Source organism: Manduca sexta, chromosome 10, assembly GCF_014839805.1.
Source record: "Manduca sexta isolate Smith_Timp_Sample1 chromosome 10, JHU_Msex_v1.0, whole genome shotgun sequence".
Taxonomy (NCBI): Eukaryota; Metazoa; Arthropoda; class Insecta; order Lepidoptera; family Sphingidae; genus Manduca; species Manduca sexta.
Genome location: NC_051124.1, coordinates 4,624,451 through 4,912,808, shown reverse-complemented (window position 1 = coordinate 4,912,808; position 288,358 = coordinate 4,624,451). Strand labels below are relative to the sequence as shown.

Sequence of the window (288,358 nt, the reverse complement as noted above, 5' to 3'; positions counted from 1 at the left end):
ATAAACTAACTGTGGGATGTAATCCAACAACTATAAGCTGTTGAATATAGTTTTAAATTAACGATTTTTGGACCGCCATCAAACTTAATTTTGAAAAAGGAATACAGATTATTTAAAAAAAGAATATCGTTTTAAAAGGCAATCCATGCAAGTATTTTGAATCACATATTACTTTTTAATTAAAACAAGAACTTAACTGTTTCGTAAGTCATGGAGAAAAATCTACGGACATAATGGTAAAAGTAAAGTACCGTTATATCAAAATCGTGGCATCACTTTCAACTCAACCCGTTAGCAACAACAAAGACGGCCATTGGAATTCGTCACACCAACCAGGAAGAACGGTCATCGCTGCACCCTTTCACGGAGAAAGTCCATTGTACTTTCTTTCAAGGCCGAGTAACATTACTCTTTGTATAACAGTGTTCAACACAATTACGGTGTCTTGTGTAATTATTCATAAATTGAAAGGGTTGCTCGAAAATGGTTCATTTTTGGACCGTTATTTGCGTTTATGGATAACGGGACGCCGCGGGATGACGTACTGTGACGTTGATCTTATTCCGTTAAGTTGTACAGTTAATGTTCCCTTTGTGACGAATGTAAATAAATACAGTTTTGAGTAATGTGTACCGTTACACTGGGGTTGTTTTAGTCTAACAAGATTTTGGTAATATCTCTGAGACGTAAATTATATCAAGTGAGTTTTATATGGGAAACAAACAGAATTCAAAACTGTCGGAAAAATTAGGTATGTTCCAATAATTTTATCTTAACTTTCATGGGTAAATTTAAAGACATCAGAAATGTGTTCCAAGATGTACTTAATATAATATTATGTTATAATACACAAACTTTTTAAAAGTCACCAGACTGAAAAACAGCGTTTTGATTTGTTCAATATTCTTGCCTCGTCCAGTGATAAAAGTTAGCAAGCGAGTTTTACAAACTTTTTATTCTGCGAGTAAAATGTTTTTTTAATATTTCAATGGTAACGGACAACGAACTGATTTTAGAAATAATTACCTATGTAGTTTGATTTACCCACGACTATATGAGGGATTAAATCCGATACGGTTATTCGCCTCTATAATTATTATATTAACATACGCAATTCATTAGGTACTCATTACTATAAAATGTAGTCGATTTACGATCACAATTTTATTGTCCATTTTCAATATTAAGTAAGCTTTAATGTAAATCACTTCATATTCAATTTAGAATATATTTATCAGGGTCATCGCAGCCATTTTGCGACATGAACAATATTGTCCAGAAACATCATTTAGTTAATTGGTAAATTTTTACGCTTCGTGTCCTATTCAGAAGTTGTAATTTTATTGTCAAACAGCTTCTGTTGTCATAAATAATGTTTGGGCCACTGGTGTTACCCTATATTGTTTGCTTCCGTCGAATTGGCAACTCTAAGGTTCGAAAAAACGTGACCCATTTTGAGTCTTTGTTCTCAATATTAGAGACAATACAATTATGGCATGCATATTGTTAAACTTTCAAATCTATTGTTATGCATTATTTTGTTGGGGCACGTATATTTATAGTTTTCCATGACTTCAGATGCTAATGCATCAACCAGCATATATGGTTCTGAAATCTCTATTCCCTATATTTGTTACTAATATTATAAACGCGAATGTTTGTCAAAATATTTGGCTATTTATTAGAAGTAAACGTAGAAACTGCTAAACGGATTTAATTGATAATTGCCACACGGGTAGATCTTGTTTCGGACTCATACACAGGCTATTTTTTGTACCGATAATTCGGGCTCATTGAAAATATTTCAATATTTCATCAACCTTTAAATAATTACGCTAGCGTCGTACGTCTTTGGGCCGCTACAGTGATTTGGGACTTTTGTACCGAGAAAGTCTTTTCATTCGGGCGGAATCATAAATAATAAATCTTGATTATAAATGAAACTTTACTTATTTAAGTTACAAGGTCCGCTAAGATACTTTACTTATCTACTTATAATCAGCAACGACCCCGCAGCATATGTTATGATGGAAATCGGCCTTTTGTATGACCTTATCCAAAATTACTACATAAGGTAAGACTACGCGCGCCGCGACGTCGTACTTAGATGGTTTATAACCCCATAAAATCTAGACTGAACAAATATTTGCGGCTCAAATAAAAGTACTTCGTGGCCCTAATGTAACACATTTTTTCTTTATCAACTATTCATGATATTTTACAAGATTTCCGTGGTCGAAATTGTATTGTTGATTTTTATCCATTTTATCACAAAATCTGGTTTATAGTAAAGTAAACAGGTAATGATCAGAATATTCGAGAAAAAAAATGTTTATAGCTTTCTATAACTTTCAAAATTAATAATTTTTTATGTTTACGCGAATGTTAGACATTATAATTAAACTATTTTTCCGATTTTATCGCGGTTTTAATATCTTAGTTTTCCCCCTCATTAGAATAGAAGAAAATTCGAAAAATAGTTTAATTTTAATTTCAAAATTAGCTTCCTATGTCAGTGTTATCGACCTTCTGTTTACTTGTAAGTAGGTTCTTAAAGGTCCTTAAACATCTCCTCTACTTACCAAAAAATTATTGGCGTGGTCGACTCCTTGAACTACGAAAAAAGAACAACGTCTTTTGCAAAACATGTTTTCTTCCGATTTCCTCTAAATCTTCTTACAAAGCTATTACCGTCACGCTCCCCAAAACATAATAGATGCCTAATAGTCGTGATGACTAACATGTCAGAAGACACCTCAATCATGAAGAGCCCCGTCGACACTAATAAACGGACCAATTCTACGCAATAAATAGACGCATGTAGGTGCGTGAAATTAACAACAAAACCAACAATGGTTTTAACTTCCTAACAATTCAACAAAGATGCCAAAACAGTGGACACAATGGGCGACAAAAGGGGACATTCTTTAACCATTCCCAGTATCGGTGATACAATGCGAGATTTCTTTTGGCTAATGACATGCCAGACTGGCCGCATTGTGGCACTTTATGGCACCCACGCGACACCATAATGCCATTAGTTCCACTATTTTGCCAACAGTTTTCTAGTGGACGTATCAGTTCCCCGAAGGGTAGAGAAATTGGGACGTTATCGTTCGCGTAAAAAACGGACGCGTGCCTTATTTAGGATGCTTCCAGAGGCTACTAGCAAACCCGAGCTGTAAGCATTTTTTAAACGATGATTCAATTTGTTCGGAGATAACTGCTTTGGACATCTGTCTTGTTTGATACAAACATTGTAATTCCAAAACATTATAACACCAATTTGTGTTAAAATCATCTGTATTCAATCAATTTAGATTCTTCTATAGATTTTAATTACATTGAAAATGAAACAAATATATCTAAAATCAATTTTCTACAGATCTCAACTCCTAAACACCAAAGGAAGCCGTAAAAACTCGGCAATAACTAGATTAACCCCGTAAAAATCTCAGCATGAGTAAGCTTGCAATATGCGCGCAGTGGCGTTGCACTCGTTAACCCCCGGCCTACCGAATGTTTGTTGGGTGACGGCGACGCATGTCAAAAATACTTAGTGGGGCGCGCCTCATTATAATCCCTGCCTGCCCTCCGCCCTCCGACCTCCAGCCGATTCGACCGATATATTAACACGTCCGCAAACCTACAACTGCATATGGATGTGTTGGGTCTTCCATGACGCAGTATGGCTTTTTGTGATTATTAGCGAATTTTTTCAGAGCTATGCTTTCGATTAGGAATCAAAGTGATGTTTTATATGCCTTTAAAAATGCGAAGATACGTTTTATATTGTTAGATAAATATAATCATAAGAATAATAACTCGACAATTCGAGGACTTTGTCTAATGCAAAAATATTTACGCCTTAAACGGCTGCTTCGTGCTCATCTTTTTGGATACTAAAACTTACTGAATATATTTTTGTATTGAAGACTTTTCAAACTCCTTATAAACTTATACTGACAAATGGAAGGACTTAACAATAATTCAGATATCACTCCTACATCCATCCATTATTATAATTATTAACTTCGTTCACATCGATTGAAACACACTCTGTTGTCACGTATAAAGTTATGTAAATAGCTATTTCATATTTAAGTTAAATATTTACTTATATTTTTTACTTCCCATAGTTTACCATGATAAACAGGCATGTCCACAGTGCATCGCCGAAATCAGTGAGTGCTAAGAGGGCGCGGCGGAGAGCGGCGGTGTGCCATTGTTATAATTTTCAATAAGGGGCGCGATAGAGGGGCACCTATCGATCCACTAGCACTAGGGGCACATCTCAGCTTCCTTTCTGCGGTGTGCATCCAACTATAAATATCCGCCGTTAAGCAAACAAATGCGGACCTTTGATGACGTCGCGCCAGGAAGAAGTCAAAATACGTCTATAACTTATATGTGTGTATACTTACATAAAGCACTAGGGGCGATTGACGGAAGAAAATAGTGTCTTATTTTATAACTGAAATGTCTACAAAAACATTTGTTATCAGAAGAGTTTGAACATCAGATTTCGATCTTAAAATGCACAGTGCATTTTTCCTCAAGACAGGCAAAAAAATCCGTCAACCCGCCAGAATTGGCATTCGCTAAACACCTACTGTCTTACTTATAAACTTGCTATAGCGTTAAGAGGAACTTAAATAGCTGTCAAAAACATCGGTTTCCCAGTTTAAACCTTATTAAAAGGCAAGATGGCGGGTTTTGATTTACAGCTGATCGAGTAAATTTGTGTTTTAACTAAACATAGCTTTGGGATTTTTTTATAGGACTGATAGTGTCCTGAACTATATGTATTAACTGATAAAACATACACTCTGTCTTCCTCTTCGGGGATATAACGGGGTTTGAATGATAAAAAATGTTCCATTTTATGAAATTTATTTTTTAAAAGCATTGTGCATTTTATGAACTGGATATGATATTCAATGATCTTCAGTTATTATTTTATAGATATAAGAGTAATTCCTAGTAATTGAAACACGGAGATGCGGTAGTTTCTAGGAATTGAAATTAACCTGACTATTTTGTTTAAAAGAATATTACGAAAAACGGAATAACATTTCAATATTCAATGAGTTCGCAGTAATAGTATCTACTGTTATTAAAGTTATTTCCCTTTGATCTCTGTAGTTTCTTAAATGTCGATTTTTATGTTTGATTAAAAGTTTTAAGATTAATTGTATGGAATACAAAGTTTGCGAATTTATGAATTTACGGTCAAAGTAACATAATGATTTCTTATGTTTACGCGAATGTTAGATATAAAAATAAATCTTTTTTTAGTATTTTATCGTGTTTTTAGTATTTTATATTATAAACTTCTCTCGAAGTCTCGAAGACTGCAGTTCTTATGATCACGGGGGAACTTTGAAAAAGTAATATGCTTTATAATATATCCGCTATCGACATTTTAATATAAGCTACACAATAACAGATAGGCTGTTTTTCTGATGATCCCATATTACTGTAAAGTTTCGTATAAATCTGATCAGTAGTTTTTTCGTGAAACAGGGACAAACATACATCCATCCGACAAACTTTCGCATTTATAATATTAGTAGGATATTAATTGTAGATATAAGTCGTTTCCACTAAGATCTTCCGAACCCGGTAACGTGCATATGGTGTTAGTTTCTGCATAAGAGACAAGACGTTGGCAACCCACCAATCGTAATTAGTCTAGTGTCGTGGTATATTCCAGACCCTCCACGGAGTAGTTTGGGGAGGCCTTTACCCTACCGTGGAAATTTGATGAACACTAAACTATCTATATACATTAAAATAGATGGGTGTGTAGATGTTCCCAACGGACTCCAAAATGGCTGGAGCGATTTTAATGAAATTTTTAGGTAATGTTCAGGGTAGCCCAGCTGATTATCCTCTGAATTTTTGTAGCTATCGGCCAATTAGAAGTCGTCTGGCTTGGTATGGTAATGATTTTTGGTAACGGCGCAAAGACAGGACGGGTCGCTAGTATATTTATAAAATCGAAACGAACGTCATTTATGTAAAAACAATAAGCAATTTAAATAAAGTTCTCTACAAATAAAGACCTTTTTTAAAATTATATAATTTGCAAAATACTTAACTTTGACAGTCGATTTATATTTTTTCCATCTACTCGTTTTCTGCGCTGATCCTCAGTCAATTTTACGGAGACTTTCGAAGGATATGATGTTTTAGAGAATCTTGGCTACATTTTATGCGAGTGGTACCACGAATAAAACTTGTAATCTTAAATAATCCTGTGTATAGAGATAAAAATAAATATTTTAGATGCTTGGACCAAGATTAATGGTAGTTTTTATTATTAAAACAATTTCGAACACATGCGCTCTCCACCCCGACTGAGCGCGAACCGCCCGGGGCACAGTCGTATTCTATTAAAATCCAAACAATACCAACATCCCCAACTAATATCTGGACTAAATCCCTAATAAGTATGCCATTGTACGAGAGGGACGTGGCCCAAGCGACAAAGAACACGTTATAGCGATCTGTTCGATACCCCATTTGTTAACAAGTCCTATTCTGATAAACTTGACTTTAGAATATGAACTCTGTCGACTATAGTTTAGGAGTTATGTTTGTGTGTATTTTGTTGTTGTTTTGTGCCGTTCTAGTGTTGCGCGATGCGGGAACACTACACGCCGAAGTGTGGTGAGCATTTGGCCATGAAGGCTCACCATACTTGCCGCGCTCCCCTTGCAAACTAGGTTTGCAGTCCGGTTATAATACTGTGGCATCCATTCATTACATCAACGCTACTGTTTGACGTAAACTTTAAAGTCGCCATTGTGAACGTTCTAATTGTAATTTGTAGCGTGATTAGCGTCGACGGGTGTTTGCGTCCCGTGTTCGTGTCACGATTTGGATTTTCAAACCGTTATTGGGATTTATTTTACCAGGCTTTAATATTGTATCTCACACCCTTAGAGGAATGTTCATATTACTATCCTTAAGGTTATGTTGAATCATGTTCTAATGGTATACTGATTGTACTCGCAACAAGTATTTTCGCGATGTGAAAGACATGACATAAAATAATATGTTAATCAGAAATTGATTATGGTTTCTATTGCTTGGTAATTTTTATAGTAATTTAAGAGATGTCCCAATCTAAACAAATTCGAATGTTTACCTATACTTTATAAGAATGTAAATTATAATTTATATTATTCTGTTTAATATTATGAGAGGCACAGCTAATATAAAATAAACTAAAAAAGTCCCTAACCTTATCGCGTTAAAGTATAATGAAGTTATAAAAGTTGAAGTCATCAGGGAGTTGTTGTCAACTTATTACGGAAAAATATTACAATACTATGTCACTAACAGTGTTTGTTTATAAAGTAACGATGATACGGTGGAGCCATTTTAAAAGAAGACGGAAGCAACTGTCAGTTTAATACTAGTGTAGTGATTCTCGGCAATTAGTGGACAGTCTATGAGGAACCTGCTAATAACGTTTTGGGCCACTCTTACATAATACTATAAATGTAATGTCCAATATAAAATGTCTTTAGTTATATAAGCGATAATTTAAGTAATAATTAAATATTCTCATGTACCTCGACTTATAAGTGCGCCTATGTTCGCCTACGTGATGACTAAGCATTTTGTTTTATTTATTATGGCTGGAGCAAATCCCTTTTTACACTGCATAAAGGCTTGACCAGGGTGGTACCACTATATCGTAGAAAGCTGGCGTAAAGTTCAGTGAATAATCTCAGCCAGAATTCATTCAAATAGTCCATCAAATCCCAAAACATACAAAACGCTATACACCTTTTTCGAAGAAAAAAACAAAGTTAACTATCGCCTTCTTTTATTTAGCATGCTATCTCATCACATAAATAATATTTCTAAATCAAGCCTAATTTCAATCCGTTAATTAATGCGCGAATGCAAAACAGAGCAAACTGTGTGACAATGATTGCGAATCAAAGCCCCCGTCGGCTCGGTGCGGAGTGGAATCGGCGTTAAAGTGTAGTGTCAACAGAGCTAAGTGTTTTCCGTGTTCTGCGTCTTTGTGGGGACTGGATCACGGAACGAACGCATTCACTGTTTGTGAATGGAGTATGGTATGATGCCTTGAGGATATTGGCGGTGGTAAATTGTAAAGTGAACTGTAGTAGAGTTACTACAAGATACTTTATGTAATTTATTATTTATTCAATTCAATTGTAGTAGAGTTACCCAGTTGGAATGTAAGAATTATTTAATATCTACACTAATTACTTGTGATTTCACTGTAGGTTGTGTAATAAAAAACTTTTATTGTATTTCTAAGAATTGTTATGTTTGTTATATTTATTTTGAAGTATTTAAGTAGTAGTAGTATATGACAAGGATTGGCGATGTGTAAAATAATTGAGTGCTTACAAATATTACTAATAATTCTATACTAAATAAGCATGATTTTTTTTTGTTGTTGATTCTTTTTTAAAACTTACTCATGAGAGCCACATTAAACATTTCACATATTGCGATGCCATTGCTTAATAACAATAAAATCTAAATAATATAAAGATTCACAGCTACATACCTAGTGTCGTCCAACAGCAGAATCAATGCAACCGTATTGGGGCTGTGAGACAATAGCGGCTAACTACCCCTTTCTTGTAAACCGGGCCGGCCGCGGGGAGGCGCGGGCTTAACCAAGCATACACTACGTTTGGGGTACCCACTGCGGGTACTGGCGGGCGCGCAAATGCTTTCAAATGTCAATGTTAATTTAAGATTGGTTTTTGTAGATAAGTTACTTGGTTTTTCATAGATGAAGTGATTTTTAGGGCTTTAGAGATTTATTTTTTATGGTTTGATTGGTATGTAACTTTGTGATAATATTTGATATATATTATATGAGTTTCGTGAAGGATAAAATTATGTTAGTAATTCATTTCAATACGTTATTTATAAGTTTGTCGTTTAAGATGTTTATTATTTTTATCCATAATCCGAAGCGCATACGTTTACTTTACTTTCATGTAAAACTAAATTGATGTTAATGTCCGTGGTTTCGTGTTTTTAATATTGTATCGAAATAATATAAAAGCTTGCTAAGGAAAGCACATTAAACTATTTACACTTAAACATACAGTATGCACAATATTTAAAAATTAACAACATTGTTATACTTAACTTGTGTTTCATATTAAATTTACAAAAAAATATTAAAGCACCGTTGAACACGACTGTACCTAAAACTACTAGTATATGGGGCCCCGCAGACCCACAATGCAGATTTGAAACGGGGTCGTAACCGGATCTCGAAATTGAAATGTTTTATTTCAACCCCCCAGCATTACGCGGATAATGCCGACTTTTAAATTGATCACCAACTGTACGTATGCCTCCATTTTTAATGACAAATATTATTTGGTTAAGTTTAACCGTAGCGACGTTTAAAGGTATCTTCACAGCTCATTTGCATAACGACGGGCTGTTTATTGTTGTATAATTTGCATGTTTTGTGAGGTTAATATTTGTTGATGCCACCGACTTACCCAGAAGTTGTTTTACCATGATTGATTGGAGTCGTACAGCCGTGTGACATTTCGCACTTCATAAAATCCGCCTGAATATTTTACCGGCGATGCGGGATCTGTTAACGTTATATTTTTAAACGTTGCTAAATTGTAAAATGAAGCCGTAGTTTTAGTGAATATAGTCTTCATGAATATCTTTAGTAATATTAGGATATTTTGTCATCACAAAGTCAGTAAAATCTATTTTATTTTTGTCAAGAGAAACGGTATCCGCAAATTTTGATATCTAAATTATAAATCTCTTACCAAATTACGATTGTCTTTCCTGTAGACACCGGCGACGCGGGATCTGTTAACGTAATATTTTTAAACGTTGCTAAATTGTAGAAATGAAGCCGTAGTTTACAATGTGAATATAGTCTTCATGAATATCTTTAGTAATATTAGATTTTGTCATCACAAAGTTAGTAAGATCTATTTTACTTTTGTCAAGAGAAACTGTATCGGCAAAGCTTTATATATAATTTATAAATCTCTTACCAAATTACGACTGTGTTTCCTGTGGTCATTAATCTTGGTGAGAGATTCGATATTGAAATTCCCCGAGTCTTGACTTGGGCCATACTCAACTTTTACCCAGATTCGTCAGAATTAGGGAAAAAAAAACAAAATTTTCGACTTTCCAAACACAACTTATAATAATTATTTTCATACATTTTCGCTCCAAGCCGGACAATCGGCAACAGCAGGAAAACGAAACATATTATCTTAACTGGCACACATCGACTTCGCATTAATGACAAATGAAGACAATGGCGGATATTTGCCGGTGACAGTCCGTCGGCGGCCGCCATATTTTTGCGTTGGCCGTGTGACGGAACCGCGCTTCGATCGCACTGCTCCTATTATCGCAATGATATCACGATCAATCGAACGAGGGGGGGCAGCTCGCTGGGGTGGGTAGGCAGAGGCGCAAATAAATGTATCTGCCGGGCGGCGGGCGGATAAATACGCAAATAATACGAAACTACAAAAATCAAAACCCATCCGCCACTCCGATACAGTGGCTACGGGTTAGAGTATGCTCTACTACTACTAAATGAGGATGATGAGATAGTTGTGAGTTGTGCTTTCATCAATGTATGTATTGGTGAGTATAACATGGGATGCATCGGCTGAACATTTGCGGAAAACAAACGAATTACGTGCTTGTATTTGGTTAATTTAAGCCACGAGTATAGTCTTTGCCTAGCCCCGGAAAAGAAAGAAGTTAAGAAGAGTGTACTATTATACTTATTCATTAGATTTTTATGGTAATTATTCGGCCAACATATCGATTTATCAGGGAAAGAATAGTTTTCTGGGTAAGTAAACATCTTGCATATCCAGCTAAGAAACATATGACCGACCGTTCCGTAGTTATAGAGATCTAACGCATCACACACAACATGAAAAATTGATTGAAATACTATATAAATATAAACATCTATAATAATACCTTTATATTAGTAGTAAGTAATATCTCATACAATAATCCAAACAAAAAGGACCAATATGAATAAAATAAAGTAGAGCATATTCCACAGTATGACCGCGGCCCGCGAGGCCATTATCAAGCCTATAGCTATTTGCCCCGAAAAACAAACTCTCGCGGGATATGCAGGATCCAGCGGGGGTGTGTGGTGGTCGCTGGGCGTGCGGACGCGCGGGGGGGGGGCACACAATGCAGCCAACTGCGCGTTCACAGAACACCCCACCCAACATTTGCATTCGCGCACTGTGCAGCTGTGAACGCGTCGGCTTTGATTTTGACTGTTGAAAATACAAATTCATTGTATTTTTTAATTATATAAATAAATGATACTTGAACCGTCTCTGAATGACGGACAAATAGCGGATTGCGCCCAATATGGCTATTGGAATTTGGATTTGCTCTGTTTTATTTAATTTATACCTAGATACCATAATAAGTCGATACTCTCCACGTTGCTACAATAGCTACGTCTATATAGTATACATACTAACGCCTTTTATCTTCAAAGGGGTAGGCAGAGGCGCAACCAGTGCACCAAATTTCCGCCGTGAGTATTCCGCTCTATGATAGGAGCAGAGCCTATGGCCATATCGGGCGCAAATTCCAGACTCCAGCTAATAAGGAGTAGTAAAACTCAAAAGCACTGCCTGACCAGGGGATCGAACCCAAGACATCAGCACTGCTGTCGTACCGAAATACAACTACGCCGACAAGGCAGTATAATACTTCAATAATAATCTTCCACTACATACTTACAATCATCAATTTCCTTGCCATTTTGCATAATATCTTTTCACTTTCCTCTATATCCCCAACGTTCCTTGCCTTCTCCTTTCTTTTGACAATATACACCCATTACGCAAATTTCACCAATCACGAAGCACACTTACCAAACTCAGAATTTACAAAGTAAACAGCAACTGCAAGTCCCAATAAAACCTTTGCGTTTGTAAATCTGAGTTAAAAAGAGTAAACCTAATAATAGCGAAGAGCACGAATCGACGTGAATAAATGAAACAACTAGTGGGCCGGTGCGAATTAATTGACACGCGAATTGTCGCCGCGACGGGCGCGCCTGTGTCTCTGTCACTTGCTTTTTAACACGTAATGCGTGAATCTGTAATTTTAATGTAACTAAAGGACTCGCTAACAATACAATGTTGGTCCTTCATTCTTTGAGTAAATGTTATTCAACATAGCAAGACAAAACAGTAATTATATTACAGATGTATACAACGTTAATTAATAATGTGGTACGTATGTATATACAGATTTCTTAACAAATAACGTTTTTATTATTCTAGTCACCCACAAAATTGGCTCAACAAATCTAAATGTTCAAATCGCCTTTCATTTTTGTGTCCTTTTCAACAATTGTTTTTTTCTTCACTAACATATACTTCAAAGGGTACTTAAATTTATTAAAGAAAAAATAATATTTAAATTATAGTTAATATGTAGAAGCGTTTTAAAGTTTGAATTTTTTTAACTATTTATTTGTGGCCCACTTTACAAAGGAATGACGAGATAAGCAAGTCACTCGCCTGATGGTAACATCATGATTGCGCCTAAATAGCAACACCATAAAGAATTATGAGTTTGAAAGCACTCTGGGGCCCACTTCTGATCATTAGATATTACAAACCTTAATATCTCATGTCTCAAGATGACTGTACGGGACTCCGCATGCTCTAATTAAATGTTTAGTAGATGTTGCGAACAGGCAAGCGGTTTGCTTGTCTTTTTTTATACAGGCTCTACAAAGTGACGCCACTGCATCTGATGGTAAGTGGAGTGGGTCCAATAAAATTACTAACGAGAGATGATTACCCCTCGACAGTCGACACAATTATGCCGGCCTCTTAGAATCGGATATACACGGGCTAATTCCGGAACGCTACACACTTACGTGAGTCACTACTATGGTCGCTATCCAGGCGGATATAAAATATATCTCACCATCAGGAATCATTACATTAATGTGTATAAAAAGCTCACGTCTTTCTCGAATAATTATGTAGAAACGCAATAAATGGAAATACTTTGTCGACTTATAATGTCCAGTTTAAAGATCTGATAGCGAGGCCACAGTACAAATTCGATTCCTGACATATACACACATTCTGACATAATATCGAATTCCTTATAGTGATAGCAAACCTATCACCACACCAAGCACAAACTCAGTAACAAACCTAAGTGACTCCCGTCAGCTTTTCGAAATAATTAACTTATCATTTAGCTAAAATAGACTCGAAATATTATTGATTTGTATTTCAATTATACATACATACATATATATATATATAAATTGATCCCTATTTCCGTTGGTCACGCCATCACGCGTGAACGGCTGGACCGATTTCACTATTTTTTGTTGTTGTGTTTATTATTGTCAGGAGAAGGTTCTTATGAAAAAAAAAAATGCACGGTAAATTAGAAAATTTAAGAAAACTTAACGAAAATTTAATTTTATATAACTGTCAATTGTTTGAAATAAGTGTCAGCGATTGACAGAATGCGCGCTGCAAATTCATAGTTAAGACGGGACAACGTCTGTCTCTTTATATTTGTTTATAAAACTGGTTGCTGAATAAGAGTTATGGAAAGCTATGGCAAACATAAAGAATAAAAAAATCGGCTTGGCTGGACTTGTACCACTGTCTTACCGAAAACCGGCATTAAACTAATGCTGTCGTTTCTTCCAACTTATTACCAGAAGCTAATATTCCTTACGATTACCAATTTCTAACTCTTCCTAAAGATAAGACTTAGTACACAATACATATTGTAGAGCTGGGATTTTATAAGTGATAATCGGTTGGCACCAATGACTTCCAATTCCGATTTTTCCTCTAAAGATCGGATGACACGCTATTATCATGGTTCTGTGAAACATCAGAGGTGTTAAACTTACCAAAAAATAATCCACTAATTAACCTTTCTTCCGATAAAATATACAACCTAAAAGAAAGTTACTTTTAAATTTTGTATCAATAAAGCATCAACCATCACCCGTCAATAAAACGCAAAATCATACATTTATGACACCAACAAAGGAAATTCGTGACATACAGTGTAAAATAAAAACTGTCGCGTTGTTTGCCTATGAGGGATTCACGCTAGCCGTAGTTGGTTCAGTTATGGGCGCGTAAAAAACGCGGCTCAAATGATTCCGCTGCAGCGAGCCGTGCCGATATAATAGCTTAACAGTTTTTATGTAAAAACAAACGGAATCGGCTATATAGCTACTTTATCACGAATGTTTGGGAATTCTGGTGTTTTGAGTATGTGTTGGAATTTTCCCTCCTTAAATGGTTTAAGTTGGTTTTTTGTTGTTATTTATGAGCATGACCAGTTGACATAGTGATCGAAGTTTGAAGCATTTTTCATTATAATTAATACGATTCCAGCCTTAAAGAAATACGGTTTAAACAATGGAAAAGGTTTACATTAAAAAAATTCACTCATCATACGATAAGCAAGAATGTCACTTTACACTAGTCAGTGGTCAATGGAAGGGACTGAAGAGTGTTTTCATACGGCCTCAATAACAAAACAAAATAATTCTAATCCTTTCTACCAGGTATAATTAACGAAATTAAAAATAAAATATCAGTGAATCAAAAAGAATTACTTATTTTATTTATTTGATTCACTTTATACAAAGTATGTATAAGCGGACTTAACATTAAAGAAATTCTCTACCAGCCAACATAGGGTGGTGACATTTTTGTACTAAGTTTTCCTAATCCATTTTCAATACAGTAAACACTTTATACATCATAATACCTTAAAACAAAAATTCATAAGCACATCATCTATCAAAACCAACGCGAGTACACGAAATGAAATCTAATAAATACGCGATACGGTCGACAACGGACGCATAAACTCGTGTTTCTCCTGCATCATCGTGCTGCCGAACATAAATCTGGACGACTTATTACGTATCTTGGCAATAACCGTGCGAGTATTTGAAAGAAAAAAAAAGAAAGCGTAGGCAAAGTACTAATAATCTATATAATAAGTATAGTACTACGTAGACGACTAGGCACTTCTGGTCGTATTGACACGCAGACGCCGTTAATACGCCTAAGATGGCCTTTGCAAATATTTTATTAAATATTATATGAAATAGTTTCATTTCCATGTCTAACATTCGCGAAACCACAAGAAATCAAAAATGTTATATATGAACTCTTCTAAATCAAATTTACACAATTCCCACTTGTCCTCCATCACTATTTTGCCATACATCAATTCTATACGTAATAAGTCACCATGTTTGCGTATGTTGTCCCAAATTATGCCATCAAATGGTACCTCAGAGCTATAATGGGCAGCACCCGTGCCCTGACGACACTCGGACAAATTTCCATACAAATCGTTTAGGCACGGACGTCTTGTCACACGCCATAAATTTTAATATTTGGATACGACCCCCTTGTCGATATAGCATCGCGACTAATCGTGTTGACATCCGAAAAGTATGACTTAATCAGTACCTCTGAATAAAGTTCGTTTATTTGGTTTTGTATTTACAAAACCGATAGGATTTTGTGTTTAGTAGTTTCTGCCTGTCTCGGTGTCGTAGTTGTGTTAAGGTACGACTGCAGTGCTGGGTTTCAGGTTCGATTCCCGGATCAGACAGTGATGTTGAATTTTACTACCGAGTCTAAGTCCGTAGTCTATAATTTGTGCCCAATATGGCGATAGGCTCAACCCCATTACATCATAGGAGGAAATACACGCCGGAAAGTGGGTGCACGAGTTTCAACTCTGGGTACCGTTGTAGGAATAAAAGATGTAAATATAATATGTGTAATTAGAAGTTTGTTTTTTTTCAAGGTAACTTTGATAACATTGATAGAAAATTTATATCGAAATTGTTTTATTTTAAAATGTATATACTTTGTTCTTATACAAGTTTATACATATTATAATACAAAGACACAAGTCATCGTAACATTTTCCGCATATTTATTTCGTTATTTTCCAAAAGCAACGAAAATATGAAAATCAATTGACCATCCATACAAACTCATTGACATTCATGGATGAATCAAAGCGGGCCGTTTAAAAAGTCTTTATTTCCTGACGCCCCAGTTCATTTTCTTCCCGACCATAAGCCGAGTGCACACAGGCAATAAGAGAGATAAGGCGGGCGCGATTGTGCCGCGACGCTATCTCCGGCTTATTGCTATGTAAATAACGCCCATTGAGACGCGCAGATCGGCCGATACCGCCGCCGATGTGGCAGCGGCTTTATGGCGCTCTCATTATTGTCCTCTGCGAATAGGTCCATAAACAATCCCTATACGTATAGATTTTTTATTTAGAAAGGTCATCTAACAAGACTGTCTTTGGTAGGTTTTTCTTAGAATATTTTTGCAAAGTTGAGTTTTTTTCTTTGATATTATGGTTGAATTTGCTATAGCATTATTTTTGTTTAATAATCCGTACATGTGGAAGGCGATAAGTCAATCTTATTTTTCTTATATTACAATTTCAAATGAATTTGCATGCTATATGTTTTTATATCTATATAAAAAATATTTTCTGTTTTACCAAACCCAAATATCCGCGTGAAATATTTTCATTTTAATGCCGCACGCTTCCACATTTTTGTACCAATCTAACCACCGCAACGAAATGAAAACGTGTGTTCGACATTCTCGTTTGTTAGTAAAATATTAGAGCGGATTAAGGAAGTATTGGATCCAATATATAAAGTTATATGTTTAAATATACTCGCAAAAAACATTAAGTTACCCAAAAAACCACCCCCATTCACAGCGGTATCACATCATCAAAAGATGAACACAGATAAAACCGTATCATTTGCTTAAAGTATCCCATAAAATTAAACAACGCAACAATAACCCGGTACAGTGGCGGCCAAAAAATCTACAATACACCCTTGTTTTTTTCCATCCGCATTACGGGATGATCCGTCATTGTGCTCCCGGTACACAGATGGCACTGATAAGCGGGCGCGTCGTTTTATTAAAATAATGCGACCAGCTCCGCGCGAGCTATGCGCTTCCATAAAACAGTACCCCTCTCTAACATTGTAGGGTTCGGGGTACACTGGCTAGTGAGAGTAACGCCACTATCATATGTTCCAATCTGGGTCCCATTCAGTAATAACTGTGTGCACTGATTCGAGATATTTAATACCTTCCCACGAAGACTTGTCCGAGCGTAGCGCACGCGCGCTTACGTGGGAAGCTGATAATAGGTGTAGTTCGTATCCCCTAAGTTGATGTTATATGTCAGTTAGCTTTGATGTTCAGCAGACGGTAAATGAAGCGAGTTCAAAAATACACTGTAAGCCAGAGTCACCATAAAACTACAGCAAAGTAAATAGCCGTCGCCGGCGCCTGCGCGAGTGAACCCGGTTCTCGATCAAGGTCGCGGATTCTATATACATAGACGTCAATGTTTCCGAACGTAAATCCAGTCTTACTTATAAAAAATTCGCAAAGCTTTGCGTAGTTAAATCACAATTATACTCGATCAGCTGTAAGTCAAAACCTGCCATCTTGCCTCTTAATAAGGTTTAAACTAGGAAACCAGTGATATTGTGTCAACAACAAATAGCTGTCAAGCTATTTAAGCAATTCTTAATCACCTCTTAATGCTAAAACTAGTTTATAAGTAAGACTGATCATGTACTATTTCAAAACTTTAGTACTCGCAAGTTTTAAATGTAGCCAGTATTGTGTAATGTGTCAAGTCTAATGACATAGTTCCGAAATTGAAAGCGAGAGGTGTAAGATTTCGTCTCTTTTGTGATAGCTTTATTTTCAGTGTAATCATATTGTACTCCCTACATCTCTACCCATCATTTCCGGTATGTAGGTGTGATTTTATTTCCACGAATTTTAATAATGGGTAAAGATTATTTCCAATTACTGTAAAATATCAATAATTGAACGATTTACTGTAATTAAATCATTTCGTAATGTAAATCCAAAAGCTTTGTTAGTCAACATAACTATAGGTTAAAATGTTATATACCTTATTTATAAGTATTAAGTTTTCTTATTAAATACCAGCTAATTAATACCCCATTAAATTCACTCATAATCTAAGCAATTACCGCGCTGTACGAAAATCTTGCACACAACTACGCGTATATCATGTAAATGGCTCTCTTCGAGCATTTATTAAAAGTTACAGGGGTTGTAGGGCAGCCGCATGAGCCCTAATTAAGCCCTCTTTTTACAAAAAGGCCCGATGCGATGGGTCCCGACTTTTTACCCTTCTGACTCCTTAATGAGCTGTTGTTGGTTACCTAGTGTGGATTTTACGAGGTTCCTTTGTTTTAATATCGTGCGGTGAGATTTTACCGACAGTTTGCAATAATAATGCCGGCAGAAAAAGTATGGTATTGTGGCTTGGAAAAAGCGGTTAATGACCTGTAAAGTTTGAAAGAAATGTTTGTTTTGTTGTTGGTGCACACGCGATACTAAATACTACAAGGAATATAGAACAACCTGCCCTTAAGAACATCTTATACGGTATGTTTGGACAATTGTGATATCTTAATAAAAATTCGACTGCGACGCATAAAATTTCAATTTCAGATGTTCTTTTATAATATCCATCCGACAATGTTCATGAAAGTAAAAAAAAACATTCAAACTATACGCGCATTCAAATTGACGTAATACCGATAATCTGTTTCCATAGCGATACCACATAAGTCACACAAAGCTCACAAGGTAAACGTCCTCATAATCGTCCGTGGCCATCAGCCCTAAAGGTCCCGGCTGTTTGGACTGGACCGTTAAATTGCGTTCCAAGTCCCGCACCCTAAGGCCGGCCAACTGAAGGATTAACTCGGACTCATCTTATAATTAGTAGTATTGTTTATATAGGATTATGTTCTTGTGCCGATATTAGGGAGCTTCCCCTTAAAAATTCCAGTGAAGAGATTTTGTTGTAGATATTATAATTATAGTGGAATATAATGTTCACTGATAAAACAATTGATGAGTGTTCGAACTGATTCTTTAAAGTAGAAGGCAAACCCTAATTAAGGTATTCGTAGATTATTTTAAAGAACAAGTTGATAAAGCCCCATATGTTTCGAATTTTATTATTCTTAGTTAAAATTTTATGTTTAATTTCTCATGATTTTATACATCTTGTTTAAATTGTTTTATTCTTAAGGCGTTCCCACTTCACCTACCCTCCTTCCTTGTTATTTTTTTACAAAACTCAAACTTTAGCTGTAATGTGTCTTATAAAATGTAAAACGTCTCATAATATTGTACATGCCTATTATAGGTGTATGTAATATATTGTGTTATGACAACTCTGTCATAAGATATAAGAAATTATAATTAGTGAGCAATATGTATGCTGTTGTCGTGTCTTTTAATAAATAAATAAATATCTTTAAAATACCGAAATGCACATTCCAAGCTACAAGTTAAAGCAAATAAGACGGGTGGTGGCCGGGTGGGGGAAGGTATCAAACGTCTTACCCCCACCACCGAGTTGAATGTGGCCAAATTGGACGAGCGGAAGCCGAGAGCCGCCCGCGACTTGACCGGAACTGCGCGCCGCCCGCCCACGCGATGCCCGCCTTGCGATCTGTGTCCATTGTATTAAGGAAGCAATACGATATGTTACTTATTTTATAATAATTAACATTTTAAGATTTAGAAGTGTGGAATCCAATGTTTCCAACCGTAAAAAAATATTTTTACAATGGTTAATAATTATAACATTTGCTGAGGTTAGATTTTTTTTTGCCAATTGCAAAATATTTTACCTGCAGTAAAAGAAACTATAAACTAAACTGTTAAAAGAAACTATATATTAATGTATAAAAAAATACAAATAATTATTACAGGTAGGATATGGAAAACTCACCTTTAAAAATCACATTATGACCGCAGCATATTTTAGTATAATTACCGTAATAACTAAAATTGTATTTGCTATTAGATGTGTTGTATTATGTAAATATTATAATCTGTTACTGAATCATACGTGTGACGCCATCTATTATATTTCATAAGAAATAATTGTCTTTGCCCTCCTCCATGTTTTTCCTTTTGTCAATATGTCGTATAACAAATGTCGTTGATTTATATTCTTAATAATAAAATTGTGTTTAACAAAAACTATCCACAAGTTTTCCTGCATTCCTGCAATAACTATCCCAACAAGATGAATTGTCGATTCACAATAGACCAGCGGTATGGACTATGGCCTTAACTCACGAACAAGTAAAGGAGATTCTTTCAAAAGCGGGAAACATTTACTTTGTGAAATTTGTATAAAAATGATTAATTTCCGTGCCGTATAGAACATTGGAAACAGCGTCCTCACCCTCGGTTGGGAGGCAGTTTGTTCAGGTGAAGTAAGCAAGTTTAACGCTCAAAGACGACAAGTCGGGGCTTATTGAGGTAGGGCCAATATTACTACATTATTGCCCAATCGTGTCCGACACACTGATTTACACATTTTTGGCGAACGGGCCAATATTTGCCCCTCTGATTGATTATTTGTGAAGATAATCAACTCTCCTCAATATTTCTTTGTGTACAGAACTGATAAAACTGATAAACTAAAGATAGAAAATATATTAAATATAGTATGTAATAATTAAATTATTAATCCGAGAACTGCAAACAACGGAAGAGGACGTCCCTAATTACTTTCGAAGAACTGTATTGATTTCTGATGAATGCTAGCCTACGGCACCGACTCTAATCAAAGCTTACTTTGTCCAATAAAGCTGGAAATTGCAACATCATATCTTCAATTTAGCTCTATATATTATAGTAAACGAAACCTTTTTACCCTAAACAGATCATAGGACCATATTTCGTGTATTAACTCTTGTGCGTTTAACCATTTCGTGAGACACAATTCGTTATGCAATCACCATCCACTATAATAGTTAGTTTAAGCCGCTGACCAGGCTGGGGCAGCACAAAGATCGTTTAAACAAAGCCGAGGGCTAAAGGCGGCTGAGTTAAGACCCGTCAAATCCTTATGTCCATTGCCGTGCGCACGATCGTGGCAGATGTATGACCGCCCGCGCCGATCTAAATGGGCCTTTTGTGCTATCTACAGCCATTCACCGATCCTACGATGAAGTGGCCAGCATTGTCTACTGATATAAGTTCGATTCAGTTTTTAAGTGCGATTTGGTTGTGATTGCACGAATTATAGATGTAGAGAATGGATTGTGTCTTGTTATGCAGAATTCAGGTAACATCTGAATACACACGTGTTAGTATAAAATAAACGAACGTGAGGCCAGTAGTTATTTTCTAAAGTTCTGATTAGTTCCCGTCACAACTGGTAGGATTATTTCTGTACGCTGATAAGCCGCACATTTGCTTTATATCTTTCCACAGGGTTCATATCAATTAGATGAGGATTTTTGTCCCTTTTCAAGAATTTATAAACCTAATAAAATAAAAAAATGGAATTAACTTTGTGGAAAATAATAGTGTGTCCTAAAAAGTTACAAACTATCACACAGCTAGATGAGTTCTTTATCCAAACTTGATTTTTTGGGTTCCATGCGAAAACAAGTATCACGTCCACGGGTTCACTAACTTTCCATCGCAAACATACGCTAAATAAAAGTCTATCTATCCGGAGAGCCGCGGTCATAGGGAAAATAACAAAAGATTTTATCTTTATATTGGCGCACAAACGTTGCCGGACGTCAATTTTATGGGCTCGTGGTAGCCTAAAAAATAAGCAAAACCTATATAATACTTTGCTGATAGTGCGTTGGAAACCTTTTAACGCCAGCGATCGACACAAAAGCGCCTCATCAAACGTCCATCTCCCGGCCTAGGTGTTTGCGTCTTCGTTTTGCCGCACCGGACGGCGGACGGTGGACGCTGGCGGCAAAAAGACCAAGAGCATGTGCTGACCCGATCATTAAATAGATTGATGGCACCTGGGCGCAAGGCTCGAGCGATAAATAGTGGCGATTCGGGTAATCCTGCCGGCGGGCGGCGGCGGCGGGGGCGGGCGGGGCTGCCGATGGGCGGCATCCATTCTCTTTATTGCGCCGTGCTTTATAGTAGACGAGGCGGCCGTGTCGCCTTCATGCAAGCGACGCAGAGGTGCCGCTAACGTATGGCCCACTCGGCGCACTCCGACTGTCGGTACCGCGCTCTACTCGCGCACTTATTGCCTCACTTTATATTTACATGTATATATCTTGTCCAAGAACAATGCCCTTAAATAAACATACCAATTTATCAACGCCATATGCTTTCAACAAAAAAAATACTCACACCTTCCACGCGCCCAAATTTTGCACCTACCCTCAAAATCAAACATAACGTTTATAATCAATTAAGGTTGCCCAAACAACAAAAAGTTTTATCTTTTTTATGGTTTAGAGCAAAAAAGGTGGCGTCAGCGGCGAAACAATGGCAAATTAGCGATGACGGTTAAAAATGACGTTTGTATCGGTGCAGCGAGTTATAAATGTCCGAGCGGGGGCGATGCGGCGACGGGCCGGCGCGGGTGAGGCGCGGTGGCGGCGCGGCTCGGTCCTGCGCTGCCGTTATTAATTTATAACACTTGACTGCGACCGGGTTTTATTATAAAAATTAGTGCATTCACATCTCGGCTGCATCCTTTATTACCTTTTTACGATCTTACAATGAAATTGTTTGGTTTTGGTGACGTACTTGTGTGTTGTTTTGAAAGTCTGCAGTATTGCAATCTGTACCGTTTTTTGGGAATGAATTTCGAGTTTTTTTTTTATACAATATGAAATTTATGTTATTTTCTATTCTACTTCATTATAATTGCATCACACCAAGCTTTAAGGTTTCACGTAACATAGTCGCGGGTTATCAATAATTTACAAAGAACATGAAATATATTCCTCCTAAACATGCCCTGACCTGGAAGGACTAAATCAAAATCCTAAAACAAGCATCGGCTTTAGGAACTAAACATAAAACATTGTCCAACACGCTATATTGTTCCTGTCCACAAAATTCTTTCGTAAATGGCAACGCGTCTCACCGACAGACTCCAATCTTAATTAATGACCGTCACATAATGGCGTGTTTTTGTGAATTTTTTCACGTTCAATGCAGACATTAAGATCAAGTCTTATAGATGTCTCCTGTCAACTACCGTGTAGCGACGCATTATTCTGGTAAATTGATTTTTTATGCGATTTTAGCGATATGCATGACATTGGGACATACTTGATATTCTGTGTCAATATTTAAATATTTATTCAGCAGTTGATATGTAAGCATATACAAAATTAAATCAAGACAGCATAGAACCAGCAATTATGGCACAGAAATATATTGTTTAAAGGTGCATAATTATACAAAAATCTAGCAAACTAAATAAAAGAACGCGAATCAATGTGTATTTAAAACGACGCAAAAAAATTGTGAATGAAGAAATAGTTTGAATTGATATATACTCTTTTTTCTTAAGATTGATTAAGCTAACCATAATTATAAAATTCAATTTATTAACAATCTGTACATGGACATCATATTTTATGAGTATAAAAAATTCTATTACACTATATTATGTAAGTGCCACTTAGCTACATATTATTATCATAGGTATACAATTCAATTATTGGGCTTGGATTCATTCAATTGTCGGTTTAAAAATAATTAACTGTTACACTAGCCTCATTATAAATAACTTCGTACTGTGATTCAACAGAACCTACATACAACCATCGTAATGATTTGAAATCAATCATCGAATCAATCGTTTCGTCAATGCATAATATAGTTCTTTCTTAGCCGCAGCAATTGAAATCTACCCGATCGAATTCCAATACAAAGCGACAAAGTACAAGCGGACCGTTGAATGAAGACAATTGAATCAACACACACGCAGAGTGAAACAAACGCGATACAGTCGGCGGCTTTATGATTTTCTATTCTACCTCCCGAAAAATCCCGATCGCGGTCAAAATAGTACCGAGTGCAAGTTTCAAAAGCCAGCAGGATACATATTTTATAAGTTAGCTTCGATTGTTCCGGCGCGGTTTTAGTTTTTTTCACATATCATACGCTCCCCGATGCGTGCATCGACACATGGACAGTCTCTTTTTTTGGAAAAGCATTGGATTGTTTGTTTGCAGTCTTTGTTAATGTTAACGACCTACTTTGATTATTACATTTTCACCTTCAGTATTGTTAAAATAAATATATTGTGTTTAATAAAATTATATTCTAATATTAAATATTTCATGTTTATTTTGGTGTCTATGTCTTTTTGAGTTATTACTGACCTACGTAACTCGAATCGCAAGGACGCGATATTTCCAAAGAACCTTTTTAGTCATGATAACTGACACAGGAGAAACTGTTGGTTATATGACACAAATTCTATTAATATATACTTTAGTGCAATTTAGGCACTAATTCATATATTTACAGGAAACACTTCAGGTAAAGATACAACACAACAAAGTATCACTTTTCAAAACTACAGTTTTGAGGAAAAAATCCGGTGCATATCCGTTTATGAAAGATGTGAAAATACCATGTAAGGGATATGAATGTTGTAAAAAAACAACAATGTTCGATATGAAGATATCGCCGAGGGCATCGATCCCGCACAAAACCTGCACAACGCGCCGGAAGCTCTTCCTTCTCACGCGGCATTCATGCGAGCAAACAAAAGCGCACAGTTTCATCACAAATTCGACACGGACGATTGTCGCGCAACAATTCTATACTAACTCATTGTACCGATATTATTTAATAAATTTATTAACAAATGTATCGCGACACCAAGAAGTTTTTACGAGTGTTTACTTTTGGCCGGCACAAAGACTGAATCCGGCTTTTGTTGCATACGATGCCAGCCAGATATTAAAAGCACGTGTGGCCAAACAAAGGTTGCGTTATGCGGGGGATTATTTGCCAATTTATGGCGCTTTTTGTAAATTCCGTTGAAAGCGCGGCCCGGAAATTTGGCTCCATTTCAACAAAATGATACTTTATAAATATGATATACGTATGCATTTGTATTTGTGACAATTACTAGTGATGGACGACCGGCCGCACTCCGCACCTCACATGGGAATTATTTTTTATTACGATTTTTTTGTACAATATGAAATTTAATTAAGATTGATCTCCTTTATTCCCATGATGATTAAAATAATGTATGGAATAAGAACAAAAATTACCTTTGGTCAGGTGGTTCTCCACTACCAATAGTTTTCTGTAACAATATTTAACACACGAGCTAACAGAACAAAAATCCAAAACGATTTAAGAATCAGAATTGGTCTGTAATTTACCTACATATAGTTAAACTTGGGGTTAAGTTTAAAGCAGCATGGTATACCGTGGCCACAAATCAGCGCGGGCGGCCATTAGCGACGATAAAACTTTACGATTGTTTACTGCTTTCAAAACGCATCCGTGCTGCGTCGCGCATTTGTCGCGCGACTTACTGCAATAAAACTTAACATAAAAGACACGTGACATATCTTCTCTATATGACTGAGGACAGATTCCAATCGCTATCTACGGATCGATTGCAAATATGGACCAAACATAATAATATGTATTCTTTGTGAATTATCTGGTCCGACGATATTCGTAGGATCGCCGGTGGACGCTGGATGAGGAGAGCGGAGGACCAAACAGCGTGGCGCGCCTTAGGGGAGGCCTATGTTCGGCAGTGGACAGCTGTAGGCTGATGATGATGATGATGATGGTGAATTATCGCTTGCTGTAAAGCTGAAAGAAAACATCATGAGGAAATTCTCATATCTTAGAAGTTCTCTATAGGAATTTTGAAGGTATATATAGTCTGCCAATCCGCAGTAGGCTGACGTGGTGGACTAATGAGACTAAATCCTTTCAGTAGTTGGGGAGGCCCGTACAGCGTATTGGGACAGTGGGTATATAATATTATATACCGATATCTATTATAATTATTATAAAGACGAATCTTGATATTCGATTAACTTATGAAAGGTTCTAATATCTACAATTCATATACTTCTTTCTTGCTTCCGTAGTTAAATTTACACTTACTAATGTAAATAAAAACGCGAAAGTATAGGAACATATTTAGATGTTTGTATGTTTGTGAGAAGTAAACGCAGAAACAACTAAACCGATTTGGATACATTTTGACACACGGGTAGACCATCTCCTAGTTTAACACATAAGCCAGTTTTTATTCCGATAATTTGCTCCCATAAGAAATAGTAGATGTTTTAATTCATTCTTAAATAGACCACGCTAGCGTCCTACAGTGTTTTAGAGACTATTGTAGTAGAAAGGCTTTTCACGCAAGCAAACCGGCGACCAACACCTAGTATTTTAAAAAAATATTTTTGATAATTAACATATAGATTTACAATTAAATCAAGTAACGTCTACTTACTCCAACTAAATTTATTCAGCACTAGCTTCCGCCCGCAGCTTCGCCCGCGTGGATTTCGGGTTTCAAAAATGGAGAAGGTGCTCAATTTGTCGGTATTTTTTTTTAATTTATGGTGGTATGCAGGTGGTCCGATTGTCCGGTCAGGGTCTGATGATGGGATCCTGGTGAAATCGAAGGAACTTTTAACCATTAAGGTTGCACACGAAATGACGGAAGCTTAAAAAATGGAGTAACTTCTCCCGTTTTCCCAACATTTTCCATCACTGCTATGCTCCTATTAATTGTAGCGTGATGAAAAGTATACTATAACCAGCTCAGGAGTATGAAAAATAATTGTACCAAGTTAAGTTAGTTAGTTAGATAGGTAATTTTTGTTTCTATAACAGTTATACAGACAGACAGACAAAAATTTTACTAATTGCATTTTTGGCATCAGTATCGATCCCTAAACACCCCCAGTTATTTTGGAAATATATTTCATGTACAGAATTGACCTCTCTACAGATTTATTATAAGTATAGATATGCAAAAGTAGCTCAAAAATTGTCCATAACGAAAACATGCATTTTAAAGTAAAACAAAAGAAATAATATCGTGAAGCCAACCAAATAACTAATGATATATTAAATTTTGTGACTGTTCAATTTAGTCGGGTCCGCGATATCACTTTTGTTGAGTTTCAGAACGCGACATTACATTATTATATTCTGTGCTCCAACTCACACTGCTTTGATGTTAGGAACACACCTACATTGCTTAGACAACAGTGAACTTTATACAATAGCAATAAAGCTCAAATTGACTCTACGTATTAGTTAGAAAACGTTTGTATGGGAAATAGAAAAATGCTGTTTTGAGGATTTTCCCGGCAATTATTCGAATTTTTCTCACCTTTTAAATCTTCCCTAGACCTCCACGAATAATTCAAGACCAAGATAAGATAAATCCGTTCAGCCGTTCTCGAGTTTTAGCGAGACTAACGAACAGCAATTGATTTTTATATATATAGATTCAAATTATATTTTTAAATAGTTCAAGCAGTTCATGATAGTTTCTCCTAATGCAGGTGGCACTGTGCCATCTGTTTTGATGAAGACTCTCATAGACCGCATCAACTAGTCGGTATTAAAAATATTAAAAATGTACCTATATTGTAATTTAGTTTTCACTAATCGATTTATAATGTTTTTTACACTTATTATTCGTTTCGTATGATCTGTAAGATTGCTGAAGACTGGCAAAATTCTCCCAATCCCTATGCGTTTAAATTAAAATTGCATGTACATTTTTTTATTTCTTTGAATGATGAGACGAGCTTGCAGATCGCCTGGCGGTAAGCGATACGACCGCCCATAGACACCATCCAACACCTTTAATTACAAAGTATTGTTTGGTATTCCACTGCGCTCGCCATCCTGAGACATGAGATGTTTAGTCTTATTACGTCCAGTAGTTACACTGGGTACAATGTATTTAAACCGGAACACAACCGTGTTTTCACACTGCTGCTTGGCGGCAGAAATAGACATTGCGGAGATACCTATCAACAGTAATCATACCACTTTCTCATAATCTGATTTTATTGATGTTAATTATAATGATTTATGATAAGATAACTTATTCATTTGCGGGCGTTCTTATAAAACATAAATATTGAATTGGTTTTCAAACACGAAAAAAAGCATACAGTCGAATTGAGAACCTCCTCCTTTTTTGAAGTCGGTTAAAAAGAAATAAAACCTTCCAAAAAATTAAACAACGCAATGCCGAAGGTGGTCTCAATATGGGCGGAGTCATCACGATATATGCTTTCCGTTACGCATAAAATTAAATGGCTCCCTAATTATAAACTTCACATTTCTTTACGGATCTTGAACAAATTGAGACATCAAATTTATTGTTATTACCTTTGACTGTTGGGTGGTAGTTTGCATTTGCTATTAATGCGACGTTAAATGACTTGAGTGATAAAAACCGAGCAAAGAATGTTAAATTTTAAATCACTTCAAACCCTATTAAGTAGATTAAGTAAAATTTATAAAAAATTGAAAAAATACTGTAGGAGAAATAGTATATATTTTACATTAATTCGTATAAGAATATATACTAAAATTATGATTATAATACGACCAATAGAGTGTAGTATTATAAGTACCCGTGAGTCCTTTCGATTTCTGTGTGGGGCTAAGTTCTACGGGATTAGGTAAATTATTAATTAGTAATTGGCTTGCAGGATATAGAACACTAATTCGAAAGACATAAGACTCAAAACATAACATTCAGTGTATTTTAATAATTACAAGTTTATTATTAATCATTTCCAATAATATCTAGTTACAATAAATGCTTAATATCATAATATATATAGCGTTCTTAAGCATTTCGTCTAAATAAACACTCACATCCCAAACTTACAGATCAGGTATAATTGCACTTGTTTTGTTGGTGCAACCATTGTCGCTCGATGACCGCATAATCTCCTGTCAAGCAGTCATTGTCGTGCAAACTTTCTCATGATTGTAATGGCTTGCTTGATGTCTCCATACATGCTACCTGTTTCATTTTACAGACTGTTGCATCTGCTATTTGAGTGGGGCAATATTGTAGTAAAATTTGATAAATTTCTTGACAGATTTTCTGAATTCATGTGTTGTAGAAGAAGGTATAAAAATATTTTTTTTTATTTCACTTCGAAGTAATCGTATATCTTACAATACGTTAGCTGTCAGCATAATTCTACTAATTCAATTTAGACATATATCATATTTTCTAATTAGCAGTATAAAAATCATTGTAGAGATTAACCGGTGAATAATTATAAACTCCTATAACCCTTAGATACATTACAGTCAAACCTAACTCATACAACCCTAATCGTATACCAGATACACTGTCTACACAGCAGGTCTCACCAATCACGACGTATTGTCGTCACAATTGACAGGTTAGCAGGAAAGTGACAAAAAACCCAACACCCCCCGCGGGAAAGCTTTTGCGGTCGCCAAACGTCTCAATCTGGAAGCGACCATTGAACGCAAAAAAGCAAATTTATATCTCGCCGGCTTTGAAGCCGAAATCGAAGCCGTTCCGTGTACAACACCTGCTGCGTAAGTTTATTTATTACTTCGTACTCTCGATACATTAATTGGATGTAATAGTCGACACGGTTTTTATGGTTGAGTTTAGTATGCTCTTTGAGCAGTCACAGATTTCTTAGTAATTTGATTGGCATCTATGTACGTTATATATAACTTATAAAGATTGTAATTATTTCATTTGAATTAATGTTACAAGTACAGAAGTATTTGTTTGTTTCGCCCCCATCTGGTGAATGCTTGGATCGTATCGATGGTTCAAAAACTACTTAAATTAAGCAATTATTGCGATATTAGGACAGTCAGTAATGACATTCATATTTGGAATCGGTGTATTATTCTGCTGTTTGTACTTACTTTAAATTTTAAATGATCAATTTCTCGTTTAACCGACAATATATATCACGCGAAACTGTATTCATAATTTCCAGTTAACATATAATATATATACAATTTAAAGACATTTATGTTAATATACGTGTTTGTTCTGTTTCTATGAATATTTTAAAGACAAAAGTGTTAAAGATAAAAAACAGTACTTATACACAATGTTTTAAATTGCTGTTAACGGGTTTCAAAAAATAAACATTTATTGTGTATCTTTCGCAAATAGTAATTTGCCAAAAAATAAACAATAGAATTTTTGCACGAAAATAGCAAATGCCGTTTTTTTCTTTCAACCCTGGCAATTATGAAGGGTACAATAAAAGAAAGTCACCGGCAATAAAAGTAAACCTTTCGGCAGCAAACGCGCCGCCACCGAAGGGTTACTATTTATTTGTATTATCCGACGGTTTTAGGATCGACACGTCAGGCCTCGGCTCTCGTAAAATCGGGATTGCATCTGTACACGGCCGGGTTTCCACTTTCTAAGCCATTCCATCTCGCCTACAGTTGTAAATGGCGACGGCAAAAAAATCTCTATTCGCAATTGAAAAGCCCGCTCATAAAGTAATTTGCGCAAATTCGCAAAGGGTAAAATTTTGCAATAGAGTTGGAAACTTTTATTTGAAACACCCGTTATGTATAGAATTCTGGATAAAAAGTGGTCGTCACCGTTAGAGTTTTAGTTTTATAACTCGTTCGGTCCGGTCGGCCTTCGCTTGTGTAATTTACGAAGTCGTTTACGAAGTGTCTGATGTTTCACATTGCAATTGTCACGGGATAAAATTGAAAACTGTTTTATTTCCTTCATAATGTTGCAAATAGTTGCAACTCGCGTACAAATAAAATGCAGGTTGTTTGTTCACAATAAGCTCTGGGTACTGGTAACATGGTCCAAAGTTATAGAATTAAAACTAACAAGATGGATCGAAGAGAATGCGATTCGCAATAAGAATCAAGAATAGGTATATCAACATATACAAATTTCATTATATCATGCTTTATATTTCTGTATTTAGTTCACGAATTATAGGTATTTGAAAACCTTTTATATTGGGAAAGTTAACCGAAACTGCTACATAATCAAAAATACAATAACGTACATTTTCCGTGCGTAACACATGACTTGGAACATCATCGCCATCAGCCACATGAGGTGCATTGCTGAATACAGGCTTCCCCCAAAGATTTTTGGACGGAACTGTCAAAATTGGTTGGCATCAATTTCACCGTATTGAAAAATCTGCTTTGAACATACTTACCTAATCCATTTTGTGTATAACAATTTTCACTGGCATTTATTGTATGTGCATAAAAGAGTAAAATGAAATAGAGCATTCCGTTTGTTTTAATTGAATTTTTAATTCCTACATTTATTAAATGATTTCACTTCACCAATAATAATAAAAGATATTCGCCAATTAAATTTACTCCGACAGAATTAAATTACACGAACACTGCAACTAAATAATAAAGGTCACATTATCGGAATTAATTCTATAATTAAGGGATGCGTAAGGCCCTGAAAAAGAAATAAACCGTTTTATAAGTCGCAGTGGGTGAAGCCGACGTAAAGCCGGCCGTAAAACTCATAGGAGATCGGATCGGCGATATGAGGCGGAAATAAATCGCCATTTAAAATCAATTTGTGTAAGGGTGTTTGGTGAAAGTAGTTCGGTCGGTGTCGGGTCAGTGCGGGCGCCTCGGTCACGCATCGGGAAAGCTCCTGTTCGCTTTGATACGCCATTGTGTGAACTAATCGAGATGGCGGAAATTACAACGCAGCCGGTTCTATGAATTTCCTATTTAGGAATATTGCCAAATGTTTTAGAGACAGCAATGTTTGTTTTTGCAAGAATAGGGATTATTGGAAAGTTTATAATTGAAATATAACTACTTTAACAAAACTAATCAAATCACAAAACACTAATCAATCCGAAAATATAATCAAAATTGATTAAACTATACGTTGTCTAGAAATAGATCGTAACATTGTTATAAAGACATGATCAACGTTTGCAAACGTTGCGACTTTAGACTCCAATATCCTCTAAGCATAACTTATCTCCAATTACCAAAACCGTACCAATACTGACATTGGCCCATAAAAAGACGCGTAGAGGCGTCCGTAAAAAGGCGACAGAGCTCACGTGTCGTTTATTCCGCTTGGGATATGGGAAGGTGAACTTAAAGGGTTTCAGGGGCTTAGGCGGGCGACGCCGGGCGGCGAACGCGTATTGGGGCTTACCGGTGATTTAGTTGTTACGTCGCCCGCGGCCCGGAGCCTTTCCTTTTTTCTGTTTACTTAACGGATCAAGGGTTACCCTTTATTGGGTAAAGTCGGGGAACTGATATTCCGCGCGACATAAAGTTAGACGCGGGTTTATTGGTGGAGCCAGATTTGTATCGGATTTGTTTCGCTGTATGGAATTGGTTACGTAAAACTTTTCTAACGATGCTTTTATATTAGATTTATCGAACCAATTATGTGTGTTTACTTTTACAAAAATGACTTCAAACACATTAGGTGCCTGCAGATCATGTTCGCTGTGCACCTGGGACGTATTCGCTACGATTACGCTGGGCATCCACCCCCTTGAAATATATTGAATCGTTAAAACAACAACAAATTGTAATAATGTTGCTAATAAATCTCCTTATTCAGTTACATGCTTCAATTCAACCTTAGCTTAACAGCGCTGATTTTCGATAATTTAAACGAGTTGTTATATTTCTTTTCTATGAAACCCGAATATTTTAAATACTTGCCGACAGAATAAATATAACTTCAAAACTTGCTCATAAATCAGCAATAGAATTGGCATCGACATGCAAGCAACAGTAAAACACGTCATTTATCATTAGAACCCTTAAATAGCCCATAAATGCCCACAATCTATTCATTGAAGTATCAGAATTGTAAGATTCTGAGTAAGTTGTTAACAAAAGTGTTTCCGTAAGCACGTTAGGTGATATAAATCAAGTTCAACTGCGGACATCACAATAAGGTAGCCGTGTGTAGTGAGAAAGGTTTTAGATTGAAGCATCCACGTTAGAGTGGCGTATATTTGTTAATCGATATGAATGTATTGGAATTAAGTTATTAACATCGGCTAAAATATAAATAAAGGCTTAGAACGCGTATCGGAATAAAATTTATGATAGTAAATTCCTAAAAAGATACATAATTATATTATATATTTAGTTGTGTGTATTTACTGTCGAATTTAATTAATGTAACACTTGACAATTTGATAGTAAATACGGCTATTAAATTTAAAATGATACATTGCAAGTGACATATTTCATAAAATATTTTAGAAGATTGCCCAGACAAGACAAAATATATGACCCAGAAATTCATTTGAGATTTCGAATTGAATTCATAATGTATTTTCAGGTTCAATAATGCCATACAGATATTCCGATTAAACGAAACGTCAAATTTAATACTACGATACGACTTTACTGAAATTGGAATGTGGCTCAATTTCATTCAGTCATCTACAAAGCTAATTATATCTAATTCTTTTTAAAACGTCATGAATAGTTTCTCCGGCCCTGGATGTGTTCACATATGGATATAGGAATAATTACTTATCAACCTGCTTTTATTGGAGGCGGCACCATGCCATGTCTACAATAACGTCTAATATTAGTAATTATCACATTGATCGAGAATAATCGTATTTTTTTTTACTGGCACGGCAAAGTGACTGCACTGATAGTAAATGGAGTGAGGTCCAATAGAATGTCGACTGACAAGAGATGATTACCCCTCAGCAGTCGACACAATTATGCCGGCCTGTTGGAACCAAATATATACAGGCTGATCCCGGAAAGCGACACAAATACGTGGGACATTATGACGGGTTTTACCACCTTGTGTACGGTGGTCGCTATCCGGTGGATACAAATCGGGTGGATACAAAATATATCCTACCACCAACAGAGGTGGTAGAATTTCGATTGACGAGAGATTATTACCTACCCCGCGGCAGTTGACACTATTATGCCGGCCTGTTGGAACCGGATATATACATGTTGATCCCAGAAAGCGACACAAATACGTGGGACATTATGACGGGTTTTACCACCTTGTGTACGGTGGTCGCTATCCGGTGGATACAAATCGGGTGGATACAAAATATATTCTACCACCAACAGAGGTGGTGAGTTTCGGTGTGGTCATGACTTATCACGATAATTTCACATGACAACTGAGATTTGACTTTGAATTAACGTAGTATTTTTACTTCTTTATTTACTACTGAGCGTTAATTACATTTACAGTTAACCGTCCGAATGAAATCAATCATCGTAACTACTAAAGTATATAATACGTATGTTCAAAACACAATACAATGCAATAATCTAATATTATTCAGATAAGTTAAGCAAGCAAAGTAAATCTATGCGAAAAGAGAATCCAGTAAAAAATACTGATAACAATAAATGTTTGAATGTAAAGCATTCTGTTCATGAAATTTCCTCGACCCCTGATGAACCCAATCTAACCTTAAACGATAGCTGTAGGTGTTGTACTCGGAACTAGTGTGAATAGGTGAGCTTGCGGTCCGCGCCCTTTGCGGCCAGCCACCTAGACTCCGACCGGTGACATTACGGATTAAACTCCCCAAATTCGCTTATAAATAGCCTATAAATTATACGATTAAGCACGCATACATTTTCAAAATCCTTTTTCCACAAAGCGAACTTTGTACGGATTGCATGGAGCTGTTAAACTAATTTTGTTGCTTTGTGTGAGTTTAAATTTGCTTTTTAGAATAGGTTTACTTAGCTGGCGATATTTTCTGTAATGAATATTGTTTGTGACGTGATCTGGAATTTTGCTCTTTTATCTTGATAGAAATAAAGTTACAGACAGCATAGTTTGCTGTTTCGTTAAGCTTTAATAGTATATTCATTTAATAATTTCTGTGTGTAAAATTGTCTCCTTAAACTATTGGTTATGCACCAGAACCAGGAACTGTGACGTTCTGGGTTGGAATCCTGTGCTCTGCAATAAAGGATGTGTGGGGTCTTTGCTTCCACAAAAACTCACCTAAGTTGTCAAGGATTGGAATTTGTGTCCGATATGGGATTCCGGATCCTATCATATCATAAGACGGTATAAGCTTGGCCAAAATCGGGAGCATCGTTCCACGTCTACCTACCCCTGCAGGAGTGAAGGGCATAGTCTATAATAAGTATTTCATGTTGAAAATTTAAATGTTGATGGGTAGGTACACTAACACTAACAGCGATACAGAAACTTCAAATAGATTTGGAATTCTTATATATTTTTATATTGTTTATTATGCAACTTGCTGTCGCGTTACAAGTAAGTAAATACTTTTTACTTCGAAATTTATCATTTAAATTTACTTAAAAAATCACTAATGACAAATTCAAATAAAAGGGTGATCTTCAAGTTTTTGTTTTAACGCTTGCCTTTGCGTTTTTTAAACAGAAGTCACATTGCCACACGTAGAATTACAAAGTACTTCGTGTCGTTACACGTCACCCTGAGCAATAAGATACAAAGATGATGCCCAGTAATTATAATTATATCCACACTCGCCTGTTACAAAATAAAAAAAATACATATTGTAAGTAATGATAAAATGTATCGAACTTTAATGACCATCATGCAATCAATACGTCATATGTCAACGTCATGTTCTGTGCCATTTCCTGCCTTAATCGCAGTAAAGAGGAGACTTGAACTTCACATGCACTTGGGGTGAAATATTAGACTAATTATGACCGTTTCAATTCAAAAAACATTTCTCAACTTCATTATTTAAGTCTCATTGTCAACATTCAAAACGAAAGCACTTCTAGTTAATTTTGATAAAGTAATATTTAAAGTAACTTTTTAACATAATCAAAGATCCTGCAAAGAAAACTTTCAGTCAATAATTCATTAGAACACAACTAACGCCATCTGTCGGCGCGCATCGACACTATAGTTCTCAGTAAACAAACACAAGAGCGGCACCTCGAACTACCGTCTGTTTGCACACAAGGTGCCCCGTGGCGTTATTTTTTTTACAAATCAATGAACCGTATCGTTGTATTTTGACAAAAAGCGACTACATGCCCCTAAGTGGATTATACATACTACAGAAAAGAGATTTCACGTCACATTTATCCGGCTTTTGTCTAACTTACAATAGCCGCACGTTACGTAGGTGTAGTTGCCAATGAATAAGTTCAAAACTTTTTATACGTGTTTTAAAGAGGTTTTAAAAAGTGAGATAAAATTCAGACATCTGTCGGTTGATGCTTTGTGGAATCCGCTCGACCGAATGGGGATTTTTATCCATTGGAGATATAAAAGAGCAACCTATCCTCAAGATCACAACACAGATGTCACAGAGGTTTAAATGTTGCACTATTTTATGGTTTATACTTTATGGTTTTTGGGCTAAGAAACGACCAATACGGTAACTAAATTGTTAGACATTGATTATATACGTTCTTGACAGCACATGTAATTAGACCGAATTGATGCCAAATGGTACCAATTACTTTTAAACATCATTTGTGGATTATAATTTCTTTCAGCCGGATTTCCATACATATTATAAAACAATTGCCATTTTTCTGTCCATCTATCTGTATGTTATCGAATTATTCACAATCTACAGAATAGATTTTATGAAATTTGGTATGGAGATAGCTTATAACACTGGGAAGATTAAAGGCTACTTTCTGTCCCTGGAAAATATAAATCGAGACTTTATCCCAGAAAATTCCTTCACTCGGGTGAAGCCGCGAGCAAAAGCTAGTCTCTATATATGTAAATTAAAAAAAAAGTGTGAATGGTTTCATACATACTTCTTGTGTCACACATACATAATTCTTGGCGCGTTTTGAAGAACAGTAAAGTATCAAATGGATTAATTGCGTGTTAAAAAGTCAAGATTCCCAACGATTGTCAATTATGATACTAATTACAATAAAATATTTGTCTTCCACGACTTCTAGTGTAAGAAATAACTGTTAGGTGGCGTTTACGTTCTCCACAGCATAGCATTTTTTCGTAAATAGTAAACTACATATACAAAAACAGATTTGACTAATGTAAGCCACTTGTGCAACGGGAGAGCGCAGGTTCGATTCTCGCATCAAGGCAAATGTTTGTATAATCCGCAAATATTTATTTTGAGCTTTGCCATTGTAATTCTATAAGGTTATAGAAAATCCTGATACCCACGATAAAAGGCTTATATTTTAGTAAGGAATCAAGAATTATAAATCTAGACTGAAACTTACGTCTTATTAATATCATTAATTACAAAGTTTGCGTTCGTTAGTTTTATTTAATGCCTCCGCAGGTGAGATAACGCAAGTGGTGAATGGTCACCATAGCCTTCGTTTGAAAAAGGATAAGTCATAGCGCCGCATAAACACCGTGGAAAGAAGTTCATTCTAGAGTTCATAAATCTGTGGTAAAAATCATCTTTGAAAGCGCAATGTGCTGGCATCAGACATTGACACGTAGAATGAAACAATTTAAAAGTGAATCTAAGACAGAAACCGCTGAACAGTTTTCAATTCAATATCAAAGATAAACTATTTCCTTTATTCACATAATGCTATAGCTACTTTTTATCTTGGAATACTGGACAGAGAAACATTGGTTCCAGAAGTAGTACAGGGGGGCGGAGCCGCGTGCAACACCTAGTTATATATAAAAGAAATCCTGGAAGCGTTGCGATGTAAATACACATTCATACGACGACATTAAATAATGTGAGAACCGAAGCATAAAGTGTGATGTTAATTTTTTGAGTGCAAACATCGCCGTCAGCGCGGGCAGGCGGGTAACCATTAAAATTTCATTCACAGACGTTTCGCTGTCAACCGCATTGTCGCCCTTGTCTGATACGGAGGCGTTGTGATCCCAACACGTGCAAAACAACGTTCTTTCGCGATGCTCTATAAATCAAGTATTATTATAAAAGGGCATGTTCGAGTGGCCGTATTGTAGCTTTATGGATGTTATGCCATTCATTACAGGCCATTAAATCCATTATAACGCGTTTACCAGTTTAAAAAGAGCCCTCTCAGTACTGCCTGGTGACTGGTGGTACCGTCATGTAAGGCTCTAGACTATCTGGTTGCGTTATACCTCAGAAAGCATTGTTTGGGCGCGATGCGACAAGCCATTCAGTTATGATAATAAATGGCGGATATTGATAGAGCAGCCCCGTTGGACAAAGCGTGATGATAAACAGTTTCTTCGAGGAACAAACGACGAGCGATGAATTAAAATCTACCATCATTATCGGTTGCCCTGATGGGGTTGTGTTTGGCAGTTATAGTGAAAGAAAATTCTAGAGTATGTGCTGATAATTATCTATCGCATACTGTACGTAGTACATATATATCGCGGAATATAAGCTATTTATCAGTATAATTTTCAATCATTTTAAACAAATATTGTAAGCTCTCTCAGAACATCTCTATATATTTGTCACGAACTATTCTATTTATCGGAAATTTAAATGAAACCGAAATTTAATTCAAATAGCTGGTTGTTTGTTTACATTTTCTACAGAATATATTTGTATAGATTCTTTACGCTATACGTTTTCTTGACAATAGATACGTTATATAAATTATAATACAAAAGAAATTGTTAAAATCCGGTAAAAAATCAACAAGTTATAAGTCTTTGAATGTCGGTGGAAGGGGTAATTAACAAGAAACAGAAAAGAGATGAAATACCCACATTTGACGTCATCGGAAATTACGACGCGTGCGAAAGAAAGAGATGAAGCGATATCCCCACAACGCGCCCACTTCTGCACGTTACCATATTTGAAATATGAATTACTAGCCTATTTTTTAACCAATTTTTATGCAATTTTCGCAGGAGCGATTATTTTTCGTATTATTAGCCACTACATATAGAATAATGAACAAAATCAAACATAGGCCGGTTCCCTATTGGTAACAAGCGTGTAACGCACCGCGATACATTTATATTGCAATTGACATGCAATACATTGAAATGTAGAATACTATTTCACGCGTAAGACGGCCTTATTCGATTTCACTCTGTCGGAGAGAAGAAGTACGCTTTAGTATAATAAATAAACTATACGTTAAAATTTATAATATTTTTACTATACCGCTAATTTTTCATAAAACACTAAGTTTGAATTAAGAATAAGCGGCGATAGCCTAGTTGGGTGTGGAACGGACTGCGAAGACGAATGTCCGCAGGTTCAAATCCCAAGGGCACACATCTCTGACTTTTCTAATATCATGTGTGTATTCTTTGTGAATTTATCGTTCGCTTTAACGGTGAAGGAAAACATCGTAAGGAAACCTGCACATCTAAGAAGTTCTCTATAGGAATTTCGAAGGTGAGTGAAGTCTACCAATACGCACTAGGCCAGCGTGGTGGACTAAGGCCTAATCCCTCTCAGTAGTAGAGGAGGCCCGTGCTCAGCAGTGGGCAAGTATATAATACAGGGCTGATTTTATTATTATTATTTTTACTAAGTTTGAATATACAAAATAGGTAAGTATGTAAAGAATAGGTTGTATTATTATTATCCTGTTACTTTACTAACCGTTTCTATGTTATAACAGACAATAAAACTGAATATTCAATATTGGTAGGGTTATTAGTAGCTCACTGTATTGTTATTTTTACAAAAGAGTCTAACATTTTATCCAGTGGAGGAAAGGAATAAATGAATGTTTTTGGACTTCCTAAGTATTGGTGGAGAGTACATGTAGGAGCAATGTTATTCATAAATTACGATTTGTTATAATGCAACAAGACCTTTATTAATTTGGACACAGTTTGTGCAACATAACTGTTAAATGGGTAATATTTACACTTGCACATATATACAAAACGGCAACATTTTGAAAAGTATTAGCGTGATGTGTTTTATAAAGCATATAATGTTATATTCATAATATGTAATATATCTGTATATATATAAAATAATATAAACAGATATAAAATAATATAAATAGATTATCACTATCTACGTAGGTTAAATCATAAACTACTAAATAAGACGTAACTTTTGCTATCCGCTATAAAAGTTATTCATCGGGAAAGATTAATAGTCCGCGACACAAACCATTACATCCATTTTATTATTAAAGAAGTTTTAGAAAATTTTATGGCGTGGAAATAACAATTTGCAGTTTTGGTGAGAATTGTACATTTTTATTGTAACGTTCAGAGGGCGTGACCGCACTCGGACCCAAGAAAAATGTTTTCGAAAAATGTTATGAGACACGGCATCCAAATATTTACTTACCCAGAATCCTTTTATTCGTTCCAAATGGTAGCAGTCTTTTTTGTATGCATTTTTGTATGAATGGAAGTGATTTATATGTTAGTATTGAATAATTTGATTCGCCCTGCGTGTATTTTATCTATTAGGTAACGCTGAATAAAAAAAAATAAGTGTAGTAATCAATTAATTGCACATGTTTTAGCAAAAACGATTAATGCAAAAAGTTTTGTTTTATTTCTAAAAATGTAGGTGGGTAAGTACCTACATGTAAGTTATGATTCAATGTTAACATACAATGTTGCATACATTGCGAAGCTACTTACAATAAATAATGTTAGTTAAAAACTAAAAGGCAATCGCTAATGGAAATATATCGCAGGCTGTCGTAGTCACATAATATTAAGCGCCTACCAGATATTATTAGTTTAGTGTTATATATTACTGAATAAATTACATTTTATGTAATTACAATATACGTAATTTTTATTCGAAGCGGGTATGAGAACCCGTCTAAATTCGCTTTGTATGATAACTTTTATTATTAAAGAATTGTTCTTCGTCAATTCATCTTTTATTACTCTAAAATATATAATTAATTACACCATGTCCAGAATATTATTTTTCATTGTGGAGTACACGACACTTTCGTAAATTGGATACAACGCCATCTATGCCTTTCATTAGGAACTTAAAACTACTACTGACATCTTGTATTAATACTAAAAACTACAATAAGTTTAGTAATTCCTAATAGTGGATTAGTACGTAGTCTTTGCATTTAATAATAGATGGCGCATATAAAATATTTTATTTTCTTATAATTAACATAGATGGCGCTGAAAGTATGAATACATTATAAAATATATTGTTTTAAAAACTTCAACAATAATTTATTCCATAACACAAACTGATAATTATAATAAGCATTTATAAAAAAAAACTCTCGGCAAACCACATTACAATCATGAAATAATCCCTATGCTTCATTATTTTGAGATCCAACACAAATACCGTTTTTTTGCTTGGTGAGATTTACCCCTGTCCTCTTCTGTTGACGTTCATTAGTAATATTCGTAAACCGATTAGTCGGACAGACACGTGGACGATAAGATGAGCTTTTGGCGGGAACAGCCTACCTAACGAAAGGGTAAATATTCATAAAGCATTGGGGTTCTGTTTCCCGGAAATTCAAATTAGCAGTGGTTACTATAATAGAATTAAAAAATAAAAACAAAACATGATATGTTAATAAACAAATAAAATGAAATACCAAAAACAATACTATTACGCAATGAAATTTGACAAGCGATAACAATAAAAATAGCGATTATCCATAAACTATGTACATCACACAAATTTCTCGTCCTTGTCACAGGTGGTCACGTTTGTGTGACGCCCCCTTCTAGTGTGAGTATGTTTTTTTAATAAAATCTACTTTAAATCGCGATGGGCAAAATTCAGTTCAAATGCGACCGACGAGAAGTACGGAAAGCTGATCGCTGCCAGCGCGAATTCACGAACAAACCGAAATAAATCTTATAAAATAGAGAATAAGATATTGTTTTCAGTTAACTTTTGGTATATCTCTTATATTCGATAAGCCGTCTGTGTAAGTACCATTGCACTGGCTATTTCTACCGCGAAGCAGCAGTGTGAGAGAACTGTAGTGTTTCAGTTTAAAAGAAATTATAGCCAGCGAAAGTACTGGGAATTATAAGACATTACATCTTATATTTCAGGGCATCGAAGCAGTGGAGTGCACGCAGTATCTAAATCCAAAGTTCTATATGGTGTTGCACTGTTTATGGGCGGTCGTGTCGCTTACCATCAGGCGAGCGGCATGCTCGTCTCGTAATTCAACTGCCATTAAACAAAATGTTTATCGTTTACTGTTTCGGTTTTGGTGTCTGGCATGACGAAAATATAATTTTAGTATAATGATACAAATTCATGATACAACAGTTCTGATGAAATAATTATGACATAATTTTATTATTGATACATTTTAAGTGTCGTAATGTTTTAAATATAAATTATACTGGTATTTAGCAACGCTACGAACACATATAAATATAACCAATTTGAAACAAATTAATATTTGGTATCCATAATAAAATAATCCTTTATATTAAATGTATTTTATTTTATTAATCCACATAAATTGAGCATTTTATCAAGTTTTACAGTGTGATATCTGGTAATTCCTAGAACGGTAATTTTTTCCGGGTTGCAACAATACAAAAATAACAGGAAAATAATGACCCTATAATATTTATTATGCATTTAAATAACAATATCAGTATTTAATGGATTATACTGCATACACAAAGTCTTTTTGCCTAAATCGAATGCTGTCTGCGTGGCCATGTCAGAAAAAAGTTTTGCAGTTAAAACGCCAAAATGAACAACTTTCTTTCTGAAATCAGCATAATATCCGGTCACTTTTACATTAATCTGTGCAAACCTTTTAAACGTAAAATAATTACCTAGTATTTTTTACATAAACTGTTTTGTTGCGTACTTTTGTACTTTAAAACTACTATGTATTGCTCTTTGGTTATGATTATTTCGTTACTAACTTGTGTATAAAAGCTTTATTTTTTTACCCTCAAAGACAGTTAACTTCCACGTCCATGCCAGTAGAACTTCATTGACGGAGTGCAATTTTATTCTACAAATACCCCCGATTTACATATTATATTTGTATAAATAATATTCCACAGGTAATATGACACTTAAGTACGTAAGGTATCCAAAATATAATGAAATGGAAAAAGATACTAATCAACATAGATTACAATCCAATTTTCATTGTTACAAGAAACAACAGATAGAATAAGCATTTTCTCAAATTCTACACACATACAGTATAAACGTAAGTAGTACTTATTTATTTTATTTGGATGTCGAGCGCAGTGGGGTGCCCTGGGGCCTTATTCTCTATCCCGCACGTTATTTTAACAGTGCGTAACAAGCACGTAACACAACACATCATGTTTAGGACTATAGAAATTTGGCTTACAGAATACCATACCACGCACATTTCTCGAAGATAACATGACACGGCCGCGTTACGAGTTTACACTACCATACAGAATAAGGGCTTTGCAGTAGGTACTTTGTTTCACAATATCGTAGTCAGTACTGTTTATGGACACACAGCGCTTACCATCAGGCGAACATGCTCATGTCATTCGATTGTAAAAGAAATCGAACTTCAACAAATGGTTAACAATAACAATAATCGAATTCATGTCCAAGTAAAAGTGATTCATAATTTATTCGCTATATCGAAAACGATATTTACGTTTTTCCTTTTAGAGAAATACTTAGTTGAGTCACTCAGTCTTTGTTTGTTTGGAAAATGACTTGTCATTTGTTTGTTCACATCAATAATGCTATAAGTTTAATTAATTGAATTTATTGTTTTGCTGTATAATTTAATAGTTTATTATGCCTATTTGGTATTGTTTACTACATAAGCTGCCATCCGACCCAGTTTCCCCTGCACTCTCAATGTGAAAGATCCGATAAACTTTAATGGTATTTTCTAAATGCTAGGGTTTTCATAGTTTGTTAGATTGATTTTGGAACACTAAAATATCAGCATCAAAGCAATTTTCGCTAGAGTTTTTAATCATTTTTTAGCATATTCAAGCGTAGGTACCTATTTCATGTACTTGACTAAAGGCAGTATCTTTAAAAAAGATATAATTTGTGTACAAATTATTTTCAAAATTCACTATTATCTAGATGCTGCTAAAGCTGAAGAAAGTCAGTGTTAGGTAACTGATTAACTTGCCATAGTGCAAAGTCACAAGCAGACATAAGTCTCTAGTCTATTTTTTTTAAATTATCGTACAATTACATCTTATGCAAACTTCGGTTAGTTGTTGTAGTTAATGTGGTCAGGAGTGATGACAACTAGCCACAACTCTCGTTGTTGGTAAACAATTAAGCTTGTTAGGGCGCCGCGCGCCGCGCCACAGTCGTCCACAATGCATCACAAGGCGTGTCTATCGCCTTCTGTTGACTCGACGCCGCGACGGCTATTACTGAATGTTTGAATTATTCAATAAATTATGTGTTATATGTCATTTAGAATAAATATAGTAATGTTTTGATATGTTACTATGAGCATTTATAAATATCTGTATACTTTTCTAGTTAGGATGTACCTGTATACCACAGTTTGGTGTGTACCGATATTTATTAAGAAATAGATGTCACTACGCAAATCTTTCTTATGGATAAAATTTCGTATATCTGAAACAACTGATTGAAGCTATGGATTGTCTATCATTCAGTTATAGTTGGATAAGTGGTCTTTTAAGTCAAAATTTTATTTTCTAATATAACCATTGTAAAACGATGACGTGTAGTTATTTACTAAAATTAAATATAGATATTCCCATGTCTAGAATTAGGTTGTTCGTCATATAGATACAAATAACGCAACAAATAGGAAAATTATTTATTATAAGAGCATTACTAATTATTTGAATAATAAAACGTTATAGTATCATACAATAATTTAGAATTAAACTATAGCAATCTAAATCAATACTCAAAACACTCTATATTATATTTCTTATTCTACATACTCTTAGACCGGTCTGACGTAAACTAACTCAGTGGGATCAATTCCAATCCCGGAATCAAAACCTTTAAGTATGTAAAACACAGACATCGGTCACAACAGAAATCGCTCCAAGGTCCACAGGCAAATAGCAGCCATTAGAGGAGGCCATGTAACTGATAAGTCAAATATAGACTAAGTTAAAAAAAAAAAGAAAAAACAAACAATAGTATTGTATTTTTTTTACAACAAAATGCCTTGGTAAATTTTTTTGTATGTCCTCGAAACAGACATAACCTAGTGTGGACATCGCATTAAAACTTATGTTGAGATTAAGTGTAACATGGCCATCTATAGATAAATGCAGTTAAAAAAATAAATTAGACACTCTGTAGACACTTAGCTTAGTCCAAACCGGGAAATTACGACAATTTTCTCTCTATGTGAATTCCCGTTTTAAATTTAAAAAATACAATAAATGAAACTGTAGTGTATAGCGTCAGTATTTTTGCGTACGTGACTGTAGATTGAGTTGTGTGTAGGCATTCTCTGCTAATATTAAATCATTCAGTAAAGTGTGAGTTACTTTCCTGTTATGCTTAGAAAATCGCACAAGCCTTATCAATATGAGTAACAAGTTTAATTGAAATGCGTAGAATTGTGATGTTTTATGAAAATTTGTTAAAGTATGAGACAGATCGAAATTTAAAATAATTAAATTATTTTTTACTTATAATTATCAGTAATATACATGTTGCACCATTTAATCGTATGACCTCACAAAAATAGAGAACAGTAATATTTAATTTAATTACATTTTATTTGAGTGACTTAATAAGTGTGGTCGTCAGACACACGTATCTGCAACATTTTTCCCTTTATTAGTACTTGTTAAGATATTCCCTTTACTAGCATGTACCGATACATTTAAAACTTGAACGGACATACGGAGTCCAAGTAATCGAGTTTGTTGATACATTTTAATTATAAAACCCAAAAAATACAACATTCTGAATTGAATCAATTCTTTTTACTTTAAATTACTGAATTAGATTTAGAGGAGTCATTGGTTGCAGGAAAACCGCGCTAATCCTAATTTTTTTAAGCTTTTTATTGGAAATTTATAATATGTGTACGAAGTAAAATAAGTATCATATTTTTATAATATGTTATCTTTAGTTTGCTTGTTTAATTTACTTTTTTAATATTATAATGAAAATTACATTCAAATTGTCGATTCCCTGCATCTCTTCCTATAGTACTCATCATTCTAATTTGCAACGGACACTATTAGATAGACATTTTAATAAGGAACAATTTTATAGTTTAAAATTATCAAAAATACCTAATATTATTTTTTAAAGGAATTATTCGTAAATCTTTGCCTATTTCCGCCCATAACTTATTTGCAGTAAATGTATGAAAACGAATGCTCAAGGACGTTTGAAAAGGCCTTAAGGGAATTTGCTATAGAGGATTATATTTTCATAGCGTTAATCAATCAAACCACAATTTATCTTCTTGAACATAACACTTTACAATGAATTACTCGAACCGTAGATATAAGGAAATATAGTTTAAGTTTCGAACAAAATTAACATTAATAAAAAGTATATTTAAATTTACATGCCATAATGTTACTACTACTTTTCTAAAACAATTCGTCGCACTTCTAGTTAGAAAAACATTCACGCACACGCCATAATCGCACTAAACAACAAAATAATAAAATATAAGAAAAGTAAAATCGGAATTATTGGTGAAAATATTCGTTACTCATGGATAATTTTTGGCACAATGTTGACACAGGTTAAAGAAGGTTATACGTTTTCATTCATTAACGCATGGCCCTGTATACAGGTCTAGTTATTATCACTTCATGTTCTTTGGTCGTGTACTTGAGTCGAAGCCGCTTCGATTCCCAAGACAAACACACCAAATTTCATTATGTTCTTCATTCAAAATATTCACCTGTCCAAGATGAATTGTGCCGAAAAAGCGATAGGGTCGTTCCCTATCACATCGTTGACGGGAAATAGGCTCAGCGACACCTCGGCTAGTCATGTATGCAGAATTGTTTTCACGGGTGACAGCGTGCTAGATTCAATGCGAATAACAAACAGACAATAGAAAATCTGCGATAATAAGTACTGGCAAGTAGGATTCTGTAGTCTGTGTTTTCAATAAGACTGGCAAGTGTAATTTTTTGAAAGACGAGAAAAAAACTATCACTGCTACCTCGTTGTTTATTATATTTGGACACTGTACTTGCCATCAATTCCAGGGTCTTCGCCATATTTGGAAAATTACATCCATACCTTACCCATCTCAGTACAAATTGATATGTCTAACCAAAATCGCGGTAAAGCAGTCTACGACCACGCTGTCCTTAATTGATTCGCGGCATATCACGGCGTCCGCTGTGGCGGCGCCTTCCCGCAAAAATTGACAACGTTGTGGTTATCGGGCGGTTAGGGGGCAGGCCAGAGGAGGAGGAGGAGGGGAGGGGGTCGACACCGCTCTCTTATAATTACGTCACGCGGTTCCTTTGTGTATTTGTCTGCGGGTAGTCTAGCGTGCGGCCGCAATTAAAAATTACACCTTTGAGGTCGTCTTGCCTCTCGGAATGTTGGTTCGAAATTCAAATTAAATTTAATATTGTTTTTCGATAAAGGTAGTATGATATTCAAATATTAGGCTATTTTTATAAACCGAGTTATATGTGTTTATACACAATTTAGCCTAAATAATTGCGAATAATAAGGTGTTTGGGGTTCCGTACCTCAAAACAAATAGTAACCCTTACAAAATCACAATGTCCGTCCGTCTATTTAAAACCTTTTTTCTCATGATAGCGTAGATGTAGCCAGTTGAAATTTATATCTAATACTCGAGGCTATAGTCTCTTTCAGGTGTGAAAAAAAGTTCTTTGTAAGTTAACGCGATCTAAAGATATGAACATCTATGTAGCATATTTTCGTATATTTTGATCTTTCATAACGGAATCAATGCCTGTAGGATACTACCCAACGATCTGACATTATCGAGTATCACAACTACAAAATTTCCAATTTTAAAACGATACAAGATACGAAACATTTTTTGATTACACTGAGTCCCAGCATCAAACTGTGGATCTCAGCGAGTTCTTTATTCGAATGCGCTGTACGTATATTCAACCTAAATGTTAATTTTAACAAATCATTCGCAATTGTAAAGTAAATTATAAACTGGTTTGCTACTGGTAATTAGATCTTGTTCAACAAGTTTCAAATCAAGTGAATTAAGTTGGTACCTACTTAATTAAAATAATGATAACGATAGAAGTACTACAATAGAAAGGAAAAAAAATGCTTTATGGTTTGTTCAATGAATGTCATTTTTTATGTTGATATGTATACGAAATGTCAACCGCTCTGAGGTGCCGATTCGCTTCCTGAGTCGGGCAAAAGGATATTGTTTTTTTTTTAAGTTAGCCTACTGTCTAGAATTCCTGTCCGATACGTCCATAGGCTCGTCCTCTATCACATCATGGGATTGAACACACATGGCGAAAAGTAGTTGCCCTGGTAGCACCTCAACGTACTCCTTCGGAGATGAAGACGTGATGAGTGTTTATTTTTATGTGAAAAAGAACGGGTTTTTGTCTTAAGGACATGCATCACGTGTTGCGCGCAACAAGTGTGGCGGGTGTAGAGTCGCGTGGCAGCGGCGTCTCGTCGACTCGTGGTATCGGCGCGGCGCAACATTTTTCCATCGCGAGCAACGCGTCTTCGCGACAGAGGGCGGGGCCGCTCCGCCCAGCCGAGCGCACGCCCACCTGTCTTAAGATAACTGCGCGCTGAAAAACTACCGCATGTATAATATTCCAACATTCACACATCTCGCAAATAGGTTAATAGTGCAAACGTGTCAAATTACACATTTCATTCAACAGTAATCGAACCTCGTCACCAACGCTAATTTGAACAGACATTAACAACAAAACTTGTCTTTATTAAGTTACAACATTTTGCAACCTAAATTACCTACGCAGTGTTAATATTTTATGTCACATTTTGCTTTAAATATTTTCTAAAAAAACTGTTGAAACTTAAAATATTTATTTTTTTGTCATCGCTGAAAACTTTTTCAGCAGCAATGCAAGACTTAAAGCGCTTTTATAGACGTCTCTCTCCGAGCTAACCGCAGCAAGTGAACCGAAAGAGGGAGATACGCAACCGCGCTTCAAAATGAAAAAGCTCATAATATTTCCCTTTCAACAATGGAACTAAACAAAAATATTTAATGGCACAAAACTTGCACGCGTCTCGCTCGCACCAACAACACAACCAGTACGCACGAACAGGAGGAAAACAACGCACATTTTCCCGACAAATGAAGCGTGGCCAAACCGCAGATTGACCGCAGAGAATGGAGGCAGCGAGTGACAGAATGGCGGCGGTTCAGTAGTAGACAGTCGCGCGGGCAGCGAACACGCGCCCAGCCTCCGAGCGGCAGTCACTCGACGCGCACTTACTCACCGGCACGCGTGACGCGACGCGACGCGGCACCACTCGCGACACATCCACACGCGCGCGGCTCTACCTGTGACCACCGATCACTGACGACGGCGCACAACGTGGCCAAATACCACACCACACTGTTTGTGTAGTAGCACCATCTGCGGGCTGGCCGAGGTGACGCGCGCGGGAATATCGTGCATAAATAATCGCGCTCAGCTGATGTTGACATAACACGCATCCGACACACTACGCGCACACTTGACACCCATTCTTAGAAAACCAGACCGGAACTTAATGAGCGCCGACGGACAGATCGGCCCGATACCCCCGGACACTCGTGACTCATGTAAAATGACGAAAGTCAAGTTGAAGAAATCCTCAAGGCCTGTTCTAACAAATTAGAATTCACATTCAACATTTGAGGAAACAATAACATAAATATTGTTCGAACTATATTATATTACAGAGTACAGACTGTAATCGTGAACTGGTGTTTGTTTATTTATTTTATGTTAAATAACAGTACAAAATAATCTACCGAGCAAGGAGACTAAAAAGCATCTCAAAATACACTCAAGAGACTGAAATTAGTATTATCATCCAAAGATTGCCTAAATGCAGAAATTAGCGCACCCTGGCTAATAAAATACTCACTCACGGTTTAGTAAAGCCTACTTTTTACTAAAACTGAGTCGCTAATAGAGAAAACTTGTGGTATCATCGCACGGCAGCAAAAACATAAAGAAGGCGTGGAGCGGCGCCAAGAAACTTTGGGTGTACATTAGGACAATTAATCATTTGGAGAAGGCCTTGTCTTGCCAAAATTAGAATAATAAAAGGCGACCTTGACACGGGCGACAATTCGTGGAGTGACGCGCTGTGCGGCGGTGCGGCGGCGGCGCAGACGCACGAGTCGCACGGTGCGCGAGCGGCTCGAGCGGCTCGAGCGTACGAGCTGGTGATGCCGCTGTGAACGATGCACTTACCGTACGAGTCGCGGGGCCGACGGCGCCGTGAGATGGCTGACCTGGAGCCCCTGTGGCTGCAGTCCATCGTCGATGAGACGCTCGCTGAATACCCTGATCTCGGTAAGAACCAAACTTGCTACAACAACCACTATACTAAATAATACAATACAATGGTTTTACGTAACTTTCACTCAGTTTTTTTTGTCTAAATGCATATTTGAAATAAATTTATTAATCTTAATTATATTTATTTTTATTATATTATTATGTATATATACTCAAGAATAATCCCTCGAATAGTGTAACTAAATAAAAATAATTGTAACTATTTCTAATAATAACGAAATATTCTGTCGCAGTGTTATTAATGTAACTTACATCGAAGCGAAAAATAAAGCAAATTACGTATCATCTGTATGCAATTGCTACTTATAGATTTTTAAATTTCGGTATATACAACCAATAATGCTTCGCAATAAGCGGATAATTAAAACACATGTAATTAATGACCACAATCTTATTAATTTCAACAACAAAATAATTTCATGATTTTGACCTCTCTGACCGCAAAGTATTAAATAAATTATACTTAAAATAAAATTCATATTCATCTGTTTTTTATAAGTACTTTTTCATCCATGATTAACGGTTCATGTATATCATCAACACACTTAACATTATTTAATCATTTACTCTTCATCTTGTGTGGTGATCAAAACCAGTGCGATATAATTCCCATTATTTATGTAAAAAGCTATTTCATATTTTCAATCTCGGTTCTTTGTAGGCTTCCATTAAATAAATATATTATCTAAACATCAATAATTATATTTCTATATGTTAAAATATAATCTTTAGATCAAACGCTGATAAAATCCATCTAAAGCAAAAGACATCAACGCAGCTCTACATAAAATTGATACATTACTCCGTTACTTATTTAGCTTTTATCGATTGCAAATTAAAATCTATTCTACTATCATTCTAGATGGTAACGTTAATAAGTTACTAAGTTAAGATATATATAACTTTACTTCTTCTTTAGGGACTGACGCACTAAAATATTTAATTTCAGAAGATACAACGCGATTAGGTATTTTTAAAATATGACTTAAAATAGATAAATATTTGATCACTATGCATAGTTACTACAATATTCTTGTCTATTATAAAAAAATGGTTTTAATTACTCGGAAATACTAAATATACGAAATAAAATATAAATAGTAAATAATGCATAATAAAGAGCTTTGAAATGTATAGAAAGAAAGAAACGTACGTATTTTTATTTATGGTAGTTCCAAAACTGACTATTGCAACAACAATGTAGTTACAAATTGTGACTTTGCGTCTTCGGTGTACGCTGGAATTATTCCAGCATTTCATGGATGAATACTACCTCTCCCGAGAACAAGAGTTGGAGCGATTTTTGTCATAACTTATTTATATTAATATCACATTATAGAGGAAATAGAAAATTCACATTATATTAGTAGAATTTATACACACATATACATGGGTGCCGGGAGAGGGGTGCAAGTAGTACGTGCACCCCCCCCCCCCCTGTCCAGAAATAAATCACAAAAAATATCAATCACTGAATAAACCTGCAATAATGGGAAGAGGTTTATTTAAGATAAAGCATTTTTAAAAACCCGTGGGCTTTGAATAAAAAAAATCTAATGATATTATGTAGTATAGTACGTAGGTGCAGATGCAACTCCATTAACATAATCTTGGCGGCTCCCATTCATATATACACACGCCTTTTATTCCCGAAGGCAGAGACGCAACTGATGCATCTACCTTCCGCCGTATGCATTCTGTCTCATGTATAGGGACGAGACTATCGCCATATTATGCACAAATTCAAGATTGCGGGCTCATATATAATAATAATAATAATATCAGCCCTGTATTATATATACTCGCCCACTGCTGAGCACGGGCCTCCTCTACTACTGAGAGGGATTAGGCCTTAGTCCACCACGCTGGCCTAGTGCGGATTGGTAGACTTCACACACGTTCGAAATTCCTATAGAGAACTTCTGAGATGTGCAGGTTTCCTCACGATGTTTTCCTTCACCGTTAAAGCGAACGATAAATTCACAAAAAGAATACACACATGATTTTTTAGAAAAGTCAGAGGTGTGTGCCCTTGGGATTTGAACCTGCGGACATTCGTCTCGGCAGTCCGTTCCACACCCAACTAGGCTATCGCCGCTTTTTTTTCCGGGCTCATACTGAGTATAAAAACAAATATCACTTTACCCGACCCAGAGATCAAACCGAGGCCGCATCACTGCAGTCGTATCGTAATACGCCACCGCTACAATAGCAGATTTTTATGTAATTAAAATTATTTCACAGCTGTTTTTTTTACATCATTCGTCATTTTTACACATTGAAATAGTTCAATCAATTATTCAATAAAAAAAAGTCTTTTGTTCTTATTGCAAATAATATCTTTATAAAAAAAAACCTTCAAATCTAGTTTCATAGTTAACAATTGGAACTCTAATTCTGCGAACTTGCGCAGAGTCGACTGCAAATGTTTAATGTTTTTGTTTTTATGTTTTCGTGAACACACGATCAAAATCTTGCGCTTCTTCCGCATTTACTAAGCGTTTAGGCATTTCCGTTAGACACGACCTTTTTCTACTTTATAGTCCTTTAAAAACTATCTTTTTATTCTTGTAGTTGTATCTAAACTTTAATTTTTTGTTAAATTTTATTACAATGTTCTCGAAACTACTGATAACATGTTTTAAAAAACCGGCCAAGTGCGAGTCGGACTCGCGCACCGAGGGTTCCGTACAAACCTGTAGGTAAATAAGTAAACGTTTACCCATCACGACAATCGAGTCATAGTTACGGTATTTTTATTGCAAAATGAAATCCATAACATTACAATATGGAAAGCTGGAGGAGCATAAATTAAAGACAAAGTCTAAAAATTTACTGTTTTCGGCTATTAAACTTCGGCTATAAAACATTGCTTCATGCCAAATTTCGAGATTCCAGGTCGACTGGATGTATCCTTTAGGTTTTGATTCCCTTGGGAGTAGTTGCGAGTTTGAAAATATGTGACTTAAATTACTGTTTCTTTTGATTGCGTTGACATAGAAGTTTGATTCAGTTACAGCTTAAAGGTATTATAGACCTAAGTACTTGATATGAATTTCACTTTAATATCTCTACGCGTTCCTGAGAAAATGGGTCTTGATAGATGGACGCACAACAAAATGATCCTATAAGGGTTCCGTTTTTTCCTTTTGAGGTACGGAACCCTAAAAATCATATAATTTATTTTTGATATGCATATACACATGAATATACATTATTTTTTTTAATGTTGTTAGTATCTTATTTACCAACATTTAATTTTGACAGTCTGTTATTAAATATGTTAGATATTCTTATAATAAAATTAGCACTGGGAGGGCTATGCTCGGAATTTCCTTGCGGGGTCGAATCAGAAACGAGGTGATCCGCAGGAGAACCAAAGTAACCGACATAGCCCTTAGAGTTGCGAAACTCAAGTGGCAGTGAGCAGGGCACATAGCTCGCAGATCTGATGGCCTTTGGGGCGGAAAAGTTCTGGAGTGGCGACCACGAACCGGGAGACGCAGCTTAAGCAGGCTCCCCACGAGATGGACCGACGACCTGGTGAAGGTCACCGGAGTCCGATGGATGAGGGCGGCCTGAACCGGTCCCTATGGCGCTCAATGGGGGAGGCCTATGTCCAGCAGTGGATGATTCCCGGCTGAAATGATGAATATCAGCACTGTAATATACTGTTCCACTACTGGGTTGCTTCTATATCACACAGAGGGTGCAGACGTTAGTCTACCACGGTGTCCTAGTACCGGTATATTAATATTCTATAAAATCAATAGCAATACATTACTAAAAAATAAATTGTAGAAATCCTTACATATTATAAAACCTAGTCCCCCGCCGCATCTGTCTGTCTCAACGCTATAAACACAAAAATTATCAAACGGATTTCGATGAAATTTAGTATGGAGATAGTTTAAGATCCTGGGAAAGGCATAGATTACTTTAATATTTCACGCAGGTGAATCAACGAACATAAGCTAGTTAAAATTTTTAACTAATTTTGATGACGTCGGGTTTTCCGTACTAACATTTTATTTTTATTTTAGCTTTATCAATTTATTATTTATGTTTTCCTCCATTTTGAAGCCCGCATGGTGAAGTAAGGCCAAAAACGTTGTCAATAGTATAGGAGACCCGTCGCTAAAAAGGAACAGTGTTTAACACAATAAAGGGTTTCCATACCAAAAAATAGAATCTTATGTCTTATTGAAAATAATTATTATGTTTTACAAAAACTTTTATAATTAGAACCAGAAATAAAACACATCGAATTTCGAGATGGGTTTAATTCGTAATTTTTTTTATATTTTTCACTTTAATTGAAATTACTGACGTGATATAAATATCTAGCAAATATCTCCGATAAAGTTTCCGGAAATATAACTAGTAAACCTATCGTAACCTATTTAACTATTTAATGTTATAGAATCTATCGGTAAACGTTTTTAATGAGTGTTACGTCTCTGTAACTCTGCCTTATTCTGTATTGTTATATCACCTTTAAATCAATAGACACATACATACAATTAAAGAATAAATTCAAAAAGATCGCTGGCAAACACTGGATGTGACAGGCCAAAGACAGGGTAAAATGGCGCATATTGCAAGCCTATGTCCAGTTTTGAACAAAGATATAGACTAATGATGATGATGATGGGGTACCAAAGCTTAATAAAAAATATCTTTCCTAATAAAAATTGTATATAAAATTTCATGCTCTAAGCCACCTGATAAAGTTAATGTCAGAAGTGTTATATTTTGTAAAATAAATAGTACATACCTATTCGTAAAATTTTTACTAACAACTATTATGACATGGTTCCAATCATTTCATTTCTCATCCGGTCACGGAAAGTGACTTCGCTGCACTTGATTGTTAGCAATGTGATCCAGATAATGTCGACTGACGCGAGATAACCCCTCGCTAGTCGACACAATTATGCCGGCCTGTTTGCAAACGGACATATACAGGCTGATCCAAAAACGTGGTACACTCACGTGGGCCACTATGGAGATTTTCCACCTTGTGTACGATAGTCACTATTCGGCCAGATACAAATATTACCACCAACAGCAATAGTAAATGCGTCATAAAGGGATAATAAAATAAATAATCTAAGGCGATGACTCTACAATTCAAATTGAGACGTCATGATCCCTCTAAGATATCTTAAAACATGCGAAACACGTAAAGTTTGCTAAATGAGGAAAACTGATTGTCGCACCGTCACTTCGGAAGTTATGACGGACGTTACAGACTTTGTATAACCGGATGTTTGATAGAGTTGATTGGAGTTCAGTAGGTTTTCATCCTCAGTACTGGACATTTATAATAATATAGTTTTATATATTTTAGTTAATGTTTTTATAGACTAGGCTCAAATGTAGTTTTGCAAAGTCTTTGAGAATTGACTCTTGAGATATTGTTTTTAAAAAAAGCAGTATTTAGCTAATCACTGTTTTTGCATTTTCTTCAACATATAAAGCTGATAAGCCTGTTTATTCATAGCTCAAACATGTGTAATAATTAGGTTCTTAGGTGACATCCTTCAAATATTACAATAATTTACTCCATTAGTCTTTACTAATAAATTAGAAACTGAAGTGTTTTATAATAAGTACCGATAATTTACAAATAATAAACGAAATACTTAAAAAGCATATTGTTTTTAACAATAACTGCTGTCGGTGTTATATTTTTCAAAAAATTATAAATTATGGTAAAACCACGTATAGCACATAAATATGTCAATGAACCTTAGTATCTACCTATTTCGATTAACTTGCATATCTCAGCAATAGAGATAAATAGATTCTGAATTAAATCTAGACAACTTTTTGCTAACTAGTAGCTATTCGAGCAAAACTAATCGATTGTACAACATTAATTAACGTTAATGGCTCTAAGAAAATACTCACCGCGCACCACCACGAAGTAACAAGTTAACGAATTGTGGGATTTTTCGGAACTTCACAAAATGACGGAAATTCCGGTAATAACAACAATGTTGATACGCGAAATCCGGTTCCGGTATAGAACTCTTTTTATACATGTTTAACTTAACTTGATAAGAAAACACGGAATTGCCGCTTACTAACACTTCAAACGTTTTGTCTCCAATGATTCAATTTTATATTGAACATAGTATGGATAAACAGTTAACTAAAATGTCCATGTAATAAAACGAATATTAAAGCGTAGTATAATTAGCTTAACTTTGATACGAATTAACCTGAAACTTGTAAAACGCATTCAATAAAACTGGGCCCTTATTCTGTATGATAGTGTAAACGCGTAACGCGGCCGTGTCATGTTATCTTCGAGAAATGTGCGTGGAATGGTATTCTGTAAGCCAAATTTCTATAGTCCTAAACATGATGCGTTGTGTTACGTGCTTGTTACCCACTGTCAAAATAACGTGCGGGATAGAGAATCATGCCCCTGAAATGTAAGTGAAACGTCAAGTCGAAGCTCGGCCGCCGACGCCGAACGATCCCGGCCAACCCTTTGCCACTGCGACCGCACTTCTTGGCCACAGTTTGCGGCTCTATAATTTGTACATGCCCCCAGCTTCCGTAAATAGTGAAACCACAGTTACACTATTAATGTTTTTATGATTCCACGGGGCCGTTACGCGTTGATTTTTTGAGACGGACCGTGTGACCGCATCCTAATTTGTTGAATGTGTGTTTTATTGGACGATTAGTACTTCGTTTACACGAATGACAATGTGGTGGTTTGTGTGGATTTCTTTTTGTAGGAATTCGGTGGAACATTTAATGATTTACAGCGAATGTAGCGCAACAGAAACAACTTTTTGCTGTTTTATTCTTTTTAAAATTTAGAATTGCGCTATTTTTATTTATGAACAAGATAAATACTCAATGACCGAACTAATTTTACCCATGTTTTGACAATGGAAAAGTTCACACTTCGATATTTTACCATACCTTGACACGAGGTGGGACTAGTTTCGACCGGATCGAACCAAGCTTGAATTAGATTTGTCAATTGTATATTGTTGGAACAATTTTATGAGGGCAACATTACTTTCAAACCCGATTTATTTTGACGACAATATTATTTTTTATTTTAATAATTATTGTAACACTAAATATTTAGAAGAGTGCGCTTTTAAAAACCTCAACTAATATAACCTGTAACTCCTGTTTACCTTCTTTCATAAACTACGTAAATAGAACGCTCTATAATATCTTCTCAAATGAAGCGAATAATTGTTGTAAAATAGTGTCACAGAATGTAAACACACATATACGTTGTTGCAGATTGACTTACGTCTGTTGAAATAGATATTGCTCTCGATAGTCGACGATATAAATACGATGTATTCACGATATCCACATATCCAATATTATTATGAGCAGGTATGTGATTTAAATTTGTAATGGATAATACTGTCTGTTTAAACTAATCCAATAATTTTATAAAAATTGTACTATCATCGAGGTAATAAATATATTTATTTTTATTACTGAAAAGGACTTTTAAACCCTAAATTAAAAAATAGCCATCAAAAATTCCAATGTTGACTGCACAGCAACAAATATCCAAACTTAAATGATGTTGCATGAATTTATCACTGAAGGTCGTTATACTGTTTACTTAAAATAACTAAGTGAGTGGGTAAACATCATATTTGTTTATTTTGTCACTTCCGAACTGAAACGTTCGTAAAAGACATATCTTATGATAGTCGTAATCCAAAACCAGAAGACTTCCTCTTTTTTTCTCTTCAGGTTATTTTAAAATTAATTTTACAATCTTCTCTAGCATGACTTTTCTACTACTAAATTACCGAATTAATAATCTGAATTTCATATATAATTTAATTTTATCACAAATTTTAACAAAATCTATTAACCGTCCTCATTTACTTTTAAAATTTATAAAATCTATTATAAATAAGATTTCCCTTCATTCATCTTTAGATCATTTTAAAAAGGAGAATGAAAGCAAAATAGTTCTAAAAGCAAAGGGTTGACACTAGGCAGACAAACAAATGTTCGGGACCCGCCGTGGTTGTCACCGGGGGTACCCTGCTAACGGTGTACAGGCGACCCCCGGCTTAGCAACCACAGCGATTCCTAAACAAACAATAATTATAAACAAGCCACACCGGTCATGCACGCCGTCATTATTATAGTGCTTGACTTGTAGACACTTAGAAAAGAGGAATGGTTTGGTCCGTTACCCTCACAATTTCATTTTCCTACAGAACGATAAAGAAAACCTTCCACTTGATAACACACAAAAACTGGCTGGTGATAGGATATATTTTATATCTGTCCGGATAGCGACTACCCTATACAAGGTGTCAAAATAGTATTGTCTGTGCCGGCAGAAAAGAACACTGGAACATAAATTTGTCAATTCTCATCTAACAGCACGAAACAAATATTAAAATGTAAAGGCATTTTTGTAATATCTCAGATCAGCTGCCTATAATCAAGGATTATAGCATTCTGTCTAACTGAAAAACAGAAATATAGGTATATTATGACGATAAATCCCGCATTTAACTAAACAATATAAAAAATAAACTTAATACTTAAGAGTTGTATTCAAATATAATACAAATTGCAGGAGTTGCACGACAATTGCCAAATAAATTTGTAGCCAAGTATTGAATAAATTAAAAACGGAAAATTTTAATGACGCGCGGGTTTTTATCGCAGAAAATGAGTAATAAATGGAATTATACGTAACAAAAACAATTTCTTCTGCGTCACTTTCAAGAATTGGTAACATTCTTGGAAATATTGCATTCATACGTCACAGATATGACGTATAGATTATATATGTATCGTTGCTTGAATGGCAATCATGTCTAAGCGACAAATGTACCGAAAATTACTCATATATAAACATTTGGAATCGCCAGATTTTTTTGCGTCGTTTGATATAGGTTTTGTACCTCTAGGATAATTTGAATATTATTATACTACATTTTTATAAAGTAAATAGTTTAAATATTTTGAATTTTCTTATTAAAATCTAATGTTTAAATCGGTTTTTACAAAATTTTGCTGATTGTCGCTTAAGATTATGATTGCCTCTCAAAGGACAATTTTTATACACCTATATAAAATATAAAAATGTAAATTTATACATAAAATTAAATTATACTCTTATACATACATAGGTATCAAAGTTTTTTCCTTGTTAGTGGATTCATGATTAGGTGCATGTGCAAGATCGGGAGGTATTATTTTTAATGATTTGTTACTAACGGTTTATATGTGTAGTTATAAGCTTTATTTTAAATAAATTTCATTTATAAAAGATTATTATTTACTAAATCCTAAGAGAGTAACAGGTATGAATAGATTCATACCTGTTACTGAAGGAAAGATATGAATAATAGAAATTAAAAATTAAATATAAACAATGATTATAGGATATGTGGCTGTCAAAATTCTTCATTTGTCATTAAATTCATAGTACCGCGTCAGTTTAATATGCCTGAATCCATATTCTACTCATAGATATTACTATTGATAATAATTAAAAAAAAGTTACATCCAACACGCTATATAAGTACAACACATTTGTGAGAGGGATCATAAAATTTGAATATTATACGAAACTACCCTCATCGTAATTTTCTAAATATATCAAAACAATTCTTACTATAGTCGGTTAGACCTTATTTATTTACGTACATATTATATATCTATAAAAATGTATTTATGTTTTATTGATTATAAATAAAAAATAAAAAAAAAATACTTAACTTTCTTGGAAATATTACGTTTTTAGTTATATTGAATGAATAATGTAGTATGAGCCATCACAACGATTGTATTGTTTTCTGTTCATGTAGTTATTACCCTAAATGGTTTTGTTATAAACAGGAATAAAATATGTTCATAAATATTTTGTAATAGGAATATATTATTATCATTAAATTATTATAAACTTATTGATTTGTATTTGCACAGAATTTTTGAACACACTTAATATATTTGAAAGATTTTAGGTGTTACCACAAAACTCCTGGATGGACATAACAGCTACGTTCATTCCGATAAGTACAAAATGAGACTATTCCAGAAAATATTTTAATACGTGTGAAACCCTTGACAATATTTTCAAAATAATATTTGAATCCGCCCGATCGTTAATTATCATACGTCATCGTCATAAAACTATAATATGTCTAATAATTAAATCAATAGAAAAAAATACCGAGTACCTACTACTGATTCACTTTAAATTAAAATTATCATAAAAGTAATTTTCCTCGATGTACACATTTGGTGTCACATTTCACTATAGTATTGTATAATTGCGGATGTTAGCGCCGTTTTTAGATGTGAATAATTTTTTAAACAATGTTAGGTAGCCTTTTATATCCGTCGCCAAAACTTCACGTATTGGATCCAGCTGTTCTTAGGTCACACACAGGCGATGTCAATTCGTCGCTTACAAACAATGCCTTCTATTTCTGATAGTTACTGAGGCAACAAATTGACAGCTGTTACTCTATTCCTCAGAACAATAACAAGCATAGAAGTAATACTATTTATTTGAGTGTAAACCGTCTTTGACAGCAAGAAATTTAATTGTGTTCCGATTCCTTCTGACGCAAGAATAACGTAACTAAATTGTGTTTGCGTGTTGACAATTTGTAACATTCAACATTAATTGCCTTTTAATTCGGCATCATAGAGGTGAGCGCGGTGGCCGACAAGCCGATCTTAGCAACATAATATTTGTCTCGTTCTTGTCAACGGTATTGTCCTATTTGAAAAAATAGGATAAGTATATGCGGATAATTTAGACTCCTTCTATGCTTGTTATTGTTCTGAGCTCTATCCATATACTTCTATCAACCGTGATTCCCGTGTAGTGTTTGAAAATAAATGTCATATGGTTATAACGTGAATTGGTAGTTTCGAAAAAAAATTACTTCCTCGATCCAAGAACTACATCTGTTAATGTTTTTCCCCGCCTTATCCTTAAGTATTAATCCAATTCTGTGTCATATGTAGGACAAGTTTAGTTATTTTCCAAGGATTTCCCGAGCAAAGCTACTAAAAATTATCCAATTGCTTTATTTATTTAACAATTAATTTTAAAATTTTAAATCTGCCACCAGTTCGAAAAGCCATTCTCACCAGAAAAGAACGGGCAAGGAACTCTAGTTTTGTTCTTTTAAAAATCACTTTAAGGTATAAATTAGAGTGTATGATACAGAGAAAAATATATTTTTCTTACTATTATTTAATTTATACACTGAACCACTATGGCGGGTTTTAACACCTTTGTTTACGGTGGTCGCTATTCGAGCGGATATGAAATATATCCTACACCAGAAAAGCTGTGTTTGGAGCTATTCAAAATATAAATAAATATGTTATTCCCCTTAAACGTTGATTATTGATTGTTAATGGCATGCATACATATACCGAACGTAAAATCAAATACCTAATGGATATTTTTTGCAATTTTTTATTACATTCAAGATTGATATTGTATCGGCAATCAACATATTATGGGTCATTCAACGAGAATGTATGTATATAATATAAAAGACATTATATTACATAAACTGCGTAATAATTGCCGCAATATAGATTATAGACATTACAGACTAAGTTATTTTCTGATAACTTCCCCGTATGAGTAACAAATTAGGGCTTCAATATAAACAAAACATGCCACTTGCATGATATAACGAAATATATATTTTGAGAATGAATTAACTATGTAATATTATGTGTATTATGTTTTTATGAATAGGAATTTATTGAAGAAATTGGGTATATTATTGAAACTTTATCAAATTATTTTACTATGTAGTAGTCCAGACCGCATTTTTTTTGTAGATTACATGATAAACGGAGTAAGACGTTGGTCGTAAGCGATATGACATCCCATTTACTGTAGCAACAGCTCTCGAACTTTGAATTACAAACTGAATACTGCGCTCGTCACCCTGAGACAAAGATATCTGATAATGCCCATTATTTCACTGACTGGCCTCTAGAAAGTTGGACAAGGTATTGCACCACGATCCAGTAACATAAACGATGACTAGCAATTTGCCAGTAATTTTTTATCACCTAGAAGATAAGGTGTTAAATGGCGTAGTAAACGGCATCTTGGAAGAGCCATCTGTGGTAATCGCAAGTTTCCCATCTATTATCATGGTTGGTATGAGCCTAGTTGAGTGTGGGACGGACTGCTGAGACGAATGTCCGCAGGTTCGAAACCTAAGAGCACACACCTGACTTTTATAAAAATTATGCGTGTATTCTCTGTGAATTATCGCTTGCTTTAACGGTGAAGGAAAACATCGTGAGGCAACCTGCATACCTGAGAAATTATCTATAGGTATTTTGAATCCTCAAAATACCAAGTGTGAAGTCTACCAATCCCCACTAGGCCAGCGTGGTGAACTAAGACCTAATCCCACGTAGTAGTAGAGGAGGCCCATGCCCAGCAGTGGGATAGTAAATAATACAGGGCTAATATATATTATTATATATGAACCAATAAATACTATAACCGACGTATGTACCTGTATGTACGCAATAACACCTTTTTTGTTTTCGAATATGCGTGACATATAGGTTTTCTATGGCTAATAACTAATCCTGATGTAGACTAAACGTTAAACACTGGTCGTCCGAGCACACAAAGCTGAGTCTTCCCAACATAATATATCTAATGACAAAAATCTGTGTGAGTTGCTACTTATCGTGATAAGAGTGTGTGAAAGTCAATTTTGATGCTACACTTGTCGCGTTTCCTATTGTAGGAAAGAACATAAGTTTAAAGTAGATGCAGTAGTTGCGTGTCTATCTACCCCGTGGGGTATAAAAGGCGTGAGTGTGTTGTACGTAACCAGGTACAGGTAGCAGGAACTCGCTGGATCCAGGCTTCTAACACTAGCATCTGGATTTTTTAAGGAAAGCTTATATTTAGCAATAGAATTCCTATGACTGATGATGATGATAATGTGTTGTTTGTACTGACATAAATTTTCTTTGTCGACAGTTAGGACCGGGAGTCCGGACTACATGTGTTCAATGCTGCCTCAGCACTGGCGGTCGAACAAGACCCTGCCGGGCGGGTTCAAGGTGGTAGCCCTTGGCGACGTGCTCGACGGCACGCTGGTCACCGTCAGGGCTGGCAACGACGAGAACTGCTCTGCCGAGCTAAGGAACAACTCCGCCGTCATGAAGAATAGGGTTGCCAAGTTCAACGACTTGAGGTTCGTTGGCAGGAGTGGGAGAGGTGAGATGATGTTCTATTTATTTACTTTTTACTTAATGTTGCGCGCGACTTCAAATAGACCCTAAAATACTGTACGACACAAGTGCCATCTATTTAAAAAATTCGATTAAACATTTCATTATTTCCGACGGGAGCAAATTACCGCGAAAAAAATTAATAAAAAGTGACCGATCTGTTAATCCAAGACATGATTTACCCGTATGCACAATTTCTTCCAAATGTGTTCAAATGATGCAGTGTTTACTTCTTACAAACATACAGACACCTAAACATTTACACAAACTTTCGCATTTATCACATTAGTAAGGTAGTAAAATTTACAATTCCTACATTTATGAGATCTTTTGCCGCATGATGACGTTTAGCAATCAATGTTACAGGTCTCAGGATATAATAGAGATCAGAGATGTCATGACTTCCTAACAGGCCATCACCATACGCGTCTAATGATAACCACTAAAATATGAAAGCATGTAATTTATTTGCTAATCGTATTGTTTCATTTTTTAACAAAGATGTATAATAAATAACGTTTCTTATATACTTCAACTACAATCAGGAGAAAATAAAACACAATACCAGGAAAACCGAGGAAATATTTGCATTTCTTATTTTGTTTATGTATTCACGTAGTTTCTGAGTGATATACGTAATTTACTGTATAAGTACGTACGTACTATAACGGTTCGATATTTGTGCAAATTGATTACCTACTCTCGGTAGCGTTGTCTTACATATAGTTGATCTAAATAAATAAGGATTAAGTGTAATACATATTTTAATAAATAATATACGGCAGGAATGTTAGTTCAATAATTTAGAACAGCCAGTATCTGTTCCTGTGTTTAGCACTTTCATAGATCGATATAACAGGAACGTAATAAATTTATAGTAAATTTCATTGTTATCAATTCCTAGGCATCGATTTCGCTTTTATATATAGTTTGCATCAATATAAAATCAAACAACAGAAGAAAAAAACTACGCGATTTAAAAAAATACCCCCGATTAATTATTACGAATGCGCCCATGAGCCACCACGCACAAGCCCGAACACATTATAATACGAATATAAGCTTGGCAATATTTGGTTGAATGTATACGGCACTGCTTAAACCTTAAGGCATGAACTTACATTATCCAACTCCAGAACTACATCACTATTTCCTACCATCGATAATATATTTTTTTTTTTTTCTAAATAATACCATCGCCCCATTACAAATTCGTGGAATGGTCGCAAACCATCTACGGACAATAAAATCCGTAATCCGATTATTAGACGGTGTGGTCGCAAATCACGACCACCGGCCGCGCCAGATTAACCAATTATTATCCGCCTCCAGTGCTAATAGTTAACCGGCTAATAGCAGACGCTCGGTCACATTTCATAATATAGGGATACTGTGATGGAAAAATTATTTCCTGTCTAGCGACGTGTCTAGTTTGTTCTTTGTAATGATAAGGTAGAATTTGACAGATAAACCCACTTTTTTGGTTATGAATACGTTGTACGTAATTGATTAACAATATGGAAGGATTTATTGCTGAAAATCATAATAAAAATGTCATATATTTTTTTATTCATAAAATCTTTTATTCGTCATTAATCTTTCAAAAAGTAGGTATTAAAACAACAAATAGCTCGCACATAACCAGAAAATAATACTTATTTTGTAGACCACATAAACATCAGGCAGTGTTGTATGAAAGTTCATATCGAGCCGCTTCACAGCCTTACATTTCTGCTTACTCCCCCGATGCAAGCATAGCATCGGGGGAGTAGGCAGAAATGCAGTTGGTGTTATTTTAGGCTCTGTACATCGCTATATCAAATTATATATCGATAATTATGTAACTAACTGAGATAATATACATAATCTAACCTAACAAAATACAATTATTAACTGACCGTAACACATTACTTGAAATGTATCTTCACTCATTTTGTATTATGTGCATACTGTGACGACTCGTAATTAAACAACATTTAGCTTTTTGTTTGAAACTTTGTATTAATCATTTATCGACGTATGTTTTGTGAGTTGTTCCTTTAATAAATAAATCTGAGATACATAAAACATATTCACAATATTCTTTATTGTAATCAATTACAAAACTCCAATCATCCGCTTAGTGGAATTGTTAAACACGCTCAATCCGGATAGTCCCGATACCCAGACGAAAAAAAGGCACAAAATTAGATACAAAAATTTCCGATACGTCATTACTGACATTAATACGTATAATATGACAAATCATAGAAACGATGACGAACTATAACCTCGTAAGAACAAACCGGTTCCCTTCACTCTCATTATAACACAGTGTAGGTATGCGTAGTAACACGAGTTTGTTTCCGTGATAGTGCGATATGGAGGTTTTCATAGAGGAGGAAAGGCTGTCGTAAAGTAATCACATTCCAGGATGTATGACAGATATAAACAGGGCTGATAATATTGGAATATTTTTTTTACAAAGATGGACGTGTTCTGTTATAGTTTAGTCATAGAAATATTTTATTTAATAGATGGCCACTTTAGCATAATGTAATATTCGCACAATATGACCTATTAATGTTTTAATTAATTGGAAAACAAATATAACCTAATACAACCTCAATAAATCACACGATTATTATCTCAATTATCTCTATGAATTACATACTTCTCTCATCTTCTATCTATCTATACTTATAATAAATCTGTAGAGAGGTCAATTCTGTACATGAAATATATTTCCAAAATAACTATCAGGGGGTGATTAGGGATCGATACTGATACCAAAAATGCATATAGTAAAATTTTTGTCTGTCTGTCTGTCTGTATAACCGTTATAGAAACAAAAACTACTCGACGGATTTTAACGAAACTTGGTACAATTATTTGTCATACTCCTGTGCTGGTTATAGTATACTTTTCATCACGCTACAATTAATAGGAGCAGAGCAGTGAAGGGAAATGTGGAGAAAACGGGAGAAGTTACTCCATTTTTTAAGCTTCCGTCGCGTGTGCAAGTTTAATGGTTAAAGCTACACAGAAATCATGTATGACGGAAATGTTCTCCTTAAAATTATGTAAAAAATATCCCACCACAGCATATGTCTATCTTTTATGGTTGACTCACAATAACACGTGTAACTCCCGATAGCTTAGCAGTTCAAAGCATTCTCATTATATTTGTCTACTCTTACGTTTATAACACTCTCAGTCATCCGTAATTATAAAAGTTAACATTATTAAATATTCTATAAAAAAGAATCATAGAAATCGGTATAGAAACACCAAAGTTATACATGAAATACGTTAATAATAAGCCATCATGCGTGAATACTGAATCATGCTATAAGGATTATTTTTGTATATATATAAGGTCGCGAACGCACAGGCAGGCGGCTTGCTTGGCACCTAGAGGCTAGCGAATCACCTAGCGAGTAGCTTCGTAAAACGAACATTCTCGAACTTTCGCGACCGGCTCCATTTTTGAAGTCCGAAATCCACGCGGGCGAAGCTGCGAGCGGAAGCTAGTATTGAATATTTTTATCGTCTACTTGTTCCATCATATTGATTTTTATAATTTTTTATAAATAATTATTGAACAGTAAAATACCTTTATTTTTCTGTTCAATAATATTTTCCTAAAACATTAAAACAAATAAAAATGTCTACACATGTGTTAGACTCACATTGATAATTACATGTTATCTTACTGTGGATCTTTTTACTGCGTTCCTCGCGTCATCGATGACTTGTTAACACTTAACACAGCAAAAATTACGTAGTAAATCACGTCTTATGCGAACTTGTCCGGATTTTACGCAACAACATTGAGCGTCTGTTTATTTAATTCAACAGGTTTATCCAATTATAGCGCCAAGAAAACGGTATTACCCTTTTATAAATAGTGTGGATGATACGCGACATCTCAATCACTTTTCCGCGTATTTCAAATCATGGAGCAATACAATTTTTTTTTTGTTATTCATGCACAAAAAATGTATTCGTAATTAATTCAATTTGAAGAGTTTATTTTTCAATATTTATTTTGTCGTTATTTAGTATTTGCGTTCATATAAAATAGAACCGTCTGTTCGTGTCTTGATAGATAAACGAAAAAGCAACAAATACAGCACAACTGCCAACTGCCAGCACAACTTTAATGCGCAATTTACAATTGTGGGTCGTCTTACTTCTTATGGCTTCTCATCTCGTCATTATATTAGAGCCGTATTAATAAATCAATCTCATATTTAAGTGGACTCTACAGCAGTTATTTAATGTTTTGAACTATTTAATAAAGTTTAAGTTGCCATTTAAGAACTTGTACTCAGCTGAATCAGCATTATCTAATGAACAACACTCAGCTGTCTTCCGTCACTTCTGTGACTTAACATATAATTTGAACTAATCGATGGCTCCTAAGTAAACTGTCGTATCTGAAAAAGTAGCGATATTCACTTTTTTATCGTTTCGTTATGTAGGCACTGTTTACTACCAAAACCCATTAAAAAAAGTAAGTAAATGATTGTTAATGAAGCGTTTTTTCGTTTATTAACCTTTGAATTAAATGGGTTTGGTACGTAATAGTACCGAGATAACGAAACGCTAAAATAAGAATACGATAGTTTACTTAACTATCGTAATGTAAATATGGATTTATTAAATACCGAATATCTTAAGATGCTGACCTTAATCTGACAATGTCTTATCTGATATCGCACTTCAGGGCGAAACTGAGTTGTATTTATAACAAAAAAACTGATCCGAGACCCTTTAAATGAAATGTTCTATCGATAAACTGTAAGTGAAATAAAAGAAAACTAAACGATCGCATTAAGCGTGCCGCGGCGTAGCCTCCCCTCATGGAAAATATAATCGTTTGCGGTGAGGGAACATTTCTAAATCACGAATGTGAAAACTTGCATTTGCGACACCGTTAATGTCGACGAGCGTGTCATTGTTGAATTACTGTCATAATTTAGCGAGCAAATTGTTCGAATTAAGTGAATTGTAAAATAATTATCGATGTAATAACGTATATTTTACGATCTGCATTAACACGTTTTGCTACTTTATTCACATGAAAGCGTTAAAATTGGCTGTCATTTATAAAATTGAATATCGCCACGAACACTGTTTAATGTTGAGCGGATCAAGTGCTTTAACTTGTTTTAAAAATATTATTGGGTTAAAGATTCCATTTTTTAAGAAATCTAATTGAAAAATCTTGTATTCTAAAGCTGGATTTTGGCAGATGACCTTTTTATAATAACTATTTTTTTATGAATACTATATTTCTTTAATAGAACTTATTTAATAGATCTCAAAACATTTTTGTAAACAAATGTATCGACATACATACCTACTTACATTCATTAAATGGGTAAACTAATTAAATAACATTGTCATAAGTAAAATAATATCGAAAGACGTCAATTGCTATTGTGTCACACCAAGCAAATAAATATCATTTAGTCACTAACATAATTCATTAACGAATGAATCATTCAATGATTACATAAAAGTCTCACATTGTCCTTAAAAGTGACGAATTGAAATTATTATGGAAAATGTAACACTCGCCTAACAATGCCAATGTATGAAACAATGACTGACTTCTCATCTGGCTATCTTCATATCAGAACAAGTCAGATTTTAATTTCCAAACCGCAGTGGGCCGTAAACGACGTTCGCACTTTACTGTTCCATTGTGTTACACCGCGCCTTACATCACATTACAGACCCTCATACACTACGGCCAGGGACGTAGCCAGCAAATATTACGGGGATGTGACCCCCTAAACAGGCATCATCACCCGTAACAAGAAAAATGCGCCAAACTGTTTCAAACTCTTATAATGAAACCCCTACATATTGTCTTTTATGGCTTGATGTGTAATGTAACGTAAATATATTAAAATTCAGGTATTTATATGCTAGCGCATTTAGTTAATAGTTTGGAATACAAGTAAGTAAACTACTTTTTGGCTCTAACTATATGAACTCAAAAACATGTGCACTACCATTAAATATAAATTGATAAATAACGTATGAGAAATACTTCATATAATTTTGCAATTAATGATACCCTGCAATTTTTCCTAAATTACTACACAGAAACTACCAAAAATGATAAAATAGACACCCATTTAATAGCCCTTCATTACGTACCTTGTCGACAAAGCGTTATATGTAAGAAATAGTAAAATGCAAGAGATCGTTTCTGCCTCGCGACTGGCCATCAGTGAGTCGCCATGAACATTAATGCTTTATGGGTACATAGTGTTTTTGCTGGCCAATCGTCTTCTCGCAGCGGCCAATAGGAAAGGTAATTGTACAGCATTCAAAGTGGTGACAAAGAATGCATCTTACTTTGAGTCAACGTCCTTTCGTTTCTATCAATTTATAGCGAACAGATTATTCGTCAAACAATATTTTATAACAAGCAAATAACAAATTCCAATAAGATGGCAAACATAAAGGCTGTTTTTTAAATAAAGACGGTTTCGATGATTTCGAAGAACTATTCAAAATAGCATTGATAAATATTATCTAGGTAAACATTTATGTTTTTACACGCGCCATCGTGTACTAAGAAACAGTAGCACGAGTGAACAAAATTACAAATAAAATTATTTCCATGATAATGTTCTTACGATAATGCCTCTCCTTTATCATAGAAAGTTTGCTATTGTTACGCTGTCTTTTACATTTTTCTAATTACTTTTTATATGGAGTAATGTTTTTTTTATTTAGAATCAAATAGTAATTATTTTTGCAAATTATCGTAATAATCTGGACGTGAGATTTATTCATCACATAAAAAATACTGACGCACGTAACTCTGTACGGACTAAAACACTTTATGTGTGTGTGTGCGTGTGTTGGTGTTTATAAGAAAATCATAAAGCGCATGAAAACGACAAATAAAAAATAAAATAATTATCATTCCAACTAATTCATTACCGACTTCGACAAATCACCTAACTGAACCGCATTTTTTGCCTCACTTTTAATAGAATGACAAATCCATAGACCAATTTATACCGGTCTTCGTTGATGTATGTAACTCTACACCTACAGTAAGTGAGCTGCCATAAAAGTGACTTGGTCATCAAAACACTGCACTGGTTATTTGATTTGATCAATTTGGACAGGTCCGGAACGGGTCCAGTGGATATGATTTGGATGATGACATTCTTGTAATAAATATCTAATAACTAATATAGTGCGCACCTAATGACCTCCAGCCATTCATTACATTATTCTCAAGTGTGGGAACTTTTTATTACGACACAATATTGTGTGCATTTTTTGTACGTATTTAAATAACAAAATTTTGAACCCTAATAGACTAGTCTTTAGGCTCATATTACGTAGAGACACTTAAGCTTTGTAGACAGGTTCGAATACTATGATTAATACCTTTCTAAAATTGGTAATATATAGAAATAGATAATAATAATATACTTACATATTGTGAAAACTGAAAAAAACAGCACTAGACTGCATCATTGTCCTTCTACCTATAAAGCTACATATTGACAGGCTAATTTAAACTCCCGAATATAGATTTGTACCTCGAATCCAGAACTTTCCGGACTACAGACTCTCATAATACACTTCAAAGGAAACAAAACATATCATAAATATAATATATATCAAATGTATGTGGTATGTAAATCGGTCGCCTACGATACAGGCTGTGCCTAGTGTACCGAGGTATAGTTTTTGTCTTATTATCTCAATTTAATATTATTAGTATGTTACCACCTAAGAGTTATTTGTTTTAGTTCATAAGGAAAATTGTATTTTTGGTAAATTTGAGAAATAAATAAATCATCATAAAAATAATGGTATTGTAACATGGAAATTTGAACCTACTATCTGAAGGCATATCGTAACGGACCCCCGGCTGTCAGTTTTGTCATCAGATTATACACATAATTAGGAGCGAGCGGTCGCCATGTAAACGGCATGACCAGAATGTGACCAAATCATTTTGTGCGGCGGTCATCAACGGGTTCATATTCTTTTTTCGTACCACAAGTGTATTCTATAGAGGTTTATGTGTATTATTTATTTGTATATTTTGTGGTTCTTAATTTCTATGTACCTTTTTAGTTATTTTGATTATTTAAAGAACCTACATATTAATTCATAAAATGCTGGGATTTATTTTCATTACGCGGATTAATGTTTTTAAATTATTTTATCCCCTAAGCATTGAAAATTAGAAGTTTTGGAACTTGAATACGAAAAAAACTAAAATAATCTAATGAGTATATACCAATATAAATACGTGATACATATACAAGTAGTCAATGAAGTTGAGAGCTGCAAGCAGTATCTGTTCACACGTCGCGACAAGCACATAACGTGTTATATTTATGCACTGCGCCTTCCCAACAATACTGCATTGAGAAGTCATGAACATTCACGCTCTGAAACTGCATCATCTCCAAGTTCGCTTTTCATTACCTCTCCAATTCCAAATCGTGTGAATTCACGCAACACTTGGCCAGCAGTATAAAGCCGACCGCAAGAGATTTTCCTGAAAATCTACGCGTATAGAGTCGAGTCGGTCGCAAATGTCACGAAGGATTTACACTCAATCGTAAATCAAAATGGCCGTCGCACCCTCCTCCGGCCCGCGGAACCCACCTGCGCCCGCGCACAATAATTGAATATTTCACGCGGCTCTCTCAACACCTCCTGGAGACGGTCGTAGCGTTACAATGTTGTTTTATCGCTTCTCGCGCATTGTGTTTAGACCCTAAACTGTTGATGAGTGATCATATGAAATGCATTAAGTTTAACAACGATTTTAAAAGCAATATTTCACATCGTTCAGAACACGCCTTTAATGTTAAGCGACGAATATTTTATGATGATTTGTTTCCTTATTGAAATGTGCCCGAGTTTGTAATTGGACAGCGGGTATTAAGATCTCATGCTCAATGACTACTTTGTGGAGCGCTTTGAATTCGCAAAATAATAAAATTTTGCAGATGTTATTAAATAATCAATACAGTATGGTATTTTGCGTCTAATTTGTCCAGTCTTGGGTCCTGAACACACGAAAGTAAAAATATTTATTTAAATTGACGAATTGTACTTACCGTTGGTTTAGTCAAAGCATTAAACTTCTCGGCATGAATATGTAAGGTTATCTTGTGTATAAGTATATTACATTGCAATTTGTAACTTATTCCGAGCCTCATTAGTCTCATGTTAACTAGAAACGTTTAATTCCCATTTGAGCCAATTTTGATTGTTTAAAGCAGGCCGCAAAAATGAGTCAACCAATACGTTATAGACTGGTTTGAACTTGTATGGTAACGTCAGGAAATAACAAGCATTTAAATAGATAGCTTTATCAAAAGACTGTTACTGGGTCATGTAACCCATTTTTTATGATAACACTAACCACCTAAAAACATGGCATTATTCTAGAATAAAAATATTTTTTTTTTATTTTAGGAACTGTTTATGAAAGGGCTGTTCTACAGTGTGGTATATCCATTGTATTATAACAATACATTATTTGACATGTACCCATTTTTTTATTATGATTTGATAATATAATAACATGTGGAGATTGGTACAAAATAAAACTAAACAAATATATAATACTATTCCAAACTAGATACTAGGTAGATTTACAGAAAAATCATAATTTATTTAAAATATTTAATTTGAACAGTTCTAAAACTAAAATCTAACGACCCTTCCTTTCCTTATAGATAAAAATACAGGGCTTAAACACCTTATAGTATATGCATAAACAGATATTAATATTACTATTTACAAATCAAAAAACATCTCAGTCACAACATAGTTTTAACAAATGACCACGTCCATTATCCATTAACGCATATCAAAATAAATCAACACTAACATCTTTAACGCAAACCCAAAAGGAATACCTAAACGCAAATTGTACCGTATTCCCGATGTAGTTCGAATTCAGTCATTTATTCAAAATCGAGTGCTCGCTACACACGAATTATCTGCATTAGACATGTTAATCCACTCATTTTAACAGTAATTTTATTCGGTATTTATCGGTGCATTCATTACTAGTGACCGCAAATCGGGCGCCCAAAAAGCTCGCTATTTTCCGACCATGTGCCGGTAGCTGTGTACCGGTAGTTAGGGCAAGCACACACACTACCGGACAATCCGACACACACCAACATGTGTCACCGCATTATAAAGATTATATCAATATTTTCAATCATTTATCTAGACCTCAATCGCTCTACCTGATTTTCAAATCAATTAATATTCGAATTTATTCATGTTTCGACTCGTTTGCGCGTTTCGGAAGTAGAATTTATTGTAATGGGATATGGTTTTAATTCTATTAATCCTGCTTATTTTAATATTTTTGTATTTTACGTTTGCTATAATTATTTATTTTCGCTGTAGATTAGATTTTTATAATGTTTAAAGTACGGTGTGTGGAGTAGGTACGGCTAGAACCTGGCTACATATCTTGCAGTATATAATAATAGGCATCAATCCATGGCTTGTTTTTGTTCTCATTACAATTGATGTTATTGCACTGATCTAAAGGAAACATAGATTTTTTTATTTCAAATACTAAATATCACTATATTCAAAAAATATTCACATTAATATATATTATATTAATTACTTAACAAAGACATACGGATAAAATATGCGAATTTCTAATACTGTGTGTTCAAATTAGAAAAATGTATCCTTTATAACCTCCAATTACATTGAACAACGTTTTAAAATTATTGACTGTAAAAGCGTTACATCAACTCACGTGCAGTTTTCCATTTCAGGGAAGAGCTTCTCATTAACAATAACAATATCAACAAATCCACCTCAAGTAGCGACCTACCAAAAAGCCATCAAAGTCACCGTCGACGGACCGCGGGAACCGAGGTCCAAAACTAGTAAGTGAAACATCTTGATTTTTTAATCTTTATATATTGTATTTTATAAAATATACTTTATGAATTAATGCCAAAGGCATTGTCCAGTCAACCAATAATGAAAGAATGTAGAAGCATGAAATAAAAGACAAGTAATACAGTGATTCGTAAACACAATAAATTAATTTCTTTACAGAGCTTATAATTATCATTGATAGTAGAGTCAGAGAGGTGATAGATTCTCATTAGTCCCCATTGACACGGCGGTTTACAATTAATTAGCTGGATGAACAATCCCGAAAGGAAAAAAGATTAAAGGGTTTGGATATATCATGGTGAATGCTATACAAGTAATTGTTTTCATTACACCTCTATGAGAAGCTACTTTTTAAAATTAACGCACGTTGGGGTAAAATGGAACACTTTGAAAATTTATTATTTAGTTAATATATTATATTATAGTTAGACCAACGTACTTCAATGAGACTAATTTAAATTAAAACTCAAAAAATTTGATAAAACTAACAGGCCCAATTCATTAGCAGCCGACGACAGGCAAACCGCACGAGGCGTATGAACAATTAAAATATTTATTGTGTTCTATTATTATCATTTATTGTTTTAATAAAGCGATACGATGCGGTGCGGCCGGTGCGGTCCTATCGCCGCTGATAACGGTTTCTTCCCACGGGACTTGGTGGTGATATGACATTGGAACGTACCTAAAGGACGTCGATATTTTTAACGTCACCCATTTTACATTCCGCCTACGCATTGTTACATAATATGGGTTAATTTTTTGTTTTGTTGACTAAAAATATTTATAAAATTAAATACGCAACTTAAGGCATTATTTCGTCATGCATGATCAGGTTGTTTTCTGAGTAATATTTATTTTTTAGAAGATGTTAATATCATGACATGCATGTTCCAATTTTATGTAGGTATGTACTGTAGCTCTTCAGATTTTGTATAGTCATGTTATCGCATTTCATTATCATGAAACTAGTTTAGTTTTTTGTGGTACAAGATCAGCTAAAAACACGAGGGTATAATCGCATCATGTCACTAATTATTACCTCTAACAAACATGGAGAACATGGTGAAGAAATTTCTTACATACAAGAAAATTCTTCGCTGAAATTAGTTTTTTTATACCTATTGAATATTGGTATTATCTTGTGAAGTTAGCACAGGCAACCTTAGTATAGCATAGAATAAAATGGATCCCATTTATATCAAAAACAAATAAATTCCGTAAGACTAACTAAAATTTTTTATCGTAACACAAAGCCGCGAATCTGTTCGCTAGCAATTCTTAAGAAATAATGTAATGAAAATGTTATGTCATATATAAAAATAGATTTGATTTCCGAGAAAACGGCGTGTTATTGTATAATCTAAAATTTGAAATATTTTTTTGTCATTGTAATGACGATAGTTTAGTGCGTGCCAAAAAAGCGGATGTTTTTGTGGCGTCCGATGATAAACAGAACATTAAATTAACGAGAATAATAGTTATTTCTAAGAATTAAAACATTTCTTGTATCCGATTGTACAAAAAAGAATCTTTGACATGATAATGTTTATAATATATATCTAAACTATTAGGAAAGAAAGAAAAGGTCCTTATATATTATTTATTATGTCCTTATTCGTCATATTTCGATGCAGCTTAAAACTCTTTAATTCCGATCATAATATAAAATCTTTTTCTCCAATACAATAAAGAAGTATATAGAAAAACCGATATATTCAAAATATTAAAAAATAATAATAATATTTAAAAATCACACCATAAACCATAGGCTACAGTATCGGTGTGATTGCAACACATATTTCATAAGTCTGAATATAAATAATTACAACTTTCACTTAAATAAACTTTTTATTGAACCACTCTTCCATCACACACAATTTATAATTTAGTAGAAATGTATTCCATACAAAATCCAACCCCACGAAAACTGCGAACTAATTAATATCATAAAATATCGTCTTCCGCCTTCATGTTCGGCCAGTCACGCGAAACTAAGGCCTCGTTCAAAAGGAGTTCAAACTATCATCGAAATTGGCTGACGGTGAAAAAATATTCCAAGGATGTGTTCGACTCGTGTGGGCGGAATGCCGTATATTATTTATAAATTTTTTTCCATTCGATTCAAGTGTAAATATATTATAAACAAATATTTCACCGTATCATTAAATATTTTACGAATACTTCATCGGTCATCGTAATACTAATTTATCCATTAAAAAAATAAAAACATCCAATAAGTCAGAATATTATATTCGAATTTCAAATTCAAAACGCAGTTCCTTTAAACAACCAATAAAAGCAGTGGTCTCCATCCACGTTATAAGCGGAACTCCAAAGAACACACGTTACGCCATATGGAGTGGCAGTGCCGCCGGCAAACAATAGTGAAATTATATCAGTAATAAGTTGTACTCACGCACGGTACGCAACTGCTGGGATCACCTTTGTGCTCCCGATGCAGACATGTCCTATAATTTGACGACCTTCTTCGATGAAAGGTAGCTCAGATGGTAGGAGGTAGCCGCTCTATTGAGACCATTTTTTATTTTTCTGGATGTTGTCGCCATTTTAATTCTTTCGGAGCCTTATGCGCGTTATAATACTTTATTATTTATCTACTTATCATTTACAAATACTTAGAATACTTAGAAATACTTATACTTAGAATCTTAGTCAAACTATAAATTCAAACATTACTACAAAAAAGTTAATACGTTTTTTCTATATTCATCAAATCAGTCAAAGTAAACTTCATACATCAATAAAGACAAATAACCTCTCCGTTGAACTAGAAGACACTTTACTGAATGTCTATTCTATTCTTTCGTGTAATCTACAAGTACCAAAAACTCAATGCAACTGCCAGTCACAACAAGAATACTTCATTAAATTAATTTAACAACAGACATACAGCATCGGGCGGTTATGCCAAAATCCTGTTATGCAGAGATATCAAACAAAGAGTGGAAAGGGCGCACAAAAGGCGAGTACTTAACGAATAAGCCCCAAACTCGACAGGACAAGAAAGGAAGATCTCGCGTGCGCCGGGACTTAAAAGTTTTGAGTTAATAGTCTTAATTTGTAGGTACGACGTAAGCCGCTTCGGACTGACCCTCGTTAATTGTGTTGTCTATTCGCGGTCGGAGTATCGACTATCGATTGTCGATGAATTGTTGAAACGTGTGGATATAAAATTATTCTGTATGCCAGTATTACATAAGATATAGAAATATATTAATAACTTTACATAAATTATTGGTTGATAAATAAATAAATGTATGGATTAAAAATAAATAAGGCTGTATTGTTTTTCAAGGAAACCGATTTCTTTTATATTCTTCATAGATTTTGATAAACTATAAAATCGAATCCAAAATTCCTGGTTCCTTAAAAAATGCTCTATACTACACAAAAATAAAATTCTCCAACATATCGACATCGCAACCTAACATTGCCAAAGCCACAACACTAACCAGTATTGGCGTATAACAATAATAATTAACCGACTGCATTTGTTTGCGTCGATTTCACGACATAATTGCTTCGATATGTTTTGTTGCATTGTGTAAACTCATAAACTAATTTGTACATTCCTCCTAACGTGGACACGTAAATAATTACGTCGGGTCTCGACAAAGGGCCGACACGCCATCCGCCATTACGGCCCACCAAATTAAAGAACAGCATTAGCTGTCTAATAAGATGATTGACACTTGCAATTTTTATAAAATTGAAAAGCAAACGCCGGAAATGTAGCAAATTAAATTTCATGGATATCTAAGATGTTTTTTTGAGCTTTAAAAGAAGGATCTTGAAGAATGTGACATTAGCTTTTTTCACATTTGAACATCCTTATTTTAATTTTTTGGTATTATAAACCTTATTATCAGTCGTTTAAAAGCAAATATATTCGTGAAAGTTGCGTCACTAACACCATATGGCAAAAATACAATTGGAACAATGTGGGTGCATTCGTCATAACTCTGTTTTCTTTTCCGTTTTCTTACGGTAAAAATGTTAAAAGTACCTATCTACAAATAAACAAATTAACAATCTACACTCCCCACCAGGTACAAATGCGTCCACCCACCAAATACGAACGTTCGGGTTCCAGCGGCCGCTGCTGACGTGCGACAGCGCTTCGCTGGCGCTGCGTGACATGGAGTACAAGGGCTCGTCTAGGAGCCTGCGGTCCTTGTCGCACGAGGAACGGGAGTACAAGACCAATGCGAATCTCACTACTGGAGGTAAGTGAATACAAAATTATGATTGGATAATTCAAATTTGGAACGCTTTATGTTCGGTTATTGGTTTTGTAGAGATCACTTGTGATTTCGATTCTTAACTAAGGTTATCGATGACGAATTTGCATATTATTACTTTTATATTATGTAGCCATTACCTTTACTCTTTACATGTGTTTTGGTATCAACAAAAATTCCGTCCGTATAACTATCATCTACCAAAAAACCGTCTTCATAAACACTTCATTCTTCAGTCAAAAGTTTCTTAAATAAACTGTGGCTATTACTTATTGTCCTAAACACATATTTTTTGTTAGAATGCCAGGTTTACTCAAAACAACATTTGCAAACTGTACTAAAACGGGTGGCACAGTTGGCAACAAGTTAGAGTTGACACGGGCCCGGGGCGTGGAGCTAATAACGTGCGTAATGGCGGCGTCATTAGCCGGCGCGCGCGCAGATTGCCGCCGCACTGATGAAAGTCGCTGGGATTGCCTTGTAAACGCCCCGGAGCTTATCATGCGCCCTTTGTTATGACTAGACATGGCACGACGCTAAAATATCGAGAATGACCTCAGTTATAGTGCTTGTTGCTTTCTGGATAATAGAAATATCGACATGTGTCTCAACATTTTATGATTTTATAGGCATTTTATTATATATAAGGTAAAAAAATCTAAATAGTAAAAACAACTCAAGAATGAATATTAGCTGATTAAAGAATTCTCATTCTAGAATCTAACTCGTATCCTATTTACAGAGCTGAATATACGCCAGCTCTGTAATACTTGCCAAATAACTAACAAAATATTGGAAATTTCAAAACTTCCAATAAACACATCTTAGGAAATATCGTAGATGTTACACGGCCGGATTAAACCCAGCGTCAATCATATCTTAGTTGCCAACGAAATCTTGCTGAAACATCTATTTCCACAAAATTTTAAGGTCGCATTGCAAAAACAAGCAAACCATGGGCACTAAAGCAATGCATTGCGACGTAGTTATACTATCAATTATAACAACTAATAAGTATTAATTATTGGATAAGTGTTTTTAGTGTTACAAAATATAAAATACAAACGTTGAGGTCATTTGAATTTGGTTATGGTGGTAATGGATGGTTGTGAATCTAAAGGACAACTAAGCAGTTATCCTTACCACAATATATTCATACACACGTACCTAAACAAAACGAAACAAATACAAAAACTACGAAACGTATAAATATCATTATAACAATTAAGTTTTTAGATTTTTCGTCACTATAAACTTCTAATTGACATATGTATATACTAAATATAAATTACCAGTCCGTGGAACCATCACCAACGTCAGAAAGAAAATACTTAAGTATATTTATTTATTTATTTAACACAAAGACAGAGAAATGGAAAAACACAAGAAAATTCTGTAATTGTATACAGGCATATGACGACACCAACTAAGTGATACGCGTGACGTCTACTCATAAACTGTAACACAATTAATCTTTAAATTGTACAATTGACTACATAGATACACTGTGCTCCTCACGAGAGTTACTTCCTCTGAGAGATGCCTAGCAAGAAGTTGGTATATCGTCCTTTGAACCAAAAGACGACAGTGCGAAGGTGACAGAGACATGAGGCACTAATTAAAAAGAACCTATCCATTAATGAATTTCCTTCCAAATAGACCGAAAAAGGCTATACTATTGATGTCTTGGAATTTCTAATAGATGCTGAAGGATGAGTAGTCGTGAAATAAGGCGGCAGTCGGTTAGAGGTTGGTGATTGTGCGGCTGCAGCCTATCTGAACATTAGTAATGAGCGCAGGCACGGATATTAATGAATTTAACTCCGCTCCGAAACAATTTACAGTTGTTTATAATGTAATTATGTCAAGAAAATTTACATTTAACCTGCACATTTACATATTATTTTTGTCATTGGAATTTATGTTGTAGCTTAATTTAATAATTAACGTTTAAAATGAATAGTCTTCTCAAAATGTGAGCGTTTTTCTAAGTTACCGATGGAATATGAAATATAATACGCAACTACTATAACAAAGCGGCGATAGCCTAGTAAGCGGCGATAGCCTAGTTGGGTGTGGGACGGACTGCCGAGACGAATGTCCGCAGTTTCAAATCCCAAGGGCACACACCTCTGACTTTTCTAAAAAATCATGTGTGTATTCTTTGTGAATTTATCGTTCGCTTTAACGGTGAAGGAAAACATCGTGAGGAATCCTGCACATCTGAGAAGTTCTCTATAGGAATTTCGAAGATGTGTGAAGTCTACCAATCCGCACTAGGCCAGCATGGTGGACTAAGGCCTAATCCCTCTCAGTAGTAGAGGAGGCCCGTACTCAGCAGTGGACAAGTATATAATACAGGGCTGATATTATTATACTAAAACTTAACCACCTACTACTACGTACACCTTATCAAATCGTCGAAACGAACATGCAATTTGCTCCATCTTAATAACTACTTAATATACACGTTGGTGACACGTTTCTAACCAGCCCTAATGCACCACAGGTTAAAAGACCCATTTCTAAGCCATTAAAAAAATAGTGGTACAATTTTCACTACACTTTCCTGATAAATAAACGGTTTCGCTTTAAATCTGACACCTAAGTAGTGCCAGCATGCGTATAGCAGCCGGCGCGGGCGAGGAGCACACTCCCGGCAATCGGAACCGGCCAATTATGCGGCTTGATGGAACACCTTGCAAGCCCGCCGACGAGCCACCGCACGCGTACCGCCGCACTCACAACTCTAAACAATAAGCCCAATGTTAACTTACTTGTAATTGCGTTCTGATTGTTTGTAAGCCTCAGCAAAGGTTAATTGGTTATAGCGTGCCTCTAAGCGTTAAAAATGAGAATAGAAATTTTCTTTTTTAAAATATCCATTTTCCAGGATGTAATCTAGTTGTATTGTTGTTATCAACATACTTAATTACATTACCTAGAATAACTTCAACCAGTCCAGTCGACAAAAAACGGACACGCCCCAATGGACATTTGCCATTTTTTTCTGTAGTAGGTACTATACAGTATTCTTTGTCTGTGTTAAGCTTTCATTGAGGCAAACTATTTCTTGATAATATTGAGATGCTGAGAATTAGAGGTCGTCAACCTCTGGATGAGCCACGAGAGAAAAATAATAACAATAACTTCAAATGCTATCCGAGAAAAAACTGATGCTTCAATGTCATTACAACGCGGCGCGTAACATCGTGCGCCATAGACATAGGAACTTCTAGAAATGTCTTTCTTTCTCATAACATATTTATTGGCTTTGTCTCATTGATAAAATAGGTTTTAGACTTTTATGAAATGTATTAAACTACTGTTTTACCACTTCCTCGTTTCAAATAAATTAAGACTAAAACGTACTAGAAACTTTTCAGAGAAAATAAAAGGTTTATCGGTGAAGCTTTTAAAGTATTAAAAATATATTTTAAAAGCTTTGCAATTGTCTTATCAATCTTGCTACAGGTTGGCATCGGTAAACTGTATTGTATTCAAGAATCAACATAGCGTCATAAAATAATTATAGATATTTGTAGCGACTGTTGATTTAAACAGATACACGACATTACGATCATTTGGAAGGCATGATTACATTATACAGTCAATTCTAGTATTGTCACGTGTCAAACTCCGCGCTTGTCTATCACCATTTGAATCAGAAGTAATCAGAGTGCCGGCCGCCGGGCCGTCACTAACATTTTGTAATGCCTGTACGCTAACATTCATACGCGCCGTCATTACTGTATCCTAATCATCCTAAATCTCCGTTAATAAACACTTTCAATGCACATATAAACACATTTACGAACATCGAATCAACTATTTGTATATCGTATTTAAGGAGTCGTATAAATGTTTTATGTTGGCAGCTTTCACCACAACATAATGAACCCATTGACAGCTCAACTAAATTGCTATAGAAAACATAATCTATTTCTCAAAAACATTCAATTCAATGGGCAGTGTAATATTATATCGCGCCTTATTTCCGGTACAGTATTTTCGATTTGATTGATCAATTTCGATGATCAATAATCTCGGGCGCCGTGATTGGCTACCGGCCGGCAACCTATCCTATCATTGAGACGATATTTTTTACTGTTTCACATTACAAAGCGTTGATTCACAACGGGGTCTATTGAGTATTGGAAGCGATCGTGCTATGTATAGCAAAGTGAAGTTAAAGTCGTCGGTTATCGGACGTTACGCCACGTCGGCGCGTAGGCTTGCGGTTACACTTACACAAATAAAGTCAATCTTGGTGCGAGAAACAGGGTCCGTGTGAAAATTTGATAACGAAACTATAGATCGATGGGGATGCAGAAATCACGGGCTGATAGCTGCGGTTTCAGTCGGTGTGCTACTGTGGGATGTAATAAGCGGACGGGATTAGCAGCCGCCTACGCGTTGTGTGCGCCGCTGTCGCCTGCCGCCCGCCCGGTGCCCACAGCGAACACACGTGCCTAACTTACTTACATGCCCTCATCTCTCGTCTCTCGGACGGATACTTTATTTTCGTAATAATAAACTGTTGAAAAATAGAAAGAAATATTGAAAAAACGAGCTTAAATCAAATAAAATAATCAGAATTCAGCTAGTTAAGATTAATTTAATGATAGTATTTTCAACTTATAAAAACATAAAAATGTGAGAATAAAAAAACATTTTAAATCTTTTAAAGTTTTTTTTTTCTTGTGAAAACCTCTGGAAAATCCCAATAAGTACCTAATCAACTAAAGTTTCCAAAAAAACTAATCACGTACTAAACTGCCGATAAAATAACTTTATTCGTAAAGGATGTCAACAAAAAAGTCCACTTATCGAAACCGGTGCATTCTACAGAAATCGAAGAGCGGTAATCGAGCTACTGAATGTATCTTCTTAGGACATTAAAACTATTAAAATGTATGGTGGGCGGATCTCTGCGGCTTGAATTAAGCTCGCCGGCCACAAACCACAGCTTCTGGACGAGCTGGACAGTTACCTTCTTACTTGTGGACTATTATCGGCACTATTATTTTATAATTGCCTTATTTCGCTCGATTGTTTTCATATAGTATCTATAATAAAGATAAATTCTTTATATGATGTCAATGAAGATATCATAATTATACGTAGTTTAAAATTTCTATAAGTTCTTATATGCTTTAAACATGACAAAAATATGTAATTGAAACAGACTTACTGTAAATTCGTTTACTATATTTCGTGAAAACAACTGAACTAGGTTCATATAAATAATAAAAAAAAATCTTTTTGCAAAATCATTTTAACTCATTTTGCAAGTATTTGTATTAACAAAATCGATATGACCTTAAGTTTAACATTCTTATGGCATTCATTTTAGCATAGGAGATAGAAACAGGAGATCATCCGATATACTTTGTAGTACCTACTGTACCGTAGTATCTTACTAGATAATGATAGGTACCGAAGCACACACAGTAAAAATCCTATAACTGCTGCCAGCATGGCCGAGAATGCACATCCAATAACACAACTAACATAAATATTCTAAATATTTTCACTCACTTTCATTACTCCTCAATACAATTGGCTTATATACTTACCGTACGCACAGTTTCAAGATCATAAATCACATATAAAAATATATCAATAACGGGTCGCTCAAAAAATATTTATAAGTAAGGGGATAAGGAAATAACCGTATGTACTTCCCGTAAGTAAATACATACTCGTTTATATTCTTGTGCAATATATTACAATAGTTTTAAATTGTTAATGGAGCTGTAGACTATTCAATCTACCGCAAAATATTTTACACAAAATCAGCGAGCACTGTGTCTATTATTCATGTAATTTCGTCTATCTATCGTATCCCCTAACTCATTACAATCGGCCACTATTTTCAATTGTGTCTGTTTTCTCGCATTCGGAATGAACTGTAAAGTGCACGGTCAAATACGCTAACCGCAAGGATAGCTTCTAGCCTGTGCGAATAAAATAAGTATACTATAGGAGGCTTAATTATTTGAGGATAATGTTGTTTTAGTATATTAAAGTTACATTACTAAATTTTCAGTTTATAAAGTTTGTAAATTTTGATCTTGCCAGTTTTAATGAACCTTCAAAATTTGTGGTTCTAGAATTTTAATAGCTTATTTCTTACTCGCTGCTTAGCCGCAGTACAAACCTCCACAGCGTCCTTAAGTAGATTACCAGAATTAGAGGGATGAAGACTTATTCCTTGGATCTGGTCCAGAGGATGTTTGGAAAGTATCCTTTAAAAATTAAATATTTTTTAATGAAAAAAAAAAACATTTTCTGCTTCACTCTTTAGTTTTGTTAGTCGATATTGCTTGCAATTGTGCAACATTATTATTATATTTAGAGTAATGTACATATATAAATATATATTTTATACATTTCAAGTGTAAACTATTATTAATGTAATCTATATAGAGCACCATACCATCATCGACATGTTGCACAATATTTTTATTTCATATACGAAATGCGATCACCGTTAAACATAGCGATTCACATAGTAAACACAATATACGTAAAGAAACTGTCCAAGCTCGTACATTACAAATTTACACAAGAGCCTCTAATTTTCACACACTTATATCTGTTGTGTTACAGAAATGTCTTTTTATTTAAGTTCTTTTTTACAATGGTACTAAAATAGCATGAATGTATATTTGTTCGAATACAATGCTTAGTCTATTCAATCTGTACTCGTAAGTTGATGTAAAACTTATAAAAGAAAATACACTGACATCAATTATTTATTAAATGGGTGTTACTCGTGGTGTCCCCGCGTAATAAGTCCTTCCCGTTACATAATTCCCTAAATCACCATAGCGATCCATTATGTCATTAGTACCTCACGCCAGCGTCGTCTACCTAAAAATAAGGTTTATTTGTGTGCCAAATGTCACTCATAACAAACATCCAAATTAACATTTTTATAAATCTTTCCATTTATATTAATATAAGATTATAATTACGAAAGGGATACGTAAGTTCAAAAGATCAGTAAAGTTTAGCGGGACGAGAAGCGAGCACGTAGCACGAATGAAGCATTAAAGGCTCAGTCGCTCCATCTCGAGGATCAGGTGGTAGCCAGGCGTAATGTCTCGCATTTGCGGTCGCTGCCGGCAGGATACGCGCTTGTACTGTAATGAGCAACACATAACGAAGCCCTACAAATAATTCTACCCACGAAAAAAACACATGGAATCACGTACCCGTATCCTTCAGAGGAAAACGCGTATCGTATAGCACCGTACCATCATCTGTCTCGCTCCACCGTAAGGCGTTAAAGAAGGATGCCAAATTAATATTCGCTCCCGATACATTTTTGAAGTGTCGGCCGATCTCAATGCAATCAATTATTGTTCTACGTGTTGCACGGATACCTTATGTCGGTAATGTTTGAGTTTGTTACGAAAAAAATACATTGTAAAAATCGTGTCGGTAATTTGCGTAGTTCCTTACGACACCACATTTCGAGTTCCCATTACGCTGGCCATATAATTTGTAAGCAATTGTTAAGATATGCTTCAATAAATGAATGAGAGGACACTTTACTTTATTTAGAAGTAAACGAGTGCAGCGTTGTCCCGTGAAGCGGTAATGATTTGATTATCTCGCTGACAGCACACGGGCATTGCACAAAGCTCAGGCACACAGTAGTAGAGCTGCTTATCTTTGCCGTTGTTACATAGCAATTTTCTAATGCAACCACATTATTTAAAACTTCAATATAGATTTATTTTGTATTTATTTAACGTATGAAATGTTTGGCTATATCCAAAATTCATCATTATCGTTGTCGAAACAGTTCGAACTGTTTTTTTTTTCAATAGCGAAACTTGTGCCATCTTAAAAACAAATAAACACTTTAGATTTTTGTAATAGTCTAATCAATAACTTAAACCTGAACATACAAGACCGAAGACCACTAACCAAGCTTAATCTGCATATCAAGAGAGTATAGTCATGTTATCTATTAAACTCTAATACGCTATGCAAAATAGGACTCTCCAATCAGCACTCGCCACATTCCACTGCGTTTGCGATACAAATAAATACAAATGATTCTAATCCGATGTGATGTCGAGTGCAGTGTGTGCCGGTATGTGTCCGAGATGTGATAGGTAACGCTAGCCAGTGTATCGCGTGTACGAGGGATAATATTACGCGATCGGCCGGCTGTATCAACGATCGTCAATCGGCCGGATCCATTCCGCGTAACAATACCTTCGGAGGCCACGGCGCCGGCGGGACTGCGCTCATCGGAGTAGCGTCGCACCACTCTGAGATCACATAACGTCTGAGTAACATAAACGACGTAAATCTGCGAGCAAAATTTTGCAGGAGATGATTGTGGCCTAAAAATGGTTTTATTATAATATTTTTTATGGTTCTGTGGCCATCTTGATTTATGAATACATTTTGAGATTAATGGTTAGATGCGATATATAGAGATAAGAAAACAGAGAAAAATAGTTTCTGACGACAAAATACATGGATCATAATATATATTACGAATCAGTGGCAAATTATTAAGAGTTAAGAACTGGAAACTGGGTAAATTGAAATGAAAGAAAGCTGGTGCTTATTTAAAATGTGAGTCAGAGAACTGCTCCTGGATATAATGGAATAATTCTTTGACTTGACAGTGTTTTATATTCATTTATTTGTCTTGTTCTTGTATGTATAATGTCAATATTTTAATATTACTCTATAATATTTTTTTTATTATACATACGCTGTAAATTTAGTAAAATGATGTTATATGTCATTATTTTAAGATGCACCTGCTTTGTTTATCTCTGCATCACCCTAAGGTCGACTGATAGAAAATGCCTTGGCATTTAATACGCATATGTACTTCTCGATACGTACCGTGTATAAACAAATGAAATTAATTGAGAAAAATGAATTTTACCAGTCAATATATAGACTTTACAAATTATAAATCGCAGATTATATTTTTAAAATAATAATGTGCTATAACTAAGATATGCTTGTTGTTTTTGTAAACACTAAATTTAAGTTCTGCAGTCTAGAAAATATATTATTAAGTAAGATGTATTTTACTCGTTACTGTATTTCATGACTCTACTTGTTACTGCTTACATGTATTATATTAAAACATATTATACACTTCTCAAAATAACACAACCCAAAATAATTTATAACAAAACATAATCATACATATTTAATTTTTTATTGTTTACATAAATTAGGCTGATACCATTTTACCTAGTCAGGGCAGTCCGCGTCCGCAAGTTTAGCGGCCCCATATCTAACCTTAGCAACTTACATTACCTACAGTGAACGTGTCTTAAGAATCGAACGCATTGAACCGGACAATGTTACCGTTTGTAGATTATTATATCTTACTGAAACTATTCACCGTTAAACTGTTACATACATATAACATTACTTTATGTACCTAACCAGTAACTGCAATGAATGCAATATATATAAATGTAGGAAATTCTTTTCTTTCGTATCAAATCAACTTAGTTATACTGATAAGTATATTACTAAAAACTTTTTAAAATTTTAATGTTTTATGCCCACGCTGTAAACGCGAATTATACCGCGAAATACAATATGAACGTCATCACGATGACTCGTGCTGAAAAGGAAAAAATGTAAATAAATGAATGAATTTACGATTAAAACTTGTTTCACAGATATATGTGCTTTAGTTCAAAGAGTTAAGGACACAAGTAACTTTGCTAAAAGTTTAACAAGTAACCTTAACAAAGTTTCATAAATAGAATGCTGCATTGTGTATCATATACAGACATTAACCAAAACAAAAGCGTTCATAAACCTATAATTTCTGGAAAATATATTTTAATATTACAAGTAAATACCAACAAAAACTGTCCAACATTGTTGCTTTAAACTTTTTTATCCACAAAAAATATGAGCAAAAATACCAGCAGTCCGCGTACTGCGGTTGCACTTAGAAGACTATCATTATTCCACATTACTTGCTAACCTGTGCTCTCGAATGGACGAAGGCCGACCCAAAACATAAACGTTTACATGCGCTCGTGCGGAGATATCACTTCTACGTATTTTGTTACTTCTGCGAATCGTAATGACGAACTAACTTGTTCTTATTAAATGTTATATTGAAACAAAAAGCTTTAGTAAGGGAAAATGGTTAATTTAAAATACGAAATTATGTCTTTATTGATTAATTTGCTATGCAGTTATTAATGATTTAAAATATAATGTTTTATGACATGACCCTTAGTACTTATATCCTTCGATTCTAATAGTAATTGTTAAAAGCTATAGAATGTAAAGCTAAAGTAAAAGTAATGTTTGTAACCTTCCCTAAAAATACCAACTTACAAAACTGTCTTTCGAAATACCGCGTGAATCATTTTACGATTATTATGAATCAAATGAATCACTATTTGAAAGTGCATATCATTATTTAAATAAAGGAAGTAATACTTCTAAAGAATGTAAATAGAATCTTTTATTATTTTGAAATATAAATTTTCACCCTTATGTTCCTAGAATGTTAAATTATTAAAATAATATTTAACAAAACCAAAAATGGCGCATCAATCACGAGATGTCGTTCCTTTTTTAAATTCTACGATAGAAATAATTAATTATAATAGTAAAAGGACAAGCTTACAAGAAACGAGATTGTGGACCCTTTCTTCCTTCGGAGGTTTCATCGAGAGCCGTCAGGCACAGGATGTATCGAATTACGTCGGCTCGCGATGTAAGCGATCACCGAAAAGGAAGAAAAAAATCAAGAAAAACAACAACGAAACAATGCCGAGGGGTGAGAATATTCTTATGAGAGTTTAATAAGATTATAAAGCTTCAGACAAGTATGCGCCGAGATTGTTATAGGTCTTTCTCGTTGTTCACTGATCACGTTTTTGCTGTGTACTCTCGTTACAAAATAATTTAACAAAAAAAAAAAACAAATACACATCACGTATTTATCCCCGAAGGCGTATGCAGAGACGCACCAGGGCTCTCACGTTGCGCCAAGTGCTCCGTCCCATGATGTGATAGTGGGCGAGCTTATCGCCGTATCGGGCACAAATTCCAGAATTCAAGCTCGTACTGAACAGAAAAAATATCACTTTGCCTGGCCCGGAATTCAAACCCAGGAGCGCTGTCATGTCGCGCATGCACTACAACTACGCCGCCGGGGCAGCTAGGCAATAATTAAAACATTATAAGAATTTATAAAAAGGTTTACAGTTTTATAATAATAATATCAGCCATGTATTAATTGTTTGAAAACATTCGTAAATATTTATTTATCTCAAGAATTATTGGTTCGTAATGTTTACCTTAATTTGTCTTTGAATTTCCTAAACGAATGTATTACAATCACAAACATTAACGTGCAGTTTGAAATCCGTACTAAGGCCACTGAATAAAATATGAAACAGAGTTGAAATGTAATAGTGGCTTAGTTAGTTAAAACAGAATCAACACGAAGCTATAATTTTATCAGATTCATAGTCGTGCAGTTAGTAGGTATACTGCTTATTTTATTTGCCTTCAAAAATATTTTTCTACATACAATACAATATTCTTTTTTGAAATAACTTCAAAAAGTTCTTACGTATGACAATCAACTTCTGTAAAAATAAAAGGAAAAAATAACAATAAAAAGAGGATTTCCCCGGCCTACGCATATTATAATACACAGTCTGGATTTTTATTTCCTTACAAAACATACTATACTCTGACCCTGCCGTTTTACTTTTAAAAATCTTCCACGAACATTTACGCATAATCAAATCGACAAAATATCGTATCGATACCCACATCAAAACAAACGATTGCGTGACAGGAAAATTGAACTATTGAATTTATTAAACAAAATGGCACGCCACTGTTTGCTAGCAAAAAGATCAATTAGTAACCACAATCGGATCACGAAACGCATAACTTAATTTGCGACAATTATACACCGTAATAACGTAACGTTAATTATAACACTAATTACATGGTCGACACACGTGAAATTTGTGTAACAAGAACAAGCGCGCCGCTCAAAGGAACTTAATCACACACCCCGCCCCTAATCAACGCCCTTGATTAGCTCTGTATGCAATCGAACTGCTTATATACTCATTTAAGAGTTTATTGTACAATAGCGTTGGTTACTAGCTTATTATGTTGTATATTTGTAAATAAAGTAAGGTTAAACAATTCTAAGCTATTTGAAATATCAGATATGTCCTAAAAACAGGAAGTTCGAAGCAAATACGACTAATGTACGTGGATATACATGAAGCACAGTTTACTCATACCTATTCCGGAAAACAACAATGTGAAAATAATAACAATACAGAATTCAACGGTAACAATATAGCTAAGCTCTGTACCCGATAGGTAAATGTTTTAAAATACAACTGTCAACCACAATTTAAAATTAATGTCTACACAAACCGAAGATCATACAAATAGTTCCATATTTAAAAGTAAAAATACTTATTATACCAACGCAACTAAATTATACTTTAAATGAAGATATTATATCTCAGTTCTGGAGTTTAAGCTAAAATGATTTAAAATTAAGAAATTTTCCTGAGACAATTCTTTTAAGCTTCAGATCATAATAATATTATAAACTTGACTCTAGCAGAACTAAACTCATCAGTAATAACGTAAACTATTAACTGCTATCGAATTTAACTATCATTAAACATTTCATTTCCACGTTACGAGCATTCAAGTTGAATTTTGCCGTCTGTTTTTAACAATTCCAACACAAACGCGTACGTGAATCGCAATGTTCATTTGTTTCATATTCGTTAAACAGTTCGCGCGCGGTGTTTTGACAGTTCGCCGCGCGGACGGCCCGAGGTGAGGGTGTTAATGTGACATTACCCTCGCTGCGAGGGGGGAGCGGGTGCCAACGCGAGGGGGAGCGCGGAGAGGGCGGCGGGGGACGCGGCCGGTAATTATCCCACGTCACCGACAGGCCTAGGCTCCCTGCTCGTGCCTACGACTATGTTAACAGCTAGCTTTCATAACTATCAAGGTATAGTCGCCGATTCACCGGTTATTATGCTTGATAAGATCGGAATACTAGAACAATAACAATAGGTTTACTTTTCATGTGCCAAAACTTTCCAGTATATTATATGTATACGGGCAAGCATATCTCCAAACATCTTGTCACCACTTTACTTTATTAACAACTTTATGTTTACGTCTGAGTGCAAGTATCTAACCGAGGAAGGAAGTGCTACTATAATAAACCTGTCACGATTGTTCGTTTTTACCTCTCAAAAATCTTAGTAAATCTGTCTAATTTATCTGAGAATATGTGCTTTATTGATACATCTAATGTAATATCAGTAACGAGGTGTTGGACTACGAAGTAGAGAACGAAGTGGTCTTGAATTACGGGCATGGAAAGTAGACAACCGTATGTACAATCACTCCCCAAAGGTAGGTGAACAAATCGCTTTTAAAATTCTCTTTTGATATCAACAATCATTTTTATTAATTTAATTAAATTCCAAGGGCTTACTTTATTTAAGATAAAGAAAAAGAATATTTCAATTAAAGTGGATGTGTAGAAGCGCTTTGGAGTTATAAATTTGTTCGGCTACTTTTATGAATGGTTTTAAAAATATTATTAAATTATATAAGGTGTAGGATATAATAAGAAAAAGAAGAGAATAATATTCTCTATCATCAAAGTTTAGAAGAGTCTATAATGAATATACCTTCAATAAAAAGTAATAGATAACTCAATTCAATTTATATAAGTAATTTACCAATCTTCTGCACACGGCTCTGCTCACCCGAAAATTCAAATTATTCTGTATTTATATTACAGAACTTAAGTTGAATGAATAAACTGTATTGCTACGATTCTCAAATGCTTTTCACTAACAGTAAACTACATTTCCTTAATTGTGTATTTTTTTCTCGAGAATTATCGGCTGAGCAGAAGCTGGTGTAGAAGATGTTATACCATACAATTTGTATTCAGTATCTTTTGTATAGAATCTATATATAATTAAACAAAGAACGCCTTTTTGGAAATCATAGATATCAAAAATAAAATACAAATAAAAAGTCGATGTAACATGTTCGTTACTAGAACTGACTACGTGTAAGACAAAATAAGGAAAACGTTCGTCGGCGTCTATATAAGATATTTGGACGTCACACTGATGGCATTATACCAGGGTTCAGTAAATACCTTATTTTACGACGAAGCTTAGTATGCTTGATGGAAGGTACATTGTTCTTTATGCACGTTAGATGCAAAAACACGTAATCGAAACGAAAAAAGCACGTAACCGGAAATTTTTACCTGATGAACAATATTTCTTTATAACGTAAACAAACTCTTCAAATAATAATATAAGCTCTGTATTATATACTGTCTCCTCTACTACTGAGATGGATTAGGCTTTAGTCAACCACGCTGGCCTAGTGCGGATTGGTAGACTTCACACACCCTCAAAATTCCTATAAAGAACATTTTCGGTATGCAGGTTTTCTCACGACATTTTCCTTTGCGATTAAAGCAAGCGATAGTTCACAAAGAATACACACATAATTTTAGGAAAATCAGAGGCATGTGCCCTTAGGACATTCGTCTCAGCAGTCTATAGCACACCCACCCTCTCACCTTAGGCTATCGCCGCTTTTTTCATATCTAATTCTTATCAAATGGTTGAGTTAAAATTGACTTACCTAATCTGCAAACTCTGGTTTCCATAACTTAAGCACTATCATTATTTAACTATTCCTGGGGGTTATTTCAAAACAATACACATCGACAATGTCTTCAATGTATGTCCATAAATACTACGTTTAAAAACTATAAATTATTATTAGTAGTCACGAGACATAGGTTGGTAGTAACTAGCTGGTCGAAAAACCAAACTATATTTTCTCGTAAACATTAGAATGTCTAGAAACCTTTTAATTAAATAGGTACTAGAACTACGCAATTGGTTCGCTAAAAGAAAACAAGTACATCAGGCATACGGTAATCAAACAGTCATAATAAATCAACATCCTAAATCCAGATATCATCATCTCTACCATTTAAATAACTACCTATTGGTCACTAAACTAACAATAATAATTATAATTGGCACTGCGTATCACATTCGCCCCATGCATTTAAATTCAGAGTCACCAGACGATGTATCTTCGGATTCCTCTCATTTTTTATCCCTCTATAGCATTCTTACCTTCGTCATTGACTTCTTGAAAGTTATATTATCAACTAAACATTTTATTTACCAAATCATAATGACAGCTACATAAAATCAAACTAGAAGCCTAATTAAACTTTCATTAACCTAAAAAGCAACGTAATAAACTATTATTCATGCAACAACGAATCAATTATAAAATTCATCATAAACAGCCATTATATTTTTATCTATCGCGGCGTACACTGTTTTACATGGAAACATTGCCGGCAACCACAGCGCCCAATACGCCGGACGCTTTTATTTAGACACCTAATTAAATATTTATTAAGTGCATATCTCATTTATACATTAAACCGATTTTAATTTAATGTACGAGCGCGCAAAATTAGGAACAGCGAACGGTTGGACCGCAAAATGAAGTGGATTCGTTCAGTGTGGGCGCACTGGCGTGTGAGTGGCATCGACGCTAGGGAAAATCATTATCGAATATACTTCCCACTCGCTAAATGTTCACGAATTATGGCGCGAGTTAACTAATATGATATACTGCGCTAATGGCTGTTAGATCATTTACTGTTCGACTGCTAATACTATTTATTTTATAACTCGGAAGACAGAACTATTTAGAAGTTCTCGGGAATGAATGTTTGTTAAGTAAACAAGTGTCCTTAATTACTAACACGCAGTTATATTTGTCATAAACTAACTCGAGCAAAACTTATACTTCCTTTTGGTATTCTTGTGAAACCATGACTCCATTTGATTCCTGCTCATAATAGACAGAGGATACTTTAACAATGTGATATGACATATGACAATGATACCTCATACCTATTTCTATTGTAAAGCCAAAAGTTGGCGTAGTTTGGATGTTTCATGAGGAATCCGTAAAACACTTATTTGATAGAACCCAAATTAAGTCATAAGTTATTATTTATCCCGGAAAAATATATTGACACATTAATTCTAGGAAAGCCATGCAGGCGGTGTAGCGAGTAAAACCTAGTATACAACCAATAAATAACAATGATCATGTCAATAATATAAATTGTGTCAGATCAAATTATTCTAGAAATTAGTCAACGCAAGTCGTCAGCAAAGTCGTATGTTTTCGAATGAGTCATGCAGATACGACACGACTTACGTAAAAGCTGCAAGCCGTATGCCTACAACCAATGTGAATTGATTAATACGTTGTTATACATTTGCGTGAGTAAATACAGATTTTACGCTTGTTAATTATGTCGACGGTTTGATGTAGCGCCTGATAATGGTTTGTGTATTTATAGAACCTGTTTATAATACCTGATTGTAGTATGATAATTGGAATCATTTACGTCTAGTACACATTTTAACCCCAGACTTAAATCATTAACTTAATAATGTGGCGTATGATTTAAAACTATATAGATATCAATAGTTTAAAATATATAAAACTGGGCTTTCCTTCCTAGTACTGAATTTTATCTACCATTATAGAATACTAGTTAACTTAATAATAAGTTATGTCTATCTGAACCTACATATAATGTTTCAAAATAGAACTCGAAATATTAAGATCAACTTCCTTTATATTATGTCCGTATAAGTTCTCGATTCTTTTAGATAGGTCGACATTCCCTTCCTATTCATATATAATAAATAAAATTTAAATTATTCGCCAGCTGTCAATGAATTATCATAAAAATAAATATTTTATTGAACAAAACCACAAACATCTCATTAATTAGATTCTAAAAATGGCCAACGGCAAAGATTTCAAGGGTGTTGTGTGCATATTTTAATACTGACACTCCAGTACTTGGAACTAGTGAGATATAAATATCCTGTAATCGTTGCATAACAGTGTAACAGAAAGAGATGTATTCTTGGGTATTACCAGGGCCAGTAGTTTGCGTCACTGCATAATGAACTAGGTGAACGGTTTGGTTCCTCTAATGTCGTCTCGTCTATGACTTTACGCAACCTACGACTATATGCTACTGTTAATAATATTTTCTTCTACATAACAATTTAAAAACCTGCTCCATAGAAAAATCAATAAGAATATTATCCAGTTATATTATCTATGGGACTTATAAATATGGAATGAAATCCATTAGCAAATATACGGCAATTTCCATTTTTTTAATTTTGCTTAAAAGATGATGATTTTAGTAACCAACTTTCGTCTCTACTGCAATTGCATTAACAGTAATCTTAAAACCTATGTCATAACATTACCCGCTTTATGTAGTGTAATAGTATAATTACTATGGACTACAAATGCTATTAGGCGGAGTGGACATCACGATTCTTAGTAAATGTAAAGGACGATCTGAGGAAATACATACCTAAGATTTATCATGCAAATTAATGTAGCGATTTCTAATATACATACTAAATAATTTTATAACGGATTTCACATGATTTTCATAAGTATTTAATAAAAAGCTTTATTAAAAATCCACTTGTGGATTATTATTTATTATTATTGTGGATACTTGATCATATAAAAATAAAACTTATCTATATTAACCATAAAACAATAATTATGACCATAAAATAATAATATGATTAAGCAAGTTATAGAGTCCTTTAAACGGGAACAAAAAATCACACCCATACCGTTACCTTGCGGCAGGAATAGACTCTCGCATATAAAAGACCTACCTACTAGTAATATGATTGTATAACACGATTTAGAATATTCAAAGCCCATAAATTTTAGGTTTGGCAACGTATAATATGCACACGCTTCCGGAATTAAACAAAATATATTATGTATTACTAATAAAGTGGTAATTAATTTACCTGATTCAAACGAATCAGGTTTTGTCATCTTTAATGATCAATTTGTTGCATATTTTGATAAATAATAAGTGAATATAATTAGTCCAACAACTTTTATAACAATTTCGCGTTTCGTACTCAATACGATTTATTATTCCGTAAGCATTTATTCTGATCTTAAAAGTACCTTTGATAGCTCAGTGCGAGACTTTTGGACAATTACAATATAAATATTACGTTTTGAATTGAATTATCTTTTGAATCTTTTTAATTCAAACAAATACTTCTATATCTTTTTGTAATCACTTTTATTCATATGAACAACGATTAAAAAATATTAATAATTTCAATTACTCAATCACACATTAAAATAAAATTTCTTTGTGTTGTCTTTCATCGAAATCTCTAAAATTTAACAATAAAATTATTCTAATCAAATGTGCGTACGTGCCGCGGCACTCGTGTGCAGCGAATATACATACAAAGCTTTACTACTGGACGAATTAGCATAATAATGATTTGTTTTACCAAAACATTGACTCACTGAATACAACCTGGCGGATTTGGGAAGACCAAGAAACGCCGAGGAAACCCTTATTAATGCAATTCTACTAAAATTGACAGTATGAACTATACTTCGCAGTCATTGTCTCGTGAAAAAAGCCGAGAATGTTTGCTGAGCCTTTGTTATAAATTTAATCACATCTGCTATACGCTTGCTAGCATGGCAGCCGCCTTATACTAAATTTCTCAGTAATGTTACTGTCAGATGCAGAACAAGCTCTGTCTTAGCTAAGTTTAATAGAATAATAATATTATCACATTTGCACTAATAAATTAATATGTCTGAATAAATAAATGGGAATTAAACGTATTAGTCTAGTGGTAATGTAGTGTTCTCGCCGTGCGACTTCGATTTTCCAGTAGAGAATATTTTCTGTGCAGTATGCCAAACCAATTTAGTGAAGGATGTAGCAAACATCTATTTTTGGGAGTCTTGGGATAGGTTTTTAGTTTTGTTGTATGCAGAGTACTTATGAAATATGAAAACAACTTAATTTTTCTATTTGCCATTTCTAGTTATTTTTTCTATCAATAAAGTCCTTCGAGCCGGATTTGAACCAGCGACCTATGGGGCGAGGGACCTACTTAGTTCAGAATGATTCTGGTATGGCTACTCAGTTTTGACAGATTTGAAGTTAGTCACAAGCAACAACAGTCAGTTACAACATACAATGCAATAGTGTCGTAATGTAAGGGTCAGGGGCCTTATTCTCTATCCCGCACGTTATTTTAACAGTGCGTAACAAGCACGTAACACAACGCGTCATGTTTAGGACTATAGAAATTTGGCTTACAGAATACTATTCCACGCACATTTCTCGAAGATAACATGACACGGCCGCGTTACGCGTTTACACTACCATACAGAATAAGGGCCCTGGGAATTCTATCTATTAAAACCCAATAATAGATTTTTGTATATTTTGTAACTTCAAACGTCATAGTAGTGGTCATCAGCAACAAGTTGACTGTGTGCGCGACGCCTAAAGTAATAACTTCTCGACACCCTACACGTCAGCGATCAAGCAACCACTGGCATGATGCCAAGGCCAATGCGATTTGCAAATAATACAAACTTTCACTGGATTTTAAGAAATTTACTCACTAGATTAAGTTGCCTGTTACTGCCATAACTTTTCGTAACATGGGAAATACAGTATAACAGTAAGTCGCAATTGTTATGAAATTTATAAATTTTGAATGAATAATTTTAAACATCATCCTTTTTAATACTTTTCTAGACATACGTGTCTGGTGTCATGTACAAATGTTTCATTCATTCACATTACAGAAATGAAATAAATAAGTTTATTACAATTAGAATTTCCTCAAGTTAAATACAAGGAAATTTTTATTGTAATAAAATTACAATACCTAATTATAAAAAAAAAAAAAAATCGGCGTTATTAATACGATCAACTTATACCATCCTCTAAATCATGCAAAATATTAAAATTAAATTTTTGTTGCCAATTACAATGGAAAACTGAAAAAGAGAAAAAATCAAAAAACGAATATACTTCAGAATTATAATATATAAATGTTTCCTTCCTCGTATGATGAGTAATATTTGAATAATATATTATTATTATTAAAGACTAAAACCATAACATCCAATGAGATCCTTCGATTAAAATTAGTAACATTTTATTAATTACATATATTATCTTTAATACTAGCCCATACTTATACTAGCTTCTTACACCTAAACAGGTGATAAGTAAATGAATAATAGGTTATTACAACAAATTACAACTGCAACACTTCTATTGTACTGATAATAAATAATGCACAACTTTTACTGCCAAATGTGGAGCCAGTTTTTAACCGCGCGACGCGACACGTCGTGTTGTTTACAACATTAGAAACACATTGCAAATGTAACATTGTTAACTTACATATGTTTTCGGGATAGTTGAACACTGTTAAACATAATTATCGTAAGCTTGTTCCGCACCTTTGGCCTAGGCACGTGTCTAATTTGAATTTAAAAACTATTAAACCAAAATAATCTTTGAAATTAAGTTCATTTTATTAATTTTTAATTTCTTTTTCGAACACATGTCAAGGATTTATGATATTATATTATCTATTATTTTACTCTTTTTTTTATTGCAAAAAATAACTAAACAAACGATTTTAAATATGCTAAAAAGGAAATCACTACCAAATTTCATGGATAAGAATTATAATATAGGCTTATTCTCATATCGAAATATTCTACAGTATGACTTTCACACAGGCGGCGCCGGCACTAGTCGCTCATAAAAATAAATCACACATATCGTCTCTAAATGCTACACATATACACATTATGTGTACATAAAAAAAATACAGAGATTATGAATCAGCTGGCAATCCCAGTGCGTACGCGCGCCGTTTCCGCACGCGTGACCTCCATACAAACACTTACAACCGACAATGACCGATGATTAACTGATACACATCTCACTTAACACATGTTACGTTAAATTTAATATTTTAAAATTAAAACATATTTCAAACATAGTTTTTTTTTTTTTATATAGTGAGAGTCGCAAGGGCGGCAAAGGTGTCAGCACTTATAGGATAAAGCACTTTATTTTTTGCAATATGTTTAATTGTCAGTTACTTTATAGGACGTGTCTATGAAAAAAATGGCCGTGGCCGTGAAAAATTAGGTCCCTAAGTATTTAAAATATTAATAAACTACATTTCACAATGTGATATCTGAAATTCTCTCCTACTGGAAATCAACGACCATAAATATAAAAAAACATCACAAAACATCTGATATGTAGATAGATTTCACCTATAACTTCTAACACTAATATTAGTATGTAGGTATGTATAGCAACCTACCTACAATATAAATCAACTGACATTAGACATTTTACGACAAATTTGAGCGTCATTAATGACGTCAAGTAACCAACATTAGCATACCTATACTACATAATGCCTATACTTTGTGCAAAAAGATTTGTTGTTGACGTGATCAAAATCACTATCAGTAATACCATCTAAAATGGGTTCCATGAACATCTCACCAAGATTTCGCAATATGTAACAAACACCTTATAAAAATTTATTGAAATAAATGGAACTGTATCATTTAGAAAATATTTCAAATGAAGGTTTTTTTTCATATTTTAAATTGCAATATATATTTTTTTATTTACTTAATAAGGAGTTCCGCAAAGAGCTAGTTCAGTGTCCCGTAGTCTTATAAGATTAGGAACCATTGGTCTACATATCATCTACACACGATACACAATCCGTAGCAAGTTTGTTGCTGCGGTTTAGTATCCACTATCACGCCCGTGCCTAGTTATTGCGTGTAAACTAGTTGGCCAATTCCTATAAACTCGGTAAATCTTAGTAGCAATGTCATCTCTACAAAATTTATAAGACGCAGTTGCAAATGAACAACTGTCTGACACTTAACAGCGAATACGCACGAGATTTTTGCATGCATATTAGTCCAGTCTACGTATAAATGTGAAGGGAATGGGAAATTCTCAAGACTGAATGTGTCATAGTCATTGAAACTTGTACTTTTTTGCAACTTGATGTAAACAAGCAAGTAGCTTGCGTGGCGGTAAGCATTACTACTCCTGAACAAACTCCACATTAAAAAAGGTTATGTGAAATTCGGCGAGATTTTATTGCTCCCGAATGCTGCCCCTTCTCTATCACCCGCCCTCCCTCTAGAAGATATCCGTTGCTACGCCAATGTTATGTATTAAATAATCCTACTTGCCCTAATCATTGACAAACTATGTTGTTCGATTTACAGAGAGCAGTGGCAACATCCTGGGAGCCAGTGAATGGAACACAGGATACCCATCAACAACCACCATGTACCCGGCCTATGGGCCATTGCAGCCGTCGTATTACAAACCTGATCCAACGTTACACATACCTGCTGGTAAGGAAAATTATTGTTTTTAGACATATAAATTGACTGAGTGCGAGTAATCAGGATACATGACCTTCGGCTATGGTCAAAGCTAAGTCCTGCTAAAAAGAACTTATGCGATTTAAAATACATTTATTCTCTCTCACCCAAATTATATGGTATTGCAGATACAACACAGCTGAAATCAATTAAATTATTTAATTAATCCATACCAGCCTTGAACGTCCTTCTCAACTTTGTATTAGTCCTTACACTACTCTAGCAATTAACATCCTATACTCAGGATGACCACCTAATTAATTCTATAAAACGAGAAATCAAGCTTTAAAAATCCTCGCGTTTTTATAGTTTTATTACAATTGGCGAAAAAAAAAACAATACGAATAGATAATAATAAAAAAAATATTAAATATCTCTTCATAGAAAAATCATGCCTAATTAATAAGTAAACCGTCCCTGCAACATTTTTGATAATCACTAGGTATTTATTTTTTATTTTTAAACACAAATTCTCCAGAAATATTATCATAATTTAGGTAGGGGAGAAATATAGTTCATTAGATAAATAATAGGAATACATAGGTGTGATGAATTATAGAGCTTTCGTGTTTAAATATACTAATTTTGTAAAAACATTTAACATATAAATAAATAATATTTATATCAGGTAACCTTTGATAAACAGGCCAGCTAATTTGAAATATTAGTCAACAAGCGTTAAATGTTATGGAGCGATAATACTGCAGGAAAACATTGGCATACTCAATGTTGATTATAGTACAGGGGAACCGTTAGAAAATACATCCGCGTAATAAACCAGATTCATGGCGTTTATTAATTTTTTTTTCATCGTCCTTAGAGGACAGGCTATAGTCTTACGACCATACTGCCTAGTCTTACGTATCTCTTTTCTTTAATGGCGTTTATTAAGTTAGGTGTCAGGATCATAGAGTATATAGACATTCTCTATGTCTATGTTAATGAGAAATGACAAAACCTTTTGTCATATTATACGGGGCCAGCAAAGTGAAACTACTGCACCTGATGGTAAGTGGAGTGGGGTCCAATAAAATGTCGATTGACGATTACCCCTCGACAGTCATCACAATTATGCCGGCCTGTTGGAACCCGATACACATAGACTGATCCCGGATCGCGACACTTACGTGGGCCACTATGGCGGGTTATGACACCTTGTGTACGGTGGTCGCTATCCGGGCGGATATAAAATATATCCTACCATCAGTAACTACTAAACAGCCCCCAGATAAAATAATATATAATGGATGATGACTGCTCTGTCGTGTGCGAGAGTCGAATTTGATATATACGACCGCTTTATCTATTCCTACCGCGAAGCAGCAATGTTCAGACACTGTGCTATTCCGGTTTAAAGGATATTTTAACTTTTAATGCCCTAGGAATACGAGCACAGTTTGTACGTATTCTGAAATTTTGGTTATTGTTGCTACAATTCACAAATCAAAAAAGGCAAAAAATTTACCCGAGGAATCGTCGTATAAATAATTAGGTCTCATTGAAGATTTTATAATTAAAAACAGTATATTAGATACTAAAAAAACAACACGCAGATACTAAGTAATTAATAACCTACCATGCAGTTTATTTTTTTGCTATTTAAAATATAAAATAGGAAAGTTAATTGACTTAGTATTATTCTTCGTATATTTGTATTACAGAAATGAAATTTTCGCTGTAAACCTTGGTATATTATAATTTATTGGCAATTGGCTAAAATAGTGCCAAAAAATGGCACAAGATTTCCAATTCATGAACGCTTTACTAGACGTAATAAGGTTTTTCTTAGAACAATTCATAGCAAAACCATGAGTTATTTTAGAAAGAAAAATAATTAATAATAAAACAATCTTCATACAAAATAAAATATTACTTTGAGCAGTAAAGTTTTACAAAACAAATCGTAACATATTTATTTATAGGAATACACATATTTTATTTACGTTAGTTTAACATCTATCCCTATTGAATATGGGTATGATATATGCGTCATACTTATTTATATAAGTAATAATTTATTAAGATAAATAAACTTCCTCAATTTATAACAAGCATAACCACGGTAATGGAGCGGTTGACCACATGATAGAAACCGAAAAGTACCTAAACCTGATAAATGTACTGAAACTGAAAATCTTCCCCCCTATTCATAGACGTTATTTATCTAAGGACGACGCATTGCTGTGATAACAAATCTGTTTCTCAGTGCTAACAGTCTTCGCAGTGCGTAGACATAGGGTTGAGTGATTGGCTAATATTGAAATACAACTTGAATCTAGTTGGCTGTCAGATAAACAAAGCTGAACAAACAGCAAGCTGTCAGATAAACAAAGCTGAGAAGTAGACTTGTTATCACAGCAATGCTCCGTCCTTAGATTAATAACGTCTTTGAATAAGGGGCTAGATTATAAATAAAGTAGTATTGCAGAAGAAAGCGTGCTTCCCAACAAGCCCCGCCATTGATATTTTTGGTGTTGTTTGTGCTGTACTGCAAAAACATACTTCAATTTTTTGTTAGTTCTTTTATCTAATACGTCTCTTTTATAATATGTAGTCATTAATATGTTGAAATTTAATGAAAGGTTATCTTTATATTTTTTTAATGAAACGATTTTATGATTTTAAAATTACGTAGGGGTTTTAAGGGTCCCTTTATCTTAGAACTGAATTATTTAAACAATTAAAAAATCCAATAAAATTATAAAAAAATTACCAATTAGTTTGGTTGTCAGCAAACACGACATATTCGTTGCTTGGTGTGATATTATACCTAACTTTAGACAGTTTTAGTATTAACCCACGTAGTCTACTTGGTTGTAAGAGTACCGAACATTTATACTGATTTAGTAATTATATTATTTAACGTATTCTAAGTTCAAAAAGCAACGTTCATAGCGAACGACTAAGTTATTCAATCTCTAAAGGGCATTATAATAACATGAGTAGTAAATGGCTTCTGTAATGCGTATTCACGATATAGACAATTGACAAATCAACCGAGCATGAAGTATAATCATTGAAAATTAATAATATTATCGCATTACAGTGTTACCCGAGCTGCCACTGGGACACGCAGAGTACGGCGGCTTCCAATCGAGCACGGCAGGGTTCGTGAAAGGCAGCCCGAGCGGAACCAGCTCCTCCCTCACCGAGCTGAACGCACCAACCGCAATGCCCACCCAGCGATACGATCCCAACTACTACAACTCCTGGTCTACAAACACCTACAACTATAACAACTACCAATACAACAACATAAACAACAACCCCACGTGTATACAATCGCACACGCCCTACATAAATCCAAATCCACAAATGATACTGCCCAACTTATATTCTACAGTCAACCAAAACCAAATTCATGTGCACCTTCACAGTTCAACGGACAAATACAATCTGGAACAATGCATACCAAGTGAGATCAAAATAAGCGATATCGACGGTGGGATATCGATAACCACCGAGCTTCAGAGCACGGGTGAAGCCAGCGGGCTCGTACAGACTTGCGAGTCCAACGACGAAGTAAAACACGGACTTTATGGCGCAGGCAGCCAAGAAGTGTGGAGACCCTATTGACGTTCCGCTCCTTTTATAGATAATCATTCCATTGTACATATTGTGATATAATTATTGTGAATTTCTACTGATTCTTAGTAATAATTGTAAAAATTAGTTTCGAATTAAATTAATGTTAAACATTAATTATATTTTAATTGTTAAAAAATGTATTAAACAAATTATAAGGTAACTAATTACAAATTTAAACCTGTATTTTTATTTGTAAACCCTAATGAAAAGCTGTTAGTAACGATCATAGTAATAATACAATTTAAATGATTGTCAGTAGGCATTGTCTTTTGTCGTTTAACACCGATTCGCAGGCTAGCGCCGTATAAGCAGCTATCATAACGACGCTTTAAAAGGCAATCATTGTAAGCAACAAATTTATCTAAAATTATTTAATATGAACATATTCGGAGTAGCACGATTTTCTGCGTCATTTTATCAAGGTTTTATATCTCTAGAATAATTTTTATATTATTTGGCTCTATTTATATAAAGTAAACAGTCTTATTAAAATCATAACTAAATCGCTTTACGCAAATGATTTGCTTATTATGCTGAACAGAAAAAAAAATCGCCATTTTATAGTAAAATATAGAACCATGTATAGAACAAAATTTTTGTACTGACATCATTAACTTTAAAACGAATAAGCAAAAGTGGCACCCCAAACAGGTTTTTTTATTTTCCTGATCAGACGTTACAACAATTAATTCGTGCCCACTAAATTTAGTTCCAACAGGAAACAAACTTGCAAACCTTCTATGATTAGGACTTAACACAAGTAATAAACAAATTACACAAATAAAGCGGTCACCCGTCCCGCCTTCTGTGAGACCATCTCGTAATGCCATGGGCCTTAAACAAGATGCCTGTTTACAAAAGATAGTGCTAGTAAAAAACAAAAAGTGTAGATATGGGAAACGTATTGATGCGAAAAGCCTGTCGTGTGTTCATATAAATACATTTACAAATTAACACAGAGGAACGATAACTTATAATTTTTGATAACAAGTTTAACATTAACCAAAACGCACGAATATTATATTGATTAAATTTAATTCAATATTTATGTTGTTCATCCATTATATTGATTTAAATTTAGGCGCTTTTTTGTGATTTAACATGACGTTTATTAAAGAATTGCCAGAATAAAGGAAAAATTTTGCTGTATAAATAGTATATTTTATATATAGTTTGTCGTTACGTGTTTACATGAAAAAATAATAAATACTTTCTTGCCCTCTTGGCAACACCGTCAAAAATGTATAGTACAGCTGAGAAGTCTTAATACTTGATCAGAAGATTATATATAATATTTGATATTTGGAAATCATGCCACAAATTGTAAATTATTCATCTGTCCTTCCTTTTTAATTTTGGTTATGATCACACGAGACAGACTTAAAATATATATTCATGATATAAAATACATATAAAAAAAAATGTAAGTATCAAAAATCTTTTTGTTGAACTACAAACCAATGAAGGCAGCGACACACGTTCTTGCTCTGAGGTTCTTGAACGACGCACGTACTACAGATAAATGTGTTGCCAGTATTCGATTTCAAAAATTTACTAAAAATTTCTCATTAATACTGAGGATCAAGCTACAATAAAAAAAAAATATATTTAAAATTCGCGGGTGCAGCTGAATTTCGTTTTTTTAGTTTACCGACTTTTGTTGTAATAATAATCGACTACGATCCACTGGATTGGTAACTGGTAACATTCTCATAAATAAATCGGTAATCTACCGACAAGTAGCAACACTGTCGTGCTATGTGATAAAATGGCGTCGGTCGTGTTTCGCTTGATGACTTCGTAAAATAGTTTATGTGACGAGTTTTAAGTGTTTTATTTAATTTTAATAAGTACCAGTTTAGTAATAATAATCCATTACCTGTCACATAATTGTAAGTAATCCATTTTAAGAGATATTCAAACCAAACGTATAGCTATTTCAGGGTTGTGATAACAGCGGCCAAGATGCAAATGAATCTGTTTTCTAGAACTAACCGTAGTTATTTGCTTACAGTCGAAAAGGGGCTCTTAACGTATTTGTCAGAGTGCAATGTCCGAGGAGACAGAGCGGCACGGCGAGACGGCGTGCGAAGGAAGCGCTGGCGGCGGTGACACGAACACGATTCGCGTGTTGTTGACCCCGCACCAGCTGGAAGCCGCCTCCGCCGACTCGCTTCGCGCCGCGTGGAAAACCCAGGACTCATACATTGATCACCTCGAAAAGTTGAACAAACAGTTAGAAGGTATTTAAGAGCATTTCGGCTTGTAGCGGCCCGGTCGGCATGCGCCCGACACGCGAGTTGTCATGTCTCGTATATCGACAATACTTTAACTAAAATTAGTGATACTGTATTGGAAAATGTTCTGTGATATTGAAATTGTTTAGCTGTAAATGTGGTACGGGGTGTATTTAGGTGTTTATAAAGATGAAGATGAAGCTATGGTGTATTGCTGTGTGCCAGTGGAGTGTTCAGTGGAAGTGAAGTCTCCAGAGCGTGCTGGAGCGGTGTTCAGTGCTGTTACTATGTCCTTGGTGCAAGCTGTTGGTGTTGCCACTGCGGCCGGTTCTTATACACCACAAAAAGTAAATATGTTTTCATTTGTTTTGCTGTTTAGATAAGGTTTTGTTTTGTATTGGCTTTGTTATCTTATGCCATACAATCTATTGTTTAATTTGTACATATAGAGACTGTGCATATTATATGAAGTGATATTGCACCCCTTAGCATTGTAAATAAAGGTTTTCAGTCATTTATAAATTGTCATGAAGCTAAGTTTAATCACTACATGCTGACCTTAAATGACTATAAATATACATAAACCTTAATTTACATCTATTTTAACTTTAAGGTATTTGTAAATATCTCACTTTAAAATTAATTAGGTCATGGAAGTGATATTAAAGTGAGATATATAATTAAAATGAAACTGTAATAGCTTAACCATTATAATAATGAATTCCTGTGCATTTTATATTTGCTATAACAAACTTAGCTTATATATTATATTTATATAGAAAATCTGGCAGCAAGAATGTTGGTAATACTTCAAATAACTTATTGAATATATAGTTAAATATAGAAAAATCATAACTCCATTGGTAAAACTGTCCTATTCAACACCATAAACCTGTACCATGCTACATATTGAGTTATTATTAGCCTTTGCAATTATTAAAACAAATTAAACCAAAATCCAGCTATCGAGAAAGTTAATACACATATTAATACTTACTTTCAATATAAATTACATACTTTGTATGAAGTTAGACACTTTATATGTCATATTATTAAACCAATCAACAGAGCTTGTTGTGATGGTGCATACAATAAAATAGTGTTATTCTACCAAGGACTTGAATCTCATCTATTCTCATAGCATATGTAATATAACAGTCAACATAAAAATAATAATATAGAATATTCAATATAGCTAGATATATTTACTTGCTTGCCTACAACAGACAGAAGTTTCCGTCGTGTTATCTCTCATATAATACAAGTATATTCATTATTATGTTTGTTTATAACAGAAGCTTTTAATACTATCATAACAAAACTTGATAAAGAATCAATGTCAATGACCACTTGCATGATAATTTATTTCATGCATTATTTTCTTATTTATTGATGCACACACTGCTCGCCACTATTAATTCATGTTGAATGAATTTGTGTATGGACAACTATTTTTACAGTATGTAACCTTATTCATTTGACTATAACTAATTCTATTTTTTGGAATATTATTTTCAAAACCTCCATAACACCTTCCATACTAACCAATTACTTCTTCTTAAGAAAATAATCTAATTCAATATTCAATACTTACTATCTGGCAATCTTTAAATTTCTATTTCATTCTTATTGGAACTAAGCAAACACTTTCAGATGTAACAATTTCAAATTCAATATAAAGTCATCTATGCAAGAACCATTTTCTTTTTTTCATGTGTCTACAAAAATAAATATCCAATGAAGTCCACTACAATGCAATACTTGTCACTAATTTTCATTTTGTTGTAGTTAAGGTGTTGTCGATTATGATATTGTAATAAATTAAATACACCACAATTACAGTTTGTCTGTGATTTCATTATATTTTGGCTTAGATTGTAAATACAAAATTAGTATTATTTAACATGTTATGCTATCTAGCAAGAACTATAAAATGAAATGTATGAACAATGTATCGCGCCTTCCACTCTACCATAAGTTTTGTAAGATGGGTATCGGAACTTGGCATAGGATTCATACTTTGACACCCATACTACAAAATAAAATAGTTTCTATGCTAAGATTGTACCCTTGAAGTTTCTTTCAGCTTGGTTATCCTACCGTTGCACCAGAATATCAAATTTAGAATAGAAATATTAATAAAATATAATGTTTAAATTGTAATTAACATGTATTCAAATTATTGATTACAATTTACTGCAATTAAGCCAAACATAATGATTTATGTGGTACTATGTTTAAGTTTTTTATATAGAAAACAATATTGTATAAATTTTATACAGTCTTTGCCCCATGTTGAAGTTCTGTTAGTACTCTGAAATTAATATCTCCCATGCAATAGGTTGTAAATCAAGAAGTATGATTTTACAGGGGACCTATTTTGAAGAACACTTGTTTTGATTAATATTTAAAATATTTTTTTCAACCTATATATTTTTAAAAAAATACCAACAATTGAAAAATATTAATGAAAAATCTTTTAAATATTTAACAAAACAAAAATATTCATTTAACCAGGTCCCTCGTATAAATCATACCTATTGATTTACATCCTAATCTGTGGAAGGCATTGAAATGTAAAACAATGATATATTGTGAAATGTGTAATATAAAGTAGAAATTATCAACATACAAATGCACTAAAACATCAACTTAGTGCATAGACTGTATTCAATTCCGGCAAAAACCACTTAAAAATAACTGGAAATAAATATGTGCAGGTAGTCTGGAAAAGGCGAAAGAGGTAGAGGAAAGAATTAAGCAGCAATATGTGGAATCACAACACAGAGAAAAGGTTCTTGTTAGGAGGCTCGCTGCAAAGGAGCAAGAGATACAGGATTATGCTGTAAGTTTGTTTAATGAACCATGCTAAAATTTTGGGATGGATATGAGCTAGGAAAAATGTGATGGCACTAATTAAACCTCTGCCTAAGGCTTCAGGGATAAGTGGGTGAGCTTGTCTTTTCTAATTCACTTGGTCATTATTACTGACACTACATAAGATAAAAATAAAAATCACTTGTGGCAAAGTAATTAACACAATATATGTGTCATACATAAAGACCTTGATTTTTCAATAACTTCTGAGTAATAGAAATAATCTAGTAGGGTAATTAGAATTGTAATTTGTGAATAATCACACAAATATTTTTAAAATTCTAGAGCCAGATAACTGAGTTGAAGTCATCACATGCAAGTCTTAATGGTCGACCTACACTTCTAGATCCGGCAGTTAATGTTTTAATATTAAGGCTGAAACAAGAGTTAACATCGACTAAAGCGAGGTTAGAGGAGACTCAAAATGAATTATCAGCGTGGAAGTTCACGCCAGATTCAAATACAGGAAAGAAATTAATGGCGAAATGTCGGCTGCTACATCAAGAGAACGAGGATCTCGGACGCATGACGTCAAGCGGTCGCATTGCTAAGTTGGAAGGTGATTTAGCGTTACAAAAGAGTTTTAGTGAAGAGGTGAAAAAGTCACAATCAGGTTTGTATGTCTGATAAAGTTCATTTTGGTTTGGTAAAGGGCCTCTCTGTATACTTCACCATAATTTTGGAGTATTAATATTACAAGATTTCTCCTATGGAAGTGATACGGTTTTTAGTATTATTTACTTAAAGAAAATAGAGCATAGTCAGTGAATACACAACAGAGTATGCATATAGCTTTTCTTTTGGTGACGGAAAATTCAAACTTATAACATTATTGTATTATTGTGTAAAATAGGCCTTGAAACTGCTTTCGATCGGATTATCACGATTCAAAAATACATGTTCAAACCCTGGCTTCCAGCGATTGTATCACTACTGATGCTTTGCTTGTGTGTCCAAAGTTGTGTTTAATGAAGTTTATAAAAAATGGTTTAAAGATTGTTAAACTGGAAAGCAAGGTTTATATTATGTTTAAAATGCAAAATATACATCCAAAATTTAGTATAGAATGCTATATTCAATGATCAAATAAACCAAACACCCACAACCTATACACTAGTTAGTTATCACTTCATATAAAAGGAAGTGACCAAAATCAGCACAAACAGTGCTTGGCTTCATTCATTACAAGTGTGTGTAGAGTGTAGACAGACAGATCATTGTTTGTTTCATTTTACTACCTAAACTGGCTAACATCACTTTTTAACTATTTACTGTTCTCCTTATCCTGCACCATTCGTGCCTATACTACTATTGGTACTTGTTGTATGATCCTATAGCAATTATAATAAAGTTAATACTACCACAATGTTTTATTTTTCAGAATTAGATGAATTCCTGCAAGAGTTAGATGAGGATGTGGAAGGCATGCAGAGCACAGTGCTGTTCCTGCAACAGGAGCTGCGTGCGTCCCATGCCACTGTGAATGGCAACAGGCAGTCTTCCCCCGGCGACAAGCGGACTTACTCAGGCAGTGAGTGCAGCGACACGCCCGTGGGCAAGCGGAGACGCGCCTCGGTGCTCTCCCTGGACTACAACGAGGAGGAGGAGCCTCTCACAGTGACCAACGGCGAGGCCGACTAGCCCAGGGCCTCTGTGTTCTCTTACCGAACACGATTCTTTAATATCAAATAGTGAAACTCGTGAACCACTGTCATATCTATGAGCCCCGCGGCCATTACGTTGGCTCCAAATTAATTTTAATGAATTATCATTGTGAGTGATCATCAAATTCTCTTTAGAGGTGAAACGCTGGTTCGGTGTCAGTCACTCATTACAAAACATGTGAACGCTTATATATTAACATGTAAAGTGTACTTTAAAAATCTATGTACTTTGATTAGAAGACATGATATACAGACGAAGGTGTCATTTCCATTGACAATGAATTGGTGATGATTGTGTCGAACGTGAAAATGAGACTAAGGAAACATTTGGTAAAAGTATAGTTTGCGTTTTATGCACAACAGTGGACCATGTGATCAGATTTAATAGTGAACCGTTTTTGACATTGTTTTTATACTTGAAATATTAAGACAAGACACTTGGTTGACAATTTTATAATTTATTTATGAATAAGTGGATTAATTGTGATAATATATTAGAGAAATCCAATGAGATATGAGCGATGCGATTGTCTTTTGTTGCCGATTATCATTGTTACATGGCGTTTGTTTGGTTTACTTGCCAGAGTTATTGCGAGGATAAACGGAATCGAGCCTGTCGTAAGAACATTGCAATATGGACGAACACCAAGCCTAATGAAATAATCAATTAATGTTTAACACATTTTTAATAAAATTTATGTGAGTTTCTACCTGAAATGTTTCTATTATAAAATTACAATGAATGTATATAGAAAATATGTTAATAAACATATATTGCTGGCATCAATTCGGTAGTATTATTCCAAGTAAATCCACAAAACTCTCATGAAATCTTCTCACTAACGTTGAAAACATAAAATCTATAACAATCAATTTTAAATCGCTTTGTGATAACAATATGAAATGGGTTCCATAATATTTATTGTGTTTGGCTTAGGTAAGACATTTAGAATTTTTATATGAAAAAAATACAATATAACATTTTCACAGCAAAATATATAGGACTAGAATATAATTAGAATTCAAATAAAATATAAGTTCTAACGCCTTTCTAATCTTAATGATATTAACTCTATAGCCGATTTCTATAATCATAATAGAAAAAAATCCTCTATAAACATGTGTTTTGTTGTAATTAGTCCATTTTGGCTGTCGATCAAACTAGAGATTGCTGTTAAATGTCTGTCGTCTTCACTATTCTGTTCTAGACCTAAAAAATTATTTATTTTTGTCAATTATTATTAAAAAGGTATAAGTAATAACTAAAAACTTCTCTTGGAATTTGGTCCTTACAATGACTGTAGGTATCGGATTCTCATTTATTTTTTATACAAGTAGTGAAATTCATTCATATTCTTAATACAATATCAAGTGACTACATAATTACTAAAACTTATTACATTTAAAATACATTACTCGACAGTAAATATACACGTCAAGTTGCAGAAGTGAATCGGTTAGGGTCAATTCAAATGTAGAGTCGAAGTGAAAGCGCGCGTATTCGCGTAAATTCGCGCGTATTCAATTAACATTTAGTAGTGGTGGATATCAATCAGCTGCCAATTGAATCGTAGTTAAAATTCGTTTAAAATGCTTAATTTGCTGTTCAGTTACCGATTCCGAATGACGACAGGCAGCGCATTGGTTCGCGCGCACCTATAAGCATTGGTCGCGCGAATTCTATCGGATGCGCGCGACTTTTTTTATTTCCGAAGTAATATGTGCCTTACTTTGTGGACTTAAGAGTGAATTTGCTATATTAAGTTTCAGATTTTCGCTTCGATGCGCTTTAACTATACGCTCGTATGAATTGACCCTAACGACAAATCACATAGGTGCGAGATACGACGCTCAATAAAGCCAAAGTTAATTGGCATTTCCAACGTATAATATTCGAGTATTTATATTCATATATAATATACTGCCGAATACTGTGCCTACATATAAAAGGCAACGTCCTTACTAATTGACGTCATTTACTGACTCATCGCCCCACCTAAACCCATAAGGAAAACAGGAATCTTTTAGCTTTTAATTTTATATTTTGGCATCAGTATGAAAGTTTTCCTCGAATCCGACCTCTCACGTTTAGAAAATAATTTTAAATATCCTTTTAGTATTTTTAAAACATTTTATATACCTAATATTTCTGTACCGTGCGCTTGGTCTTCACACCGAATGCACGCCCATGCACGGGGGAACACTAGGCCGCAACTCTAGGCACATAGAGTAATGTGTATACCTCTTGGTTGCCAAATACACATTGGGGGCTATAAGGGTTCGCGAACATCTCCCCTCCCTCTCCCTTCCAACCTAACCTAACCTAACAACTACTCCTTCCTCTTCTCTTCCTTCCCTCTATCCCCTCCCTTCTTCCTCCCCCTCCCGAGCCCCGTGACCGAATAGCTGCGGGTTGCCAGCGTACACAGCGTACAGCGTCCACTGGCACCCTCAGTGATTGCGGTAGGGCCCACGAAATCATCAATGGGGTTCCGTGGTTGCTAAGCCGGGGGATCGCTTGTACACCGTTAGCAGAGTACCCCCGGTAATAACCGAGGCAGTACCCAAAAAAAAAAAACTTTACCATAATATATATATGTTAGATATTCTGTACTAATATGAAGGTATTTAGTTAACAATATAAGACTTTATTTTCAACCCTGGTAGAAAGGGGTTAAAATATTTTTATGTTTGGACACGTTACTTAAAGTCTAAACGTATCCACCGAAAAAGGATTTACTCATGATCGAATCTTTACGCAGCCGAATCTGCGAGCAAATCACCAACAAAAACAAGCTGCCAATAGTAACTTCTAATATGAACATTGCATTGCATTTTAAATCTTAAACTTGTAACAACTGTGTCTGCTTTGTTCTTCATCCAGTTGTTTTACGAGTTATCGCCACCCCGTTCCCCAAGAAAGTGTCGTATGCAGGAGCACAAATTTGGCGAACAGCACTTCGAACACCAAATGATATACTGCTCATCAAAAAACTCTTCGAAAATCAAGGCAAGGCACATGCTATTAGGGTATTATTTTTTCTCCTTATTCAACCTTTCATATATACGACTTTTTGGTATACTTTACCGTTAGTTCTGTTCAGGCTAAATAAGTATATTTTTAACAACGGCTCTCACACAATTATTACGTTTTTCCTTTTCGTGTCCTAAATTATTAGTAAGAAAGCGGTACATTTCAAATAAGTTTTGTAAAGTTCAAGATTTATCAAACTTAAAAGAGCTCATATAAATGTTTCCTAAGATAAAAATAGTCCTGTAGTTGGGAAAACTAAATAGATAAATCCTTTAAAGTGTAACTTTAACGTTCATTCTAGACATTTCTATATGGAATCTATCGCCAAAACGAGCAGACTTTCTGGTCCTTGAAGACAATAAAGTGAAAATCCATCGCCAGTTAAGCTCGCGAGGACTTAATCACACGGTACTTATTCTTGACGTGCAAAGGAGAGTAGACGCACTGAAAACAGAACCAGTACTTTGGGACGACAATACCTTGAGGCAAGGCAAGTATACATTATTACAAAAAAGGCCGAGAGGGTTTCAAACCAACTCGAGAACCTTCTGGAATACCTAATTAAGTAGGTATATTATTAGAAAAAGGTTTGACATTGAAAAGCTTGCTTAATAAGACATTACACAACACATTTATCAATTTCTACCTACTTAGGTTACTTAGAGGTACTTTAGGTAAGTACACTTTTCCCAACGCACTTTTCGCACTTTCATACTTTAGAACGTCCTTACTAATGGCCCAGCGGGTGACCCTGTGGAAAGCCCCTATGATGCTAATTATCCGCAAATATGCGTACACTTAAATGCAAATTGTTAGATATTGTACTAGTTTATTAAAATATCTTAGATTAATCATATTTCATACTGGTTTGTACCTACCTACCTGAATACTTTTTCCCTAAAATTGATGTCGTGAGAAAAATTAGGGTAAACACTAATTCTATTAATGTTACAGGACATCGACTAACATGGAATAGGTATCCTACATTACGGATTATTGAAGAGTATTTTAATTATGTAGCAGATACTTATCCATCGATATGTAAATTGGAAAAGATAGGATCTTCGTCTGAAAATAGATCGATAACGGTAATCGCAAATCACAATTTCTTGAAGTTGAGCAACCTTTATATCCATAATACAATGTAGAGTCGACCCAACGCAATTTTTCGAGCATAATTATTATTATTATTTATTTAGTTAATAGTTTTTATGACTAAGCCTCTACCTGACGTCAACGACCTCTGGATTTCATCATCCAGTCCCAAGCAAACAAGTTTGAAAAACCCAAAATTATAATTTACCTAAAAATCGAACCCAACTCCTACCAATCCGCAGGCCGTATACGTCACCAATAAACCACGGAGGTGACTGCGAATAACTACACGAATAAAAATAATTTTAGATGGTCGACGTATCAAATGGAAATCCAAATAACATGGGTATTTTAGTACTATCGGGACTTCACGCGAGAGAATGGATTGGGATCACATCTGCCCTGTACATACTAAATAACATCGTAACAAAGTTCGACCAGCAACCCGAATACATAAAAAACAAGAATTGGTGAGAACGCATATCGAATTTTGTTTTAAAAACGATACCATGCTATAAAAAGCCATCTCACTAATATTGATAACTACCTAACGCCATAGTATCGGAGAATCTGCAAGTACACAACGATCAGACATATGCCGTTATCACTGCAAAGTTTTAAATGATAGCTTGTACTTGTTACGACATTTGCATAACAACTATTACTATAAACCGTTATGTATTAAGATACCATAATTATTTATAGATTCATACACCTACATGCACGTACTAAAAGCTCTCAAATTATTCCCATTCTATAACTAAACTCCTTACTTATGCATTTTTCACATTCCTAAACAAGTCCGTGCGAGAAATCAGCACAACTGCAAAGATAATTCTCGCCGGATCACGTCTCGAATACCGCTATCATGGTCAATTTGTAATGGTTATTAATTTACTGCTTTACCAAGAAAGTCAGCAACTCTTCGTTGTGTTGGAACAGTAACGTTAATTTTGTGTAATTTACGGTACTTATATAAAACAAATGGACGTCAGGCACCTTATTTAAACAATTTAAAAAGCTTTTAATATCTACACAAAATTCTTTATTAGGTATTTACCGACTATCATAGTAAAATCGTAATTAATTGAAATTAAAATTATGTTACTTTTATAGTGACAAAATTAAAATGTGAATTCCTAATGAAAATAGAATTTACATGGCTTCCAGGTATTTCATACCGCTTTTGAATCCAGATGGATATGAATACTCCCAGACAGTAAATCGTTTATGGAGAAAAAACCGTCGCAAATTCAAACGTTGTTACGGTGTAGATATAAATAGGAACTTTGGGTGTGTATTACAATATTAGTATAAAATATACCTACTACTAGGCTTGCCTATTCAAGCATATCGTATCCTAAGTTAGAGGGGTTACCAAAAAAATCAACCACTGTCTAGAATGCCACAATCTTTTTAGAACCTTTTAATCTTGACTAAATTGTATCTGAATTTTCGAAATAAATCGATATGCCTAATGCCTATACTTACATCAGAAACAGCACACAATACGTAACTCTACAATAAAGAACATAGTTTAAAGTTTTCCAGATTCTAGCCCGAAAACTGCACAGAGACACATACAGTTTGAGAGATCTTAATATTGTCCCAAAATTTGCAATCATATTTAAGGATTAGTAGCTTCAAGACGTTATGCCTTCTGATTTAGGAGTAGATGCAGAGTATGATTTTGCAAACACAAAGTCATGCTTAAATATTTTCGTAAATTTCAGAAAAGATTGGGCTATTGACGGCATCACGGAAAATCATGAATGCAAAGATGCGTACGCCGGACCTTTTGCATTTTCGGAACCTGAATCAGCGGCACTGAGGGTATCTGATACCTATTGCTAATTGTTATTAGTTTCTGCCTACACACGTGAATTAACATATTATAAATATATTACGGTTTTCGCCACATTTCTACCAAAAAAACATTGTTTAACTAATTCTTCCAACAATTTGATTTATTCATAATAATCACAGGATGTAGTGACGAAAGCAAAAGGGAAACTCGATGCCTTAGTAGATATACACTCTTACGGACAGTTAATATTGTATCCATGGAGCGCACGCCCGTGGCACAACCCAGATATGAAGGTACAAAAAAATGCGGCTGAAGCCATGACTCAGGTAACTAAAAATATTCAATCTTTTTCCTCAACCACTAATATAAAAAATAATAATAAAAATATTTATTTTCGTATCAATACTGATGGAAATTAGGTAAAAGATATCGGGCAATGACCGATGATTTATGTTTTGTGCTATTCGATTGACGCAAATATTTTAAAATATAATACTGATATTGGATAAAAAATCTCATTGCTCGTAGACTGTTTTTATCTTTAACTACAACTGCATGAAGAAATATGTTGACCGTTAACTTGATAATAAGTATTAAGCTGTTTCATGAAACATATTAACACAATTGTTTGATTTTATTTTAAATCATCAAACGAACAAGTAGACCACCTTGGAACCATGATTAGCTAATAATAAGCTGGAGTCCAAATAAAATGCTTACAACGTGACTACGATTTTTAAAAATACAATGTTTTCATTAGGCTAAGATTTGAATTGCCTATGTCACGTTATTAAATGTTACATCTTATACTGCGTAGTATAATATGCGAGAATAGTCTTGAATACGTAAATATTGTTTACTTTTTGTATTTTATTTGTTTTCAATAAAGGCCGCTCACCCGGCTTAACTACTCGCATTCTAACCAAAAGGTCCTTAAAGTCCAATGTAAAACAAAATAAAGGTATAGTTTAAATCACGAAAGGGTTAAAATATAATTAAATAACCCCTTTGACGTCATGTAAAAGAAAATAACACATTATCTTTTAAATTTATTAGTGAGTATCATTTTTTGCATCAACGTACAAGAAACCTTAATTAGGGGAGCCCAAAGAAAGGATTTTTTATTTTACGAACAAATATAGGTGCACAAAATTTCATTCACATGTTTAAAAATATTGATCGTTTTTTTTAGTAAGTCAGTATTAGAAAATTCACTACTTGAAGATTATTATCACGTGTGAAATCTTACTAGAAACTTCTATCAGGCTTAAAGAAAAATTGTGTTTATTTTAAGGCAATATTCAACTCAACAAAGAACTTGTATAAGTCCGGCGAAACATATCACATGGTGTACCCAGCAACGGGATCAGCGCTAGACTGGATCTACGCGTCAGGCGTGACTCACGCGTTCGCCATCGAGACGAGAGACACCGGTGAACACGGCTTTCTAATATCACCACATTACATCGATCCGACTGGAAAAGAACTATTTATCGCCGTCAAACAATTAGCTAAGGTTCTAGGACCTAAATTTGTCAGCAGAGGCAAGGACTATCAAGCGTGGTTTTAATAAATTTCAATATATAATTTTACTGTTGTTTGAACAACTAGAATCTTAAATAAGTGCAAATGTTTCAGATGAGTTTTTAAATATATCTTTGAAACACAAAAACTGTCGTCACACACTACCATCATGTATTTCTTCGGTAACCGTTTTTAGTCGAAATTTAACGGTATGATAATGTTCAATGAAAATCAATTTTACACAAATATACTTATTTATTACAATTAACAAATATCAAGGCACAACAATCGTTTGCGCATCGGTGGGTTGTTCATAAATGTGTAGAAAATACCTTTTCAAGAATATATATTGACTGGCCAAATTCCTTACCTTATAGCAACTAGATTATACAAACATTTGTGCGTTAAGTAATTATCCTAAATAAATAGCAATCACAACTTTTGTATACATGTACTTGTATTTTTTAACTTCATTAGGCACTCACAAAACCTTACTCCCTAAGACAGCACGCAGTCGATAATTTGTACCAATATTATCAAGGGACCTTACCAAAACTAAAACGAAAAAAACATGGTCCCATAAAAATTAAATTATACTAAAAATGCAATCGTACACGATTTTTAAACATAACTGCTAAACCTCGACTTATTACAATTCAACGTCAAGAACCTATATAAAAATAAAAACTAAATTAAGAAGCATTTTTCTTGTCATTTTTGATAGGATTATCTCCTCCAGCATGCACGTCCGTTCCTTTTGGCCCACCCTGATACATCACAAGCTTATCCTCAGCAGTTCTAACACGTTCTTGAAGAATCTCTACCGTTCTATTTAACAACTTGATCTCTTCTTGCAACGGATACAACTGCATGTTCATTTGCATTAATTCCTTTTCATGGGCCACTTGAAGGGTGTGGAGCTGCGAAGCAAACGGGTTTTATATCCTGTTTATCTTTATTCGCGGACTCGCAACATCTTGGGATATAAAAGCATTAGGAAAAGACACAAAGTTGCATGTTATTGATATCTCACAACATTTTATGCGTCATATTCTGATGCGTAGCGCCGATTTGAATAGGTATATGTGATCAAAATGTAAAATTAGTTACAGAAAGTTTTCAACGTTACAGGCACTGTATTATTTTTAAAATAATTTATTCTAATAACTATCATTGAAATAATATTTTTAATAAGTCTGCTATGTTCAGCAATGACTGTGGCTATATGGTCCGAAACACCCAAAATATTCACACTTTTCTACGTAGAACCATATCACATAAAAATAATTAATAACAAAAGTAGTAGTAACATTAATGTTTCTATTAATATTTTAAACAGGAAGCACGTGGATTGCTAATGTTCGTTTTATCAAAACAATTTTATATAGATCGGCTGCATTGAAAGCATTACCCACACTGAGATCCATAATTATATACTCAACTATTGCAACAAAAGAAAGACACTTCGAGACTTGTTATGACTTCTTATGTCGAAGGTACACGTATCCTGAGAATGACGTCTCTACATTATAATTACATCTATCGTTACTGTACTTTTAGTGTGTACTTACTTGCGTGGAAACACTATTTGACGACACGATTTCTTATTAATAAGTTTTTTTACGTATCAAAACTAGTAGTAGTATGTAAGGAAGCAAGAGCATCACAACCTGGATGTGGTATCAATCTTTAAGGTGGAATAGGAACTGGAAGGGGTGGAAATTTAGAGCTTAAAAATAGCAGCAAGACTTGAAGAACTTCACGCTAGTTTTCCTAACACACATATACCAATCATGTAGAACCACCTCAGCCACCTCATGCCGCAAGCATAATTTTATGCAACAAGACTCTCCCACAAATAAAATACTACAATAAATAAAATACTCACATCTTGAATGCGTTTCTTCTTTAAAATAATAAACTCTTCATTTGTTCTCTTCAAAGAATCCAACAGACTGCTTCGTTCTTGGATGAGACACTCGTTCTGTTTTCGTACTTCAGATAATTCCGTTTCCATTTCATTATTCATTCGCACAAGAATATTTTCCGTCGATTTTGCCTGCTTCGCTCCTATTTTCTTTTGAGGATTCAAATTAAGTAAAACTGAAATGAAGAATATTATAAATAAAACAAATAAAACCTAATAAAACAGATTACAAGAAATGAAATACCTACTTTCTTTCTCTTTTTGCAAATTTCGTAAGTTCTTTCGAAGTTCCTCAGTTTCTCGATTAATCTTTCCTATTGTTCTTTGCTTTAACGTTAATTCTGCTTGTAAGCCTTTTATAGTTGCCACGAGATAACTATCTTCTTTTAACTTATTCAAAAGCAATGCTGAATTTTGGGACAGCCTACTGACAGCCGAAGTGGCTCTATCTGATTTCAAAAAAGTCTGCGTACTTGTTGTATGTTGCGACTTTGGTAAAGTTTGTGTGCCACTATCTACTAAATTAGCTTTGTTTATTCTATTTTTCAATTCAGAATTAACCTTGCGATCCTCCATTAATTGCCTTTCTACATCAATTATATGGTTTTCATACTTTTGTTTCATATCACAAAACTTTTCTTGCAAAGTTAATAATATACCCTGAAAATGTTCTTCCTTATCTTTAAGTTCTTGATCTAAACGAGCTATACGATCTTCTAATAGTTTCTTCTTATTGTCTTCCACAGTAGAGGATTTCGACGCAACTAAAAATTTATATTATTATGCGTATTACATATACTATTTAATGAGCGACTTATGTAATCATTAAATTAATACTTAAATTGAAATTGGCTTTGACGGTACGTTAAACAACGTCAATTTTCCGGTGGGAGAGATAATAATCATTTATACAATATATTTAAGTCCTACTCGAATTAATTTAAATACTATCACACAAGCCGCCTTTAGTAAAAAATTACAATCTACAAACCTATAAGTGCAGATACAGAATCAGGATGCTTCCTTTTTAAGATCATCTCCATTTCTTTGACTTGCCTTTGTAGATCTTGTATAATAACAGTATCTTTATCACGTTGAATACTTAAATTCTTCCTGTCATTTCTTTCTTTATTCAGTTCAGCTATAAGTTTATTTTCGTTTTCTTTAACAGTCTTTAACTCTGTATTTCTATTTTCGTATTCTTTACCAAGTCTATTAACAAATTTTTCACATTCTACGAGTTTTAAATCAACTATACGCTTTTCTTCACTGATGCGATCTAATTTATGCCGTAATGCTTTATTGTCTTCGTTTAAATGTATGTTTTGTAACTCTAGGCCCTTCGCTCTTTCATTGACATCTTTAAGTTCTTCTACTAAACCTTCATGTCTACAAACATTTGTTTTCTTGGGTGAATTCGCAGTAAATCTAGCAATTTTAGTACTTTCCCTCCTTTTCCCATCCACAACTCCGGCAGAATAAGGCCTCGATTTAGGTTTGCGACGTATGTCAATATTTTCTTTGCCATTTTGCTTAACATGTTGGTTTATCTAGAATATAAGAAAAAAATATTTCATTTTCTACCTAAACACACCTGCTCTTTATTCATGATCATTAAGTGTTACGATAAGTTGACACAGTTGTTGAAACCAGGGAAACCATAAGTGTCAGTAGGTGATAATAGATAAATAAATCGTTAAAAACGTGTTTACAGTAAACAATATTTGTCATCCGAGTTAAATAACTGCAACTTGGTGGCAATGACCGGGCATGGCGCCCGCGCACTCGAGAGTAAGGTTGTCATTCTGGTTCCAAAACAAACACAAATCGACCGCAGAGGCACCCGATTTGGTAACTAATTTGCAAAGTTGTCTGATTCTAATACATACACTATTAACATTTAACAAATTTTTATATACCTATACAACGAGTATACAATTACTTATTCGATAAATATAATACAATACAAGATGAAATTTAAAACCTACGTCGATCCACTCAATTTCTAAACTAAGCCCAGAAACTTACCTACAGAATAATATTGTTCCTAAAAAAACCTATCTCGCGTTGACTAAGCATACATTAAATTTTTACGTTTATTACGTCTAGGTTTCCATAATTACTTTATGAAGATTTTATACGTAGTCGTAAAAATCATACAATCTACCCAAGAATATGCTTAATCAATCGCCATCTCTTAAAAAGATCGAGGCTATTATCATAAACTAATCATTAGTACATATTTAGGAGATGAGGAGACCTAAAAATTCAATATTTTATTCCAATATTTTGTTTACTCAGTTATATTACTAACGATTTAAACTGTAGAATTCGAGGAAAACGATAATCAAAATATAATAATCAGAGTTTGTTTACTTGAATTCTATTTATTTAAAAACGGACATTACACGAAAAACATTATATAAGGAAAAACCTACTAAAAGTACTACTACATAAACAGACAAATAATGTAATGTATGAACATTTTATTTAAATAAATGTTCTAATTACCTATTTAATAAAATTGCGATAAAGGGATTCCACATAGAGATCACCTCCTTTTATAACAAGTACCCACTTATTTCTACATCGGCATACTTATAATTTCTATTGTAGTTAACCACTAGATATGACAACGATAATTGCTCTAACGATAAATTGAAGGATCCGAGCTTAAAAGGCGCAAAACAAGATGCGCAGGCGCATCGCCGCGGCCGAGCTGGGCTGGAGTAGCTGCGTCGGAACAGTAGTCATGGGGGCCTTGGGGAAGACGGTTGTGCTTCTGTTAGTGGCTGCGACTGCCGTAGTGTGTACACCGTTCGTAAACGATCTAGCACCCGGACAAGGTATGCAAATTTTTTACACATTTTCTATAAAAAAACAAAATTTCCGGTAGCCCAATAGTAGAATTAGACCTGTTGTGATTTTTCATATCCTTTTCTTTTATTTTTTAGTATATATATATATATATACTAAAAAATAAAATATATAAATAAATATATATATATATATATATATATATATATATATATATATATATATATATTTTATAATTTTAAATGTCTGTAAAATTAAATAAATTGATTTAATTTTTTTGCTCTTACAGCTTGATTTTTAGTTAATTGTTCCTACGTTTCAATGATGTTGTATGAAAAATGTGTGATAAAACTTAACAAACTAATTAACTGTAGGAAATAAGACGACCAAAACAAGGCAAAGGTGTTTTTAAAATATGAATTCCGGTCATAAACAGCAACTACCTTGGCAATACGTGATACAAATCGAACATCGCGAATCGCGGAAACTCATGATCCTTGTATCAAGTTGCGCTAACACCGTTAGAACGGCCAAGATCAGGTCAACCGCCCATAGAAACCAACCCACGGCCAGAGAAAGTCATTAAACATGTCACATGGAACACGGCCGCGCATTTAAATTGTAATTTCTATTATAAATTCGTTTTGTGTCGCCGTCGGCTCTGAAAAGTTTGTCCTTTGTTTGTATTCACGATAAATCAAAACGTTTTGTTTTTAACACTTTCTCCAAGTTACTAAGGCGTTTCATTAACGTTTCATATAAAATAGCTTTAGAAAACGGTTCAAGCTCATACAATACTTAAATTTTATATCATTTACATAATATTTTTTAAAGAATAATAAGTAGATGCTATACCGGCAAAAGAAGTAACTAATATCAGGTACTATGCGGACAAATATCGATTAAATTTAGGTCATACGGGGGTTAATACAACCGCATTGCATGCAGATAACCAATAGGTTTACCCTATCGACATGTTGATCGCAAATCAAGACCCGGGCCAATTATTGTCGATTCTTAATATTGGCATAATGTTTCGGCATGGAAAAAGAATTTAATCGAACATCGTGATTCAGTCATAAATGACATCATGACGACATATGTATCTAGGTTCTATGCATCAACTATGTCACTAGAACAATGAGATTTGTTAGAGGTTAATCTCGGGTAATTTAAATCAAATTTGGTGGAACAGAGACAAAGGATTCATTAATGAGAGTTACCGATTTATAATCGTTATACAAATCATTACCTAAAAATTTAGTTACATATTTTGTACTAACTCTACTGCTGTCTGGCTTTACCACACTTCCATGTCAAGATGAAAAAAAAATTGTTTTTACGCAGTACAAACGTACCTACGCGTGCTTGCTCACTGGGGATATCTAACACGCACACATTCCGCCTTTTTACTATGATAGCGAATTAACATGGTTCTATTAAATATTATTAGAGGTTTATAATTTAAATATCTACATTTATCCATATCTATTGATTGTATAATGTATTGGTGGGTCCATTTATCAAAAACAATATATCTACTGTTTAACAAACTTGTTTAGGTACCCCCAACCATTGATTGTTCTGTTTGAAGTATGCATGTTAAACATAATGGTTCATTTCCACCATTAAATAAAAGTAGTAAACTAAACAGTTAATAACACCATAGCACACAATAGAGATCGTATCAAAAACACCGCATGCTAATGTTAGAAGCTCATTTGAATATAATAAAAGAAAAAATAAAGATGCTAAACATGATAACATGATGTTGGAAATAGATTTGTATAAAATAGGGTACCACATGTATATGAATATATAGTGTGTTATATACAAAATTATATAGAATCATAACTAAGCTAGTCAATACGCGCAAATTACAGATTACAAGTATTCCCTTTATCACGCTAATAAATATGACCTATTCCAGAATGGCCAGCGCGTAACTCAGTAAGACAGCCCAATTTCGGCGAGTCACAAACCGAGGCAGTGCAAGAAGAGTTCTCCACTGACGACCCTACCAGCGAAATCACAGATGATGCCGTCATTATTGGTAAAGCCATCCAACCCAAAACAGATATACAGCGAGTAGATTACTCCGGTGCGCAAATTTGGAAAGTGTCCACGGAAAAATCTGGCAGCCGAGCCGTTATTTCAAGACTGCGAAGAAGGAACCGTAAGTAGTTAGGTCTTACCGTTACTCAAAAATAATTTTAGCATAATATTATATAAAATTATAATTATTCTTGTAGTTATCTCGACATGGGGCGGCAATCAGTATTCAATCGACATACTCGTGAAGTCAGACTTCGTAAGAAACGTCACGCGGGTATTCGAAAGGGAGAACATTCAGTATGAAGTTGTCATATTAGACTTGCAAAAGAACATCAACGATGAAAATCCTCCTCTGGACGAAAACGAACTGGGATTGCAAGACAGACGAGGTCAGTACAAAGTATTTGATACTAAACCTTTCATACCCGTCATCTATATTCCAAGGGTTACGTTTTGTTGCAGCAAGAGCTTACAATTTTTGGCGTTACAGGGCCTCTCATCGCCGATTAGGTTTAATAAGTGCCTATATGGGCTACAATTCTCTCAACATACCCATGGAGTATTGGCCGAATGCGAATTGGGGTTCGTTGTTGAATTTCGGCACCGAATCTAAATTTTATTGCACGTTTACCAGTGTCCTAATATTCTCGTTTTCGTTTTTGTGTCGGTTACGTTGTTAACATTTCGAAGATTCATTGAAATGCTCGCATGCTTTGTGAATAACTGTACTACCAACAATTTTGTATACGTTCACAAAATTTTAACAGAAGTATTTTTGTTCTGGTCGGAAACTTCGCTAATAGTGTAAATATGCCTCAAAATTTCACTTACTCAAAATATGGCAGTCCAAAAGAATTTAAACACACATATTCTTATATAAAGAAATTTAATATCTAATTTAAAGTTGATGCAGTTACATTAACATCCAAGGTCTCAATATGATTGTCCTGATGAAATCATATTTTACACTATTACCAGAAGCCCCTTTTATAACAAAAAACATAGCACCAATCTAGATAAATGATGAGTAATTTGGATTATACGTTGGACACGGTTCGTTAACTTTATACTTATTTGATAAAATACATAAATAATACTACTTTTTTCTTGTAGGTCATCGCATGACGTGGAAACAGTACCATAGATTGGAAGACATCCACGGCTTTTTGGATTACTTGGCTAAAACTTATCCGTCCATCGCTACAGTCACAACTATAGGAAAATCTCATGAAGGCCGCGATCTTAAGGTAAAACGGACTTCCCATTTCGGTATATAAAAACATATTCTATATTAAACATTCTAAGCACTGAATAGCCTACTCAAAGCTTTGCATTCTTGATTGAAATATTTTTTAAGAAAAGTTATTAGTCAAAATAACGGTCATTATTATGGGGTATGTACCTAAATGTTTTGCATACCAAAAATTTAAACAGAAGCCCTTCTAAGCAGCCTTTTGTACCAAGAGGAAACAGGTTACACTTCTAATTATGAATTTTAAATTTTCCATAAGGTAATACGATTGTCTGATGGTAAACCCACAAATAAAGCGGTGTTTATCGACGGAGGCATCCATGCCCGAGAATGGATCAGCCCTGCAACTGTCACTTACTTTATCAACCAGTTCGCTGAGAACTTTGACGTCGAATCAGATGACATAAAGAATATAGATTGGTGAGTAAGTTGTACATCAAAATATTTTATTTCATATCGCTGAATAAATACGATGATATTATTTTTGTGACCCGCCGGGCTTTTCTATGTGGTCCGCTGAGCCTTTGCAACTGGCCCATGTGACTTAAAAAACTCTCTAAAATTTACTAAAATAAAACAAACTTTTCCCATAATCACTTGAATTAATGCTAACCCTACAAGTTTAAAATGATTCTGTTAAATGTGAATATTTTTTAATTAAATAAATAAATCATTAAGCTATTATAAACTTAAGTAGGTCAAGAATTTACGTTGTGGCCCGAGACAGCATAACTAAGACGTCTTATGACACGTATTAAAAAAAGGTTTGTGTGCGACTGTAATAATTGAATGATTTTAGGTACTTCCTGCCTGTTGTCAATCCTGATGGTTATGAATACACACACACGGTTGATCGGTTGTGGAGAAAGAATAGGAAACCATACTTAGGAACCAGACAATGCACTGGAACTGATCTCAACAGAAACTTCGGGTAAGTGATAAGCCACTTCTCGGAACATAATTAAGATATTGTTTTATGCAGTTAATAGGATAAACTTTTTACAAAATGTACTCATTGTACAAATGTGCAAAGTTTAAATTGCAATGTTTTACAGATACCGATGGGGCGGCAAAGGTTCATCAAGTTATCCATGCAGTGAAATTTTCCGAGGAACCAGGGCATTTTCCGAACCAGAAACACAAGCAATAAACGTTAGTATTATTAGGGAAAACTATTAATCTTTGGCTTAATTTCTGTGTATGGCGAAATAAGTATATTTTTTGATCGCGGGGGTAAAATACGTTATCACTACTACCACTGCAGGAATGAGTGGAGCGGACCGGTAATGTTGGTTCCACCGGTCTTACGACCCAATGTCGGCACTGGGGAGTTTGCATCGTCCAAACGAGCAATGAGCAGAGTCCTTAACACGATATAACATATCGGCCTACCGACCGAAACCCGAGGTGGCGTTATTACGCGCATACGAGACGGCCCCGGGATGTCCTGTTGCACAAAGATAGCTACATAGCGTCGTATCTGCGCGATGTTGCCTTGCAGCCCATCTCACTTAGTAAGGGGCTAAAGAAGCCCTCGAATTCCGAGACGCTCTTGACGTCTAGGACAGTGGGAAGCCAATTATCCGTGTTATCCGTTTCGGAGTCGCCTCATCGAACAGAACCCGATCCTCCGCACTCTGCTCGCCCCGCGGACCCTACAAAGGTCTATACTCGCCTTTTACGTCAGGTAGGGGATACCGTGATGGAAATATTTAGATGCAACCGATTCACAGAGCGAGGGATAAATATATGAAGCAACTAGTTGCAATGTATATTAGGTTCAATTCCCAAATTATAGAGTGCTTTCATGTTTATATTGGATACCTTTTAAGGAAGTATAGACTATCGAAGTACAAACGATGAAAAGTTTTTAAAACGTCACCATTAATGTCTTGTGTTCGGTATGTAATTAAGGAAAGTAAGGTCGCGCATGGTATTCATGTTATTTTATGTACGACGTATTAAGGAGGTACACGTCATACGATCGATAATGACTGCCGGTAATAGTAGCTATTAAATTAATATCACTGCGAAGTGCAGGAAAATTATGCAATACACTCTTTATCACTCAGGCCCTAGGTTTTGCTCATCGCATCGCCCGCATGAAAAGCTTTTCCTGCTACAAAACACACTATATCGAACGATAGCATCATCTATATGACGTCAGCGTCATTTATTTAAAAAATTATAGCATATATTATTTAAAAAAATATATAAGCATTTATAATATTAATAGGATAAGGACCGAACCAAAATGACAACCATAGGATTACCAATTGCCCCTATCTAAATTAAGTACTTAATATAATTTTTACAGAACTTCGTCACGAAGAGCGCAAAGAACTTCACCGCGTACATAACTTACCACAGCTATGGGCAATATTTATTGTACCCGTGGGGTTACGACAACGCGTTGCCGCCGGATTACAAAGACCTGGATGCTCTTGGCAAGAGTATGGCTGAGGTAAAACTTATTTACTTATTTAATTGCGCCATATTGTATCATTGGTCTTCTGCAGCTTACTTAAACTAATAAAGTTCAGTTATATCTACACGAAAATAAAAATCATATTACCCGCGATCGAGACATCAATATTCAAGGGTTATTAAGTATTTTTAGAAAAGTATATAAAAAGAGTTATGTTGAGAAATGAATAAAACTGTCTCATAATATGTATTGAACTTTTACAAACAAAAAATTAAATATTATCTAATATTTTTCAGGCCATATCACAGGCAGGTGGTTCCAAATACCAAGTCGGTTCATCAAGCGGTCTTCTGTATCCGGCCGCAGGCGGTTCTGACGACTGGGCGAAGTCTCAAGGCATCAAATATACATTCACAATCGAGCTGAACGACACTGGACGATATGGCTTCGTACTACCCACCACCCATATCGAACCGGTGGCGCGAGAGAACCTTGCAGGACTGAGAGTGTTGGCAAATCAATTGATGAAATAAGATGCCATCTGATTAATATTTATAATGTATTTTAAGATAAATTAATTTAGGTGATAAGCGTAAGACAGAAAAAGACTGTCTATATGTAAGGATTTAAATAAATTGATATGAAAAATTTATATTTTGTTTACTAGTTTACACCCTAACTATTATTGCTGTAGGGTTGATAGGAAATGAATATTAGATTTACATCAATCCAAAGAATACAATAGCATGTTGTAATTCAACATAACTGAATAACATCCTAGAGACTCATTAGACAATAACAAACACATTCTATATAGCTAGTGAGAAAATATGGAACAGTAGAGACATTCACATGAGATAGTGATATAATACCTATAATTAATTATACAAACTACAAGATGGGATTCAATCGCCATCACCTGGATGGAAAAAATGGGTGGTATTTTAAAGAAAATTTTAAAAAATACATATTTCTACTTTAAGGCTGTCAACGTAATATTACCAATTTCTATAACAATGAGGATTATGTATCATGAGTAACCTTCATTGTCTGGGTTTCTTTCTATAATAAAAATGATTACAAATTAAATAACTTACCCTAATGTTAACAACTAAATACAAATAATTTTAAATATTATTTTATACTCACGAGTGACAATAACCATAACTGAATAGGTATATGGTTATATTTTTATTCTAAAACCCTTACCTTACTTGGGGATGCCTTGCTTTCTGCCACAACAGACCCAGTGTCACTCACATTTGTAACTTTTATCTGAGGTATTACTGCTATTTGGCTTTTGCTAGGGCTAACTGCATTCGCAATTGGACTACTCTTCAACAAATTTTCCGTTTCTAAAGCAATATCTTCAGCCCTTTTTAAAATTAATTCGACATCCTCCACATCATCCCCTATGATTTTATCATTGGTATTCCCAGCTGATAACTTATTTATTTCACTAAATATCATTTTTATTTCTTCATCACTGTCTTTGTAAGCTTCGCAAGTTTTCTCGAATTGTAAAAACTCCTTAGTGGATAAGCTGTTTTCGTTTGAAGCCAAATCATAATTCATGGCTATAGTGTTTTGCGCCTTCGTTTCTGCGTAACAGTGTTAATACAACAAAAGAACAAAAGTAATAATCAATAATCACCTATCTTTAATAAATAATGAAAAACGCAACGATTTCATCGTCAATCAAACAAGCTATAGTTGCTAGGCAACGGTTTTGAATAGTGTTTCTATTTACGACTTTGATTTTACCCACAATTTTTCCTTCAAAGAAAATCTATATTTGAGGGAACACTATTAAACATAAGCATTTTGTGTCTATTACGTAAAATAGGTATCTTTTAAAATTCTATTATACTATACACACTAACTGGAAATCCTAGAATTCTATCTTTTATCATTTACTTGTTTCCCACAATGAATAAATACTTTCTTTATCTGAGGTTTGCCATAAGAAAAAGTATACATGTCATTTACTGTCAACTTGTCAAGGATTGTCAATCGCTTGTCAAACTATATATTTTTTGTGAGAAGTGTTTATTTTCAAGAATTATTTACCAATTCCCATAAATATATTAACAATTTATTACTAAAAACAATGTCTGTGCCGCCTCAAGCATTTGTTAACAAAAACAAGAAACATTTTCTTGGTATTCCAGCACCTCTAGGTTACGTCGCAGGTGTCGGTCGAGGGTGCGTTTTTATAACACTATTATTTATATTTTCATTGTGTGATTACATATATTTATATATATTATCTAATTTCAGTGCTACCGGCTTTACCACACGATCTGATATCGGACCTGCGAGAGATGCGAATGATGTTTCGTAAGTATATGCAAAAGTTGTTTTACTTACTGCTTTTCTATAACAAGAGACCTATATTTTGCCTTACCAAAATATGACAACTGCTAGAAGCAATACATAAAAGAATCTGCAATTTTCTTCAGTAAAATAACCCTCATAAAGTATCATTTATATTTTAAATGTTGCTATTATTCCAGTGACGATCGCCATGCACCACCTGCGGCTAAACGTAAAAAAACTGAGGAAGAGGATGATGATGAGGACTTGAATGATTCCAATTATGATGAATTTTCAGGATACAGTGGCTCTTTGTTTTCAAAGGTATGTACTAGCACACTGCAGTGTGACCAAGTATAATAAGATCTAATTCACTACTATATCAAAACACTAATGTCAGACTTAAAATTACTTTATGATTAAGTATATGGTCAGATTATTTTTTAAACAACAATTAAAAACAAATTTCTTTCTATCATAATTAGATGAAAGTAGTTTATTTATTTATCTTGCAACTCGCCCTAACTTTGAAATGTTCGCACTAATATCTACAGCCATATGGATATAAAAACTATTTTTTGAATTTTATAGCTGTTTTAAAATTGAAATGAATAATTGTAAAATGTAGGTTGATATTATGACTTTGAGTATTTGGATGAATTTGAAGATTACCTAAAAATTTCATTACAATTTGTCTATCTATTTTGAAGTCTAAAGGGATACATATTTATTTTTATGTATATATTGCTAATGTAATAATATACCATTGTTAAAATATCAAATCATGTACATTTTATGAGTTTATTGGAATCCACAATAATATTACTACATGGCTTGTTGAGGGGCTCCTTTTTCTGCACTTAGCCTGTAGTAGGTTGGGTCGTTGTGCATTACTACATTGCTTATAATTATATTAAAGCTTTAAATTTTTAGGATCCTTATGACAAAGATGATGCGGAAGCTGATGCTATTTATGAATCTATCGACAAGAGAATGGATGAAAAGAGAAAGGAATATAGAGAAAAGAGACTAAAGGAAGACTTGGAAAGATACCGTCAGGAAAGGTAATTAACAATTTGTTTTCGTCTATGTTATTCATTTTTATTTATATAATCTTTTCTATAAATTACTATTCTTCACCCAATGCTGATATTAGCTATTGATCACAGATATTTCATTGAGTAATTTTCAAACAAATGCATTATTTTACTGAACAATATTTTATAATTAATTTATTTACTCTTCAATAATATATAGATGGATAGCAGCACAAAAATCATGAAATGTCTCAACCTTTATGACCCTTCGTACTTATTATTTTTCTAGGCCCAAAATTCAACAACAATTCTCTGACCTCAAACGTGAGTTAAAAATGGTGTCTGAAGATGAATGGGCATCAATCCCAGAAGTGGGTGATGCGCGTAACAGGAAACAGCGTAATCCACGCGCAGAGAAGTTCACACCATTACCAGATAGTGTGTTGTCAAGAAATTTGGGTGGGGAGTCCTCAACTTCCATTGACCCAGGCTCTGGTTTGGCTTCTATGATGCCTGGAGTCATGACGCCGGGCATGTTGACACCTTCAGGTATAGCAGTTTTTTATGTTGAGTTTTTTTATACTGTTATCATGGCAAAGCCTAAAAAGTTCTTTTTTTATAAAACTTTTAACAAAATTATGTTTCAATATGTAATCAAGATGTTAGATACTTTGTTTCTCATACTTATATATATTTTTTTTATGTTTTACAGGTGATTTGGATTTGAGGAAGATTGGTCAAGCGAGAAACACACTGATGACAGTAAAACTTTCTCAAGTGTCAGATTCTGTGACAGGACAGACAGTTGTAGATCCCAAAGGATATTTGACAGACTTGCAATCTATGATACCTACATATGGCGGTGATATCAATGATATAAAGAAAGCCAGGTTGCTGTTGAAATCTGTGCGTGAGACTAATCCAAACCATCCACCAGCTTGGATTGCTAGTGCCCGCCTGGAAGAGGTTACTGGTAGGTTATTAAATAAGCATACATTTTTAATCAAATATTGAAATGCTTAAACTTTTGATTTAGTTTATATTAAAATTCTTATCACCCTAGATTCATACAGTAATGCTTCTCATACCATGATAAAATTGGTTATATTATTTTAATGGGTAATATTTTTTTATGGGATGATATAAGCTAATTCAAAAATAAAGTTCTATTCGCGTTTACTTTTGTTTTTTAGGTGATCAATTAACTCATAGGTTTCTGTAATTAAGTATTTGTTTTTGTTTACAAATAACCCCAAATATGTTCTGTATTCACAGGTAAAGTGCAGTCAGCTCGTAATCTGATAATGAAGGGTTGCGAGGTGAACCCGAGCAGCGAGGAGCTGTGGCTGGAGGCGGCGCGCCTGCAGCCGCGCGACACGGCGCGCGCCGTCATCGCGCACGCCGCGCGCAACCTGCCGCACAGCGTGCGCATATGGGCCAAGGCCGCCGACCTCGAGCAGGAGGCCAAGGTGGGATCACATCATCAAATCATTATAAATGGGCAAGATCTGGATGATGGTAGGATTAGGGAAAACGCGGGAAATAAATACATATTTGTTATTTACGCAATATAAAATTTCTTTGCACTTAATAGCTTGCTAGCGAGGAGGTGATATGTTTTGCTTTTATAACGGAAAACTTTAGCCCGGGATAACTTTAACAGGCGGACGGAGCCGCGGGCAATAGCTAGTTCTTTATAAAATTACATGCTGAGCATACTTCACACGCGTGGTCAGCAGAATCTCAGACACGCATTGTAGCAAAATGATGCGAGAGGTTCGAACGAGACCGGACTATGCGGTTTTTGACGTCTAACACATACCTTATTTCTCAGTCACAATAATCTTACATGTTATTATAGGCAAAACGTCGCGTCTACCGCAAGGCGTTAGAACACATTCCCAACTCGGTACGTCTGTGGAAGGCAGCGGTGGAACTCGAGAACCCTGAAGACGCTCGGATTTTATTGTCCCGAGCTGTAGAGTGTTGTCCAACGAGTGTGGAGCTTTGGTTGGCGTTGGCTCGGCTGGAAACTTATGAGAATGCCAGAAAAGTACTCAACAAGGCCCGTGAAAATATTCCCACTGATAGACAGATTTGGGTGACTGCTGCTAAGCTTGAAGAGGCACATGGTAAGACAACTATTAAAAGCGATAAAATGTAGAGACGACCTATTAGTATCAACAATACAACTGTAATCTGGCAGTAGGAGTGTCCAGAATGATTTACTTATCTGATAATTTACCTACTTGTATTTATATTTCCTAATCGGTTTTTGTCTTCATCAGGTAATACACACATGGTTGAAAAGATTATAGACCGAGCGATTACATCGCTCAGTGCTAATGGAGTGGAAATTAACCGCGAACACTGGTTCAAGGAGGCCGTGGAAGCTGAGAAATCTGGAGCGGTGCATACATGTCAGGTAAATGAGATAGTTTATGAAAAACATGATAGACTGGAAAACTAGTTTTGTCAAAATATCAAAAATGGATGTGGACCAAAATTTAGAATTAAAGTAAATTAAGTCTATTTCAAATCTAGTCAGGGAAGAATCGTGTCTAATAACAAATCGATTGCTGTTTGATAAGCTGTATTTAAATAATTCAGCAGAAAGGACTTTTTTCCGCATGGTATTATTATAGTGTTCAAAATCTAATATACAAAAATACACCTGTTCGTGTATCTTATTTAAATTTGGTTTATTCAATTGCAGGCCATTATTCGTGCAGTGATAGGTCACAGTATCGAACCGGAAGATCAGAAACACACGTGGATGGAAGATGCTGAAGCTGTAAGTGAATTTTTGCTATATTTTTTTATTCCTTGATTAATCCTATTTTATATATCAATATTTTATTATAAATTTTTATCCTTTCTTTATTTGCAGTGTGCGAACGATGGTGCGTTCGAGTGCGCTCGCGCAGTATACGGTTACGCGCTGTCAATATTTCCGTCGAAGAAGTCAATATGGCTGCGGGCGGCGTACTTGGAGAAACAGCACGGCACGCGAGCCAGTCTAGAGGGTTTATTGCAAAGAGCTGTAGCGCATTGTCCCAAATCCGAGGTCCTTTGGCTCATGGGTGCTAAGTCTAAATGGCTGGCAGGTAAGGTTGTTTTTTTCTATTTATTATGATTACCATAAATGTCTGTATTTATTAATTAATCCACGCTTGTAACTCGTTTTTTCATTATGCATGATTTTTATACTTTACACGCGCCTGGTGATTCATGTATGTAATGTAGGTACATTATGTTTAAAGTGAATTGATTTCAAATGTTAAGAATAATATAGATCGAGAATAAGATATCTGCTTTATATATAGGTATAAAATTTACTATAATATGTATTGTTCGAATAATAAATACTTACCCTGGCTATATACTGTAACTATACCACCTTACATTATAGTCACATAACATACACTGAGCTCACTGACAATAAGAAATTTCAGCGCATTTACACGATATACTAGTTTTATATACGACACTAATAATATATATGTATATATCCAAATACGATAATTATAATTAATATTTGTTTCTTAGATGTCCCCACTTTATTTTTATTTCATTCCAGGTGATGTCCCAGCGGCCAGAGGTATCTTATCACTCGCCTTCCAAGCCAACCCCAACTCGGAGGAGATTTGGTTGGCCGCCGTCAAACTCGAGAGTGAGAACAAAGAGTACGATAGAGCGAGAAGGTTGTTGGCTAAAGCTCGCGCTTCTGCTCCTACGCCTAGGGTAAGTTTATATACCTCGTCATTATTCTTGTTATAAAAGACGAAACATTATTAAATTAATTATGACTTACATCAAATACGGCAATAATCCCAAAATGTAATAATAATATGCCTTATAGACATCTGATTATAAAAGAGACGGGCGAAATTGGGCTTGACTGTACACTTATGAAACATTTATCAATATTCTTCTTCTATTTATATATCAGCCATTAGAAAATATTAGATTGTATTACAATGGGAAAATAAAATATTTTTTATTATGCACTAGCTTTTGCCCGCGGCTCCGCCCGCGTTATAAAGTTTTTCAGGCTAAAGTTTTCCGTTATAAAAGTAGTAGTTTCCCGGGAGCCTATGTTCTTCCCAGGGTCTCAAACTGTCTCCATACCAAATTTCATCTTAATACGTTGGGTAGTTTTTGAGTTTAACACGTTCAGGCAGACAGATGCAGTGGAGGTCTTTGTTTTATAATATATTTTTTAGAACTTTTTAAGAGGAACAATCCCGTCATACATCATTGTTGCATAACTCTAACCGTTTGCGCAGCGCACGCAACGGAAGCTCTCCAAACTAATAAATTGTCCCCGTTTTTGCAACATGTTTCATTTCTGCTCCGCTCCTATTGGTCATAGCGTGATGATATATAACTTAGAGCACTCTACAAACAAAGGGCTATTCAACACAAAAAGATTTTTTCAGTTCGAATCGGTAGTTCCTGAGATTAGCTATTACTGCTCCGCTCCTATTAGGTATAGCGTGATGATATATAGCAAATAGCACTCCACGACCAAAGGGCTATCCAACACAAAAAGAATTTTTCAATTTGAACCGGTAGTTCCTGAGATTAGCTATTACTGCTCCGCTCCCATTTGGTATAGCGTGATGATATATAGCCTATAGCACTCCACGACCAAAGGGCTATCCAACACAAAAAGAATTTTTCAATTTGAACCGGTAGTTCCTGAAATTAGCTATTACTGCTCCGCTCCCATTGGGTATAGCGTGATGATATATAGCCTATAGCACTCCACGACCAAAGGGCTATCCAACACAAAAATAATTTTTCAATTTGAACCGGTAGTTCCTGAGATTAGCTATTACTGCTCCGCTCCCATTTGGTATAGCGTGATGATATATAGCCTATAGCACTCCACGACCAAAGGGCTATCTAACACAAAAAGAATTTTTCAATTTGAACCGGTAGTTCCTGAGATTAGCTATTACTGCTCCGCTCCCATTGGGTATAGCGTGATGATATATAGCCTATAGCACTCCACGAACATAGGGCTATCCAACGCAAAAAGAATTTTTCAGTTTGGACCGGTAGTTCCTGAGATTAGCGCGTTCAAACAAACAAACAAACAAACAAACAAACTCTTCAGCTTTATATAATAGTATAGATAAGTAACTGACTTCCGGTATCGGGAATATCAGGCTGTCTATTATTAATGTATATTATTATTATTGTTATTTTCTTTCTGTACTTCTGCGCAAATGAATGTTTTTGGTTTGATATTTTTATTTTAACGACTACGGCTTTTCGAGAATATTTTGACGATTGCTGCTTTAATGAACTACCCACGCTTATTCAACAACCGACTTTGATTTCTTGCTTGCTCGCCTGATTTTGCTTGTTCTACCGGATTTTGAAAAGTAACGATGAACCATCAACACCATTGTGTTAATTGTGGCATAGCTACATGGCGTTGTAACACTAAAGGGATTCGTCAAATTGAAAACGAAATAGTTCTTTCAATAATATAAAAACAGTATAAACTCATGCCTGATCCCATGAAGGAGTAGATAAAAGAAGATATGCAACCTACACTTAGTTTCATCTTGCGATAAGTACCTTTATATCGGTCCTCGTCGATCCCATACGATAATTTCAATTCTGGTTATTATCTAAGTCTTTTAGTCGACACGGCAATCCAATGGACAATAATTAGGTGCTGTGAACATCTTGTGCTATCGGGTAAACACAAAGATATTCACAGAAAAGAGTTTTTTTACGCTATTTTCTATAGCGATTATTTCTTTACTCCCATTGAAGAGATAATTTTTTTTTTCTAATTTAGAAATGGTTCTATTATTCCTATAAAATAATGCTTAAATCATCTCTCTAACACCAAGCCCAAGGTTCTATGAAGTTTCACCCGTCTCCTTTTGCTAAATATTGTTAATGACTTGGATCTACGCCACTTTTGTCCCAACATTGCCATTAATTATGTGGCCGAGTTTATTTTTAACTATTCATTTACATACATTGTAGTTGGGTGTATCATTAATTGGGCCAATATTAAAACTGACTTATACCTACAATAATGAGTAGGGTTGCCATCTCTCCAAAAAAATCCCAAAAGTCTATGTTTTACCTAAATGTTACGAAAAGTCCCTCCAAATACTTGACCGGACTAATACGGTAAACTGACATTTGCCAACCCTAATATAAACTACATTTATGACTACTTTAAAAACTGAAAACTAAAATGATTTTTACTTATGTGACTTTTCGATGTAACAATTTGTGTCTAGACCATTGATATCGCGCCCCCATTATATTATTATTATTAATAAAACCTTATTGAGTGTGTGTAAATATAAATTTGTATTTTTAGGTAATGATAAAATCTGCCAAATTGGAATGGGCATTAAATAATTTGGAGGCGGGATTAAAATTACTGGAAGACGCGATCAAAGTGTTTCCAGACTATGCTAAACTGCACATGATGAAAGGACAAATAGAAGAGCAAATGGGTAAAGACGAAGATGCGCATAGCACGTACTCGCAAGGGGTAAGTAAAATGAAAAATAATAATCAGATCTCTAGTTTATAGCTAGTTTTTAACATATAGATTATATAGGTAGTCAGTTAAATACTACAGGAAAAGTTTATTTGTTACGATTGTAAAATATTGTGTTTTGGGCATTGTATTGTCAACGAACATACCGAGGCTATGGCAGTCCAAAGGATATGCCATTAGAAGACGTTGTTTTATTTTTTTTGCTAGTATTAATTAAAATTAGGTTTAATTCCTTTGCATTTTTATAAATGATTGTCCACGTTTCAGTTGAAAAAATGTGCAACAAGCATACCCATGTGGATTTTGTTGTCAAGGCTAGAAGAAAAGTTAAAACACGTGACTAAAGCAAGATCAGTGCTGGAAAAAGCGAGGCTTCGGAATCCCAAAGAAGCAGAGTTGTGGTAAGTTAGCATAAGCAATTGCTTCTTAAGTACTTTGCTGTACGTAATATTCTTTACAGTTTATCTGCGTGTTCATTTAACACGAGCGCTTTGAAGTTAGAAACAAGTGGCACAAAGTTCTTTCTGGGAACTATCAGATGTCGACTAAATATTGATGGCTTCAGGTCATAGAAAAATCGTACTATACATCTTTAAAGCCTGTTTTTTTTTTAAATATCACCAAGTTGGGGACTACAAAATAAACAATTTCTCTATTACATGATTCCCAGATTTATTTTAAAAATGGGCAAATAGACTTACATATTGATTTTTTTTTAATACTGCATTTATAATTCACCTATTTGAGTACTCCAGCTCCTCTTTCTGTTACTAGGTTAGAGAGCGTCCGCCTTGAGCGTAGGAACGGCAGCGCGGAGATCGCCAACGCGGTGATGGCGAAGGCGCTGCAGGAGTGTCCCAGCGCGGGCCGCCTGTGGGCCGAGGCCATATTCATGGAGTCCAGACCGCAGAGGAAGACTAAGAGCGTGAGTCATAATGTTTCATATTTAGGGGGGAGAAAATCAAATGTAGAAAAAAAACCATTTCAAATAATTATTAGCATTTTTTTTTGGTCAATTGTAATTCCTAATAATTATAAAAGGGTAGATGTTTGTTTACATTAAGTTCTTCTCAGACACATTACGTATAAAAGTGATATGTCAAGAACAAGTGAATTCGTTTTATTTCAATTGACTTTGTTACAGGTGGACGCGTTGAAAAAATGCGAACACGACGCGCATGTTCTACTCGCGGTATCGCAACTCTTCTGGACTGAAAGGAAACTTAACAAATGCAGAGATTGGTTCAATAGGACGGTAAGTTTCATTTATACTTAACTTTTCCGAAATAAAAATTGTCTCTGTTATTTTAATTCCAAGTAATTCCAAAAAGATCCAATGTCGTTATAATAAATTATAAAAAGGGGTGTATACTATGTAAAGCGGAAAAATTATACTAAATGTCGAATACAGAGGTGTCCAAACTGACAAGAGATGATTATCCATTATTAGAACACAATCCTATCATCAAATCCTTGACACAAATTTACGTAGGCCAATAGTTATAAATAATAAGATTTAATTTAATTATTCGAGTATAAAAATAAATTATTTCATTCAGGTAAAAATCGACCCGGACCTAGGCGACGCGTGGGCTTACTTCTACAAGTTCGAGTTACTGCACGGGAACGAGCAGCAACAAGAGGAGGTGAAGGCGCGCTGCAAGACCGCCGAGCCGCACCACGGCGAGCGCTGGTGCCGCGTCTCCAAGGACATACACAACTGGTGCTTCAGCACGGAGCAGATACTACTCCTCGTTGCTAAGGATCTGCCGGTGCCTACATAAGCGAACGCTCTAGCTGATTTGTCAAAATGCCGCATAGGCCACGGCCTAGTGGCGAAATATTACAAAGTAGGAGTGGCACTATCGCAACCCGGGACCTTTTTACCTTTCTTTTGATTGGATGCGGGTGCGCATGTGCGAAGCGGCACAAACTGAGTCGCCTATACTTAAGGAAAGTATAAATCTAGGACTGAACAGACGTAAAAGGGGGAGCATCGAGTACATCTACATCTAGTAGTTAAGGTTATATGAGTGTCGACATAAGTGAAAGTGATTACTGTAGTAAAAGATACGCTCGCCAGATGTCGCTATAAGTGGGATGGCCGTGGATTTTCAAGTCAAAGTGCGTAGTGACAGTTTTCCACCATCAAAGTAGCTGTTATGGCAAAAAAACTGATTTCCCCTAATATTATGTATATTGTATAAGTGTTGTGCAATTAAAGTGTATTAGAAAAGTAATGAAAGGTAGCATTTATTTTAATATTTTGACAATTCCGAAAAGTGGCAACACTAATTTTAACTAAATTATATCCATGGAATTATTACTAATTTCCTACCTCCATAGTTAAATCTACGTTTTATAGAATATAATATGTAACACTACATCATCGCCTACAATCGATTTCCTAAGATCTTCAGTTTGGAGTTAAATAAAATTAAATTTGCTGACTTAATATTACAAGGTTCTATGTTATATTTTGTGCACAATCGAATTACGTGTAATATAAAAAGTGAACTAGCGACGTTTTGGATTCCACAAAATAAGATATCCTTATATTTGGTCTTTCCACTAAACAACACATAACTTTATCGTTTGTTGTAACAGCCACAGTAATGTTGTACAGTTCAACATTGTTTCTTTCAGTATCTCTATGGAAGATAAATACTTTATATATATTTTTTTTTTCATTATTTTTAGACTTACATGTATTATTAGGATTTATGGTGTGTAACTTTATACTATTTTGCTCTAACAATGTTTATTTTACACATATATAGTGGTAATAAAGGTACCTTCCTATTCCCATAGCATTATATCTGTATAAGTTATGGATAGAAAAAATATCCTACATCGAGTTTAAAAGTAAATGTTAAATAATAACTGAAATTAGGTAAATATGTAGAGGAATAAAAATATTTCTGAACTGCAAAATACTATTTATTTATAAAATGTGTGCTATTTTTATATGTTTAATCAATACACCATTCTGTCAGGTAGAGTATTTACATCTCTAGTACGGTGTCGTGTAACCGAACTGGCGAACAACATTCCACGGAGTTATATCGAGCTTTTACGCTATATATATGTGGCGTTTAAACAATGCATTATGATATAATTTAGTCACATAATGTGGCACGTGCCTTGAGCGAAACTTTCGATGTAATGCGCGTACCCAGTTTATAATAACAATTGCATATATCACCCATAAACACCATTTATAAAATTTCCAAAAATAAAACGCTAGTTGTGAGAGATTGAATTATAAACGTGAGCTGGCAGCGCGCCAGCTGCGCGCGCGCATGCGTGAGACGAATACTTGCGCGGATTTTTCATTTCTTTCCCTTTACATATCCGAAAGTCGCCGGATTCTGAGATGCTCAAGTAACAAGTAGTTAAAAAGTGAAAGTTTTAGTGAATGTTAATAATATTGTGTAAATAAACATGTCTCCGAGATGTCCTGTGCCGCCGCTGCAAGAGATGACCCTGTCGTTAGTCGCGAGACAATTGATCTATGCGTTATCCAGAGTCACATCGGATGAGGACGCTGAGCTCGCGTTCGCGATGGTCTCGTCTTACTACGAAAACATCGGCGCAACCACCGACATATTCCAGGACCTGATCAACTTAATACTCCAATCAGAGTATCTGGACCCCTCCATCCGATATTACACGATGAAATTATTGCTCAAAGAAAACGTGAAGAGTTTGGTAACTGGAATGTTCCCCGTACCGTATTACAGGAAAGTTGTCGAAGTAATAGTCGAGCAAGGCCGACACCTGACAGCTTTAAATTTAAAAGGAGTTTGGGTCAAGGACGAACATCTGCCTCTCATGTATCAACTTATTAAAAACCTAACGAATTTAACCACTCTGAATATACCTTACATTGCTAATGACGAAGTGCTCAAGTACATTGGACAGTATAATAAAGTATTGAAACTCCTCGATGTGTCAGGTGAGACTGATATCACCGAGATTGGTATCGACGCAATGCTTTCTGGTAATCCGCAGTTGGCTCAAAGTTTAACTGTAGTTAATGTAGGCATGTACGGGGAGGAGAATATTGATCACACCGACGTCGCATTATTCATACGGAAATTGCCAAACCTCACAAACCTTGGCAGTTACTCGTTTGTTGGTAAAGCGATTAATCATTTGTACAACACGGATTGTCCGCCAGGTTTTAAAACAAAGTTGCAATATTTACACGACGCCCACACAAACGTGAGAACTATGAAGGCTATACTCGCCCTGTGTCCCATGCTCGAGACGATCTATCTTGAAGATCCAGAGCAAGGAGTCTTACAGCAAATCAAAGACTTAAATTGCATAAACAAAATTAAGCTGAATAAATTCCAATGTCATGAACTGCATCAGTTGCTCGACAAAATTGGATACAAAATAGTCAGCCTTATGTTGTCAGGATCTTCCGGTTCATTTAATTTTACGAGGATAGCAGAAACGTGCAGGAACTTAGAAAGCATAGAATTCTATTCAATACAAACTGCAACGCACGAGGAAGAAATACCTTTCAATAAATTGGAACATATAGAAATCATCCAGGGCAATTTGTCCACGTCCTGTCTCAAATATTTGATGACCGGCAGTCCAAAACTCAAAAAACTAATCATTGGTGATGAAATCAAGTTGGATGATAATGATATGTCACGGTAAGTTATAGATAACAGCATTATTTTTTTAGAAAATCTATTATGAGAAGTTAGATTTAAAAAAAATATAATAAAAGGCATTATTAGTGAACGAACGAATTATAATTTAAGTATTAAGGTAAAAGGCCATTAATATCCTCATTTAGAATTAACCTTTGGACTATTGGTTATCGTGGAAATCATTAATTAAATATTGCTACGTTGATAAAATTATTTTTTGATTTCTCAGATATAACCAATAAGTCATCCAGTAAAGTATAATCCAGATTTATATTCTAATTATATTCTTTGGCTATTTCAGAATGCTTCGCCGGTACAAATTCGAACATTTAGAAGCCATATGGTTTCCGAACGCACCTCGGCTTACACGGGACACCGTAGAGTTACTAATGGAGTCTTTGCCAAAATTACAAAGTCTTGGGCAGTTAAGCGGGTGGCGGTTTACCCCAGATGATATGATGTTAATGAGAGCTATCATAGCAAGTACTAATACAGATTTGGTGTTATCGCCTCTTGGTATATTCCAACAGGGGAATTAGTGTTTCGAACTCAACTCAATATGGCGGATAACGGCCGCATTCTCGCAAAGTTTGAAGTCACTGATGCAAATTATTGGTTTAAATGGATTTCAGAAAGGTATACTTATAACTTTATATTGCCAACATTTGTGTTTTGTACTGATTTCTGTATTCATGTGAGGCATAAATAACCGCTGTGAGGTATCTACTGCCACACTAAAAGGTGGGAAAAGATTGTAAATTACGTTTAAGCCAAAACGTAAAGCATTTGAGCACAGTATTTTTTTTACCTTATTATGTTTTGATTTTGTTATGTTTTAAATGTCTATAATTTAGGTTAAAAATAATTTCAATTAGCCGTTGATAATCGCTTTCATTGAAATGAATCTAGTCTTTATATTAAGTTGTATTGTGTATCGAAATTATACGTTATGAATAACAAGAAAATAAATATTTTACAAATTTATTACTACTCGCATTTCATTGGTTCAGTTTACTCACAGCCTGTTATAACATTTAATATCTAAGTCACAAATACAATAAATATTCTAAGACACCTCAAAAATCTATTAAGTTATTGTTTATGGCTCCGCGCACATAACAAACAAATAAGTTCTTGGAATTTAATTACCTTAATCCGTGCCGGGCTTTAAAATCTATTAATTCAAGTATTTTAATTTAAATTACAGAGATAATAACTTGGAAATTAGTTCGAGAACAATTATTGTACTTTTAAAATCAAAATAAATATCAATGGTGGTGTCGTTTAAAAACAGTACAAAAATAACATTTTAATTAATGATAATGATTAAAATTTTATAATGGTTATTAAGAATGGACTTCTTCCGCCTTGTATTTCCCATTTGTTTCTGGTGGCACATTTTCCCGATCCTTCAGAGACCTAGATTTTTTCTTGTTTATTCGTGCCTTCCACATTTTGCACTCATCTGCGCATTTCGTGGTTATTATACTTCTGTAAATAAATTTAATTTTATTTAAAATATTCCATGATTTGAATATGGCATAATATTATATAATATATTCTCTTCTACTAACCTAACTAGATTTTCTTTTACATCAAATCTGTCCATAATTTCCATTATAACGTCGGATATTATTTTCGGATCCAAGCACATCTTAGCTGGCTTATCTTGAAAAGCTGGCGATCTTTTGCCAGTTAACGAGTGTGTCGCTAATATTCTGGAATAAAACATAAATGTTAAATAAGTTTAGTATGTGCTATATGTGGTGGTAACGGTTTAATGGATACTTAAATAGTAAGAGGATTAAATTTACCTTCTTGGAAAAACGGCCAGTAATAATGTCCTTGTAGCTATTGTGTAAGATCGCCAATTTACTTTTTTAAATTGGTCTGCGTGTATTAATGTTTTACCACTACCAATAGGTACCTAAAAAATAAAAATGAACATAACATTCAAACAATTGACTTGAATACTTCCATATATACCGTACAAATTTAAAAACAGTAGGTACCCAATCTTTGTCTCCATTTTTCGTTTCCGTTGGTTTGGCTTGCATAACGCGTTGGTTATCGTATTTGTTTGTTATCAGCACGTTGTCATCTGATCTATCGAATTCTTCACTGTCATTATTTTCTAATTCTTTATATTCTTCGACAGTTTCCTCTAAAGCGTCAGTCGCTTTCACAACTGGTATAATATCATCTAATGTTATCTTTTCCTCGTCGGGTATAAAATTGGGTACAACAGCTCGCTTCAGATCGTCTATTGTTTTAAAAAGGGCTTTAAAACTGTTTCTAATACTTATGAGCTCACGGACGTCAATTGTTATTTTTTTCTGACTCGTTTCTGTTTTTGAGCTATTGTGTTTTTTTGTAGAATCAGCTAGTGATTTGTTCACTGGTGTACCTTTTCCAATATCCTTGTAACTTCGCTTTCGATTGATTGAATTGGACTGTTGCATAGATTTAGGTATGATAGCGTTTACTTTGTTTGATGGAGTCAGAATTTTTTTGCTTGATCTCCTGTTGGAATACTGTCGTTTGCACTTATCTAATTTGATTTTCTTTGTCTCTACCTGCAAATTATTAAAAATATTTACAACGTTTATATGTGGACAATATGATATCCTTAATCTTTACAGTTAACCTTGACGGATAAACAAAAAATGATGATACAAATCTGTATTTGAGGTCCAATTTAACTTAAGAGGTTTCTTAAACAAAATATAAAGTCATTATTTTTTATGAACAACAGGAAATTATTTAAAAGTGATGTGATAAATAATCTCTACAAGTACTATCGTTAGAATTTTTTAGACAATTATTTACATGACAAACATAAAGCTCTGTATTTATTATAATTTACCAATTGCATTGATCCCTTTTATAGGATTTTACACATAATTTTTGTTTTGTATTGGAAAAATTCATAAATGTTTTATGGAATAACAATTTATTTATTAAAAGGAACAACTCACAAAACATACATCGATACCTGATTAATACAAAGTTTCAAAAAAAAAGCTAAATGTTGTTGCAATTACGAGTCGTCACAGCATGCACATTATATAAAAATGAGTGAAAGGATAAGACAGGGTAATTAAAAGATTAATATCATTCATACGGCATCTGAATCAGCAGACATTGCGCCGTCCTCGTCGCTCGGTTCCCAGGACGATGCGCTTGCTGAAAAGTCTTCCGACTCTTCACCTTTCTTCAAACTTGGGCCAGCTGGCTCCTCGCTCTTTATCATAGAATCCAGCATATGACGTTCCCCTAAAAATACCGTTAAGCGGGTTTAATATTAATAGTTTAAGTTTTCGTTGCATTATTTAGATACTTGATTGGGATGCGTAATTGGAAATTCACATTACTTAATATTTTAAAATTTCATCTTAAACCCAATTGACTTTATAAAGTTTATTTGGTTTCCTACATAGATTCCCGATAGGCCCAATGAGTAAGGAAAATGACCATAAACATTATTTCTCCTAAAATCTATGCGATAAATAAAATAATACCTCAAAAATATAAGTTGCGTGTATACATATAAAGTGGTATCTATATATTATTTACATCGATTTAATAACAATAACCATCTATCCACTGTTGGGGCGACATCGAGTTTCTATTGAACCGTTTTTATTTTAGGAACCGGACTTCATAAATCAATCTGACGAATAAGAATTATTAACCAATTTTTAAATAAAATGCAAGTGTGGATATACGATGAGTAACTTTCTAGAAGCTCTTAATAAAAACCAGTGAGATTATTTGTAGTTAAATCATTTATTAGTTAAACTATGTTCAAAGCTCGGGAACACTGTGAATTTAAAATTCCCACACACTAGACAAATTTAACATCTATCTTATAAATAATAAAGGTACTCACGTGCGCGCGCAATAAGTGTACCGGCATGCGCCTCGCCTTTCCTATTAGCTGTTAGAACATCACCAGCCTTCAACTCCTTGTTGAGAGGACTCAGCACCGACTTCACATACACCACGTCTCTACCGCCTTCACTCCACTCTACCAGGAGCCAGTTCTCACTCTTCTTACCGGACATCATAGATGCGACTAGAACCCACAAACGTTACTAATTCACTGCGTAACTAAAGGGTCTGGTATTGCTCCATGGCTCAGGTAAAAGTTTCATTGCACCCTTACAACAGTTATTACGGTCCCCCGCCCTTAGTCCCCGAACAATAAGAATTTTCGCCAATGGCATCGGGACCGACAAAAACCTTTTTTTTGCACCACTTCCTAGTAGGTTTCTAAGCGGAGAATTATATTCTTTTGTTAATAGATCTATCTTCGTTGAGTCATAAAAGTTAGTAAAACAATAAGCTTTTGTTCCCTTTCTTTTGTTTTTCATAGGTAAATCGAATATTTTTGAAAACTGAGATCTATAAAACTTTGAATTTTAATATCCGTTAATTGTTTAATATTAATACTTAATGAACTTTATACAACTAATACAGATTAACACCATATTGTCTAACTGGATTAAAGAACCAATCTTTGTTTCCAACTAGAGCCTAAACCTTAGACTATTATACCTATTAGTAGATATAAGATACGTTACATGCTCATACTAATAGAGTAACTTGAATATACTCATATTTTTGTGAAGTTTGTATTTGTAAATTCTTTATTGGACACTCGTTTATGCTTTCAAAATATCCAAGAGAAGGGCGGCAACAGGAAAAATGTAAGACAGTAAGTACATGACCCCTGTTAGTCATAACTGAGGCGTCTCCCCAAGCTAACGGCTTGAGCAATTCGGTTTATACATACTTAACGGCGCGGCGCGCAAGTTACAAGCGGGAATATGCAAAGATTTACAAATATATTTTTTTAAAACAAATTTTAGATGTTTTTGAGAATTTTAAACCACTTAAATATTCCTTAATTAATAGTCTATATAATCAAAATGATGTGTACTTTAGGAGGAGAACCACGGAGTCCATAAATCTAGTGGCATTATCATTATGAAATTAACGAAAAAATATCCACATTGTAAAAAAATTTCAACAATCTTAGTAAAGATAACATATTGCAAACACCTGATGTTTTTTCTACACATTATATTATAAATTTCGAGTAGGTAGATAGCTTGCTGAGTACCCTAATTATATTAGGTATATTCTCATATGCCCTGCTTACCGATAGCGAACGCTTGTATTTTACTAGAAGTAAATTTATGAAAGTCTAAACTTATGTAAATACGGTGCTACTTGGCAGTCACTGAACTTGCGTGAAAGGCGTGTTCGTTAGGCAATTAAACCGACGCTTGAAAGGCAATTATATCTAAGCGACAAATATACCCCAAAATCAGTTATATAAATGTTTGCAATCGCCAGATTTTTCTGCTTCGTTTAATCTAGGTCTTGGTGCTCTAGGATTGTTTTTATTTCAATAGACTGTATTTTTATAAAGTAAATACTTAGTTTAAGTGAATTTTATTATTAAAGCCAACTTTAAAACACTCTACTCAAAAAAATACTGGTTGTAGCTTAGATATGATTGCCTTGCGTCGTAATATAACGTCGCGCATGTTTTTCCGTTCAGTGGTAGAACGTCTACCTAAATTATACGGCAACTACGCTGGCTACAAAGAGAATATTACCACTACGTGGCTACAGAGAGAATATAACCACTACGGCTGGCTATATTGTCGCCCATGTGTCAAAGGGCAAGTCTATTGCCATTTACCGAACACAATTCCAGGCGGCCTCTCACTGACCGGAAAGCGCTCAGTATGGATCCTGACTCTAAGCCTAATAAATATCTATCCGTCAAGTCGAGGAGATATATACACTAGACAAATATGTACCCGTATATTAATAATATAATAATATCAGCCCTGTATGTCCCACTGTTGGGCAGGGGCCTCCTCCACTACTGAGAGGGCTTAGGCCTTAGTCCACCACGCTAGCCTAGTGCGGATTGGTAGACTTCACACACTCTCGAAAATTCCTATAGAGAATTTATGCAGGTATGCAGGTTTCCTCACGATGTTTTCCTTCACCGTACCCGTATACATATTAGTAGCACATAATAATAATTTATTGAGCGTAGCTATCTATAACATAAACTATCCCATAATATAAAGTCCTGTTAAACACACTCGACAGATATCAATAGGAGACCTTGGTGTGTGCTTGATAGGCAATTCGGGGTCGGTGATTGTTCCAAAACAGTTGAACATTAGTTATATAATTTGTGTCATGAGCTGCTTGTAGATTCATCTCATTATTAGGTAGAAAGAATCATTTCCACGAATAAATTGCTATTCTACATTCATAGTACGTCGGTAAGTCACAATTTTTATAAAGAATTGTACACTAATGATCTTAAATCATTAGTGTAAGTACTAATGATAATACTATACTGTTTAAATATATAATGATTTTTTTTATGGCAACCGATTTCTCTATACTGGTAGTGATACGAGAACATAGCAGGGCAAGGCAAAATGGTATAATTCCTTCGCCAATGAAAAAAATATGACTGGTGCTGCCAATCGCAAAAAAGTCTATCTTTGGGGAATCAGATCATTCTTTTTTACAAAAGTTACTTGTATAAAATGGTGTTCATATTTAGGCTAGCTATAAGATAAAAATTATAATTAATATTATGATTTTTCGCCATATTTTACTATTGGAAACTGGCAAGTTTGTTTGAGGTTTGAATATATTGTAGTAAGTATAGTAGTATTTGCAATTCGTATTCTCTTGTCTTTGATTTACTCATCTTACGTAGTATATTACTTACTCTATGATTTACTCAAGTTTACCAAGTTGTGTCGTTTTTAGGTTAAGAATAGAAACAAACAAAATGTTTTGTTTTTTCTAGTGATAAAAGAAGTAAATATTGCGGTAATCATACTGTTACTGAATTAAACGACGTTGACTGTTTAATTTCTTAAACGATTATCAAAAATTTCTAGCATACCTAAGTTTAAGTTTTCAACCTGTGCAGCTACTTTTTCTCAGTCTCTACAAGACACATAGATATAAACAGATTAATTAAATCACTACAAAGATCCTAAATCCTGTGCGTGTAACATGTTGAAGAAGATGGACGTTCAAACATTACCTAAGAAAAAAACAATTAGCAAAGGCAAGATGAAAAAAAGCATAAAAAATGTGCTGTACCGCCCTGACGCTGTACGGTGGTCAGTATAATTTTATTATGATCTACCTGTTATTTTTTTAGTATTAAAGAAAAATAAATTACTATATTTTTTATTTAAAACCAATCCTTAGTATTTTTACACCATTTCATTTTAATACCTATTAATACAGCATATATACTGTAATTATTTCAGGCCCCAAACTTCAGAAAATGATTCACTAGAACTGGAAACAGCATTGAGTACTTACAGAGTTGACATACCTGTATTTAAGAAACCTCATTGGAATGAACTAAAACATATAGAAAAAGAAAAGAGACCCAAGGCACCACCAATACCGTAATGTTTACTTATTTTATTGTTTGTATTTGTAACTCTTTTTTTTCATAATAGAAAAATTAAAGTAAAATATAGTTTTGTATTTTAGCATTTAAATAATGACTATACTAACAATAATATTTGAATAATACTAATTGCAATAATTACTAGCTCCGTCATAAAGTTCGTTCATTATGTAATGTGAAATATTTTTTTAATCTCATTGCTTAACAAAATTAAGTTTCGATACAAAGTAATAAATTTTATTTTTTAGGAAAGTTGAAGGTTTAATTTTTGGTATATCAGAAGGTTTGACTGCACTAGAAAATAGACAGTGCTGGGCAGTAATTATTGAAGCGTCAGTGGTACCACGGACTATTGTACAACCTGTAATTGAAGCTTGTGTTCAAGATAATATTCCAGTTGTGTGCCTTGCTGGGTTACGGAAAATTAGCTTAAATCATTTCGGTATACCTACAAGTTGCCTTTGTATAAAAAATGAACAACTACCTGACCTCAAAAATCAAATACTAGCAATTTCAAATAAGTTTAATAAACCCATAAAATTGGAACAGAATAAGAAAATAGTGGAACCTATGGAAGTGGATACTGCTATAGAAAATCAAAATGATACAAATATTTCCAAAAATGAGTTTTCCTATTTACACAGATCAGATAAGAGAACTCGAGTATTTATACCATCTGATGCAAAAGAAGTGGCAAAGAATGATTTCTCTGGGCAAAACTTCATTAGTTTCTCAAACAATCAAGAATCAGAGTCTAATAGTAAAGAGTTTATGAAAATGACAGTAAAAAAAATATTAGGCAATGCAAACAGGGTGAAGAGAAAGAAAAACTAGAAATATCTTTTGAAAATCTTTATTTATAAAATATCAATAAACTATAATGTCAAAAAAGACATGGATTATTTTTATACATTCCTGAAGGAATGTGAAATTGCAAATCAGTAATCAGATTTGATTGGGCTTTATGCCTTTGCTAATTGAAAAGGTAAGCTATGCCTTCACATTTCTGACTACTGTAATCACATTTTACCAGAACAATACAAAATTCAAATTTTAATCTTATAAACATTATTAGACTTTAAGGCGATACCTCAAGGTCCATTTTCATACATTTTGTTTCGGCTTTAATCTGGGTAACTAAACAAGTATTGGCAAGTAAAGAATTTAAATTCACGTCTAGTTAGTGATTAGTTCTCGCAGTTGAAAGAAAAACGTAAAAATAATTAATAATCATGGATATTTCCGCCTTTAAAATTTCGTCATATTAAATTTTAAAGGCCGAAATATCCATGATTATTAATTATTTTTACGTTTTTCTTTCAACTGCGAGAACTAATCACTAACTAGACGTGAATTTAAATTCTTTACTTGCCAATACTTGTTTAGTTACCCAGATTAAAGCCGAAACAAAATGTATGAAAATGGACCTTGAGGTATCGCCTTAAATTTATTACTCTCATCACATTCTACATTACATGAAAGCTTGTGAGAAACAATATAATAATTGGTAAAACCACTGACATTCATGATATAATGCAAATTTGTTAGTCTATTCTGGTAAAATCGATCATCATAATGCATAACTATACTAAAATATATTAACATGCAATACTCCATAAAAATGAATCTATACAAACATAACAACAATCATTCTATGAAGTATAGCATAAGAGCAGATATATTTATCTTACATTTTCATTCGATGCATTGCATTTAAGTTTTCAAACAGTTCAATTTAATAAAAATCAAACAACAGATTGTTTTCATAGTTACACCTATGACTTATAGTCCGTAATGATAGCTGGCCATTGTTTATATCTAAAATATACTACATAGCGAAACAAGTCTTTATTGTGAAAACATCCAAAATTGTTAAAATTACTGGACTAATATCACTCGGCACTTTAACGAATACGTGATTACAAACCATATAGCTTATTTATATGGGATCAGAGTTGTAATTCGTGTATGTTATATACAATCGCAAGTATTGATTTTAGTTTATTAGAAAATCCACCGCAAACGTGGACAAATACTTGAGAAGACCAAGGCGGTGTTTTAAAAATAAAACGCCGCCTCGTGTGCTGAGCTAACGTTTACAAACACTCACATGCTGGAAACATTTCACATTAGTGCCCTAATTACCAGAATATTTCAACAAAATAATTTTGTTTACATTGCATTTATAAAACTGATAATATTGAAGTGTGTCATAAATTTATATTATTAGTTTTTACAACTAAATTAACTTAGTTGATACATAGTACCAATAATGATTTATACCATCATAGACCTTAAATTGATTTTTAATCTACATTTTATAGTGGAAAGGGATATAACAGTGTTAATGAGTAATTCCAAAAAATTTACTACTCTTACAATATTTTTATATCGCGTGTATTACAAAATGATTTACTGGAACTTTAAGCGAACGTCGTTAATGTTTTTTTTTTCAGCGGGGTTAGTACAATATGAAAAGAGAAAATCGGCTAGATAATATCCTCTAATGGAAAAAGATTTTGTACATCTACGCTTAATTATAATGGCGTGCACTTCTCAGAAGCGTACAGCCGACAGCGTAACATTACACAAAGTGGTAAGGTGTCACACGCACCACGATCGCTATCCACGGGATTTTCAATCGTGTTGTATCAAACACTTATTACAAGGCTAACGAGACATTGAAAAGATAGTAAATCATTTGATCCATCGTTAAATCACGCCGACTCAACAGTGGACTCCCGCATCGCCGCTCCCGAATTTTCCAAGATCCAGTCATACGCCCCGACCAGGGCGTGAGCTCGAACGTACGACCCGATTTTCAACAAAACCGGGGGCAATTCGAGGGTCGAGACTCGCCGCGGAGCGGTCAGTGCGGCGCTCCCGGCGGCGGCGCCTCGCTCGGCCGGTACCGCGCCAGGATGATCGCGCACATCTGCTGCGCGTCCGTCTCCTCCGGGTGTGCCGCCATCGCCTCCACCACCTGCGCCTCGGGGAAGATGCCCGCCAGGTGGAAGCGCATGCGCTGCCGTGCGTCCCAGTGTTGCAGCGCACCGTCCGACATGCCCGGCCCAAGCGCCGCCGCCGCGCCGCCAGCCATTCCCGCCGGCGCCGGCGCACTGGCCACGCGTGTCGCCGCCGAATGCAGGCGTGGATCGCACGCTGGGTTTAGTGTCAGTTGCCGCGCCAACTTCCGATGAGTGTTGACGTTGAGCGGCGGGCCGGGCGGGCCGGGGGGTCCGGGTGGCGAGCACGGCAGCTGCTGCGACGGGCCCGGCGGCTGCAGCTGAGCGCGGTCGAAGTGCGTGGCGAGCGCGACGTCGGCGAGCCGCGGCGTGGCGGAGTGCGCGCGCGCGAGCGGCCGCTTGACTTCGGCGGGGCGGCCGCCCGGCGGCAAGCTCACCGTGTGCAGGTCCCGCGCTCGCAGTGCCCGCGCCGCCCGCTCTGTTAGCTTCTCCGCAACGGACTTGTGTGGTCGACCCGCGCGCTCGGGATGGTGAAACTTGCACTTGTTGCCGTAAGTGCACTTGCGACCGTAGGGACACGCCGGAGGAGGCTCGACCCTGGACTTCGGCACACGTAGGAATACTTCGAGTGTGGGTCCAGTGCGCCCGAGTGGGTCATCGGGAGGCATAAATCGGTCATTCACGAACGAATACATCAACAATCGCTCTTCGACGACGCGTCGAAACTCTGGATTCTCAGCGGCAAGGTCGCGGTAGTTGTCATTGGAGACGACAATGCCGTTGGTCTCGGCGGCGAGGCGCAGCACGTATCGATCGTCGTAGCAGATGAGCCGCTTCCCGCCAAGCAGTCGGCTGGGTGTGTAAACTAACACTCTGTCTCGTTCGAGTCGCTCTAGTACGTCTCGGTCGGCTACGGGGTTGTCGGGTCTTGTCGCTTCTTTCCGCCACTTTGGAACGAACACGGTGATTTCCCTGTGACCGCGAGCGCGAAACCAATCCACGCATATTTCGATACCGCGACACGAAAAAACTTCTTTGTTGCCGTGACTGGAAATGAAAATGTGACGTTGTGTATTCGAGAGCAAATTAAAATTCAACAAACGTACCAACAAAAATGCAAGTTACCTCATGGCCACGTTGCTGCCGTCAATGACGATGGGTCGCAGCGAGGTACTGTCCGCGGGAACGTCAGGCTCGGGCTGCAGCAGCGGAGAGAGCGGCCGCGGTGGCTGTTGCGCCGCGAGCCGGATCAACTCCGCTAGTAACTCATTGCGCGGCGGGTCAGGCCCGAGCCGCTGGAGTGCTGTTCGCGCTAATCGCTCAGAATACCCCAATTTCACGGCGAACTCGATTTTAACCTGTTGTCAAAACGATGCTTTTAAAATTTACCCATATTTAATATCAAATCAAATAAATAATTGGAGACATTTTTTCGATATTTTGTAAAGATTCTCAATTGCATAAAAATAATTATTATACATTTATTTGGATAATTTCACTCACTTGGGTAGGATGCGGTGTCGAGGGCGTGAGGGTGACATACTCTGCGAACTCCGCGGCGAGGGTATCAGAGGGCGTCCGAGAGGCGGCGCGGTGCGCGCTCTCGTCCTCGCACTCGGAATCATAGCTAGAGTCCTCGCCTCGCTCGCCCGCCCATCCCAACGATGACTCCACATATTTCTAAAACAAAAAACAAATAAAGTCATTATTATGACAAGAAAATAAGCAGGCTACCATTGTCAACTTTATGTTTTCGATATAAAACAAGATAACGTTTATTAACATTTCAAAATAACGTTTTGTCATAATTAGATACAACACGATGACGTACAAGCGCGAAGATATTTCAATTCTATTCTCGGTTTATAAATAAACGATTAAATCGGCTGAGAAACGATGATTATATTGATCAATAAGCAAATTTTATTCACTACAGCCGAAGCTGGCTCAGGGCAGGGTCATGAGGGCGCCGAAGCGGATCTACAGATGATCATTGACCTTTATCGTGTGCGCAACTGTCGAGCGTACCGGTTGTAATTCATTATTTTACATTCACAAAAATATTTCTTAAAAATTTTTACGTACCTAAACTACGAGCGCGAAGAGCGTTTACCTTACGTGCGTTCAAACAATTCACTTGAATAATATCTACAAAATACGAGTTAGTCATATTCAGACGAGATCCGCATTCAGACCTAGTTGGCTGATAATCTAAATTCAATTTTGTTTCAAGCCACTTACAATGCGCGACTGGGCAGACTTTTTCATAAATTACCAACGCTGCCAAAATACTCACAATGTAGATCAGATAGAATGCCCAATTATGAAATAAAAGAAATTCAGTTGAACGCTTACATCATTTCATTGGCAAACTTGGTCGCTAAAGCGGTTACGTAATGCGCGTACAGGGACTAGGCGTCTACGGACCTTAGATCGGCTTACGTTCTTTTATTCTTTATCGTCAACTGAAAGTTAGATTTTAAAGTGTTGACCCGATAAAGTTTAGTAGGCCTCTATTGGAAGCCTACGTCCGGTATGAGCCGCTCGGAAGCGCCCCGCCTCTGCGCGTAGCCGGATGCGACTTTCTAAAAAAATATAGCGTACGGAACCAGCAGTGTGTCTGTTAGAGAAACGCTCATAGTCGTAGAAAATAAACTACATATTATTATATAGTTATGTCAAAATGTCCAATTCAAAATAATTAACATTTTAAACGGACTGGTTCTCCAGAACAATACAGATAATTATGACATTAAGAACAAGAATTTAATTTGTAATTCAAAGTTAAAAGAAATTTTTTGAACTGGCTTCACTGGTAGCTACGTCAATCGTCGAAATTATTTGATTTATACGTATGAGGCTAACTGCTATTAATGATGATTGCATACGTCGTTATTGAGAACTGGTATAAAAATATTTGTATCTTATCGATTCAGTTTGCTTGTGACTTAACACTGGATATTATTTGAGAATTGCACAAAGCATTCAAGCGGTCTTCAGGAAACAATAGAGTTGATTATATACCAGACAACTTCCCCATGACGAGTAGCAACAACTTTAGACAAAATAAAAAACCCATTGGATTATCCCGCTCTATTAGCCACGCTTGTTTACGTTGGCTGAACGTATGTTTACGTTTTTTTCCGGATTGCCTATTCTTCCAACGAAAACGGGAACAAACAATTTGCCAGATACTTTATAGTGATTATTACAAACGTGTTGGAATATCACGTCATCATTTTTTTATTGACTAATTTTTTTAATTCTTCACAACCTATATAATGTCGAATGGCGCGTACAATTTGCGCCCAAATCAATTCGCTTATTTAATTACACAGCAATGCGATTCTTATCTCAAATAACTATTAAGTATTAAGAGTGTATTAGAAGGTCTTATTGCATCATTAGTTAGAGAACGTAGGACGTTGGTAGCAAAGTTCCGCTTTCTGTTAAATTTATTTAAATGATTAGCTGTATCTGGGTGAGACGACGTTAAATGTAAAGTTATTATAGAAGTATTCCACTGAGCACGTGACGGAATGTGCTAAGTGCTTGTAATCTCGTTCGTCTAATTTAAGATTGTGGTTTTTAACTACTTTGCATGCGTACTATTTGAAATTCTAATTTCTTTATTTGTAGAAGATACTAAATTTCGTTGTACCTTTTTCGCACTTGCTTTATATTTCAAAGGTAATTGAATTTTACACTACGATTTCGAAACTACAAACGTTTAAGTATAGGCTTATTAATATCTATTTTTATCTCTATTTAGGGATATGATATCAAAATTTTGCATAATGATATTATTAAAATCCACTTAATCAATCCATATGTTCCGTGACCGAGTAACCCCAAAACATGTAACCATCGGAACAAAACATTTGCTTTGACATCACTCAGCTCGTGTTTTCTATTATTACATTGTAGTTTGCGATAATAATGACGTCAATATACACTTAACTGTAGATCAAACACAAAGGGCGACTGTAATTAAATCAAATACGCATTTGTATATTTACATCGTAAATTAGCAAAGGTTATCATTATCTATGGACACATTGCTACCAAAGGGGTAGTCATCGAATTCTGACTAACAGTGTTGCTAACTCCAGAGACAATGAGTGTACAGTCTACAGCAAACTGCACGTAATGTGCCAATTCCACGAGCGTTCTCGGTACAGCAGATACCAAGAAAAACAGGGCGTGATCCAATACCAAGACTTAATTGATATCTCTAGATCTTTTTCTAAGCTAAATAAAGGTCAAATGGGGCAAGTCCCTGATACAGATATTTTTCCGCTAATGTTTATTTTCCGTTATAAAAATAATATGATACGTATTTAAAAAATTAAAGCAGTGAAATGCTCTTTTAAGATATTTATTGATCAGTTTAGTTTTTGTATCCGTCACTGCATCATTAAGCCTAATATGGGTTTGATTTCAGGTGATAAATCATCTATAAAGTTACCTTACTAAATATATCTTTGACATATGACAACATCCAGCAAGATTGAGGAAACCGTTGGTGCAATGTTGTGAGAAAATTGATTAAAATTAAGTGGATACTGTACCTGTAAGGGAACCTTGAGTGAATTACAAAAGGGAAAGATACAATTTAAATTTCGAAATACATTACGTATCGTACATTTATAGCTTAATCGGTCACTAAAACGTCACATAAAATGAAATAGAGTATCCGCAAAAGATATAGGTACTCCCGCTGTTAAGTCCGAAACACGACAAAGATATGCATTTATTCTCAGCGGTTGCGAGCCGGGCGATATCGATACATCAATAATAATGTCTGCGGGTGAATGAGTACAATTAGTTCCGTTTGTTGAGGAGAAATTCTATCGCTGGTTCGTTGAAAAGATAAAACACCAGCCAATAGGGTGGGAGAACTTGGGCGACGTCGGCGCGCGCCACCTCGTGCGATGTGACGTCACGCGCGAACAGGATGCGGGCACGCGACACACTTTACACATATACATACAACACACAAGCGTGCATATCTACCTAGTACGCACACGAAGTGCACACAAACACTATAGTTACCATAACAAATATATTTTGATAGCGCGTATGAACTGAACGCGTATACAGTTGATTTATAATATTAAATATTTCATACCAGTGTCATTCGGATAATGTCGACAAACCACAATGCCATACTTACAGGAAGAATGCAATAATAAAATTCATATTTATATCCGAGTTGCATTTCTAATTAATTTTCTGACGTACGTATCTCGTACGTAGGTCGTTAGAAAACGAACGATGACGCTAATAGAGTGTTTATCGGACGACAATATTGAATAGACGTAAATAAAAGGTTAGGCAGTGGAATCACATTAACGTCTTGATTAAGTACAACATAAGTTTATGTGTCCTGGATACTTTGATTACGATTTTCAAACATAACAACTAATAAATTTTAATTATACCTACTTGATAGAAAAACGTTAATTCGAAAACAGTCTGAAGTATAATTTTGTAATGTACCATTGAGCTAATCAGATTTTTACTCACTTTTAATACCTCATAAAGCTTAGAAAAATAACCTGTTTACGTCGCCAAAATTACTAATTTTAGGTCTTTTCAAGAAGAGTACGTGCTGGGCGATATTCTTGCTCAGTTTATATACGGCTTTAAGCGTGATAACAAGATATTTGAATGGAGTATTTAAAGAAAAACGAACCAAATTGAAGGTGAGAAAGATAAAAGTGATGGATAAAATTACAGGAAGATACTGCTGAATATAGCGTTAGTATAGACGGTAAGCAAGTGGAACACATGAATAAGTGTGTGAGCCTTTGTTGTATGACTACGTAAGATTGAGGTAAAGCGCGACATGGATATTGAAAGATCGACACAGTGAGTAGCAAAGTGTATGGCTACAGCCAAACGAAATAAATTAGGTTGGATTAGGAGTGTATAGCATCATGAGTGTAATAGTAAGTAGCCAGGCTGTGTCTGAAAAGGCTATTCAGAATGGTATCCTAGTACCGAAGCTCATGTGTGGAAATAAATGCCGGGATCGACAGAAGAAGCATAATCGTCAAATAAATTCGGTGGAAATGAGTTTCTTACGTAGAGTACTAGTGAGTATATGTAAAGTAACAGTTGCAGATCGCATGAGGAATTTAAGAGATCGTTGTAAATTGAATTAAAAAGTAGTAAAGAAAAGTTAATTTAAGGCGCTAAATAAAAATTATAAGCTACAGTTTGGTAGTTTAAAGTTTACAAAAGACATAATTGATTTTTTTAAAGAAGTTTCTAAACTTTGCATTCCCAACCGTAACTCGTGCTCCATAAATGTATGTAACTAATGCTCAAGGCCATTTGCTCGGAGCAGGGCCTTAACACAATTAATTAACACCGGGAAACCCAATTTGATTAAAGCAAATTTGTATTTTTTAAATCCTTTACGCATTCATTAATATTTTAAACATACAAAAATATGTAAAATATGTATGTTTTAAATATTCATAATAATATTTTTTATTCAAATAATATATTTTGCAAAGTAATTAATTCGGAATACTGAAATGTAATCTTTACTAATAAATCTATGTTAAACTTTGATTGATTTTTAATCTTCAACAATCGTTTTCTTTAGCTTACACGCGGCAATTTTATCGACTTACATTTCAGGTATTTGGATCTTATAAATCAAAAGATCAAAAACAAATAATTACTTAGGTTTAGTACGTTGGGCAAATGAGACTCGCATCTTTTAATTTCTTTGTTATATGTAGTGAAAGACCATCTTGCAAGCAAATTTGTAACTAGCAAATGTAAACTCATAACACCGCCGTGTTGCTCTAACTTCGTGAATTTAACGCAGAATAGTAATCTGCATGTCATTTTCAAAAACGAGCAAAAGTGGACTTGCTTTATAGTAACCAAACATAATCTTTGAAAGTATCTTTTTTATGTTTAAATACCAAAATGCACGCGTTGCGTCAATCTCGGGATGGACTAAAATCCATTACCAATACCAATATTACCAATTTCAGAGCCTAAGAAAATAAAAGCGATACGAAGATTAATAATAGAATCTTTAGATGGGTATCTATAATACGCTACACGGCTAATCTATAAACTTTTACAGCAGAACTCAAGTCATTCCTGATAAAAAGGTCCTTGACATACGAATTACGGACTAACAATGAAATGACCTTATAAGGGTTCTCGCTCTGAGGTAAGGAACTATAAAAAGGATAATAGATATTTTTAATAATGTTGCATTATCTCAACTGTTTTTACTTGTAACTTAACACCATTAAAATCGAGACCTGGGTACAAAGAGAGAATAAAATCAATATTTTGTTTTAGAGTCTAATCAATTCTTAGAATAGTCCGAAATCAACATTTACAGAACCGCGATATATGCACGCAAAGTTGTTATCCTTAACACAGTGGAGATTACATAACCGATCAAAAATTAGCATCATCCGAGGACATCAGTCATAAAAACTGTATGTATTATAACATCTTTATTAATCGCTGACCACAAATGGGCCCCTATCGTTTCACCGAGGCTGACTATTGACATTACATCAGAACATAATTATACCGGATACAGCGCGGATACGTTTCAAGAAACGTTAGAAGGTTGCCAAACAACTTTTAAGTCTTTTATCAAAACCATATAGTTCGTTTTTGCATACACTGCAATATTTTTTTATATTAGTTGAATCTTAATATAATATTGACATTTAAAATTGATGAAAATTTTGAGTCCTTGTTTATTTAAGTGGAACGGGATAAATAGGGATGAAACGGGTATTGTATTATAAGGAGAAATAGACTGAAGTATTATTTAAAGCTTAATTTTTGTCATTTTATGGAATTTTATTTGTCAGTTTGCAGGCCCGGAAGAGTTTTCTGGGATTAAAGTCCAGCTATATATTTTCTCGGGCCAGAAAGTGGCCTATATCCTTCCCAGGGTCAACGAACAAACTATTCAGCTTTATATGATAGCATAGATAGAAGTATAGATATATTTGATCAGAGTAAAGTTAGTTTTTCTTTGAAGTAATTTTAATATTTTTTATCCTTATTGACACTCTTCATCCCTATTGGTCCCAGTTGAGGGTCACATAATTAATATCACGTTTAACATCTCTCTAATATATAAGAGAAGGTACATAATAACTTGTTTTACTTTCGAAGTTAAATTATAAACCACCGATTTATTTAAGTGAAAAGGGCTTATTTCTTAATTAATGCACAATATAAAAAATAAGATAATGGTTCAAATAATAAGGCTGATTAACTCTAATAACCTCCTGTTCATAGATATGATAATGTAACACGGAAAATGAATTAGCAAATTTTATAACAAGATCCGCTTGATAACAACTATTTAATGTTGGACATAGCCCTTTGAAATTTGGAGTTGTTAATTTATCATATTATAATATGTAGTCGCTACCTACTTTTATATTTTTTATGAATTCTATGATCGATTTTTTTTTGATAATCTTGGAGTTTTGTTTCTCATTATGGCAATGAGACAATAATCGTTTTTCATAATGCTTCTTATACTCTCTATGTCCAATGTTTGGAAGAAATATAATAAATGAAAAAAAAAAACATTAAACGATTCAATGGTCTAGGATCTAGGCATACCCAGAATAGGTTTAAGGCATCAAACGTTTCGAACGGTTTACAACTACAGGATTGAGTAATAAACGTATTTGGTGCTGAATCGTTCCTATATGTATCATGCATTTCCAATAGAGATGGCTTCTAAAAATACAGTTAGCGCGGCGTTTATTAAGGGCACCAACTGGAGGGAAAGGAGATACAGATTAGAGAGAGGAGCAAGGATGTACTCAGGTTTTGGACCCAGGGGGTTCAGGGGCAAATCCCCCATATTTATTTGGTTGGAGTCAATCGGTAATTTCTTGTAGGAAATTCTAACAATTTAACACAAACATAAGAGTACCTAGGCTGACAACTCAGGGAAGGGTGCCTTTTCACAATGCTTGATTGAGGACTTTGTATGTAAGAAAATAGAAATGCTCAAAAACGTTTTTACTGACTGGCAACGCAACTGGTGGAATACAGGATACAGGAAAAATATTTTTCAATATTTTCATCTCCATAATAGTGGAATAGAAAATCCCATCAGTCACGAACTAGGCCACATTAATAATAACGCATCTGCAAACAGCAAAATACTTTGAAAATTTACCTTGTATCCTAAAGCCGGGCTTAGATTAACAAGAAAACTTGCAAAAGTTATTTTCCGTAAGCGAGAGTTTTTTCCGTGGAAGTCACGGTAGCCTGACTTCTTGAAATTTTGTAGCTTGCAAGACTTATTGCGGGTACCATGTGTATCCAATTATTGAAACATTGCTGCCAGCTTAAAGGCGATTACCAAATATATTGTTACGAGAATTTGCGAGTCTAAACTTAGAAACTATAATTTATTGATATTTATGCTGATCATGTCATCATGATCTATAGTTAATGGTGAGAGAAACGGTGGTACAATTAAAGGGATTTCCCGTGCGCTAGTTATTGATAACAATGTTACTCTTCAGTTTTCCTCTATTGCATAGACTCTAAGGTGGCTTGCGAAATGACTCGCATTTAGTTACATTTCTGCTTATGCTTGGAAAGGCAAAATGTGTCGTTTAAATGTTTCGTTAAAACCAAAGGCTTGTCTGATCGTGTGTCTTGTTGCGAAACATCCGTATGTTTAAGATTCAAGGCTCGTTTAAAATTACACATGTAACTTAAAGATAGTCATCGAAGAGGGAAAAGTTAACCTACATCGTAAGTGTTAAGATATGATAAACCAGGCCCATTGTATTGTATTTTAAGCAAAAGATCCACAGTTCAATATATAGTTTTATCATCCATAACGATTAAAACCAATTAGATGACGTCCTAGAGGCGGATTATTGTTAAACAAGTATCAGAGAATTAGCTCACAAGTTCACAAAGTACATTGAAGATTCGCAGAAACATAAACATTCGAGTGCACACCTTTATTAAATTCAAATCCGTGATCAGATGCAGATAACGCATGAATATAAATTACTAGATCTCTCGCGGTCGAAGTGAAAGTCAGCCATGATATCCAACCGATGCCGGACCTGCGACACTTCCAACACATCACCGATGAAGACGGGCACCTCAATTAAATCTCCACTCGGCTTTCACAAAATGGAACAAAACAATGTTACGTGACCACACTGACTGCACTGTCAACATCGAACACATGACAACAAGCCAACAAGCGACATCGACCACCGATTCCACCACACAGTGCACATTTCTTTCTATACAGGTAACAATCAGTTAGTCTTAAATTTTCTTCTAATCAGTTAAATAAACCATCAGCAGAGTCCTAACGATGATCAATACACACAATATCTCCTCGCCCATTTGACATCACGACCAAGCCTCGCACATTTCCTACACCATACTCAAGGCGTTGTGTACAAAAATTAGCATACCTATATGACGTTAATAAACGCGCCTTACTTCCGGGATCATTATATCGGCTGATCGTGAATGAACATCATTACAATGCGATGTACGCAAAAACGCGACTCACTGTGAAACTCGCGAGCCGACAACATCCGTGACGCGAGGGCAAGTCGGACGCGAGCGGTTTGGTGGGCAGGTGCCCTAACGGGGGTATGGGTATCGCGCTCACCTGGGAATTATCAGTCGCGTACATAATAGTGTAAGAGTGCGCGTGCGTACGAGCGTCGCATGGCCTCGCGCGCATGTGCTCGCGCGGCGTGATTCGCGGCGAGACTACCGCGGCGGCGCCGAGCGGACCGCGCATGCACACCTCCACGCACGGGCCCGCTGAGTGAAGGGGAAGCGGGGCACCGCGAGATCCGGGTTGTGCGCCCACTGCACCCGACGGGCGGCCCCCAAACACCGCGCACCGTTGACCTCTGATACACCGGCCAATATTGTTTCAGACATGTCGCATCTACACCATCTTCTTTTAATCGTTTACAGAATCTGGATATCTGTTCCATCGATACTACTTTTTTTATTTCTAATTTTAATATTTTTTTACTCCATTGACGCAAAATAGCATTGATAACTACAATTCAATGTCACTGGTTAGATAAAAACATACATTAACATAATATTAATTGGCTTTTTTTGTCTCTCAAATCTGTTTTGAAGTAGGATTAAGTTTTTTTAAGGACATCGAAACGTTTCAAGATAATATCTAATCTGAGAGTTATGCATAGGGCGACAGCCGTAGAGAGAAGCAACTAATGAAACCACTGCACGCAGCGTAGGAATGTAGTTTCGAATACGTGTGTGATTTGTATCCGAGACGACGGTGGATCGGCTGTCTGTCACGTGTGGGACCAAAACAAATCACAACAATATGTTTATTGTGCATGACGATCACATATCCCTTTCAAGAAAATCTACGCGAAGATGATTTGTAAATAAAGAAAGAAAGCACGTGACTGTTACACATTTCTTGGCAGTTGACAACTAAATTTGATACGTTTATAATAAGCGAGGAAGGTAACGCTGGATCTCGATAAGACCTTCTGTAGTCAAAACTATTCACCTTCCATACAGATGTATTGAATTAACTGTCACTTTAATATTACGACCCTAAAATACTTATCTAAATTCGACTCTGTGTCAGCCTAAGTAATGATATCAACTATGAAATATGAACAGAAGCGAATCTCGATATAGATCGTTAATTAATCAATGCGCATACACGTGACAACTTGCAACCACATTTTCTTATGTATTGTCCAACATAAATGAATTCAGTCAGATCGACACACCTCAACTTCCTACGACTATTATATTTAATAAAGATGCATAATGTATTCCATAAACAATGTGAAATAATGGAATCAATACTGATTATCTCATGGGCATTTACGAAACAGCGAATTAAAATTAAATAAAGTCATTATTTTTAATTTCATTTTTTATTGGTATGTTAAAAGTAAATTGGCGGTAGAATATCTTAACATTAACATTATTACCGTGAAGGAAAACTTCGTAAAAAAATCTCGCATTAGGCCTCGTGATAAATGCCGACCCCCTCTATAGTAGTAGGAAGGTAGAATAAACTGATTGCGAGATGTTTGATGATAATGATGATGATGAGCAAGTTAAAGATGCGCAAGAGTCTAGAAGAGGGCATAATTTGAATAAAATTCGATGATTTATAAAAATGTCAACCATTCAAGTAAAAAACATTAAATAGATAAATGAGAGAATGTTTTAACTTTCAACAAATGGTAGCAAATGGACAGACGTCCCAAATTTTCGATTTTAACAAGAAAAATAAACACTGATTTTAAACTATCACTTTAACCTATTCAGTCCTTTTAATTTGGATGATGGCAATTGACGCTTGGAGGATGATTAGCAAATAAACGTTATTAAGGCCGTACGCCCAATAGTGCGCCCACGAGCACGGTCACTATTTTGATGGCAGCAAGCGCGATTACCCGCAAAATTTCGTATGTTGCATAGCCTCAGACTAACGCAGCAGCAATCATTTTCACGCGGATTTGCGCAAGAATTAATGGTAGTAACCAATATTAAAGACACGCGATGTTATCTGCTTCCTTTAGGAACATGCTTATAACTTTACTTTAGTACTTTAGTTTTAGAGTTGAATTGCCCGAACTTTCGCAGTCTTTGAATAATTAACAAAGCCAGTAGATCGTTATAATTATAATGATCCCAATATTACCCTTTGTCATCGGTTGAATGGACAATCATTTCTTGTTAGGGCATAGTATTTTCAACCTATATGTTGATTATCATCAATTTTGAACGGCTACGTACACGCCATCAGGTTTTAATGACGTCATTTGCCAGATCAGAATAACAATAAATTGGAATTTAAACTATGTAATTAAACACCGCACTTTTCGTGGGTTTTTCTACACAAATTCTTAATGGGACGATCTTTGTCTGAATACTATACAAGAAATAACAGTGCAACTAATCAGTATAAATAATCAATTACGTAACATGTTTTTGCCTTGAACAATTAACCAAATAAGGAAAATTTTACTTCATTCTATTTAAAACTAAATAACTACAATAAACCCCAAAGAGATAAATTAACGAGGGTATATTGTATCAAACATTAATATAATGGCGTCGTGAAGACAAAACAGTTTTTAATAACACATTTCAATACAGGTGTATCTGTAATAAATTAGATACTACATTCAGGGAAGAAAAAAGAAAATATAAACATATATCGATCCACTTTTCATATTATCTCTATTGTATTCGCTGTAATTAGTAGATCTGAACAAAAGATTTATTTGAAACGAAGGCATTCTTTGTTTATAATTTATTTTACCTTGCAATATATTCTTCTGTTGAAACTGGCTTGGCTAGATGGGCTTATCCAGCGAAAACAGTCGCGCCACCTTCGCGTATAATCGCGGCTATTACGCTGACGTGGGCATTTTTATTATCAATATTTTGCTTATAAATAAAATATATTGTTTTTATGGCATATGTTTACTGCTCGCGAAAATATTGCTATTTTTGGGCATTCTGAATAATTCTTAAAAAAGCTCTCTTCAGTAGAGTGCATTCATATAATAATATACTTATTTTCATATGCAATAGACAGCAATTTTTTTTTGTCCCTACATACTATACCACTCGTTCATTCAAGGTATGCAAGTCATGCAAATCGCAAAACAATCGGTGTAAATTGCTCACCACATTATAATTTCTGCGTGAATGTAAGATCCTTATCATAATGATTCCTAATTTCAAAATATTTTCAGCTAGGTATTATTCTAAAAATATAACATAATGTTACAAAAGAATTTTAGTAATCTTATGTCATATTTTTAGGTAATTAAGTTTATAATTAAACTATTTTTCGAGTTTAATCGCGATTTTAATATTTTAGTTTTCTCCCGACGTTTAATTAACTTTGTTTTAAATTCTGTATTAATTACGAAATAAACAACTTTTATTTCAATTTGCGTACAACCTTAAAATGCCGTTTAATTGAACGTACACCAGCAATATCCGTGAACCCCTACCCACTCTCCTAGATTTGGGCCTGTTTAGGGATACATATTACGATAACTACGAGATAATGTTAGTAGGTGTACAAGGTCATAATGAGAACGGATTGTATGCACCTTGAAAAACCCGAAATATATAAAAATGTTTAAAATATGAAAGAAAAGAAAGAGTATAATTGTTAAACTAGCACACGCGCACGCACACCATGACAGCTGGGTGGTTATTTCAGCATACGGTGAGAAATGCACGAAAAACGTCAAAATATGTTATATTTTTTTTAATTAAAATCAGTATACAAATAACAGGTACAAAAAAAAGGTCCCCGATTGCAACCAATTCACGTAATATGCTTTTAAGTTTAACAAAGTCATGGTGATTTAAAAAAATGGCCTCAGGTAAGCTACAAAAACATCAAATGAAAGTAATACATCTAATATAGCGAAAATATGCACCGTCCCATGATTTTAGGCATTATATGCAAAACCGGTGAAAATGGCCAAAATATGCAAATTCATATAATCGTATCTCTAGGTATAAAAATATTATGATTTTAAGGGCGCAGGTTATGGCTACGGACAGATCATCATTCACCTATCATGATCGTAACATCGCGAGTTCGCATTGACGTAATAAATTTCACCTTATGAACATTTGTAAAGTAATATACAGCATAAAAGTTATCGGTCTTTCAATGCTTTAACTACAAAGCATCATATATACGCAACTTCGTCCGTGTTCCATTCAAAGGATTCAGACATTAGCTCACTCGAAAACAAACTCTCACTCGGAAAACCTCCAATAGAACATTCAGCACTCTATTACCCAGTCATAGAGACTGTAAACACAATCTTGTAAACGTAACTACAGATTACTGTGCGTCAATATAGACCAATTTATATTCACCACCAGTGAATCACCTGTATGTTACCAAATAATCTGCGAGCCCAACTCTTATCTAATTGTTTATCTAATACTCAATCAAGACGGAATAATATATTGTATGTATAATTTTCACACAAGTCTCTGGATAAATCTAGTTTTAGAAGGAAAATGGGGCATTGGTGTTTGTTGCTGAGAAGATAGCATATTTTATTTTTCCTTAGAATTACATTACCTTAAGTACTAGAAAAGCTTCGGAAGAGCATTAAAAATTAATATTTATTTTGATAGGGTTATCAGTAGTTACAACTGGGCATGACAGCCACTAGCGTGGTGTGTGCATGCAAGTGAGATAGCGAGATGCTGAAAGCGCAATCGCGTTTTTATGCTATTACAAAAAATTATATCACGAAAATATTTTTTTTTTACAGGCACGATAAAATGACCCCACCGCACCTGATGGTAAGTGGCTCGGGTCCAGTAGGAAGTTCACTGACGAGAGATGATTAGTCCTCGACTGTCGGCACAATTATGCTGGCCTGTTGGAACTGGATATACACAGACTAATCCCAGAACACGACAAACTTAGGGAGGCGAGTGTGGCAAATTTTAACATCTTGTATATGGTGGTCGCAATCCGAGCGATAATAAAATATATCCTACCACTAGCAAATTGTAATGATATGGAAAGAAAAAAATATTTTTCATAGTAATTTCCATTATGTATAAAATAATACATTGCATAAATCAGTGATATATGTAAAAACTAAAATTGTTTCAATGGTAAACAATACAAGAAATAAAATATAATACAAACCATTTTGCTAACCTTCTTATTTTATTTCTCATCATAATATGATATAGAATGCGGCTGGCATTACATGACATCATTGAATTACAGCTTATTATAAAATATGATAATAAAACTGACTAAAGATAATTTGTATCTTATGTTTTTGGAGGACCGAAATATACTTTAAAGTACCATCCATATAAGTCATCTTGATAATTGTCTAATCTCTACATATTTATTTTAAGAGTAATGTGGCCTTCAATATTATGTTATTGTAAATTTTGTAATTTTTTTAATAAATGTGCCACAATATTAAGAGAATGTGAGAATAATTATGTTGCCCTATACAGGACAATCCATTTAATAAGATTCTGCATATTGCTGGCTCACATCTACAAGGTTCCATATTATATCTTTTGAACAAATTGCTGTATATATAACACCTGATTCTATATCCATTTCAGTAAAAAAAATCTATAATCCCAAAAAATATATAGAAAAGAACCAGTAATAGTGATTTTCAAATTTTTATCAATATGCAAATTTTATATTTCTATTCCAGCATAAAAAAATAATTTATGAAACTTTGTAATGTATTGACCAACTGTAGACTTTGTTCAATTCTGTGTCAACGTAATGGCATTGCTTGTCAGTGATTTGGACACTAAAACATATAAATATCTTAATACTTTGTATTTGTATAAATATTAAGCATAAATAAATGTCAGTTTAGTACATGATTTTCATTTCCCAACATTTTCATGTATATATTCAATCATAAAACAGATTTCAATGTAATATTAAATGGCCTGTTGCATGATTCGACACTGCAAATCTAAAAAATTCATGTACAGTCTAACTTAGAGGAGTCAGTATCTTTAAATTGGGACTTGTTATAAAGTGATACTGATTATTGTATAACAGGCAAGATGCATTTGGCTAAGATCTTTTGTAAGATCATATAAGGGGTAAGATCTTTTCTTATACAATCTTACACCTTATCGAACGAATGCTACATAGACGACAACGCCGTTACTTTTTGCCTAGCCCAATGCACATTAGTTACTTAAATTACATATCTGTTGAAACTTTGAATTTTTCTGCAGTATGCATCGTAAAGATTAAATATGAATTTTATTGCTAATCAAGACTGCTTTCAAGAGATCATATTAAATATTCTGTATTTTCCTATCTGGCTTAGAAAAGGAAGTGTTTAATGTAATTACTGACTTTAGTGTAATAAAATTGGTATTATCCAACTATCAACAAATACACCTAAAGTATACTATTTATGACTATCTCAATAATCATCTTAATGATTATTTTGATGACTAACCACATAATATTTAGATATAAATCTTTGTACTTATGACTAATAAGATATGTTATCTGTTTACAAATTGAGCGTCATGTTCATTATCACTAAGTGATTAGATTTAATACAAGAAACTGTAATCTACCTATGAGCTAACAGGATCAACATTTACATTCATTAAAGAAGACGGTCCAATTACAATATCATATAGACCGACATGCTTTACAATTCATTGCACATTAAATAATATTTGCATTAAACGTGACTTACAATTTCTACCTATTTGTAGGCTCTCATTCTGATAACTGAACATCAATGGGTTTTGTTCTTTTATTGTCTGCCACCAAAGATTTTCATAGAGTCATATAAATACTTATTGGAATCCTTTAGTTTTAAAAGACTACCATAAAGACAAATATAAATCATAAAAGACTTGAAATTAAACTAATTTTCGGATTCTATTGCGGTATTAGTGTTTTATTTTCTCCCGACGTTTCGAAGACTTTGCAGCCTTCATGGTCACGGGGGGGGCGATAGAATCCGAAAATTAGTTTAATTTCAATGTCTAACATTTGCGTAAACATAAGAAATCATAAAAGACTACCAAAACACAGGGTAAAATGTATCCTCAGGGTGAGAAAATATAAAACTTGATTGATACCATATACACAAATGGACAGGTGTATCCTTTGGGCATGCTTTTTCCTGTATCCTATACTTAATTTCATCACATTTTTAAGTACATATGCACTAAAATTCTTAATATATTTTATTTGAATATAGAACACAATACGCTTGGCTCAAGACATAGACAAGAGATGGGACTAAACATTCACATATGCTCAAACATTTACACAGCATGAACACCACAACGAGTTCAACGATGTATGTTAACACTAATGCTCATCAAATATGAACTTAGTACCTATGAGTATATAACATTAAGGCAGCCATGACAACTATTCACAATAACCAATTATTGTAGGAACACGATTGTCCAGATGATACAAATTAAATGGACAGGAAATGATGACGACTAATATAAACACAAGGTCGATTTCTCTTTGTTTCTTTTCAAATCTTATACAATACATTTCGTAAATGAATGTCACAATAGGACCTCTTACCTGAATGCGGCCAACCAACTCCCGAGGATTGAAATTTCCGTCTGTTGGATTCAAGTTGAACGTGACGTTGAAGTACACATAATCAGGTTTTTGGTTTGGCAAACACAAATTATTCTTGGAGAGTGTGACACAGTAAAAAGTTTCAACTAAATTTATATACTTGCTGTAAAACTCATTTATACAAGAACGCGGCACAGATATTAAGAGATCTGTCTCGTGAGACATTGTCTGATGTTTCGTAACATAAATCACACACGACTACGGTAATTTAATTGCATAATTCCTATCAAAACAACTACGACAACCTCCCATTCCAACACATTTTTGCTATTGCGCACAGATTACATAAGGAAGTCCATCGTGACAGTTTATTTGACATATTATTACGCCTAAATCACAGACTGAATAATTTGTCATAGACTATAAATAGTACCTTTCTGTAAAAGTGTATGAACTCTGACAAAAAATATTATCTAATTGTGTATTTAATCATTTTCAATACTAGAGGGAGGTTGTTCCCAACAAGGGCCAATAATAATTTATCGATCTGATTTATTATTAAAAAGTCAATTGTTTCAGTTATGTCATATTTTATTAATTAATTTGTCAATAATTAATATATTTAAATATAACACTTTCCTTGTTCTTGGCTCCGTTTATTACAGAATAATGTTATTTACATTGTATCTAAAATTGGTTATTTACACCGTAGACAATATATAAAGGACACGGCTTGTATGTTATTACATGTGCCAAAGATATAAGATTAAATCATTCATACATTTATAAACTTATATAAGCTTTCGTAAAACTGACAAGCATTGAAAATTTGTGTTCATATAAAAATATAACGAATTGCTTATGCGTATAGTACTTACAATGATTTTTTTGTAACCATTGTGCCTATTACACATCGCGCTTCCTTTCTATATAGTCTAAGATTTACACAAATAAAAAAATATACTATTATATAAAAAGTAGAGTAATGAACAAACCTATTTACAGTAATAATAATGAAACATAAATAAGAATCTACTCAAAAGTTCAAGATATGTTATCGGTACTATTATAACCACATTCTGATGTGAACGGGAGAGCGGCCGCCCTCTCCTCCTCTTTTCCAGGCTTGAGACTGGCATTGGGAAAGAGTAGTACACCCAAGTGGCGGAGTTAAACGGCGCTAAAGCATGCACGCTATTTATTAAAGTCTAAATGACCAACTACCTGCAATTAAGAAAAATGCGTTAAATATCATATATATGAATACATATTTTAATACTGATGCCTATAGCTTATATATATTATTATAAAAAAAATATTTACCTTATAAACCACTTTAACTAGCAGACATAGCTAGGAATATTCCATATAAATATCTTCTTGGAAAATCAAAATTCGTCTGAATCTGATGTATCGGGTGGAATATTCTCTCTGTTCACCTTGTGTTTGCGTTTCTTTACATTTTTCTGGCGAGTGCGGTACATTTTGCTTTCATCGGCACACTTAGTAGTTATGCTAGTCCTGCAAAAACACACGTTCCTTTATTAATTTGAATATAATTTCATATACTTAAACATATGTTTTCACACGATAGAAATGATAAACGTACCGTACTACGTTTTCAGGCACGCAGCATTTTTCTACAACGGTTTGTACGATGTCATTAACTAAAGCAGGATCTAATTTTTTCTTTGCCGGTTTATTTGGAAACGCAGGTGATGGTTTTCCAGTAAGGGAATGCGTGGCTAATATCCTGTAAATATGTACAACATTAAATACGTACTGGTAAATAGATTTTTATGAACGGAGAAAATAAAATGTGACTGGAAAAGTAATATTACCTGCGAGAGAATACAGCGGTCAATAATTTTCGTGTAGCACTCGTATAAGAATTCCAATTGATGTGCCTGAGCAGTCTTGATGGGACTGATGCATGTCCATCGCCAATTGGAACCTAATCCACAAATATAGTTAAGAATAATATGATATAATATATGAAGTAAAATAAAAGTATAAAAAACAATTAAAGACACGTACTATTTCGTTAGATTTAGTATTTACGTTGTGATTCTTTAACACTTTGCAGGAAGTTTCTTCTTTTGATCTTTTTCCGATGCTGTTACTTCTTTCACGACATGAAGAATTTTTGGTAAAAGTTTTGTCCAGAGTCTAAAATTAAAACAATGAAATATAAGCGAAAATTTTAGTAAAATTAATTGATAGACGAATTCGAATAATAACTAATGCATACCGTGTCTAAATCGTTTGAACTTTGCTCATATGAAGATATTTCGTCCTCATCGATTTCCATCTCAGCTTCCGAGGTAGTTTTATCATCCCCATGAATTATTTTTTGAGATTTAGTCCTTTCAATTTGCGCTTCTAACGATTTAATTTTTTCACTTAAACTTTTGATGGTTGCTTCCATATTTTCTATTTGAGGTAATTGATAGTAATCGTCCGTTTGAGTAGCTATATCACGAGTTTTTATCTTTTGCTGTAAGTTAGAATTTTCTATTGTAGTTTTAGGACGTATAGTTTCAAAATGTTGAATTTTAAGCGTCGTTGTATCGATCGTTTCTTTTCTTTTATACGACTCTGGACCTCGTTGTGGATTTTTATGGTAAAATTTTGCAATTTTTTCTTTTGCTCTTCTTGTATCAATGTTACGTTCATGACTTGCATCCTTTTTTAATGCGGCGGGAAAGCGGATAGTAGCGGCGCTGTTTGTGTTATTATTATTTTCTAACAGTGATTCGGGGACAGAAGCGGGAGTAGGTGGGTTAGATGCTATAATACAGCTCAAGAACAGTTTTGCTGCTCTTTCCATGTCTTCTTTAGGTTGGAATCGTGGTGTTATACTAGCTGTAATAAAAAAAATAAAGTTAATTATAAAACAGAACATTTTTTAGTAGGTATATAATGACGGTGTGTATAATTTTTAAATCTCCAAGTTAATACTAAAATACTACTTACACTGACTTGTACTTGATTCTCTTATATTGCTTTGTAAATCCAAAAGGGCCTGTGCAGCATCATATTCAATGTTTCCCGAATTCATACTGATAGCAGACATGGTATACTAAAAAAATACAAATATTACAAGCATAATGTATGTAAAAATTTCTATAAACATACTTATGTCAAATAGTAATATTATAACTTACATACTTAGTCGGTGAAGAATTGCGCACCACTAAAAACATTAACTAGTTATTTCCAACGTTAATTATTTTAAGTTATAGCCAGAGAAATACCACAAACGTCCACCACCTAAGATGAATGCAAACTGACCAAAATTTCACAATTGACGCTCTTTAAGTACACTCACAGTTGAACAAATCATAAAATAAAATACCACGGTACTGTTTTAACTTTCAGGTAGATAAACCAAATCCCTTTGGACGCTTTATGAATGCATTTACTATTATGTACAAAATTCTTTGGAAAAGCCTTGACCATTGTTAAATTCTAATTATTGTCGAAGGGAATAAGCTTAGAACAATGCAACGACGGTATTTACAAGTTAGCTTATTTAAACTAAACTCTACTCATTTCTATTGTTAATAGAGCAAGGCTATAATCCTTATAGGCTTGTTATAAGGAACAAGTAACTTATTAGAAATGTACAAGATTTTTACTATTAACTTACTGTTTTCTTACAATTTATTTTGTATTCTTCGAACCGATTTGATTTTATTTTTACCTACCTCTTCACATGTGAAAATAGTAAAGTGAAATCAATGGGTATTGTGTTAATGTTTAAAATATCTGTTATGAGTTAAAATATAAACCAACACATCCACTCACGCCCTTTATTCTCGAAGGGATAGACAGAGGTGCACCTAATACATCTATATGTCTTATATTATGTGTAAGCTTAATTTCTTAAAAAGTGTATTAAAGATAAATACAATTTTTGGGCCATGGGTATTACTAGACTTTAATTTATTTAGAAATTAGTTGCAAATTCAATGAACAAAACAAAATTATAACATGTAAAGTAATGGTGGGTGAATGTGTTTTATATTAAACCAAAAGTAGCCACCTATATAATATGAGCATTAAGAGCAGAATAAAGAATTTTAATAAAAAAATAATTATAATATTGTTAAGATAGACATTATTTCAATTTGTTATTAATTTTGCCAAATAATTAAGTGTAATCAGGCATACGTAACAAAACTAAAATCAATGAATAACACTCCGCTCAACTTTAAACTGCAGAGAAAAAAGACGTAGTGTGTCTAACACAACATTGATAAGTTAATACTCAAATGCAAAAAACAGAAACTAGTATATTATAATAAGCAATCAATTTTACTATTTATTTAAAGTTTACACTTATCATTCACATATTTATTTATAAGTAATTATTTATTAACATTCATTGATTTGTCCCTGAATATTTTTATTACTGGATAAATTTTAATAAATAGGTATTAACAAATATATTGATATACTTAAACTTAATGTTAATACTCTAAGGTTCAATTTAAATATTTATTTAGATTAAATATTTCAAACTGAAAGCATCGTATAGTTTATTTATTAGTGGATATTGCCGTAGAAGTCATTGAAAAATCTAAACCTGCACTAATTAGGGATTACGAATGATGGATTACTTGGCCTAAGTAATAAATAAAAATAACAATGAGATTAAATGATTTCACCTTCAAAATAAAATAATACTTACATTGTTTTTGCTGCTTTACGAGATTTAAAATAACGGTCAACGACGAACACAATTATTACATCGCAAAGGCTATGGGTGCAATAAAGTTTAGAAGTTTTTTTGTCGATTATTGAATAGGGTCGGCAAATTTTGGGTGCTTGGGACGGTGAAATGTATTGTATTACTTATTACCTGCGCTTCCAGAGTAACTAAAGCGCATTGAGGAGCATCATTCAGTTATCATTTGTACGCCGGCAGTTGCAGTGTAATAACCTAATAACATGGCACGACGCATCTGGTTGTTGGTAGAATGGGTGGATGAGCGGAACGTCTTTCCTGCATATGGTGTTGTGAATGTGGATACTACAACTTACAGTGAAACCGATTTAAATCTGGGAAAAGAAATTTTCATTCACGCGAAACATGAAAATCCACGGCGTGCACAAATATTGCGAATATCGGGTGCGTATTTTTATTTTGATTTTTAGCAAATTTATAATTTGTATTTTTACACCTGAATTATTACGATAACAGATAGTAAGCGGTATTTGCAAGAGCACAAAGAAGTACTGGAAAGGCAAGATCAAAAAGTAAAAAATGTACTACAGCTTTGTATGCGCACCATTAAAGAAATGAAATCCGAATCAATGGTAAGTATATAAATATTTATTATACATACATACGCGCACTTATATATCGATATTTAGGGCCTGATTTTCGAGTTCGAGAGTCCGAAATGATATTACATAAAAACAGCCAGTAGGTATCACTTTGCTCGACTTGAAATTCGAACCCGAAACCTCATAGTGGAAAGTTGTATCGCACATGCAATACAACTAAGTATAGGAACGTTACTGAGGCAGTTTATGTTTATTATAGAAAGTACGAAAGAAATTATTTTCAATTATTATTCATTGTATTTTTTACTTCCAGTACATTGATTCAACAGCAAGCAAGAAACAACAAGCGATATCCAACCAGAATTCAGTTCCTCACTTAATAGTTAAGGGTGAAGATAGCACAAGTGATAGTGAACCAGAGGTAATAAAAGCATCGAATAAAAAAATAATTTACTGTTCACCTCAGTGGTTTAACCGCGTTGCCTATGAACAGTATAATTATAGGTTCGATTCCCAAGTATTTAACTTCTTTGATAAATTAAAAACAACTGCAGTGTTTTTGCTGATATATGTGTTTTATGCCCAACTATGTCATGCGCACTTATTATAACAAAAACAAAGTATAGCGCAAGAATACTTTTTACATAAAAATCTGGCACTCATTATACTTATGTTTAGCTGACAAATACAGGTGTATCGAATACACAGCACCTAATATTATTTGCATTGTATTTGTAGATATGAGGATCTTATAATTTTTCGGAAGTAGCCCTTCGAATAGGCTGGGTAGGGTACAAACTCGATATTGTAATAAATATATTTATAAGTGAAAAGTGAAATTTTATATTTTCAGACAAATAGTCGTCAAGATAGAAGTCGAACACATCATTCAAAAAGCTCCAAAAAATATCATCATTTTAACAAAGCAGAGAACATGCGATACACTCATTCCACGTTTAGTCCCGCTGCAAATCAGAAACGTCGTTCAATTATTAGTAGTACGCCGATTCCAGGAAATAGTGTTCAATCAAATACAACACTTTGTTTTGATCAAGGCACCCAAACCGACAATACTCTTCTACAACCACCGTTAGAGAAGATCGAAGAAATGGAATTAATGCTAAAAAATTTATACCATAGATTTCAAAACTTAATAACACAAGTGAATAATAATGCAAGCTGTATACAGATATCAGATTCAGAATATAATGATGTTGACATATCTTACAATGAACCACTCGTCAACGATTCTTGGGTAGAGCAAAACAACCGCCCACACATAGAAAATGATAGGCACACTGAACAAAACGTGACTAACGGAGAGCCAGAAAGAGTAAGTGAAGAACCGATCCCAAACTCAACAAACGGATTGAATGTTAAAAATGATTTAGATAAGAACAGTGTCAACACATTGCGCGTACGCAGAATGTCGGCTCAAACAACTAATAACGTAGAGCAGAATGGTTCAAATGATTCCGATATGGTAAGAAATTTAATAATAAGTGATATTTAGAAGTTTCAACTTATAAATAGTTATAATTCTGTCATATATGTTTTCAGGTACCAATAGGAAACGGTAACGCTACGGTTCCAGCAAGATTGCTAAATGAAATTGATTGGAATTCGCACACATCTGCGACTCGACAATTATTGCAGGCCATTTTTCCTCGAAAGTAATATTATATTTTAAATAACATGACTAGCTTAATATTCCCGCTATGAATGCCCTAATTTATAAACAAATTTTTTGTAGGGTTTTAGCAACTCATTCATTGACTGGAAAACAATCGCCAGCGTTTACAAATAAACCGCCGAAAAAGATTTTAGATCCTGTGTTAGTTGAAGATATTGTGAAAACTGTATCTACGCGGTGCGGAGTACCAAAAAATTTAGTGAGGTACGAAATATAATATTCTTAATTTTCAAGTCCTATTTAAGTAATTACTGGTCGTTATTACTATGCATAGTTTGATATTTCTTTTTAAATAATTATCATAATGTTTCAGAAACAGCATAACAATCAAATGCACAGATGAAGCGAAACTTTATCGCAATCGTCAATACAGACATGCAAGACAAATATCAAATCAAAATGAAGAAAATATTCCACCTTCGATGCCCTCATCCGATGAATTGTCAGTTGTAACAAATTAAGTCCTTTTTGATATTTAAATTTGAGCTAGGTCAAGAGTCAAGATACTTATAATTTCAGGGGAAACGAAGATAAAACACATTGCTCCTATGAACAATGAATACCTTTCTTCGTTAAATTTCATTTCAATAAAATTACAATAGGTACCCTATTCTTAATTATGATGTAACAAGTATTTACATAATTTTATGTTCTGTATGCTAAATTAGAAATAAATTGCTATACATATTTGTGTTCCATCTTTTTTCTCTAAAAATAACCCTTTAAGATATTATTATTATGGTATATGAAATGATAATACCAAAATTATTATATTACAACTTGGCCATATTTGACATAGGCAACCATTTGTTTTTATAGTCTAACGACATGTGGCTTATTTTTCTATAATAAAAAGTGTAAGGCAAAATACTCGCTTAGTTATTAAAATATCATTGAATTTTTGATATTTCTTAATCCAGTAGGTACTATTTCATTTCATTAATCTTACAAAATTTTATGGAAATAGATTAATTTGATTTATGTCATGAAAGAATATTGTATTTTGATTAAACTTTATTTCTTTGCCTGTCATTTATCCGAGTTTAAAATATAAAAGGTATAAGATGTAAGCAATTGAGTGCTTTAGTAATGTGTAATTTTTTGTATCAGACATCGTGTATGTTGCGTCATTTAATCATAAATGTATTTATTTGAATTATTGATTCTTATCTATTAGTAAAACAAAACAAAAAAATCATATTCAATAATAATATTCATAAATAAAGTAATAAAGTCAAGACGCCTGTAGTTCGAATAATAGACGAAAATTAGTGATGAATAAAACGTCTTTGAGGAAATAGAAACAAAGAAAGAGGTGAATAGATGCACATGAGGGGTTTAAATTGCAACAAAAACAGGGTCGATAGATTAATTGAAGAAAGTGACTGACAGTCCTAGCATTTTTTCATCAGTCATATTCATTTGACCCCACCTGCCATACAAATAGAAATAGTATTTCCTTATTTTCTAATCATTTACGTATATTTTATACGTGTTAACTGTCCATGACGTTTTACAAATAGACGCGTTTTAGACTAAAAAAAATGCACATAAAAACAGCACAGTATTTACTATAGTCACAGCCCTAGCAGCTCACATTGATACGGCCCAGAGGCCTAGTGGGCCCAAGCGTCGACCGCCCCGTTGCCATGACAGTCGAATAAAATGCATTTATTAGTCAAAAAATAAGTTAAATAGTGTATAAGGTCAGTCGGGGGAAGTGCGCCATAAAATTTTCATAGCTGGATTCAATGCAAAATAATTTCTTTATGTGCTGACTTAAGAATGTAATTTTATTAATTTAAGAATATTTGGTATTTTGTGATAACAACCCATAGCCATTCAAGGAAATCGGACCATAAATTAATAATATTTTGCTCAAAGTAAAAAAAAATGGTAGTAGGCGCACTTACCACTGGAAATGGGGTAAGTGCGCCTGTGTAAAAAAAAACGCCAATATGAAACATTATAAAGAAAACACTCACTTTAGTCCATAGAGAAATAAGTTTTACTCGCATTGCTCTGGGATAATTTTTAATCACTCAATATTATAACAAACTATGGCTGTCAAATCAAATTCGGGGTAAGTGCGCCATATATATGTAAATCAGGGCTTGAAAACATTTTAGATTTTTTTTTGATATATAATTTTTTGCTATGTTAGAGTTTTGTGTGCGGATATGTTGGAATAAAAAAATGGTAGCCCTAATATAAAATCCATTTTATTTCTAAAAACTAAAAAAACATACAAAAATGTAGGAATTAACAATTTTGAATGCGTTATAACTCAATTACTTAGAATTTGGCCTTATGACATTTGATATGTTTTAGCTGCATTATATCCAGATAACGTGCCTGATCGAACAGTTGCAACCTATTCACGTAAAGTTGCTCTAGACCAAGGTATTTCAGTTTTTCTTTTGTAAAAACGAATTAACTAATACGCCCTTTTATTTAAGTCGGCTCAAAACAAAATATCTTGAGTACAAAAAATTAAATTGCTGTTAAGTATAACATTTTAATAATAATAATTCATATTAGTAAAACTTATTCTCAAAAAAGGTTGGTTATATATGGATCAGGGGCAAGTGCGCCATACGACTATTAACTGAGGCGCACTTGCCCTACTCGACAATTTTTAGGTACATTTTTTCGCATTGCTAAATAATCCTTTATTTTAGTATATATAAATAAAATTCAGGCAGGAAGTTAAAATAAAAGGTTTAAACTATGTATTCACCTTACTGGTTTACAGAAATATGTTAAATATCTTGAAATATTTGATGTTATCTTTCACGGGGTCATCTCGGTTTACAGGTCTAAATGACACTTAAAATAAAATGGCGAATAAATCGTATTAAAATGAACATAGCCATTTATGTTTTTTAGTGGAACTGTATTTCAGTTAGTAGCATAGATGTAAGATTGCGGTAATTGTATAACATCAATAGTTCTCGATTTTTTTAGGGTAGGTGCACTTACCCCGTCGGCGCACTTGCCCCACCTCACCTTACTTATTACCGACGTATGAAATGGAATTTTTTTTCATTCACACTTGGAGTATAATTTGTACATCGTCTAAAAACGCAGGAAGGCATTTTATTTATAAAAATACAAAAAGTTAGTAAGCCGACTAGCTGCGACAATGATTGGAGCAAAGAGGGTTGGAGGTTGACTAAGTGAATATCGGGCAATTACCTTGCTTTCGTCTTGCCAGTGCTGAGTTCGGACAACGTATCTATGTAACAAAAACATCTTAGTCAACTATTACTATTTGTTACCTTTTACCAGGAATTACAGTTTCAAAAGAAATAAATCAGTTTTATAGAACAAATTATGAATGAAATTAACGTAGAATTTGGAAGTCAATTCAGCCTATTTTACAGTTCGTAAATTCAATACTCATCGTCACTGCATTTTTTTCTATGGTCATTGCATTATTATAATTAAAATTCTAGTTTATTGGTCTTTGATTAAAATCATCTTGAAATTAGTAAATAGGCTTATCGCAGTTAAACGATTGCCTTTTATCCTCTTTACATATACAGCGACATCTATTGATCAAAAACATTAAACTATTTTTTCGCGTTTCATGATTTCGTTCGGTCTTTGCTAGTGATTTTGTTGTTATTTGTAAATTGATAGACTAGGCTGTATGGCTGAGAGCCTTTGCCTTCTCCTTAAGGAGTAAATCAAACCAAAAAAAAAAAAATTCATTTGTAAAATGTCACTTGTCACTTGTCACTTGTCACAACGTAGTGGTTATTCTAGTTTATTGGTCTCTGGTGGTTATATTCTCTTTGCTTGTCACTTACCTGCTTCTTTACAGACCCATGAGACCTTAAATTAGGGTTAGGTCACGTTTATTATTTCTCTATATAGTTTTGTATAATTGTAAGAATGGAAGATTTCGAAGATACGGAATTTGTGGCTTCAGAACACGACAGATTAATAAGTGCGGTGTCCAAGTTAGATAAAACGCAGCACATAACCGAACCAACACGAAATGAACCCACGATCCTAAATTCTGAATTTAACTTGGTCAAGAGATCGTCTAAATTAAAGATTCATAATGTTGTCAAGATTTTAGGCGACACAGCAGGCCACGTCAAAACTAGTAAGAAATTATTGAAGACTCAAACGGATTCAAAAGTTCTACCTAAGCCTTTGGAAAAACCGCAAGTAGAAAAAATCAAGCGAGCTACTGGTTACACTCAAACGAAAAAAAAAGTTGGACGTTGGGACCCTGTAGTTGCCAGGAATCGAACTGTAGACTTTGTCTCATTACCTTTGAAGCAGGTTTCATCTAAACTGCAGTCTACAAATGAGTTTTTGTCTAAATTGAAAGCAAAGTCTGATCTGGAGCTTGCTTTGGATGAAATAGACCCACCAATAGAAATGGAAAAGGAGGAAGAAGAAGAACCACTATATCCTATGTCATATGAGGAGATGGTTGAACACAGACAACATCTAGCTAAGATACGCGCTCAAGAATCATACAAGGCAGCAAAAGCCAAGCGCCAGAGCAAGATTAAAAGTAAGAAATATCACCGGTTAGTATTATTCAGCAATATGAAATTATGTTTTACTGTTGATGTCATAAATATTTATTTCAAAGATCATACATATTATTTATATAAATTTATAAATAACTGTTATTTCTATGAGCAATAATTTGGTATCCTTTATTCTATATGGTTATTTTACGTATACATGGGCCCCGCATTTGCGATCGATTTCATAAAAAATTGAAACTGCATATTTAAAAGTCAATATTTAGTAGCTTTACTTTAAAGGATATGTCCTTTTTATATTTGTGCTGGTTTTTTTGGATAATAAACTGGCATAAATATGGATTGTATATTTTAAAAGTGTTCATTTAAAGTAATAATAAAATTTTATAAAGTTACAAAAATCTTAAAGTCTGAGGTCTTTAAAATTAAATTATTTCTTTAAATAGTTTTAATATAAAATACCTTGGTTACAATTTCTGTGGAATAAAAAACTATTTTTGAACATGTCTGTTCTAGTTCTTACATGAATGTCATAAATTCTGTTATAAATTTTATGAAGTTATTTTTTTTTGTGTCATACACACATTTCTTGATATTTGAAAAAAAAATGCTTTCTTATGGTATTGGATTTTATGATGGTATTGACTGTATACAGTGAGAAAATAAATTAACTTCATATTTCATATAATAAAACATTGTTTGTTTCCTACTCCACAAAATAATCCAGATCAATATATTTTTAAGTGTTACTATAATCATGCTTCTCCTCTGCAGAGTATTGAAAAAGGAAAGGTTGAAAAAACAACTAAAAGAATTTGAAGAGCTACAAAAAACGAATCCAGAAGAGGCACTGCAAAAGTTAGAGGCGATTGAAAAATCAAGAGCTTTAGAGCGACACACATTGAGACATAAGAACACAGGAAAATGGGCGAAAAACAAAATGATCAGGGCTAAATATGATAAGGAGGTAATGCTACTTTCAATTTCCTTATTTTTTGTTTAGTTATATCTAGAATTTTATGAATCTAAATAACTATTACACAGTTTTTGATTGTGACTTCACCCGCATGTGACAGTTTTCCGGTATAAAAGTCCCGCTATATATTTTCCAGGGATGGAAAGTAGCCTATGTTCTTCCCAGGGTCTCAAACTATGACCATACCAAATTTCACGAAAATTCTTTAGGTAGTTTTTGAATTTATCACAATCAGACAGGCAGACACATGTATAGGAGGAGCTTGTTTTAAAATATATCCCTTATTTTTTAAATTTTTATTTAAGGAGCTTCATACATGATTGTTGCGTAACGTTAATGCAGCGTATGACATGGAAGCTGTTGATAAATAGGTTATCCAACATTATACAAATTGTTCAACTTGAACCAGTAGTTTGTGATATTTGTGCATTCAAATAAACTCTTCAGCTATAAATTATAGTATTGATTTACCTTAGTCAATAAGACTTTGTTATAATTCTATTTACACAATAAACAATATGCAATTATATTTTAATCACAGGCAAGACAACAAATAGCAGAACAACTTGCAGTCAGTAGAAGTCTAACACAAAAAACAAAAGATGTTGAGAGTTCTGATGATGACGAGGACAACAATGAAGTTATTCCAGATCTTGCATTAACACAAGACCCCATGAACCCCTGGATGATGCAACAAAAAGATAAATCTAATGTGGATGCCGAATTTAATTTTGGGTATAAGAAATATTTACAAGGCAAAGGCCTAAAACAGAAAGAAGATAGTGACAGTGAGGATGATAAAACATTTGATGATAATCAAAATGATACTGTGGATGAATTACCAAATAATCAGCTTTTAACATTAAAAGAAAGAATCAATAAGCTGGTACAAGAAGCTGAAGGGGAAAATTATGATAATTTAAATGGTGAAGAAGATAATAAAAATCCTGTCTCTAGTGCTGAAGTTACAGAAAAACCACATGGTAATGTCAACGAAAAAGCAAAGCATAAAAATATGTTGGATATGGATATTTCTACACAACAAAATAAAAATTCTCAGACAAAAAAATCAAGAAAAAACAAAAATACCTTAAAGATGGAAGTAGTAAAGGCTAAGAAGCCAAAAAAAGAAAATCTTGTTGCTACTTCTACCTGGACTGTTGAAAGTGTAACTGATAAACAAAAAGATAATTATAAAGAAGAAATGTTAGAAGCTTTTGAATCACTTGAAAATGAGTTAGCACAAAAAGTGGAACAAAAATTAAAATCTCTCAGAAAAAACATTGAGAATGTAAAAAAATTGACAGAATCCATGGATAAAAATGAAAAGAAAGGTCAGAAAAAGTCTCAAATAGACAATATAGAATATCTAAAATTAAGAAATAAAATACCAAAAGTTATCATTGATGAAGAATTAATAGAAACTACATCAAAATCAATACCAGAAATTGTGGAAAATAATGCAAAACCTATTCCTGAAGTTACGATGGCAGAAGAAGAGCCCAAGTCAAAAGATGACAATATAGACCCCAGTACATTCATAGAAGTTAAACCAAAATTTTTAAATACTATGTTACCTGGGGACCAAAATGAATTTGATGAATTGGATGATGATGAGCAGGTTGTGCCAAGAGTTAATATAGAAGAAGTATTTGAGGAGGATGATGTTGTAGCAAGTTTCCGGAAAGAGAAGGAGGATGAAATCAACAAGGACAAGCCAGAAGAAATTAATTTAACTTTACCAGGCTGGGGAGCTTGGGGAGGCAAAGGTGTAAAAGCTCCAAAACGCAAGAAAAATAGATTTATAAGTAAACCTATCCCAGAGATACCAAGGCGGGATGATAACAAAGGAGACATTATTATTAAAGAATATAAGGATCCAAAACTAGGTTTACACAAAGTTAAGGAGTTGCCATATCCCTTTAGAAGTGTAAGAGACTATGAAGCATCAATAAGGTTACCATTGGGTAATACTTTCATTCCTGAAAAGGCACATAAGAAACTGATAAAGCCAAGTGTGATCACTAAAGCTGGAATGATCATTGAACCTATGGATGAAGATGAATTGCTTACGAAGAAACACAGGAATTTCAAAAATGAAGCAGTAATTAAAATTATAAATAAAGATTAATTATATGTTTTAAAATACTTTATTGTTCTTAATTTTATAAATGTAACCTAAAGACCAACACGCACTGGTGGAGATACAAGTATGACACCATCTCCTCGTACAAACAACATGGGGATATTCCTCTTTGTAGTTCTGTACACCTCTTCATATGTTTCCTCATCAATTTCCACTGTGGTTATTGTTTCTTCAGCATCACCAAGAACCATGTTTAAATGTTGGTCATATGCCTGAAATCATTGAAATTAAAAAGTATATGTTATACAGTCTATTTTTGCCAGCCATGTAATGTTTGATTTGACAGGGTGTTAAGCTAGTTTGATTACAGAATACCATCCATTATTATATTATGCATGCTGAGAATTATAGTGCAAAGGTTTGCAGTGTTTTACAAACCCAAAGTTCTTGGCAGTGCAACTACCATTGAGAGGTGTTTGTAACAGTGACAATTAAGTGATTGGCTTCTTTTATCAGTTAAAATATAAATATAATGTTGACTGAAAATATATACCTACATGTAATTTTCCCCTTAGTTCTCGTTCATTCCTCATTTTTACATATATTCTTTCATCCAAACTGAGTCTAATCAGATCTAACGGCTCCTTTACAGTCATAACCGCAACCTGGAAATAAAAACTTTGAAGTTGATTTACGTCTATTCGTAAATATACTATTGCTTTAAAAATGCGAGAGAGAATATAATTAACAATCGCTGTCTTTTCAGCTTTAATAATTTCAGTTTGTGAGAATATATATTACAGCAATAATGAAGTAAAGTATAAAGTATTAAACTATCAAAATATTTATCTTACATTTTCTCCGTCGTCGGCCATCGTAGTGTTTGGATAACAAATGTATGTATTATTAACTATTTGTTAAGCTAATGAGTAAAAATAGCAAGTTAGCTAGGTAATTATTTGCTAAAACCGTTAGTATTGAATAGATTTATGTTTCGGCATAAATTTGTATGAAACTGAAATAAGAGGTTATGTTTATGACATTGACGATGTTCCGTATTGTCAAGTTCTTTTTTAATTCGGTAGGAAGCAATTATCTGAAGCCATAGCTCTCGTACTGCTCAGTCACAATTACATAACATATTTAGTTCATAAATATGTTTACAATATATATTGTTTAATTTGTTTGGATGATTAAAAATAATTAGTAAAGAGAATGAAAGGACATAATGTATAAATCGTTATGTTACTAATATTGTTTTTACTATTTGACATTTGGGCATAGACAATTATAGAGTGACATACCCTTGATTGTCATGTTCTTTGCAATTTGTCCAATGATTTGTCAAACAAAATTTGGACGCGTGCTGGGTTTTCGTTTTATAAACTTGTTATTTCAATGTTATTACCCATAGGAAGTAACTAAATAATGGTCAGAAGTGGGTAAGTTATTCCACACAATATATATTTACAGCATATCTTCGACGTGTTTAAAAAATGCCTATTATAAAATCTGCTCATGATTGTTTGGGAGGATCGTGTTATAAAGTTTTTATGTTATTTCAGACGCGATAGGGACAGAGACCGCGATCGTAGGCGGTCGCGTAGCCGATCTGAGACGCCTGACAGAAAGCGAAGGCGGTCGCGGTCGAGAAGTCGCGATAGGAATACTAAATCTTCAAAGAGAAAGCGAAGTCGCAGTCGAGAGAGAGATTCTAAACGGGACAGGAGTAGAGACAGAGATCGGGAAAGGGAAAGAGATAGAGAAAGGGAGCGTGATCGCGACAGAGATAGGAAAAGGTGAGTTTTTTTTAATATTTTGATAGTGACTACATTTCGCTCGGTTTGGATGTAGTATAGTATAAGATGATGTAGATGAAAGAGGATAGCGGCTAATTTCCTCACACTGGAGATGTTTACTAAAGGTTTGGCCTTAATTGTTTTACACCTAGACATATCACATTTTTATTCACATAGGGTTATAGTGATCTCTTTGTACCAATAGAATGCAAGCTAACCTTTTTTTTTAGTGATAAGCGTGATGACAAGAGAACAAGTTCTAGCAGCAAGTCTTCGAGGAAGAAATCTCCAGAAAAAGAAAAGGAAAGATCAAAATCTAAAGAGAAAACCACCAAAGCAGATACTTCAGACTATGATATAGGAACTGCTGACAAGGTTTGGGCTAACATTGAATCATTAAGTGTTATATCTGCATTACATAATTATTCAACCTGCCCTTATTTGTAGAGTCAGTACTACACACTTTTAGGAGTATATTGTAGGAACAATTTAGTGTGTTTATGATTAGCCCTATCTTCGATAGCTTTTAGATAATTCAGCTCTACGTTAATAGTGTTAGATAACTACTGTTTTACATAATAAGTGTAAAAAAATAGAAGTAGTCCTTGAATGCATTAAAACCTCAAGATGCAAAAAACAAAAATTAATAATTTTGGAGGCTGCATTTTTTATATTTAGGAGTTTATGTAGGCCTTTATAATAAATTGATTTATGTTAATTAACAGGAAGAGGAGCAAAGTAGACTTGAGGCAGAGATGCAGAAGCGTCGTGATAGGATAGAGCGCTGGCGTGCGGAGCGAAAACGCAAAGAGCTTGAGTCTGCCAAAAAAGAAGTGCAGAAAGGAAGCATTGTTACCAACATACAAACGCCAACTAGCAAGAAGTGGTCATTAGAAGATGATTCTGGTGAAGAAGGTATGGAATATAAGTTTTGCTTATGTATTAACACACTCAGGAAAAGATAGAATATATGATGATATTCATAATGTCTGTGTTACATGATTAAAATATAAATGTAAAATTTATATTTTAAATTTAAAATTTATATTTTAATCATGATAGAAGTTTTTATTGGATTTGTAAGGGATTACCATAAGAGCCTTCTTCAATAAAGTTTCATAATCTTGTTTTGTGATTTAAATTTAATTTATTTTGTTTAAGGTGAAGATGGTGAAGGCAAAGAGAAAGTTGAGAAAGTGGAAGAAGTGAAGAAGGAGGAAGATGAAATTGATCCATTAGATGCATACATGCAAGAAGTACAGCAAGTATGTTGAAGACTATATTATTAAATTTTTAGATTTATATCATATTTAAGGAAATACACAAATATATACCTGCCTAATTATCTATATTGTCATTATTACAATATATATTTTTATTACAACTTTAATAGACAATAATTAAATTTTATTACTAAATGATGTTTTACTATAGCTCACACTTTATTAATTGACAAAATATTTTATGGCATTGGTAGGAGGTGAGAAAAGTAAATCAAATGGACCAAGCACGAGGCATAATAAGTGTGCCAAGTGCTGGAGGAACTGGTGTTGTAATTCTTACTGGAACAGCTAAGAAGAAAGTCACCGAACAGAAGAATAAAGGCAAGTGACATTGTTTTTGGAAAGTCTGTAAATTGTTTTATTGAGAAAATTTGATGTAGATATGCAAAAAGGATCAAGCCCAAAAAATCACACTTGAAATAGTTAAGATTGAAGTTTAAATTATATTTTTGCTCATCAATATTCTATTTAATATTTTGTTAATAAAAAGTTCAAATAAATATAATTTTAACTAAGATGTTTTTACTAATGGAAAATATAGACCTTATAGACTTGAAATAATTTGGCATACTCGGCTCATTTTCGACCATATTGTGGGTTGGATCCTTTTTGCGTATCTATGCCCAATGTTATTATAGAGAATACAAAGTAAATAATTGTCTTATATTTACTATCTCATAAGTTTAATGATTGCAAAAGACTGCTTTTCACCAATGCCTATGAAGGCTTTGAGTATTTTATATATCTTGTTATAATTCTCAATTAAATTTTCTTCAGGCGAATTAATAGAGCAGAATCAAGATGGGTTAGAATACTCGTCAGAAGAGGAGACTGAGGATATCAAGGATGCGGCCGCAAACCTTGCCTCCAAACAGAGGAAAGACTTGGCGAAAGTGGACCACGCCAGTCTAGACTACATGTCTTTTAGAAAAGCTTTCTATACAGAAGTGAGTATAGATTAAATACTTATTATATTTACTAGATTTTAATAAGTTACTCCTATGAGTTCGGGAAAATAAAAAAACTCATCATATTATGGTAAGATTTGGTATCAATTTCTTGTATGGAAAACATTAACATTAAAACAAATAAACAGAAGTGGAGACCCAATGCAGGCTTTTTATTTTTCTGGACAGACTATAAATGCAATGTGGTAAGTTGCTGTTCTATGAATATCATATACAGAAGTCATGAGGACCTCTATATTTCATACTAATGTAAGATCATTTCTCTAAAACTTCTTTATACTTTCTTTATAAACTGTGGATAATGTACAATTTTCTCTGATATCACTACATAGTATAAAACGAAGTCGCTTGCTCTGTCCCTATCTATGTATGCTTAAATCTTTAAAACTACGCAACGGATTTTGATGCAGTTTTTTTTTAATAGATAGAGTGATTCAAGAGGAAGGTTTATATGTATAACATCCATTAAATAGTGGAGAAATATTGCACCCGTGCGAAGCCGGGCGGGTCGCTAGTATATGTATATTTTAATCTAGCTATTATAATTTTTTTTATGCATTTATGCTTTTGCCAAGTAAATAACCTGAAATTAAATTATATGGGTTTGTGAAAGTTAGTCATACATTATTTACAAGTTATTTTTTCTATTTTGTTATATTTTTAACAGAGTTTTTCTTCTAGGTGAATGAATTAGCAAGAATGACACCAGAAGAAGTAGAAGCGTATCGAACAGAGTTAGAAGGGATCCGCGTTAAGGGTAAAGGGTGCCCTAAGCCTATCAAAAACTGGGCTCACTGTGGTATCAGCAAGAAAGAGTTGGACATACTGAAAAGGTTAAATTTCGAGAAACCAACGCCAATACAAGCTCAAGCTATACCAGCTATTATGTCAGGAAGGTGAGATGATTATAGTTCTTAGGGGGGTGGTTCACAGAGTATTTGGTATTATAGATTAAATTTCGAAATTTCATTATGAAGTATACATCAATTGTATTGTTAAGATAATTCCTATTCCTCATGATTCATCATGATTTTTAACATTGGATGATTCAATGACTTTTAAGCTCCAACATGAGAAAATACAACAGACTCAAAATTGTTTAACAATAAATATATTATTTGCTATTTTGAACTACATTTTATAATACTTTATTCCAGGGATCTAATTGGAATAGCAAAGACTGGTTCAGGCAAAACTTTAGCCTTCATCCTTCCCATGTTCCGGCATGTCTTAGACCAGCCGCGTCTGGAAGATACCGATGGACCTATATCGCTTATTATGACCCCCACTAGAGAACTTTGTATGCAAATTGGCAAGGATATAAAGAAATTTGCAAAATCACTCGGGTTGAGAGTTGTATGCGTGTATGGCGGCACTGGAATCTCTGAACAGGTTTGTTATTATTTAAATATATGACAACATAATGTGATTGTAATATGAGCAATATATTTATTTCTTTTATTATATGAAAGAAATTGACATTTTCATGTAGCTCTGATTGGTAGAAGAGGACAGTTTGAGCAATCCTTTGGCCATCTTTTATTATTTTTGTCCTAGATAATACATATCATATATCCTTAATGGAGTAGCTATGGATTGCCTTTAGGGAAGCAGTTGGCGCAAGCAAAAAAAGACCGTCGCCAAATTCTCCGAAAGGTCTGCACCACGCGAGGTCCCTGAAAGAACTAGGCTTTTTCTAATGGGCAAATCGTTTTTAGGATGGGCACCGTCTATCCTTGCCTCCGCCCTAGCTACGCACATGATTATACTCCTCTGTAATATAATGATGTATCAATCTACTTAAAATACATTTCCACTCGGGACAGTGTGGTTTTGTAATGCCGATAGAGGATTGTTAGTATGTCTGAGGTGCGTTGCAGATAGCGGAGCTGAAGCGCGGTGCGGAGATGATCGTGTGCACGCCGGGCCGCATGATCGACATGCTGGCCGCCAACTCCGGCCGCGTCACCAACCTGCGCCGCGTCACCTACGTCGTACTCGACGAGGCCGACCGCATGTTCGACATGGGATTCGAGCCGCAGGTTACAATCACTTCTATTCATTGATATATATGTACTATATCTAGATTTGGCGTTCCGAACATACACTGTGTTCAACTGAATTGAACTGAAATCCATTCAAACTGACTTTAGTATGGTCAATATTGACAGCTTGTGGTTGTGTGCGGAGTGGCGCTCATGATATAAGAACTCGTGTCTAAGTGTAAACCTGGATTTTGAATAAAAAATATTAGTCAAATAAGTAAAATTATTTGTTGTTCAATGGAATAAATAGGTTATCAAAGTGACGTTTTGGTTGCCAATTTAGTTCAGATTTTGAACAAATAGTTTATATGGACGTTCGTGTCTGTAGAATATACGTCGATGGTTCTATTACTATATTCAGTTATATTCTTCCTTATTGGAAAGAACAGTATTGCATTCAAGGAAAAGTATTTTTTTAATTTAGTGACCAAATCTTACTTCTTACTCTATGGACGTTTGATATTAGTAGTAAAAACAGCTAAACATATTTGGCTGAAATTTTGTACACACATAGACCGGATTAACACATAGGCTTGTTGTCTTAGTAATTTGCTCTTGCTGCCTGACATTTTTAAATAGGTCGTGATTTAGGGGCTTGTTGTATGGGAAAACTTTTTCACGCGGGCGAGGCTGCGAGTACTAAGTAGTGTGACAAATATTGTTACATACTATTAATCTGGAAATCTAAATCAGAGACTTATAAATACATTAACAATATTTTAACATTGCAATTTACTTAGAAAAAAAGAAGTTTGTATGTAACACTATGCTTACTGACTCTAGGTAATGAAAATAATCGACAACATAAGACCAGACAGACAGACGGTGATGTTCAGCGCCACATTCCCGCGACAGATGGAAGCACTTGCGAGGCGAATATTGCAGAAACCTATTGAAATTCAGGTAATACAAATACGTAACGGTATTTTTTGTTCTAAATAAAATATTTGCAGATTTCTTATTTTGTAAATAAAATTTTAAATATACAACGATTTTGATTGTAAAAAAAATATTGCGCACATACATATTTCTGTATATGTGTGTGCGCACAGAAGTCGTCCTCTTGTAATCAACGCTACCGCTTAAAGAAGGACCTAAGAGATTTACATCCAACAGGTGGGAGGCAGGAGCGTGGTATGCAAAGATGTGGAGCAGCACGTAGCAATACTAGAGGAAGACGCGAAATTCTTCAAGTTGCTTGAGTTGCTCGGCCTGTACAGCCAGATGGGGAGCATCATCGTGTTCGTGGACAAGCAGGAGAACGCTGACAGCCTGCTAAAGGACCTCATGAAAGCTTCCTACTCCTGTATGAGTTTGCACGGAGGTGAGTCTATAGTGAAACATTTTTGTATGTGTCGTCTTACTGGAGTACAGTTCGATATTTATTACTAGAAAATTATTTTGTATTTTTAAACAACAAATAACAATCAGATTCTAACTACTTACCTAGGAACAATAACTATGAAAACAAGAAAATAAATTAGTATTGCCACGACGGATGGAGTGTACTATCACTGAGGTTCATAGAATTTTAAATCAACTATCAAATTCGCGTATATTTAAACTCCACATACTACAGGTTTAAAAATTTTCTTTTACAGGTTTGCTTCTGTGTCTACGTGTTTTAATGTTATGTTCTTCTTGACTATACAACAGAAATTGAAAACATCTTAATCTGATAAAATTTGTTAAATTGTTTAAACACCAAGTTAAAACAATAGGGTATTTTTCTTCATTATTTAATCAGATTAGGTAAAGTTTAAAGGAGAGTGTTTCACAGTTTTGTTAATAACTATGTAAAAGTACTTTAAATTTAGACATAAGTATTATTGTCTTATAATGGATTCACGCCGTTAACGATTATCACGTTGTTACTCTACCGCGGGCGTATGAGAGAGATAGCGAGATGTCTGTACACCTCCTTTCTTCTTTGTATCAATAGGACTTACATAATTATTGCTTCACTTTCAACTAATTTTAAAGCAGATTCCAGAGGAATGACTCACATCTTCCATTAAGCATAGAATAATGGACCTAACCGAAATTAGAAAAATACCCTATCTAATTTATACTTACTACAAAGTACATAAGTTTTTTAAATACGATACAAAACATACTAATTTATCAGAATGTTTGATTTCAGCTATCGATATCAGCGGGGGCGGCTGCGATTTGTTAAAATATAATAAAACAAATGCAAGCGTGTTGCTTTCCCGCGTTATTTATTTTTGGGTGCTAGAGAATCGATATTGTTATTTTGCTTTAATCGAATATTAAGATTGATATATTTTTTGTATAATATTTTAAATGTTATGACTATAATATTAGTAAATTTTTCCATTCGACTGCTGAAATATTTCAAAACAAAATTGGCAAAAATTGGTTGAACAATTTAACTTAAAATTCCATCTTATGTCGAGTACATCAGCACACGCTTTCATTTCATACATAAAGCTTTGTAGCCAAGTGACGAATATATTAATGGTGGCCTGTTACAGGGATTGATCAATTCGACAGGGACTCGACGATTGTGGACTTCAAGAACGGTAAGGTGAAGTTGCTAGTCGCGACGAGTGTGGCGGCGCGCGGGCTTGACGTCAAACAACTGGTGCTTGTCGTTAACTACGACTGTCCCAATCATTATGAGGATTATGTGCATCGGTGAGATTACTATGATTATATTAAAAATGCGTTTTATATGCCTGTAATGACATAGTTATGATTCTTCACAAATTCGTAAATAATATTGTGGTTCTATTATTGGCGTTGCAATCATTTATTTTCTATTGATACAAATGAATTAATGTCCTTGCTTTTTATAGACTAAACAAATTATAAGATTTATTCAATTATGAAATAGCAATATCCATTCTCAGCATGCATAATATTTAATATAGTGACATCTCTTATCTAATAATTTAAAATCATTGTACTTTTTACTCAGTTGCGGTCGTACAGGACGCGCGGGTAACAAAGGTTACGCGTGGACATTCCTGACGCCGGACCAGGGTCGGTACGCGGGCGACGTGCTGCGCGCGTTCGAGCTGGCCGGCACCACCGCGCCGCCCGAACTGCGTCAGCTCTGGGAGAAGTACAAGGACGCGCAGGAGAAGGAGGGCAAGAAGGTGCACACCGGCGGAGGGTTCAGTGGGAAAGGTTTGTAATGAAGTATCGATAGTCGATGTCGATATTCAGAGTATACGTATACGTGTTGTGTTTAGAATGTTTGTGTTGCGACAACTCTTGGAGAACTACATCGATGTGCCAAACAAAGGGTAAGAAGGTGGCAACATTAGTACAGGGTTATGTATGTACACCGAATTCTTAGTAATGATGTATCGATAGTTGGTGTCAATATTGAGAGTATACACATGTTGTGTAAAGAATGTGCGTGCTGCGACAACTCTTGGAGAAATAAAAGGATGCTCAATTAAAAGAGAGCAAGATGGTGCACTGGCTGAGGGTGTGAATACACAATCAATTCGATATCACACGATAAACTATCGATAGATTCTATCGATATACTAAGTTTGAGATCAGAATACAGGCAATATGCTGCGGCAACTGTGGGCGGAATGGGTAGTGCGATATTTCCCTGCACTTATTCCGTTGAACGAATTTAGATAGGAAGAGCAAAGTCGATACTTACGAATCGATACTGTAATCGGAATGTAAGTTTTTATCAATACTATGGGTCATATGCCTACGTGATTATTATTTATCTACGTCAAAGAAATATTTTTTAAGTAAGTTAATTTATCTTTGAGATATCGAATAAGGATTTCTACGTTCATATCTTTGGTTTTATAGGTTTTAAATTCGACGAATCCGAAGCTCAGGCAGCTTCGGAAAAGAAGAAATATCAAAAAGCGGCCCTCGGGCTACAAGATTCCGACGATGAAGATGTGGAAGGTGATTTGGACCAGCAGATCGAAACTATGTTGGCTGCGAAGAAGATTGTCAAGGAAATAAAGGTATGCTGGTTATATCACGGTAGTAAGTTTTGGCTTCGAATTCGATAGCCAGCCTACATTTTCGATTAAAAACACACTAATGCCCAGGATTTAAGCTTGATTTAGCGATTCTGTTGGTTAGGTTCGTATCCATTACATTACTGGGTGGAAATGAATAGCATAAACTGTTTCTCGTATTAGATTATTGTGTCATGGGACGAAAATAAGTTCTGTGTAAACTAGCCTATCCCTTCTGAGATAAAAGCGTCGGCTTATGCGCATGTCACAAATATTGTCAACATGTTTTTTAAAGATGTTTTGCGCATTACTTTATTACAGAAATACCTAATATTGTTCTGTTATTGACTTTTCACTCTGACATTGTTGTGTGTTTGTTTTAAATTGACCTTCCTCTCGTGCCCAAACGTGTCATAGTTTACGCCACAATATTCTTATCGCAATATTCAGTTAGATTATTTATGTTTTTTTTTTGTTAACAATGTTATATTTCGCGTGTAGATCGCTCTGAGATCCGAGGGTCGAATCTCGGGTTGGCCAAAGTGATTGGGTTTTTCTGCTTAATACCAGCTCGGAGTATGGTATTTGTACCTAATAGGGTTCGCCATTTATCACATCATAGAAAGTGGGTACACTAATTGCACTTTTGCCTACCCATTTGGGGACAATAGGCGTGAGTGTGTGTTAGTTAATTATATTTTTAAAAATGATATGTGTGTTTCCCTTTAGCCGGGCGTGGTGGGCGCGGGCGCGGGCGCGGGCGCGGGCGCGGCGGCGGGCGGCGCGGACGGCAAGCTGGAGCTGGCGCGCCGCCTCGCCTCGCGCATCAACCTCGCCAAGGGCCTCGGCGCCGAGCACAAGGGCGCCACGCAGCAAGCCGCCGAGGCCATCCTCAAGGGCGCGCCCGCCGCACACACGCTCATCACCGTACGGCACGCTCTTATTGTACAACCATCCACCCTCACTTCACATTCAAATTATATATGCATAATAGAAAATAAATCTTGGTCATCATCATATTATTATCAGCCACAAGAAATCGCCTGCTGAACATGTCTTCGCGAAAGATTGCATACAGAGATTCTACGCGCTTTTATTATATGCTATGCCGGGAATAAAAACAGTTTAAAGCATAGTAATAAAATCATATGCGCGGTATCATTGAAGGATCTTGAGAAGGTATTTTTTTAACATTGGGGCATTATAAGTTACAATACAAGTACAACTTTTAATTATTTAAAAGAAAATTAAGAAAAAAATCGAATCGATTAACAGCCAAAATTAATAAATAATATTCCGATAATAAACCAATACAAATAATTGGTTCGTGTCTGCAATTGAGTCAAAAATATCGATTATGATTGTTTATTTAATTTCGACCGTAAAACTATTGTCTAAGCTAATAATGTGAGTACATTGTATGTTTACAAATTCTCTCAATGGTCTCATGATAAACATAAAAGAGTTTATTGATCTTTCTACAATTTTACATGTTCGATACTAAAATTATAATGTTTAGTCACTCAAATGTCTAGTGATAACTCCCACACTGTCACAAAGTAAGACAAAACAAACAGTCTGATGAAATTTAGACCTACATTGTAAGTATTACAAATGATTGTATAAATTAGTGGTCGTCCAGTGGCCGAAAATCGTCAGTTGAATTTAATATATTTCTAGAACATACATTTTTTCCCACTCTTCTATATGAACCTCATTCATGCGAAATGTCTTAAATATGGAGTACGCACAATGCGTTTAAAAATGGGTACAACGTTTTCTCTACATGTATTAATATATAGATATTCAGTTAGAATTATTAAAGACAAATAATATTGATATTTTTGGGTTTGACACAGACTTAAACCATAAGCAAAAGAGTATATATATTACATGTGTATCAAATGTGTAAGTTTAGTAAAAAGCGGTACTTCACTAATTAGTATATGCATGTACTTTGCCTACCGCAATGGCTATATTAAAGTATGGCTGCTTAGTTGAGTTCTCGGGTTCAATACCTGGATCTATATATTTATTTTTCTGCTCACTAACCAATCCGGAATGTGGAATAATGACCGATAAAATAATAATAGTTTCACCCTATTATAGCGCTTCAGAACTGCATGTTTAAAAAGTTTGGTTAGATGAAGATTGATGTTTTAGTGCTAGGGACCTAGTCACAATTTACATATGTAAATAAGCTTATAATTTCATAGTGCAAGACACATCACCAATAACATATTATAATGTCAGCTGAATTTTAAGTTTAATGCAATGGATTTTGGTGTTAACATAGATAGCGAAATTAGGGTGCGATAACACCAACCATACCTTTAACAGAAGGAAAAAGCGTGATTATAATGTCATGAATTATGCTAACAGGCTAAGACGGTAGCGGAACAGCTAGCGGCAAAGCTGAATACAAGGTTGAATTACCAACCGCGAGATGAGAGCAACTCGGAGCCCGCTGAGGAAGTGTTCCGGAAATACGAAACAGAACTGGAGATCAACGACTTTCCGCAGCAGGCCAGGTGGAGAGTGACTAGCAAGGTACGCACTGTTAATTGATTTTGTGTGTACGACAAGGTATGATCTACGGTTTTGCCTGGGATTTTTTCTCTGTCTAGTGTATGTTCTAGTATATAAATCATTCGTGGAGGGTGAAAATATTTAAAAGGTATTCCGAGACAAAAAATTGCCTTAGTTAAAATATCGCGGTCAGTTTAACAGAAAAACTAAGACAAACGTAAATAACTCTAAAAGGGGAAGTCGGTAGCAATTGTGTCGTATGAACGCTTCACCACTGATATAAATAGATGGTATGCAGTAACGTTAAACGTTTTTTGAATATTGGTTAGTCATGCACTGGTAACTTAGTGTTATTGTTAACAGTCGTTTTGCGATCACTTATAAAGTAACTTTTTGTCCCCGATAGCACGTGTTCCTACTACCGTTGGTTCTTGCGGGATTAATGGCCAGTTTCCAAAACATGTGATTTTTGTCATTTAAAGGCCTTTATGCGTTTAATGAAAAATGTTTACAAATATGTTTGTTGTTATGTGCAAAGTTCACCCGCACTGATACCGAGTTTTATTGTTACAACTAAATAGAGCATGATACTGTTGTTTTTCCCGTTAATTGTATTTACGACCTACGACTTTATTTACACACAAGACGGTATTTTGTATTGTGTGCTAACAACCTCATTTTTTTCTATATTTGTTTATTTACCTTGTCGCATTGACCTGAGAGATAACCCCTGCTATAAGTATATGCGTATGCGCATTGTAACAAATCATTGCAGTTTGCACCCGCGTTCAGAGCAGTCCAGATATCATGTTGCTTAAATTAGCTCTCATCGGTATTTTAATATTTTTCTGTGTTAAGATGTTGCGAAGGAACAAATGTTACTATTGGCGTTAGTTAGTTAAAGGTAATGCGTTTGACATTTCTATTTATTCATTTAAGAATAAAATAGGCTAAGAAAATACCTGAATACCCGATCAGTACTCTGATCTTCTTTTTTTTATATTCCAGGAGGCGTTGGCTCTTATAAGCGAGTATTCCGAGGCGGGTATTACGGTCCGTGGCACGTACGTACCGCCGGGCAAAAACCCGCCAGAAGGCGAGAGAAAGTTATACCTCGCCATAGAAAGCTCGCAAGAACTCGCCGTCGCCAAAGCCAAGTCAGAGATAACTCGACTCATAAAGGAAGAGCTATTGAAATTGCAGACCTCTGCTCACCACATGATCAACAAAGCTAGATATAAAGTTATATAATTTATATGATTTACAATAAACTGGCGTAATTGTTGCTTCCGTGTTTAATTTCCTTGATGACCCGCGATTTCAGGAATTTATCGAAACAAAAACTGTCGATTGTCGCTTCCGTAATTATCAATATTGATGTTTTTAGAGGTAAAGATAATCAATAGTTATAGTTAAAGAATTTTAAAGAAGCGTGTTTAATTCCTGTTGAATTTGAGGTAAAAAAAAACTAACATTTTTGTGTTTTTTTCGTTGTTCAAAGATTAAAATGCGTGTCAATTATTTTTCAATACACAAAACCTTGTTTTTATAAACGATATTTAAAAAAGAGGCCTAAACAAAACAATTAAAGGCATGTTCAGCTAATGTTTAACAATGACTTCACAAATTAAAAACGCCGATTTTAAATGCAGTCAGACTAGGCATAGTTTGTTTTAAAATAGAAAGATCGAATTGTAATATTTTTATTGAACTTTGAGCCTGATAACATTTAACTGATAGTAAGATTGATCGTGTTATTTGTGTTGTGTTCTAAATGTCATGTCGCATGCATAATTAAATGTACGATTATACGTTCGATTCAACTCAAGGCGATGACAATTATTTATGCTAACACTTTGCATTTCTACTTGGTTAAGTAAATCTGATAACACTTTTTTATTGGCATAAAATGGCTATTAAACTTTACGTCTGTTGTAATTAAGTTGAAAATTATAAAGTAGTTCATACAAGCATAAACAGTGCAGACCTTGTATATTTGATGCTCATGGCTAGATTTGGTGTGCATAACAAAACATATTTATCATTGTGGCAGTTAATTAAGGTTAACATTAATTTTAGCACGTTTCTAGTCGGTCATTAGTTGCAATCCACATTAGTTAAATTTATTTTAACTGCGGTTTGATAATTAAGTTTACATGAAGAATTATTCTTATAAAAATACTTATTTGTGTTATAGATAGTGGTCACCTCCCTGGTCTAGTTATACAGGTATATGATATTTGGACCGCGAGCTATTGCGTTCGACTCCCAGGTTGGGCTACAGTTCGTTTGTGTCCTAATTTAATTTACGCTTAGATGAAATCATCAGCGGTCCACATTTAAGAACTTAACCACGTTTGCAACAATCACGTCGCCTTAATATTCCGTGAGACAGTTCCGTCCGAGTTAGCTTGATCTCGTAGAGTCTAGCATGTAGGACGTCTGGAAGCAGCATTTGTGGAGCATCACTTGCTTTTGATCACATAACACTTGGAAGACCTATTATTGTTAAATTTTCCACCATTATCAACGTGATTAAACGCCTTAATGGCTCTGTAACAAAGTGAATAACCAATTAACACCGCTGTTATTTAGAAATAAATGAGCAAGTTAAAATACATTCATAGAGATATGTAGTTATTAAAATGTTTATGGCCGATTTTATTGAATAACCCCAACCGCTTTTTTCGGGTCAGAAGCGAAATTTGACCAATCATGATGAAGTTTGTTTGACATGCCTACTAATGACTTATTGTAATTGGATCTTTTTCACTATTGATACGAAGGATTGGAAGCAAGCCTGTCTACTAGAAGAGATTCGAAGAGCAAAAATGTAGTTACATTTGGATAACATTATTACCAGGGTTGAGATTTGGCTATCAATTAGTATACTGATGGATATCGCGTGATAATAATATTAAGTGAAAATCTCAACATCCTTTGCACTTTCTTATTTATAATAGAAATACGATTAACTTGTCGAATTTATTAATAAAATAAATTGCTTTTATCTGCTAGTCAGTAGATATTGTAACCACATGACGGTCCAAGCGTACGAACTCAGTGGAATGGTCGCGAATACCGTTCAAAGATTATCGTTGGCAATGACCTGTTGGAATTTAATTTAGATCAATGGTACAGTAATACCCCGAACTTACGCGATAGGGACGAAACGAAACCTGCGTAAGTCGAATTCGCGTAAGTTGAGGTAAATTATTTTTGTAATGTCATCTCTCTTCTTTAATCAAAAATAATCAGATCTGTTTCAATAGGGTGGTGGAATCGCTCAAGTTTTTATTGATATAACAAACCTAAAGTATATCGTACAAGAACTAAATTCTAAGAGATCTGAAACCGTGTAACTCCGGATGCTCGTAAGCTAGGGTAGCGTAATTTCAGGTATACAGATTTACACAATGAAAAGAAATGGATAAAACTGCTTGATTGTATAGTTGTAACTGGAACTGGCTATGAACTACAACATCTTGGATATTATATTAATATTTATTTAGATTTATATAAAACTATTTTTCGGTTTTTGTCGCGGTTTTTTTAATTATAATATTTTGGAAGTGTGGCACTTGATCCCAGGCTTGTGCCATCCAACCATCTTCTTTATTGAAAGCTCGTTAAAGACTAACATTCGCGTAAACATAAGAAATAATTATTCGGATTTTTTTTTAAGTAGGTGTTTTTTTAAAAAATGACCACTACATGAATGACGACAGTGTAATACTTATATAAATGGTGACCAACCGTAATATTCTTGTACTACGTCTTGACGCATCGGTTAAGTACGGTAGTGCTGTGAGGTTCAAATTTGTCATCTTTACTTCGGTATTTTCTAGTATAGGTCATGGACATGTAAACAGAACTCTGTCTTCTGTTACGAATATTGAACACATTTTATTATTGCTGATATCGCTAGCTGTGATATTATTCTAAGAATATATATAAATCAACATCATTAATTTCGATCAATATTAATGTTATAAAAAATGACAAATTAGAAATCGATGTTAGCAATAGATTGTGTCGACGTTTGTTTCTTAATTAATGACTCAACAAGCTGCTACCAGAGTATAGTAGAGTGAGATCAATGTTTGAGAGGAATGGAGTTAGGCTAAACTCTTCGGCCAACTGAAAGTAATAATAAAACGATAGAATGAAATATTGTACTTATAAATGTTTTACTTTTTATAGACCTAAGGCTTTTAATTTTACAGTTGTTAATTAAATTATCAGCACATAGTAAATGTAATAAATCATAGTTGATTTTCATGTCCATCAATAAAACTAAACGTGAAACTTTTCCTACAAATCTAATTAAAGTCGATGTTAGTGCGTACCTTATTGTTGTATAAGACTTTACGCATCTGCCGCGTTCGGTTGTTTGCTATGGAATCTTCCCGCGGTGATATGATAACCCGAGTTATCGTAAGACGGCGCCCGCGCACGAGACCGTTTATTTATAATTTATCAACTGGTATGACACAATTGACACAAACATCGGTCCATTGGTGCAACACGTGTTCTGTGGTGTGTGCATTTTAAATAGGCCTATTAATTAGATATAGAGTATCCACTTCGGATTGCTCTGATCCCATCAGGAACATTTTGTAGGTACTTATCATTACAATGTTCCAATAGTAATGTTTAGATAATTTTAATGCAATATGCGTGTGGATAGGTGCGTCTTATCTTATTTAACCTCTCGAAAAAAACTTTAGAAATAATTCAATCTAAATCAAACAAGCTTGAATCCATTATTCGTGTGAAATATATCTTAAACGTGTCCAAGCAATTTTGGAGTACAGTAAAATAATTCACCGATAATATTTTAATTTAATCAACATTAAGTTAAAAAAAATATGTAATAATTTCTATAATATAGTTTAAATAGTATGTTGCAGTGAATCCCCATGAAAACTTCTTTTGGTAACATGGTTAGAAAACGCTGATCCCTCATGTTGGTAGGTAAAAGGTATCATTTATTTATATAAATAAATGTTACTTTAGTTACGTAGCGTCGTTTTTAGTCGCCCTAGTTACCGGGCGAGATGAAAATTGCCCCATTTCATCGAAGCAAAAATCGCAACGCGGAACCGTTCCCTTCCCACCCCTTTGCTACTGAAAAATGTGCGAAAACGTATGAGAGGACAAAGTTTAAATTATTAAAAGCTTTTAAACACTTTACTGTCTCCCTAAAAATACCTCCAGGCGGGCCGTTCCTACCACCTATCATCTACCATCCTACAGTACGCCATTGGTCAGCATTATTTATTTTATAGGTAAAAGTCCACATAGAGAAACTTTCCGTTGTGATACCAAAAGTACTTATTACCAGAAATATGATAACGTATAAGATATTTGACAGTAATAGCCACTTTTCTGTGAAGCATTTTATAAACCCAGTGAGTACTTACAGTGATAAACAGATGAGAGATATACTTATCCGTAAACAAAGCAACACTCATGGAAAATATGAGCTCTGGTCCTTACCTCTAGCTCCAATATTCGAGGATTTCTTGATATCTTCCTAATCATTGGAAAAATTACAGACATCACATGCTGTTTATTTATTTATTTAAACTCTTTATGTACATCAAAACCGTAAGGAATAATAAATATACAACAGAGATGATGAAATAATAGGAAGTGCAAATGGCGGTCTTATCGCTATCGGCGATTTCTTCCAGACAACCTTTGGATGGATTTAAAATAACTAGGAACGAAACGAGCGGGCGGTCATAATTTAAGGATTAAAAAGATTGTACTGAACTGTTGATTGAACTGTTGTATGTTGTATCAAAAATGTTCTTAGGAACATTGCACATTTTCTTGTTAACTGTATATATTTTTTTAATATTATGTGAATGAAGATCTCAATATATTTAAAATTGATGAACTGACTCCTAAAAAAATATTCTTGTAGCTAAAGCGGGTAAGGTACCAGCCCTTACTGCCCCGTCTCCAAAATCCACCCTGTATAAGGCGTATGAGATATACATATATATAATGTATAATGCGCATGAGGTACGTAAAATATATATGCGTTTAAAATACAAGAGGCTTTTGCGTGATTACCTTCCCAATGAACAAACACACCGATATTCCAACAAAATGTTAAACATATCAAAAATACATTATTTACATTCACAATTAGCCTACTCACTACGTAATTATTTCTTTTTTAATTAGCTAATGTACGGTAACTTTTCAATTACATTATTTAATTTACTATATTTAAAAACACAAACATAAAATATTTAAAATCTTACACGGCGATTTTAAAACAGTCTTCGATGTACAAAGCACAGACAAACTCATTTGTAATTTTGTAATATAATAAGATATGTTGTAATTGATAAGGTTGTGACGGTTGGATTCATCACAATCGTTTGGCAACCGTCGCTATGTCACCTATTGATCTCTCTTTGTAATTATTAAACCATTTGCAATGCTACCAACATTTAACTTTGCCTACGCGTTGCTAAGCCAAGGAACGTTTAAATTATATTTAATTACACTTATCTTTGATAATGCCAAGGATTAGTCTTTGATGTAGCTAGATAATTATAGGTACTATTTGCAGTATTTTTTTTAGGGTAGGAGATTATTATGCTGGTTTAAAATATGAGTATATTTCATCACACAAGTATGTACATACAAGTTTGACTCGCTGCTTAATATGAGGAAATTCAATTCTCCGAATAAGAGTCAAAGTGGATATATAACCATTAAGAATTGAATACAAGAGTCCCATCATTATCCAGTTATTTAGGATAAACTATTAAATTTAAGTCAAAGTATAGTTAAAATATCAAAATCTGGCACATAAGTTCTCACACCAATAAAATATTACACAAACCTTGTATTGGTTGTATTTGTATGAAAAAAGTAATAATATTATTATAATTAAACATACAGATACATAAATGCAAACAAAACATGCTAAGTATATATTTTGACTGTTGATGCGAGAGGAAAGCGTTATTATTACGACTGACATATATTATGCTGGTGGTAGAATATATTTTATATCCGCCTATTCGGGCGGACCATCGTACACAGGGTGTTAAAACCCGCCATAGTGGCTCACGTAACTGTCGCGTTCCGGGATCAGACTGTATATCCTGTTCCAACAGGCTGGCATAATTGTATCAATTGCTGTGGGGTGATCAACTTTTCTCTTCCTTCTCCCCTGACTTCACTGTCTTCCTCGGGTGTGGCACCGCACGCGTCGTCCAACTATAGTGCTGACTCATGAGTTCTCGATAGCCGTCATAGCCGCGATGTACTTATCAAATTCCAATAATGTTATCAATCCACCTGATAGTACAGTATAGTCCGATATAGTGTCGCCCAACGAGAGACTTTGGAACTCCGGCAGTTCTCAAAATTATGTTTGCCTATGTTATAGTACTACATCGGCCGAGTCATCAAGCCCGGCTGAACCATGTACGATAGGCTCTGGGTCACTACATTCATTTGCTATTTCTCCATGGAACTATTGGTCCCAGGCTAGGAATTCCAACTAGAAATATTGGCCCAGAAGGCGCTCCGAACGCCTCATTTAGTCGGATTAATTATTAAGATAAATTAGGCTTGCAATAATCATACGCAATTATTGATTAAAATATTTACCCTGTCTGAACATGTAATATGACAAGGAAATTTTCGCCTCCGTTTTCGGTATGAAATTTTTGTCAGAATATTGATAACAATAATTTCTCTTAGAGAAATTAAGTGTTATAAAAAACCAAAGGTTATAAGTCAATCGTTAGCTGTGGCTAAAGCTGAAGAGTTTGTTTGTTTGAACGCGCTAATCTCAGGAACTACTACATCGATTGTTATTTTTTTTCGTAATATCCCAGAAAAACTTTTTCACGTGGCTGGAGCCGTAAGCAACATCTAATTCTATAAGGTTCTATAACGGTGATGCTTGGAACAAGTAATTATTAAATACTAATTACTAATGAAGCTCATAATCGGATTCATTTACTCGTCTATCAGACTTATATTTTGTATTTTTTTAAACCGGCTTATTTAGTTTACACGTCACATATGAAGTCAATAATCCATTTTTATTAACATAATTTACTAAATATATTCAACATCGGCTAACAACGAACAGGATTTATCAGTAAACAAGTATTGTAACGTTAATCGACTTCAGAGAAGTTTGAAATTGATTAATATCTTGTTTGCTGAAAACATTTAAGGAAAAAATACAAAAATGTCCGTAGTCGTTACACGTATTTTTTTTATCGAACATAATATGACGAAATGATGTCGTGGCTTATAAAGCATAGTAAATGAAATAAATACTTTTCTCTAAAAACTCTCGTGTATTTTTATAGCAATAAAGTTTTGTATTAATTAAATATTGTCATAATATAATCTATATTAATATACAAAAGTGAAGAGTTTGTTAGTTAAAACGCGCTAATCTCAGGAAATACTAAACCGATTTTGAATTTTCTTCTACTAATAGGAAGCTACATTACTCCTGATTCTTGAGTGCTATAAGCAACTTTTTATACCGGGATAATATTTATCCGAGAACCTTTTCACGCGGGCGATGCCGCAGGCGAAAGTTGGTGTAAGATTGGTTACAGTTGGTTATAAATATGGAGGTTTATACCTCAACCTAAACCTTCAATGGGAAGTGTTAAAATGTGTGCTCTTTATTAATTGTTATTTAACTTTTTAATATCCATTAACTACATTATTAAACAAATTATTTAAAGTCATGGGTTTTTTTGAATCCGTGAGCATGACGAGGCACGGATCAATCGTTTTGTTTGATAATGTTTCTGTCAAAATACTACCTATTTCAAAGTGCACACAGTAATACGATGATGAAATATAAACTTGAGTGAAATAAGAAGACGCATAGAATATCAATTATTATCTACTGTTATAATTTACAAGAATAAAATTTTAGGAAAATACAATATTGTGTTAAATAATGTAAAATTTTTGTGCGTGCTGTACGATTTATAAATAAAATGTAGATATAGTCAACGGGCATCAATCTTTTAGCTATTGTGGGCGTTCTAATTGAAGAATGTTTGTAAGAAAAGAGTCATAAAATCCCTTATTTACTTAAATCGCTACCATTGCTGTCCTGGATTACATAGACGGAATAGGGCAATTTGATTAGGTACGCTGACAATATTAGCATTACATAATACTTATAATGATTCTACATTGAACAGTTCTTCCATTGTAAACAATATTCACCAGGGTAGCCTATTATTCGTGATAGGATGTGAATTAATATACTACCACAATGTCTATTTCTGCCGCCAAGCAGCAGTGTGTAGTCACCGTTGTGTTCCGATTTGAAGAACATTATAGCCAGTGTAACTACTGGATATAGTGAAACTTAACATCTCATGTCTCAGGATGTCGAGCGCAGTGGAGTACCAAACAATACTTTGTTATTCAAGATTCAACATACCTTGTTGGATGGTATTTATGCTGTTTATGAGCGGTCGTATCGCTTACCATCAGGCGAATGGCGGGCTCGTCTCGTCATTTAAAGCCATAAAAATATTTATAATATATTGAAAAACTGCTATCAATCGCACGTCGCATTACCTACGATGTTTTTTAAATTCTACTTCCCAACAACTTGCCTTTTTTATTCTAATAAAATATATAAAACCAAATTGAATGCCGCATTGTTTTAACAAAACTTTACATTATAAATAGTATTTGATTACTTGTTACCATTAATTATACTTGTCTATAGTTCAACTTTGTTAGTGTGATGCAATTATTTAAATTGTGACCATTAATTATTGAAAACAATTTGTTAATGAACTCTTATAAGCACGTATTTGCAGTGACACGAAATTTTAGAGTGTACCAGTCGTTCCGTCTATCCCTATTATTTTTTGACTGTTTCGGTGGTGTAGTTGTAATTGTACACAGTACGAGTACGACTACCGCGCTTAGGTCCTGGGTTCGAATCCCGGGTCGGACCAAAATGATTGTGATTGGGTTTTTCCATCTTAAATATTACTCAGTCGCAACTCGGAATTATTGTGTCACATCTGCTACTGGCGAATGATGTCTATAAGTCGATTCCTGTCGGCTTCCCTTTCGTAATTGATGTAAAATATCATCAATAGAACGATTTGCAGATCTGATCTTATTTATGCATAATATTAGTACCACAAATTGTGTAGGGTAACTTTTCGGTGAATTTTACCGAACCTGAAATCTGCTCTCACGTGTTGGGACCATATTTGATTAAACATAAGCCGCCGACTAACGCGCGGACGCAAAAACCAGAAATTTATTTCTCTACCACCGATTAATACACAAAGTAACAAACGAATTATGGATACGTTACTTGCCTTATAGGAATTAAGTGGGTTTTGACTGTATAAAACCTCATTTACTACAAAAAGGCAATAGGGAACTACGATTTGGAATTTTTATAAACTATCTATGGCTTATACGTCGCAGTTTTGCTTGTTTTGATAACCAAAACTTGTCTAGCATTAGATATAAGATAACATTAATAATACTCATAGTGCTAGCGATCAATCTTGTCGCCTACGTGATAAAAACGATTTCCTTGTTTTGTTTTAATTAATTTACTATCATAAAGTAATTAAGTACTCCATGTCAAACAATCGTAAAATGAATACGAGATAAGTTTAAAATTAAAAAATCACTTAAGGATAATAAAGTCTGTTTATTGAGAGTCCCCTTGGGTAGGAATTATCGCAAAGTCTATTTCTGCGGCTAAGCAGCAGTGTGTAGTCACTGTTGTGTTGTGGTACATTGTAGCCAGTGTAACTAATGGAGCTAATAAGACTTAAAATTTCGTTTTTATATTTGTTTAATTACGTGCTAAGGTCAAGTCCGTAACAAAATCCTTTCATCTTAGAATTTTCTCGAAGCCATCTCGGTCCATTAGCTGTGATAGTGGTCCGGGCCTTATCAGCAGATAATTCTACCATTTTAGGGCGTGACTTTTGAGCGTTGTTATCTTTTGTCGCGTGCGGACTTTATTTTGGTGTAAATCAACTACGTTGTAATAAAATTTGTTTGTTCGGTCGGTTCGTTCCTACATGCTTATATAATTTGAAAGTCTACAGCGCAATGCTACTAAGTCAATCATCGGCCTAGTGTTTCGCAGTTTTAGGAAATTTTACTTCAGATTGCCGTGTGAATATCTGTTTGTTATACATTTACAAAGGAAAGAAAGAAAAGATTTATTGAAAGAAAAGATTTATTTAATAGTATAAGAGGGTTTTTTGCAAGAAACTTGAGGATAGATGCGCTTCTGTACGAGTGCGCACATTTGAAGTAAAGGAGAGTTTGTTTAAGGGTCGGAGATAAAAGCACAAACCTCCTTATTACCGAATTACATTAGCAATACACCCATAGCGATGACACCTTCCTGCCTCTCTCTTTGTGGGTAGAGGAAGACCGCTAAGAAGGAGGAAAGAGTTCTATCAAGAGCCACCGCATACAGCAAGAGTTACTCGTCATTAATCATTTCATTATATTCAAAAAATGAAGGGTATTTACTCTTCACCACCACACAAACCAAGCTGTTAGATAATATTTTTCTTACATAAGTATTATTTATGATATTATTTAATAGCAATTGATTATTAAAGCCGATGGCTTTGTTGCTTAAATCCTTCTAGGATAAGGATAGTAATTTAATACGAATCACGAGGGTGGAAAACCTTAATATATAAAGACAGATATGATACAAATTTGTAGAGCCCCGTTGCTATCTACAATACATGCTATGCCACTATATTATAGGTCACTATATTGTGTAGATAATACCAAATACCCATAACATAACGCGATATTATATAGAATCGAAAAAGGTTTTATCGATTTCGAAAATCAGAGACCCAATTTTTTATCATAACATGATACATAAATACAATATTATCAAAAAATGATAATGGCTTCAAAAGTATAAATTTCTGATATTTTATATCTTACGATATTAATTTAAGAGCCTGTTTTACAATATTCGCGTAGTTTTTTTTTCATTTTAATGGCACTGGGTTGCTGTGCTACGCCAATGTCAACACGTAGGTAGTTAATAAGGACTGAATGTGCTCTTTTGTTTTCCATTTCTTTCGGAGCTTGCATTTTGTATTTTGCGACCCTATATTATATTTGTCGATTAGCGTTTACTCAGATATTATGAAAAAGGTCCTAACAGTCTTGAATTTTTATTCGTAGTATTGAAGTCGTTTGGAAGTAATTTTTTTTTCAATCACTCCATGAGTATTGACGTATGAAATTTAAGTAAATATCATCTGAAATTTGCTTGAAGACAGTATTGTCAGACCTTGTTTTTATCAGATCATTAAAAATTAAGTATTTATTAATAAAATATTTAATAAAAGTTTTAACAGGAAAATTAATAATTAAATTCGAAAATCACAAACAAACCGTATCTATTTTTTGTTGATTGATGACATAGATAATTTGATTCCAGTATCATGACTTGAAATCCGATTATCTCCTACTAATAAACTTGAATTAATCAGATTGTTTCTACCGACGGCTCAAGCCATGTTATTAGGTACCAATTTCCAGTGCAATAGAAGTGCAATTCCGTTGAAGTATGTCCAAATATTTTGTCATTTTGCGGCCGATGAACGATGAATTTCTATTTCAATATAAAGTATTAATCGAGTAGTAGAAACTATTTCTTTAGTCAATTCACTTGACATAGCTTTCTAGCCAGCAAAGTCCGAAGTTAAAGAATAAGATCAGAGTGTCAGACATAATTAATTAATATGGAAGATTCCATCCATGTATGTACACCACTTAGTGTCTGTCGGACACATCATCGCATTCATCTTTACAATAATCGTCTGTACCTGTTTAAATAACAAATGATACCAATTAAGCGATGATTAATATCCTTATTTACTGTCGCGGACCACGCGTTATCAATCACGCTGACAAACTTTCCATTTGCGAGCACAGGCTGTAGCCGCGTACGTCTTTATCTCAAGTATTTCTGGCTGATTGACTCGCTCCTATATGTGGAATTTTGTTTACGCAGCGTTATTTATAACAAAACTACACTGGCCAATGTGTTGCAATGCGACATGATAGCTTGCAAAGGTTCCGATGACGACAACATGAATAGGGCGAAGTGGAATGAAAATATGAAGAAAGCTGACTCCACCACTATGTGGGAAGATTAGTCAGGAAGAGAGAGAGCGTTATTTATAATAAAATCATTTATGTATGCAATTATCATGTGGTTCCGATTATTTTGTCAATTATTATATTTCACTCTATATGCGATTCTTTTAATTTGTGCATAATTTCCCGATGATGTATCAAAAATGTACAGACTGAAAGGTCTATATTTTTTAATTAGTATTTTTGTGAGTTCTATCTTGCAGTGTTGCTACTTAACGTAATAACCTGTTACTCTGATAGGCTTTACAACCATTAGATCCGGTATGACAAACAAACAAAATATCTTATTGCTTCTCCGATGATTGTTGTCAAACGATTAAAGTCCAAGACGTGCTCGGCGCGACGTAAAAGTCAGGTGTTTTCTTCTTTTATAGCGGGTAGATGACTGGATTATGTGTTAATCAATCACGCCATTATACAATACTGATAGCGAATAAGGTTATCATTATAATCTTGTCGATTCTCATGCTTGCCAGCCAGGGACACGCGTGCTTTATTTCTTAAATAAGATTAAATGATAAAATTTCGAGTGAATTTGGTGTGAACGAACAATCAAAATTTATGTCTTTGCTTACGTTTTGGTAGTTTGGCTGCGCGTATTCCCTTCTACTTACAATGTTAGTTCCTTTAAGAAAAATGTGGGCAGGCCGGTTACCAGTTCGAAAGAGATTTCGGCTGTAGTATGAGTCACTGTCCACAGTTGGTGGTCCTGGCGTGCGGTGACTTATTTCTGTTAAGCAGTCCTGTTGCAGAAGGAGACTGCCAAGAGTTCGTTGAGTGAGAGTTCGAGAAGACTGATCCCTCCTGCCACCAGAAAAGGCGTAGGAAGTGTTGAGGGGATGAATGACCGGCGTCGCCCACCCTGTAGCGCTTATTTTGATCAATAATAACCTAAGAATGTATAATTATTTCTGGTGCCACAACTCTCTTGACATATTAATAATTATGAATTACAAACTGATGTGTTTATAGTTTCCTGTGGTCCATGCATTTGCACAATAATTATGAATCATTCATTTTCGTAATCCTATTGTTAGTAAAGACCTGAGAGAAATTTCTAATTTGTTACACAATTAATTCGCGATATTCCATTCCTTTGGCGTAGATTGTCATGTTGATTAATAAAATGACAAATAAGACTGCCTCAACGGCGTACTTGTACTGCATGCGCGGTACGGCAGCGCTCTGAGTTCTTGGATAGATAGCGATATTTGGGTTTTTCTGCTCAGTATCAGCCCGGAGCCTGGAATTTGTGCCGTCCCATAATGTGATAGGGTGCGAGGTTATGACGATAAGTTCGCACCCTATCACATCATGGGACGGAACGCACTTGGCGAAAAGTGGGTGCCATGATTGCGACTCTGCGTACTTTTCGGAGATAAATGCGTGATGCGTGTTTGTTTATTTTTATCAAATGAGACTTTGTACAACGGAAGAGAGAATATCCGGATCATGAAATGAGGAATCACGTAAAATATATTCTAGTGATAAACCATGTTGATAAAAATTTAATTTGATAAGAATGACGCAAATGAATTATCCAATATCCCGATGGGGACATTAATAATTTCTTATATTTTTTTTTACCTTGTCAGGTAGATATATCTTATAAAGATTATCGTACATAAGATATTAAACCTACCATAATGGCCTAGGTATCGCGATCAAGTATCAGCCAGTGTATATCCGGTTTGGAAGAAGCCGGTTACATCATCTGGCGGGTGTTAATCATCTCTCGTCAGTCGGTACTCTCTCTCAATGATTCCCAAAATGGTCCAGGTAGACCCCTAGGGACCATGGGAGACTTGACGGGGTTCTACGTTGGCGTAACCAAAACATGGGGGTCCATAAGTCGTAAACGGGGGTCCATGAAAATTTAATGATAGTAAAGTACTAAAATGTTGGCTTGACTTCACCTATTAATGTAGGCAGATAATTTTGATAGGGGTCGTAAGAGGCACAGTGACCCCAACATAACCCTTGTTTGGGCACCTCTGCTCCATCCGGACCCCACTCCGCTAACCATCAGGTGCAGTGGGGTCACTCATGAAGGGTTACTTAGTCGTGTCCGTATAGAAAAAAATATAATAATTAAAATACGGACGACCAACGCCAATCAATATAATATATATTTTGTTGGAATAACATTCCTTTGTACTTCTGTTAGAGCGGGACTAAAACTAATCGAGATAGGAACGTGCGTACAGAGAGGCGTTAAAACTTTATACCTTACCATTGATAAATGTTTAAACGAACTAGGGGCGAAGGGTCCACACAACCTGATTTCTGCCGACTTCCCTAATACCTTTCGTAATTTATGTAAAATTTAATTATCATTAAAACGATTTCCAGACCATTTATGCTTATTATTATACCTATAAGTAGTGTTTGGTTCCCTTCCGGAAATTTTCAACATACGCCACCGAAACGAATCTACAAATCTTCAGTGATATGGGTAGTAAACTAATGAAATCACCAATTATTGGTGGGATTGTACTTAACGTAATGCGACCATTATAAACATGTTGAAAAACCCTCCATTGTGGGTAAGTATATCGAGTTTTGTTACCAGATTACATCACAAAGAGAATTATAATATATATGGAATTACATCACATGCAGAAGAGCATGCTGGTCTAATGTTGGTGACCAGCGAGTGACGCAGCAAGTCACTTATTGGTCGAATAATAGAGTCATTACCAACATAACGCCATTACCAGACGTCATTACCATTTAAGTATTCATTACGTCATTACCACAAAGCCTGATAAAAATGTCACATAGATACAGAAGGGAAAATGCCACGCTGACAGACAGTATAACAAGCCCCTAGATTTTATCGGGTAAATATATCCAAATATTTCCACGTGCCTTATCAGAAGCAGTTATCACGCGCGTCATACCCTCACTATGATGCAATAGTAGGAAACTCCGTGTAAACAATATTTATCAACGCGAAGATTTCGCTCAGTGGCCAGGAAGAGATGTATGTCAACTCATTAGAAATTCTGAACATGGTAATGAGCTATTGTGTTTAATTGCGATGAAATTTTAACTGTCCCACCTAATCGGAGTCTTCCCGCGGCCGGATATTGAAATGAGGTAATCTTTATTTGCAATAATGAATTGCTTGACGCTTGATCGGATGATTCTGAGAATTTTATGTGGTATTTTTACTTGGAATAGATTTTCACACATATCTAGATGTTGTTTAAATGTATTTTTCTTTGTTACCGTGGACTAACAAAAGGATTATCTTCGATGTGATAGTGATTATCGTATAATCCAAATATAATCTCGACTAGTAACGTTGCGTACCTCGATGGGTGCCAGAATGCCCTATTTTTCTGGATGTATCGCCCAACGAGTAACATTGTGTACCTCGATGGGTGCCAATATATGCTAGCCTATATTCTGTTGGTTTAAACAGGAACATGTTTATACATTTTTTGTAATTTACACGGTCTTGATCCGGGAAGGTCTATTGTTAATAAATATATTTTAAACAACTATTAATGTGTCATGCTTGGTAACTGAAAATTTCACAATAATTATGACGTTCCATGAATCATGATGAGTAAGCTATAAGTATTAATCAACAATTAAGTCGAAAAGTTGTGAAATTTTATCTTTATGAATATATTTTCCATTATTTAATCAGAACTAACACGTGCACCTGCATGAACAGCAAACAAAATAATTATCAAATCATAGCTAGCATGAGTGATGTCGTGGCCGATAATTATTTTAATAGTCTCTCTTTGTTCCGAAGTATATTCTAGAATCATTTAACTGCTAAATTTTGGTAGTTGATTTCGATATAATCCATTAAATATCAATGGTGTAATAGTGTCGCTGGAATTTACGAACGTTAAATTGTTGTAAGTAATTGGTATATGTGTTCTGAGTTATTTATAAAATTAAGTAAAAAGATGTGTTATTGACACGAGTGTTTATTTCAGAGTAAAATATGTAACTAGGCAAACAACAACATTCAAATATTTACAAAAATAGAACACATTAAAAAAAAAAACACGTCGAATTGATAACCTCCTCCTTTTTTTGAAGTCGGTTGAAAAAGAATATTGGTAACAACAAAGGTTACATTCTACAACATAAATAAAGCCCTGGTACGTTTCAGTGGCGAATCGAGAAATATTCCGAAAGAGAACCCGATACAACATATAGGTACTATACATAAATGCTGTCTGAAAATCGTTCTAATGATCATAAGATTCTACATAACCCACTCTTAATAAAATAATGAACCATTCCAAAATTGCCAATTTGTCGGAATCGTCAACCAATTACGGTTTGCGACCTTTTAGTTTTTTCCCTTTTTTTCCATTTTTTTTTTTTTTTTTTTTTGAATGACAACCGCTGATAGCCTGACGCGAGTCGGCTTATTCAGCTACACCGGTCTTCCGGGTGAACGCTTTAGGCGCTCCAGCCCGTTAAATTTAAACGACCACGCTGAGGGCACCCCTGAGTGGGGTACGGACCTCGGCTCAGGGCGGTCGTTGGGAGAGGACAGAGACATCATCGATTAGGTTTTTTTCCATGCTATAGGTTTCATTTTATACCTACCAACAGCTAAAAAAAAAATAATTAAAAAGTTGTATATTTATAAAATGTAGGTAGATATTGTAACTCTGACTTTGCGGATGAACAACACCTCAGTCCCCCCCGTGACCATGAAGGCTGCAAAGTCTTCGAAACGTCGGGAGAAAAGTAAAATATTAAAGCCGCGATAAAATTCGTGAATAGTTTAATTTAAATAACTATCTTTAATAAGCTCAATTTTATAACAACTTCAAAAAGAAAGGTAGCAAACAAAAAATAGTTTTCCGACGACTGCCATTAGTGGCATTGTGGCATTAGTGCCATTTAAAAATTTTGAAATTGGTCATTATTTTATTAAGAGTGCGATAAAGGAAAGCAGGAATCGGGTTGTTTGGACCTTTCGCCACTGCTACATTGGCCATTCCAACGTCCCTCCAGTGGAGGTAGCGATAACACGTTTTCTCCCGCAATAAGAAAAAAAAAGGTCTACCAACCTACTTTTATTCTAGAAATGTAGACATATACCAAATGTATGTATGTCTGCTGTACAAGTATTTATTTAAAACACTTGGTTTAGAAGCGCACTTATGCCAAGGGCATTCTCTCCCAGTCAGTTAAGGGGGTATAGAGGTAGATGGAGGCAAGTTTATAAAAAAAGGATATTGGAGGCAAGTTTATAACAGTATATTAAAAAGAAATGTATGTATACTGGTATATATAAATGTATACACGTTAATTTATGAATTTTGTGAAAACCGTTATCATTTATAGTATACAAGCTTATGCTCGAGGCTTCGCCCGCGTAAAGGAATTTTTCTGGATAGAAAGTAGCCTTTGTCCTTCCCAGGGTCTCAAACTATTTCCACAACAAATTTCATCGAAATCTGTTGCGTAGTTTTTGAGTTTATTGCGTTCAGACAGGCATAGAGATGTTGCCGGAGATTTAGTTTTTATATATTTTTTACAACCTTTAAGATGAATAATTTTCAATTCGAACCAATAGTTCTTGAGAGTAGCGCTTTTATAGAAACAAACTTTTCTGTTTTATATAATAGATGTATAGATTTAAGTAAATCGAATTCAGTGGGTCCTTAAAAACGGATAGATCTATTCATTATATTTCTGGAATTTAACTTATTAGTGATAGTATACTAAAATGCGTACTTCGGTTCCAACTACAAATTAGGCAGTAAGAAACGGTATGGTTTGTGAGCTTTAAGATTTCAAAACCTAAAGTCATTTTAATTGTTCGCAATAGGTTCATGTGACTAATATGGCGATAGGTACGCCCTCTATAAAATCGTAAGATACAAATAAGTTCCAAGAACTTTCACGTGTGAGCTTTAATTGTTAAATCCTCTTCCCGTCAGAAGTACAAAAGCTTAACCACGTTATATTATTAAATAAAATACATTTCAAAATTCATGCTTAATTGATGTTAGTTTATCACATCTTTTAGAAATAACTATTGTTTCTAACGTATGTAGTCCTTCTGAAGTACCTTAGCTTATTGGAAACTTACGTTAGATGTTAGTACCAGAGCTTTCCGCTAGATGACTTTCTAGTGGAACTTTATTGAAATTCATGTTTTATTACTGGGTCTATAGATGGCAGCACTTATCGCGTTTGTACGAAAAATGCAATGTTTGAACTTAACTGCAAAGGCTTCATATAAAAATGGAGGGAACCAGCATTTCATCACGCCTTTCCATAATTTCCCATATTTCATTAGTTTTTTTTGACATAAGTGATTTTTTATTATTTTTACAAGCGTAATATTTCCTTCAGAATATATTCTCTTCAAGTACATATTAATATTATAATTCGATTGTAAATTATATATAAACATGGAACATTTACGACTTAGTTTATTTCATTGACCTTATTTACTTATATTAACTCAAATAACAGAAATGAATAAAGAATCACAGGACATCCAAAACATTTAAAAAATAAAAAAGATTTGATCTTAACTACATAAAGCTATTTAATATAATCCGTGCCATAAAATAAATATTTAAACGACTGCAATAAAAAGTAGTATATTTAATTTATTGGCAGATTACAAGGTGCAAATAAAAAAAAAATACAATAGAGTAAATCTTAAGTTTTTTATGGGTTCAGCAAAGTCAAACGGATTTGTCAAGTCCAAATATAACATTGACTAACCAGTGACTGGTCGTCAGAATTGTAACTATCTTATTATATAATAAGATATGTATTACTATCACCTATCCCTCACTGCGTGTATTACTGGACTATTGTGTACCATTTGCTAAATTGTGACACTATGTCAGGGTTTTTCACAGTCCAGTAAAAATACTATAACTACTTATTTATCAAAATATTCCTCTGATTTAAATAATTAAGAATTAAAATAATAATATGTTTCGCAATAATCATTTCGCGCTATTTTTATAGATGTAGCAATGAAACGATTAACAACATACACATTATACACAATATTTACCCTATATATTTCTTATATTTTTGTTCATAGTTTGATATAAATAGCTCATAAAATGCCAAATTCCGATTTGGTTTGTTAAACTGCATTCCTGTCCAATCCTAAGTCCATTCGTTATTATTATAATTTTAGCAAAAATATTGTTTCAATTGTTTATGTGATGTATTTTCCTGCTTGTTACACTATTGTAGCATGTAACAATATTTTGTATGTCATTATAGTCTAATGTTTTCGCAGATTATTCTAAGAAAACAATTAATTTCGGTGATAATATATTTCCTAAATTCTTAGCATGACATGTTAGCGTTAATAATTGCGTACGATGCTCTAATAATGGAAATATTGTGTTATATAAATAGCAGCAGTGAATAAGATAGTGTTATGAGATAAGGTTGAGGAAAGTTTCCAGTGCTGAGCGGCGACCGGCGTGTGCGCAGAGCGCGGGGCCGCCGAGTCACACGGTCAGAGGTACATTTGGCGCCCTTAACCTCTTTCATTATCGGAATCTAAATGGTACATGTTTTATTTATATTTATTAGGTGTCAGTGGCTTCCATAATTAGATGTTTCATTTGAATGATGTATGTGTCGGCGCCACGTCGATGCTAATGAGCCGTCAGACGTCAACAAGCGGGAATGAGGAATAAAATACAGAAATATAATTAAAGATAATATTTTTATTAATTGACTCTGTCGTATTTAGTTCACAATTCTGTGAAATCTTTTTCAACGATAAAAAATATAACAATGCGAACGTATTAAAGTTCGATACAACATCTCTTATACAATATTTACTCTTTAATATCACAAATACACTTAAGGGCTATTTTTAATTAAAGCTTTCAAGTTGAACTTACGAGCTAATTTTTATAACCTACTTGTTTTGTGAGATCTAGGTTTAATTTTCACATGTAAACACTGAAACTTGGAAGGACTTGAGGCGGACACACAAGTGCGCTGGCGACTCCGAGCGGTGCTGGAACAGATGTGACCGCGGAGCCGGGTCCGCCAGTTCCATCCGACCACTCGGCTGTTTACCACGGCCGCCACACTGCCGGGCTCTTGAACGTGGTGGTGCAGTCCAGGGGGGTAGCTGTATGCAGAGGTACAGGCGAAGCCGGCGGCGATGGCGACACGTAGCCGGACGATGAGGAGGCGGTCGAGAGAGCCGGGCTGGGCGGGCTCGCCGGTGGAGTGTCGGCGCCAGTAGCAGCGCGCTGCATGTCGTTCAGCCTGTGTCCGAGGTGAGTCATCAGCTGAGTGCCGAGCCTCACGTCCACTCCGGGGATGGAGGCCAAACAGCGAGAAACTTCGTTTGCGGCATGAGTGAATCCAGCCCTGAAGCGATCCACATCCACTGTGGGGTTGAGGGACAGGCGACGCTGGCGCCTCAACTTGTGCAGGTGACGAACGGTCAATTCCAAAATATCAGCTTTTTCCAATTTGGCGACATTTTCTCCTTCCGATTGTAGAGCGCTGACCATTAGCTCCTTGAGCTCGTCGAGGCAGCGGTTGATGCGAGCGCGCCTTTTGCGCTCAAGCATCGGCTTCATCACTTTGCGATATTGATAAGTACGAGAGACGGGTTGCGGGCCGTCGTCCGCGAGCGAATACGCGATCTCGTAAGACATGTTGAGTGTTTGTGTGGTTAGTGAATGCGTGCGTTTGCGCCGAGCGTAGAACGCGGAATGCGGCGTGGCGGTCGGGCGGGGGCTTATATAGGGAACGGAGGGCGCACGATCGTGGGAACGCAGAGAGCCGTCGAGTTCCCACACGCGCCACCTGTGCGGAGCAGCTGCCGCCGGGGCGCGGGGGGACACGCGCCGCGCCGCGCGTGCGCCTCGTAAACAATCGCCGGCGCGGGCGCACGCCGCGACGCCTCGCCCCAGTAATTGACATACTGATTCGCTTGCTACTGGTCACTTAGGCTTAGCTTTAACTCTGAGCATAGGTCATATTCATTTGAGGTATTTTTGTGAAATGAAGAACTTTACAAATACAATAGAGCGATACCCCACAAAGTTATGTTATATTGTTCTTCTTTAATTAATATACATGTTATTATATAATTAAAAATAATAATATATTTAATTTCATATTTTAGAAATTATAATTAAACCAATAAAAATATTAAGGGATCGTAGCTTTTCGTAGCCAGTGTAGTACGAGTGGGCCCGTGGTGTACCAAACTGGACTGTCGGCGGCGTAGCACGGTAGGTTGTCATAATTTGAAACGGTCGTACAACTTAACGATCAATCAATGGCATTGGTGCGTTGTTCAAACAGATCTTTGGTTGCATCACGTCCATATTTAATTAGAGCCGAGTCTAATTAAGAGTGCGGATTTATTGTGTGGAGTGTAACGTAATGCCGGTGGTGGTCGATCGATCAGTCGGAGCCCCGAGGCGGTGCCCCGACACAATAGACTTGCGTCAATTATATTCCGTTCTCGTCGGCTACCGTTGACGTTCATCAATCACGGATTACTCGCCGTAATAATTATTGACAGACTCATAATAATTACTGTACGCCGCCCTAAATGAGGGTTACTCGTCTAATGACTCGGTGATTGCCCGTCGATGTGCTTGTATCAAGAACAAGTTTTGCAATTTGTCTTGTGCTGTAAAATGGATAAGAGTTTTTTTGCTTGCGTGGCATGAATCCGTGTAAGGAAACTTAATGAATCGCTTATACTCTTGCATTTTAAAGTAGTATTTAAGAGTTGCTGTAGTCTTAATACCATCTCTATGCGGTAGAAACTCACGTCACACAACCTATCCTAACCCATTTTTTAACGAGGCTTCGAAATTCAAATTTGACACTTGCGGCGTCAAGTCGTTGGAGTAAGAATATTTTTATAAAATGTAAATGAAATAAAATGCCGCTACCCGAGCGGGACATAAACACAGGCATGAATTAATGCCGATGGCGCGATGTGGCGCCGCTCGCCGCGCGCCGCGCGTCGCCGCGCCGGCGCGGCCGGTAGTTCGGATGCTGGCGTTGGTAGAGACCAGTGAGTGGGCGAGTGCGGCATGTCACCGATGAGAAATTGTCGCCTGCGTCCGGAATCGACATATTATCACTGATCGCTGGCTTTCTCCGAAATACACCCACTACACGGTTGTTAAAATTTATCATGTGGGTTTTATTTGTTCTTTGTGACTATTATGTGAATTAGTCGCGGGGTTTTTTGTTAAATAAATAAAATTTTTACTCGCGGGGAGTTCTTGGATGACTCATCGGATGGACATGAAAAATGTCTTTTTCTACCGCTGACGCGATGTTAATTACTGAATTTCATGTGTATGCACATAAATTAGACAATGTTAAGTAATTACGGTGATTTGGCGGCATCGTGCGTCAGCTGCGAAACGTAAAGAGTTTGTGGTTCATATCCGGAAATCCTCTGGGTGTAGTCATTGGTGCGAGCAATGCGATTATCTCGGGATTGAATATTCTCTGGATTATTGTGCGATATGATTATAGGCTGGCGTTTTATCGAACGCATCAAATACGACTGTACGCGTGCCGTCGAACTCTTTAGCCAATAATTTATTAGTGTGTGTATTTGCCAATGATTAGGAATATGTCTCGTATCTTTTTTTGTATATTCGTATAGATAGACAGCATTAATAAACTCGGCTACATACTATTGTTAACTATAAGTTCGACAAAATGAACTAGACGATTAGATTTTTGGTATATTAAGAAATCATTATTCTGTTTATAATGGTTGAATGTCTATAAAAATTCCATTGGCCTAATGTGATGGTCAGTGGAAAAATGTTAATTTGTCACTAATTACAGACAACGTGGGTAGTTGGCGGGGCGGTGTGCGAGGAGAGAGGACGCGGCGCCCGCGGCACGAGTTACCGCCACGGGCGACTGCGCCCAACGGATTATAGCTGAAATTAATAGTTGTATCAACTATCAACACGTTCCAATGCTTCTGGGTTTTGCATAGTGGTCGTGAATGTTGCTGCCATTGTTAGTCAATTAGTCTGTTAGTAAGTAAGGACTTTAAGTCTCAACAATTTGAAAGATTGTGATAGTATTGTACACAGTAAATTATAATTTTATAATACTTTGTATAAAGGTGGATATTATGATTAGGCTGTTGACGTAAGATGATGATCATTTTAATTATGTTTTTAAGGTTATATTAAATATGTAGTTTAATACAAGAACTCTGTTATTTTTTTTATTTTCATTTCAGTTAATTTTACAGAATATGGCTCCATCGTTATCAGACGATGATTTTGCCAATGTTAAAGTAGGAAAAGACATTTTGACCAATGTTCAACTAATTTCTTACATACAATTGCATAATCGTTCAAATGTAATGCCATTCAGGTTGACACGAGACGTTATTGTTTTGAAAATAGATTTTTACATCTTGGCGATTGTTCTTATTTTCCTGTAAGAATACATTATCATAATGAATGTGTTGCAATAATGGTGCAACTATTTTTCTGTTAAAAAAAAAAACTCTGAAGTTGGAACGAACTAACATCAGGAATATTATCGAAGCGAATCCCATTTCCGTGAGGTCAAAGGAATTTTTACCGATAATTAATATCTAAAGAGTTTCGCTAAATTTTCCTTTTAAGTCGTTAATGTTAATGAATTTGTATATTAAAATCCTATTTGCGATATTGCCGCGTCGATAATGCATTCAGGTTAACGGTCGGTGTCATGTCTTTGCAATTATCTGTACTCGAGTATAATAATAGGAATTTTCCTATTTATAATTTAACTCTTTGTTTGTCGACTATTCTGAGAGCACGCGCTCGATTACTCATTGACAATAGATAAGGGAGATATATAAGGAGGTTTGTAGACGAGAAATTCTCCCACAATGGATTGGGAAGATGATCAAAGTTTTTTTTTATTGCTTTAATGACGAGACGATCTTGCCGATCGCCTGATGGTAAGCGATACGATCACCCATAAACAGTAGAAACACCATCCAAGACCCTGCATTATAAAGTATTGTTTGGTATTCCACTGCGCTCGTCATCCTGAGTCATGAGATGTTAAGTCTCATTATGTCCATACGTTACACTGGCTACAACGCCCTTTAAACCGGAACACAACAGTAATTACACACTGCTGCTTGGCGGCCGATATAGACATTGCGGTGGTACCTACCCAGCCGGACTCTCACATATGAGAGATCTACCACCAGTTTCGACAATTACTACCTATTATTTAAGAGAAGCCAGCGATAAATGCCACACGTTGCTCTTTAAATACTAATTAATAGATATAGTATATACATACTATTGTTTGTCGGCTCTATGTTACCGTGAAATGTTGATCGTTAACAATACACTACGCCACATTGTTCCATCTATTTGAGTGCACTGCTGATGCTTGTCAAACATACGTTGGCCAATATTTGTTGAACTAATTACGTGTGCATTTGAAACATTATTTAGTATGACGACGGAGATAGTGGCAGTACAAACATCTACGTAACGTGTGACATGCTTATTTGAAACGTGTCAGAGATTTAGAAGGGGAATGATCTACGGACGCCGAGTATGGCGGGGCTCTGGACGTGTTTAATAGACGAAAAAAATTACTTTAATGGTAAATTTGATAGAAATAGATGTCAGATTGAAGACTAGCGGAGAGCTGAAGAGTTTAAATAATTTTTAGTTTAAATGTTGAGGCAAAATTAGACTTTCTTTTATTTTAACAGTCGATTCTGCGTATACGCTAGCAGAAGTTGTGACATAAACAAAAATACTGGTATTGTATCAAACGATAAATTCTGACACAAAATGACTCACATTGAATTGTTTATGTTAATTATTAGTCATTATTAAAACAATACACTTACAAAAATGCAGAAATATTAACATGTATCAGACCGCGGCTACATCGTAATAAGTGCAAGGACTTGTAAACTGTCGCATTGTTCTGCAAAACTTGTCATCAATGTTTACAGGTGCTTTGTCGCAACTGGCGTGTAAATATGTATTATAATCAACAACGTGATTTCCCTTGTTCACACCCATACTTGAATTGCGTATTTTCCTGAAATGGTGATGAGTGTGCACAATTTGCCGCGGTTGTTGACGTTGACACGACGATCTAAATATGCGATCGAAACTAGTATCTCTGTATGCCTACATGATGTGTTTGAACTTCGCCAGCATACTATACTGTCATTGGAAATATTGTCTCGTAATTACCTGGCAATACTTACCATTATTTAATATGACTCATGTCCGACAAACAAACGTATTGCTGGGAATACTGAAACTTAGACAGGAGACTTGTCATATCTTGGCCCTTATTCTGTATGATAGTGTAAACGCGTAACGCGGCCGTGTCATGTTATCTTCGAGTAATGTGCGTGGAATGGTATTCTGTAAGCCAAATCTCTATAGTCCTAAACATGGTGCGTTGTGTTACGTTCTTGTTACGCACTGTTAAAATAACGTGCGGGATAGAGAATAAGGCCCCTGTATCGGTATCAATGGTACTACAAAAGCGATTGTCGTGTCACGTAGTGCGGGCCGGCGGATCGCAATCGCACGCTGCTGCACACGTGCCCTTGTTTACGCGTACAACCTTGCGCACAACCTGCGCATTACGCGTGTAGTGAACTTTGCACTTGTTCTGCTGAACTCCAGGTATTGTTTCTATGTAATGAGGTGATGCTGACTTGCAAGTGTGCTGGTGATGCATTCAAGTAGAACTCTATGCACAGCGTCATTCTACATTTATTTATTTATTTAAGAAAGTACACTAGTCGCATATGTATTAGCGTATTATAATATTAGGTTATAAAAAATAATTCCTGATGTACCTGTTTATTGAACATGTTTACTGGATTCACAATATTATTATATTAAACATTTTTTTTTCAAAATGTACCTTTGCAGGCATTTATACACAGTGTGTATTCTACAGTGTTCCAAATACAATAAAGCAACTAATGACTGTATGAAAATAACCATTAAGTATTAAATTATATTACATGCAGAATGCTGCTAGATTATGAAGAAAATTCAGAGACAGCGGCTTAACTCACAATAGAGATTTAAATGACGCAACAAAAGACAATAAAACAAAAGAAAAGGCGACATCTAAACGTACTCAAGGTCAGTTAATCTGGAGGTTAAAGAATTTTTAGTTTACCTCCTTTACGGCAAAATACTCGCTTACGTTGAAGGAGTCACGTATTCTGACGTAGTTCTAGATTATCTGGCTGAGTCGCGCGCCGCGTACGTGCTTCGAAGGGCATTTGGCTGCTTCCAGCTTCGGGCACGCGTGGAACAGCGTGTGCTAGTACCCGCCATATCTGCTAACAGGAAGGTAAACACTAAGTAGTCATTATTGTGTTTATTTTAAATGTTCATGTTCGCTTGAAAACAAATAATTAAGGTATATTGTGAATTCTTTTGGGTTATTTTATTTTGAATGTATAATAAACTGGGAATAGTTGTGATGATTATCCTGTATCAGATGAGTAGTATGTGATCGCGAATGGTGACACAGCAATGTAATCTTACAACCGCGTCGGATGATTCGTTCACAAAACCTGATCGCGGTCCTTAAGAATGCATGACCTTTGCACGCGGATCTTATGAAGTGGACTTCCCACGTGCCGTCTCAGGTGTGGGGGAATCAAAATTCACGTTACAATCCAAATCAACTAATCGCTAAGCGGCTTGATGACGTCTGCCGGATCTACATGACGGCAGCCGACCGGTTACTCAATGACGCTTGCGCTCGCTACTCGACATTCACAATGATTGTGTCAATGACGTATACGATGATGTCATCGATAGCCGTCACATTTCTTTACCCACCATTGTTTACGTGATTGGCTATACATTCACTGATACTGATAGTGTTATCACGAGTGCTTTGTTTAGAATCTTAAGTGGATTAATAAGATTGTTTTTAGAACGCAATATTTATAATATCTTTATCTTCGTAGGTCTGTCTATATTCGTATCGCATAAGTTCCCGTTATTTATTTACAAAACTATTATTCTGGTCATATAATCTACTATTAGCCTGGTCACATAATCCTACGGTCATTTGTGTTCATTCGCCGTCTCAGCAAATATTATTTTAGCTGCCGTTCGGCGAAGTGTCGCCAGTCGGTGTTCCAAAGCGGCGGTGCTTCTGATCCAGTGGCGCCGAGATTTGCAAGTCGCGGCAAATATTTGAGCACAAGTGCCTCCCTTAACTAATGACTTACATGTGCGGAACACTTTTTATTGCATTTCTTTTGGCGGCCGATAAGCGCATTAGTTCCATACCCTGGTTCCAAAAGTTTATGTAGTTTTAAATGTTAATATGCTGTTATTAGTTAAAGTTATATTGCAGAAGGCAGGAAAAATGCTTCATCATGCATCTGTCCAATATACGACCGGTTGGAACGTGCTGTTCGCAGTTTCCTGTACGTATTTTCCTTCTATAGCACTGGAGCAATGTTGTAAACCGTAAGCTACATCATAAATTATAATCATATATTCACATTGTTGACGATCTATACAAGCCATATTATGCGTGATGACTGATGACTAATCGTTGTAATAATTATAAAAACGTTGGGTCAATAACTTCCTCTATTTATTAAGTTTACATTGGTCATTGTGACCTTGATGACGTAATAACATTTCTTCTATATATGGGCGAAATATTCCGTATAGTTAAGTAATAAAAACAATATTTAAGTTATTAGTAAAACAATAAAATATTTTTAGAACGTTATTAACCTAATTATCATAAAAATGTAACGGTGAAGTGTTAAGAACGATTATAAATAGCAATAAAGAACTATCGTCGTCGGCGCCTTTCAAGTGTCCGAAGAAGACAATGGCGTGACAAAGACTTGTCCACGTGTTCGTAGATAATTTTTCTTAGAAATTACATTCACAATGGTCTGTAAAAACAGGTACCGAGGTGCATAAACAAAAGGGACACTTGTCTTCCCCGAGGGTTGAAATAACAGATATCACAAAGCGGCGCCAATTTTTTGCTCAAACATTTAACCTGTCGCCAAGGGAGGTGTTGGAACAAACGACGTGAAATGTCTGGCTTTTGTACTTAAACCCTCAAAGCCACTTGTATGATAATGACATGTGACTACCACGCCTCTTGAGGCGCTCGGAGATAGCAACATCTGTGTCATCTCAGTGCAGGCGACGCATTTAATACAGATTATATTTATTTAAATTTTATGGTACACGTCCTTGTTATTTATTTTTAGAACATTATGTAGCTGTAGCTGTTAAACAGACTCTTTCGTTGGAACGATGATTAAATCTAGAATATTCTGTTTCCTTGTTTTACGAAATCTTCCAATGACAGATTGACCTTCTGATGGTCATTTAAGTAGTTATAGGGAATAAAGCAGTAATATGTGTACTTACTATTTCGTGAAATTCCGAGCAAAAACCCGTCAATGATTTTGAAATTTAATATTTTAATGTACAAATCTAGCAGCCGTAACTTCCTTGTATAATCGACTTATAATCCCATGATTTTATTGAATAGGCATATTGTTGAGTTCATAAGGATTTATTAGAAATGTAATTGAATTCATTGTAAATCACGGAAGCGCGTGGTTTGCAGTGTTTACAATATACAAGTGACCAGATAAAGCGAATTTATTGTATTGTAATGTTTAATCACGTCAGTGTATTTGCGAATAGCCATGAATACACCGAACCTTTATGTTGTGTCAGTCAAAAAGTTTTACAAATTCTCGGAAAGGCGTGTTACATTAAAACCCTTTTTGTGTTAAACACGCGAAATATCCACGTGCTTTTGCCGACAAAGATGGCCTGTAGGCTTCGACATTGTAAAGCCCCGCTAGAAATAATAAAACACTTCAAAAGCCTTTATCGGCACAAGAGTCTCAATGGTCTAAAATTGTTTACGATTCCGAAAGTCATATTTTATTGTATCTAAAATTTTACGGCCGATTTTATTTTTATGTTCCCTTTGGGGTTTTCGAAATTTTACAGTCGTTTTGTGGTGTCAACTTGATTTTATGGTTAGTATAATTGTAATTATTGTCAGTTGATGTGGCGTTAATGCCGCTCTTAAGACGCTTTTGGGCGATTTCAAAGCGGTTTTCATTAATAATTATAAAATGTTATCTATTGAGCGATATTTTTTGTCTGGTAAAATTATGGTAGAGATGTTTTGTTTGTGAAGAAAGAGGTTGGGATTTTTCGGATTAAATTCGATGAAACACATAACCGTAAATACCCATGTGATGCTAATTGTTCATTACGTTACATTAAGATTTATTTCACAATATTGAATATGGTAAATAGAACAGACAATGCGATTAAAATTGACGTCAGAATACTAAGGTTATTATCACAATTATATTTACTAAGTATTAATATCGGTCAATTTTATTCGTGAATGTTTGTATGTGACCATCTGTTATCTGTTTCACATGATTTTGCGGGTACTAGATAATTAATCTCCTTCAAAATTCTGACTACCGTCAGTTACACATGTATTGATAAAGTTCTTGTGATAATGTTGCATTTAGTTTACAATTAATAATTTATTCGTAATTGAATCATCGGTGTTTTGTGTTTTTTTTTTATGAAAGCTATTTATGTTTTTGCAAGCCTATATTCAAATAGAATTATTTAGAATACTATTTTTATATTATGATTTAAATTAATTAAGTCTCACATTTCACATGTACTCCAGAAGGTGCATTCAAATAGATACTACATTATACAAGAACTTATGATAAATAAAATTTAAATATGAATGCGAGAATTATATATTTTTATTAATAAAAATGCGACAATAAACCTTGGAATTAAGTTAGCAATATTGTAGTAATTCAATGTTTGCATCCATTAAAAACACACTATACCGCCGAGAGACGGCAACAATTTAATTCATGTTTATGCAAGAAGAAATAATATCTAGCGTAAGTTATTAAGAAGGCGTGTTATGTTCCATTCTAAGTTAAATTTACAATACAAGGCATGTTATTACGTATTCAGAAGCGGTTTAGATGATTGGTATTTTTTTAATATCTCTTATAACTAATTACTATTAAAGATGCTTGCCAACTGCTAATGATAGTGCGTGTAATAATTAATGAAATTCGTAATTGAGATAGTTTTACCAATATTGTATTTGAAATATATTTTCATTGTTCCAATTATAAATGTTACTTTCGTCTTAAATGGTTCAAGGTTAAGTATGCCATAGTTAAATATTTTGATTTTACTAGTTTTATAAAATGAGGTATCCATACTATTTGTGCAAGAAATATAGAGTAATTAATAATAAATAAATAAGAGTATTAAAAATGTTTATGTTAATTTAAATAACATAAGTGTTACTTATGTGCGTTTATATAATTCAAAGGGTCCAAATAACAAACTTTATACAAACGTTTTGCGACGACAAAATTTCAGATAAACAGACAATACGAATTGCAAAATGTTATAAAAACAATACATTATATAGCTCATGGTCTTTACTTACGTCAATGCACCGTCCGACTTTGTAATTAAGTGTAATCAGATTGTTCTGTGGATTACATGACTGTTGGAAAAGAGGCCGATGTATGGGGGAAAAAACACCGTGAAATCCATGGCATTGAGCGGCTTGTTTGTATCCGGGACCACGCTCGTTACCACTATGGTTAATTATGAGTATTTTTTGTTTTAATCCTTTATTTCGCCTATTCTTTGTTTTATTCTTTGGTTTAAGGCACTACTAGGAAAAGGCTGTTCACGCGAGTGTAATTGCGAGCGACACCTAATCATTCAATATGAAACAGTAGAAATGTAATTTTCCTTTACCTAGAGGTAATAGTTATGTTTAGTAAACTTTGCAAAACAACATAATAGCTGAATGTAATTCTAGAAAAGGTTACAAACTTGTACAATCATTCAATTCTAAAACATGAATCAGTGTAGTTAGGATTCATGGTGTATAAAAACGTTACGGTTGAAATATAAAAACCCAAAATAATACTGGAATTGCATCGTGAATAAATTTACAAGATAATGGTGATTAATCATGTTTGAATACCTTTTTCTAGTTGCACGATCTGGTACGTCCTTATGTTTTAATTAACTAGGTTTAATTATGTTATTTTTGGGATAAATTATGGATCTCAATAATGATAGTCGTAGTCTATGCTATAACAACTAGGATCTAGCATATATTTAAAGTATTGAAATAATGAATAAACAAAGCTTGAGTTGTTATTTAAGCGCCTGTTACCAGCTGATTCGGTCTTGTTAAATAAACGATGCTCAACTCTCAAAATACGTCACCTACTGAGACTTAATATATCAATTGAAATGTTCTTGATATCTGTTTATTAAATAACGACGATCATAAGATGCTGACTTAACTTGAGAGTCAAACTGATATCTTTGGAGTGAAATTAAGTGGTATCTAATATTGCCCTATTATTTGACGGCAGAAATAACTAGTTCACATCAACTGCTGCTAAATATAATATTCTTTCATTATGATACTACATACTTCCTGCAACCAAATTATATCTTATATCAAAGTACCATTGTAACATGTAGATGAACCGGCGGCGTCTAACCGCTGCCGTCGGTCGTGTTGAACTGATTAATATCAGTGTACCAAAGCCGGTTATCGGGAGTTCTGACGTATTTACGACTCGGTATATTAATTCACTATAATCATTCGGACACGGCCGCTACCACTTGCCTGGGGCTTTGCCGCCTAACCAAACACCTATCTTAATCTCTGTAGTGATCACCGGACATCTTCGTATCTTTCTAAGAAGTTACGTGCGATGTTATTGTGTTTTTTCGTGTTAATTCAACGTGTTTTGCGGAAAATAATACAAGTGGCGTTAAAAATGTCTAACGTATTACCCCAGTAATGTAAAAAGTCTTAAATGCTGTCGCCTGTTTCTGTAAGGTGTTCATAAACATAAATCTTTAGTAATATCTGCATATACTTGACAGGGAAGATGAAACTATGCAAACGAAGCTGTTTGCAATTAAAATTAGCAATAAATTAGAAAGCGTGATATAGATTTGAATTTGGAAATGATTATGGAATAACAAAATTGGTTTTTTATCTTAATATCTGGGTAGAATAATATTTTTTTTGCGAGCAGTGTTTTGGCTGTTAAAAATAACTTTAATTAATATAACAAGTTTTCAATGTTTTATCGCATGTTTTAATGTAAACGCCGCACGTTGAGTGGATTTGTATAACATTTGGCATGCATATCGACGGATGGTAGGTTAATTAATCTAAGCGACGAATAGACTTAATCATTTATTTTCGACATTCAGTTTTATATATATTTGGATTCAGCACATTTTTCTTCGTCTTTTGAATCTTGTCTCAACTTTCCAAAAAATGTCGCTTAAGTCAAAAATTGCCAATCGTCGTATATATCGTGTATTGCGGGATTTTTAGTTCTAGAAAGATCTTTACGAGGTGTGAAGGTCAGTAAAATATACTTGGGAAATGTGAATAGATTCATTTAGCAAGAAACATGCGTGATCAGTATCACGGCTTGACGCTTTGCCAATTACGCCGTGGATCTCGCAAGGTTCTGCGGTTTTCCTTTTGCGAATTAGCACTGACGTCTTCCTGTATAAAATTATGTTTATTATAAAAATAATTTGATATTTGTGACGCATTGGAGCATCCGTGCGATAGTATTACGCATAAAAAAATTAAAACGAATGACTCGTTAAAGGTTTTGTTAAGTAAAATACGCAAGACTGCCTGACTGAATGACTTGAGTAGTGATGGCATACTATAATCGGAATTTTAATTCTTGAATTCTAGGTATTTGCAAATGTTAGTATTACAGAGTTTTAAGAGAATAAAGCCCCTGCAAACACTGGATAGATTTTTTTATTCGAACGGTAAAATACCATGTTTAGGTTTTTTTGGAAAGATCTTGCAGTTGAAAAATTAAAACAGACCATACACAATTAAACTCAGTGACTGTAAGTGTGAAATAGAATAATTAAGAATATACTATAAAGTATTGTAAGAATCAGATCAATATTTAATTGTATAACGCGCATTAAAGCGTACCATTGACTGTCGAGTTAATTTAACGATTTGCATAACATAAACTAAGCTAACTTTCACAGAACAAAGTATTATAGGAAGTGTCTACATGTCTGTCTGTCGACTAATCAACAGATTTTAATGCAGCCTGCATTTCTATTCGTTAGCGCATTCCTTCAGAACGGTTTGTGTTGCATTAAGTTGTTTGATGTCTGATTAACGAGAAGTGGGCGACCAGTCGCTCGGGTTTAATGAAATTATCTATTACTGTGGTTCATTTTTATGTAATAATATATGGAATTTTAAAAAAGCGGCGATAGCATAGTTGGGTGTGGAACGGACTGCCAAGACGAATGTCCGCAGGTTCAAATCCCAAGGGCACACACCTCTGACTTTTCTAAAATCATGTGTGTATTCTTTGTGAATTTATCGTTCGCTTTAACGGTGAAGGAAAACATCGTAAGGAAACCTGCACATCTGAGAAGTTCTCTATAGGAATTTCGAAGGTGTGTGAGTCTACCAATCCGCACTTGGCCAACGTAGTGGACTAAGGCCTAATCCCTCTCAGTAGTAGAGGAGGCCCGTGCTCAGCCATGGGCTACCAAAAATCTGTTTGATGTACATTTATTGCTTTCATTACAAATATTATTATTAAACATACATGGTGGCTATGCGAAGTAAAACTGCGGTAGGTCACTAGTATGTCGATCAAATGAAAGGCGATTATATTAATCACGATATATATTAAATTTAAATTAATTCGATGTTCATAGAAGACACTAGAATGACCATTAATATCGCGGTAACTTTATGGACGGTTAATAAGGGCCCAGTTTATAACGTATTAAACTCGTATTAATTTGAAATTGATATTCATTGGTGTTTGCGTTTAGTACATTTTGTAGTGAAGTGTGGCATGACTATTTGAATTATATTATTATGTTTTCGCTACATTAAATTGTTTGTTAGTACCATACGTCGCTGTGATATTTGCTGCTAATGCTTTATAGGTGATGTACATGGTATTTGCTAGTTTTACAGCTGATTTTTTCCTTCTACTGCATTTGCCGCCAATGAACGAAGCGAATAGTTCAACGCATTTGAAATATAAACGCACTAAAGAAAGTTAACGTGGGTAAGAAGTAATTATTTTAATTTAATTTTGCAATTTATACGGGAGATCTTGATTTTGCAACTGCAACTTGTTCTTGCTAATAGTATCTCCTTTTGGTATAACAAACGTGCCGCGTCTTTGCCATATTGCCCATTTGCGTTGGATCTTTAAAAAATTACATGTAATTTATTTGCTAGGTAAAATGATATAGGTGTAACATAATGTGAACCTTACGGCCCGACTTTATGGTTCATAAGTATGTTGACTCACACACTGATTCATCGTAATACCACTTATGTAATAAATCATAGGACTTTACACTGTATGACGGACAAGGGCATTCCTGTTGTGTCTTAGTCTGAATATGTGATGTAATAAATAATACCAGTTGTATAATGCGATTTCCATAAAAGGAAAAATGTTTGCTGTTTTGAGAATATTTGGTTTACAAAGGTAGATTATATTTAATATACTATGAAAATATGTAAAAGCGGCGATAAACAAGTTAGGAGTGGAACGGACTGCCGAGACGAATGTCTGCAGGTTCAAACCCCAAGGGCACGTATCTCTGAATCTTCTAGAGTTAGATATGTGTATATTCTTTATGAATTATCACTTACTTTAACGGTGAAGGAAAACATCGTGACGAAACCTGTACCTATACCTGAGAAGTTTTCTGTAACAATATTGAGGATATGTGAAGTCTGTCAGTCCGCAGTAGGTCAGTGTGGTAGGCTACAGCATAATCCCTCTCAGAAGTAAAGGAGACTCGTGCGCAGCAGTGGGGCTGTATATAATACAGGGCTGCTATTATAATAAGAAAATAAAAGGAAAAATCTAGATTTATCCAGGAAATTGCATATTATTTATCGTTATGTATGGATTAAGAATATAGTACTGATTTTGTTTGGTCAGAAAATAACTGAGTCGAGCAGTATTAGTGTCAAAATAATTTTACTATTATCGATAAAGGCTTCCAAGTGTTGTAGCACCGGGTGTGGGAATCCTCGTAATGTTGCAGTGTAGCAAATTAAGTAGGTGCGAATTACAGGATAATGCAAATTAAAATAAACGGAATAATAAATAAAAGTTTGCATTAATCGTCTCGGAATAAAAGTGATACAAATTAGTTGTCTGCTATCTGATTAATAGTCCCAATGAGGGGCGCATTCCGCAGATGCGAGCTGTGGATGATCATGCCACGATTAATAGTGTACCGTTAAATACTATTAATATCGTGAGTTCACATGTTAGTACTATTAGCTACTCTGTCTTCGCAAAAGGACGAGAACGTTCCATTTTTAAAAGACTTCAAAAAAGGAGGAGATTCTCATTTCAACGTGTTTTTTTTAATGTTCGTTATGAAATATTTGATAGCAACAATTGTAATAGTAATTTAATTTTAGCCAATATATAAATACCGAACAGCCGCTTTGATTTCAGTTGAGCAACTGTCAGTATTGTATTGTATGTAAACGAAATATTCATGGCCTTTTGATTTTGTTTTGCGTGCCTGGTGCAACAAGTTGATATTAAATTTAATCACACAAAGGTTGAAGAACTAAGTCTTTATGAATCTTTATAATTTGTTTCGGAACTGTTGACGCCTTTGAAGTAAAGTTTGTGTTGCAATAAAATAATACGGGAAAAGCAATTATTAGATCAAAGCCACACACGCTTACGCCCACTAACTGTAATTTCTCACACGTTAGTACGAGACGAGCTATTAAAGCGATATCCGGTACTCACAAACTACGGTTTTATCGCTACATAATTTATGTAAACACCTCAATTTCACGAATGTGGGATACGCATTATATGGTTTTGTAGGAAAATCTGGGCTTAGCCCGAATTTCATCTCCGAATTAAATTTAGAGACATTTTTACTAAAATGTATTTTAATTATTCACTACGTATAAGAATATTTTCCAATGCGAACTTTCTGCTCTATGTATGCGTGACGGCAATTGTAATAACAGCAATATTTACCGAATTTGAGTTTCTGTAAGAAATATTGCAAAAATCGCGTATTTTAAAGCCACTGCTAAATGCTACTAAAATAGTATTCCCCTACGTCGTCGTATTTCGAGTTCATTTCTGGTAAAGTATTAATTAGCCTTTTTAATATTATATTTTAAAGAATATAAGAACTATTAATAAATCGTAGTATGTTTTACCCAGTAGTTTGAAATCAGATCGTAAGTTATATTATTAGATGTTGATTGCAGCTATGATCGTGTCGAGACCATTCCCGGACAAATTCCCCCGTTTAATATTCCGGCATTAAAAATATTATTTTAATATGTTTTATACCGGAAATGAAATAAGTCTGACATAATGTGAATTGATATTGTAATTGATTTATGCAAAATTATTTGAATGTGCAATTTAAAAGGGCAAATTTCATAAATATAAAATAACTAGAAATGTACTTATATATAATAACAAATAACACCAAAACTTCTATAATTTTTTATTATTATTGGACCTAAGTTTTAACCTAAATATAAATGTTTTTTTTTATATACTACTGTAGAAAATAATAACTTTTTTTCCATTATTTGATTTTTTACATTTTTATACATGTGCCCTTTCCGAAATTGGGTATTAAATAAATATTTACACAAACTCATTGTCTACAATCTACATTGTTATTAAAACAATGGCATTATATGAACGTGTCGATTTTGGCGGCCAATATATTGTTTTTTAGGTTAATAATGAGATCAATCATGATTGAAAAACTATTTTGATTTATATTAACATATATTTAAATAATATATGCTTGCTAATCATCAGTGGAGGATAATATCCTCTTATGATAAAAAATGCGTGAGATATTCAGTCATGCGTATCCGATAAATATAATGTACATAATACTATATGTAGGGGAGACTGAGCTCAAATGACACGTGGGTCATTTAAAAAGAGTAAAATAGTTAACGGTTAGTGATAGTGAAGGGGTTCCGAGGGAGAAAAGAAACATCTTCGGTGTTGGCACCTGATGACAAGACCTCGATGAAATTCTGAGTACGTTAATAATTTTATATTACTTCATTTCGAATGGGTCCCAATTTGTTAAATTTTCTCCTCGACTGACTACAAATCCCAGAAGAGGTTATTGTTTTAAATATTTACATGAAATTCTAGCTTTTATATATATATATTTTTTAAATGAATGTTCAAACTCATGTTATTTACTTATAAACTGTGTCTCGTACGCAAGCAAATAATATAAATCTTATTTAACATATTATGAGCATATAGTAATAAAACTTTAAAGAAATGCAGAATTTATATGAAAAGCTTTATAAACAAGTCAATAAACATTGTTTTCTATTAAAAGTAATCAGAGTAAATAATTCATTAAAAATACTTTTCTTTCCGGTCTCTATGGCGCTCAATGGGGGAGACCTATGTCCAGCAGTGAACGATTCCCGGCTGAAATGATGACCTTTCTTTCAAACGAAACATATTTTTACCATTTCATTCAGCGCATCAACATACGACTGGAAGAAGCCCGTGTTTTAAGTAACTCTAGATACCCTTTCAATTGATCCTGACATAAGTCAGTGGAAACGATTTTCGTAATTTTTTAAAATGCTGTAATACTGTGTAAACAAAACAATAATGTCCGTATAGTTCTAAAAATAAACTAATACTTTTATTTAGTCAAAAATATTCAGTCAATAACAATAAACTCAAACACAGGCATTATTAGGATTTTTTCTAAGAGACCTCCCTTATGAAAATTGTTATTATGATTATCTCAATATTATTTAATAGTTGCAACTAGAGACCACCGTATTCAGACCACCTAGATTTTATGCCCGCAGCATCTTATCTACCCATAATAGAATATCAGGCAAGTTTCCAGCAGGAAATAATCTGCATTAATTTAAGATTATATATTAATGTAAAGTATTAAACTGCGGTGGTCGTGCGCGTACATTAGATTTAGAATGCTTAATAGTTTCAATTGAATCTTATTGATTCAATTAAACTCATTACAATTTAATTGGTTTCACGTCGTATCTGCACTCTTGATAATGTTATTAATGAATTTTATGGCTCCGTAATTACACAAAAAGGATTTAATTTGTTATAGTTTTAATAATTAAGACCGTTGAATATTGTGTTCTAAAATTAAAGTTTAAAATTAAATAGATTTTGTTTATCGTTATCTTTTTTTGTCTGCCATTAACTTACCTTAAAGCCAGAGATTCACCTTTCTGCTTCGCAGGTTCCAAATTTACAAAAATCTAAAATATAATTACGTATAGCTTATGAGAAGCCTAAATGTAATTTCCAATTTCTTAGATTGAAAATTGTAATCAATGAGTTTTCGCATGGTTGTAGAGTTTATATAAAACATTTTATTGAGGTAAGTGTATGATCCAAGTATTTTTTTACATCGTAAATTTTCCTCGTGCTATCATTCGCACAGATCTCAGTGATAAAACCTTATTAATTGGCACTATCAAAGAAAAATCCCATTAATTTTGTCACATGCTAAGATATAAGATATGATATGCGTTGCGCGATAAATCAAGATATAGACTGTGGGGCATTTTAAGCCTCTGTAATTAATTTGTAGCCCAACGTGGGATGACCATGTTGTATTGTATCTGTAGTATATACATTTTCAAATAAATAGAATAGTCAATAATATCAAATTTATATATACTGTACAATGTAATAAATTTCGTACGATGTACTAACTTTGTTGTTTTATTTTAAGGTTTTTATTTTTTAGTATGTGTTTAAATATATGAGTTCTTAACCATTCCACGATGACCTTAAAAACGTTATAAAAATTCAGGCAAATTTCGCAGTTGATCAAATGCGTTGACAGCTGCGGTCTAAAGTCCTTGATAAATTTAATTTACTCACAAGTCACATGACTCAATGTGATTTTAATACATGATAACTATGTTTCCATTTTTTTTAAATACACCGGAATTAGCCATAACTCTCTTTAATATTGACATTATGCCTTTATTTCACCATAATTTCGATATTTTTAATTTTTTTATCTATAAATACGTAAAGCAAAAATTTTTTTCCTTTTCTTAGACACTGCGCCCGAAGAGTGTGAGATTTGACATGATTAAACTTCTTATAAACGAGTGCAGATAAAAATAATATTTATGAATAAATGTGTTACAAATATATTAAATTCAGCGGTTTTATATTCATTATTGCTCGTTTTAGTATTACGTTTTAATTAAAATATAAGTTTTAGTTTTAAACGTCTTTGACTTTACTGCCGTCATAAAAAAGACGTTTTCTCCAAAAATGTTCTTAAATCATACGTAATTATTAAAAAAAAGACGAATTTTTCATGTTTTTTCTTGCTACGAAAATTGATATAAACGTCCTTTTTCTTTATGACGGCAGTTTACATTTTCGCGCCAAAAATCCGTGTTTTTACGTCTAGTGTGTTGATACTAGCTAAAAAGTGATGCCACACCGGAGAAGCCTGTCGAGGCAACGTAATAAATGGATATATTCAATTACTGTGCCCGTTAATATCTGACTGATATTCTTATTTCCCCACAGCATCCTCCAGGGCACGGCCGTCCATCGCTTTTAATCAATGACTACACTTACCCTTCTCTGTGACATTTAACATCAATTAAAGCAATTTTATACAAAAGTCACCTTGTGCTCTAAGTAATAAGGATCCTAGTAAATGCAATAATAAAATTGTATACGTAAAATATCAATGATTGAGAGTAAAAAAATAATAAACCGGCGCCATTGATAAATGGGAGAGTGCCGTGAGTCGCGTCGAAAATTGCTTTTCGAATCGAAATTAATTTAAAAAATTGCGAATTAAATGAAACATTCTTAATGAAGTTTACATGTTAAAGTTAATTAACATTTTTTGCTTGTAACAGCGTATTCGGAATTATTACATCTCGTTTTAATGGCAAAGTCGAATTAAAACGTCTATATTAGTCAAGAATAATTAACTTTTAGTTACTAGATACTTATTTTAGAATGGATTTTTATTGTACTAGATTATTATTTTATCACTTTTTCTTTATCGGCCAACTCAAATAATTATGATAAGTTGATGCATTAACGCGACAAGCAATCGAGAAACTGTTTGTATTTCGCATTTATTTTAACATTTACATAACTAAAATAAATAAAAGTTCTTTAATTTTAAAGTCATGTTTTAAATAAAACACTTCATTTACCTACTTTGATAGCATACACGTCATAAAGGTTTTTAATCCATCTCAACAGCAACTATATCTGTTAGTTTCAATGTAACAAACCCATTTAGATGCATGTTAGTGGTAATTAATAAAATTAACATAGAATCCCAATAATATTTACTGTTTAACAGTCTCGGTTGTCGGTTAATACGTAATGGCTAGATTCTCGTTAATTTTGGACGATGGTCAGACACCTTTCACTTGTTACATCTGCCTTTCAGAATACCTACATCTATATTAATAGCAATGTAATGTAATATCAATAAGACAGTTCCACTAATAAATAATTCTGACTTTTCTAGAATACAAACATTGACGGACAAAAAACATAAAATAACAATAAAAAATAAATGTGGTCGACTTTATTTTGCATCTATGGTATAATATTCGATAAACACATATCTGATTTTAAAAATGGAATGCTCGCGACGTGTCATATTAGCTGATAAAGATCGAATCGATCATCGTAATCGAACTGGTTAATTCGAAAAACTGTCTAATTTTCCTTAATTTCCGTCCTCATTGCCGTACTATTTCTGCTACAGGATAAATGATTAGATGAAAAGATAAGTATTATATTTCCTTTTAATAATTATTTCTGATAGACATATTTATATCATATTTATTAATTAGCACATTTATCTTGTCATATCGTCTTGACCAACTTGCTGAAACTCCGTAGGGTTTCTACCGAATGTCGAAGAGGATGCGCATACGGCTGCGAATATTTGGAAGGGGGCGTAAACATGAATACACACATAGTCACGCCTTTTATCCCCGAAGAGGTAGGCTGAAGCGCAACTGATGCACCCATTTTTCCTTCCTGTGTAATTCATTCTATGACGTGAGTGAGCCTATCACTATATTGGGCACAAATTCCAGACTCCAAGCTGATACTGAATAGAAAAGTCCAATATCAATCTCGACCTGGGGATCGAACCTTAGACCTCAACAGTGCAGTCGTACAATAATAAAACCACGCCACCGGGGAAGTAGACATTATCACAGATTGATTGGATTAGATTGGGTTTATTTGATAATAGTCATTGCAGTTATCACCCGAAAACTTTGATATAAAATAAACGTGGTACTAAATCGCCTTCTGCAGTTTTCGTATCAAAAAAAGATATTTAATATCAACGAAAAAAGGTACTTTTTCCATTGTTACTACGCAGATACATTGTATGGTCATATAAGACGGATATTAGCCATGTAGTAAAATAATAAAAGGCCGAGATGCCCAGCAGATAGTGAATATATCCAACGAAACAATGATCGCGGGTCCCGTAAATGATCATGAAACGACCTATCAATCATCGATACATCTCTATAAATATTATAGATTATTTTGTAAGGTAATATAATTACTAGAATTAGCTGTATATACGACTAATATTACTGCACGTCATAGGAATAAGAAATTAAAAACAAAATTCCAAAAGTACAACAACCGCACAAAATAATGAATCATTTGATATCATGTTTTTGATACACAAATAATTCCACATTTAAATATCTAAAATAATTGGAATTTATTAGCATAATGCAAAGCGGTAAAAGTTCGTTTTTTACGTTCTGAATGACGTAAAGCATGAATGGGCCGCATTGGTAGGTGCTCGCGTATTCACGTGTGTAAAGACTCCATGTGTGAACATAGCTAACGAGTTGTGGGAACGGTTCACTTAGTCTATTTATAGTTTTAATGAAGAAAATAATAAATATGTTGCTTTTCGAGCTGCAATGGTCAATGTCTTAATGATTATGGCTGTTTTTTTTTGTGCTCTAAAATATGGTTAGTATAGCAAATAGTCATGGAAATAGCCTCCATAATAGAGTTCAAGTTTAAAATCTTCATTGAAATGAACATGATTCATTACTAAACTATTTCTGAAAATTACCTAATGTGGAAAATTATTTTCCTCTCCAATACGCTTAAATTGATATTAACTATTGACTAATCTTTTCAATAATGCATATATAAAATAATTCAATAGCCAACAAAAAGGTTATCATTTTAATATCTAAAAGTGAACTTATTGTATCGGCCCATGTTAATTAACTGCATTGTTAAATTGTATTACATACACCAACAACAAAAGCGTAATTCTGCGCCGAAAGACGGAGCCGAATACATAAAAATCAATTAGGGGCTACATAAAAAAATATCCCAAAACAATTAACAAAACTAAATCCTAAAGTCAAATCCGTGACGCGCGCCCGCCCACACGAACACGTCTGTAAAAAACAACGTCCATCGTACAACGCACTAACTACATCGCAGTGCGCACACTTCCAACACACGAAGGCACGCACACACGCGCAAGCCACCCATTAGTATGTGAGGCGCGGCGAGGACGTTGCGCGTGCTCGCCACTCGCTCCACGGCTTCTTATTATTATTATTTATTGTTGAATAATGTGAATGGTAATGCGTGGTTGTTCACGATCCCGCATAACACCTGCCGTATTTTCCCACAGTCGAGCTCGAGCTTGAGGCGCGCGCGCAGGAAGTGCCCGGGTGCGAGTGAGAGAGTCGCTCGCGTGTACTGCACGTGCGTGACCACAGGCCGCGCTGTGCGCCAGACAGAGACGGAGCGAGGGATACGAAATGTGGCGTAGCGCGTAGCCGGGATAGCTACGCTTCGTAGCATGTGTAAAATGTTTGGCTACAGAAAAATCTTGAACTCAGATTTATGTTATAAATTATAATTGTATCACACATTTGTTAAGATTTTCGATATTGAACTTCTCTCTAAATTTTCTTCTAGCGTTTAATTATTGCAAATAAATGGGTTATTTCCAAGTCATTAATTATATCGATTGTGTAATCGATATCCTTAATTGATCATAAGATTATTATTATGTTTATCCCTATAATGAATCTTTACGAAGATAACACTGTTTTTGCGCAAAGAGATTATTTCTTGCTACTCAATAATTATAGTTTGACGTCAAGAAGTGGGCTATAAAAAGTTCTTGTCAAACAAGACCTGTTTTTATAAAGATTAATTCATCTCGTTGCATTATAATCAGTCACATAATTATACAGCTATTAAATTTGATAATAAAATTAAGTCGAAATTTTTCAATATTCCCACAGTTAATTTAAATTTTGATGTCGTGCCCTCTTTCTAGTAGAGACAGCTGAACTAGTAATTGATTATATATTTCAACTGGCAGTTATATTTTATTCGAGAAGAATCTTTTATGTAGATACGACGCAGTATCTACATAAAAGATTTTTCTAGTAAAGAATTTTTTTAGTTCGATATTGGTTTATTGAATCATAGTGACGAACTGTCATACCTTTATCGTGATGATAAGTAAATAATTTTATGAGACGCCAAAGTAAAAAGTAATGTAATATTATATAATAATATAATATGTTATTATAATATTAATAGATAATCAATGTTGGACAGTTCTTAATGTTTTGTGAGGACTTGCTTATGCTTTACTGCAAACCTTCACAGGCTAAACACTCTCCTGAATATTAAATGTCAAGTAATTTATTATGCAAATTAAATACGTTTTAATAACATTGTTCGAAGCCCGCGGCAGTGAAAGGTTTACTCTGTAAGCCATTTTTGATTACTTAATTTGGAGAACAACACCCATTTTTTTGGGGTTGATTACATCATAATTATACAGTAATTTTGACGTAAATGTGAAAATATGGGTTTTGTGATTTAAGGTAAAATGATTTTTGAGAACGCTGCAGGGCTTTGATTTCTTCCATAATATTTAATTTTGTACTTAATGGATATGTGTCGGAACGCGTGACTTCGCGCCAAAAACAGTGAATTTGGCGGGAAAGGTGCTAAGCTAGTGTGCACTGAGCGTCGTATACTCTTTTCCCTGTTTTATATACAGTGAATTCTATTTAATACAGATTTTGTACTGTAGATCGGTCATAAAACATCCAGATTCGAGATTAATAATTTCGATACGTAGTACAATTTGTCTCGCTACAGGAATCATACGTACCAGTGACCTCTCGTGCGTAAGCCGGTTACTAACATGCTGCAGAGATGTTCATAATTGATATTGAACAAGAGTTTAGAAAGCATTGCAATATATCTAGAAACTATTTGACACTGTTGAGAGCGTACGATGGATTCAGATACGAGCTTTATAACGTAGTTTAAACTAATTCCTAACTTATACTAATTAATATAGAGTTGACACTTAATTGCACTTTTTATGACTTTTTATTGAGCAATCAAGCCTTATTAACAATCAAGACAAAAAATAACAGTATTTTTATTATTGCCACATCAAGTAGCGAATTGAGAAATAAATGTTGAAACAAAACCTCGTGCTTAAGTGGCTATATAAAGGACTAGTAACTGTAGTGGGTACCCCGCCGCGGCGGGACCGTTGCTGTCTACGTCATAAACGGCAATCTTACCTCGTTTATCGCTGCAAGTGACATTTTCGCCGTCTTTGTAAACATTACTGTTATATACGCTATTCGGAGAATTTATATTGCCAATATAAATGTCTGGGGAAAAGACACCGCTGCAATAACTCGAGGTTATTGTTCTATGGATATGCTGGAAGGATTAATAAAAGAGATTAGGCGTTAAAACAATGTAGACGTAATTACCGCTGTTCATTCTTGTCAATAAAAACTTATAAAAAGATAGTACTTGAGTGCGGTATATCAGAAAATAAGTAAATAAATCATCTGATAACTACAATGATCGACGTTTCGATATATTTGATCGTGGGAGTAATGAGTCGTTAATTGACACTCCCTTCGACCAATTTTCACTAATAATGATTGATGAATACTGTATCCAAGCAGACAGGTAGTCAAATCTGATGTTGAAACAAAGACTCATTACTACTTATCTGATCGTATGTGACCTAGACTTTTACGTATACATCTGTCTGCTAATACTTTGGTCTTTAATCTTGTTAGCTTTGATGACCTCTGAGATCCGCCGCAGGAATAGCAAGGGAAACAAGTTTATGCGATTTACTATTTTGCAATGGTGTGGTGTACAAATTAATTCCGAGGCATCAATAGGAAATTGAATAGAGTTAAAAAATGTAAGAATCAACTAGATTACTGAATTTCGAGCGCCAAGCAGGGGTATTGGTCGTGGTGAAAATATGGAAATTATCAACATTTTCGGTTCGCTTCAATTAGTAATCTCTTTTAAATATGGCTGATAATGCACTGAAGTTACAATCTTGTTTGTTCAATATTTTATCGATCACCAAAAATCTACCCCGTTTTTGCCGTATCAATCGATATCATTCAAAATCTCAAACGATTATCAGACAGAGAGATAAGTGGAGACTAAAATATCATGTTACCATTGAACGAATTCATGTGCACTTCCTTATAAGTAAAACGATGTAATTTTCTTGTTATTCCCAACATCAATAGATCACAGTAGATAATAAAATGTGAAATAGCCACCGCATGAATAGTAAACCCCGGATGTTCGCAATTTAGTTTCGTTCAAACCAATGAATGCTTGTATAGATGAATTAACAATAAAAATTGCTCATCCCGTATGTTTGACACTTCTCGACGTAGATATTTAACCGATTTTAGACTTAAAAATTATAGTGGTTAGACTCAATTTGTGTGGGTAGATGCGGTCAATTTCTCGCTAGGAGGTTCGCTATAGGCAACCGTGTAGGTCAGTTTATTAAATCGGGGCTCTGTTGACCGGACGGGACGCTCGTGTTTCACTGATTTTAACAATAACATGTGTTACGTCATTATAGATGCTTCGAGGGTGGTTTTGTCTATACTATTATTGCGACATTTTTTCCTAATACTTTACCAACGATGACGTCACTTCAAATGTTAATTTATATTCTGAGATAATGTAGTTGTGTTTTAGTAGCTATAAAATGTAGGTACGTAAGTATAGATAGTAGTAGAGCTTTGATTCGGTAACTATAAATGGTTTAATATTATTTGTTTTTATGCTGTCTACCTTAAACCTACGGCTGGACTTCGAAAAACGCATTTAATCAAGAATCACAAATCACGCTAGGGACACTTAAAGCATCTTACAAATTAAATAAATCACAGCCTGAGGTCGGGATTTCCACGTCGGTGGCTTCACGGTCCACTGGCGAGTACTCAATGGGCGAGTTTTTACAACATTTGGCCTCTGAACCAGTGTGGTGGCCAAATGTGTGTAACCCGACGCCGGCCGATACGTGTCGCCGAGATTGTCGCCACATGCCTTGACATATGCCGTGCCAAAGGTCGACCAAGGAGGTAGTTTTTGCAGTTGTTTACGTTGAATTTATTCATGCGTAAGTAATTTAACTAACGTGATTGTGAAAGATTTTCGATGGTTATTCGAAGGTCATCTATAATTATTTTGGTATCAATAAACAAGTCCTGAATTCATATATATTTTTTCTGAAAAACGTAAATTTTTTTCGAGAAAAATATATCACGGAGATCTGGGTGTGCAAGCTATTTTACTGATAATTGTTGTTCTATTTCATCTAAAAATAAAACATTAATAAAAAACCCAATTAACTACAGTTATTAATGCAAATTATTTCGAGAGATTCAACGGTACGATCTCGATTGCAATCACACAACTTTGAAAACAGACGCTGAAGCAATAACAACGATTGATTTAAACCGGACCGGTGCCGCAAGTTGTCATATTTAAGAGATGTTAATAAACAACTCGAGACGAATTTATTCCATTGTAATAATACCGGATCGGCTTGTGAAATAACAAACGGCAGTTAAACACAGTAGCGGTTCTCGGCTCTCGGCACTTACCCGATAAATCACCTACATTACAATTTTGTTCATATTCTCGAATGAATAATGTCGATCTGTGCCACCGTTTTCTGCCACTATAATTTTTATGAGCTTGTTATAGTTTTTATATAATTGAGGCCTGAGGTGTCTTTTATCTGATGTATAATTGGCGAGTGTGACTGTTTATTTATTGTCCTCGACGGGTTTAACATTGCCGTGTTCCTTTGTAAGTGGAAGTCGATGTTGGCAGTCCACGTCCATATTTTATGTGATCCGCCTACATTGTGAACTGCTATATTATTTTTAGGTCTGTTTTGCATTTTTGATATAGTGACATCTAGTGGTGGGCGCCAGAACTACTGTTGCCTCTAACACAAACTTGGACACGCTCGAGTTATTACTCACGTCAATCTCTAGATATTAATTAAGTCACTAGATATATTTATTATATTTAATGCAGATATTTGATATCTCTGTGCATAACTTATTTCCAATGTATCGGTTTATGACAGATTTAGATGTTATTGTTGTATGATTTAGTATTTTAGAATTCAATTAGGTGTTGATCTCATTCTTTGTTTCATAGTCAATTTAATCTGGTCTTATAATGGCTGTATAATAATTCTTAATGAAGAATTTATTATAATCGATTTTGTTTAGATAAATCGGTATCGAAACGTCTAACAAATTTTCTCTCTGTTCATACGTTTTCACTAAAGGTACAAGTATTTTAATTCCCACAATATTGCATTTTTGCTATTCATAAGGATAAATAACGTCGTATTTGTTTTCTAATTGTTCTCGAGCAATTAGTAATTGAGTTAATTAGAAAACAAAGAATGCACTATAATCGATAAACTCTACAAATCAGCATCGATATGCGCCATTGTCTAGTCTGCCATCGTCTTATACCGGATACATTATATATATGCCGGTATTTTTGTATCCGTTATCAAGGTGAGCATCGATTCGAATTAAACACCCAACAATGACTGATTTGATAACGTGATGTATTATAGCTGTAATTTGAATTTAACGATGATGCAATTATTTGCACCATTACTTCAACGAATATAAACAAATGAAAAATAATATTTTTGTCATTAACATATCAAACATAGCATAGAACGAAACCCGCTTTATATCTCAATTGCTAATAATGATGATGAATACTAATACCATCTAAATTTAGACTGAAGATACGGAAAATCCATTGATCAATACGCTGATAAAATTGATCTCTATATGGCTAGAGTCAAGGCGACTATGCTGTGCGGCCATATATCAACATGTTTTTTTCTTAAAGTCCATAGCTTAGATCGGAGACCAGAGAATGTATCTCATTTATATTACGTTCTGTGGGTTATACCTCTATACCTCACGACCGCGTTATCCCTTGATGGCTTCTTAGGGACGCTCTGTCTTTTCTCTGTTTCTATTGTCTAGATTATTTGGTTTATTTATTGATATCAATATGCAATTCTGCAGAAGGATTGTGGAAGACTATGCTCTATGTCTAATGCTAATCTTTAACTTTCCAGCAACAAGATGTGATATTGAAATACTTACAATGCCAAATTGCATGCATAAAACACAAATTATATTATTGGGAATATCATTTCACTAGAAAGTCACTCTAAGCTATCTATCCATTACACTACAATGTAGGTTGTATAATGCGCCCGCAGTCGGCGCTCGGTACTTGGTAGCGTCGCAGCACGTGCGCGCGTTAAAGGCAGATCGTTCCCACGGTCCGCTCGAGCCGGCCCCGCCCCGCCCCGCCGCACCCCGCCACACTCCGCGGCTCGCCGCGCGTGTACACTCGTGCCAGCACCGCGCACGTACCGATTGCAAAATGTTCGATTTTAAAACCTAATGAAAGCGAAGGAAATGGCTCTCTTCCTCTCTTGATTATTGCGTCACGTCAGACAAGGCTGTTTGTGTGGGCGGATTTATGGAATGCTGATATAGATTTTATACTCTATTGCACTGATACAGTGAATAAATTTATTACGTAAAGATTTATTGCACTGCCATATCAATTACGGATTTAACTTGGAAGTCTTGAAGGCGAATAAACGCTCTTTATTTGCTTGGCCATTTTCATTCCTTAATCAATAGCTGTTTAATTAATCATTGATTAGAATTGATACATACAATATTAATTATGTAGATATTTATTAGCATTATGGTTAATCTCGCATGGCGAGGATTTTACCGGCAAAGTGTAAGAGAAAGTTCACTTTGTTAATGGCCAGACTCTTTCTATTAGTTATGAAACCACTAACATTGGACCAAATCCTCATCAGGTGATCGACGTTACACAATGTTTTCTGATCTGTTCTTGTCAAGCTAGCTTTGTCAAGTCGAAATATACATAATTAATATATTAAGTATATAGGCAATTGAATAATTGTTTTGTTTGTTTGATGACGCTTGACGCTATGTTGTTGATTGTAGTTAAACGATGTCTGATTTCAATTTCAACGGTCAATTTATGGTTTTATTTCGTTCTGACTTCATTATTTTACAAATTGGAGTGGTTCCTAAATGGTCCCAGACTATAAACCTTAACTTGAACTATCGTTAAATGATATAATATGCATGATAAATGCTCACACTGCTGAATTAAAATCCTTCATCTAGCAGGCGTCGCTGTATATTATTACAAGTACATTGTGCAATAAGTTTACACGTTTGTGACAATCCCATGTTGTTATTCACTCTGTGCCTGTCATATGTAACATGGCAGGCATATCGCAGGCATTCTTGTCTGACTGCATCGCTTCTATGAATAGACTGTTAGAATGTCACAGACTTTCTCCTGACCTATTTATCAATAAATTATGCGGGTAAGATCGACATGAAACAAAAGAATTATAATTTTGCAATATAAGTATTTTTATGATCTTCACGGTTGATACGTGTTGTGTTTTAGCTAATTTTGTATTTTCAGAGAGCTGAGTCTAGTTAGTAGAACGGACTGCAGAGATTGATTGTTTTATTTCTTTCTCAAACCAACTTTCTGTCCTTTCAAAAGTGGTTGTTGATGTTGGTCAAGGAAGGAAGAACCAATATAGCAGAGAACTTTCTGAATTATAGCCCTTAATAAGGGCATCCTGGTATCCAATCAACTTAGTGGAGAGGGCACCAAAGGCTTAATCCATTTCATTAGTAAATAAGGATATTATTTACTAATGAAATATTATTTACATATTCACCAGTGAGACAAAAGGCCATTTATGTATTTCTGTCTATAAGAATAAATAACTACAAATAATTTCTACAATATCTAAGAATCGTCCCTCTACGAAATGCCTTGTTATTTTTAGGTCACGCATTAAATGAGGATCAGTAAATGGTTTGATTTGCGTAGTTGAATGGCGCGAGCGACGCGTGAGGACGTCACGCATAGGTACTTACGAAACGGAAGCGATCTCTGACCGCGAGATCGTTTGACGTCAATTCAAATTGCCGTGTAGCATCACGCCTTTCTTTTCATAGGTTGTCAGAGGTTTATATATTTTATTTCGGTAGGTATGGTATGTGCTGTCGGGGTGAGCGTCTTGCTGCTGTGCAGAATTGTAGATTTCGAGCTGATTGATACTGAGCAGAAAAAGCTAATATCAAATAGTTTGTCAAATATTCTTTTTGGTTCATAATTCAAATTCAAATTGAGAGCACATACCGGCATGGAAGCAATTCGATCTCTTGATGTTCAGTGATCGCCTTAAACAAAATGAATGTAATGGAGTAATTAACAACTTCACAACAAGGTTTACTTTTACCTACCCCTACAAAGATAAAGGCATGAGCCTATAATATTACCTACAACAGGATCTTGAGCAACTGATAATGTTTACTATGATTGTATGTAATCACGCACCTTTGTTTGATTACAGGCGTGTGATTCGACGGCTTGACGCGTGACATCGATCATGGACGCATGCGATGTAACCGACACTAATGTAACACGTCAATTGTCAAGGTTTAACGCTACACTGAAACAATTAAAGGTTATTGTTTGTAAATAAAACGCGTTTTAAATAAGTATGTACATTTTAATGTTAGAGTTCCTTTGGTCGTTTTATTTAATCGAAGAACAAATAATATTGTAGGGTATTTGCAAATATCCAACTAGAACTGGTTTGAATACTAGTTTCATCTCTATTTTATCTTATCCTGGTTTTTTATGTGAAAATACTTATTGTTACAATTAAATTGTAACATTGTATTTATAGACGTAGAGTTGTGGAGTTGAGTCGTTCATTTAACTCCTAATATAAATATCGAAAGGCCTATATAAATTTTTAGAGATGAAATTAATGGAGCCACCCTTAAAATTAGTATGTATACTTTAATATACATATATGTATACTCGGATATTTATAATATTCTAATCTGTCATCTAACAACCATCACTTAAATGATGTTTAAACCAAGCGCACGTACTGCGGCTGTGGCTGTGCGCGCTGGCGGAACGGTGGCTGAACGTGCGCGTGCGCCACACGCTAGCGCCACGCGACGCTGCGTTTGCGCCGCTCGCGACCATCACGTCATACGTGAGGCGTGTGTTTGATATAGTCATAATATTTTTATTACAGTTGTGTACAATGAGGAAGTGTAGATAATGAGAGTGCCGACACAGAACAGAATAGTACTATATAAGTTATAAAGGCGAAAATTAAACGTTTGTTACTATTATATCAGACGGCAAAAAGCTTAACTACGATGAAATTTTGTAAGGAATTTTGATACGGATACGTAATTACAAACATTTAATCATGGTTTTGCACGGAAATATTAAGATTCTCATTAATTAACGTCCACATTATATGTAGCGAATTATACATGTATAGAACTAATTTTCCACAGTATAATATTTTACACTTAATTAGCAAGCATCTAAATAACATTTAATTATAAATTAATTGGGTGGTGGTTGTATTGCCGGAACTGTATGATAATGTCAACCAGTCAACAGATAACTTGTAAAGTGCAAACTGTGCAGGCGACTTGTAATGGTTCTTATCACAATGTACCGACGCTCTTATCTATGCGAAAATCATTAATTAGGTAATACTTCAGCGTGTTATGAAGTGAAATGTGGATTTATTAAATAAATAATGTCTTTATGAAAAAAAAATACAGACAACAATGCGCTTCCTACGCGTGTGTGCGAGAACTTCTCGAAAGAACGAATAGCTAACGGAGCGAGATCGATTATCATTTTCATACAATCGACTATCTAAAGGTCACGCGTAATGCCATTCAGTGTACACACACCGTGCATTATTCCTTATTGAAGAAACCATTCTTAGGCACCACGAAAAAGGTTTGAAGTACTCAATATGCCAAATGGAAGATAACCGTCATTCATGCACAATAAGGTTTACTTTCAATTGGATTTTGAGTCAAAAAGTAACCATTTAATAGAATTTAAAATATCGTAATCGAGATTACTGTTGGAATGTGGAACGTTTGCAGATTGCTTTAAGGACTAGAATGATATTTGTTAGATGCATTGATGTTTGTATCGTAAGCCAGGAAGCGCATTGTTAGGTCACGTTCTCACAGCTCCCCTTTTCTTCGAGGGGGAATAAATAATTGCACTTTTTTCTGTCGCATATGGCCAAGGAAACGGGGGATTGTGCAAGATCGTTCCCACGGTTCGCCCCTCGTATAAAGGCCGATCGAGGTCAAGAAAAAATACGTGCCAGCATAATGTGAGGGTTTCTTTTGTGATGGCAGATGCAAGAATCTAGGGTTAAGTGTGGAATCATAATTCGTGAAAAGTGAATTGATTGAGACCACGTTGTTTTTTTTTTTGATACTTTTTTAAGATTCATCTGGGATTCGATTTTGGTTTTTATTTACGTGATATACGAATTGTTTTTAGGATGCATTACCATGACGTAAGAGATGCAAGTTTTTTTTGCGAATTTATGCAATAGTAATTTTACAATATGATAAATTTATTCTAATAACATAATTCTTTTTATTTTGAAGGTAAAATATGTAAAAGCTAACAAGTTTCAGTTTTTACTCTTTGGTGCAGTACTTGTATATGGAAAAATATTTTCCTTTTCATGCTCTAGAAGATTTCTATACAAGGCAGCATAGACTACTTTTAATAAAACACTGCATCCAGCAGAAGAATTTATTTTCCTAACTTAACTGTTCTAAATTTAAAAAAAAGGTTTGACGTAAACTTTTTAAAATACATTCAATCGCGTAAATACATTATGACGATTCTAATTTCAAAACCTATTTTCAATAATATTGTATGGCTATTATTGGACACAAAAACATGTGGACAAAAAAAGAATTGCACCTTTTCTAAGGCGTTCCACATTCGAAAACTGGTCGCGTTCCCACGATCGCTCGCGCCAGTTGTGCGCGACTCACCCCTCGTTGCATTCGAACTTTTTTTGCTCTACCAAAGGTGATATTCGTGCGACAAGACAGTAACTTTTTTTAAACGATAACATATTCGAAATATAAAATTAATTTCTTATGAACTATTTGTCTACTATGAATTCTTCTAAAATAAGGAAATTGAGATATTCATTTATGACATGTTTTGGATGTTTCTATCAAAAGTCTATTCCATTGATTCAACAAAATCTTCGTGTTACCAACGGTATAGTTACGATATATCTAGTTTATACCAATTAGTGGAACAAAATTGTAAAAGTTCTTACAGACGCTTAAGGACTACTGTACTCTACTGTAAAAGGAAGTATCGCTGTATTAGTTTTATAGCGAAACGGGTGTTATGTTGTCTTTTTGAAATTATAAATGTCTGTGTAGATACCTGCACAGATAGGTATACTGCGCTTATGATAAACAATTTTAATATTTTTTGTGTGTCCATAATTAAAAATAAACACTTAATTGTATGTATAAATAAAAGTTTACACGCTTACTTTGCTTCTGAGTAATCATAAACACACAAGAGGCATGTGTATGAAAAGGTATGAAATAACACACAACGTCCTTTACTTCACAAAATTTCAACCGAATTTCTATTATATTAAGAGTACGTTTTGTTCGGCCGTTTTATTATAACGTCGGACTTTTAAAATAGAACGCTGTGTGAATTGTTTGAAATTTGAATTTCGAATGAGCTGGGGAGACGCGATGACAGAAGAGTGTAGTGCGCACATTGCGCTCACGACGGATCCGTTCCCACGATCCACGCGACATATGGCGCGCGCGCGGGCTGCACTTACGCGTGATCAACGGTGACGCGTGCACAAAAAACTCTCTCGGACTTAGCGGATCTATGGGATGAGGTCCTACCGTGAGTGGGAATACGGGAACCGGTATTACAACTCGCTGTTTACCGGTTTTTTCAATTTGCGAATCCGGATTTTTTTGTACACAGTTTTTAAGTCTCAAATAATTTAGAAAATTTACGTGGGATAACTTTTGGACATTCCTATTTTTATTTTAATTCGTTTTTTCTGAAAAATTTATAATCTATTTTTTTTATTTACGAATTGTAATTTTTTATATACTTTATAATTTTAATTTTATAACAAATATTTATTAAATGACTACTAAAGTTTGATAGCACAGATTTAAAGTACAAATAAATTTATGCAAATGAACTAATAATAAGGATATTTATTACATTGATTTGAGATTAGCATCGATAAATAAAATGACATAACACCCAGTAGATAAAAACATTTTATTAGTTTTTTACTACACATTGGAATTAAGAACAGTTCTGTGAAAATACCAAGGTCAGGCAAATCATTCCGAATTTGAATTTTCGAATGGATGTTTTTTAGCGCGGGGGGCAGGTGGCGCGCGCAACTGTCGCCGTTCCCACGGCCTGCGCGCACCGGGCGTTTGCCAACTCGCTATACATTTGTGTGTGAGACCGCGTCATGATTGCCAATTAAGAATTTTAGATGTTATTTTTTTAAAAACGTTTCTATTAGTTTTCGATTGTCTTCAACTAGAGCTTAATAATATAGATATGTTTCACAAAATGTCACATAACTTTTTTTAAGTATGCAGCGGTGTACTGAATCTAAGGTAATGGTTACGAGTGTTTTTCTTTGAATAGGAGAACTGCATGAAAATAATTAATGAAAAATACTTACAAATTATTTAAGCAAATTTTGAATTCAAAGAAACTATTAATTATGATGAGGGATTTAAGAAAATTGCAAGTTACGAAGGGAGGATAGGTGTTAAAGTAAATTTGAAAAGTGGATATTGACCTTTTATTATTGCGCCCTGAATACATAATATGAACTATTAATAATATCGTTATTGCGAAAGATTTTTTATAGATTTGGTCTGATGTAAGCAGAAAAATCTTGCGTACTTCAACCCATGTAGTAAGAATTAGGGTTTGAGACTTAAAACTGTCAACATGACAAAAGTTTCATGTGTATACCAACATATAGGGAGCATATCCTCTTTGGTCCTACTCCATTAACCCATCCAACTGACAAGTGTATGAGACACATAAACAAATATTGTGTAAGCCAAATTCGACTCCACACACTATGAGATCATTGTTGACTTAATTGTAACAGACGCGATGTCGCGTGCCCCGCACGAGCCACCACTCTCCGCTTTCCAACAATTGTCACACGAACATACCTCCACAATGACATCAGCTTTATATTTAAATGTTTTTCAACTTGAACTGTTTATTTATCATGAATCATGAGCCACATAGTATTTATTTAATTCGTTTAAATATTGTGTTATTGTTCTATGATAGGTTTTAAATGAAGTTATTTTGTTATATAGTTATACTGGCCAGTGTTATTAAGAAATAAATACTGGCCATCTAATAAGTAGTTTGCTCTTTTTTTTTAAACGAATGGGGCAATGATACGTTATTTCCCGCCAATTATAATGCTCCCATTCGGATGCGCAGAACATTAGTAAAGTAACAAAATGATATCCAACTCGGGTAGGTATGTGATAGATATTAATCATATAACGTAAGAATATAAGTGTGTAGTAAGTAAATAAAATGCTTTATAATCAAGATTATTTTGTGTTAAATTTAGACATCTTTTCTGTCCTCAAGTATCAAATCATGTACCTAACAATATATTTCTAGTTAAAAATATTCTAACTTGGTTGTTATAAACAAAATAACATGATCTAAGAATTTTATTGAATAATTTACACAAAAGTACTTGAAAGAAAATCTACCAATATTTGTTAATTTATTTTTAATATAAACCTGGAACAGCGCCATCTACCGAACTCTCGCTGAACTAAAACCGGGAAGTATCTCATCCTTTGCAAGGGGACGCGGGAAATAATAATATTTGCAAGACAATTGTTTGGCAGACAATGATCGGGTCAAAGTGTAAAGGTATTTACTGTGGGAATGTGACAAGATCGAGGGTGCATTCCTGTATATATTTTGATGATCGTAATATCTAGTTCAGTTATATTTGCAACACCAACCAGGAAGTAACGGGACTTGGGATTGTGATTTTGTTAGTGAAAGTAATGTTTAGTATTTCTATTGGGTTTTGTGAAGTGAAAATGTTCAGTCAATGAAAAAATAAGTTAGTGGGTCTTGATAGCGCCAAGTGTATTAAAATTTTCAAGTGATTAAAATGTTATTTATGTACAGATTGTAGAGACATTAAGTTATTTGTTATATAGATATTAGGGATAACTCAAACTATAGAGTAACTATTTCGGAATATAAAATATCTCACTATTAAGTATACTTGTAGGTAAATTGTAAATTAGCTCTACATAGAAACTAGTAAGACAAAATGTGTGCGACTTAACGAAACTAAAAAACATTTATTGCATTTATATCAAAATTTATATCTAATACAAAAGTAATGAAAAAAACGCTATAAAAACTTAAAGGCGGTAAAGGATAAATGTGAAAAATATCAGAGGTAGAGTAAAAAATTGTGAAAAGTGAGAGTTATGGAGAAAAAAAAAAGATATCGTTTAATACAAGTTTGTTTTTAAATTTATGTTTAATAGAAGTTACATTTTTTATCATGTTATATTCTTATAAAGAAGATCATAATTTAACTATACTTATTTAAAAGTCTGTCGTGACAGATTGATCACGTTTATAAACCATATTAAGTAAATATTAAATTGTTCTTGAAGCTTCGGATATTTTTATATTTTAATGCTATGATTGTTATATAGAATGTTAGCAACATACGTTTCTCTTATAACTTGCTAAAAAAATTACCATACGAAGTTCTAACAAGGTACAATCCACTATACTATAGTTAATTCTTTATTAGACTTAATCCGTTGGTATGACCGTCAAAGCTATGTTTGATGTCAGCAATAAACAGAATCAATTCGTATCAGTTGGTTAATGAATGGAGGCGCGCTCGTCCGCACTCCGCAGCCTTGTTTAGAGTGACTCATGCGTTTGTTTGGCCGGCTTAAGGGGCATGAGACTGTTTTTGTTTTGAAAGTTTTTTATGAAAGATCCATTGGCGGGAAATAGTCTTACAAAGATTGTAACTTCTACGTGGTGGCTTGTTTTGGCGGGAAATATTTTTACATAGACTAACATATTTTTTGTGGCCTCAGCAAATACGGTATCGTCAGCTTTTAGATTTTAAATGAAAACTAAATATTTTAGAGTATGGTATGTATAATAATGTATTGATTAACTGTGTGACTGTCATGCATGCATGAATGAAATTTGAACTAACATCAACTATGTAGTTAGAATTAACCTTTACCGTTAATAGCATGCCATATTAGTTATAACTTAGATGAATAGTTATTATTTATATAATCTACATTAATTATATACAAACAAATTACTCGAAGAAAGATAGGTATTATTCCTATACTGGCGTTCTTTGGAATTTGTTGATCTTATGTAAGTAAAGCAGTTGTAACATTAATTTATTTGATGATTCTGTAGAATTGGATTATATTTTTTAACTCGCCTTAAATATTAGTATATTTGTAGCCCACTAATAATACATAATTATTAGCATAATTATTACAGTAACAAGCAAATCCTTGTAATTCAAAGTTGATTTTGAGTCCTATCACTTAGTTATTAGCTAATATCGCCATGAAAAGTAGTCAAAGTGCAAGCCCTTAAGACATTGCGCCAGCTCATCGTATTGACGCAATTGCTTTGTCGGCACGATCGCTCCATCTGAGTAACTAGCTGGATGATATCACTTCACCTCACTTTGCACAGGTGTCGCGCACGCTCGCTTATTTATCCAAACTGCACGGATGATACATGTACTAGATTTTTCTTGGTGCTTGCGGATTGGTTTCAAGCGTGTAGTTATTTTTTTTAAGCAAAGTGGGCACTGGAAATTGCCTAACAAAATATATGTGCTTATATTCCTAAAAACTTACTAGCTAATTTGAGGGCAGCTAATCATTTACAAGCCAGCTTTGAATAGACTGCTTATTCATAATACATTATTTTATACCTAAGGCCTGCATAAAATAAAGTTGGACGAGAAGGAAACCAAAATAAAAACAACTCTATTATGGAAGATATCGTAAATGAGCATAAAAGTCAGTAATTGCTCCCGGTCGATAAAAATGTAACGCGTGAAATAGCAGAACATGTTGGAGTAATTGCGCTATCGGCTCTGTGGCATCGGATAGGGCTAATAACAGTTTAATAGTAATTAAATGTTAATTAATTTGACCGGGTACCATTTCCGATTCGATATAGGCCATCATTTTTACAAAAATAATACGCGTGTTAAATGCGTTCAGTAGTAAAACCGCGTTCGGTAGTGAAAACCTTGAAATTCGACGATAGATTTTAATCGTGGTCGTTAAATGTATCTCAATAATCCATAAAAATATTGAAATTCAATTTACGTATAAATATATCGGGTTAATAATTTATGCCAATAGCACGCAATTTCTGATGTAGGTATACATAAATTTAAAAAAAAATGTATTCAGAAAGCAAGCAGGCCAACTAATTGACCACCCCTCAAAATTTAAATCTCGAAAGTATTTCCAAATTCAAAAGAATTGCACGTGTACGTGAAATTCGAAATTTGAAAAAAATATTAACCCAAATTTTGCAAGAGTTGCGGAATTGGAAATAAGGGTTGCAAAAAATCCTTTCTAACCCGAGCGTCCGACAAACACGTGCATTGCAACAATGCATCGATGACTCACGAACGGGCTCGAAACGTCGCCGATACGGACCGTGTATTATTAAACTCGTAAAGGAGAAAAAAAAAACGATAAGCGCTCACTCGTCGTACCGCGTCAAGGAATTGTACATCTGCCGAAATTTCTCACGGATCCGACGAGCCGCATATGGTATTATTACACGGGACAAGTTCGCTATCTCCACTCGTATAGATCTCGTAGTAATTATGACAAGTCGTGTCGACTCGACTAGCGGTACCTGAGTACTATGAGAGCGTGGAGAAAACTATCATTTAGTTTTTATACGTATTGATTGTGTCTTTTTTAGAAATTATTTAATGTTATTTGTTTTCATACTTTAGTACTTTTTAGGTTGTTTTGATTTCAATTTGAGTAGCATTTTTGTCGAGGTATTGGAAAAGGATTTTCGCTTGAGGTTTCCTTGATATATGAAAAATATGTTTTATGATTGTGTGTGATATGGTTTTTTTTGCAACGTACTAAACTAAGGAAATTGAGACGTAGTGTTAACTTTACTCATGCATATTAGTAGATAGATAACTTATTAAATTGATACCGCAGTGTCATTTGAAGTAAAGCAAATCATTTTAATAACACCATTATTTTCGCAGGCGCTGTTCTGCCATTCATTTAGGTGACCATAAAGCCTAAAAGTTTTGGGCTCAACTAAATCTTTATATTTCATTCAAATGCAGCTTGTGTCTTGTGCAGCCATTCAAAAGAAAAATAGAAAACGCTCATAGAGATATTATAATAGCAATACAATTAGAAGACTTTCTCACAATTACCGAAATCTTTTGCATGTTGCACGTGCGAAAATAAATTAAGCTTCTTTATCGTCACCTATTGTCGTGAATTCTTTATTTATGCGTTGCACAATGCATTTTTTCTTATTCAAGAGACATGTTCCGACTTGTTGGAGTTATGCTTTCGTAACAGGTTGAAACGTGTTTCCTTCTGAGGGTGGTTTTTGGCTACTGTATTAACTTTTGGATTGGACGTTTCTCTATATATTGCCTTGACTTTTAGGTGGTAGTAGGACTAGTAGTACTAATACAAACTAAGCTAATGACTTCTTAATATATTTTTGTTTCTTTGATAATTCACAAATTATTAACAGTTAACATATATTTCGCTTAAGGTTTATGGTATAAGAGTATTATAACAAGGGTGTAGGAAGGAAGCGATGTTACGCTGTGTGATTCATAGCTCACCCCCTTCTTCTGAATACTAACAGGACTAACAGATTGACAATGGATGCGTTTGAATACTAATCGTTTGACAAGTTACTGAACAAATGCTTCGAGGTTTGGTTATAATAGTTTAAGTGTGTTAATTGATGCGATTTGATGTAAATTTTTTATGTATTCATGAAGTAAAATGTTTTGCAAAATTATTGTATGTATTTGCATAGTATTTTCTATAGATAATATTCTAGAAGATGATAGTAGTTTCATTTCGTATTTGATTTTAAAATTAGGCAATTATTTCGCAGTAGTAGGGATAGTAGTAAAAATTGTGTAAATAGGAAATAATAATTTATTGTGAATTAAAAAAATTTAATGTCACGTTTTTTGAAAACTTAACAGGAAAATTATACACATGTAATATTTTAAGATGGAATAAATTAGATGACATGTTTTAATACTACGTTTATTGTATATTTATTCATACTGCGATAAGTTTACACCGCAAAACTATTGTAGAGTTGCGAATCAGATTTCAAAGAGGTATCATGTCGCGTGATTTGTACCTATTAAAATTATATATCAATACATTAAGGTAGACATGACGGTTTGAGTCATAACAATCTTTTTATTAATAACAGAAGGTATATATGAGTATTAAAGCCAGAACAACTATTATCGAAACTCATTAGTCGGACCTCTTAATGGCACAAAATAAAAACCGTCGAGAGAATAAAAGAGATTTAGTAAAAAGCCATGATTAAAATCCCAGTAGCGAGCGAGCGGAGGTCTGCCCGAGGCACTTCGAAGGGTTGTCAGATATGTAAATAGGAAGATGGAGTGAAAAGGATATCAGTGGTAATCTGGAATCTGGTATTGATTTAGTAGATTCAGACTTATAACAAGACAATATAGTCGCATTTGGCGCGCAAAATACTAGACAGGAAGCAAACAAATCTAACCCAAATGTATGTTTTGTATATTGGGAGTTTGAGTATCATAACCAGTATTGAGTAAAATTTTACTGTAAATGAAATGACTATTCAGGAAGCAAAATTATGAAATGTGAGAACTGGCAGCCCTGAGCGGCGGGAGTGCACGTGCGCGCATGCGCCTTTTACAGCTCTCCGAATGCGGCGGAGCTGTGATCCGACAACTTGTGCTGTATCCAGTTATAAGTATAGTGGCTCGCGCCGTAGCTCGCGACATCGTTAACATCTCGTCTGACCACTTTTTGAATACCGGCTCCGAGAATAAGTTTCCAACTCGGAATATTTTTATTGCCTTTAGAAAGACCAAGTCTTATTAGTATTGAATGTTCTGCGGTTTTCAGTTGCTACCGTTTTTACTTTAATGGTAGTATCGGCTCAGTGTAATGTGCGGGTGTTGGGTTTTCAAGTGAAAAGAGGTAGATACATTTAAATCTTAATTTATTTCATTTTTTTCATTCATTCATTCATACAATAATAAATTACTACATCTAAAATAATTAAAGCTCATCAGGAAGATCACAATACTAAGCCCTATACCTAACATTACGTTATACAATACAAAAATAATTTCAAAATATCACAAACATTGAAACTACTATTAAAGCTTTCGAGGAGTTATCACGAGTATTGAGCAGGCCTAATCCTACCTTAATCCTATATGGCACCTTTGAACTACCTAACATTAAAGCTAACATCACAGATGATTGCAGAAACCAACGGAGCGAGCACTGGTTTCACGGAAGACACTGATTTTCGTGGTGAATGTTGATTCAGGCTTGTACCCAGCGGTCCTGGAAGGCGGGGTACTGCTGCTCCGCGGTTTGGCACTCCGTGTAGCAGTGGGCGGCTGCGAAGTCAGCTTCGGTTTTGGACACCGTCGTCCAGAAGAAGGTGCCGGCGTCGGTGCGTGCGAAGTGCACCGGTACGTAGAAGTTATCAGTGGTGACGGGCACGAGGTCGCACGACTCGTCCTGGTTGTACACGAGGAAGGCGGCGCCGGGCTGGCACGTCTCCAGCTCGTCGTAGATCTTGCGCTCGAGTTGTTCGTTGCACGAGTTCTGTTCGTCTTCGTAGCACGTGTCAATCGCCTCGAACGACTTGGCGGGAACGCGCTTCGTCGACTTTTTGATGATTTTCATGAGCGGTCGCAGTAAAGCCTTGATACCGCTGTTCTTCATCTTTTCAGTGTTGTATCTATTCTCGTTGATCGAGTTGTTTGTGGCGATGATGTACTCGTTGTTGGCGTAGATAGACATGTTTAAAGTTTTGATAATGTGTGTAGAGAGCGTGTGTCGCTAGTGAGATCACAGGCGGGAATGTGGGGCTGAACGGGCCGGTGCGGCTTTTATACCCGGCGCGCCGCCCCCGGCACAAAAGGCTCGCGTATGTGAAAAGAGCCCTTCGCGTGTGTGTGTGCGTCAAGTGGTTTATTCGATACCCTAATATGTTTTTCGTATAGCGTGACAGGTCTTCATAACTTTAGCGGTGAAGGGTTTTGTTATGTTAGGTAAAGTTTTCGTGTAACTCGCTGTCTGTATTGAAAGGTGTGTTGCAGAAAATTATTGTTTTCATATGGTTGAATCAGAGTATTAAGAAAATTTGTATTCTGGTACCTTATCACTTATAAAGGTAATTTTTAGATTAATTTGATGTAATATTTATATTTTATTAAATTTGCTATATTTTTTTTTATTGTATTGGTCAATGACCCTATAAGAGTCAAACTTGAGTGGACTTGTACTTAGCGCTGAGGTAGTTTTCGCGGCATTTTCGATACCATAGACCTTTTAGAAGCACTCATCGCGCCGAGTTGTTTACAAAATTGCAGTTGTAAGAGTAAAGACTTATCTTTTAAAGTTCTACAATTGTAAAAGCAGATATTGATTTTACAGGTATTTCGTAGTACCGATTTTGGAGTTTGTGCTACGAGAGATATATAGCTTACCAAAATTTTTATTTAGTATATTAAAATTATAATGTTTATTATATTGTTCACAGTATAATTTAATTGAATTACAAGTGCTATCATATGAACGTGACAAGTGGGAAGGGTGAGTGTCCACGTGCCGTCCACACGAGTTGTTCGAGTAAACAAATGCTCATTAGCCCCCGAGGCAGTGCGCTGCGGTAACAATGCGATTGTTATCGTCCCGCCGGGTCACTAAGTCAGGGCTTGGGGTGAGAACGACCCCTCGTGTGACCTCCACGCGTTGTTCACGCGCACTCGCAGCGAGACATTAACACACCCCGTTCAATAGAAGAGTGTCTGAATTTTATGGTCATTATGAAGAAATAAATGCTTTTGCTACAAGATCTCAAGTATGCCGTTAAACAGAACTTTGTAGATCTTCCCCTATCTGAAAATCAAGCATAGCATTCTTCGATTCAAAGTTCATTAGCATTATGTTTACAAAAAATATGATCAAACTTAAAATGCCACCTACACACAAAATATCCAACTCGTACCGGTCCAAACATGTAAGATTTTTTCTTAACATGTCCGAAGAGAGTATTACAAAAAAATTAAGTTTAAAAGAAATCAGTGTAGCGGTGATAGTGGTGCATCGGCCAATGGGGTGCGCGCGCGCCGGCAGGTGCTACGAGCCGAAGGCTGTCGCACACGCACGCACACACTCGCGCGCACCACAAATGTACGAGCGCCGAACACGTGCATTCGAAGGGGACGCACATATCACGACCCCGGCGAATTGATAGAGACGCCAGATATTTTTTATCGATATGAATAGATTCACGACTCCCTCGTATTCGAAATAGGGTAACGCAAAGGCTAATTTGGTTATTGAAAATTGAGGGGTTGTTCGTGGGAATGCTCCTCGTTCCTAGGTTCCCAGGGTTGCGCGCACATTGAGCTTTTTTTCGGCGATACGAGATTCGGAACAACGACAGATGGCAAGCGGGCGATCATTCCCGTTCTGCTTTGTTATAATAAATCGTATGGGGTATAGGAATTAAACATACCATTTTGATGGCTCAGCGCGTTTGTTGGGGTGAGTGATGTGGGGATGAAGATGTAAACAAGTGTAAAAGGGGTCAGTGGAACTCGGCTGGCCTATAATTAAATGTCTATTAGAACCATTCTGAGATTATTAGGGAGGTATGATTTTTATTTTTAGGTGATTATGGCAACCAAAAGATTTGGTTGAATGATTTTTGGTAGTCATTTATACTTTGAAATTTTCATAAAAGGGTTTGATTTACGAGATTTGTTATTATCGGTAATTTGTATCATAAGGGTTGATTACTTGTAATAGAGTTTTGTTAACTAATCGAAGGAACAGAATCTGATTGTGTAATGTGTTATAATTTTTATCTGTACAAGAATCTTTGCCTACCTGATGACCACGTCATTTGTCAAAGCGTAAAATTATTTTTTTCAGGTCTCATTCCACGAGTCCAGTTTCCCACGACTGAAGATGCAAAAACGGACAATAGACCACGAAGAGAATAGATACTGATCATGGGGTAGACACTTTGCGTCATATTTAAAAAGTGGGCCTATTGTGCCCCGCGGCGTGACAAGTGGATGCGACTTACCCCAGGGGTGGGGGCACCCTTCTATTACACGCGTTGTTTAGCTGCACTTGTTGCTGGAGCAATGCGGGGTCAAATTGTTTGGATTTTTTTAGTATAAGATTGATACGCGATTGTAACTTTTTTGAGTAATGTGCATGTCTAATAAGACCAATTTAGTCTTGCAAAATTAGCAAGTTTATAACAAAATAAAAATCTTCTATAATTGTAAATTGTCATGGTAAAATTATTAATAATAGGCTTAGTAATTAAATTCATTTTCCTCTAATTAATCTTCGCCCAAAGTAGGTTTCAACGTATTCAACATCGGTTGAGGGAATTACGACAATAATCATAAGTAGAGTGTAATTATTAAGATAAGGCTTATACAATATACACATAAGCCTTGTACAGAGTGTACAATTTTTTACTTATAACAGTGATAATGAACATGGTTGATAAACATTAAAAATAACTTATTAATCGCCATATAGTTTAAAATGTCCTAAATTAATTCTCGAAGTTATTAATAAAATTGAATTATATGCTCTCCAACGCCTAATAAGGAAAGACTAACCCCAAATATTGTTGGATATGTTTATAAATATTACTGTAAAACACCAGAAATTATAATAAACTGACCTAAAATGAAGTGAACTTACCTTTAATTAAAAATGTCTGTGATATAATTAGTAATTAGATAGTGCATTAATGTACTTTATTTTTGTTTGGTCTACCTTGAGATCGCTTTAATTAGTTTAATTATAAACTATTACTTTTAGTTTGATAGCCGCATTATATTTTAGATAAGTCATTATCTATATCCTTGTAGTACGTGGTTTGTGATCGAAATAAGGTTTTTTTATATTTGATGAAGCAATTTCTTATGAATGTTTACGACTGTATTATTTTTAGATTAAAATCTTTAATTAAAGTTTCTTATTAATGGCTTTATATGTTTTTATTTTCTTAATTACTGATAAGTAGTAAGTAAAAACTTGAATGTTAGAATGAAGACTTTTATTTTATACGTACTTTGATCTTATGTTTTTTGAAATAATATGAGAAGTGCACACTAGTAAGCTGGTTCTTTAAGATGTCTTTAAATGAATAGGGTCATATATATGTAAGTAAAAAAGTGTAAGTTTCGAATAAAATAAGTAATTTAATTTTACCCGCCCTAATGATACTTATTTTTTATTTATTTTTTTGATACTGCCACGACTTTAAGTGAATACGTCGCAGCTGCAACATCACAGTTTCATTTAGAAATAAACTCACGCACACAAAATCGCACTAAACTACAAAATGTTCAGAAAAGTAAAATAATTATAGGTGAAAATATTCATTATTCATGGATGATTTTTGTCACAATGTAAGTTAACACTGGTCACGAGTATGTGGACTCATTTATTAAGGCAACGTCAAATTAACCCAGTATAGAGACAAGAATACATGATAATTGAATCTTTTGTCAGAGTTTTTTATCATCTCTACAGAACGTTACACAGTGATTAAGCTTAATAATTAAACAGATAATATATATTTATTTACTACAATAGGAATATCAACAGTTCATATATTTAACAATCTAATACACTTTACATACGCTTAATAACTAATACAAGCACTAATTAAAGATTTACATTACATTGCTTAAGAAAATGGCAATTTTAGTTAACCGCAAGTAACAGAGGAATACAATATAAATATTATAATTTGCCATTAAAAAGAATTTCTACATTCGTTAATGAATTTGTTAAAGGAATTGGAAATATATCGATATCTGGACAAATAACAAAGTAAATTCATTTACTTCTAATCTCTTTTCCACCTTCGCCAAAAAAATAAATAGAATTATAAATTTTAAACAGGTTAACGAAAAAAGCTCTCATCTTGGGGTCCGAGTGTGGGAATTTCGGTTACACCATCAAATTGGAGGTGGAAAATAAAGGAATGTATAAATCACCCCTAATCGTTCTTTTTGTACCCTTGCACACTTGTTGCGTCACATAACGTATAGGAATTTTGACCACGGTACAGTGCGCAGGTGTAATTTAATGGACTGAGAACGTTAAGCTTTATTGTAAGTGGAACAAGGCTCACTTTTCGGCATGACTATGTTTTATGTCGGTACATTTATGTTGGCAAATAAGAAACACGGGGGTGGAGAATTTAGGGGTTGTTGAACAATTAATCGCAGGTACATTGGATTTGTGTTGACAAAGAGATTAGATTTTGCATGATTTTATTTGAGTATAATTATCTTTTCGTGAATGTGATGTAACGTGATATTTATTTTAGATTTGTTATAAATGTTTGCAGATAATCTGACAATGGGTTCATAGCATATACAGCTGTAAATATAAATACGTAAGTATGTAAATGGCGAAAGATTGACGACATTCGATATACATGCAAAATATGATTAAAAAATTCTAAATGCTTGAATTAATATTACGAGAAGCTACCGTAAGTAATATAAGTCTTCGCCTTATTCTCTTTACATAATATAAAGTGATATTTCTTTATAAAGAGACTCCGCGATAGATTTTTTCCAATAAGTGAAAGTCACGTTGAAATATTTTATTTATCGTGCAATAATTATTTAATAATCTATTTTTGAATATATATAATTAGCTTTGGTCGCCTATCCGACTGCCTGAAAAAGTCTTCTGGAATACGAGTCCCGCTTTATATTTTCCGGGATAAAATTGAGCGTATATTTTAAGCTAGGCTTCTAACAACACACCAGTGAAAACTGGATTCAATTTCTTGAAGTAGTTATTGCGTGATGCGAATACATTTAAACCGATTAAAAAAGTTAAACCTTTTTTTTATATATGGTGGTCGATGTTTCGTTTACTTAATAAATATCCTAACTTTTGTATTTATAAATAATTTTTATTTCTAGCATCTCCAGTCTTTTATACATCATGCAATGATCATGCATATCATGGTTGTAATAAGGTTTCCTTGTCAAAGGACTGTGCGTGTTAAGTGATTTTTTATTCCAGTAAAAACCGAATTCTATGTAGTTGTTAATGAGCACGCCATTACTGACAAAGATGAGGGTGGAAGGTGATAATAATCCCTCCTTTTGGTACCTCCTCGTTAAGGGCGCGGTCCTATTACCAGCGACTTCACGTTTTTATGTACTTTGAAATTATATAAATCAACGACGACGTTGTTACACTATATATATTTTGAAAACATACAATTTGAGGTTTATGTCTGTGGTAATAAACATGCGGCGATAGCCTAGTTGGGTGTGGAACGGACTGCCGAGACGAATGTCCGCAGGTTCAAATCCCAAGGGCACACACCTCTGACTTTTCTAAAAAAATCATGTGTGAATTCTTTGTGAATTTATCGTTCGCTTTAACGGTGAAGGAAAACATCGTGAGGAAACCTGCACATCTGAGAAGTTCTCTATAGGAATTTCGAAGGTGTGTGAAGTCTACCAATCCGCAGTAGGCCAGCGTGGCGGACTAAGGCCTAATCCCTCTCAGTAGTAGAGGAGGCCCGTGCTCAGCAGTGGGCAAAGTATATAATACAGGGCTGATATTATTATTATATAATAAACATGCGATTGAAAAATCAACTTCATTATTTGGGTTTTTCTGCTCAGTATCAACGCGGAGTCTGGAATTAGTGCCCGATATGGCGATAATCTCGCCCCCTATTACATCAGAGACAGATGACACTTGGCGAAAAGTGGGTGCCCTGGTTGCGCCTCTGCATGCCCTTTCGGGGATAAATGTGTGATTATGTGTGTGCGTGTGTAAAAAATGCACAGAAAGGATACGTTCGATAAATTAATTCACTGAATGGTACTGTTAAAAAACATTTAATGAAGCTGATTTAATGAATTACATATATATTTGCCTTAGAAGTTATGAAGTCATTATGCAGCATAATAGTAAGATTTTACGAATAAATAATCTTAATCGCTTCCCGCGTTAAGTACGACCAGGGTTCTACAATCATGTTTTTATTGTGACTCGGGAAGATGAGTTCAGGAGTAATGTTTAATAGCTGGGAGTTGTACCGGGATATTAAGTTTAATAACGATATTCGGTAAAAAAGTATGGTTGTTACTTTGAAGTTTTAATTAAGGATTCGCTGCGCTCTGTTTTGTTGGGCGGGTCGTTACAAAACATCTTATAAGTTTTTACTTCAATTTCATTTCTTGTTTTGTAACTATTTTGGGTAAATTGTAAGATATGAACGTTTTGATTGTATCGCCTTAATTACTTTCGATAATCTTTGTTGTGTCGTAAAATATTTTATTACACTTTTATTTTCATAAAATATATTGTATGCTCCAATAAAGTTGTTTATGCTTGTAATCAAGCAATTTCAGTATAAATAAAATGTTTTATGTGCTAAATTGATAGTGGTTATTATTTTCGCTGCTTAATACCCTCTAATACAATATTTACAAAACCCAATGGTTTTTATAAATCCATACCTAAGGCTTGTCGACCTTTTTTGTGATTTATCTAAAAATTGTATGATAGTTACTTCCTCTTCTCCAACGTCCTAGGTATAGTAGACAATAACAGAACCTCTCTGATTAAAATGCTTAAGTCACTGTTTAATGACTATATATTCCTATATTAGGTTATCCCGCGCTGGTTCACATTGTGATAAACACAAAAAAAATAAATATAAATGATATTCAGTCTAACTTATAAAAATTCGCAAAGCTCAGTTAGAACATAAATTTATTATAAACTAGGGAACCGGTGATGTTTTTGACAGGTATTTAAGCAATTCTTAACTACCTCTAACGCTAAAACTAGTTTAAAGGTAAGACCGATTATAACCTATGTGTAAATTATCAGAATATTGTGACGTAAGACATTTATATATTGTCAATTTTGTAAATCTTGGCATTTCATAGTTTACGCCATTGATTCCAGTTAGGTGAGTATTTATTGCAACGGCAGCTATTCCGTGGGTGGATAATTAATGTGGCTGATCGAAAGTTTGTTTTGTTTCACGCGTCTTTAAATATTTGTAATATCGTGAGGAATTTTGGTGCTTTATATGCTAATGAGATATTTCGCGTTCCAACTGTCATTTGTTTTTAAGGGAATTAAAAAGCCATTTCTGTATTATAAATTTTAAATAAATTCTTAGGTATTGTGACACAGTACTGTTTCTTTGATATTATTGATACTATTATAATACTTGCGTCATGTAACTATCTCCCTGCTAGCCATGGCTCTTCTCGATTACTGATAATATTTAGGCCTTAGCCACTACGCTAATTCCTACATCTAAATACAATAAGTTGTATTTATGAAATACAAGAAAACGTAGCTGCTTTCTTCGCGTGACAAGCTTTACCGGGTACGTAAGTCGCTAAAACAATGCGACCGTAGTGCCGACTAGTTAAAAAATCGTAATAAAAAATCCATTATTTCCCATGGAGCTATTATCGGGATAGAGAGTAGCCTATGTGTTCATCCAAGATATCGTCTATCCGTATGCCAAATTACATCTAAATTGAAATTTTCAGTTGTCTCTGCATTTACTTCTGACAAACATACAACATTTTCACAAACTTTTGCATATATAATATTAGTTAGATAATAAGTAAGATAACAAGACCTAATTTTAAAATTCACATCTAACAAGGCGATCTAAATATCTGCACTTCTTAGAAATCATAATTGCTCAATTAATTGCATAGGAGATGTAGATAAAATAGCCCAAACAGAACAATTGCATTCAATATGGCCGTAAACTAGCGTTAACATTAGAAATGACGACAACAAACAATTGAACAAAGGGTAAATAAATAGTTAAGTGCAATGAACGATTAATTTGAGCAATTTGTGGGCGATGCGAATTGTTTGGGTCGAGTTATAAACTTATAGCGTATATGCCATCAAAGTAATATAGGAATTTGTGTAATAGATTAAAATTGATTGTGAGTGATTGAAAGTGCAAACTCAAACTATTTATTTTATGTATTGAGAAATGAACGGACACAAAAAAGTACATTTACATTATAATAAAGTTGTAACTAATTGTATAATGAAAATGCTATTATTTAACAAACATTCGTTTTAATCTTATGCCAAGGCGACAAAAACCGAATTATCTATAATTAACATGTTTAAGGTAAATCATGCGTTAAAATTTCCCACGTCTTTGTAAAAAATTGTTAGTAAAGTTAAGAAATCGCTTTAAATTTCCACATCATCATTATAATCTTCAACTAAAAACACTGAACAAACCGCTACATCTTCATCCCTTGCGCGCGATGGCGTAAACAGTGCGTAATTGCGGCTAATGCATGTCGCGAGCGGGCTATTAACCGCCCGCGCGCCGCCTGGCCCGGCCGCTACCGGATTGTACCGGCAAATTCGCGGCTAATTGATCTGTTCAAACGTAGCTATAGCGTAGCTAAGTTGGGGATTTGTAGCTATATTCATGCGCGAATGTTAATTAAAGTATTTGTCGGATATCATCGCGGTTTTTATATTATAATTTTCTGGTGACGTTTCGAAGACTTTGCAGCCTTCATGGTCACTTATTATATTATAATATCTAACATTCGCGTAGAATAAAGATTGTAATTATAGTGCAGAAATTATTCATATTACTTAACTTTCTTATTCTTATTTTCTTCTTATTAACATCTTATTAATATTATAAATACGAAAATTTGTGAAAATGTTTGGATGTTTGTTAGAAGTTAACGCAAAAACAACTGAACAGATTTGGATAAAATTTGGCACACGGATAGACCATGTCCGGGATTAACATATAGGTTTCTTTTTATCCCGGTAATTTGCACTCATGGGTAATTATCGGATTTTTTTAACCCGATGTTTTAAATACATAAAGAAAGAAAGAAGAGTTTTATTATTGGCACAAAATATAGTTGCAAGCAGTACAGATAACGCTATCGGTCGCTACAGTGTTCTATATACCGTTGTAGCGGGATAGGCTTTCCACGCCTAATAAAAATTGATGTTAATATTAACAAAAATATCTCTTATTCAGATTACAGTTGATATTCTTTTACAACTCTACAAAATATAAATTAAATTTTCTGGCAGAAAAACTTTTGTTATAGCTAGATTTTTTTATATCCTTTTATAAACTTAACCTACAAATTACGCAAAATGGGTTCTAAATTTTAACCGCAAAATTTTAAAGCACTAATTAACAAGCAATATATAAAATATCTGTTGCTACCCAATCAGACTTTAACAGAGATCGACTTCGTGTCTAGTCCGCGGTTTTTCTAAACGTAAATTAACTTCGCACTCGTTATTATCTAACGATTGGCGACTGCGCTGGCGCCGACTTTTTACCACCAGCTCTACTTTCGATAACGTTAGAATTGACCATTAACTGAACTATGGAAAATGCTTTTTAGTAGTTCATTTATGAAAGTTCGCTTTAACGGTTAATTGTATATTTTAGCTATGTTGAGTTAAAAAATATCTGACATTGCCTGTCTTCGCTTTCTAAATTTTTGATGCCAAAGTAAAATATAGAGAAAGGCGCTTGTTTGATTTTAGACAACAGATTATGGTTGTAACCATGGAAAATTAGATGAGTGAAAACGATAAATATATCATATACACATGTGTTTAGAATTTTTATTTAAAATATTATTAATGACATCTTATTTTTCATAAGAAGGCAAGCATTTGCTATTTAATTAAATAATGTATTTACATTGTAACAAGTTACAATGGGGTTGCTATGTCTGTTGAAGACGAAAACCCCGAAACGAAAACCGAGATAAAAAAAAGGCAAGCAAATAACTGGATAACTTTAAGATCACCACCGTCCACGTATGTACACAGACCGAGATACTCTGACGGCTGCCGAACTTTAAAGACGACGATTAGCAATCGGAAATGGGAGGAGACTAATTGGAAACTCGGCAATTTCACTGACGGCACGAAACGAATCTGCAAAGCTTCACTTCTTTCAAAGCCATTCATGGCGCAGACAAAGCTGAAGTATACGTCATAAGTATGCCATCATTGTTACAATCCTTAACAACTTGACTTAAACATTTTATTATACTCTCAAAGCTGTAGCTTCAACTTACCAACACTCCATTGTGTTGTCAAAAACAAAACTGTAAAACCATAAAACATAATGGTCGAAAAACATTATTCGAACAAAAGAAAATTGTCTAATTCGAAGCTTTGTTAACCACTGCCGTAACAAAAGCTTGTTAACCGCAGCTTTTACGTGTTACAAAATTAACACGTTAGTGGAGGGTTGGAGGTGATTCGGTGAAAATTAACCCTTTTGTTGAGAAGGGATAATTGCACCCTACCGTGAAGTTAACCCGCAATAAATTGAAATACAGGCTTTAAATATCGATTTGTACGATAAATCGATTGGTTTGCCGCCTGTTCCAGTTAAAAGCCAAGTGGTAAGTGGATAACATTAAGTGAGGTTTATCATAATGTAGTGTTAAATGGGTGCTCGTTACTAAAATTGGTAATAAAAAGGCATGCAATTACCAAACCCTGATTATCATCTACGGAGGAAATTCTTTAGTCATCGGCTTCCATACTAAATGTGTTATACTTCAGTTATAGAAACTAATGCGCCCCTCCAGAAATTGACGATAGTAATAAAATAATTTGAGCAATCTTCACGGGAAAGTAACTGCCAAGTTTACCACTAACTGAATTGATTAGCATATACCAGGGTAAGCGGGAATAGCCTAGGTGAGTGTGGAACAGACTGCCAAGACAAATGTCCGCTGGTTGAAATTCCAAGGGCACACACGTCTGACTTTTCTAAAATTATGTGTGTATTCTTTGTGAATTGTCGCTTAATTTAACGGTGAAAGAAAACATCGCGAGGAAACCTGCATACCTGAGAAGTTCTCTATAGGAATTTTGAGAGTGTGTGAAGTCTACTAATCCGCACTAGGCCAGCGTGGTGGACTAAGGCCTTATCCCTCTCAGTAGTAGAGGAGGCCCGTGCCCAACAGTGGGATAGTATACAGGGCTGATATTATTACACGAAGGTACTTGATTGGTCAGATACAAATTCAATATTAACATAGTGATATACTATAGATATGTTATAGTTTAAATGAATGCTAGTAACAAGCTTTGGAACTGCGAGGACTGCCTGAAGCTACTGAAAGGTGCCAACCGATTACGTCATAATAATAGTAAGTGGCTTAAAAGCATTATCAATTTGCAACTAATAAAAGAAAAACAAAAGACAATTTAGCAAAATCATTATTTTCACATAATGCAAGCGATTTTCGCGGAACGTGGACTGAATGTTCGCTGATAACTTCGCGGAAACACTTTTGCAACGTTTTACCGTGTTACAATCAACGCCATTTTGTCACGTTAACATCTCATGAATGTGTAATTTTCACGCAGTGTCTCACCCACCATATTATTTTCAGCTTCACATCTGCCCGAATTCGCCATAATAAGGTGCAACGATGCATCTCGTTTTCAGCCTGCCACCTCATGATACCTTATTATGCTTTCTTGTCAAATTCACGAATGAGATTCGTTCCTGGTTGTAATTACGTCCTAAACGATGTTTTTCGGCGCAAATGATACACTTAACCCATTCGTGGGTTCATGAGTTTTTAATACACAAACGGGTTTGCAGTATGGAATATAACACCTTTTTGCGCTGGCCCTGCCCGGAACACCTAATTATCGATGATTGGCATCGTTCGACTTGATTTGTCTTAATGATGGCAAATTACAGCAGTAAAATGTGAACGACTCGTGCGGTCTGCAAATTATGTCGGGGAGATCATTAAAGGGAATTTCACTTCACCATTAGTTTTAACTATTTATTAAGTTTATGTGCAGCGTATTTACAAACCTTAAAAGGGTAGATAATGTTGAGAATTTTATTGCCATTTAAGATTGTATCGGAAATTATTATGCGTTTATGAAACACGTTTGCTTGAATGTTTTCTTTTATCGCTAATGTTATAGTTTAGACTTTGAGCATACATCGTAAAATTGATGTTTATTGTTAGATCTTCAAATTATAATAAATAAATAATTGTATAAGTTTTTTACCCAATTTAGAAATTATTTTGCCTTCATTGTATGACAAAATGGAAATTGAAACGCAAATTATAGATACACTAATGGAGCACTGGCATCTTTATAAATATTCTTGTATTATTAGAGTACATCTAACATAATGACTAACCAATATATATTATGTTGGAGATCTTTAAGTGTGCAATTTCTTTTTAAATAATTTTATAACTTTCTATACTTATACTTTAAATTATAGATATACTGGCGATATCAACGATAAATCATATAAAATCTTTACATTCACCTAATCCCTTAATAATACTAAAGGATTTTGTTATTTTATCAAAACCCTAAATAATAGTGATAAAGTGGCAAATAAAAACGATTCCCAAAGATAAATACATTGAGGATGTCGGAATTTTATCGTACCTCTGATAATATATCGTTTAACACCACAATAAAACGTAGCTACGACTTATCTCGCATCGGGGAGGCCACAAACTAAACCCTTATCATGGATTCTGGGGTATTATGGTTGGACGGCGAGCATCGTTTAGATGCATTTAGTTTGGATGTTAGATTGCTTCTATTGTTCGAAGATTGATGGAAGTGCTTTTTGGTATTTGAATTACGTGATGGAAATTATAATTGTTAGAGTGGACGTGGTTGATTACTACGATTTTTTTTAATGTATTACAGTTCTAATTATAGTGTTGTTTTGTTTTGAGTGAAAAGTTTCTAATATTAAAGTGAATAATCAGCTAGGAATAAGGCTAACCCCTCGGCGCATTCTTTTGTTGCATAATAGCCATAAATTTTCCTCAACTATCACTTAAGTCATTAAATTATAATTTACTTTAGATATTGTTAATTAAATTTTATAAATATTGTACTCTGAAAATGTTTGTTCTTTTTACAAAAATGCAAAGACGTATTAATTTTAAGCTGCAGCCAGCCTAATGAGGAAGATAGATCGTCTCTAGTTCATCCGCAAAAAATATTTTGGCATGTGCAATAAATAATGAACCCAACACATGCAAATAATAAAACTTAAATTAATAAACAAAACTAATCCACCCATATCCTGTTCAAACATTGATATACTCAAACATCCGAGTTCACCGATAAACCTGCAAAAAACATACTCGTCATCTATCATTTCAGAATACCCGTTGCGTACCCGTTTCGGTAAACCGAAAACTTGGCTCCGAAATTACGGACCTAAGAAAACAAAAAAAAAAAAACATTCTCGAAGATTTATTTAAGGGAGCGTAAAGATCTGTTTATGGTATGCGTTGGTAATTAAGGGGCGGCGTGCACACGTGCGCGCACGCAAAAACGAACACCAAAAACGTACCTGTTCCCTTCGAGAACGACAGGTCCGCTGACGCGCTCTTCAAAATCTTTGGTTCTAAAACTTTTTGGAGGTTTATCATAAACCTCCATCGGTTTCGGAGGATCTATAAAGAAACATTGTTAAATGTATTTCCCATAATTTATGAAACACGCAATATTTTGTTATCAAGATTATAAATTGTAATGCTCTTTTTTTGTTTGAACAAATTGATCATATATATTTTTTCAGCACAGTTTTTGAATTTCACAATAGATATTTATATCAATATTATATATTTTATATGTTACCTATAACATAGGTCAAATAACAAAATCTATATACTAGAAAATATATATTTTTTTGGTCGACAAAACATTTGATTGGGAAAAGTTTGAGCGTCGCTGGTTCGTTCCCTTAATGTTATCTTATTATAGCTAAAATGACTTCGGTGTTCAGAGATAATAGTCGGGCTCCGGGGTTTCTTACCACCATCTTTTTTACGAGATTTTTTGAGACGTGTCGAGATAATGCCGCTTTTAGATATAGCGTGTTAGATCATTTTTGATTTCAGCGTACTAACCGGAAAGTCGTGATTTTCAATCAACACCGTGAATATGTTTAACACTAATTGATAATCAAGTGAATATATTTATTTTTAAACTCAACGTGTGAACATGTTTGTCAGGGCACGAAGAACCGTGTACCTATGCAAATTTTTATAGTGAAATACTTTAGTGTTTTCGACATATAATACTTTACTTTTTTTCTGCATTTTTTTATATATTAATTTTATATATTAATGAAATGTAGCAGTAAGTTTTATTAAAAATTAAATAAACTGTGATGTCGTGTTATAAAAAAAATCTACTATACTTAGCAAATTATTGGGCAATATAAGTGAAAATAAATATTTTTGAATTATATACGATATTCTGAGATAACAAATTAAACAATGAAGTTTTATTAGTGTAATAAAAATATCTTAGAAATTAAAAGCGTATCTTGATAGTATTCTAACCGAAACCAATTTCAAACACTTCTTACACCCAAATCATTTCAATAATGTTAAACCCTTTCTCAGACATGCGCATCACGACCCCCGCCGATGCTGGGTAGGTAGTACAATAAAAAAGCGACGCATTCTATTCCCCTCACAATGTTATCGTCCCATCGGCACGTGTGCGCTCATTTGTTTTGTTTACATTAATGCCGGCCGAAATTGTTTCTCGTAATAACATTTTTGATTGGAGATCTTAAGGTTTTGGTAATGTTAGGCTTGTTTGTATAATAGTAATACTAGGTCTGTATAATATACTCTTACGATGCAGGGCATGGCCGTAGCTTAGGGGCGAGGGTTGAGGGGGGCAAGGATGGTGGATGCACACCCTAGAGAAAACCTAGCGCTTACAGTGGCCTCGCGTGGTGTAGGCCTTTCGTAGAAGTAAGCGAACTTTCTTTTGCTTGTAATGGTGTATGTCCAAGTATATTTACCATTTCTCGTCAGTCGACAATCTATCTGCACCACACTCCGTTTACAATCAGGTGTAATGGGGTTACTTTATCATGCTCGAATTAAAAAAAGCTTATTCAGAAAAAAGAGATCGCCAAACTCAACGAACGCCTGTGCACAATGCCGTTTCCACCGTGGGTACTCCCATCCAACCCTCCACCTTAATTACGCTCATGCCTGCTATGTGCTATAATTTTATACAAGGCTGGTATTATTATTAATACGATAATGCTGAGTATCGTCCCCTATATACATAATATATATTTTCAGTACCTCTTCAATCTATAAATAGTAACAAAAATATATTGTCATTAGTTTTCGTGAACGTATCACGAACTCCTCTAAGTCGTAATTTCCCGTCAACACTGCGACTGATATTTCATCTACCACCCGCACTCTGATGACAGAGAGATTTGGTGCTTAAATATAATTTGATTAGTTACTTCACTGAGCCCGTGTAAGTGATTCTTAATTGAAATCATTCATCAGTATTATGTTTTGGGTTTGGTATACACCAAACCTATTTTAATGTGTTTTTTTTGGGTTATTGATTGTACCCAATTAGTACCATGTGTCGGAAGAATCTCTTAGTATATTTACGCAAGAATAATTTGGTGAAATTCAATGTTAATCGAGTACCCTATAACATTGCAATAAAGTTTGCCAAACTCAACTGTAATAGAGTTGATAAATCAATGTTTTAAATAATTAAAATAAACAGAAATACATTAGGTATCTTTGTTTTTGGTTTCTAATATGACGTAATCAAGACCATATCGTTAATGTCTCGAATTTATTTTTTAAATATTAACGTCATAAAAATGTAACTTACATTATATAATACATGTATAATCGCATTATATTAATTTTGAAGCAAACAAATAAATAGATGCGTGTATAAAAAAAGTCGGATAAATTGGACCTCCGAGTTTATTTTTTTTTCAATTATCTACAATCTCTGTCAAGTTTGGTGGTGTTAGTTACACTGACGATATTAGGGTACGGTCCTTTTTAGGGTTGCCCCTTTCTTATGTATAAAATGTTATAATTTAAATAAGATTTAAAATTTTATGATGGATTTTTTATAGTTGAGATACGAGGAAAAATATTTCTGCTTTAGTCGGCTTAGTACGTAAAATATCTTGGGCATGAAATATTTATAGTTATTTATTAATCATGTTGGTCTATAAATAATATTAGCGTAAAAGTATGGAAATTCTCAATTTTGAATTCGCAAATGGGCAAAGTATTTAGAGGGCCAAGGGTCGGTACTCAGCATAGAAAAAGCCTTGCCTACAGGGGCCTCGAGTTTTGCAAGCCTTTCGCTGAATTCGGCTAGTTTTTTCTCCCGCCAACTGCCTAATAAAAATCGGTAGCTACGCCAACAGTTTTACTACTTAAATAAATGTGTTTATAATTATACTAAGGTAAAATCAGCAACTGGCAACCCTACACACAAGGAAATCGAGCAACGATAGACTATCTCCACGTTATCAGATGGTCAGTCGGTTTGTCGACAACTTATCGACTCGGACACTGTTATCGTCACATCTCCGAGTAATTTCTGACCCATTGAGCTGTATGAAAATGTCTGGATTCGGTTTGATTGCGTTAAAACTGGTCTTATTATAAACGGACACGGCTCCCTGCTTCTGATTCAATAAACGGTTTAGTTAGGTGTGATATTTGTTGGGGTTATGCGTCAACTTTTATAGGGATAATGCCTCGTATATTATGTAAAGACTAAATTGCTATTAATAAAACGATAAGTGAAGGAAGTCAGTTTATTCGGCCTCATGTTGCAAATTTATTACGAATTTCAAGGGAAAAGATTACGGTGTTTGCGTGTAACTTATTTGTTAACATTTCTTGTTTTTTATGATACTGATGATGAGTTTAAGGCGATAAAATCCATACTGTATTAGGTGACACAATAAAGTCTAAATTAAATATGGGCACAACGTTTTTTTTAATTTTTTGTGTGGCCAGTTCGAATTTAACATATTTTTTGCCATGTTTCTACATAGGTTGTAATAAAGCCGTCTCAGATTATACCAAGCATCACAAAACCCACGAAAATTGAATGTCATGCAAAATTTTACATTGATTTCGTACAATGCAGAGATTAAATATCTTCTTTGGACTATAAATATTGTGTCGCCATTGTCACGGGCCGCGGATTCGCTCGCTAAATATTTGTAAAGGAAATATTGATAAACATCTCGGTAATCCTCGAATGCATATTGGTGTCAAGTGTAGCGTGATGAGATTACAATGTTGTGCAAATATGTAGGGATAATGTCTTCACTTTGTTGGTTTGTTCCTGAGTTTTGGCAGTATTGTATGGTTAAAGATAATATTTATTTCGCAGACAATGTTAGGGCACAATTGCTAGGAATTTATTGGATATAGCTGATACTTGTTTTTTTGACATAGCAATTTTCCTGTCACTTGATGGAAAAAAAATCGAAGTTCCTTTAATTATATTTGTCTGTCTTTCTAAAGATGTAAGTATATAGATGGAATAGATACACGAATTTGTAAAATATGTAGATTAATTAAACTATTTCATACATTATAGAGTTATAAATTCCATACATTATAGTCTCATTCATGCCTCGCTCTTTACATAAAGCTAGCACGTCCACTAATGTGCAGTAGAAACATTTATTTCCTTAAGAAAGAACATAATGACACCGGCGTAAATCTCGCCCGCGCAGCCTCCTAAATCCTTGCTTATCTCATAGACACGATCTCTCGCGGTGTTGTGTTACAATGAGTCTACAACTAACAGAGACCATTCAAAGGGAACTTAACAATCTTCCATTTGACCAGCGGAATTCATGCGTGAATTAATTTATAAAATATATTTTATTTTGCAATTTTTTGCTGGTTTTCGGTAAAAAGATGTTAGTTCAATTTGGTTATAAGTTTGATGTTTTTATAGCTTAGTATAGGTTAGTTAACAATTCAAAAATGTGCAGCGATGAATTGAATTGAGAATTGTATGAAATAATTGGAAACGTTTTCTGATTTGCCTATTTTTTGACTCCCACAAGATGTTTATTTAGGTACGAAGTAGAACGTCAAAACTTATGATTTTTTGTCACTACATATTCCATATACTGGTGTTTTCTTTCCATCTTATCGAAATAGGAAAAAAATATTTTGAAGATTCGACTTTTAGCAATATTTATTCAAGAACATGTTGCAATGTTAACGCAAACCCTGTCCCATAAATGATGGTAAAAAACAACAAAAAAATCACTAGCAACAAAAAATACATAATTTGATTTACAGATATAACATTTTTGAAATTCATATTTATGATATAAATGAATGTTGCATATCCGTCCCCTTTGAACCGCCCCGGCCCGGCCATGCGGGCACGGACTCACTTACAAATATTTTGGAAATATTTCTCCAACTTGTCGGCATTTTATCTACCGCTTCTTTCCGTTTGGTTTCATTCCCAATCATTTTTTGTAACTCAAATTTAATTATAAACAAATTTTAACTTTCCCTTAAAAGAATTACAGTTCATTTTACAAATACAAAGCAGTGGCGGTTACGACATTTTTGTATTCCTGCGAATTTTTATCTAACACCGAAATCTTCACGAAAAACTAAAATGGATGCGCGCAAAAAGTCCCGATGTCAGTTCAGGGAACAGGGCTGGCATATAAATTTTGATTTAATTATATCGTTAATTTTATTAGATTAACGGCCGTCGGCTTGTTATAATTAAAGGTATCTTAACTCAGTTCTTTTTATTTACACTAATGCGTTTTATTATTGATTTAATTAGGCTTGACCATGTTTTTTAAATTGTGCTTAATTTAAGTGCCTTTTAAAGTAATTGATTTAGGGCGATTTAGTGCTTAAATCTTTAAAGATATACTTAAATATGTATCAATATATAATTACATACCTATATCGAGTTAAGAATAAGAAATGGATTATAGAATGGCAATGAGTGTAGTTCATTTGTGTATTTTAATTCAGTATTTATTTATCTCATGTATGTTTCACTTTCATTATAAATTTTTCCGTATGCTCTAAATTATCATAAACATGTCCGATACAATGTAAAAGACATAACTAAAAATATACATAAAATAAATTACTGATGAAAATTAATAAGCTTATAAGTTACAGCGATATATTTTCTTAATTACAGTAATATCTCGCGACAGCCCTGCAGTTTATCTCTCATCTCGTGCCACGTAATTTGACACTTTTCGCTGACAAAGCCCACATTTGCTCGACGCAGACGAGGCTACAGGCCGACACGCAAAAACCTACGTCGAACCGCCTCACAAAAAGCAATTAGCGTTTTTTTGATTCCCTATTTCGTTCGAAATTAATTTTTAAAGGAATTTAGTTTGGATGAAAAAAGTAACCCGCACGTGTTTATCGGAGAATATGCGGACTGCCAAATATGTCTTATTTTTCATAATTAGCCCGTGAAGTTTTGTGGAAGTCGACTTGTGCTGCCGAGGGTGGTCTGTCAAGTGCTGGTATGCAGGAAATGACAGGACACGGCGAAAAAAAAACATATTTTGGGTTCGGTTTTTGAAATTTTGTTAGGATCTTGAAGATAGTAGTTGAGTGTCTAAGCATACGGTTTTTAACTGTTTGTGAAAAGCGTGTATTATGTTAAAAACAGAACTATGGTGATTGCCATTTGTGCCAAAGGGCAAGGTCTATAGAAATAGTTAAGCGACAGTTTTACACAGAGATCGTTAAAACGGTATCTTCAGAATCACGGTGATTATGCAAAATTTTAAATAGTGACTAAATTATAGTTTCAGTAATTATAATTTGGTAACATCAATACGCTAACGTTACAAAATAAAACATCCGACAATTTAATTTTGATAAACGACCCCATCGCATCACTTCGTCGCCGCAATTCATTTGTCTTTACGTCAAAAAGTTTGTCAATTTGTGAAATCGTCGTGTCGAAGTTGGATATTGCGCCAACATATGGATGCTGGGATGTCGTATCCAAATCAACGGCAACATTTGAACAAACATTGGTTACAAGACCATTAGAAATTCGACCTTTGACCCTGGTTATTAAAATGACAGCTGAATAAATCGTAATCGTATTTAAAAATTAATCTTTGATTTAATGTTATTTAACCGATATTTTATTTTATTGTTAAGGTGAAAAGTCATACGGTCGAGTATAATATAATATAATGGGTTTTACGTATATGAAGTCATAGGAGTAATGTAATGTATTAGTATATTTATATTAACTTAAACGTCCAATATTATATTTCTTGGACTGACAGTGTATTAGATGGAAATTAATTGCGTAATAAATACTGCGAAGAGGATATTTATAGATATTTAGTAATATAGTTATATTGAATGTTTATGTCATGGTTGGTACAGTCAGCAACAGAAGTCGTTGAACATAATTTGTTTCAATATTTCCTAATCATTATCATTTACCATAAGTTACTGATTAATTTAAAAACAAAACAACTTGTTATAATTGAACTACAAAAGTAGCTGAACGCCGTCAAACCATTCACCGCTAAACATTACTAGCGACAATTTTTTATGATCTGTAATAAATACAAATGTGGCTGAAATTAGCAAATTTTTTGTTTTATATACAAGCTTTTTTTCCAATTCGTTAAATTGAACCCATCAAGCTTCAAGACACCCATCTCGCGAAGCGCAGCGCACCGTGTTTTTTACTATCAAAACATAGCCAAATAAATACAACAGTCCAGAATATTAATTAAATTGTTATTTTATAACATACTAGCTTTGGCTCGCTACTCTGCCTGCGTGAAAAAGTTTTTCAAGGACAAAAGTCCTACTTTATATTTATCCGGGATAGAAAGTAGCGTATAGCGCTTAAGAGTAATGTAGCTTCCTATTAGTGAAATATTTTCGAAATCGGTTAAGTAGTTCCTGAGTTTAGCGCATTCAAACAAACAAACTCTTCAGGTTTATATAATAGTATATATTGAAGTTAATAACCAGAATTATATTTTTTTAAGTATGGACAAAACATCATAATATATTAGTAAATAATATTATAACATTAATAGGAATAGGTTAGTTATATTTCAACATCCTATTTTATAGAGCACTGGCCGGTTTAAGGAACAAATGTGTAAATTCAAAACATTCTGGCAGAAGATTCTCTTCGAAGGATTCAATGTAAACGTCAGTTTCTTTTTAATATTTTTTTCAGCCAATCCTTTACTTTGGTATCCATATTGAAATGATAACCTTAATCTGTACTCTTCTTTGGTAAGTGATTTATGGTCCGTTTCAATGTTCAGGTGTTCTGTAAATTAGTATCTGTTCATCGACTTTTGTTGCTGACCGTACTATAATAGTTGTGTTTGTAGAATTCCAATTTGAATATTCCCTTAGGTATTATTTTGAAACCGAAGCTTTGGATTTAGCATATGATAGGTTAGGGAATATTATTTTTATTTCTTGCTTTTTATTATCTTCTTTTTTACACACCTAGATCATTGACCTGTATTAAGTAGGCATATAATACTTCTAACTAGTATATGATTGTTCATATACCTAAAAATAAATGAAACATAAAATTAACAAAATACTCCATGATTGTATTAACCATTGATATCTCAAATTAAGAATAGATAAAAACGCATTAAATTCGGCGGCACAATACCACACTCGCGACTCGAGATCTATAGATAATGCAGTGTCCCGAGGCGATATGAGATACGTATCTAGTAATCCGAACAGGAAACTCATTGTCGGCCTCTAGATGCGAAATTCCTTACCGTTGTATGGAAGTTACATTCCTTTATCATGCGCGGGGCGTGGCTCTGCATTTTGGGCTAACGTTTCTTTGGAATCTTTGGAAAATGGGATTGTTTGTGTTGTAAAGATAGTTATGTAGGGTAAAATTTCAGATTCTCTGCCGACTTTTTTGAGTTGCATATTTTCGTGTTTACCTACTACTAGCGACACGCCCTGGATTCGCTCGAGTAGTATTAATGACTTATAGCCAGATGACTTCTGTTGGTCTGTTTGTTACCAAACTTCATAGTATCACACGGTGGATTAAAAATATTAAAAAAAAAAAAAATTAAAATCGATCTGGCCGTTTTGAAATGTAAAGGATAGATACATGAACTCATTTAATTTTATATATTCACCTAACATAGGTAAGGTTTAAAGACGAATTTAGCGAAGTTCAAAAGACTAACTAAACTCAAGCGCATAAAAAATATACCGTCACATTCGTCTTATTACGTAAAATTCTATAAAAATGCATTTTATGAAAATATGTAACAAACCTTAAGTACATTATATCATACAAGAGATTGAAACATAACACACGCCCCATTCACGTCACCCAAGCCTTTAATAAGTAAAAAATGTTTAAAAACACGTCTCGCGTATTTATCCATTAATAAAAAGTAATTCGGAGCCATCGAGGCGGCAAATGGATATCGAAAGGGATTCCTCCACTGTTTTGAAAATAACACTCGCGCGCGTCGGATGCTTTGAGAAGGATTATGTTTAAACTCGGCAGCCCTTTCAAGGATTGTTTTTACAGCTTACAGGAACCTTTTGTCGGTTTGCGGAATTACGTTAAGGGAAGTATGGGCCTGACGCACCCATTTTACGGTTGTTCAAAGTCTATTCTACGTGTCTCTCAATGGGTCTATGTATGTTTCATGGTTGTCAATAGGCCGTGAATCTTTGTTTGTTCCGCGAAACGTAAGACTTGTAATGCTTTGACTGGTTAGGTTTATGGAAGTCACGTTTCGTATTACGTAAATAGTTATATCGCCGAAACTTTGATACAAATCAACGCCTTGAGCTTGTTTGAGTTTGTTATGGAGCCATGTTTTGGCGCGAAAAGATATTTTGTTTTTCCGATATCATGCACCGATTTGTGTTTTGACTTCTGTAATAAATAAATAGGAATAAAAGGCGATAAACTCTTTCTGGTCTTCAAAAGGCGAATTATATATTTATTATGTATTACGTATAACAAAAATTTCTTACAATCAGTTGTATTTTAAAAACTTATCTCCATAATCATCAGTTGTATTTATATAATGATTGCGAGCCATAATATAAATGCTCTAGGCTTTTAGCGACCAGTTTTCGTGGGTGCATGTAAAAATGCTCACGTAATAATCAGCAGTTAGCAGTGGGCAGCGGTATTTCACACTGCCTTGCAAAAATACACGTCATGTTAAATCTAGCCATGCATAGATATATATTATCTTGTATTTTCTTCTATATTTTATGGTTATATTTATTGGCCTAAGGAAGCTAGTGTCAGAAGCAACTGGATTTAGATTTATTAACAAATAATAAAGGACTTATGTCATAACTTTTATATCCCAAAAATCATTCTTATTAAAACATAAATCAATACTTACAAATATGTACTTTAAGTTTTAAGCCCTCAAAGTATCTACTATAAATACTTCTTATGAATTTTAAATCCATTGCATATTATGTATTGACTTGTTACAACCTTTTTATTATATTCCATTAGCTTACAACTATCGACGTCAATACATCAAGATTAGGGACGTATTTTCAAAGTTAAATTTACATAAAAACTACCGCTCGATATCATAACCTAAAGCGCATTCAGTCACGATCAATAAAAAATCACAGCTATTTTTTAGCATAACCAACTCGATAGCCGGAAGCCATATGCGGACAAATATTTAATAGTGGTTTCAACTGGTTTGCCTACGGTCATTTTTTTAAATCCTTTTTTGTGACGAATTTACTTAATGGTTACTAAGTATCAGAATTGGACCCTTTTGCCTTCGTCCGTAAAAGATTAGCGTGTATTGTGTTTTTTAGGATCGAGCTTTTTGTGTTGACGACATTAATAAATAACAAATAGTCCAATAAGGTTTGTATAGTCATATTTTCGTCCCTATATTTTTTTGAGAAAATTGATTTTGTGTCGAAAAAGTAAGAGGTTGTGAGGGAGACAATTTTTTATTGTTATTCTAATTATTGACTTAATGTAATCTCCCGCAGGTCATAGTAGTGCTATTCATAACTACGGTCACATTGCACAATTCAACTAATATAGTTAAACAATATTACTTGAAGACATGGATCAATTTAGAAAGGCGAAATAAAAAAACAATGCACTAAAACTGCCCTTTATTACTTCGAAGGCTCCTTACGGCTTCTAGTGTCCACGCCCAAAGGTATTTTCACCTATACCTTACATTC

The 288,358-nt window shown here is 34.6% G+C and overlaps 17 protein-coding genes and 1 long non-coding RNA gene across 19 annotated transcripts; 11 read left to right on the top strand and 7 right to left on the bottom strand.

The window, feature by feature from the left end:
- The first annotated feature begins 49,215 nt into the window (after positions 1–49,215).
- LOC115440234 (runt-related transcription factor 3) lies at positions 49,216–105,005 on the top strand. Its single transcript, XM_030164452.2, has 6 exons — positions 49,216–50,379; positions 63,410–63,649; positions 74,469–74,582; positions 78,672–78,848; positions 101,166–101,297; positions 104,374–105,005. Exons 1-6 carry the CDS (start codon positions 50,268–50,270, stop codon positions 104,901–104,903), a joined length of 1,305 nt encoding a protein of 434 aa, XP_030020312.1. The 5' UTR covers positions 49,216–50,267; the 3' UTR covers positions 104,904–105,005.
- A 1,621-nt stretch (positions 105,006–106,626) lies between these two features.
- Positions 106,627–112,480, top strand: LOC115440208 (pre-mRNA-splicing regulator female-lethal(2)D). Its single transcript, XM_030164415.2, has 5 exons — positions 106,627–106,807; positions 106,930–107,158; positions 109,873–109,997; positions 110,315–110,642; positions 111,411–112,480. The coding sequence occupies exons 2-5, from the start codon at positions 106,966–106,968 to the stop codon at positions 111,668–111,670; spliced, it is 906 nt and encodes a 301-aa protein (XP_030020275.1). The 5' UTR covers positions 106,627–106,807; positions 106,930–106,965; the 3' UTR covers positions 111,671–112,480.
- A 62-nt stretch (positions 112,481–112,542) lies between these two features.
- LOC115440207 (carboxypeptidase B) lies at positions 112,543–119,221 on the top strand. Of its 2 annotated transcripts, XM_030164413.2 has the most exons (9): positions 112,543–112,630; positions 114,578–114,703; positions 115,029–115,217; positions 115,682–115,815; positions 116,132–116,292; positions 116,993–117,115; positions 117,556–117,655; positions 117,809–117,955; positions 118,924–119,221. In XM_030164413.2, exons 1-9 carry the CDS (start codon positions 112,597–112,599, stop codon positions 119,197–119,199), a joined length of 1,290 nt encoding a protein of 429 aa, XP_030020273.2. In that variant the 5' UTR covers positions 112,543–112,596; the 3' UTR covers positions 119,200–119,221. The 2 variants fall into 2 exon arrangements, with proteins under 2 accessions (XP_030020273.2, XP_030020274.2); XM_030164414.2 differs by lacking the exon at positions 114,578–114,703 and having other exon boundaries at positions 112,549–112,630.
- On the bottom strand, positions 119,173–131,363 carry LOC115440205 (centrosomal protein of 162 kDa). Its single transcript, XM_030164411.2, has 5 exons — positions 130,842–131,363; positions 122,072–122,630; positions 121,329–121,844; positions 121,042–121,256; positions 119,173–120,073 (listed from the first exon to the last, which is right to left on the bottom strand). The coding sequence occupies exons 1-5, from the start codon at positions 131,205–131,207 to the stop codon at positions 119,846–119,848; spliced, it is 1,884 nt and encodes a 627-aa protein (XP_030020271.2). The 5' UTR covers positions 131,208–131,363; the 3' UTR covers positions 119,173–119,845.
- LOC115440206 (carboxypeptidase B) lies at positions 123,758–130,284 on the top strand. The gene is made up of 9 exons (XM_030164412.2): positions 123,758–123,926; positions 125,828–126,073; positions 126,150–126,341; positions 127,066–127,199; positions 127,464–127,624; positions 128,004–128,135; positions 128,260–128,356; positions 129,522–129,668; positions 129,929–130,284. The coding sequence occupies exons 1-9, from the start codon at positions 123,773–123,775 to the stop codon at positions 130,163–130,165; spliced, it is 1,500 nt and encodes a 499-aa protein (XP_030020272.2). The 5' UTR covers positions 123,758–123,772; the 3' UTR covers positions 130,166–130,284.
- Positions 131,364–131,630: 267 nt separating the features above from the next.
- On the top strand, positions 131,631–141,772 carry LOC115440214 (pre-mRNA-processing factor 6). The gene is made up of 17 exons (XM_030164423.2): positions 131,631–131,837; positions 131,913–131,972; positions 132,149–132,272; positions 132,882–133,012; positions 133,275–133,534; positions 133,698–133,958; positions 134,261–134,454; positions 134,847–135,117; positions 135,274–135,410; positions 135,702–135,779; positions 135,876–136,092; positions 136,566–136,729; positions 139,347–139,523; positions 139,800–139,933; positions 140,307–140,457; positions 140,677–140,787; positions 141,092–141,772. Exons 1-17 carry the CDS (start codon positions 131,743–131,745, stop codon positions 141,314–141,316), a joined length of 2,790 nt encoding a protein of 929 aa, XP_030020283.1. The 5' UTR covers positions 131,631–131,742; the 3' UTR covers positions 141,317–141,772.
- Positions 141,773–142,539: 767 nt separating this feature from the next.
- LOC115440215 lies at positions 142,540–145,192 on the top strand. The gene is made up of 2 exons (XM_030164425.2): positions 142,540–144,205; positions 144,507–145,192. Exons 1-2 carry the CDS (start codon positions 142,977–142,979, stop codon positions 144,742–144,744), a joined length of 1,467 nt encoding a protein of 488 aa, XP_030020285.2. The 5' UTR covers positions 142,540–142,976; the 3' UTR covers positions 144,745–145,192.
- Positions 145,193–145,201: 9 nt separating this feature from the next.
- LOC115440216 lies at positions 145,202–150,021 on the bottom strand. Its single transcript, XM_037437148.1, has 6 exons — positions 148,098–150,021; positions 147,330–147,481; positions 146,218–146,781; positions 146,020–146,132; positions 145,780–145,923; positions 145,202–145,696 (listed from the first exon to the last, which is right to left on the bottom strand). The coding sequence occupies exons 1-6, from the start codon at positions 148,273–148,275 to the stop codon at positions 145,552–145,554; spliced, it is 1,296 nt and encodes a 431-aa protein (XP_037293045.1). The 5' UTR covers positions 148,276–150,021; the 3' UTR covers positions 145,202–145,551.
- Positions 150,022–150,942: 921 nt separating this feature from the next.
- LOC115440211 lies at positions 150,943–160,341 on the top strand. The gene is made up of 4 exons (XM_030164419.2): positions 150,943–151,386; positions 151,540–151,683; positions 151,937–152,673; positions 160,247–160,341. The coding sequence occupies exons 1-3, from the start codon at positions 151,277–151,279 to the stop codon at positions 152,520–152,522; spliced, it is 840 nt and encodes a 279-aa protein (XP_030020279.1). The 5' UTR covers positions 150,943–151,276; the 3' UTR covers positions 152,523–152,673; positions 160,247–160,341.
- On the bottom strand, positions 153,381–173,158 carry LOC115440209 (probable ribonuclease ZC3H12D). Its single transcript, XM_030164417.2, has 4 exons — positions 172,812–173,158; positions 156,158–156,334; positions 155,780–156,012; positions 153,381–155,701 (listed from the first exon to the last, which is right to left on the bottom strand). The coding sequence occupies exons 1-4, from the start codon at positions 173,034–173,036 to the stop codon at positions 154,558–154,560; spliced, it is 1,779 nt and encodes a 592-aa protein (XP_030020277.1). The 5' UTR covers positions 173,037–173,158; the 3' UTR covers positions 153,381–154,557.
- A 298-nt stretch (positions 173,159–173,456) lies between these two features.
- LOC119188964 (early boundary activity protein 2-like) lies at positions 173,457–175,979 on the bottom strand. Its single transcript, XM_037437292.1, has 7 exons — positions 175,788–175,979; positions 175,063–175,676; positions 174,849–174,980; positions 174,653–174,765; positions 174,421–174,564; positions 174,135–174,332; positions 173,457–174,035 (listed from the first exon to the last, which is right to left on the bottom strand). The coding sequence occupies exons 1-6, from the start codon at positions 175,885–175,887 to the stop codon at positions 174,200–174,202; spliced, it is 1,236 nt and encodes a 411-aa protein (XP_037293189.1). The 5' UTR covers positions 175,888–175,979; the 3' UTR covers positions 173,457–174,035; positions 174,135–174,199.
- Positions 175,980–177,557: 1,578 nt separating this feature from the next.
- On the top strand, positions 177,558–180,488 carry LOC115440210. The gene is made up of 7 exons (XM_030164418.2): positions 177,558–177,948; positions 178,021–178,136; positions 178,420–178,527; positions 178,960–179,589; positions 179,667–179,779; positions 179,860–180,003; positions 180,113–180,488. The coding sequence occupies exons 1-7, from the start codon at positions 177,768–177,770 to the stop codon at positions 180,258–180,260; spliced, it is 1,440 nt and encodes a 479-aa protein (XP_030020278.2). The 5' UTR covers positions 177,558–177,767; the 3' UTR covers positions 180,261–180,488.
- Positions 180,489–183,540: 3,052 nt separating this feature from the next.
- On the top strand, positions 183,541–187,437 carry LOC115440201 (U3 small nucleolar RNA-associated protein 14 homolog A). The gene is made up of 3 exons (XM_030164406.2): positions 183,541–184,352; positions 185,088–185,280; positions 185,831–187,437. Exons 1-3 carry the CDS (start codon positions 183,700–183,702, stop codon positions 187,418–187,420), a joined length of 2,436 nt encoding a protein of 811 aa, XP_030020266.2. The 5' UTR covers positions 183,541–183,699; the 3' UTR covers positions 187,421–187,437.
- Positions 187,424–188,467, bottom strand: LOC115440202 (U6 snRNA-associated Sm-like protein LSm3). Its single transcript, XM_030164407.2, has 3 exons — positions 188,230–188,467; positions 187,933–188,040; positions 187,424–187,647 (listed from the first exon to the last, which is right to left on the bottom strand). The coding sequence occupies exons 1-3, from the start codon at positions 188,248–188,250 to the stop codon at positions 187,468–187,470; spliced, it is 309 nt and encodes a 102-aa protein (XP_030020267.1). The 5' UTR covers positions 188,251–188,467; the 3' UTR covers positions 187,424–187,467.
- A 185-nt stretch (positions 188,468–188,652) lies between these two features.
- LOC115440200 (probable ATP-dependent RNA helicase DDX46) lies at positions 188,653–201,257 on the top strand. Its single transcript, XM_030164405.2, has 18 exons — positions 188,653–188,817; positions 188,941–189,174; positions 189,405–189,549; positions 189,900–190,089; positions 190,336–190,439; positions 190,652–190,778; positions 191,235–191,404; positions 192,107–192,321; positions 192,583–192,817; positions 193,306–193,467; positions 194,254–194,373; positions 194,587–194,794; positions 195,969–196,131; positions 196,415–196,626; positions 197,281–197,444; positions 198,171–198,368; positions 199,824–199,991; positions 200,979–201,257. The coding sequence occupies exons 1-18, from the start codon at positions 188,804–188,806 to the stop codon at positions 201,219–201,221; spliced, it is 3,072 nt and encodes a 1,023-aa protein (XP_030020265.2). The 5' UTR covers positions 188,653–188,803; the 3' UTR covers positions 201,222–201,257.
- Positions 201,258–220,877: 19,620 nt separating this feature from the next.
- LOC115440244 (enhancer of split mbeta protein) lies at positions 220,878–221,922 on the bottom strand. Its single transcript, XM_030164471.1, has one exon. The coding sequence runs from the start codon at positions 221,849–221,851 to the stop codon at positions 221,255–221,257; it is 597 nt and encodes a 198-aa protein (XP_030020331.1). The 5' UTR covers positions 221,852–221,922; the 3' UTR covers positions 220,878–221,254.
- Positions 221,923–222,443: 521 nt separating this feature from the next.
- On the top strand, positions 222,444–224,619 carry LOC115440246. Its single transcript, XR_005112174.1, has 2 exons — positions 222,444–223,358; positions 224,028–224,619. It is a non-coding gene; the product is annotated as an uncharacterized LOC115440246 (long non-coding RNA).
- A 38,512-nt stretch (positions 224,620–263,131) lies between these two features.
- Positions 263,132–264,021, bottom strand: LOC115440230 (enhancer of split malpha protein). Its single transcript, XM_030164447.2, has one exon. It carries the CDS (start codon positions 263,964–263,966, stop codon positions 263,481–263,483), a length of 486 nt encoding a protein of 161 aa, XP_030020307.1. The 5' UTR covers positions 263,967–264,021; the 3' UTR covers positions 263,132–263,480.
- Between the last annotated feature and the right edge of the window lie 24,337 nt (positions 264,022–288,358).

What these genes read in the sequence shown, in the direction of transcription:
- LOC115440200 (XM_030164405.2), top strand. An exon ending in ACATGGGATTCGAGCCGCAG is followed by an intron (nt 193,468 to 194,253) that starts GTTACAATCACT and finishes TACTGACTCTAG; the next exon opens with GTAATGAAAATAATCGACAA. An exon ending in AGAAACCTATTGAAATTCAG is followed by an intron (nt 194,374 to 194,586) that starts GTAATACAAATA and finishes TACATCCAACAG; the next exon opens with GTGGGAGGCAGGAGCGTGGT.
- LOC115440211 (XM_030164419.2), top strand. Translation starts at nt 151,277, where the DNA reads ATGTTGAAGAAGATGGACGTTCAAACATTACCTAAGAAAAAAACAATT. An exon ending in CGCCCTGACGCTGTACGGTG is followed by an intron (nt 151,387 to 151,539) that starts GTCAGTATAATT and finishes TAATTATTTCAG; the next exon opens with GCCCCAAACTTCAGAAAATG. An exon ending in CCCAAGGCACCACCAATACC is followed by an intron (nt 151,684 to 151,936) that starts GTAATGTTTACT and finishes TTTATTTTTTAG; the next exon opens with GAAAGTTGAAGGTTTAATTT.
- LOC115440207 (XM_030164413.2), top strand. Translation starts at nt 112,597, where the DNA reads ATGGGTTCCATAATATTTATTGTGTTTGGCTTAG. An exon ending in ATTTATTGTGTTTGGCTTAG is followed by an intron (nt 112,631 to 114,577) that starts GTAAGACATTTA and finishes TTCTTCATCCAG; the next exon opens with TTGTTTTACGAGTTATCGCC. An exon ending in AAAACTCTTCGAAAATCAAG is followed by an intron (nt 114,704 to 115,028) that starts GCAAGGCACATG and finishes CGTTCATTCTAG; the next exon opens with ACATTTCTATATGGAATCTA.
- LOC115440206 (XM_030164412.2), top strand. Translation starts at nt 123,773, where the DNA reads ATGCGCAGGCGCATCGCCGCGGCCGAGCTGGGCTGGAGTAGCTGCGTC. An exon ending in CGATCTAGCACCCGGACAAG is followed by an intron (nt 123,927 to 125,827) that starts GTATGCAAATTT and finishes GACCTATTCCAG; the next exon opens with AATGGCCAGCGCGTAACTCA. An exon ending in GATCTCAACAGAAACTTCGG is followed by an intron (nt 128,136 to 128,259) that starts GTAAGTGATAAG and finishes AATGTTTTACAG; the next exon opens with ATACCGATGGGGCGGCAAAG.
- LOC115440201 (XM_030164406.2), top strand. Translation starts at nt 183,700, where the DNA reads ATGGAAGATTTCGAAGATACGGAATTTGTGGCTTCAGAACACGACAGA. An exon ending in AAAAGTAAGAAATATCACCG is followed by an intron (nt 184,353 to 185,087) that starts GTTAGTATTATT and finishes TCTCCTCTGCAG; the next exon opens with AGTATTGAAAAAGGAAAGGT. An exon ending in GGGCTAAATATGATAAGGAG is followed by an intron (nt 185,281 to 185,830) that starts GTAATGCTACTT and finishes TTTTAATCACAG; the next exon opens with GCAAGACAACAAATAGCAGA.
- LOC115440234 (XM_030164452.2), top strand. Translation starts at nt 50,268, where the DNA reads ATGCACTTACCGTACGAGTCGCGGGGCCGACGGCGCCGTGAGATGGCT. An exon ending in TGCGAATCTCACTACTGGAG is followed by an intron (nt 78,849 to 101,165) that starts GTAAGTGAATAC and finishes TTCGATTTACAG; the next exon opens with AGAGCAGTGGCAACATCCTG. An exon ending in AACGTTACACATACCTGCTG is followed by an intron (nt 101,298 to 104,373) that starts GTAAGGAAAATT and finishes ATCGCATTACAG; the next exon opens with TGTTACCCGAGCTGCCACTG.
- LOC115440230 (XM_030164447.2), bottom strand. Translation starts at nt 263,966, where the DNA reads ATGTCTATCTACGCCAACAACGAGTACATCATCGCCACAAACAACTCG.
- LOC115440210 (XM_030164418.2), top strand. Translation starts at nt 177,768, where the DNA reads ATGGCACGACGCATCTGGTTGTTGGTAGAATGGGTGGATGAGCGGAAC. An exon ending in AAATGAAATCCGAATCAATG is followed by an intron (nt 178,137 to 178,419) that starts GTAAGTATATAA and finishes TTTTACTTCCAG; the next exon opens with TACATTGATTCAACAGCAAG. An exon ending in CAAGTGATAGTGAACCAGAG is followed by an intron (nt 178,528 to 178,959) that starts GTAATAAAAGCA and finishes TTATATTTTCAG; the next exon opens with ACAAATAGTCGTCAAGATAG.
- LOC115440244 (XM_030164471.1), bottom strand. Translation starts at nt 221,851, where the DNA reads ATGTCTTACGAGATCGCGTATTCGCTCGCGGACGACGGCCCGCAACCC.
- LOC115440209 (XM_030164417.2), bottom strand. Translation starts at nt 173,036, where the DNA reads ATGTCTCACGAGACAGATCTCTTAATATCTGTGCCGCGTTCTTGTATA. An exon ending in AGTTGGTTGGCCGCATTCAG is followed by an intron (nt 156,335 to 172,811) that starts GTAAGAGGTCCT and finishes TTTTTGTTTTAG; the next exon opens with AAATATGTGGAGTCATCGTT. An exon ending in CGACACCGCATCCTACCCAA is followed by an intron (nt 156,013 to 156,157) that starts GTGAGTGAAATT and finishes TTTTGACAACAG; the next exon opens with GTTAAAATCGAGTTCGCCGT.
- LOC119188964 (XM_037437292.1), bottom strand. Translation starts at nt 175,887, where the DNA reads ATGTCTGCTATCAGTATGAATTCGGGAAACATTGAATATGATGCTGCA. An exon ending in AGAATCAAGTACAAGTCAGT is followed by an intron (nt 175,677 to 175,787) that starts GTAAGTAGTATT and finishes TTTTTATTACAG; the next exon opens with CTAGTATAACACCACGATTC. An exon ending in ATACTAAATCTAACGAAATA is followed by an intron (nt 174,766 to 174,848) that starts GTACGTGTCTTT and finishes TTTGTGGATTAG; the next exon opens with GTTCCAATTGGCGATGGACA.
- LOC115440208 (XM_030164415.2), top strand. Translation starts at nt 106,966, where the DNA reads ATGTCCGAGGAGACAGAGCGGCACGGCGAGACGGCGTGCGAAGGAAGC. An exon ending in AAGAGATACAGGATTATGCT is followed by an intron (nt 109,998 to 110,314) that starts GTAAGTTTGTTT and finishes TTAAAATTCTAG; the next exon opens with AGCCAGATAACTGAGTTGAA. An exon ending in GGTGAAAAAGTCACAATCAG is followed by an intron (nt 110,643 to 111,410) that starts GTTTGTATGTCT and finishes TTTATTTTTCAG; the next exon opens with AATTAGATGAATTCCTGCAA.
- LOC115440205 (XM_030164411.2), bottom strand. Translation starts at nt 131,207, where the DNA reads ATGAATTATGATTTGGCTTCAAACGAAAACAGCTTATCCACTAAGGAG. An exon ending in TTTGCAAAAAGAGAAAGAAA is followed by an intron (nt 121,257 to 121,328) that starts GTAGGTATTTCA and finishes TCTTCATTTCAG; the next exon opens with TTTTACTTAATTTGAATCCT. An exon ending in AGAAGAAACGCATTCAAGAT is followed by an intron (nt 120,074 to 121,041) that starts GTGAGTATTTTA and finishes TTTGCTTCGCAG; the next exon opens with CTCCACACCCTTCAAGTGGC.
- LOC115440215 (XM_030164425.2), top strand. Translation starts at nt 142,977, where the DNA reads ATGTCTCCGAGATGTCCTGTGCCGCCGCTGCAAGAGATGACCCTGTCG. An exon ending in GATGATAATGATATGTCACG is followed by an intron (nt 144,206 to 144,506) that starts GTAAGTTATAGA and finishes TGGCTATTTCAG; the next exon opens with AATGCTTCGCCGGTACAAAT.
- LOC115440216 (XM_037437148.1), bottom strand. Translation starts at nt 148,275, where the DNA reads ATGATGTCCGGTAAGAAGAGTGAGAACTGGCTCCTGGTAGAGTGGAGT. An exon ending in TGTCTGCTGATTCAGATGCC is followed by an intron (nt 146,782 to 147,329) that starts GTATGAATGATA and finishes AATAATTTGCAG; the next exon opens with GTAGAGACAAAGAAAATCAA. An exon ending in CTGGCCGTTTTTCCAAGAAG is followed by an intron (nt 145,924 to 146,019) that starts GTAAATTTAATC and finishes GTTTTATTCCAG; the next exon opens with AATATTAGCGACACACTCGT.
- LOC115440214 (XM_030164423.2), top strand. Translation starts at nt 131,743, where the DNA reads ATGTCTGTGCCGCCTCAAGCATTTGTTAACAAAAACAAGAAACATTTT. An exon ending in CCCAAAGAAGCAGAGTTGTG is followed by an intron (nt 139,934 to 140,306) that starts GTAAGTTAGCAT and finishes TTCTGTTACTAG; the next exon opens with GTTAGAGAGCGTCCGCCTTG. An exon ending in CGCAGAGGAAGACTAAGAGC is followed by an intron (nt 140,458 to 140,676) that starts GTGAGTCATAAT and finishes ACTTTGTTACAG; the next exon opens with GTGGACGCGTTGAAAAAATG.
- LOC115440202 (XM_030164407.2), bottom strand. Translation starts at nt 188,250, where the DNA reads ATGGCCGACGACGGAGAAAAT. An exon ending in TGGCCGACGACGGAGAAAAT is followed by an intron (nt 188,041 to 188,229) that starts GTAAGATAAATA and finishes TTTTATTTCCAG; the next exon opens with GTTGCGGTTATGACTGTAAA. An exon ending in AACTAAGGGGAAAATTACAT is followed by an intron (nt 187,648 to 187,932) that starts GTAGGTATATAT and finishes CAATGATTTCAG; the next exon opens with GCATATGACCAACATTTAAA.